The following is a 286,283-nucleotide window of genomic DNA, read 5'->3' as shown; positions in this document are numbered from 1 at the left end:
CATCGTAGCCATTCCATTTGAAATCCTCCAAGCCAAATATGATTCAGCTAAACGTCAAAGACATTACAGGTTGGCGTTTGTGGAGCTCAGACGGCAAAGCTTCAGGTATCCAAATCCTCAAACACATCAATCTTGAGTTTCATTTAAACATTATACTTTTCTCTTTTTATAAACGTGAGCATGCTTTAAATCAAAGCACGCACGCACACACACGGTTAAAAAAAAATAATCAAAAACGGTCCTAATTTATTAATCCATTAATCTCGGTAAATCTTTCTGTTGAGAATCAGAGTTGAAAATAAAAGTGGGAAACAAATAACCAGGGAGTTGTTTGTTGATGATAATTCTGGAGCCCACTCTCATAACAAAAACAACAGCAGTCAAATGTGGTTATTAAAAACAGCCATTATGTTTATTTTGACCTTTAGTAATTGCTATGAAAGAGGAAGTCATGTGACAGTTGGTGTCTTTGATAAGTAAATCCCCCGACTTTCACACAACGTGTTGATGTTTTTGTGGTGTCAATACTACTTCAAGTCTGAACACAACTATAATGGGACGACGTAGTCATCTAAAACCTAAGCTTAAACCATAAAGCCTCATCCACAGCAGTTGATAAAGTTCCATTACGTGTGTTGGCTGGTGGGTTCCTTAGTCTGTCCCAGTTTGCTGTGTGCTGTCTAATCCTCAGTGGACTGTTGTCTAATTTAGTCGTCAAATCTGTTTCTTCCAAGATTGAATAATGTGAGATCATTATAATGGTGGCAGAACTGAGAAACATCACTGAAGCAACCTGATTATTTCTGCTTGAATGGCTGTCTGAAAAATGACTGACGTGTTTTGGGGTGTTTGAATACACTCAATGAACACTGAAGAAGACTCACAATTTCAATAAATTGGAATTGTAAGTTACACCTGGCAGTACATAACTTGCAATTATACCTCAAAACACATATCACCATGCCCATTCAACATAATTTTGAACCTTATTGATAAAATACAATTCAAAAGGTTTGATGTGATATTATATACTAGTCTTATATTTTATCCTGAATACAAAATGAGTTTGCATGTTCTCACTGTTCAAATTTTCTCTGGCAACTCTTTTGTTCTCTAATGGTCCCAAAAACACGAGTTTCAGATCATTTGCGAGTGCATGCTTGTATGGCTCTCTGTGTTTGCCCTGTCATGGACTGCCAACCTGTCCAAGGTATACCCTGTCTTCGTCCACAGTCACCTGAGATCGGCTCTACCTCAGTTATGTCTCAAGGTTCAGACTGACTTTTCAAGACGTGACAATAAACTGCACAATGTCAATCTCCGGTCAGAGGTGGGAGTTGCTGCAATGTCTTTCAAAAGACAATAATAACAGTGTTATCGTGTACATCACCTTTGTATACCATCAGTGCCTTCAGGGATTTACTAAAGAAAGCAAACTATGAATCATACTGTTGCTCTAGTAGCATTTACATGCAGGGAAAAGCATGGCAAGGAAGTAGAAAGGAAATGTGGTTGTGGTTTAGCAGTTTACCTCCATGGGAAATTGCAAATTCCCGTGTTGGTGCATCACTAATTGTTCTAATGGTTCTACTCAGCTGTAGCTCATGGCTGCTGTCACGCTGTGTGGTGTACTGTAGTCACATGTGAAATTTCTGACACTTTTAAAAGGTTATCTGGGCCGTCTGTGGTCGCAGTGTGGTGACGGCCATCCTCAAAACCCTTTCACTGCAAAACATAGAACCAGAGATTTTAGGCTAAGACATTATATTGTCACAGTTGCCTTTCATCTGGGACAGGCTAAATTCCCATTTTAAGGGGACACAGCATCAGTGTAAATTAATGAATCCACATAGGGGGACACACACTCCAGCACACACTTCTGATGTGACAGAGGTACCCACACCTCTGTCATATCAGTATTGCACAGATGCTGCTGACTGCTGTAAGTCACACACTAGGTGGTCTTAGCATGATTCTGTGTGAATCACTAGAAGCTGATGACAAGAGCAGAACAAGAGTTATTAGAGTGATGTAGCAGGGCTGTGGAGGGATGTTTGAATAGAGCCTTTGCCTTGCTGGTTAGAGCCATTTAAAGAAGCAAGAGCTGCATACTGCTCACAGTTTGATTTATATTTGTCATAAACCCTCCTCCCATTCTGCCTACTTTGTCAACTTGCATGTAGGAATGTTTATTATCAGTCTAATACAGTTCTCAGAGTGTGTAAGGAGGAGTCCGCCTCAAAGAACATGAACCACATCGTCAAATCGGACACGTCTTCCACTATAATATGCAACTATCCTAACTGTTGAAGTAATTTTTTTTACAGCAAATCTCTTTTTTCTATTCTGTTTAGCTGAGGTATACAAGATGAGCCTGAGATGATGTCTGCTTTCAGAACAAGAAGGATACTGGCAAAGAGAGGCGTCAACACAACAAATCCCAACAAATAATACAGCTGCAACCAAGAGGTGAATAAACCATACCTGCAACAACTTCAATAACAACTGTTATATACTGTAAACAATTCAATACAAGCATTACAAAACACAGAGTATGAAAAAAACATCAAATTATTAAAACATTGAAAAAACAAATACTGATAATGTGTAAAGAAATATATACAGTTACAACAGTGCAATTCAGTTTTCATTTGGATTTACATTAGTGTTTGTGCATGTTGTATATGTGTTGTGTATATTTGTGATTGTGAACCAGCTGTGTGTGCATGCATGCGTGTGTGTGTGTGCGTGCGTTTGATACAGGTGGTATTATCAAAAGTCTCGGCCCCAAAGGCAAGCATGCCCAAACATATGCTGAGTGGGCAACCTGTCAGACTCAAGGGGACCCGGGACCACCGATCTAGAGACATCCACGCATCTGATTCAACGGGGGCACCAAAGAGAGAACACAGAGAAGACTGGTCCCAGCCAGGGGTAGAAAGAGGAGGATGAGCTCCCAGGCCTACACAGGCCAGTAACCTACCCAGACTCAAAAACACACCCAGGATCCAAGTTCCACCACCATCACTCCCCTCAGACCTGGTCCAACCAGCCCAGGTCCATCAAGACAGGAACCACAGGTGGACTGAAACTATGTACATTTGCCCGAACTGAAAAAAAAACAACCAAAACCGCTATATACCATATAAAACTGCTATATTGTTGAGGTACCATACCCCTCATGTATTCATGTCTGACTCTCACTGGGATTCCATGAGTCTCCACATTGAGCTTGATTTGTTTTTTGTCACTATAAAAACTCATTACCCAAATGAGATGTAACTAACTCGTACACTCCACCGTCATCCTTTTAAATTAGATATATTTGGTTATTTCCAAATAAAGCAGCATTCTGGCATGCCTGTTCACGGCTCATTGTTTGATACAATTGGCTGATTTGTAACACTTGGTGGATGGACGTTTTGAGTCCCTTTCATAAAATCACTGTGATGCTTGCTGGCGCTTTTATTCTGATCAGGCCATGTAGTTGCTCAGCTTACGGTTTGATTAATATTGTTGCAGGGGTCCACTATGGACTGAGAGACGATTTTTCTTAATGGGGAGTCGTGGTCACACAAAATAAAGAGCAGTATTTATCAGAGGATGCTAACACGAGGACTTCAGCCTCTCCAAACCACCATATCCATTATCCTGCCACATTTTCTCCAAACCCCAGCTAAATATGGAATATCATTTTTCTTGTTGAAGAAATGTCATGGGAGCATGCCTTTCCCATTCTCTGCCACTCCTGCCTTAATTAGAGTTCTGTAATTACTGGGACTGCAATTTCTGGGTTGAGGGGATGTGTATAGTGTGGGTTGCAGAGGAAATCCTCAGAGCTTTCATGCAAAGCAATGGCAGATACTTTCCCTCCAATGCAATCACGTAGTAAGACTCCCCACAGTCTAATTTTCAAGTGAAGATAAATTGGGGTTGGTCTGTCCCTTTATCTCAGTTATATGACAATATTTAATCCATTTTAATCAATAGGCTCATGGCATTTTTAAGTCAACAGTTTGACCCACAGTTACACATCCTGATCACACAGCAAGGGCATTATCTGTCAGAAACACTGGCACTTGGCTTGAATCCAGGCAGATGGGAACAGGTAGAACTATTTTTGATGCTTTATTTTAAGTGCCTTGAGAGGAGTAGGCCAACTCTGGCAAGATAAGTCGATTGTGTATCATGCTGTTGGGCTGCCGATGATGCAATCTCAAGCAGTGAACTCTCCCTCTGTTTTTTAATTTCCCTCAAGCATCTGTTTCTAAATAGGGGTTTTATCCTTTAAAGCTGAGGCACGTTGTAACCTTCAGCTGTTTTATTCTTTTCTAAGCACTAAGCAGGATAGCCAGAGGGAACAAACTGCTGCCAGGACACTGTATACTCTTCAATACGGGGTAATTACCGCTACAATCAGTTCAGCCCATTACTAACTCTGCGCTTAGGGAACGGGAGGAACTTCAATGAAAACAACAGATTCCTTCAGTCAAATGTCAACTATTGACAAACACACAAGTACTCCGTATGCATTTTCACATTTGTGCCAATATATAGAGCATACATATCATAATTACTGTTGGCACCAGCGAATGGTAGACTCGGTTTCAATTTAAATTATTCAAATCCAGCTTTTTTTCCTTATGAGGTTCATCACTGTCTGCTCTTTTCCTCCATTCGTTTTGCTAAATTCGATATGAAAGTATTTGCAGAAGTTGTCGATTTATGATCAGTCCGCTTCCCCCTCCTTCTCTTTGCTTTTGCGTAAGTGTATTGTGTGTTAATAGCTTTTTAAGCCAAAGGGTTTGACATTTGTGAGCACACTAAACTGATGTGGATCCACAATAAATAAATAAAAACACAGATGATGACCTCACTGCAAACTGACAGGAGATATACAATCTCCATTCTCTGTTTTTTATTCGTAAAATCAAATTTTTCATTAGATATATATTTTTTTCATCAGAAAGCTGCAATCTCATCTAAATGGAAAACACATCTGCATGCAGCCCTGCGTTCGGAGGGTAGATCGCTGTGGCTATTTCTCCATTTGGAAACTTGCCTCTGGCACCGTCTTCAAAAGATTGTCTGAGGCGTCTAACAAATGTGATCGGACTTGGTTCACTTCACTTCTCTTGAAAGCTCCACATCGCATCGAGGTAGTCTTCCAGAGAGATGTGTATCTATTCGTACAATTCTTCCTCACCCAATTAAATATGATCAGATGAACTAGACACGGGAAAAAAGGTGAAATAGATTTTTCTGACTGAAGCAAATTTTAGATTGTCTTTCCTGAGTTTCTTCAAATGTTCCCTGCATCACATCCACAGACTCAGCCGGGCTCTTCCGTCCTGAGTTGTCTGAGGCATACCGAGACCAGTGTCCTTACGTAACTTGAATTTTTGCTTTCACATCCACATACGTCTTGTTGCTTGACAATACGTGTATGCTGATTCAGGGAGTACTTTTAAATATCAGTCCATCCACCTTCATGTTGACATTTTCCTTCACTGCTCATTGTTCACCTGCAGGTTCTCAAGCTGTCAACATGAGAGACACTTGATGTGTTTCTGGGCAGAGCTTCCAGCAGCCACACAGATTCCTCCCGCCCCAAATAAAAATGTTTTTTTGTGGAACAATACTCGCTGTCCTAGTTTACCAGTTCTGCAGCTCTCATCACCTAACTCTCAGGTAATCTTGTTAGTTCTACCTTTTTTTTTATTGCATTTTGAACAGAGAAACCCTACTGTTGGTTTTATTTTATACTTTTGATATATTCTCAGATATTAAATCTTAACGTACTTTTTTTTAAATACATTGAGCAGAAGTCAGCCCACATGGTGAAGAAGATGAATGAGCAGTGTAAGGCATGTTATTAGAAAACTAGCAGCTACATAAATACAATTAATAGTTCATTAAAAATTAGTTCATATATTTTACATTACCCCCCAAAAATGAATAGATATTTGGTCAAGGAACCTGTTGCTTACATTTCATAGTTTTCCTCAATCGGACTTAATAGTGTGTATTTAGCTGGATTACTGTGACACTTCAGCTGGGCTGTTAGCGATGGCTCATTCTAATGAGTGATTCAAGTTATTTCAGTTATTTAGGTTGAATGGTGGTAAACATACATTATTTTGGTCTGTTCAAAGTCCTATATTTTCAAGTGCAAGTGCTCCATCGCAGTAGGAATTGGCATCTGTTCTTGAAAAAAATGGAACAACAAGAAGCAGCAACATAACAGCTTGTTGAAACTATCAACATGCAGACAACAGCAGAGAGACCCTATAGCAGTAAGAGAAAGTTTATTTAAGGGCTGTGAATATATCTACAACACGGGAACAAGGTATAATCAGATTACTATGATGCCAACATCCACCTCAGGGTTTTTCATGCATGACAAAAGTAACGAGTTCACTGAAGCTTAAGTAATTATAATGAAGTTATTAATTCCATAATAGTAATCAGTTAACAGTATTATTGCTCTCAAAATGTAGTTGCATTACAGTAATACGTGGTTTCACATTGATTGTAAATATGTTTTCAACAGTATTTCTGGTTATAATAGCTGAAACATAAAGAGTGAGGTGGCACGGTTGTTTGAATAAAGAACTCACTTTACTTAACCGTGACAAAGTGTTATTATGGGCACACAAGTGTTGTCATTGTACAAGTGTTGTCCTGAGATGTATCTGAAGTTGTTCAGTTCTTTCACTGCATTTTGCTTATCAAAGAAGTCGCTGTGCTAGACTGCAGTAAATGAGTCTTCTACCTCATGAAGAAATATGCCTACCAATTGTAAATTAGTTGAAAGCATGAAAAACAACTACGACATTGTGCTGAGGTTCACAGACTTTTCCGACTTGTTTATGTTGAGCACGGACCATAAAGCAAACAAATTTACTGAGGACTGAACTCCACTCAACCCAGACCTACTTTAGGAGTCAGAAGATCACTAACATTAATAAATGAGCATCAAGTCGACAAGCCATTAAAAAGCGCTTTGAAGCACCATTTAGAAAAAGATGGTGCTATAACCTGTTCTCTGTAATTGCAGAGTGAAAAAGGTCAGGTCAAGGGACATTTGTACAAATTATTATAAATGTGGTTTTAGAAAATATTTGTCAGAAAGAGGCAGCAATTATTGTAATCAGAGTCACAAGCCATAATTTAACTATACCACATGCTATGTGCCCAATATCCCTCTATGTGTTATTTGAAAAATAGCATTTAGGTGAGCAAGGGCAATAAAGGCAGTAAGGCAGTCATGAAAGCGATAACTTTATACGAATCAAAGCAAACCATAAGCTGTGGGAGCTGACAGCGTTGTTTTTCTTGATTGTGTTTTTTTTTATTTATTTATTTTTCCCTCGCACAGCACTGACAGATCTGAGCCGCAGAGACAACACTCAGGAGGCGAATGGATGCTGACAAGGATATAGTTAATACATGCTGCCTGGTGAGGTCGGGAGAAAAGAACAGTTAGTTCTTAATCACACGGAAATCAACACAAAGGCCCTCCATAGTGCCTCTCAAAGGGAAACTCAGGTGGATGCTGAGAGAGGCAAGAGGGAAAAAAATTGGGGATTAGAGAAAAAGAGATGAAAGGGAAGGGGAGATAAAATGATGTTTCATCTTTAAGGTCTTTGTCTTTAGCCTTAGTGTCATCTACTTCTACAGCATGACTCCCGGCTTTGCATATTTACATATTCATTTTATTTATATAACTATTTACATAATTAGCATGGTTTAAAAAAAATGAAGCATGCCAGCACTTTATGGTATATGAACCTGCATTGAACTCAAAGTTCCTGCCCAGGTTTGCAGATGCCCTGTTTACATATACAGTACACAACGCTCTTTCGATTTTTTTTTTTTTTATCTTTCTCTCTTGCTCATCATTTTTTGTCCTCTTCTACCTCCATGTAGCCGCAAAAAAAAGTACACGCAGGATGTTTTATACGTGTGTGTGTGTGTGTGTGTGTGTGTGTGTGTGTGTGTGTGTGTGTGTGTGTGTGTGTGTGTGTGTGTGTGTGTGTGTGTGTGAAGCAGACAGGAGAGAGACAGATTGAGGGAGACAGAAAGACAAAGGGGGAAAGAGGGTTCTTCCCAGGTGTAGACACTACCTGTCTTGATAGCAGATGGGGCAGATCAGATGGAGAGGTCCTTATGGTGTACAGGTCTTTCAACAGGGGCACAGTAGGTCAGACACACACACACACACACACACACACACACACACACACACACACACACACACACACACACACCCACCACTGCAGTGGGATACAGGGGGCTTGTTATTGAGACATCTGCCAGAGTGTCGACTGACTGACATCAGTCATCCCGCTGTAACAGATGATGATTAGGAACAAGGTCAACATTTTGCGTCCTGTCCTCTCTCACCCCGAAGGCCTTTTGGCTCCGGACGCTCAGATCTGTGTCCACTCCAACACATTAATGTTTGGAGTACATCATGAGAAGGCTTTATTTTTCACATCGCATTTGTCTCACAAATTCATGTGAGCACTTAAAGAAACATTGCATGCATGTTTCCCTATTTCAATAATTTTTGGTATCTTCTGTGACAAATAAAGTCATTGTAAGACATGCCTACAGGTTAACCCGATATAACTTTACTCCCTTCAACAAAGCAATACACAATTCATAAATATTTTGGTTCATTTTAGTGCCAACATAAACTAAACATATCTATTGCAGCCACACACATATATTGCACAGATGCTGCTGCTATCAGTTTGTGAGCCTAAAAAAAAGCGTTAAGATTTCCGAAAATACACATGTGCTAATGGCGCACGTGCCAAAGTATAGCAGTATGATTATTTCAGCAAACATATAGCGCTTATAATAAACTGTGACATAATGTTCGTCACTACTTAAAGAGAGGATAGATGAACTACAGACAGAGAAGTAAAGGAAATTGAATCATTGGCATGATTCTAATCACACTGAAACAAACCATTTTCCTAGAGAAATCAGAGACAACAAAGGCACAGTCACAGCAGCTTTTGTCTCGACTTGTTAATGGAGCTATCAAGGCTTCACTGAAGCATTTCAACAGAGCTGTGCTGTCGTGTATTTGTGAGTACATGAATGACATTACTCACTGGTGAATGTGCCTCAAAAGGGTATTTCTTAGAATTAAGTTAACACAGATTTGAAATGTCATCTTTTCCAAGAATTTCTTTTTGATAACTGAAAATTCATTTTAAAAAGGACTCTTCACGGCTCAGACTTTTTTTTTTTTAAATAACTCTGCCTGTGGGAATGGCAAGTGGAGCTTTTTGATTATTAATGACATTCTGCTGTTACTTAGTGAAAGAACCGAGTGCGGTTTGGATATTCTACCGACAGGACATGATGACACTGTGCCACGAGCTTATCTGTCAAAGCAGGCCGGAACTAACAATAAAGCCCTCTGTTCGAGCATCTGTGAGCACAGTCTGGCACAAAATGTAAATTATTTATGTGAGCACACCGCAAACCTGGAGACACTCACCGGTCAACGATAAGGAGTGGGGGGTTCTATAAAGAGTGGCAACCAGGCACAACACACAAAGTCGTGTTTTTGGAGTTGGCAACAAATGCCGTGACGTTGTCCTCACTGTCGAAACTACTTATTAAATGAAAATAATTAATAAAAGTGAAAATGTCAAGGTGTTCCTTGAGGGGGAGAAACATCTGTTGCATCAGAGTTATAGATCTGAGATGCAGTGGGTGGGGAAACAGGTAGAGAGCCTGCTGGACAATGAGCACCGGAAGTGAGAGGCATAATATAAAAGAGATTAAAACTCAGATTACAAAGGTGTCATTTAAACCATTCAACAAGTGCCTGCTCATTCAGTCACTCTCCCTCTTTCTCTCTTTTTCTATCTCTCTATCTCTGCCAAGGACACCATCCCTGCTGTTGTTACCATGGAGACAAGCCCAGAAGGGTTGTGGGCGAGACATGTGAGGGACTATGGGTGACTCTGTGTGTGCGTGTGTGTGTGTGTGTGTGTGTGTGTGTGTGTGTGTGTGTGTGTGTGTGTGTGTGTGTGTGTGTGTGTGTGTGTGTGTGTGTGTGTGTGTGTGTGATGAATAAGTGTGCAAATATTTGACATTGTATGTTTTTGAATTTTCTCACTACTTTATGAGCGCTCTACTGCATTAGCAGGAGTGATGAGCGGTAAATCCACATTAGACATTTGAAGAGAGCCAACATGGTCAGAGGGGATCTTATCAGTAGCATTATGAGTATGAATAAGCTTCCATTTTCCCAAAGTGAAACATTCACCACATTTTGGAGAATGCAGAATTAAGCATAGCTTGCTTAAGGTTCATGCGCTATTAGCTGCCACTGCCCTTGGCTCTCTGACACAGTGGCCATTCAGCATCATATTGTGCTGTTAGACCTCACATTGAATTTGATTTATTTCCCAACAAGCACCGCAAGCCTCCAAGGGTATGCGATTGTGTTCGTGTGTGATGGAATGTGGGGTGGGAGGTAATGCATGTGTTGACAGCCATAATTCAACCCATTTAGAGAATGAGAGATTTCAAGAAAGTCCCATTTTCTTGCTTCAGCTATTCTCTCCACTAAGCACTGGTAATGCCTCACTTACACCATTTTTGTCTCAAACACATTAGAACTTCAAAGTCCTTCTTTTTCCTGCCAGCTAGTATAGCTGTAATGTGCGTAAGGGTGGAGAGTTTAATGCATAGCATATTATCAGTTTGAGCAGAATATTGGATGGGGCCTAATTCAATAGATTTGAAAGATTTATGCTGCTGACTGCAATGCAGCATTTATTAATTTGCATTAGATTTTATTTACAGTTCCCCGCTGAAAAGGAAGATTATCATACTGTTATAAAACAGAACCGTACCACATAGCACCACAGAAAACCACATATTTTGTGAGGAAAAGTTAGGATAGAAACATAACCGCCTCCTGTCTGATGCATTGAGTGATGGTTGAAAGCTTGGAGCTGCGTCTATGTGAAATCAATTTAGTAAAGTGCCACTGAAATGCAAAGTGACACGCACGCACGCACGCACGCACGCACGCACACACACACACAAACACACAAACACACACAGTGTGCCTCTCCAAGTGAATGTAAGTCAAAGGCCCTTTTCGGACATAAAGCTACAACAGAAAGATCTCGTATAAAACAGGACTGGCATTTGTCTCTCTACTAATCTCTCTTTAAATAACTTTGCATTTGCAGTTCAAAAAGCCCCTGACTCATTCAGCCCTGGTATCGTGAATAATCATTCACTGCACCTGAAGGTACAAACATCCCATCACCAGTGACACAAACTCATGGTATCAGGAGATCACCGCATTGACTGATTTCTCTTCAGAAGCTTTGATTTACCTTATTTTCTTGTTGTTCATTCCATCTTCCACTCTGCAACGAATAATATCTTAGGGCCCTCATGTTTCTACCGCCAGCATGATAATTACTTTTGGTGTTTGCATGTTTTGGGTTTAAGAAAGTGCAGAATGCAGCCGAAATATCATTTAGTGAGAAAAAGGGAGTAATAAGTGACAAATAGAGACTAATATTCTGTCGTTAATTACCCTCATGAAAAAACCACATGTTCAGACAGACTAGAGATCGTGTGTGTGTGAGAGAGAGAGAGAGAGAGAGAGAGAGAGAGAGAGAGAGAGAGAGAGAGAGAGAGAGAGAGAGAGAGAGAGAGAGAGAGAGAGAGCGAGAGAGAGACTCCCTCTATGTGTGTGCTTTATATTGCCTCAGCTCCAGCCCTGTGGCATTGATGGAGCATCATCATTATCACCTGGGCTGATGGTAAAGTGGCTCCTTGACTAGACCCCATTGCCCTGCACTGTTTAGTGTCACACTTTGTGTGTGTGTCTACGTGTGAACTTGTGTACATGTGTGCGACTTCATGCCACTGGATATATTTTGCTATGGCAGTTTCAGTAATTCCATGGCCACACTAACATGGTTTTACTGGCAGGTCCCTTATGCAAACAAATGGCCTTGGCTGGCAGGTTCAGTGAAGGGTGACGGTTGTATCTGGTTGCATCAGTCAGCGATGGGCACAGCAGTTTCAGGGGTGAAACCGTTTCATTTCACTCAGACCCACCAACATGCTCAATGAAGCATACAGCATCCAGGGCTGGCCTTGGAAACTGGACGCCTCGAGACGCAGGGAGGACGTCGGGATGTGTGCAGCAAGTGATTTCAAGTGAGAATGCAATCCAACATGGCACTGTGCATGTTGTAAACAAACAACTCTATCAATACTACTACTGCCAATTTAAACTATTTAAACAAGCACAAACATGAGCTTACTCACAATGCTGGATGAGGACCCGCTTCAAGACCTGCAGGCCTTCATAGCATTATGAGTAACTCGTCATGAGTAAGACCCAGATTTCTTCCTCATCCAGGAGAAGCTGCTCGAAGCAAACGGTTCGATTACATCCTGGACTCTATTAACAACAAACTGTCCAGCTTCAACGGCTGGTCTGCCCCTGGTGGAAGTCCATCACCGTGAATTCCAGGCCTGGCATGACTTGTTTCAGTTCAGCCAGCAACAAGTAGGCATGCTGACGAGAACCCCTTCACACACATCACACCTGGGAGGAAGAAAACCAGCACCCAAAACCCATCATCGTTAAATTTGAACACTTGCAACAGAAGAAACCGGTGAAGGACTGCGGCAGGGAGCTGAAAGGAACCGACTTCAGTGCGAATGGCCAGTTCCCCAAGGAGATCCTGGAGCGCCGCCAATGTCTGTTCCCCATCAGGAAGAAGCTCATGGCTGAGGAATCCCGACTTGTCATCACAGTGGACAGACTGTATGTCAACTGCCAGTTGTTTGTGGACTCCGCTGTCACCTGCTGGCTCTGCTGACTGACCACACACACCGGGTACTAACCACACACACCACAGGACTCAGATTCGCTCAGGCCTAGGTAAATATCAGAACTACAACAATAGTAAGGACCAAGAATAATAAGCGACAATAAAGTTAATTAAGATCATGTCATTGATGTTCATGGTATTTATGATGTTGTTAGTTCTATACTTCTGGTAATATCAATCTTGGTTGACCGACGGTTGCTGGTTGGGATGTTTGGTTGTGTGTGGCAACTCTCTTATTTTCTCTTCACCCCGGTCAAGGGAACTGCAGTGACGTTGAAATGCTTCACAATTTCAGAAGCCTTACTGCTGTTGATTGCGACTAATGTGTGCTGAGAAAATGTTGCCAACTTTTTCTTCTTCCTTTATTTTTTGAAGGTCAGTTTAATAACAGGCTAGTCTTCTGTATCCAGGCAACAGCTCTGCTGATGAAGTAGTCAAGTTAACATGAGGACAGGTAGATTGAAGGAAATAAGTAATATGACTGAACTGTATGCAATATTTAACATTTTTACAGCAGACATCCTATCCTATTAAGTTCTCCATAAGTATTGGAAGTATTCAGCAATGATAATTCAATTGGCAGATAGGAAGTGTATTTCTTGGCCCCGTTTCATCTTATTGCTTTGTGATTATTGCTGTGAAACAATATGTTGGTTGAAAAAAAAAGAAAAAAAGAAAGAAAAAAAATTAGATCAGCCAGTATTGAGATTGATCTTGGCTCAAAATTCTGGCAGCATATTTTTTCTTATCCGTTCAAGACCTGATAAAGTGGGGATGGTTTCTAGATTAACCCTTTCATTCCCATTCAGTCGTCACAGTTGGATTTTTCAGAGGATTTGCGTATTTCTCATAACTTAAAATTCTGAGCTGTTTATGATATCTAGGAATTTCCCAAACTACCACAAAGAGACCGATGTTTACATCCATAAGTTGCTACGGTATGTCCGACTTCGGCCATAAATTACAGGCAAGGTTCACCGTCATGTCACATCGTTGTATCATGAGCTTCCAAATAGCTCATGTCAAAAACAAACTGCAATACTGAAAGTTGAAATCATCTTGGAAAAAAAGGACACTCACTCATTACACAATTTCCAAAACCATTAAATCTCAATAAGTCCTGGTTTACCAGTCATGACAGACAAGACATTTGTTCTGGTACTATCAAACATGATTTGTGATGGTTTTATGAGTCTGAAAGGTTATTATTCGAACACCTGAACAGTAAAAAAAAAAAATAATAAATTGGGGGTGAACTGAAAAAAATTCTCCGAACATGAAAGCTATTTTTAGACTGTTGCAATACATGGCACAAGTCGTAAATCTGTAATATTGACTCAACCTTCTTTCTCTAAGTTACATCAGATTCACAGTTCATCAGACTAGGTAACAGCTTGGTAATGTTTTGCCTTGTTTTGTTACAAACTAGAATTCATAGGCCTGCACCAAGTCTCAACACAAGAATCCCTAATTGCACTCACACACGTGCATGCACAGCTTGATCCGTCGTCACCGTGAGCAACAGGTGTGACAACAGTCTGCGTGAACTCTGTGATTCTCAGTGTGGAGAGTGTGTAGGTGTTTGTATTTTGATGATTAGCTGAGGATGAATCCATGCCAACACATTAGGCACCATGCAGTCAAAGCACACACACATACAGGCAAGCATAAACACAGGCAAGCAAGCGCACACGCACACGCACACACTTTTGCCAATGTCCCTGGAGGGGTTTAGCTACTTCTCACCTACACCCACTCCCGGTAAAGTAATTGCCTGAATAACAGCTATCTACTGCCTCCCATTACATGATGAGGAAAAGTTGACCTCTCTGTGTAGATAAAAAAGGAAATTGCTTTGTGTGTTGAGTTATTTTATCCTATTGGTTTAAAAGTTTCCAGTTGTTGTGTTTGGGCTCAGTTGCGAAAATAAATGTCTCAGTTGCCGAAAACATGGATGTTTTTAAGCAATGACTACTGATGACTTTTATTACACAGCCGATTATGTCAGCGCAAAATTAAGCAAAAGCAGCTTCAACTGATTTATAAAGAATTTAATAACAGCTATTTACATAATTACTAATTCAGAGTAACGGTTCCAAAAACAACTTGGTGCCAGGAATGAGGAGCAAATTCCAATCCAGTGGAAAAGCAGACAATTATGATAAAAACAAATGCAAGGGTATTTTCAAAAATATGAGATTAAGTCCTGGAACAGTGACTAAAATATGGTGATTCATTACAACAAATAAAGCTGAAGGCTGACACTGCTTACACTGGCTTCTTGTTAAATTCACAATTGATTTAAAAAGCACCACATGGCTGGGTGAGTGAAGTTCTGCTGGCCACCATGAAGACATTTTCGGTGACAAAGTTATTACTGAACATTTGCACCATTAAAGCGCCAACACATTGGAAGTGTGTGTCTCATGAAGTCCGACTCTGAATATTCAAAACGTTTTATATCATTTTAACCATTCCTGTTATTATTATTTTTGAAATTGTTATTCATACTCTGTTTTATTTGTAGTTCCCCATGGAAGTCAATGATGGCCTCCATGTTCTCCATTTCTTCTTCTTCTGAGCTTTTTCCATGCAAATGATGCCATGAAAGCATTGACACTATTCTTGGTTTGTGTCACTCTTCAATTCAACTGCAACACTGGAGGAGCACATTGATGACACAATTACAGGAAGACAGTTATTCTTCCTCATTGAAATAAGATGCAGTGGTTGTCATTTTCGATTTAGTGGAGATTGAAAGCATTCAGTTGAAGTTGATGTTGTAAGTTTAAGGTACGTGCACATGTGTGACAGTAGAGCATGTATTAAACATCTAAAATTGTCAATATCTCCTCTTTATATGGCTTTATAAAACGTGTTTTCATAAAAGTCAATTATGTACACCAGAGCAAAAAAGAAATAATCTAAAATAGCATAACCAGCTTCATTCTCCATTTATACTCCTATCTGCGAGTAACTCAACTGACATATGCAATCCTGTCTGTCACTTGCCAGTTTCTCTGATGTTAGAGCTGGCGTGTACCCTGTGCTCAGTCTTTTTTTTTTTCAAGTCAGTGTGAATAATGATGACAGATAAATCATACAAAGGAAGAGCACAATTTTCCTTTACAGGCAATGCTAAAATGACTTCATACACCATTATGGCCAAGTTCTTTGGTGTCCCATGTGTTGGTGCTGTGGGTCAGTGGAGCTGTCTCTCGAGCACTATCCCTGCCTGTCACCGTTCAGCACCATGGACAGCCATTTCCCATGCAATGTGCCTCACTGCAGAGCGGAGTGGAGTTGGTGTTGAGTTAATTTCAAAGCAACCCAGCATCACCATTTCACAAAAATAAGATCTGTAACACAGCATGTATAATGTATGTTGCCTGCTGAGAAAAAGGAACTGACGCAGACAGACCTGACAGCCCCAGGGAGTCAAATGAGTAAAGGAGAAAAGTTGATTATAAGGCTCTTAACGACTCCGCTAATTACCATTGATGCTAATTAGCTGGAGCTCCAAGTTAACTGCACAGAGTGTAATCAGTGTCTGGAACGAGACAGAAGTTAGAGTAGAACTATCATCTCTCAAACCTTCATGGGGCACAGTAAGATCTTATGCTGTTATGTCCCAGAAGTGTTAGCTTGCTTTTCATGCTGACATGCCCTCAGGAGAACTTGAAAAGTTTCAGCTGTCAGCCGATCTTAGAAATAAAGCTGCGTTGACACTCCAGCGAAAAAGTCATGGCTCGTTTGTATTCAAAACATTTATATAAAAATAACTTCCAACATTTGACCTTCATTCTAAAGGTTAATGTGTTCACTTCCTTCCCAGTGTGCAGTCATACTGATCAATGCACCATTCCTTATAACACACGCACACACGCACACACGCGCGCACGCGCACACACGCACGTCCACTTAGCTTGACTTATGTGGTCTGTGACTGTGTTATTTTGTGCAGTAAATTCAAGTTTCTCCTGATGCCGAGATACCAACTTAATCTTCTCCCAGGCTGTCAACACAACAACCGTTGGGGCTGATTTACTGTGGTCAGCTTCAATTACCAACCTGAGAGCCAAAGGTATTCCTCAGGGTTTGGATGGCCATACGTTTCAAGGACAATTATTTTTAATGAGACTGCCTCCAATCTATCTGCATGTGGGTCGAGGGATGCTTGACAAATCTGTCCTTCAGAGGGCTTCCTCCTCACTCTGATGTATCGTTCCACTTCATTTCCTCTGCCTGTCATGCTGCGTGTTGAACTCCAATCATCATGTTTCACCTGGTGCAACTTCGCGCCAGCTGAAATATAGATCATGTGATTGACAAGGCAGCATGGTTTATGTAGTTCTAATAAATGTAGTCACTATCCAGTCTGCACAGTGGAGGAGGTGCATGCGTGGCAGGGCTATACGTGATCAGGCTGGCATGCTTTGTCACTGCTTCTGCAGTACTGGCCATTGAACTGCAGCACTTTCTCCCCTTGAGACAACTGACACTTCCCTCATAAGAGCATTGTACCAAAGGCTTGACATTCAGATTGCATATACATTTCTAAACGTCTAATCTTATCTATTAAAAATCATGTGTATTATGCCCTTTTTGAAGTGGGCATAGCATGTTCCCATATTATGAATTCATTTGAAGTCAGTTGGAAACTGCCTCACTTCTGTATTCATTTGCTCGGAGTCAACATGGGGCAGCTGCATATTGAAAATATTACAGTAAATAAGTCTTAATATAGAAAAATTTTTAACAAAATCAGTCTGGGAGCTGATTGGTCACAAAATATGACGTGCAACGCAAAAATGATCTTACAAGTCTACAAACAAAAACGAAATCAGCAGAAGAAATGCCTCATTCTAATAACAGTAGCATTTCCGCTGAAGGCTGAGCACGTTTGCGCCTCCTTTTCAAATGTGATAAAAACAAACTCAATAATATACAATTCATGCATTGTCAGAGGTGGTAAATCACTGTGCGCCGTGTACATTAATCAAACTACAAATTCCTCTGTGTGAAACACACAGCCGACCGACCCTGAGTGTACGTGTAGTAGATCAGCTGCCACAGTGTGTGTATGCTACGTTTTCCCCGTTTTTTAAACATGCAACCCTTTTATCAGAGCAGACCCTGAATGCAGGAAGTGTGCTCACAATCACAATCAGGCATATTTAGCACTGTTGAGAATATTCAGTACCTCTTTAGAGGTAACAGTCCTTACAAACACAGTCGATAAGTATTTCACATGTTCTTTGTACATTTATGGTGCAGTTGCACAAAAGGTAGCAAATGTCGACAGTAATAGCAGACAACTGGTTTTTTTTAAACTGTATGTTAAGGTATTCCTTTGGATGTTGTTCCGACAACCATTTATTTTCTAAAAGCAACAGCCTATTGTACCTATGTATATTTCGGAGTACAGCCAGCAATTTCCCAGATTTGTTAAATGACCTTTGTTTCCGTGGTTTATCTCATTGAGACCTTGATCTCAGTAGACTAGATAAATGTTTAACTAGTGTGTTTCACAAGATATTATTTTACCCAATTCTTTAAACTCTGCTGGTGAGCTCAAGGGAGGCAGTTTCCAATCTGTTTCCCAGTTGGTGTAGTTGAGTGAATATATATGTTTTTTTGCCGTGCTGTATGAAAAGAACATAGACAGGAGATAAAGGTTAGGACTGCATGGTCAGTATGACATGTGGGATGATAAGTAGTATGATGGAAGCAGTCCAAGGAAGGAATGAAGCAGAAGAAGCGAGGTAATGATGATCACCACAGAGTAAAGGGTGAGTGAGGAATGTATATATCCTTATGATTCATACTGCTCCATGATAAATAGCAACCAGCATGTGTAAAGTTCAGGCCGAGGCATTCATCCATTTAAATGCAACCAATATTCAGCAGAGGCAGAAACAAGTCATTTTTTTCTTTTGCTGAATGAAAAGGAAGATATTTTTCTAAAGAGGAACACCATTTTTCTTCAGTTTCTTTAGGCATGATCAATATGTGGTTTCAAACATCATAACTTACAATGTCAAGGCATTTAGATACAGTATAGCCACAAACTCCATGCCCATGTCTTTTTCTGTATTTATGAAAGGAAGCATTTGTGACACCTGCTACTTGTTTGCAAACAGCCAACCGATTATGGGTTCAACAAGTCTGACTGAATGGTGTTAAACTCAGAACATTTTTTTTTTTATCAAAGGCAAAGGTTTTTCTTCTGTATGCCAGCTACTGTTCAATCCAAATATCCCAGCAAACCATGAGGCCAACTATAAAGCTAATTAAAATCTAAAAAGTTTTCAAATGTGTAATCAAACTTAATTCCAATGTGCCTATTCCACACAACTGAAACTACAAACAAATCTGGAATACTGTAACTGCCAAATTCTTGTCCCATTGTTGCCAGCACAGATTCTGCACCTATAAGCAGCATCTGTCTGTAGAAATTAATGAGTTAGAAACCAACGAAGAATCTGGCTGAGTTGTTTCTTTCAACAACACAGCGTGGGACTCTTCCCATGAAGGTGAAGGTCTAAAATGCAGAGATGGCAAGATGGATACATTTGATGGATGTGCAAATAAGCTTTGGGTGCTAGAGGGAAATGCTAAAGCCAACCAAAACACTGATTCTGATATGTAGGCTGGCAAAGAGATAAAAGTAACATGAGCCAAGGTGCTTCAAGAATACTGATTGTAAGATAAGTACACAATGTTGAGGGTGCAGGTTTTAACCATGAAGATGAATGAAGGGCCTCCAAAGGTGCTGTGATTTCAGTAGGTGGCAATCCATTACAACATACAGTATCATAATCTTATTTATGCAGGACGAATGGGAAATGGAAAATGGAAGGAGTGGCAAAGATGTGAGGTGAGAAGAGCTAATTGAACATGTTTCAACCCCAAGTAGGTAAAACACAGTGTGTGGTTACTCTAATGAGGTGTTAATAGGCACCATGCTTAAACTACTGCAAAACATAAATAACAGGAGGAAAGCTCATAGCAAGAAGGTCATGGGCTTCTATGTGGGCTTTGCATGTGTTTCCTAAGCATGACATTATCTAAAAAGGAAAAATAAAACATGGTGTGTGCGCGTGTGCATGCGAAATCTGAAGGCGATCCAAGGCACAATTTGAGAAACAATGGTGTGGACAATGGAAAAATACAGATGTACAGAGGTTATCATATGTAAATAACTGAATGTTTTCTATTACAGTATTCTATTTGGAACAAAAATTACAGAAGTAAATCTTACTTCTTTTTTTTCTTATAGAAGTTTCAATTCAAAGATCCCGAAGAGAAAAAAGCAACAAGAAACTAAATTTAATCAAGAAAAATAATAAATAAATAATGAAAAGAAAAATCAAATAGCATTGCAAAATTTGTTGGAGCGTAATGAGCAGTTCTGGTCATCATTCTGTCTCTAAGCTCAAGAAACAGCTTGGTTTCATTAATCACTTCTATTTTCTCCACCAGGCTTTGATCCTTTGCTGCTGCTGAGTGTACATCTCTGAAGGGGCTCTGGCCCAAAGGGAGTGTATCCCACAGTGATTCCCAGCAAAGGTCCTTGCAGTGAGGTTGGGAAGGCACTGTGGGCTTGGCATCAAGCTGGTTGTCCAGGCTTTTAATGTCCTGTGGGAACTGGTGCTTATTGGGATGACTGTCTGATTCACCAGCTTGACTTTGTGACTGTAGGTAGTCATGACTAGTTGAGGTTCTTAGGGAGTTTGTGTCATGAGAGCAAAAAAGGGAGAGGCAAAACTGTGGATCTGTTGTATCCATCTACGTTCACCACGTATAGATGTCTGGGCAAGTATTGCAAACCAAGAACTATTCACTATATTTCACATTATTTCCGTTGGATTTAGTGATAAATCTTTCTGTAACTCTTTCTGTGACAACGTTTCAGGCCGTTTTCTTTTTTACATTCAGTGTCCTGCCTCCACCTGTGCTTGGTGTAATTAGATGCATTGCATGTGTCACCCTGAGTTCAGTCTCCTGTGTAAAGTCTGTGACCAGATAGTGATTGAGTTGTAGCACTCTTTCATCTTCTCCTTGGTCGTCTGATGAACAGTTTTCCCCATGGGGATGGCACTCTGACTTAATTTCTCATGGTAAGAAAGCCTGTACTGTTGCTTTACATGGTAATCACTCAAAGCTGCTTCACCATCAGCCTCCACACAAGACATAAACAACCAGTATGATCTTGAGAGTAACAGATGAATTAAGATGAACCCTTAGCCAATATATCTCTATTTGTATACAGTAATAGTTGGTTTGCCAAAGACTCTGATGAATATAGATCACTTTGGATTTAACGTTATCACAGAATTTATCGAACTTCAATAAAGGTTATTCCCTACACTTATGGTAATCAATCTCTTTCAAAAGCAAGCCTGACAAGTACAATAAATGTCTGAATATTTAAACTGTCACATCTCATGCATCAAGACTAAAATTGACACAAACTCAAAACTTACAATCATGTCAAACACAGTTTGCCCCAGACCAAGTTGTCATTTTCTTATGCCTTGTGCCATTTTTCCAGTATTCTCACGTTAAAAAGATTCTACTGATGATTAGAAGGGAATAAATAACTCACCATACTCACCAGGAAAAACTCCAAAGGGAAAACATAATCTCAATCTAAAAACATTGGCCCTCAAGGTGCCAGTGGTGGTGATGGTGTCTACTTTCTGCTGCTTTTTTGACTGCAGTGGCAGATCAAGTATTTGAGCACGAGTGAGTCAACTTTGTATAGAGTTGGATTTTTTTCTCTTCTTTTTTTACCTTCAGCCATGCAGTGTGACTAACACTTGCAAACAGGCACACCAACACAAGCAGAGTGTTTGATGCCTGTAAGTAGAAACAATTGGCTATAGACATGCTGCCTACGAGCTCCATGGCTGCTATTGTTAAGTTATACCTGCAATATAAAAAAACAGCCACAACTCGCTGAGAAGCCTGAGGTGATTGCAGAAAATAGCAAGCATAATATAAAGTATATCTCATCTGATTTGCAATTTGTTGACATAGTGGTCTTCACTGGATAATAAACATATAATATACAAACTATATAGTATGTTATGAATTAAACAAAAGTTCTGTGACTACATCCATTACAGACCATACCTGATTCAAACCCAGTCACCGTCCCCTTCTAAGTTGTCACTGTCTGTGTAACACACTGCTCCCAGTGTCCCTGACATGCTTAGAATACCCTCTGGAAGTCCCATTCTACAGAAACGCCAAGCGCCATCTGTTACACCTGTGATTTGCACTGGATCTCCTTCACTGTGTCAAAACAGCTACCCTTCAACTTGAACCTCATCTCGGCGTGGAAGACAAAGTCATGGGGAGTCAACTCCAGTGAGTACTGGAGGTAGGGGGGTGACAATCATGTTGTGTCAGTTGGAAAAATGTGCACTTGCCAACACACTATAGCAGTTGTGTAATGATGGAGGACCAGACTGCCGCGATTCCACAGTTCCAGCCATTTCTGCAAATGTTTTCCCTCAAATGCTTCCTGATGGTCCAGTAAGACTCTGAGTCCAATCCCTGGGAGATGATTGCACAGTGCACAACCCTGAAAATGGTAATAGAAAATTACCATGAACGTACACTTGACCTTGACGTGGCTTGGAGATTACTGCACATACTGCTGCCTGGTGTTTTGCTGTAGATCATCTCTCCTCGCTGAGGCCAATTTTTAATATTTAACTTGCTCATTATGAACTTGACTCCTGTATTGTGAACACTTATGTATAAATCTTTAAATGTGCCTATACATGTAGTCCTAAAACAAAATGCACGCCCATGGCAGCTTGCTCCATATGCATGGCAATGCTATGCCTCTTTTTTTCCCCTAAGAGAAGTCCAGGAACATCTAGGTTACACCTCAAAAGATTCCCCAACATATATCTTTATTGCAACAAAGCAAAAGGGTTTATTTTGTTGTTTGTGTGTTTCTCTCTGACTGTCTCCCTCATAAATGCATACAAAGGACCACAATTTCCAACATCTTTCTCTATATAGACACTAGAGATTTCTCGTGTCCAAATATCATTTTTGGCAAATTGTTTTGGGCAGATAAGTTGTCATGCTATACCTGATGTCAACACTAAACACTGAACATGGAGGCAATGAAAGAGTTGCTTGACAACTGTTTTATTACTAATAAAAAAAATCTGAAAAACGCCACATCAGTGAAACTGATATAATGGTCTGCTCATGGACAGCAGTTTGTTTGATTGGTAGTAGATAAACCATCTCTGTCCTATGTACATCTGTTCAGTAGAGCAGGGATGTTGCGTCTCCCCAATGCTCACATTTCTTGTTCACAAAATATAACTTAGAGGAGTCCTGGACGTGGAGTACAAGCGCCTTTTATGGTTTAGAAACCTGCCTCTTCCAACACATCTGATTCAAAGGAGTTGTTATCAGGCGGCTCAGCAGAAGCCCGATAACAAGTCATTCAGATGAATTAGAAAGTGTCCCCTACAAATACTGAAACCCACACTCTCAGAGAAATGTGGCAAAGCTGCTGGCTAACAGATCACCCTCGTAACTCTGTCTCATTTATACAGAAGCTGGACTAATATACTATCAGAAAAATACATTTTTCATGACAGGAAAGTTTATCTGAGGAGTCAGTGGTTACTTATGCTGCACATTTTACTGCTTGAGCAGTCGAGACAATCTTTATATGATCAGCCGCATTCACACAGTCATTAACACACTTACAAACCAATGCTGACAGCTGCTATACAAGATACTCCGAAAACTGTAGGTCAAACTTGGGGTTTAGTGTTTCGCGAAAGGATGATATGACACGCGAAGAGAGCAAGAAAGCAGGATTTTAACTCGTGTTATCACCAAAACCACAAGTAAATCAAGAATTTGTCTTGGATGGTCCTGGATACAGTAAGGGTCATCAACACATTTAAGATAAGATAAATAAATAAAAAAATATTGCTCAATTCATTCAGTGATAAAACTTCACTGACGAGCTAATGAAAATGCTTGAACAATTGGTGTAATTGTACTGCATTGTGAAAGTAGCTTTACATAAATGTTTTACCTCAACCATTTCACTAAAGTTGTCACAAGTGCCAGTAGAAAATAAACTTATTCCAAAATCCTGCAAAGTGAGTCCAGTTTAGGAGATGTAAATGTTAGAAGCCAGGTTTGAGATTGTTTGGTTTGGTTTGCTGAAGAATGATGGGTAGATTGGAGAAATTATATTATTAATGGAGCTGCCAGGCACGAGAAGAAGAGGAAGGCCTCAGAAAAGACTCATGATGAAGCCATAGAGATAGTTGGTGTTACAGTAGAGGAGGCAGCGTCAGATGATGATGACCGGCTGTGGTGACCCCTGAAGGAAGCATCTGAAGGATGAACAAGATATCTTTTTAGTTGTATCGTGCAGATTATTTGATGATCGTCATTTTAGCTTTATGCCACAGTATTTATAATTATCAAGTTAATGGAAATAGCAATTGTAGATGAATTCTCAAAAAGCAGGTTATGCTTTTTGGGAACCATTTAGTCCTACTTTGTGAATATAAGTTTGAATTGTAATTAAGTTAAGCAAGCTGTTGTTATTTACTGCAGAGGGGTTGAAACTACTGATATGTTGGGCTTTTGTTTTTTCGAACAATATATAAATGAATACATGTAAATGATGCATATGAGCCATGTCTACATATAGCAATGGAGTTTCATTCACCTGAACCCTTTAGTAAACTAAGTGGCACACTGTGGCTTTCCAAGAGACATGTTTCATGAGATTGTGCCCAACTACAATCTCTTTCTTCCTTTCAAGACTATAATGTAAAGTGTGTCAGGATACATGCAAAACAATACCCTCCGCAGTCTGATGTGTGCTTCACAAACCACCACCGGGAAATCCCTCTCTGCAGTGGGTGTCTACTCCACTCTACCCCTCACCACTCGCCTGCATAGTGACAGCCTTACATGTTGACCTCACATCACACAGTACAGCACACGGCGGCATCACTCCATTAAACTTGCCTGCTCAAGTTAGCAGCAGTTATCTAATTGCGTGTCCTCGAGTTGGCGCAGAGCCGAACCGCTTTCGGTCAAGCTCCTCTCTTAATGTGAGAAACCATTAGTGTGACACTGACACTACTACAAAGTGAGGATCGCTTGACTCTATCGTAACAAGTTTAGTCAGTCTGCACTGTTTAAACAGGCTGCACTGTTAAATCAGATAAGGACCTGTAGTTAAAGTGAAAATGCCTAATGTCAGCAGATTTCGGAGTTTATAGCCAATTGAAAATGCTGTTGAAAGTTGAAAATAAAATTCATTATAAAAGTACATGTTTAGACACACATTTATAGCATACCTCCAGATAGAGAACCCTCCTTTCAACTCTTCCTTCATTTTCTATTGCATGCATGCTGTTCTTTTCATATCAACTGTGAGAAATGGCATATTGCACGCACTGTATGCCTGCTGGTAAATCATGAAAGTAAACATACATTCACGTCCTACCATGTGTTCTCTTTTCCATTTTTTTTTTTATGCATTCTATTTTCCATGTATCATTTTCACAGCCTGTCAAATAATATACATGCTATACTGTGATTGTTCATCCATTCCATCTTCCTACACCACTGTATATAAGTTCAGGTCGCAAGGGCTGAACATGATTCCAGCAGAGGAAAGGGTTAAACTCGGACACGTCACCAATCCAAACCAATCCATCTTTATTTATGAGGCGCTTACAAACAACCACAGGGAGCCAAAGTGCTTTACACAAAGCAAATAATACTGGGCCAATGTAGAGAGAAAAACAGTCCCCTCACACTCACATCTATACATGTTCCTCAGTGGTGGGAAGAAACCACAAACATACACAGAAAGGTCCCAAATGCTGTACTGAACCGTGGATTTATCACAGAAGACCAACTACTACACCACCATACCACACTCATGTGGTTACTACTATTGTCAACTAAATAAAGCTATAGGTATTTCATATAAAATGTATTAGATCATACAAGTGTGGAGCCCTTAATTAATAAATTAATAATTTCAAGTCGTTATTGCTGCCATTCAGATGACCGACAGCTCCTGGTAGCTACACTTTATATTTATTGATGTATATATATATTTTTTAAAGTAGCTACGTTGCTTCTTCCCTTTCTTGTGTGTATGTGTAGCAGACACGATTTATTGTCAAAGCAAACAAATTCACCTTTCGTAAAGAAAATAAAAACATAAACGCATTTCCATTCAAAAGTGTTGACGTACAGTATGTCTCAAGTAAATCCGCGTAAACCCACAGCGTCTCTCGCTGTCAGTGTGTGTGAGTGATAAGAAAGCGTACATCCTGACTGTCAATCATTTAGTCAGTAAGAAGGCTGGTTGCATCAGTTCATAATTTAGCTAGGAGTTCATCAACTGGAGGGATATCACATCATTTCATCACACCCTTTCATCAGCCAGACAGCCTTTCAGATACACTGCTGCTGAGGATTCACCCCAGAAACCACAGTTACACTGACAGCCACCTGCTGAACACAACTGGATCAAAGTCCAAACCCCTGGACCAGATTTACCACGTCTTTCTTTTTTTTTTCAAATCCAATGGAAACCAATCTGGTGTCAAAGATTCTGAAAAACAACTTTTTGCATCATCTTTTAAAGGTCAATACATATAAAGAGGCAGGGGTAAAAGACCAGTGCAGCCCAATATGTTTTTTTTTTCTTTTATACATATTTACATTGAATAAAACATGTGTAACTCTTTTTGAAACATAACTATCATTAAAAGTGACCTTATCAAACAAATGACACATTTGATTTGGGATTTATTTTTAATATTTAAATCCCAAACAGGCACATGAAAGGCAGCTTTCACACTTTGAAGTTTATAAAAGGGAACCAGGAGTCCCTGATTAGCTGCATATTGTCAAACCTTGATACCAGAGCGGCAGTGGGAACTGTAGGTTATTTTCAACTTCTGGAATTCAGGTGCTTCTGTTCTTTGGTAAAAAAGAAAAAGAAAGAAAAAACAGCTTTTTAACATGGTGATGGATATGAAAATGAAACTCAAGATGATGGTAAATTATTCCATTATGAAAGCAATTTGTCTCAATTTGAAACCAATGTCAGGCAATGACGTATGTTTAAAAATGTTTCATATAGCGCATGTCCCTCTTTTGCTGCCAAAAACAGCTTTGATCCTTCAAGGCATTGACTCCACTCAATGTAAACTGTGGTATCTGACACCAAGAAGTTATAGATCCTGGAAGTTTATTGCGCCTCCACAGATCAGCGTAATAGTTGCTCAGCACATCGCACAGATACTCAATTGGATTGACATGAGAATGACATTTTAGAGGCCAATGTATTGTGACACCTTTTTAAGTGCTGCAGCAGGCCGAGCTATGTGCATGGTCTTCTTACTGCGTTTCCTTTTTCTGACCACGTCTGATTGATACTGACCACTGCAGACGAGGAACACAAGAGCTGCCTTTTTGAGGTAATCAAAACCAAAGTTATCTGCCATTATTGACAAAAATTGTGAAAATCATCACTTTTGCCCATGTTTTTCTGATTTTCACAAGAGTCACTGTCACTCCCTACACCTGTCAGTGGCCATAATATTAAGGATTGCAACAACCAAAAATGTTTTAATGGCCAAGAACATAATAACTACCAATAATGGAATCATTTAGGGATTTTTCAATGTAAAAAAGTCTATAATGAAAATAGTAGATATTTGATTCATTATCATGATGACTGCCTGATTAAAGTTGCATTTAAAAAAACTCCTTTCAAAATGTTAGAACTTTAGCTAATAATGAAATAATACAAAATAGGGCTGCATTTCTTGAAAATGTTGGATGTTTTGAACACTTTTCTTATCTCGGTATAAATTAATGATGTAACAAATTGTTAAATTATTGATAATGTTCTATAACAGTAATTACATTATTGGCTTTATTACAGATAAAATATGCATAGCATTATTAGTTCTTAAAGGTATTTAACTTTAAAAAAACAACAACTGAAAAACTGATCACAGCATATGAAGGTAGCTTTTATCAAATCTTTCTAAAACATATTTAAAGCCAATGAAGAGTTTAGTATAAAGTTATTTTGTGAACAGTCACTGAAAACTTTTCTCTTGAAAATATACTGTTGAATCACAAGGCCTTAAAGAAGTTGAAATCTCCTAATTCAAATGTTTGTCGTACACAGTGAAATGATCAAAATGATTGCAGTTGATTCAGCAGTTGATTCAACACAAATTTTAATCATCTTTAATATTTACTCTCTTATGAACACGCTTGCATACAAACACGTGCATACAAAAGACTGTGATTGGTTATTGGTACAAATAGATCGACTGACAAGACACGTGCCCGATTCTCAGTATAGAGAAAGTTGCACTCATGGAGCCAGATTAGCAGGTAAACCCGGATGTCATCGCTCAACTGGAGGTGAGGGAGCACAGGAGTCATATCAACAACTGTCACCAGCTGGTACTGATAACATCACATTGAAATTCATAGAGACTGACTGAATGGGGGAAAGAAATTCAGTTGCATGTGCAGGTGCGTCCACAAACACACTTCGCACGAAGATACCCGGCACAAGCGTGCACATCAGAGCAAACACCTACTTGCCTCCCAGCGGTTGAGATGTAAATGCATTAAAGGCTCAGTGTGCGACGTGAGGTGGATGGAAAGGAGTGCCAGCTGACACAGGTGGCACAGAAACTTATTACAGCCAACAGACACCCCTGCTGTGGACGGCTGCTAAGACAACAAATATGAGCAGCGTGTTGGCAAAGGCAGCAAAGAAAGGAGGCGGAGATGAATTTGAAGAAAGGAAGAATGGATGAGGAGAACCGGAGTGTGGAAGAGGAAAGGCATTACACAAATGGCAAGATGGGAAGAAGAAGGTGCTGGAGCTGGACAAAGAAAAAGACAAGAGCACGTGTGTGTGTGTGTGTGTGTGTGTGTGTGCGTGCGTGCGTGCGTGCGTGCGTGCGTGCGTGCGTGCGTGCGTGCGTGCGTGCGTGCGTGCGTGCGTGCGAAAGGGAAAAAAAAAAAAGAAAAAGAACCACTTGGCTCTACCTGAAGGGGTGTGTTGAATCAGTAGCATCTACAGAGCCAGTTTAAAAGGTTGCCCAGCATCACAATTTATCTCCCCGACATCCAAGCGATGGCAGGTGCTCACACACACATGCATAGCATACCTTTTCACACACACACTTAGACAGCATCTTCTGCAGCAGGGAAAAGATATGAGTATTTGTTCAAATATATATATATATATATATATATATATATATATAACGCACTGCCCTATGCACACTGTAGTCTGACACACCAACAGTGCAAATATACAGCTATGTTACTTTTCCATTTACTAGTTACAATTTTCTTTCTCTGCAGGGAGTGGCACCACCACACATTGCAAAAATTATTATATATGTCATCAAATACTATCTGTCTGTAACACTGTTACTCTTATAACTGATAAGTTCAGTGAACCTGTACAATAGCATAGCTCATGCAGCTGTGACACAATAGTTTCCAAAACTATTGATCAAGTGACCTCATGATGAAAGTCAAACCAGCTGTGAAGTTTGCACATATACATGGGTTTCTTTAAGGTGATATGATTAAAAAAATGAATAAAGAATTTTAGTTAAAGCGCCAGTAAAAAAGTATTTTTTCAGTGATACCTGCAAGACATGCTAACATGTACGTTCATTACGGCACCAGCATTTATATCTTAACACCTGAAGGCGTATTAACATTTAAACAAAATTCTCTTTAATTGGCTCCTTTCAGCCCAGAATTAAACAAATAATTATAAATATAAATATTCATGTTAATTTGATTAATAGCAAAGACTAAATATTCATGTCAATTTGATTGATAGCAAAGACATCAAATTCTTCTATGTAATATTTACAATGACATGCTCATTCATTTTATGAACATGGGCACAATTTGATTCTGGACTGTATCTCAATATAATGCTACAGTGAAAAGTCACTTGCATTCCAAAACTGCCGCTGAATACAGTCCTGAACAAATGTGCATTGTTCTTGTTAGAATAACATTTGACAAAATCTACATTGCCCACTGTTTAGGGACTCTATTGAGCATTTCTAAAAAATGCAAATATATTTTTGTGACCCATTTCAAAAGATTTGCATCTTGTTTCTTAGGGGCTGAGAGGCACACAAAAAGTAGGAGAGTCAGAATGTATAAAAAAGTATGATTCAGACATTCTAGGTTTAGTGGTTTTTCATGGGATTTGTTTTCACTAAAAAACCTAGCAACAACTGTGGAGGGGGCTCTCCCCGGCTATCCATTAAATGTTATTTTAAAAACTACAGCCTCCGTTCTGGACTTTCTCTCTCCAGCTTTTGATCCACGGCGCTTCTCTAATGTGCTCATGACACGCTTGCGAACTGACACGACTGCCAACAAGCTTGTTGGAGCAAAACACAGTACTGATAATGAAATTATTAATTCATTATAAATGGAACACACATCTGTGAAGTTATAGCGTGTAGACAGTATTTCCGAAGAAAGAAAATGATAACATCAAACTTCATTAGTCTGGAAAAAGTCTGCTGCATCCTGTAGCAAACCCTGAGGATGGGCGCTGGGACGACTGCGGGGCGGCCTACGTCAGTGCTGTTGTGGTGTTCCAAACAGCATTTTCCCCGGGGACTCTGTTTCCAGGCCAGATACACATTGCTGATTAAGACACTGATCCTTGTATTGATGCAGCTATAAAATACAAGACACTTCAACACATATTGATTCAGGACCTGACCTAACTCAAGACACCCACACATACACAGTCAGCCATATGCTCTGTACATACTCTACACGTCTATACAAAAAACTTACACATGCATGTACTTAAATATGCAACTTACTTCAAAAAACAAAAAAACATACAAGATTATCCCAACCGCCGCACATGCACACACACACATACACACACACAAACACACACACATAAATGTACATTTTCAATAGATCGACTTGATCTGTGCACGGCACTGGCTTCCAGCTGTAGATCGATAAGAGACGAGGCTGGAATTGACAGTTGTGAGTGAGGGGCCTAAAGGAGTGCTGCATGATAGGGTGGATCGCCAGGTACGGAGTTGCCTGTGGCTTTTACTCTACATGCACACGTCTCATGTTTTGGCAGCACAATATGAATATGTAAATACATTTAAGGAGGAATAGACCCCGCACATGAAACGAGCATATGCCTGTAACCATATAAACAATGCATCTATTTATCCATATTGTATTCCTGCTTCATCCACAAAAAGGCATGAATATAAACACGAGCTCACTGAGAATTTTGTACTAATTTGCTGTCAATCAGCCTACCAACCAAAAGCGTGGCTTGTGGGAAGAAGCTGGAATACCCAGAGGAAATCCAGGCAAGCACGGGAAGAGCATAAAGAGTCCATACAGTAAAGTCTCATATTAAAATTGAACCCGGGTCCTCTTACAATGAGCTCACAGTTCTAACCACAGCTGTACTGCTCTAGGTCGCACAGTGATCTACAACTGTAATGGCCAAAAGGGCAGTTCTGCCACTTTGCCCAAAGAAAAGCATATTTTGGAGAGCAGCATCAGAGAAGGTATAGACTGAAAGTTTAATGGACATTATTTACTATTTCACGGGATGCAATTATCAGGTATGAGAGTGTGCATGAATGTATGATTGAGGAGAGCTATGAATTAACACCATGCATGTGGAGCCTGTTGTTTTGAGTGACCTTCCAGTTATATGAATCTGAATATATAATGTTGTTGTACATACAAAAACCTGGAGCTTATTTTAGCCCTTTTATTGTTTTTAATAGTTTCAGCTGTTTAAGCCATTTTAAACGCACGTTTCTCTCAGCATAGCAAACATACAACATGTGACTGCTTCCAAATGAAGTAATGTTTATGGAGAAAATCGAGAGTTTCATTCAACACAAACAGATTTATTTGCTAACATGGTTATCTTACCAAGAACAGCATTTGGTATTTTAACATTTATCACATGAAGTGAAGCCAGCGTTCAGGTAACTTGGAGGCGTGTGACACATATTTCACTTGATAAACTATTGAACCGTTCTTTGATTTAAATGTCACATTTGTTGCCTTGAACTTCAAGATAAGAGTCCTTTAAATATGATCTGGTGCGCAAATAAAAAAAATTAAAAATATCTTCTTCAGTGAACCACTTCAGTGAGGCCACTAAAAAGCAGGCAGGATGAGCCCTCTCTAAACAAGGCTTCTATCTCTGTGTAATCAGCTTGAGAGCATGAATTGAGCTGATTTTCTAATTTCATCAGTGTTTATTGAATTAAATCTGAAAAAAGGTTTTAATAAAATATGTAATAGATTTGACGGATTTCTGTTTAATCAAAAAGGAGGACTTCTGACGCCATGTTCTTCCTCATTCTCCTGCCTGAATCCTGCCTCACACAAAACCACTGATCTTGCATATGAGGACACTATAAAATTCAACATGCATGTGCATCATGAGGTGATGTTAATGCTCAGCTTGTAATCGTGGCCGTGAGGTCTCTGACTGACTGCTCCTCTCTTCACTTGTTTCTTTCATCTTGTGATTCTGTAATTAGTTGATTGACCTCTGCTGTCAGGGCCTAATTACACATGGTAATTAAGGATTAGATGGGTCACGAGGGAGGTGCTTGCATGTATGTGTGTGTGTGTGTGTGTGTGTGTGTGTGTGTGTGTGTGTGTGTGTGTGTGTGTGTGTGTGTGGGTCAGAGAAGAGAGCCGGGGTTTATATGTGTGCACAAAGTAGACTGATAAGGGATGTGAAGGTCGATATGTTGCTTTTAGTTTTAGGGGACAGGGAATTGTCTGCTCTTCTAGGCAAATAGCTGCTTTGTTTGCAAGATCAATGTAAGATGGATGAAAGACGAATGTAAACAAAGTTAATTAAAAAGTATCACTGTACTAAACCTCCACTATTGACATCGATGAGCTGACCAAGGCAATACAATAAAGAACTGCACTGTATTTCTAGAGAGGTAACACCCACTGTTTGGAAGTGCTCGGCTGGCAAAATAAGTGAGGAGGGCACAAATTCCCTCCAAGGAAATGTTTCCAAAACGTTTTTGCTTGTCACTGGACCCATAGGAGAAGTAGGAGCTGGGTGGGAGATTGTAAGAAACACAGTTGAAGTCCTGCTTGAAAGCAGCTCACCAATATAATCTTGTACAATTTAAATTTAATTAATTAAACTAGATTTTAGACCAAAGAAGCGGATCACACAGACGTATGAAAAACATCTCACACAATAGACCAGACAAGTGATTCAAGTAACAGCAATTACAAAACCACAATGGAATCCACAAAATGAGCTACCCCATGCATAATACAGAATGGAAAATGAGGAGGTAATAAGAATAGCAAAGTCCAAACAAAACACCTGACAATAGCACAGGATATGACGGTTTAAAATAAATCCGCGGACCACATTGTGCTAAATTATGAAATTATGGACTTTTACCAAATTAAATAAGGTACTGGAATCCCATTTAGGGTTGAGACATCAAAGGAAAGAAGTGAGAGACAAAGACACGGTGAGGCGAGTTCATTGGTATGGCATAAGTTATCAACATAAGCAAAACATAGCGCTTTCTGTCATGTATTTAAAAGACATTAGAAACCTCCTCAAATACAAATTTAGGAATGTTTACTGTCCAGTTAAAGGCATTGTAGAACTGAAATGTTTCTTGTGGATTTCAAATCGGAATACTGTGGAGGGCATTAATTAAATGCTTCCTCTCCATACTTGGGTTTTACAGACAATCTGGAAAGTCAAGAGAGTTGTATGTTATAATTCAGTCCCTACTGCTGTATAGTACTGTATATACTGTAAAACACAGAAAAGTATCCGACAGCAGTAACACGCATAGTATAATCAAATGAAACTGTGCTTTTCCCTTCATACCGACCACAACCAGCAAGAGCACAACAGGGCAGAAGAAGATGACACACAAAACCCTCTTCACTCCTGGTTGCCTACTTCCAAATATTGATCTAATTTAAACTAACTAACTACACGAACTGAGCAACAAAAACACAACACAACACAATCATTACCAACACTAACAAGTCTAATATAACCCCAAATAAAGACATTTGAAACACCGCCAACACCTACAACGTCCAAAGGCAGCGTAGCAATCTGCCTTTTTACGTAAATGATTTTCATATTCGGGAACTGACTGCACATGCACAAACACATCCATACACTGGATATGACCAGCAAAGGAAGAGTAGAAGTGTGGCAGGAGGGGGTGTGGCTATCAGGAGAGGGTGTGGCCTTCACAGTAAGACAGTGCAGGAGGGAGTGACCTGGGCAACCTCTCTGCCATACCAGGAAATAGCGGTGGGTAGTCATTTGGGCTATGAAAATCACAAAATACTGATACTTTCAAACTTATAGGTACTGTAACTTACTGGAAATTTAAAAATAAATTTGAATTAATTATATTAGAATTAAAACAAATGATCAAAATGAATATTTCATTCATTCTAATTCTGCCTTGGGTAGGCACTTTCTACCCTGCCTACTCTGACTGCACGTCACAGGCTGTTAGTGTTTTTATGACACACGTCAGCCTTTTGATCAACTTGCCCAGCAGATTTGTGTGTGAGAAAGTTTCCACTGCTACTTTTTAAATGCTCAGAAACTCACAATGAAAGGTTTGTTGTTAGTCTTGAGATGTCCAGGAAGACTACATCTGAGAAAAGGCTTGCCCATACAGTTTGGCTCGATAGGACTGCTGTAAAGTACTGAACTGTACATATTCACATTGATGTAAAGTATTATTTTTGGATTCATACTTCAATTCGACATACACATTATAGTCTACTTCACTTCTTTTAAAATATCTATGATTAATATATTATCTATACTATTATTTTATGTGCAATTTTGGTGTCATCAACTATTCTTTCACAATAGATCGCCGGTATTTTATACTTGTGAAATTAACTGAATGCCTACAATTGACAAAGCATTAAACTGATACTTAGTACTATTAGCATAAACCACTACTGAGTAGGAACTTTAGGTTCTTTTTCCAACTCTGCCGAAGGCAGGAAGCTCTTGGCTATCAACTCCAATTTTAGCATTGATCAGGTCGAGGCTCTTTTAAGTAGTTTTAAGTATATTTTAGGTAGTTTTTAAAGCCTTAGCACAGCTTATGTGTTGGTGCTGCCGGTTCTTCTGCAGCCAGTATCACTAAATCCTCTCTGTTTACTTTTTTAACTAACTGGAAACATGCTTTTAAAGGCTTATATCACTGCTAACCGAATCACTCAAACAAGTCAGCAGAAGTATAGTTGGATTTCTGCAGGTTGTTTAAAAACACAATATGTATTGACAGTTTTTCTCAAGGCTGCGATGAAAATGTCTCGCCTGAATTTCAAAGACAAAACGAATCGCTTTGCAAAATACAAATGAAATGCTTTCATGACCGCCACTTTCCTTGAAATCGAATGACCAAATGATCGCTAGACCGGAAAGAGACCACGTATTTATAAGGTCAAACCCACTCAATTGTTTCACACAAGAGTCACGTGGCTTTTTGCGCAAAAGACCGTTGCAAGCTCAAACACAGGCGAGAGAGTATCGTAAGAAGCTGCTGCAACGCTGCACATTACCAACCCAACAGCCTTAGAGTTATACAAAATGAAAACTGTGAACAAAGCTCAAGCAGTCTTGACTGACTGCAGCCTTCCTCTGTATTCAGTGTTTCACTTGTTACTGTCAGGTTGTCGAGTCAGTTTTCTTTCGAGCTGATCCAACAGGCACAAGAATTCTTTTATGCCAACCACAAATGGATTGCTCAACAACTGTAAATAGATGTGTCCTTGTGCGTATGAATGATGCTTTCTTTTATGTATGCTTTCCTGCTGGCTGTACCACAAAGTGACCCTCTGGGATAATAAACTTGACCTTGACCTTGACCTTGAGCTCCAAAAACGAACGTTATGCAAATCTTGCGTGGGCATCATGGGACTTGTACATTACTAATTTGCTTAATTTCACACAATTCTGTGTCTCCAACTAGTCACTGTTTACATTTCACAGACGGGTGAGGTAGAGGATTGAGCGAGTTGACAGTGGTGAGTGTGGTGACAAGCAACCCCAGAACCCGGCTCAGAGGGGGAGCCCATTGCTCACTGCTGCCCTATAGGGGGTTGATATACTTTCTTCTTTGCGCTTGATATCTCTCTGTCTTTCTGCACTTTGCTATATTGTTTGTGAGAGAACAGTATTCTTGCCGTCTCTCGACACATGGCACGAGACGCCATAAAAGAAAAGGGGGGGAAGAAGGAGTGATAAAGAGTGGGTAGAGAGTGGTAAAAGCAAGGTGCCTCTGCCACAGAGCACATTGATCAGAACGATTAAGAGATGAGAGGAAAGGAAGCGTGAAAGTTGAGGAGGAGGGAAAAGACAGAAGAGGTACAAGATGAAAAAAAAGAAGACTTTGGATATTGTCAGACTGACGCACGACCGGGGCATTACAATATGGATGTGGAGGAAGAAGAAGAAGAAGAAAATATCTGGAAAAAGTATGTATGAGGGTGGAGTGGGTTGTGTTAAAAAAAAAAAAAAGAAAAAAAAAGAAACTGCAATGAGGAGCAATGTTGGGTTATTAGTATGCTGCTAAAGCACTACATCTCCCGATGCTCCTCGCAGAGTCACTCACCACTGCTGATTCACTCTGGTGTAGACCATGAGGCGGTCTGAGGCTCCAGGAAACACAAAGTTGAGTGCGAACCATGAAATAGCATCGAGTCAGCCATCTTATGAAACAGGGAAAATATGCAAAAATGTAGATTGCTGTTGATTTGGCTTGAGCTGAAGTATTTGGGGTGAGATGACCTAGTTAGAAAAGAGTGTGAGATAAATGCGGAGGGAGGGAGAACAGATGACAAATTCAAACAAACGATGAAGGGAAAAAGGAAACAAATGAGTTCATATCCACATTTGTGTTGCAATTACAGCAGCATTATTTTGAGTTTCTCGGTTGTATATTATGAATTTAAATGTTACAGATTGGTTTCATTAAACCTTGGCTTCATAATACTGAAATAAACAGTAAGAAATTTAAAAAAAAAAGTCTGTTGCTGAGAATAATGCTTTGCTTCCCACGTCATATAAAAAACAGTACATGAATTCTAATTTCCTTCTGCTGTATTCAAACTGTTTTTGCTCAACTTTGAAGGTAAGACATGAAGAATCATTATATAATACTATGAATTTAAAAAAAAAAAAAAACTACTTCTCATGTGGTTTCATATCCTACTGCTTGTGAGGCAGCATGGATTGTTTGTGGATTAAGTGAAACGACTGCACATTGGGAAGTTTCTATATGGAAAAATCCAGGAATCAGACAATGTTTCTGGAGAAGAGAAGAAGCATCTCCCTGACCTGCATTTACATGAAACATTGAACAAATAATGATTTATCAGATGTATCTTCAGTTACAAGAGAAGGTGTTATTTCACAAGGGTTGCACAAAAGAGTATACGCCACTGATGAAAAAACGGGGACCAAAGTGTTTCTGATGAATTTTTAAACTGATTTGTTGAGTTGCATATTTATTGTTGCTTTTTATACCTGACACGACTGGTTGAGTGCCACAGGACAGATAAAAAAAACAAGTCATAAAAAACAAGTAAAAAGAAGCTGGATGTCTGTTGTATGAAATGCATTCCTAGTGTGAAGGTGAATTACAAGATAGAGCCAAAATATATCACAATTCACAAAGAAAAATAAAATTTCTAAGACGATGCTACAATTCCAAGCCATCAATGTCAGACATAGTGTTCATGTATTACGGCTACTCGGTATTTCTGCTATGAGCATGGACAGGACCGAGACGTTCAAGGAAGGTGAATGACAAAAGCACATGTCAACAAAAGCAAGGAGGAAAAGAAAATAAACTTTGTTAAAACAAGACAGAGTGCGTCCTTGTGGCACCGACAACGTGTGACTGAATTTCTTTTTGTGACAACTCTGTCATCCTTGGCCTTCCTGACACTGACTCCAAAAGACAGCCTAACTCAAGAGACTTGGTTAGATAGCATGCTGTGCTGCACAGAGAAGTCAAGCCTGTCTCTAAACTGAGAACATTTGATTGCACTGTGAATTCTTGAACTAGGTGCCATAAAAAAAAAATAAAAAAAAACTCAACTTCCCCTATATATCTATTTATTTACACATATTTGTCAATTCATCTATTTCAGCTTGAACACTGTGTTTGGGAAAACAAGTGTTCCATGGTCTGCACTGAACTCATACATATAAAACGCAGGCAATCACATTCAGTTTTGGAGTGGTACTTTGCTAACACTGTACACACTGTTCCTCTGTTCTATCTTTGGAGAGAAGCACCGAAACCCCTTTGTTTGAGCAACCCTAATGCATGCAAATAGAGAGCGCCGCGCGAGCATGGGTTCAGCGGGGAAGAAGTAAAACTATATTCGAATACACACACAAACAAACATGCACGAAAAATGCACGCAGCAGCGAAGGAGGCTTATCGTGGGGAAGAGAATTGTAATGAGGCGAAGCTTTGTAATATTCTAAATTTGGTTGCAGGTCTCCCGACACAGGTAAGTGTTCACATCGCACCCTCTTTCCCCTGCACACCCCGCTGTGCATAGATGAGTGAAGCTGTCTTATGCTAGATATTTCCCCCTTACGGCTGTTTCCATTTGGGGTGCTGGGAATAATGTTACACACTCCATTATTTTTATAGGCCTTGGGCATCTCACTCAAATTCATTCACGAATATATTGACTTTCACTTTGCTGCATGATTGAGGCTTGTTTGCCATGCTGCTGGTAGATGATTCGGACAAGCAGACTGTAAAAGATGAGGTGAGGAAAAAACTGCAGCAGGAACTAACACACTTTTTGTGATGAGTCGGTCGCTCTGATTTATTTTGATTTCATGGCTGTAGAATTGTCCAAAAAACCTGTTATAAGAGTGTGATTCTGCCACCTTTTTCAAGTTTCTTAAATTTTACTGTGTTTTTGATGTTACTGAGAAGGTGACCGTACAAGTATTCAATTGTGTCTGTTATTCCACCATGAAGTCCGTTGTATGGACCCAAAGCTGTATTTCACTTTTTCTGTTTTTGAATTGTCTCAACATCAGAAACGGTCTGAGAGTTGCTGTTATGAGAAATAGAAAGGTAGTATAAGGGTTAACTTGCTGGGATTATCATTCCGATCTGAATTAGGATATTTCACATATAAAGCATTCATTCCCATGCACTAGATATGATATTTATCTGTATCTAAGGCAAGACACAACAAAGGAAAAAAACAAAGTGTAAGGTGAAATGGCCCATGGTGCATAAGTGGTTGAACATTGACTATTTGAAACAGAACTTCCACTCCGACATGGCTTCCGTTTAAGTGTGGAGGCAGGACGAGCAGTTTCCTCAGTGCGGATTGCCACTCGGCTTGTGGTTTTTATGCCGCTGTCCTCCAACCACCTCAGAAAATGCCTGAAAGAGTTCAAATTAAAAAATTAAAAAAAAAACATCACCCACACACTCATTCTTTCACATTTTGCTGGATATCTGGATTCGACTCACAATGGTTGAAAAATAAGTCCCGTCTTCCAGTTCCTCTCAGGGAATCCCAAGCTATTTAGGCCAGATGGGATCTGTAAGCCCGCTGGCATGTTCTGTCTATCTAGGGTTTCCTCCCAATTTGTACATGCCCAGAATACCTCCACAGAGCGGAGTATCAGAGGCATTTGCATGAACTACCTGCTTCTCATGGAAAGAAACAGCATTTTAACGTCCAACTCATGTTGGGGGTATAAAAAGAGAATGTCACTTCGGGTAAGACACACTTTGAAATATATTTATTTTAGGTTTTCATATTATTCAGATTTGGGGTACTGTCAAAAGATTGTGACAAAGAGCAAGTAGGCCATCCAAATCAAATGTATTTTATACATATTTGTTTGACATATTTTTAATCACCCAAAACTGAGGAGGACAGAAATGTGTCCAATGGGGGCACAAGAAAAACTCGGAGTACACAGGAGGACCAAACATAGGTTTCACCTAATTCTACTCAATGGGAATTTCACTGATATTTTCTGCAGTAGTTTTCAATGTTGACACTGTTAAATGTACGATGAAAAGCAGCCACTCCTTTTCATCGTACATTTTCATGGCCTAATTCAAATCCCAGTCATCAGTTTTATTGCATGTATTGTGAAGAATACTTTTTTTTATTTGATTCATTTTTTTTCGTCATTGATCTCTCATGTTCCAGTTAGGCATAGCCAAAGACCCAGGTCTACAGGAGAGGTCATCTGATCCCAAAATTTTCCAAGCAAAGTCAAAATAAATCAGAAACGCGCTCTTCAATACGTGTAGCTCATTAGCACAGTTTGGTTTGTACACAGGTTTCTGGATGTAGACTTGTGAACGTGTGTTTAAACAATTGACATGTTTTTGCATGTTTGTACATGCCACGGTGTCTATCACTTATTCACTGAAGCACATGCTTTTAATTATTTAGATGTTGAGTGGCGCGATGCTCTTGCTGGTGAGTGGATTTTCCCTCGACATTTTCTGTCCTTATGGGGAGCCAAATATGTCTCTGCTTGTGTTCTGTGACACTGTCATCATTAGTCACATTTATTCAATGTGACACTGAAACCTGTGTTACATCAGCTACTATGGCCCTGATACCCTTGGGTAATGAGTAATTCTGCTAATGATGAGCGAAACGCACAGACACAGTTGCGTTAATGTGTCTGAAGGTAACATGCTGAATGCAAACTAAGATACGGAGAGGTAAAGGAACCCCTGGTAATAGATATTAGGTCTCTGTGCGTGTGCGTGTGCGTGTGTGTGTGCGTGTGCGAGAGTGTGTCGGTTGTCCTCATTAATGAATCTGGCTCTATCCCCTGCTGAGGAATGCCATTGACATGAGGAGGAGATTTCGCAGACATCAAATCAATTAACAATGATAGATAGGAAACTAATAGCATGTAAAATTATTAAATGGAATAGCATATGCCAATAAATGTTTGAAGCCATCCCTCACAATAATACCCCAAGAATAAAATGCAGCACAGAAAGAAATGTCACATTATAATATACGTGAATAATTCGGATGAGCTGAGCTGCAGAGCATTTCAGTATTTAGCATAGTTACCTCGCAATAAGAATGTCCAGAGTTTATTTGGAGGCTTCTGTCTGAAGCTTAGGATGCTTCTTTTTACAAGGTAGTAGAGACTCTTTTAAAAGCTCACCTGCTCATACATCATAAGTTCTGTTCATTCACCATATTCAGAGAAATTAACCTGAATATTGTTGACATGAGAAATCATTACTGACTAATAGATCTGATCATGTCTTATAGCTTAACTCTAACACTGTTATAGAGCACACAATGAAAGAAAATTCAATAAAAACTCAATTAAACGACTTGTTACTTGGACTGAATGGAGATATGATGCAGACGCGGAGGTTTACTTTTGCTTTTCTTTCCACTGATGCCAACGTTTCCCTGCAATCACACCTGTTAGTATTCTTATATAACAACCAATTCGAATCAGTGACATAGATTAATGCATCAAATAAGTAAGAGCAATGCAAAGTTTTAAGCTCTGGCAGGTTCATTTTCTTGATTGACATGATCTCATTCAAACATCTCTGCAGACGCCGGCTGCTGCTTATATTTGTTATTTGTAATGTGCAAAACAATAAAGTCCATCTTTGCTGCTGTTCTCAAGGTATCTGTGGAAGTACGGCAATTCGTTCACACTAACCCTGTATTATCATCTTCCATGGAAAAGACGGACTAGAAACAGGGAATTAGTGAAGGATTAAACAGTTGAAGGTTTATCAGTGAACTATAAATCTAATGTTTTGCAGAACTATCAATAGTAATTTCAGATACTTAATGACAGTAGACTAAACAATATAAATACAATGCGAGCCGAAGAGCTTCTGCGAAATAAGATAAATGCAATAATACCTGATGGACTGTTGCTGAATTTTTGTAAGAACTTATAGCATTTCAAATGCAAAATAAGGTTTCTTTATAAATGATCAAATGTCTTGCATCCAACATTGTTGGAAACGGGCTGGTATATAAAAATTGTTTTTATTCATTTCAACATCTGTAAGTTATAGTAATTATATTAGGAGCCATTGACACAGTGTATAAAGTATTGAGTAAAAGATTACCAAGTTTGTTGAAACGACTATGTTGATGAAGGAAGTTTAAGTTCAGATCAAACTACTTCACATACAAAATGTATCAACAAATTTTTCAAGTCCAAAACCCTGAGCTAACCAAGACAATTTAGTGCATATGCAATGTGAACACAGTCATGTGCTTATCATTAGTGCCATGACAACAAATAATTCATTTTGGAATATGAATGTGAGGGCCCCATAGAGTCCAGTTGTTCTGCAGGAAAGCCGAGGACCCCTCTACTACTTCATAGTGACATGAAACGTTTGTAAACTCTTTCAGAAACATACAAAAGTGGGAAAATTCTAAATTGGAGCATGAAACGGTTTCTTCACCAGATTTATTAAAGTGTCTTTTTGTGGTGGTGAATTGTCTTGTACAGATATTATGATGCAAGACCAGAACAGGCAAAGCTGATTCTGATACTCTGTCATTTTAGGACTTAGTCAAGCTGCTTTAACCCCAGTGCATCATTATGATTCATTGTTGTCTATTTGAGTAGATGTTTGTTCTTCATCTGTCCACCATTTTGGCTGTGCTAGTGGAATTTGAACATTTTTGATTGTACATTTTGATTGAAAATAACTCATATTTTGTTTATTTTTTCACAAAGAAGTAATCAAACTGTCATTTATAGGGTTGAATTCCTGACAGTAACTGAATGTTTGGTATGTTTGTGCAGGACTGAAGGTTTCTAAGAGATTGGGATAACACTGTTATTCTTAAAGTGGCCATTTTTTATCCTTAATGATTTAAGAAAGACAAAATCCATCGAGTAGTTTTGGTCAGGAGAGTAATATTACAGAAGACACCTTTGTAAGAACAAATACAAGCTTTGTGTTCGTGGAATATACCTGGAAGTTGTCCATATAAGGTGTGTGAGTGTGTTTCCTCACAAGACTACTGCGGGTAGATTGTGATAAATACGGAGTTGACAGGTGTATACAAGGTCATGATTAGTGGGTTGGTCCTGAAAATGTTCCCACATTAGTCTTATGGTATATCAGCAGCACTATCGTATTATCCATCATCATTTTCGCATGCATTATGGGAAATTAATGAATATGTAAAGTAGTAGCCCAACATTAAAAACCAACATTCATAGAAAGAATATTGAAGCCCCTCAACTGTGTCATTGTGTGTCATTTTATTGTGCATGTGTGGTGCTGAAATAGTCTTTTCCTGAGTTAGTAAGGCTCTACTAAAAGATTACAGCTTCTTCACTATTTGACATAAAAAAGAAAAAAAAAACACATATTATTATCCTTATCAACACAATTCACCTTGAGACCTGACCAGAATCAGTGGATCTATGTGAGTGTAATGTAATACAGCCTGCTCCCTCACTGCAGGGCCACTTATTCAGAGCAGCCACCCCTTGAGAATAGCAGGCAAACGGACCATGAAGGGAAGGCTAGGTCTGGAGCAGGGGAAGGTAGCATGACTGTCTGACAGGATGTGCTTAGTTACACACTCTCTGTTCCTACTACAGCCCCGACAGCCCACCAAGGCCACACATGGGAGAGGAGAGGGTGGAGGAGGCTGGAGGAGGTGTGAGCGCGTGTGTCTGATGCAAGAAGAAATATATCGTCCCCTTCTTTTGCCTGCAGAGACTCTGGGATGCATCCAAGATGCCAGCAGCAGTGACAGCATCATCAACAAAATGTAGCTGCACCGCACACATATACACAATCGCACCACAGGCGCACACGCACACACACACACACACACACACACACACACACACACACTGCTGCTGAGCCACTTGAGAAAAACACTCCAAATGTGTTTAGGAAACTGCTCTGCCCCAGGAGAGAAAATCACTTCTTTTTTTTTTTTCTTCCTTTTTGTCCCAAACAAACAAACAGCTACAAACTCCTTCCCTGCTCCACCATGTGAGGATCCTTCCTCTGTGGTGCAGCAGGCCCGGCATGAATAACTCCGCTTTGAGTACAAAAGTTTGTCTACCGGCTATTAAGGCAATTACAGCCAAATAAAACTAAGTGGGGCAGGCTTAACAGAGTGTCAGATTGCTCCTGAAGGTCAAGCAACACTTGAAGTGTATTTCTTCTCTCTATAAATCCCTCTGGTCTGATGTTTTGCTTATTGGGATTCCACATCAGTGCACCTGTTTATCTGATGAAGCTATTTCCCTGGAAAGGAAGGTTTTAAATGTCTGGCCATTTGCCCAGTTTACCTTTATGGGCCATCTCTCACTCTCATCTGTCTTTCTCTCTCATCTCTTTTTCATTTCCCAAGTGGGTGATTCAGTAGCTTGAAGCAGCAGATATTTTTCACTCTTGGAACCACCTGAAAATAACAAGTCAGCATGGATAAGGACGTAATAAAAAGTCCAGAGATGTAAGGAATAGACTCGACATGCCAGATAGAAGAAATGACAGATCTAATGATGTTGCAGAAAAAAAAACATTATCTGTTTGATTCAGCTTCTTGTTATATCAATATTTCAAACTGTGAAGCATATTAGATTTAAACAGGGAAAACACAGTAGTCATTGTATAAATACAAAGTAATTAGTAGATATTAGGATATATGCGTAGACATATATGCCAGTGAGGGGGTGGAATTGCTAAATAGGACAAATGCTTAATGGTGCCAAATAGATCTCAAGGGAATAATACCACTCAAACACACAATACACTTTGTTGGAAAGACAGGCTTGTAGTCATTCAAGGTGAGGAACTTATTTCTTGATTTCAGAATGAATGAATGAGTGACCAAATGAATGAATGAGAGGAGTCTGACATAATGTGGAAGGAACTCTGACACTGTGAGTAGGAGGAATAGTGAGAGGAGCTGCTGAAGTAGAAAAAGAGACGGCGAACCCGAGATGAGAGCAACATATGCCGATGACGAGGACTCCCCAAGAAGGACTTCAATTTTTCATGTGTCCTAGATTCCCCCCCCCCCCCCCCCCCCCCCGGGGACCAAAATGGCTGAAGAGCCAGTGATGGAGGGATGGATGGAGGGAGACAAAGAACAAGTGAGCGATTTAAAAAATGGGAACATGAACACACAGACTTGTGTGAGCTAGACCGTGTACCCTCAGAGGATCAAAGTAAGATTACACCAGGTCATTTGTTTTGTAACACCAATGGGAACACGTGTGCCACAAAGCGCTGAGCTGAAATTCATACACTGGGTTTTGTACTGAATCATAAAGTCAACAATAAAGTCGACATTCAACAATAAATTCAGGTTTTTATTGCGATTGTAGTGAACCGTTACAATGACAGCAGAGTCAAAATGCACTAATTTACAAGTTCACCCACTTTACTGTTATATGAGAGACTGAAAGAACTGCAGCTCTGCTTATTTGACGTTTTACTGAGTGTTGGATGAGAAGACTGATACCACTTTCTTATGTGAGTGTGATATTAATTTTCTTATCTGACTCCTGGCAGAAAAAGAAAAAGAGAAAACATATTTCCCACAATGCTGCACTCTCCCGTCAAAAGTAATAAAAGAAATTACAGAGGATTGAATGGAGGCTATCAAACTCAAATTGGGTGAAAGATTGCAAGATGAATAAAATAAAAGTTTTATTCTTGACTGTCTTTGTTTTTGTTGTTCAAAGAAGTTTAAAACCACAGTGAGAACAAAAAGCATCAGCACTTCTGCAGAACACAAAACACCATTAGTTTAAAGCTGTATTATTCTCTCCACAGCACACTGCAAATTGTGATTCACCACAAAAGAGCCGGTACTATGGTGTTATCTATATTTGTCTCTGCCACTTGATCAGACAGCTAATTAGCATGAAAAGTAATGTTTCTGCCATTCGCGCAGTACATTTATGCATTTGTCAACCTGTCTGTCCACAAAGTTGTTAGCCTGCGTGCGTGTGTGTGTGTGTGTGTGTATTCTGTACTCTTGCTGGCCTGGTGCTTTGCGAACAGTGTCCGGTTCAGTAGAGCAGGCTTGATGTTTCTGACCCTGCTAATCAGCCCAGACCACAATAACCTTCCGAATGGCATCTCAATTAATCATGTTACAATGATGGGATGTAGTGGCGCATTCCAACGTTCTGGAATACAATAAACAAGGAAATGTTAAAATAATTGTAATTGCCTCTCCACTCATTGCCGTGTTATTCGATGTCAGCGGCTGCAAGCTTGAGTCTGAACGTGTAAGTGGAGATATTACACTGACACTCATGCATCGTGGGTAACAGTCATTAAAAAATTGTTTAAAGGTTAACAGAAGCCTAGCACCTCTCGGCGGAATGTGTTATCTTTGAAATTGCCCTGCATCTCACCTCAACGTTTCTTTTATTTCATATGTTTCAGAAAGGACAGTTGCCTCCAGCACAGATAGAATCAGACGCGGCAGCAAGCACCGAACGCCTACAACTAGCATTAATGACCTGCTAGCGAACCATTACCTTACTGTTGCTGTAATGATGACAGAAATGATTTAATGCATGGTGAATGGAACATAAGGAACTATTCTGACCAGCTGCGCTGTCACTATGCGTTTATTTCGGAGAATATAGCTGACATGACACAGAAACTAATCTTCACACATTTTTGACTTCGCAGTATTCTATGTTTGTCACTGTAAGCTTTCAGATAAAATATGGCACTAATCACCATAAGATTATTATTCTCCTCATGGAGCTCTGTCTGCAAAATCTGCATGTTTTACACTGGGCTGTTATCCTTTATGGGACAGCATAATTATGAAGATACTGTTTAGATATTCTCGTATTATCTCCCGAGCTCAGCTTGCAGAGAAGTTGAGACTTCCTGCACTAACCACAAAACTGGAAATATCTGTGGGTGCCTTTTCTCTTTCTATCACTGGACAATTACAATATTTATGAGAAGGACCCCGGAGTGGAAAAACACAGTTTTATTCTCCAGCTATTTCTTTTACCCCCTCGTATGGACTCTTTTTTTTTTTAATGAAACACCGCCAAGAAAATCACTCAAGCATTTGTCAGTGTAATTGTACAACACAATGCCATGAATGGATATGAGACTGCTGTATCAAACTGCTGACAGGCACAGAATAAAACACCTCACACTGAACGGGGGATTAGGAGGCAGAAACAGAGTGAGTTAGAAAGTAGAAAGACAGCCCAGGAGGGTGTGTGTGTGTGTGTGTGTGTGTGTGTGTGTGTGTGTGTGTGTGTGTGTGTGTGTGTGTGTGTGTGTGTGTGTGTGTGTGTGTGTGTGTGTGTGTGTGTGTGTGTGTGTGTGTGTTCAGATTATGTTCAGATATGAACACAAAATACAAAGACAGCACTTGTGTTAATTGGAGGATAGAAACTGTATAAATAGGTGAAGACATGGTTTCAGGAGAAGGTTATGATAGAGTAATCATGTAAATCTATGCAATATCCCCAGAAGGTATGAAACTTTAAGATGCATGTGGGTGAGGCATCGGTCCTCATTACTGGTAGGGATGTCAACCAGGCTGCTTGTTGACCAATGGGGACTCATTATTATTGAGACCCAATCAAAAGTAAATTGGTGGGCAAAGACACATTTAAAGGTGAGACTTTGGTTAAGGTCTACTTAAGGAAGTAGTAGTTAGATTTTAGTTCAAAGCAAATCTGCAGAAAGTATAGTTCAATGCAATGTTCGCACAAGGCATTGAAACATATTGTTAATGTAAATGTTTAGAGAAGTACCCGTTTCAGCAGATCAAAACCAAACAATTAAAAAAAAATGTTCCTGGAACCCTGTTGACACGTCTCTGATTTCTGATATTCCAAAACATCATGGCGAAGGCAAAAGCTGGTGGAGACACCCACTCACACAGACATGGAAATGAGGGAGCATTAAAAAAGAAAAAAAAAAAAAAAAGCTGTTCAGCTTTTGACCTTTTATTCAGCCTTATGTTGATCCAAGAAAGTATTTCATTTTGGTTTGGCAAATCTAATTCACAATCTCAGAGCAGGTAGATTGAGAAGAATCTACCCACCTCCCTCGAAACAGGAATCTTGGACCACAGATTACAAAGCACTGCTTTACAGCTGTGGAGATTTTTTTTTTTTTTACTATGTCAAAGGTTAGGTTATATCATTTAGCTGAAAGTGAGGGCATTGATTATGCTGACCTTTAAAATGTGTCAAGAAAATGTTCAAATTGATAGCAACTGTGAAAAACCCATTTTGCATTTCAGACTTTAAAAACACAATGAACATGTTTTAAACACTAAAGTGTTACCCTTCACCCTTTGTGTCATCTTTTCTTATATTGGCGTCGCGATATCTGATAAACTTAATAGTTTTTATCTCGTCACTTCTTGAGGAAACGCTAACTTAGATTTTTCATATAAGAGTGCGTTAAGGTGGAACACAGGATACACATAAGCGTTTACTCAGATACAGCAACAGCTCATAAATAAAGCTCCGGCAGGAAGACGTGGACCTCCCCATAATCAAAGTTGCCCAGGGGAGGAAGTACCTGGCAGGTGTTCAGATACCCACAAGTCTAAAGGGAACTTCAAGGTAAATCCCGCCTCTAGCTGACTGTGAGTTGATGAGAGGAGGACTTTGTGCGCCTTGACGGTCAAAGTATCCAGCCTTCACAAGAGTTCCTTGCATGATACTGCCAAGTAAATTTATAGCGTTGCTGAAAGACTTCATAGTTCACATGAGAGTGGAGAAACTTCAAGGAGGTGAAGAATGCTTCATTACTCAAGCTCTTTGCGCGAGATAAAGTTCCCACAACAAAAACTGTGCTCAAAAATAGAGCTTGGGATGATTCAAATGATGCTTGAAGGATAGTTATCAACTGATCTCCATCTGTTTATAAGTTGGATCAGATGGCAGGGAGACTTGGTAAACCCAAAAGTGCAGTGAGGGTAAGCTGGTAGAGTCTGGCTGCCAGCAGACAGAGCAGACGGGCTGCAGCTGGGGTGGTCGTGCATTTGGCTGAAGGAGCAGCTCTAGGAGGTTGTAAAAAACTGATTGAGGTTAAAAAAAAAAAAAGAAAAGGGCAACACTGGCTTTATAGTGTTCAACAGGGTGGAACAACTCCTTACACAAACCGACACCATTGTCTGGTCGTGGACACAGGAACTCCAATTCCCAAGCATCACGTGTCGGACAATAAAAGGTGACTTACACAATTGCCTAAATCTAGAGACAAAAGTAAGACGGCAGCTCAAAGCAGATATGCAATCATCTCACTGTGATAGTATACAAATGAAGTGGTTTGAGAGCTGATCAATACTTGGTATCTTTTATCTGAGATTTTACTGGTTTCCTAGGTAACAGAAGGAAAGCTTTGGGATGGAGGTACCGTCATCCCTTGGCCCAGAAAGCTGGGAGCTTGACCTTTGATAATAAGGCACGCATGGCATCCCATGTGGACAAGGTGATGCACAAAGGACATGTGAGCCTATCCCGATTCATCTTGTGTGTACTCAATCCATTCATTCTCCATACCGCTCTATCCCACTCGGGATCACAGAGTGCTGGAGATGATCCCAGCTGACGAATGCAGAGTACACCTTGAACAGGTTGCCTGCAACCCACAGGGGCTGAAAAATCACACATAGATTCAAATTCATGCCGACGGGCTTTTGAGAGTCTCTCCAGTTAACATCAAGCGCATGTTTCTGCACAGTGGGGGGGGGGGCTAACTAGCGCAGTTGAACAAAACTTCATACAGCAAGGCGAAACTCATACTGAGGGAGTGCAAACTGCTTATACTATACTGAGTGTTGTGTCAGCAATTTTCCAATTAGTACAATGTCATCTCACACAAGCAACCTGTTATTTTCAAGTTCACGGTGTATTCAAAGCATGCACATTTCACATTAATTGCAATTATTCTCTGCAAATGCATTCTGGCAAAATATTAGCTCGGGTCCGGTTTTCTGTCTGGCCTCAAACCAGGTCCGTCCTTTTCCTAGATAAGACTGAGCAGGTCTAAGAGGGTATTACAATAATGTATTCTGGCAGCACCTTGGATGGACAGTAGTACTAGTACTAAAGAAAAGAACTTTTACGCCATTGTTAAAATTAATTATGCCTTCTCAGTTACCTTCCCTACACACGGTTTTTCTTCTCTCCATGCCCCTCAAACAATAATAACCACTCGCTCTCTGGGAAATATGTGTTTCATATCACTCTGTCCTCAGTGACAGATGTTCTGGCTCCCCAAAGACACGGTAGGCTCGAGAGCCAGAGGCCATCTATGGCAAACCAGAACACAGAATGGCAGTAAATCAGACCTCAAATAGCTGTTTCGCAACAATTCCACTGTTACTGAAGCTTCCCTTTCAACTCCAGAGATATTTTGCACTCTGCACTGACATTTTCTCACACTTCAATGCCCCAGTTTGGTTTCAACAGAAGCGAAGAGAAACGTTCACAGTGTAATTTTCAGCCCCTTTCGTTCTACACATGTGGCTGTATGCCTAGAGAAAGAGGATTCACCATCACCTGCCTAGAAATTCATTGCTCTTGATTCATATTTGCATCAAAAATATGGGATATCACAACACATTAGTTGACACTGAAATAGGGAGGCATTCTCCGACAGTTTTATATGAGCACAGTAACTGAATACAAATGTGATCTTTTTCATGGAAGCGTGTTTCAAAGCCACACTGGGGATTGAATTTGATCAAGTGAGACTTCTTCCTCTTCTCCGCTTGATAATGTTGGGATTGAATAAATTGTAACCTGCACTACATGCTACACATCACATGTCAATGTTCGACTCCATCTCAGCCCACCATGGTCTTCATATATCCTGTGGTGAGATTTAAAATCTATGTACACTTGAGTAATAGCCGTTTACTTTGTGTAAATGGATGTGTCGCGTTGAATGAAGCACCTCCTCTAATTTTATCCCCTTCCCATCAGGGTTCCCAGAGCACACTGTAATTCCCTTTTGATCCTTCGCCTGTGACACTGCACACCAGTTTTAGTGTGCGTGCGTGTGTGCACGCACCGAACTAACTCGCGCTTTGCATTGTCAATGCATTCACTTTGCCCAGAGCCTGTGATGACAACATCCTGCAGTCGGTCGCCATGATTATCCCATAAATATAAAAGGCACATTGTGCACAATTCACATTCAGTCGTCTGCACCTGAGCGGATGATGGATTGCGCCGCCATTCAAAGTAACTAAAACAAGACGAACAAGAAGCTTGTTCTCTTTGACCTCACCCGTATCTCGTTGTAAAAGCGCAGGCACTTCTTAGCTCACACTGCCACCCAGAAAATCCAATTTTGAAATGTTGTGTCTGTCAAGAGCAGCCAAAAGCTCATGAATTCATTGCTTTAGATTTGTGGTTTAATGTATACATAAATATTTCAGTGTTATATCCTCGAACAATTTTTGAGTCAGTCTGTAAATAAGTTATCCATTCACCTTTCTCCCCGAGATGCTGACCTTTTCTTGCTAGACTTTACTTGTAAATGTGTTTGTATCTTTCTACTTTGTGACCTGGTCTGTAAAATAAAATCTTCATATTGTTCGATATAACATTCTTTCCCCACAATTATAGTGCCGAGAGGGCTGAGGCTGTGTTTCATTTTGTTTCCAACCTTGAAATTAATCCTTCATCTGTAAAGAAGTCATCCGTCATGATAGATTTTCATGACATTAGATACTTTTAATTAGTATCACAAAGCCAGAACATTTTCTTTAATTATTTTGTCCTTAGCAACATTGAAGAGAAATTTGTTAAGAACAGACAACTGAAGAACAAAAGCCTCAGTCACTCTTTTTTGTAAGTTCAAACACTTAAGAAGTAGTTTCAGAACTATAATTATGCGTGACAGCAGTTTTTATTTTTCGAGGGGGTTTTTTGTTTTTTTTTCCATTTCAGTTCAAAGTTAGCAGGATACATCGCTGAGGACAAGACCGGCTTTACTCATTTTAGTCTGGACAGGTCAAGAAAGAGAGGGATGACATTTCAGGTGGGTAGAGATATAGATGACTGGCCCCCGTGGGTGACGTCACGGGGTTAAGGAATGGTGTTAGGAGGCTTCCTAAAGGGGTTAGGCACTTCCACTAGGTGATGTAATAATAATCCGACGGCTCGGCAGATTAGTGACGTCTGCCACGATGAACAAACTACAAATTTCTGAATATAGACTACAAAAAGTGCATTTCCACCACTTTCCCCTGTGCCTCGAACCACTGATATAATCTCAACTATCACAATGTTTGAATTGAAATCAAAGGAAAAGAGGCTACCAGGCTATGAGGAACTAAAGTGAAACGGCTGTCAGGTGAATAAATAACCTGTCAAACCGAAAATAGGCTGCACAAAAAGTTTACTTTACTGTATTCGTTTCACAACATCCACATAACATTCATAGTCGGGATCTGGGTTTTAGATTATTTAAGGGAAAGTAGATAGGAGGGACTATTCGGATGCACCCCAGGTGTGTATGCTGGTTGTGTTTTTTTTAGTTTTTTTTTTTTTTTTTAAAATGGAGCTGGGGAAATATCCTCTTTTTTAAAAAAAAAAAAAAAAACCCAGGTAGACACCAGAGGACTACCGACACAAAAACACAGACAAACCAACCACCAGAACACACAGAAGAGGCCCAATATATATCGAAGCCACCAGGTGAAGGCAATCACACACTCAGGCACAGGTGAAAGACATCAAGCCAGAGAACCACTATATACCTAAATAAATAAACACAAGAAATAAAATGTGTACCACGACAATTTACATAATAAGCTTCATTTTAATGATAAACAGATACTCTAGTGTGTTGCTACTGGCAGGGGAAACTGCACAGAAGTTAAACCACAAATCTGCTTTTCAATAAACAGACTGAAGAGCAACGAAGAGCAGTGTTGGAAATATAGAGTTAGAGGATAATGTGTTGCTGTAATGTAGGGCAACCATGTCTGATTTCTAAAAAAGAGAACACTTTGCAATATTGTGAACGCTCCTAAGACTTTGCTTAATTTACTTCCCACAAAAACGTCAATTTAAATAAATAGCCAGTAATCACTTGAGAAACAATGAACAATGGACAGTTTTGTGAATTTAGAGGGGGGAAAAAAACATAAATGAAAAATAGCTCAGACCTCCAAGTGGAAACAGGTAACTGATTAAGCTTGTGAAATTGAAAACGCTTTTGCAATTCCCAAACTTTTCAAGAGATTGTTATATTTGTCAATGAAGAAAACATCTGCTCCCTTACATGGCTGTTGGCTTTAACGTTACCCGGCATGAGCCTGCATCCAGAGTGACTTATTCACAGCCGCTTCATATATGCATTACTTTATCTTTAACGAAAGCTGTCTGCTGCTGTCTACATGTTGGTGGTGTACATCCGCTGTTTATCCCTGCTTCTTCTGCAATCTGTTCTTATTCAATCTTTTTTTCTATTTAAGAACAGGTGTTCCGCAGTACGTCTCCCCACTGGGGAAGTTTGAGGTTGAAAATATTAAAGTTTAATGACTAATACATCTAAAGAGGGAAAAATAACATGTGCGTATCAACATACAATTTTCGACTAACCAATGTAAAATAACATCAGTGGAACATGAAGAGCGACTCGATCATTAATCCGACCCACACAACACTGACAGCTCAGCTGGCGTTGTCAAAGCAAAACAACTGCAGGCACACAATTAAGAAATCCAAAATGAGAGAGGCAGTTAATAGTAATACATGTTTGTTATTTCTGAAACCTGATTACTTTTTGAAAAGTGACTGGTTGCTGTTGAAGAGTCAGAGCACAGAGCGCCAACAGGAGGGTAATCTGCAGCCTGTGGTGTAGACATTGATCCAGATTTCAGCTGCTGGGCTCAGCTGACTTACAGATATGATTGGTAGTTTGCTTTTCTCTTTGTTCTTGTGAAACACAGAATCATGCTCAAATGCTCACTGTCCTCGTTTTCCATATTTGTAGCTGTGTCTCTGTTTATCTGTCTTCCATCTGAAGAGAAGTGATATTTTGCAAAGACTTGCTCACTGTAGCACTCTGACAGTTCCTTTGGAGGTTGTTGAAGAAAGAAGCGACAGGGGTACTGTTGGGGTTTCGACTAAACGGTTCATATGTTCCTGACAGACACAAGAACCTCCAGCTCGATCTGGGGCTCTACATACATTGATCATGACACTAAATGTCACACTATGTGTGTGCCAAATAGGGATTTGAGCTGTGGAAATTAAAATGCCACAGTGAATTAATCACGTATTTCAAGGGCTAAGGAATCCTTTGCAGATCTGACAATAGATGCAGTTTTTTTTTTTCTTCAACTCATAACACTTATCTGCAGCTTGGCAAAAGTAGAAATCATGTTAATTATATTTGATGAAGATGCTTTCCCTTTGGAGTGTTCTTGGTAATCCTTCACAAGCTCAGTCACTTGCTGTCTTCAATAATGGGATGCCATCTTGAATCCCAAGGCTCTAAGTTAGACTGCAGATGACAGAGACTGGGGAAGCTGGTAAGCCACTTAACATCTCACAAGTCAGAACATGAGGAGCGCTGCCAATGGCTCACCATTTAGATTTCCAAGAGCTGATTGCTGAGCTTCTGTGAAGTGTGGCGTCGCAGATTTCAGCTGAAAAGTGTCACAGACACATGAGACACAAACAAATACAAACAATCTGGCAATCTTCCACAACATAATTGCCCAGCTATGTGCTTCTGCATCATGCGTGCGTGTGTGCGTGTGTGCGTGTGTGCGTGTGTGCGTGTGTGCGTGCATGCGTGCGGTTTTATTACAAAAGCTAGAAAAGGTTTCTGGTAGACTAAACTATGCAGCCGAGGAGGAATTCAATCATGTTATTTACTTCCTGAATTCTACCAGCATTGCAATATGTTGCTTCATTTGAGGAGCCAGAGAAGAAACGAAAGGCAAGATTCAAGCACAAAGTGCAATGGAGGTCAGCTTTCAAGATCGCCTTTTTCTAGACAGTTTGACAACTCAGAGCAGCAAAGCAAAGATGCAAATAGCTTTTTGAAGCACTTGAATTCCATGTTGTTTCCGCCGTGTGGCCTCTTACTGAGCACACCGGCTCACTTATTGCACAACCGCGGCTCGCTGGGACACTGCATGTCAAAAAAGTTTTTTTCAAAGAGGCCTTCAGGCTGTAAGTTAAACCAGCCAAGTTAAATGGACATAATTGAACAGAGAAATGAGAGAAAAAAGAAAAAGCATTGGAGAGAATCTGTGTCTACAGTTTAGATGTGTGCATGTCATGCGCAGGCTGTGTTGAGCCCTTGTACTGAGCCACAGGATGACGGCGTGCCCGCTGAGCACTGGAGTCATTAATCATCAACTTTTTATAAAGCTCGGCACTGCCATTTACACACAGATAAATGCATAAATGTGCATTCAAGCCACCAGTGTACATAAACCAATTTAACAAAATATCACAGAGTGTGGTTCATATTCTTAATTCTCCCTTAACATCCCACAAACAATTGGATTTTTTAATATAAATTTCCACCAGACCTTGAACAGACCACTTAATGTTGCCTCATGAATCTATTTATGAGACCACTAAACCACTAGCCCGATGAGTTACACTGTCACAACTGCAACTTCTGCTTTAGATGAGCAGCATGCTGCATATTAAGCATACCCAAATTACCATTTAATATTTATCACTTAAGTGTCAGCTGTCAAGGTTGCAGGTGTTTTTGATTACGTGCCCTCAGTTTGTGCATATGCACATTTGTGAGTTCATGTTTGGCCAAAACACATCATTATGCACCACCTGCTTGGGCAAAGGGGGGCAGCAATGTGTGGCCTGTCACTCATCAGGGAGGAGACAAGGAAGGATCGAAAATGAAGTGAAAATGTCTCGGCAGTCAATCATTTTGTGATAAACGCTTGAAGAATCACTCTGTGTATGAATGGTTTCACAGAATAGCGTCCAATTCACCCCATTAAGTGAGGACAATATCCTACCCTGCCTTTCTTCCCCTTTCCTCCTCAAGGACAAAATCATATTTATCCTTAAAGTATGGTTTTGAGAAGGAGAGTGCCCACTCTGTATTGCCTCAATGCATTTATAACTCCATTTCCAATTCCTAAAGCTCAACATCACCATCAATCAACCGCAAACACGTCTGTCCCCACTGTCTTACAGAGGTATCACGAGCAGCTTTTGCCTGTTGGTGTGGGATGAAATCTCTTTGTTCCATACAAGACAAAGATTTATAACAATTCTCTGCCCGTCACCACCTACTCCTCCTCCCTGTCCACATACTTTATACACCATCACCATCTGTGTCAGTTTGAAATAAAGAGACCTGACTCTCCAGTGATCTGCTGTGGTCAAGTCTTAAAATTGTGATCCAGCATGATGGCCTCAGTGAGCTCGTCTGTGTGCGAACATGTTTGTGTTCGAGGGCTGTCATGTGTGTCAGTGCTGCGGCAACGCCAGTCATCCAGAGCATCATAGGGAAAGAGCAAGAGCTGTATCTCTGCTGCCCCACACAGGACACAGTTCGCAACTGCAGGTGGTCTCATGTCGTCCGTCACATCTAACACATGTAGGATGAATCTTACACGAGCAGATCTCCGGTGTCCTTCAACCGTCCCTAAGGAAGGCTGATAACAGTGCAATGACTCCAGCTGCGTCTTCACTTACCCGGGCCACGCATGAACACTCAGAAGCACCCATCCAGGCACACACACGTACACACACAAACATGCACACACACCCACACTAGAATAAAGATGCACACATCCTCCAGACTCCCTGTAGTGAAGGTGGAGAATGAGTGGATCACACTGACATTTTCTCTCCAGGCAGTCCCAGTCAGGTCACTGCTGTGATGCATACATTGAGAGAGAGAAAAGGGTAAGTAAAAAATAAAGCGTATAGTAGAAAAGGTGCGTAGAATTGAATAATTATGTAAATGGAACACCAGTGTTTGGTGACCATCAATGAGAATATTTCATACTCTTGGATAAACAATCACAAAAAACTATGGAGCACAACGCTATAAAGTCATTGATGCATTTTAAAAGGTGAGTTTCAATACACATAAGAAGCCGACGGCTGAAGGAGTGCTGCAGTAAAAAGCACCCGACCATCAAGTTTAAAATTCTGCTGGTAAGCTGACAGGAGAGATTGAGCTCTGTAGACTGGGGTAAATACAGTCAGCGGCAAGAATTATTTTGGGATTCTGAATCAATTTTGGATCAATTCAGCAACTACAGGTACATGAGGTGTTTTCTTCTCCACTGCAGTGATAAAGTGTTGTGAATAGACAACCGACTGAGCCTCTTGCTGGCCCCTTCTACGATGTGATGCTGCTAAGACTGTAGGCAAGGTAATGTTTGGAGTCGGTCAACATACTAAACTGTTAGAGGAGTGATACTCTCTGCTGAGCGCCTGATGTGTTTCTAGGCCGTTGGTCATTTCTTTCACAGCAATCTTTTTAGGCTGTCACAGGGGGAGCAAGCAAATATTATCAAATACATAAACAAGAGCTCAGCTCTTTGCGCAAGCCTCAATAAACTGACATCCATCATCGCAGCCAGAAACTAAATGACGTTGAAATGCCTCAGTGAACAAGATCTATTATCCAAGAAAGCTTGAAATGTAATCTTTTCTTATATATACTGTATATGCTAAAACAAAGCAGCTACATGGAATTCAGGCATTATGGACCACAGTGTTTGGAATAATGTGTGATGATTATTGTAAAGCCAATGCATTTGGCATAAACAATTATGAAATCAGTAGCCGAGTTACAAAGAGTGAAGTTTCTCTTTCTTACTTTTGCCATACACAAAAACATTTGTGGAGCTGCTGTCTCCTTCCTGCCTCCTGTGTTGGCTGTTTCTGACTTTTAGACTCTTTCTCTGCTGTAGCAGAGATGTCATTTTGGGTCCAAATTAATGATTAGTTTGTCTGCATTTTGGTAGTTTATCTTGAATATATTGATGTCACTGGAAAAAATGAAATAGGTGTCTCACTAAGTTGGGCATGACTGCTGAGAACGGAATTCTCCTCGTGCATGCCTGCGTGCCTGCGTGTTGGAAATACTGGATTTTATTCATAGCCAAATAATTCAGAATAACAAATTAATGTCATTCACACACTGCTGACAACTCAACAAATGTGTCACAGCAACAGTGCAGTAACACAGCACATTATGGAAAAGTGAACACACACAGTTACTTTCCAACGTAGTTACTTTGTCCGGTCTGTGTGATACTTTCCAAAGAAGCAACTACAACAACAACAACAATAACTGCAATTAAGTGCGACTTTTCAGTGAGACACTGAAGACACTGTCGACTTAATTTTTCACGTCAGCTTATTATTCTGCAGTGGCTTATACAGTAAACAGTGCTTGTATAATTTAACCCATTTGGCAAAATTCGCCATGTGAGTTGGTACATTCTGGTAAAATACATGTCATAAGCTAACAAACACAGCTGCAAAATAACTACATAAAAGCGTTTCCCAATGTTTTGCCCAAAAGAGATAAGAAGAACAACAAACAGGAATACTCTCAGAGCAGTCTTTTTTTTTTCACCAGAGAACAACAAAGACAAGTAACAAAAACAACAGAATACACTGAAATAATGACAATAATATATTAATTTCCCAGAGATGTTGGTAGCTTAGAGAAAGAAAAAGAGAGAAGTGTGCGTAGCTGGGTCTGATGCTAATTACAAAGAAGAGAAATTAACATTCATGGTTATTTTTGTGATATGCAGTACACTTATTAGCATATCAAATGGTTACATAACGTAATGTTAGGCAGGAAGCAGATTAAAAAAACCAACAACATTTCTTTGACAAACACTTTTTTCTTTGACAGACAAAATAATGAATTAAAATAACAAATCGTATTTCAATAATTATACAATTGCCTTCAGAATTAAGATGTATTTTAACCACAATAAAGGCAGCGGGATCCTGGGAGGATGTTTTTTTTTTTGTTGTACTAATCATTTATGTCACAGCTCTGATCAGATGTGTCCAGTAGTGGTCCCCAGCAGTGCTGGGATTGATGTGTTAAAGAGTAACACATCACTCTAACACCATTACGTTTGGCAGTAACACGCCAGTAACTAATGACGATTGTGAAATTAATGATGCAGTTACAATTAGTGAAGATTCCATGAGCTCATTACTTTTAGTTTTCCAAAGATGAAAACATCTGTGGGGCTGCGGTCTCTTCGTGCTCTGCTTATTCAAGCCAAAGCCTGTTTTTTTTTTTCTTCACAGTAGATGTATTTCACGGCCCTACATTTTAGCTTATCTTTTTAAGAGCTGTCTGCATGTTGGTGGTTTATCTCAGCTATTTTGTTGCTGCTTCTCCTCAGTTCATAAATCCCAGTTCTTTAAAAGCTCAGCTATATATGGAGAGTTCTGCATTGCTGCTGTAAATTGCATTCCCCATTGCTTGAATGTGTGCAGTGGATTGATTACAGCTAAAAATACCACACTTTATTAGTAACTGATAAATTCAAAAACAGACCAAACTCACATGCATTCACAGCCATTTTACTCTAAATTAACGGATGTGACTTCAGCTGAACCCAATAAGTGAATCAGGGATGGGACTGGCACACAGTGCTGACTAATGTGGCACAGCAACATTACAATATTACCACTATTAAGATATGTTAATTGAAAAAAGGCAATAAAAGCTTCTGTGGAAGTGGAAATGGAAAAGTGACTCAGTTTCTGAGTGACTCCACCACTTTTTAAAGAATTAATTACAAACCCTTATTAAGGACGGATTTTGCAGTGACTTACTCAAACTCGTTTCCATTTGGTTCCATCTGTTCCCCAGTGATCTGCCAACACATTGCCCACTAGAGATACGACAAGAGGAGTTCCTACTGTATATTGCTCAAGTTGCTTGTTTCACTTTGACGGCTTCAAATATTGATTTAAACCTTAAACATCCACTGAAACAACCGCGCGCATACAGACTCTCAGTACACAATATTATTGTTGTGTTAAATTAGAAGACAGTTTTTTATGACATTACAAACATTAGCAGACCTCACTTAGCTTATGTGAGTTACACCAATTATGTTGAGAGAATGTTTGAGATTATTGTTGTTGATGTTAGTTTACTATCTTTAAGTGTGTAATATATATACTAACAATGATCTGTGCTAAGATCACCTCTCCATAAAATAATGCAGTTAACTTTATATTTTATTCGCTTCACATCTCAACCAGTTGAAAGATCATGAGTGAATCACTTTGACACCCAATGAAGATCAGACCAGAGTGTTTGTGTAGGACATATAGCACTGCACAAACATTGTTAAGGAAATATGACAGGGAGGGTTTCAATAGCATATCACAAATATATCCTTGTCCACCATTTTAACATATATACATTAAATTTCATGACTGACTGAACTGCATTTTATCACTTTTCAAAGCACTATGCTCAGACAGACAGGATTTTAATTTTGGAAAAAAGTGGGATTATTTGCAAATACTTCACACAAACTGTGTGATTAACTGATTTGAAAAAAGAAGTTGGAGACGTTTTGTGAAGAAACTTCACTGGCCGGTTTTCTAAAACACCAACAACATTCATCAGAGCTGGATTTCTAATCATGAGCTTGCTGGTAAATATGTGCCATATATGGAACTTTGCAGACAAATGTGATTTACATGATGTGCTACTGTCTCTACTACTGTTACGTGTCCTAAAGCAGGGATGAAATAAGTACAAATATTTGGATTTTTTTCATGAGCAGATGACATAGGAGTGGGTTCTAGGGACCAATACTGCTGACAGCCATATAAAGCTTTCCTTCTATTAATATGAGCAGGCATAATCTCGATAGATTTACAGCAAAACAAACAAACTGTGCTGATAGAATATCAATCTGCTTTTTTCTTCTCCAGCGGCTGTCCTTTGGGTATTACGGCCGAGTTTGCTGTTTTGTTTTGTTTGTTCGCTTTTGCTATTTAGGCCAGTATTTCATCATTCATCACACTACTTAGCAGAGCAGAAAATCATCCCGTCCACGGTTTGACGAAGAGTGTCACCCTTTGTCTCCTAAATGATGTAACTTTGTCAATATTTTCCAAACAATGGTGCAATCAATACTCATACAAGCCGTGGTATATGATATTGTTCTAATATTGCTGAGAAGTGAGTTATGCTCCCTCTGTGGACCTTCTCTTCCTCTAAAGCTCTAACAGGAATCTGGTAATGCAACTACAACTAAGACACCGAAGACAAAACTTGACCGTAGCTCCATCTCATGTTTGCAACCCTTTTCCCAGTATCAAATGATTACTGGGGCAATGCCGGTAGATCTTCGCGTCTTGCACCAGTCAATAGCTGCTCTGTTATTTCACTCGCCAAACGTTCAGCTCATTTGACTTCTCTCAAGGCAATATCGAGCCTTAAGTGCATTTCCAGACTCTTTGAATCTGGTTAATCCTGTGTCGCTACAAAAGGTAGACATGACATTACTGCTTCAATGTAAATGACAGCAAAATATCAAGCAAAGCTCCAAAAGGATTGAGTCCTCCAGATCATTTACAAAGCCTGACATTTAAGAGTGCAAATGTAAATGCATGGACCAGTTCACAGAAACTTGCTGTACAAGTTAACTGCTTAATGTGACAATACCTGAACGAGCAGTCAAGTTTTAACTGCAGACACTGGCACAGTTTGAGGTTAAGACATATTCACTCAACCTGAAGCTCTGGGTTAGTGATTTTGTGTTGTGGTTGGTTCGTTGTTAAACATTGCTTGACTCTTTGAGGTGCTCTTATTCACAGCGATGTGGAACCTCAATTGTTCATCAGTCTTTGTCAGGACAATTTTGGTTACTGTAACCCAGAGGGAAGCAAAAAATAATTATTCAAGAGCTCTCGATATGACTTAAGTGCTTAATGATATGAGTTTGACACCACAAATCGATCCAGTTTCAATGTGCAATGTTTATTTGTATCAAACACTCCACACAGCGCACAGGCCCTGAGCAAAACACAGCCTCTGTCCCTACAATATAATGACCTGATTCAGTCTCTCATGTGCATCTGTGCATCCATTTGTGTACACAAATACACTCAAGCACACTGAAAATAAAATATTCACATGCTTAGATAACAGATTACAAATCCACTCATGACAAATCCAGACAGGCAAAGCCAGGTTTATTTTGCATGAAGTCACAAAACTCAAGGCTGCCACAATAAAGTCAGTTAAGTGTGTGGTTTGCCTTGAGAAGATCTGCAGGTGCTAGGCGGTGGTCTTGTATCAAGCAAGGAATTATATCTTTATGCTCCATTATGCATTTCCTGATCAAGTCTCTAAAATTCTGGCCAAATCTGCTGAGCTGCTGCACATTTGAAGCATGAAAATACTGTATGTCTCTCTGAACATATGATGACTTCTCACACATCACCTTACGAGTGCCAAATGTTGACGTAGTCGGTGACAAGTGGCATTGTGACCAGATGTGTATGGCGGGTAGAGAAGAAGAGCCAGAATGGCTGGCTGCTACTCTGACCTAGAAACCTTGTTCCCTCTGAAGCTGATGATGGATGAGGTCTTGATGAAGTAGCAACTACTGTCTTCTGTCTTTGTGTGTCTGAATCAGACAGTCAAAGGAACTCAACAAGCGTAAACTCACTCATAAGGAAGCTCTGCTATGCCTCGATTCAAAATGAAATTATCATGGGAAACTTATACAAAAGTGTTTGTTGTCATTATTGTTATTATTTAAAGATTTTTGCAATGAATTTGAAAAAAAAAAAGGCCTCTAATCAGCTCAGTAGGTCATAGGTCAATCACCTGAAGTGAACATGACCTGATGTTTGGCAAGTTTTGTTCTTTTCCTTCTCTGCTCTTTGTTTTTATTTAATCTATATATGAAGAGGAAGTTTTAAATGTGATTACTGTAAACATCCGTTATCTAATAAAATGCAAATATGTGCCAAAGGCTTGGTCTTCATAGTTATATTCAGTTACTACAGGATGGATGTATTCATGGCAGGTGGGTTCATGTGTGGCCTGTGCGCTGATCTCCGGACTGATGCAATCCAAGTCACATGAGGGAAATGCTGTACCTATATTAACTTACAGAAAATACCTTTATTTAGATATTGTTTTGTTTTCATGATTTATCAAAAATGCAATGACAATTGTTGACCTTGTGAAAGCTTCAGACGAAATGTCAACGATTAACCAAAGTGATTAATCCATGAAGTGCTGGACCAACAGTGGGATGAAGAAGTTTACATCTTTTTAATATATGGTGCAGTTTTTCTGTGGGGGCGAAGAAGCAGAACATTTCTCTTTGTCAAAGAAATACCTTTTCCATTCATGTTTTGTTTTTTTTAATTTCCTATAAATTTTTGTGAAATAAGCTTGATAAAATGAGCTTTATGCAAATCTGTGAGTGTAACAATCAAGGGAAGTTGGAAAAACGAATGACTTAATGTGAATTATGATTTTTATGTCTATGGATGCCCAACAGCAATAAACATTAATATATTATGCGAAAAACATCAAGAAATCTGGTGTTCAATCAAAAATCTAAACTCCTGGTGTGAGACAAAACATGTAGGATAAGACAGCTGAGGCTGGGAAGCACAATGAGGTTTAAGCTCTGAGGGGGAGTGGAGGGACAGACTCGGAAAAGTAAAGTTAAGAAGATCTGATGGTGGTAAACAAAAAATATATAAGGATTCAGTTACTGGGATCATAGATATATCTACAAAACACCATGGCTTTCCAAACTGTCAGATAATTTCAATCTGTGTCTGTGTGATGGGCTGGCCAACATGTTAACAGGACTATCTATACCCCCACCCTGATTATAGGGCTCAAAACACTGGAATGCTCCTGAAATCCACACTATCTACTGCTTCTCTCGGCATTTAGAGGCTAATAACTTGATCGGTACAGAAGCCTTTTTGTTTTTTTTACATTGCTTACGATAAATAACTAGAAAAATTTAACAATTGTCTCGGTGAGTGTCTCAGTTTTTTTTTCTGTTTGGCTTAACTACAGGGACTTGTCATTATAAACATACACTGATGTCGCCATCTGGGACGGTATAAAAGGACTTAAGTAGTTACCGATGCACAAATATGACACATGAAGAAGGGCACTGCAAAAGACGGCTCAGGGTTATAAAGATACTGTACATTAGAATGCATGAATTATAAATTAAAGTCAAATGGATTACTATGTCCATGCCAGCCATATGCAGGCTGATGTACTGTAAAATGTTTAAGAGGCCGCAGTGAAGCTTTACGAACATGAGTTATGCCATCTTCACGTCAATGACCAAACGATGCATGAGTGGACATTATTTCCCCCGGTTTCATTGACATTACTGCCTGAGCTGGTATCACTTACTCTTTAGGTATGTCTGGTGAATTGGTGGCTTCAGTACCACGCACGTAAGCCTTCCAAGATCTCTTCTATATGCAGCTTGAATTTGGTGGTGCTCCCCAGCGAATCGGCAGCACTGCAACCTGGGGTCCTGCTGGGAGTGACGCAGTGAGCAAAACATGCACCATCAAATGTAATGTCAGGGCATATCAGCAATGTGACCCAAACTGAACATACGCCAGAACATGCAGTTCTGGGTTTCTAGCCAGTTAAGCCTAAATGTGTGCTGGTTTATGTGTGTGTGTGCTTGCATCTGTGTAATGCGTGTACACAGTGCAGACTCAGCAGATTCTTGCCTTCACAGACTATTGGCTTGTACAACAGCATTACTCTCCTCTTTAATATCTTCAGTTAATGTGAGTCTCTGGCTAATTGAAAATGAACTAGTCTATGTCTCCCTGCAGTGCCTTTACAAAGCTGTTAAAGACACACACGCACGCACACACACACACACACACACACACACACACACACACACACACACACACACACACACACACACACACCACACCCTTTGACTGCAGAACGCGCATCAGAAATCTCAAATTGTATGAGAAGAGTATGTTGTTGTCTCAAATAAATCAATAAATTCTTTAGTGCAGAGGCACTCCACCAGGTGAAGCTGTGCTACTATTATTCCTTGCCAAAAAGGAGCACCTGATAAATCAGGAATATGTGGAGATAAAACCACACATAAAGCCAGCGCAGAGCCCGCGTCTCCAGTGGCAGTGATTTACAGCAGGCTGAGCTAAACTGCTTACCGTCAGGAGCTGTAATGGATGCCAGCGTCTGCTCTTAATTTCTGCGGCTGGGGATGGATATTGCTGCTATTATTTTCTCCAAAGGTGATTTCACTGATTTTCCCCAAGGTACCCTACTGCGTTGTACTTGAACCATATGGGTGCAAAATGGTGCAATTACAAATACACAGGAAGCCACTGAAATTGATCACCAAGAGAGACAATTTTGGTTTCAGTAAGCATTGTAATATGTGAAACCTCTGTTGTTTTCGTGCTTCGAATCGTATGATGAGTCCCCAGAGTGACAGTAAGAAGATGAGCTCGAAAATTTAGACCAGAAAGAATAAAGATGTTAATAAAAGAAGTTGTAATTAGTGTTGGGATCAAACGGGGTGTGTTCCTTTGAGAGAGATACGTCAAAAGGGAAGAACCCTCCCTGAGTGTTTCACTTCATTACACACGCTCAAAAAATACTGTCTCTGCCAAAATGCAGATAATGGCTCACAAAATGTTCATGGCCTGTGTCGGGCCTCCAGTCCAATGGTAGCCATGGGGCTAGGATAAGAAAGTGTGCTACATTGAGAATGCATATTCACAAAGTGAGTTATTTACAACTTGCATGGGCCCCTGCAAGGCAGCTCATCAGATAAAAGGCTTACATAAGCCACATTATACTTTATGGACATGCTGCAACAGGTTGCCCCTGCAGATAGCGCTCCGTCCTGCCACCTGCTGTCGATGGAGCCTATTGCAGCATCATAAATGTCACTTACCCCTCATCTAATTTAACTCTCTGCTGTTCCAGGTGGCTACAGATCCGCGCTTGTCAGAGGAAATCCAACATTCATCCATCTGCAGGAGAGGATAATACATGCAAATGAGAAACACAAAAGGTCACCACTAATCCGTTCCCAACTTTCACCGGGAGAGAAGGTGAGCGAGCGAAAGAGCAGGTTAACTCCCCACTCCAACATTTTTCAACACGTCCAAGTCCTGTGCAATACTCAATCGCACCGCCAGGTAATGGAGGTGGAAAAGAGGTTCTTCACTACCTGTGCTGTAGAGAGGATGATGCAACCACGCTTTCTGTGTAATGCAGGTCTTTTATTTAACCAGTAGATGGCATCAGTATTTCAAGATCAAGGCGTGGGTTTACAATAGAGTGGAAAAAAACCTTTTTTTCTCCTTCTTTTTTTTTGCATTAGGTCTCGCCATTGTTCTCTCATGTATGTCTACACCAAGGCGAAAGCCACTTTTTACCCTCTGTCATTTGTTCATTACTTAGAGGGGAAATGTAGTGTTGTTGATATTATCTTCAAAAGGTTGATGTTTGTAGAAGGATTTATGGGAATAACGGGAATACAATTCTACCCATGTATGTGATTTTGCAAACAACAAGAGGTCATGGTTTGATTCTCTCTGTTGCACATGTCTGAGTGCAGGGACGGGTAAGTACATGAACGGAATGCCATAAATGATGAGAGAAAACATTAAAGATTTCAGCACATTAGAGTAGTTTAGTGTCAGGCTCTTTTTCTGTGGACACATTTCTCGAAGCTTCAACAGACAACCAAGATCATTCCATCTTAAATGGATGGTTGGCATGTTTGTAACTCATCCTGACTCTTGACCCTTGGAGCATCTTCGATGCATCTTATTACTTTCAGTGTTTATGTATGTCATTGTGTCTTTTTTTTTTTTTTCTATTGAGGTAAATGAAGCACATTTGCCTGACATACAAAATGTGCTATGTAAATACATTTGGTTCGCCTTACCTTGCCTTGAATAACTCAATGAATCAATGAAAAGAACAATCATAATGCACTTACAATACCAAGTTTCAACAAAACGTTCTATACATACAGAAAGATATAATATTAAAAGTCCCACAACTATTTCTTCAAACATTTGCTTTGCCTTTGTCTACAATGAATGAATGAATGAATGAATGAATGAATGAATGAATAAATGAATTTCATGTTATTGTTTTTATAATCAATGTTTTTGTATGTTTCTGTTATTTATTCATTGATATTTAGCACTTTTGCCCTGTGTACAAGAAGTGCTATATAAAAGAATGTTGCTCTATCTTGTCTTGAACAAACGAACAAATGAATGAATGAATGAATGAATGAATGAATGAATGAATGAATGAATGAATGAATGAATGAATGAATGAATGAATGAAAAAGCCACGCATTGTACATGTAGTGGTTATTTTGGTCGACAGGCCCGGAGTGTCTGGCTGCCCCTGCCGGGCCTCCTGACGGCCCGTTAACCAGGTTTCGGGTCTCGCCTCTCCTCCCACACCCCACACTGCTGGCTGACCGCTCTTTTGCTATTTTTATCCCCGTGGTGCTGTTTCTGTTTCCCAGCCAGCCAGCGGAGAGTAGAGCAGAGGTGCGGGCGTCTCTCATCACACCCACTTCTCTCTCTCTCTCTCTCTCTCTCTCTCTCTCTCTCTCTCTCTCTCTCTCTCTCTCTCTCTCTCTCTCTCTCTCTCTCTCTCTCTATCTTTCCAAAAATAGCCGTGAGTCGTGATCAGCTCGTCCTTGAGAGAGAGGGGCAGAGAGAGAGAGAGAGAGAGAGAGAGAGAGAGAGAGAGAGAGAGAGAGAGAGGACTGTATTATTGCTTAGAATCAGAGGAGGGGTTATGGATTGATACAAATAGTCACCCCCGCCAAGCCAACCCCAGCGCAGGCTGAATTAATGTGTTGCTATTTTTGGGAGCCCCGTGTTTCCAGGGGAGACCTAATGACGCAATGACGTCAATGCGGGTCAATCGCAGACTGGAGGAATTGAGTGGCTTCCATTTGGGGCTTTTGCAGTATTTCCTACAGAAAGGATGGAAACGAGTACAAAATGGAAGTATATTTCCTCCAAAATGCATCGAAAATAGAGGTGAATCAAAATGCAGAAGTGAAAATGATCACAGTGGCAGCACGTCGCCCCAACCCTTCGAGCATCAGCGGTAGTAAGGGAGGTGTGTATATATGGATGCTTTTTTTTTTTTCTTCCCTCCTCATCCACAGCGCATCTGTGGGTTGATACCGTCCAGTGACTAGCCTTGTGGAATAACATTTTTATTCTATTTTTTTTCCGAGAATATTGCTGCGTGTTGTTTTGATTTTATTGTGCACAGCCCCGGCTGTTTGTTCTCCGTGTGAACCTTGTGTGTACGTATTGTGCAGTTTCTGTCCCCGCGTAATGCCGTGTGCTGTCTTTATCTATCACTAGCTACATGTGATTAAACTATGTGTTCTTTGGGTTATTTGTTTATTTATTTTGTTCCCTTTTTCTCCCAAGGGCTTTACACAGTCCCGACCCATTGCAAGCGCTCGCATCGAGACGCACAGAGGTAACGACCACCTTCTCCCTCATCTCACGTTTAGTCCTAAATCAACACATGAATTTCCCATTGAATTGCAGTATTGTTGCCTGGTTCTGTTTTCTTCAGTCACATTTTGCCTCTGAATTGTTGATTTGGATTTGCATGGTGTTGGGAGGTATATCGGCTGTTCAAGCTGAGGATTGTGCGCGTCATGGTCGCTCGCGGCTCGGCGACCTGCCGACGCGCGCGGCCAAACGCCAGTGATGAGTGCGGATTTAGTCTTTTCCAAAACTTTCAATTCGCCTGTGGATCATCTCTTCGTGGTGAAAGTTTAAGTGTGTGTGTGTGTGTGTGTGTGTGTGTGTGTGTGTGTGTGTGTGTGTGTGTGTGTGTGTGTGTGTGTGTGTGTGTGTGTGTGTGTGTGTGTGTGTGTGTGTGTGTGTGTGTTTCCCACCTAATCCAGGCACAATACGGGGGGGGTGTAGTAGGCTTTTGGTGAGGTGACGTGGGGTTGGATGAATTGACAGCGCATCCTCTTGCAACAAGAAAAAACCCCAAGAGAGGGGTATGTTGCATGCAGCACTGGGGTGGTGGTATTCCTGCTTAACCAGAAACATATGTACCTACAGAGATTTAGAAAGGACACACACACACACACACACACACTTGCTCCCATACACAGTGTCGTGAGAAGGGGTGTGGTGGGGTGGTGGTGGGAGGGGGTGGGGGGCTTAGGGCGTTTACCGGCAGGGCTGGTGTGAGGCTTTCAGTACCATGGACAGCTCACGTGAAGCTTATCCACTGTGATCTATACTTTCTCCTGTCGCACTCACCGTTACAACATTTGCACATGATAAAACTGGCCAAATGACTTTACCTCTTACTGCTTTAAAAGATTTTAGAGTGATAGATATATTTTCAGTTATGGGGAGATCATCATGTTTGTTTTGTTTTTTTCTATGTCCTCCAAGCAAGTTTCTGCTAAATGTGCACTCTTGTGAAATGATGTCAGCTATCCACTGCTTGGATAATAGATGGGTTGGGGGTTACTACTAATATGATAGAAGTAAAATTCTTTTGGATGAATAAAATGTTACACCACTACTTCTTTAAGAAGTAAGTCCCTTACAGCAAGCGTGTGGCCACTATTTAACCTCCTGCCATCTCAGATCCAGATTTTCCTTGAGCTTTGTTCCTTTCAATGATTTTGATTCATACTTTGATAAATATTTACAAGATTTGAACTTAAACATCTTCACCATATATCGTATATTGGCCTGTACTCCAGAGGCATTAACAGATTATTTTCTTCAGCCTGAAGTCATGAAGGACTTGGTTGTGTTCTGGGACCTTTAAATCTTATCCACAGGTGCAGCAGTCATATTTAAACAACCTCCAAATTCAGAGAATATTGAATAGAATGGGAATATTCCCATTCTATGTCAAATCAATGATTCTCTTCTTAATGATAGTGTTTAGTTGTTAGTCTTGATGATGTGGTTATGGCTGTGTGTTTTTTGCTTGTCTGTAAAATGTTTTCCTCTACAATCCAAAATGCAGTGGATGAACAGCTGCTTTTGTGGCCAGTAACACCTGTGCATTTTCATACATTAATTTGTACACGCTTTCTTGAAGCTCAAATGAATTTAACTTAAACTATTAAATTAATAGGCAAGCAAATTGTATTCACAAAGAAAATGTATTTCTGTTCAGTCATCTGGTCATTTGATAAAATCCAACTTCAAACAAACGACAGCATTTATGTCTAAGTGTGGAATAAAAGCATGATGACACTCAGATGACGTCAGTTTGTATAAAATTATGCTAATCAGTTAATCACCGAGTCAAACGAAGAGACGTATGTGCTGTTACAGTGAGAAGTGAAGGAGTAATTCACCAAATGCTCCTGCATTTTATCAATGTCTTTGTTGGCTTTTCTGTCAATATGTCAAAACTTTGAAACAGCTATAAGAAACAACGGGACACAGCTCATGATAATAACGAGTAAGCATTCACAGATCAAGGTCACGAAACAGGAATTTATTTCGTTGAACCACCTTGAGCCATATGCGTATTTAATTCACATTCAGCAAATGTTAATGTTTACAGGCTAAAGTTTAAAGCTTGTTTAACCCATCTAATTGGACAAGTGCCACTACCCTCATGTGTAACTTATTTGTTGTCTAATTTTCTGTCACTGTGTGTTTCAGATGTTAGACCAGCTGTGTGACCATGGCCTGAACCAGCTTGTTTCCTTCAGGTCTTTTTGCGGTCTGGGCTTGCTGTCAAATGACAATCCAGGAAGCCCTTACCCCAAAAAGCATCTGCAGGGGATCCTCACATCGAGAGATACCGTCACACAAAGCTCCCCCCTTTCCGGTGCTTGATGTAACTTATGGGAGTCTTTTCTCAGTCGTGGCGTCACTGAAGTAGAAGTGTGTGAAACTGTGAAGCAGTATGTTGGTCACTGATGGGTCACACAGGAGCATTGTGTGGTTTCAGCTGTCCGTTGGAATGTAAGGGAGTTATAGAGTAACGTTTATATTATGTAAAGTTAATTACCAGGGAAAACACTTAATAATTCCCATTATAACAGCTTTTGTTCACCCATTCATCATTATCCTGACTCATTTCTGATTTTCTTGCCAACATTGTCCACAATTTCAACTTTGATCCGAGATGCCCATCACGAGCTGCCATGAATAAAGACTACCTTCTGTAGCCTAAAGTACTTTCTGTAACCGTCACTTCAATTCTGTCAAAAGCAACACAGATATTTACCAGTAGGTGGCAGCATTTTTTAAGATTCTTGTCCGCAAGGAAATTTGATTTAACTGATTTGATTCTACTCAGAGCACCAAGGATCTACTCTGTCATATGTATTTTGTTTTTGAATGTTGAAACTGTTGTGTCACAACTTCGGTGAACCTGCCACACCATGGCTGCAATCATGAAATCACCAGGTCATATTTTCTATCTCTCCGATTCCAGAAAGATTGGAAGATGTAACAGTTTGTGGAATTCATGAACCTGATTTTCATCTATGATACAACAAATACAACATATTCACTAGATGAAAATTACAAAATAATCTCTCTCTCTCTCTCTCTCTCTCTCTCTCTCTCTCTCTCTCTCTCTCTCTCTCTCTCTCTCTCTCTCTCTCTCTCTCTCTCTCTCTCTCTCTCTCGCTCTCTCTCTCCGTTACATTGTGATTTGTTAAGTTTCTTTCGTGTACCCACTCCTAACATGACGGATTAAATGTAAATAAACTTAATAAACATTTTCAATTCATAGTTTGTTGGATCCTGGGCTTTTAGTTTTAGTTTTTGGTCTTGAGCTGAAAATGCACACCTGCTCTGAAAAGTTAAATTCTGACGGTCACTTCTGTACTAAGATATGTCAAACTGAGGTGTGTAAAAATTCTTACAGGTAGGAATTTGTGAATTAGAAGCTTTTGTTTCTCCTTGTATTTCAGCAGCCAAAACTTTACCTCGGCCAAAACTCAAACGATGGCTTACAATAAGAAATATCCCAACTCATTAGATCACTTTGACAAAAATGTCATTTCCTCTTCCTTTTTAAACAGTCGGCGGTCTGATCCATTGTATTGTGCAAAACATAACTTTCCATGCAGCAACGATGTGTTTTTAATCACAGTTTAATACATTGTAATGATTAAATTATTCACTGACTCACCTCAGATTATTTCAACATAGATTGTTTTGAAAGAAAGTCATCTTTCTATTTTCAGGAATTAAAACAAAGTTTGTACTGTTGATTGATTTCAGGTTTCTAGAAAACACAGAATCAACACCTTAATAAACTATCAATCTTTTTATCCTAATGATATATGATGATAGTGGTGGCGTTTTTCTTCTAATCTGGTCCTGTACTCTTTCCAATCATCGACCAATCTGCTCATTTATTCATCTGACTGACTGTTGCTTTTGGTTCTGCCTGGTACATGACCCAGAAACCTCAGCTCAGTTAAATTTCCACAATGCTGAATACTGTTCCTGAAAATATGAACTCTCTAACTGTTGAATGCACATTACAGAAATGTTCTGGACCATGAATCAACCACTAAAGGTTCTGGTTTGATGAGCATTTCTAGTTAAAGAGTTCTCTGTATCATTCTGTTTATATTTCGATGTCATGAGACCAAGATGGCGCCTAACAACCAATTGGTCAGTGTGAGGCTTCAAACATGTCTGTCATGTCATGTTCAAACAGGATGTTCTCAGACAGACGTGACTGAGGTAAGAGGATGAAGTTGCAACAAAGACAAATAAAGATTGGAAGAGTCACAGAAAAGCATAGAAGCGAATGTCCTTTGGCCACATCCCACACTGATGACCGCTTCATTGTGGATGATGCCTTGCAGAACCCCTTGATGAATGCCACTCAACTCCAGTCTCACTTAAGAGAAGTGAGAAGCACTATTAGAAAGCACTTACATCAGCATGGTCTGTGTGCGAGACGACCTGTAAAGGGTACCTGACCACGCCACTGGACACGTGTCATCGACTCTCTGATGAGAGTTGAGTCACACTCAAACAAAACACAAATGAAGGCCACCAACGCTCGTGTAGGGATGAAGGAAAACGTTCTACACCAGCCACTGTTGTCACCAGAAGAGCTTTTGGAGGCAGTGTTGTGAATGGTGCTGTGACCAGCCAAGACAACCTGCACAACATCATTAGTCCAATTAAACACTCCTACTTTCATCATATATAATAATGCATTTACTTTGTTTAGTGGAGTGGAAAGACTCACTAATCCCTCAACATTAGTCTCTCCTGAACTGTTATCTGATGCAGGAAGCAATTGACTACTCATCCTACTTCACCCAACAACAATGCACAGATAAGAATGAACATCAGACAGTCTACCTCAGGCATTATGACAGTAACGACCGAGCCCCCACACAAAAATACACATTTTCACCCTTTAACCTATTCATCTCTAACTGACATTGTCCAGCACCGTAGCGCACAACTTGCAGCCTTGACACTCTGCCCACAACCTTTTTAAAGGTTCCGAAATGCTCTAAAGACAGCATTAATCAGACCTATTTTAAGCTGGTTTAAATCTTACTGTAAATACATGACATAATCTCTGTCAATGGGTAATTCTGAATCTGAGTGTAGGAAAATCACTTGAGTTCCTCAAGGCTCCATCCTTGGGCCTCTTTTATTTAACATGGACATGCTCCGTCTGGCTCAGATCACACATCATCACAACATCTCCGTTCAGAATTATGCAGATGACGCGCAGATCTATATATCTGTGTCAGTGAATGACTTCAGCCCTGTATACTGAGCAAGTAATAAATTATATTGAGTGGATGTGTCAAAACCTTTCGCAGCTTAACCCAGGATAAACAGAAGTGATTGTTTTTGGGTCTAAAAGAAAAAAAAAAGTGAAAGGTCAGTGTTCATTTTGGTTCTATTTCAGTAATCTGGGTGTGATTATAGACTGAACAACCACATTAAGACAATGACAAAATCAGCTTAAATCTGAAAAACATTGCAGGAATTAAAGGATTTCTCACCGAACAAGATTCAGAGAAATTTGTTTGTGCATTCATTTTTTGTTGGTTGGATTATTGTAACGGTGTGCTTATAAGTGTCATTAAAAAAACTGTTAGATAGCCGCAGTTCATCCAGAGTCCTCACCAATACAAAGAGAGTGGAGCACATTAAACCTGAGCTTAAATCTCTGCTCTGGCTGCCCATGTGTGTCAATGGATTGACTTAAACTCTGGTCTGTAAAGCTGTCAGTGGTCTCAGACCTAAATACATTTCAGATTTACTTGTCGAATATTAAACAGGAAGAGGGTTACTCAGTTTTCCCACAGTCAGAAGCAAACAAGGTGAAGCAGCTTTTAGTTCCTCCGTGTCACAAACACTGGCAGAACCCAAACTCGCACACAAAAGGTAGAGTTCAAAAGGTTTATTTAGAAAAACAAGTTCCAAACAAACCGAGCAAAGAATCCAAAGGGTAATCCAAACCACAGGTCACAGAGAATAAAAACTGGTCAGTACACAAGGAAATAAGAGGAAAAAAACCAGGAAGACTGGTGGATATCCAGACACAAAGGTAGAAAGACGAGCCGGCAAAAGGTAATGAGGGAAGTGAACTTACACTGAGGAAGAGGAGACACAGGTGAACCACATTAGGGAGGAGTCAGGTAATCACACACCGAGGGAAGGCAGACAGAAACAGGGAAACAAATGACCTGAAACAGAGACTGGACGTTTGAGGTTCAAAATGAAACAAGAAATGCACAAACTGAAAGCGACAAGAAGAAGAAACACAAAGTTAACAGTCACTGGAACGAGTCCTCACACCGCGCTCCACTCCTGTGGAACAAACTGCCTGAACACGCTTCTTTAAAATCAGGCCTTAAAATAAAATGATTTGCTCAGGGCTTCCATGAAACAAAACATTTTACTTATTCTATTTCATCATAAATACTGTATGCTGATACTGGTAGTGCAACCCAAAACAATACTTTGCATTGGTCGTACCAGTAAAGTCCAACCACTCCCAATCGCATCGTCTGGTTTTGTGAAGTCACATTTACGTATTTTCATTTCCGAACAATTCAGTTTCTCTGTTTTGCAGCTTTTCCCAGGTGTAGGTCTATGTGGGTGTAATGCAAAGCAAATCCATCAGTAATTGACTCAGCACAATAAAGTTAACAAAACATGGACAAATATACAGTAATTTTTTTAATATATATTTCCATTAAACAGTGATTGTAGCTTGTTTGTTGGCATCAAAATAAGTCACCTTTTATTTTTAAAGCACAAAAAGTATATGTCTTATTTATTGTCAGTTTCTGTTATTTTTGACTAGAACTTTTACCATTGCAGGACACGGATGACCCAAAGTGTGTTTCGAGTCTATTATTCAAAATCTACGGAAAAATGAGGCCTCTTGACAATATGCTGACGGGAAAAAGCCTCAGCAACCCAGTGAACCTGACCGTTTGGGATATTGCATAACATGTCACAAGTTATAATCTGCATGAATTCAGTCAGGTGTTAAATCCTCTGCCTCCCTTAATCCTCAACAAAACGTGTGATATTTATATAGTTTAAAATGTAAAACAACCTCTGCTGCTTCGGTGGCTGAATGTTTCATTTACTCTGAGGTTTTTCTTCCTGTGACCGGAGCTCTGCATGAGCCTCAACTCATCCTTGAGCAGATGCTGATTCAGGCCTTTTCAGACAGGTTTTATGGCGTTAACATCACTCAAGAGAGAGAGGGGGGGGGGGGGGGGGGGGCAAGCCCCCCTGTACTGAACGGCAGTACAGGGGGGATCAATGAATTTGAATTCCCGTCATTCCTGTGACTCACAGGCGGCAGATCCTGCTGAGTGGAATTCCTGGTTTCCATCTGCATCTGGACAAGAAATCCGACACCATACAATTCCCATTAGCAAGTGCGACACTTTGGTAACCTTCTGTCCTGTGTACCACCCGGCATGACTTACTGGTAAAGTAAATTCATACCTTCTCCTAAGCCTTGCAGCCTGAGTGAAAACATGACATGCAGTGTGTGTGTGTGTGTGTGTGTGTGTGTGTGTGTGTGTGTGTGTGTGTGTGTGTGTGTGTGTGTGTGTGTGTGTGTGAAGATTGATCAAAGAGAGGCACACACTTCTAAGGAAGTGACTCATATGCTCCCATAAGTCATGTGACACAAACTCCTCATAAATTGTTAATGAGGCCTTGCAGTGTCCTTCTGTCACACTCCAAGAGGTGACTTCTGGTCCTGCAGGGATGCGGCTCGATTGATCCTTTATGATTACAGACAACACCTGAAGCCTCGACACAAACTGAGCTGCTGCGGTGCATTTTCCGTTTTCACAGAAACACAAAAATGTGTCTCTGCTTTATGGAGCTAATTGGCCCATGCAGAGAGTCAAAGGTCGAATAAACACCTTTAAAATCTCTGTCTGGGAAAGAGGAAATACCTTTGACTCATCCTTTTTATGAATTGTTGTTTTGCAGCCGAGAGAAAACCTCTTGAATAACCCTAATTAGTAACACCACTGATACCACGGATCTATCTCAAACATTAAAAGGTATAACCATCAACGGCTATTTTCGTCTCCAAATGAGCAAATGAGATACATCTGATGGATGTGTGTTCCACCGTCGATATTGCAACCCAATGCATTAGTTGCTGGCCACTTGCTGATCACTTTCTCGAAAGGTTTCCTGTATACTGAGGCATCACATACTTGCAGGCAAATCCCAGAATTTAAAAACCAGCAGCCATTATTCATCCCAGATGTGCAAGAAACGTTTTTTTTTGCAATGAAATCCACTCTGTTGTTGACACGAGAGCCTCCAAATTGTCCAAGAGCCTCTCTTGAAAAAAAAAAAAAAAAAAAGACTTAAAACAATATTTGGAAGCCATTAGCTTCCAATAACCACAAATCAATGATATCATTTACGTGATCCGTTTTAGTCTTTACGTCATGAATAACAGACAATTCCCGTTTGAAATAATAAGTGGGACACACATTTACTTTCCCAGAAACATGCCCATTGAATGTTTTCCAACCTTTTTTTTTTAATCACATGTGTTTATCCTGCTCAGTGTGGGGCAATGGCCATGTGTTAACTGCTTTATGAGCTCTCGTGTGCATAAAGAAATAACAGTTACTGGGGTTTACTGTAAGTTACCTTGAGAGAAAACTGAAAATGACCACCACGGCCTTGTGTTCCTACATCGAACACGCAGATCCTCTTGGCCTCACTGAACTTTTTCCTGCAGAGAAACAGAAACGTGCACCGTGCAGCCACTCCCCCCTCCTTAAACACGGAGCAACAACAAACATCTGCTTCCAAAAATAGCAGCATTGAGGAGAAAAAAAAAGGTTTTAATAACAGATATTCCAAGAAGAGGGAGTTGAAAGGAACTATGTAATCTGCGTTCTAAAACGTGTACAGTATGTGAGCGAGATGTTCTGGAAAAAGCACAACGCAATTCCCAGTTACCGCAAATAATTTCACCACAATCCAGTTAGTTCGTTAGTGTTCTGGTTTGTACTTGATGGCTGATAAGACTTGTTTGTGTGGAATATATATGTTCTCCCTTTGTCAGTGGGCGTGTTTGCCTGTCTTCTTTCCACAAACTAAGGACACACGTACGTGGGTGTGCGATTGTGTGCGTGTGTGTGTGCAGTTTGACATTTTTTAAAATCTCATTTGACTGGGACATATGACGTAGGCAATTGGAACGATTTGAGTATGCAAACTTTTAACAACTGAGCGTTTTGACTGTTTGAAATGGGTTGCTTTGGCTGTTTATTCATTAATACATTTTGGATCTACGTCTATTCGCCCACTCACTCTGTGACCTTGTCTCCTTGGTAAATACCAGCCTGGTTGATTTTGGTAAGTGGCAGCATTAGGCAATGATGTTTACAAAGATCAGTGGAGAGACATCTACCCAATACATTGGGGGGAAAAAAGAAAGAAAAAAAAATCCAGCTTTTGCACATTTAACAAAGCTTTTGGTGTTTAATTCCATCTTCATTAAGACTTACATACATCGATATTTCAAAGGACTTCTTTGCATATTTATGATAGTTCAGTCAATCTACAGGTACTTTTTGGGTTGAAAATACCAGAAGCCTCTTCTTGTATTTTGACACCCAGTATAAAAAAACGAATAATTCTAGACGCACCCGTGCACGTTTAGCGTTCATTAGTCTATTTAAATAGGCAGCTTGAACGTATAAATTCCATCACAACTTTGAACTTCTAGGTTCCTCAGCATTTACGTATTTTGGTAAGAGAAGTCCAAGTTTCTAATGCCTTAGACATCTTTTATTTTGGTCTTACCTTATTGTTTTTTACATCGTCACACAATGAAAATTATAAAAAAAAATAAAAAATAAAAACAATAGAAAACAAATGTCTTTGTTTTTACTAAATGCTGATTCTGTTAAAAACCAAAAAGTATTCATTATATTGATTACAAGCACACGTTTAAGTGCTTTTTTTTCTTCTATTCTTGTCATTTCTTTACTGCTTCTTTGTCCGTTCATTCTTTCTTATTTCAATTGTGATAATCTTCTGAGTCACTTTGAATCGTTCCAATCTGTCTGAAAAGAGCAAAATAGTTTCATTGATTTAGGCACGTCTCACTCTTTTCATCTATTTCTAAAAGTAAAGAAAATCATAGTCATGAATCTCCTGGAATTTGAGGGAAACACAACTGTCCTGTAACTAAACTGTCGTCTGGTAGTTACCAAAAGTGTATTTATATGTATATTTAACCTGCACTCGGATTCATGCAGTACCACCGGGGGACTCGGGGGGGGGGGGGGGGGGGGGGTATGAGACAGGGAGAGGTAAGCGAGGGGGCGGTGGGGGAGGAAGGGGGATAGGGGAGAGGTGAGTAAGAGATGAGTCAACAGTCCTCCACTATAAGATGTCCTGATGGAGCCCAACAGCGGCAGATTCTCAGACACCAACCGAGGTAAGGTCAACTCCCCTCTCCATCTCTGTGCACGTCCAGGATTCAACTCTTAAAGGAGTCAACTTTTCCATCTTTGTCTTACTGTGGGTAGTCTATGTATATTTGTGTGTGTGAACTTAGTCACAACTTCGCGATTGATACTTGAGAAGTTGAGTTTTTATATTGTAACTAAAATAATTGTCTATTTCTTCACTATGCAAAGCATTGAGTGTTAGACTTTGGACCTTTCACAGTCGTGTCGCCATCACAACTATTTACCGCCATATTCAAACAGACTGTGTAAATTCCCAGAAGAGGAAGCGCGTGTGACGTGATGATATGCCGGATGTTTTGAGATTACTCAAAACTAAAATTAACCTTTGTACGAATTCTAATAATCTACGTGCAAATTCTTTCTGTCTTTCAGGAATACAAGTGCTGCACTAGAAACCAAAGGAAATACTGCAATCATGGATGGCTCCCTGGTCCTCCTCTTTTCCCTGCTTCACATTTTGAGCACGGGCACAGCAGCTCCTCTGCCGGTGGAAGTTGTGACGATGACATCAAAAGTGAAGTGGATGGCGGAGCAGCTGCTGGTCCGGCTGAACAAAGAATTCAAGGTAGTCCCCGTGCCAACAGTTCATGGTGAAACGGTTAACCTGGCGATGCACTTTTGATTAAAAAACGTGTTCCACGTCTTGCTGCAGGATCCCGCCGGCCTGACACTCAGTCCACCTGTGAACGACCTGGACGGCCGTTCCTCTGTCGTCGCGGTCCTGGAGGGTTACAACAGCCTGATCTCCGACGCCCTCGACGGGGTCTCTCAGATCAAGTACGACATCTCCTCGCTGGCGGGCTACCTCAGCCAGTGGGGGCAGAGGCACTGCAGCGAGCAGCGGCCAAAGCCGGCGCTGCCCAGGGCGCTGCAGGAGCTCCAGAGGCAGAAAGAGTTCATTGACACTGTGAGCCTGGAGGCTCTCATGAGAGTGAAGGCATTCCTCAACCTGCTGCTGAAGAACCTGGATACACTTAAAACCTGCTAAACAGCGTACAAAAGGACCAATCTTTGTAAGTTACTGCCCCGATTGTCATATTTGGAAAGTGACTTTACATTCCCTGTCGGGGTCTATTGCAACGTATTGTAAGGAAAGTATTTTCCAAAATGCATTTATTTATACACGCCATGTATTTATTTATATACAGAAACAGGTATTTTATAAGGACTGTCTTTTTTTTATCAGGGTATATGAGGCATAAATGAACTTTTGTTTGGAGTCTGAGCAGCTTGTAGGTTTATTTTACAACACTACTGTTGTGTCGAAAAGTTGAGTAATATGTGGACATTTCCATTGATTTCTCAATTGAAGCTGAATCAGCTGTGTAATGCTTCCTGCTGCCAAAAGAAATGTCAATGAACTGTCCCGTCATCCCTGGAAATTCCTGAAACCAGATTGAACCTTGCCAAGAAAAACTGCCATTTGTATAAAAACCAAAGAGATAAGGGGGTAACTTTTATTTCAGTGCAATATCAGCAGCTCTTCCGGGACAGCTATTTATATCTGTGTGCGATATATTGTATATTTTAAAACTGTCTGCCATATTTCTTTTTTTTTTACAACTGTCAATAAAACCTATTTGTTGAAATGTGTGTTTTCACATTGCTTTAAAATGAGGAGAAAAAAAAAAGAGGAGTTGAAAATAAACACAACGGCATGAAAGAGGCAGCCTGACCAGGTGGATATATTATGCAATACGTTCATTTTGTGCTCTCAGGGTACATGAATAGGAAGTGTTTACCCAAAATATCCAGCTTGTGATCAACTCCGGTAAAATGTTGCGCAACAAAAACACTGTCATTATTGAATTAAAATGATGCGTGAATAATGGACAGAATATTACAACAATGGGGACCGACAATTTAACCCTTCACAGGGTGTCTCTACAATGTGGTAACCAAATATTGTAGCCGAGATTAATATTTTACAATAATGTATTATTTACAATAAGAATAAACTAGATACGACCTTTTAGACTTATTGGGTTTAGGTCTGAAATACATAATTGAAGTGGGTTTCTCTGTATAAAGTGCAGATGTTCAAGCAGCTTTTTACAGTAATGCAGCTGCAATAAGTGAGAAACGGAGAACGCAAAGAGGTAAAACACCAAAGCGTTTGCTATTTTAGAGAATATTACACAAGTACCACCTCTCAATGATCAGCGCAACAAACATGACTTCTATTCATGTATTGCCTTATTTAGTTTTGAAGGAAACAAAGAGATGCAAAATATATCGATAAAAAATGGCCAATAAAGGGTTAAGTCTCATTATTTTCATTTTGAAAAGACAACTAAATAAGACATGTGTACAAGAGACCTCTATTCTCACATAGTTAAAACATTTATTTAGATTAGAGAACGAGAGAAACACAGGCACCATCCATTGTACAGTCGGGCACAAAACTGATTCGTAATAAAAATGTTCATTGTAAAACCTCCTGATGTCAAATTTGCAGGGCCACCATTCCCTCAGGACTTAAGAACAGAGCACATTTCTCAGTTTCTCTCACTCACATAACAAAACAACAAGAGCATTAGTCATCAAACCATTTGCTTCTTTTCATAGTGGAGTTTTTGTTGCTGCCCATCAGTTTGCTCTTGTATTTCTCCACCAGGCTTTCAAAGTGGTCTCCTTCTTTCCTCTTGAATTGCTTCTTCGGCATCTTGACCATCTGAAAAACAAGCAAACAAGAGTCTTTTTTTTTTTTTTTTTAAATGCTTCGTCCAACTGAGGGCTGTGAGAGGCTCGAGTCGATCCCAGCGGACTGTGGACGAAGGCAGGACAGGCAGACACAACCACAAACCGGCATCACGCCGACGTGGCAAATTAAGGTTTAGAATCCAGCTGAGGAGACGGTGTTTTCACTGTGATGGGAGGGTTAGGGTTAGAATCAAATACTTTGACAGATGTTAAATTCACATAGCGCAGATGACACATGGCCCGTCCTGTGCAAAACCACTCTTTAAATGCTGATCAGTAAACTGACGGGTGTAATTATGTAGTTGACTCTTAAAATTGTCACCACTGTATCACTATTAATAGTGATCATGTTTCACACGTTCAGAATTCAACACACAACACGCCATAATGTCAATGGAAAAAAAAAAGTTTTTTTTTAAGATTTGGAAAGATGCAAGTATGAAGTCAAAGGAATTGTCTGTAAATTGTCAGGGGAAGAATACTTTCTGGTCCTTTGATAGACCCAATGAGCACAGTGGCCTCCATTATTCATAAATGAAAGAGGTTTGGAACATCGGGACTCAGGGAGGTGACCGAGAACTCTTTCCATTTTTAAATTTTGACATCTCAGACAAACCTGATTTCTGGACTGTGTTGGTTTTTCCATCGGTCGTTTTTGACGCTGGTTCCTGTTGGATCCAGGTTTTCCTTTCTTGGGTGGTGGGGCCTGTTGCTTGCCTTTGTCGCGCATTCTGCAAAAGTACAAAAGGTAAAAAATCTGTAATTTGGTGTCAATGCATACTAAAAAGTCACTGCCAGATCTTCCACGGGAAAACGTGTCTATTTATCCGGAAGTCTTTGTTATTTAAAAAACTACGCAAGAAAAGCCAAAGTTTATTTGAGAACATGATCGACCTAACGCTGCTGCTGCTGCTGGTGTGTGTCATCAATGACATCAACCAACTTGAGATTCTGTAAGCTTCAGTCTCACTACTATCAAGTCTCGGTAGTTAACATATAGTTTCCTTTTCTTTTTTTACTGCACAACTATTCACTTCACAGCTGCTGGATGCCAGTCAACAAAGCAGCCTGCCCGGCTCTTTTGCTGGAAAACAGATTATGGGGACACACCAAGGATGAAATAGACAAGTTTGTAGAACTACTTGTCCTGTGAAGGACTCGTTTAATTATTAAATTAAATTATTAGCTGAGATTAGTTTCAGCACAATGACTTACATTAGGCTGTATAGACGTTTTGGGAGGCAACTGCATTTGATCTGAACTGTATATATATATATATGCAAAAGCAATGTGCAAGAGACCCCCTCCACCCCCACAGAAAACAAACTAAACCAAACAAACAAACACTACCTGTTCTTTGGTCCCCGATGAGTAGGCAAAGGCAAGACTTTTCTTCGTTTTTTTCCATTTTCTAAATCTATGTGTTCAACCTCGGGGTTGGTGTGGAAGCCTGAGTAACGTCTGTCCTGCTTCTGCTGTCCTGCATGACCAGGTGGACCTGGGAAAATGGGAAGTCGGGAGATTAATAACAACCACAACAGTAACGTAACATTACATTACGTAACTACATACACATAGCAGTGAGACAATATGAACAATATGATCAAAACACCTTTTACATGACGGTGAATTAAATCTGTGCAAGAGTAAGAAACTGCATGTACGTGTGCATCAAAGCAAATGTTTTAATAGCGTTTAAAAGGCTGTGTCCAGGAGAACAACCACTCATTGGAATCAATCTCTATTTACCCTTTACTGTCTGATAAATGAGAATCTCTTTCCTTGATACAGAAGAAACATTTCTAACGTTCTTTAACCTTTATGCTTTCCAGCCTGCTGCGTGGAAGATTGTGCTTTATTTCCTCCCTTTATTGACCCTTTCCCATCTCCGGATTTCTGGGCGTGAGGCTTTTGTTCTTCTTTAAGATGTTGATTACGGACGATCTCCTGATAAAAACAGTAAATAAAAACAACAACAAAAAAAAACAACATGTTAATTCAATTGTAGGTAAATTTCCCCTCCGATTATGAGACTTATTGTTGCCGGCTGTCACCGAATTTAGAGTAGACACACCTTGTTTTTATTATGTCGCATTTCTTTTAGTTTGAGTTTCTTTAAATCCTCCAGCGAGAACTCAACAATGGGTCTCTGAAAAAAATGAGACCAAGCACAAAGATATGACACAAGAAAGTTAAATCTGTTCACGTTGGACAGAATACAAATTAACAATGAAATGCATTTGCTGGATGTCAAATCTAAATAAAAGGCAGAGATATTTTGATAGTCCAGCCTCAATGGCCTTTGCAATAATCTGCTCGCGTACCTTATGGGGCCCAAAGATGTCAGGGTTGTTATTGAGGTGGCGGAGCGTGCCGAGAGCATGCTCGTGGTCCCCGAACTGAACGAAGCCGTAACCTAATGATTGTCCCGTCACCTGGCCTTTCTCTGGCTTCCTGTCGTACATGACCCGACACTAGAAAAGACACACGTTCAAACACAACAAAAGCACGAGGAACATGATGAATGCAACTTCCTCCACTGGACGCGGGGACACATGGGTAAAAATCTCAATTACAAACAAAACTATCCGTCTTTTTTTTATCGCTTTATCCACCTTCGGATCACAGGGTGCTGGAACATGAAGCACAAGCAGTGTTCACCCCAAAACAGGTCAACAGTCGGTCTCTCGCACAGGAGGAACATGAAAACTCCCCACAATGCAGCCTACAAGCCCAACCCCGACTGAGACTGGGGACATTCTCACCATGAGGCAGGAATGTTTTACAATTACGTCACCCGACCCCAAAATAAAACCGACTTTAAACAAATATTCACCAACACTGATGATATAAATGCTGATAATCACCTCTGGTATGCGAACTCCCTTGACTCCTTTCAGAGCTTGAAAGCAGAGCGTTCGGAGTTTTTTATTGTCCACAGACTTGGGCAGGTTGTGGATGCACAGACGAGTCTTTGACACAAACACATTTATGTCCCGAAGTTTGGCCCTCTTTACTTCTTCGAACTAAAAAAAAAAAAAAAACAACACAACATAATGAGATATAACATTTGAACTTGTATGCATTCCAAGATTAAAAGCTAATAGTGAAAAAAAAATGAACTCACTCTGGTCCTTTTGATCATGTCGGCCTCAGAAACACTCTCAGCCGCCTTGGTTCCAGCACGGATCACTGTGTATCGAGGTCAGCGCACAATAAATGATACAAACAGATTCACGACCAATTCAAAGTCTTAAAGGGGACATATCATGCTAAATCCACTTTTTTAGCCCTTAAATGCATGTTGTTGTATATTTAGAGTGTTTAGAAGTACAGAAAAGTTCAAAGTAGTCTCTTCAGGTGCTCCGTTGATATCTTTATATTCTGTTTTGGTCATATTTTGCGATCTGTTTCAATTTTTCTATTCTCTATTACGTTTTTTGAACAATGACGTCACAGTATTCTCAGCGGAACTGCCAAATTAGGACATCGACATTTCGAGCAATCCGCCATTTTTGTTTCTCGCTGCGATTTTGTAGTCCAACCGAAGTTACGAGAGGATAAGTCGAAATGTTCGGTTGTTGGATGTAGTAACCCACAAGCTTCGTTACACCGTCTCCCAGCATCAGAACCTTTTCGAAGTGCCTGGTTGAGTTTTATTTTTCACAGAAATGTACCCACATCTGTGGGTAAGGTCATTTTTGTGTGCGCGAAGCACTTTAAGGACGACTGCTTCAGCAACCTCCGCCAGTATAAAGAAGGATTTGCCGAAAGACTTGGTCTGATTGAGCGGTCAGTTCCTTCTATCTATGGAGACGACGAACAGAGCACTTCGGTAAGCTGTATATAACGCTAAAAAGTGTGATGATAAGACGTCCCTGTCATTGTTTTGTTAGCATTAGCAGTTGCACCGTCTTCATATGTTAGCGCTGTGTGCTCGTTTTAGATTATAATGTAACTTCTGTGTTAAATAGTCGTTGTAATACAGGCAGTATTGTAGTAGTGGGCATGGATGGAGAAGTTAGTGTAAATATAGTAACACACCATTGCGTTACATCCATATGAAGACGTTGTTCTGCAGGTGCATCATCGTCATTTTCATCTCGCTCCGCCGGGTCCGACTCTGGCTCCAACATGTATGGCTGGATGGACAAATCTTCCGTTGTTGACATTTTGTAAATAATGTGTGAATATAAAGTTTCTGCGCCGCTAGATAATTGTATCTGTTCTATCAAACTACAAAGATGGCCGAACAGGGTGACGTTGAACCGAGTGTCACCTCTGCAACCTGGAGAGGAGGCGGGGTATGAAGTGTCTCATTTGCATTTGAAGAGACCGCCCCAAAACGAGTTGCTCTCAGAAGCACATCAGAAAAGGGGTTGAAAAGGGGCCTGTGGAGCTCTAATAATGAGGAATTCAGACCCAAGCATTGCAGTTCCGCTTTATATAGACCACAACTGTATGATTTATATGTAAAAAGGAAGGATTTGAAAGCATGATATGTCTCCTTTAAGATCTGTTTCTTTCATTTCTGCCCATGCAGGACAATTATGGAGTGCTGAGTTATATAGTGGCGATACTGCAGCTGAACTAATGAAAAAACGACTTATGTTATACTGAACATGTGGCAAATAAAGACAGTCTTAAAGGCTTTCATTCATGTCTGAACAGATTGCATGTAGTGTGAATCCTGCTCACGTTGAAGTGCCATAAATGCGAGATAAAAAGCCACTTTAGAGTAGATGTGTCGGATCCTGAGTTTACAAAGCTACTTTCTGCACTCATTTCTGGGATACGCCATCTCTATATGGATCACTATTTCTGAGGGCTTTAATAAATTCAGTGAGGATAATGGAAGAGAGAAAAGCTTTCACTCACATCCTTCTCTGGCCAGGTACAGGCTTCTGCTGCCCGTTTCGACTTTGGTCTTATCGACCTTCAGCTTCACGGCGTCGTCTCTGCTCACTGCTGCCACGACCAGCAGCTTCCTGCCGTCCACACGGACGCCACCATTCTGGGTGAAATAAACCAGGGTCACGACTTGTCACACAAGACAAGGAGACCATTTTGGGGCTTAATTCAATTACCTCTGCGTCCTCTTGTGCTGCAGCTATGCAGCCATCTGCAGCCGCTTTAGTCTTAAACTGAGCAAATGCACAACCTGGAGAAACAGAAAACAAATCAATCAAACGCGATAATCACACTGAAACCTATCTTGAATGAGCCTGTGGCAAGAAACTGACCAACCTTGCAGGACTGGCACTATTTTGCTGAATTTTCAAGATAATCTACTCACTTCTTGGCAGTGTGTCAACAGACAATGATTGTGTGCACATTGTAATGACATTTTGGTTGAGGTGATTGAACCGGGTTGGTATTTACCGTCTCCACTGATCAGACTCTGGAAGGTCGACTGGTCCACTGAGATGTGTTCAAATCAGTAGGTTGTCTGAGACTACCTTGTAGAATATGAAACATCTCGACCCCTGAGGTCCTTAAGAAGGTTTACTAAGTGTTTCCCCGAGTCAACAGCAGACTGGGTGAAGAAGCTTTTAGTTTCTACGCTCCTCACCTGTGGAACAAACTTCCTCAACACCTGAAGTCTGCTGAGACACTCACTTCTTTTAAATCAGGACCTAAAACATTAATATTTGCACAGGCGTTTGAATGAACAATAGCCTGTACCTGTTTTATTACCTTTACCTTAAAAACCTTATTTATTCTCCTTTTTTATGCCGTTTTAAAACCCCTTTTTGGAGCAGTGACTGAGGTGAAGCTTGCTCCTAATGGAGCACACCAGGCATACCTTTTGAGTGTTCTGTGTCTGGATGGAGAACAATCTTAATGTAGTTCAGCTCCCCGTATCGCAGGAGGACCTCCTCAAGTCCCTCCTCCTCTGTGTCGAAGGAGAGATTCCTGCATCGGCCAGAATTAAGAAATGCTGATTCATCAAACGTGACGAGAGCAGCTGTAAGAGGGCGACCTCGGCAAAAAGCTGCATGACGGCAGGTTTAGGAGAAGAAAAAGTTTCACCAACCTGATGAAAACTGTTCTTCCCTCTTTCACATCCGAAGGAAGTCGCTTCTTTGCGATTTTCTTTTGAGCTGAAAATGAAAGCAGGAGACATGACGCATCCGGAGAGGCGCGGAAGAACTGGAGCTTAAAGAAATATGAAAAGTATTTATACCCGATTCGTCTTCATCATCTTGTTCCTCCTCTTCCTCACTGTCATCTTGGTCATCAAAGTCACTCTCATTATCATTATCATCATCATCATCGTCCTCATTTCCCTCCTCACTCTCATCATCTTCCTCCTCACTATCTTCTTGCATACTATTGTCTTCATCAGCTGATGATTCTTCCTCCTGCTTGGCAGTTGGTTTGAGACCGACTCTGGAAAGATTTCACACACAATTAACGTTTGATTCAACGGTTTGTTCCTTGGTTAGAAGCTTAGATGGAGTGAAGGTTCACACTTTTTCTTCTCAGGTGCCTCTTGTGTCTTTTTCCCCCCGTCGTCGTCGTCTTCTTCTTCTTCTTCCTCATCGTCGTCGTCTTCATCTCCAGAGCCACTTTCTGACTTTGCATTGGCCTCCTCTGTTTTCTTTTTGTCTATTGCATAAAAATGACAGCACAAAGGGCTTTTAGCTTCCAAGATGTGAAACATTAAACAGCCATGCTTGTTTATATGTACAAAGAAAATGGTACCTGGACTTGAAGATTGCTGTGTAGCAACATAGTTGTCCTTTGGTAAGGCCCAGTCGACTGCAACCTGACGACCTGTACATAAAAACATGACTTAGGCAAAGTGGTACACAATCTCACGTTGTGACCTGAACAAAGAAGTCAAATGTTTCACTCACTGACCTTTTATCTCCTTCAGGTTCATTGCATTGAGTGCTTTTGCGGCACCGGACACATTTTTAAACAAGACAAAACCAAATCCACGCATCTTTCCATCTGTGAAAAAACATTTATGTTGAATTAAGTTAACTGAGGGAAAACATGAATTATCTGTAACCCAAATATCAGAGAGTTTTTACCTGGTTTCACAGGAATGTAGGCATCAACAACCGTTCCAAACGCGCCAAACATTTCTTTTAACTCATCTTCTGTGCACTGTAACACAACGTACCAAAAGTACATTTTTAATATGTGCTTCTCTCAGAGTTAACAATAACGTAACACACTTTACCTTAAAACTGAGGTTCCTAATGATTAATCTTGCTTTCACTGCTTTTTTCCTGTTGCCCTTGGGTTTCTGCTCACTGTCCTTTGGAGCTTCAGCAGACTCTTCTCCTGCGGAACAAAGATGAACTGAAGTTATCAAGTGGACATACTGAGATCTCTCCTCATTATGGACTTGGGATGATGCTTTTGCACAGACCTGCTTTCTTCTTCCTGTCTCTTATTTTCTTCTTGGCCACAGACAGAGATAGCTTCTGGCCATCATACTGTTTTATTTCTTTCAAAGCTCGCTGTGCATCTTCCAACATGGAGAAGGTGACAAATCCGTATCCGCGACATTTTTCAGCGCCTGGAGCAAAAATAACAACGTATTTAATCTGAATGCACGAATCTGTTCGTTACGAATTGTTCCACGTATTTGGACAAAATAGTCCACATTCATGAAGTTTGGGGTAGATTTTGACAGCGTTACCTTTATCTTTAACGACGAAGCACTGCTTTACGGGACCGATGTCAGAGAATATTTCTTCCAGACGTTCATTAGAGGCTGAAGCTGGAAGGGAACCCACGAAGATGGTCTGCGATGCCATGACGCCAACTCTCTCTTCTCTTACAGCTCGGTGAGAGGACCTCAAACTCAACTACTCTGTCAAGTAAAGTCAATTAAAGTTCAAACTACAAATCGGAGGCAGAAATAGCCGCCAGATGACCGCTTGTCCTGAATGCTACAAGCCACCAAATGTAGTCGCATGTTTACATGTGGGAGCCGCCATCTTCAAATTGTGGCGGAAGCAGTGTTTCTCCTCGTAAAGTCTGTCTGTGGCGCCGCCTACCGTCCCGGAGGGGGTCTGCAACACACCTATATTGAAATCCTGCAGATTCAATTCAGTTCAAGAATACGGGGGAACAAGAATGACACATGGTCGCTGTCACTGTCTACTCTCTAAACTACTGGAAGGTTATGCCAATAATTGTGTAAAAGTGACCAACTTTCATCGTAAAAACAAATAAAATTAAAAAAAATCTGTAATTTGAACAGGAAGAGTAGGATTGTTCCTTGGTTTCCCGTGGAGGATATGTATACAAACTCAAATGTTATTCCCTGTGATATCCGAAGAGGCTAATAAATAGCTTGGTTCTCTTTGGATTCTGTTGAATCGCCTTCTATCTGCACTGAAGATCCAGTTTTCCTTCAGGCCCCGAGTCAATACAACCTTTAATGACAAAACAAAACAGCTAAAGTTTTATAAATCACAGCATTAAGTCTCATGTTGGCCAAGCTAAAGTCCTAGTAGTAAATCTAAAGTATTTATAATAAGGTTTAACACATTTGCGGTTTTGAAAACAATCTCTATGAAAGATTATCTTAAGTGTTGTAGTACTCAAGAACTGTTTTCTCTGGTTATTCAAGTTTTCTACCCCCCCCCCCCCCCCAAATTATTGGCCCTCGTCTTTAAGTGGTTGTTTCTAAAATGGATACAGCAAGAGAGAAGAATTGATGTTCAAACTAAATCCTGGTAGTAATAAGAGGACTGTGTTACACGGTTTCCACCAGCAGGTGGTGCTTTCGGTGGTTAAATCAAATTTAAAAAAAAAAGAAAATTATATGAACAATCTGAACAAAAGGTGTTGAAACAGAATTAATACTTTATACTATGACCTGAGAGGGACGCAGAAACTAATAGACACATTTCAAATAAGTCATGTTCATATTTATTAGAAATAACGAGACAAGAAAAAAAAACATAGTTACGAGACAGTTGCATGTCAGAAATGTTCCAAGTTATGAAACACAAAGCTTGACAGTGCATCAGGAGCGGCATCACTTCATTTCCAACAACCACCATCAATGGATATTTGTCAAGTGGTGAAGGTTTAAAGACGCGTCGGTGATTAATCCCACTGGTCTTTCCTGCAGCTTTGGTGTTTATTAGTAGAAGCTTCAAGGTTAAAGGAGTCAGTGTAGTAACAAAAGTTCAATAAAATACACTTTATTTGAGGTAACTTGGCGTCTCTAAATTGCACGTACTCGTGAATGCCTGATTAATATTAAAGAATATGAATCGATATTTAAAGTACATCCACAAATTAATCTCTTTCTGGGTAGATAGCAATCTTCTGGTTTTATTAAAAAAAATGGTCAAAGTTTCCTGTGTTCAACTTCACACTTCAAATAGAAAATATATTATTAATCCTGCAGTGAAATTATTTGACAGAGTCACAATATTTGTATTGCAAACATGAATGTATAAATGACCTAACTAGTACACATAAGTAATTATCCCTTCCCTTAGATGAGAATGTAAATGTCACCAAGGTTAACGTGATACGCAAGTTATACTGAAGTAGTAAAAAGGCATTATAGATCGAATACACTTTGCATTCAGTAAAATAGCTCAGCATTTTATTTATCTAAACCTGAAATTAAACTTCAGAATTGTGATAAAAAAGGTTTCCACTGTGATCCGACTTATCGATTGGTGACGGTACACCCACTGTGACTATCAAACAGGAACACGTGCCTGCCTGAATGTTTCTAAGATGACCTGGAAGGCACTTTTGATTTTCACAGTGTGGAGGAGTTTTTTTTTGTTTTTCTTTTCTTTACATCTTGGCCTTGGGTTGGCCAATGTAGACGGAGTGCAGGAACGTGTTCAGGGTGGCCAGATACTCCTGCGGGTGTCTCTTCAGGTGGCCGGCGTGTGTGGAGTCCTCCCACCGCTTTCCCGTCACGTCAATCCCCAGTTTCTGCCAGTAAGCAATCAGTTCCGTCAGGACCTCGGAGTCGCTCATCACATCGTTGTCGCAGAAGAAGAACAGCGCAGGAGCTTCGACCGGCGTGTTCCGAAAGGCATCGATCCCTACGTTGAAGTAGTCCACCGTCTGGCGTCGGAAGGTGTTGAAGTAACACATGCTGACTTTCTTCGTCAGCGTCTCCAAACGAGGAAATACCATTTTGCCGAGACCTGAGCAGAGAGCGGAAAAGAATCAGTCGCTGTGAAGTGATGACGTAGCAGGACCACGGTCACGGAGCCGGACATCAGTATCACTGCTCATTCAAAGGCTCGGCGGGTTTTGGTAGCAACGTTAGAAAAGTTTGTATCGCAGAGTGACACATTTGTATCGCTACATCACTCTTTGGTGAATGCCGACTCACCCACGGCCATCCTCTCCACAGAGCCCAGCACCAGGCTATCGAAGACCTGACCCCGGATCCTCTTGGTCAACTCTTCATACTTCTGCCTGTCCTGGGAGATCAGCACCAGCATCTGGGCGAACGTGTAGCCGCCGATCGAGAAGGCGTGCACGAGCAGCGGGCGGGACGCGAAGCGCTCCGTGTGGAGCAACTCCAGCAAGCTCCGTCCGTGATCCAGGCCCCAGCGAGGCCACAGGAACTCTTTCACCTGGGAAAGAAGAAAAGTTCAATCCTCCTGAGTCGTCGACCTTCCACGATGCGATGGCGCCCGCCTCCGCGCAGGCATGGAAGCGCTGAAGTTTGAATGTCGTGTCAATAAGGGGGACATTTAGATTAAAGAATAAAGATGTTAACGACGATAATAAAAGCGATGGTTCAAACAGAAGACAACCATATAAATCTGTTGTTGTTGTTGTTGTAAGGGACGGTGACGCGCAATCTCAGAGTCTCTACACAAATGAAACAAAGGAGTTCTGATGACTGTCGCTCTCCGTTTACTCTAGTCTTTTACTCTTCTTGCGTAACACAAACAAACAAAAGCAACACTGATAAATACAAATACATTTGTGATCAAGTTCAAAGAAATTAAATTTCCCGGCTGCACGATTCCGAGCTCACCGGAGCGGATCATGTGATCCACACGTTCGGTTCGCCACAGCCTTTACGTCTGCGGCCCGACGAAGCCCTCGTTTGTCTATTTCCTAAGCCCGACGCTGTACGTCTGACTCATCGCTGGTGCAAAAATAAAAGGCGTTGATGCAGTCCCGGGCCGCTCCACGCCACATATAACTGCGGCGGCAACTGCTGTTTAACCTTCGCTCCGTTCATTCTGACAATGGCGTTGTTTGGCGTTTGTATGGAGGTCACGCTACCAGTTGTCCCTGTGGTTTAGTGCTTGTATTTTTCATTTCACCACATGCGCGTGGATTTCTTCCAAAACCTGTAAAAGCATTTAGGATTTAAAATGTATTTGTTAAAAAAAAATAAAATAAAAAAATACACAGTACAGGTGGCAAAAGAACTGGAAATGAGTTCTCATTTACAGGTAAAAGTACCGTTGTTAAATAAATACTCAATACTCAAGTATTTTTCTACAGCTGATAGTGTGATTTGTGCCTTTTCTCTTTAAGGCAAAAGGAAATAAGGTTGTTGCTCAGGGAGCCACGGTGGCGACCTCTCAGCAATGGGATTTGAACCAGCTTGTTTCCACAACCTTCAAGCCGCCATTAAAACTACTCAAAGTATCATTTACTTTTTGATAGTCTGCTAAAGGAGGCATTTCATTCCCAGTGTCTCAGTGAAATAGCCGTTCGTCGGGACAGTTTGATCCCATAGCTAAATAATAGTGATCAGAAAACAGGCATAGATCAGAGCTGGGACTGGAACCAGCAACCAACACACAAGACCGATGACAGCACAGGTACGTCTGCTGCTGGGGGCTTTAAACCAGGCAACAACGTCTGGGGCAATCAAGGTAAGAGCGCAAAAGGTAATACAAGGACAGAGTAATAAACAAGGAGATAAGAGATAACAAGCCAGGAACAGGTTGTATAACCAGAAAAACATGAAAGAACAGGACAACAAGAACCGTGAGAGGATGAAAGAATCAAAAAATAAATAAATCAACACTTACAACATAAAGGTACCAACATCTACATTGAAAGCTTGTCTCTCAGACAATCATAACAGTGTTTAAAAAATTACAAAATGTATACATAAAGTGCACAGTGTTTGTCAAATAAAATTGATTTGATGTAATTGAAGGCTGATGGAGTAACTCCGTCTCAGCTGACTGTGGGCAAAGGCAGGTGGACCACTCAGTCCCTCACACCGCAGACACAGGGAGGCAGTTATTAAAGGTGTCATGCCAACGCCGAGCCACGACTGCTATAGATTTTACATTATGTCGTGTATTGCTTTGGGGAAGCATCTTTTCCTCTGTGAGATCGCCTGAAAAACTGAGAATAAGGGAGGAAAAGGATTATTATGTGTAAGTGACTATATATGTGTAAGTGACTATATATACACCTTCATTTATTTTAAACATCTATAACATGGACACTAAGTAAACTTTTGTGTACCTTTTGGGAAATGAATAGAAGAATGATTTATTGCTGGTCATAGTTCAACACATAGAAAATACATATAAACCCCATTCACTTTAAATGAACAAGACAAGGAATGAAATAAACTAGAACATGTACAACTTACAAAAAAAAAAAAAAAACTTCAAAATAAAAGAATGACAATATTTCCTTCCATCATCAGCCTGAACTGTAACACCTGAATTATTCTGTATTTTACAACTTATCGCACAATGCGTGTCACAACAATGGTGCCTAATAGCCAGACTATGTTTATACTGAAACCCAGAGGGAAAATCTAAAGTTTGTGGTGCAACAAATGATCCAATATGGCTGATTCGGTCATTTCTATCATGTATAGAGCGCGTGCATTTCATGAATGCATGTATTTACACAATCATGGTGTCATATAAGTAAAAGTACATTGGTGACGAAAACAAAAGTGTAAATCCTCCCTAAAACGCTGGTCGCTTGCAGATATGAGTTTGTCTCTCACCTCACTCTCCACCACCAGGACGTCAAAGCCGGAGCGAAAGTAGATATCGCAATACTTCGCGTGAGCTCGAGGACGTGAAAACAGCCAGGGCAACATGAGCAGGACGGGCCTCGGCTCCTCTGGGGCTCGAGGGAAGCGTCCCGCGGCGGGAGAACTCAATTCATTCACGTAGAACGTCACATTTTTCCCCAGGCGATGAACTATAACGCCCGACCTCATGGCTGCCCGGACGGACATCGGAGGAGCAGCTGTGAAGGAGGACACGAGGATAGAGGACTATCACACAGTGTCCTCAGAGATGCACCGCCGGCCGTAAGCAACCGAGAGCTGCGCGCGCACCCCTGCAGCGCCGTGACAAACTGATTCCCCTCACCGGCTTTCACCTTTCAGATAACAATGACTACTGCAGTCGGGCCAGCCGTCTCTCCTTTCTGTTTGGAGTTCTTCTCCTTCCTCTTTTTGTGTTACATGGCAGGTTTTTTTTTTTTGGTCAAGTCATTTTTCCGAGGTTGTTATGGTCGCTCGTATTGTGAACTTTACGGTAACGACTTGGAGCAGAGTAAATTTTTTGGTTTTCAAAATAAAAGGCATTTTGACACGATGTGGTGACCACGTTGTTTTTCGAATATGGACTGATTAGAAATTCGTGTGTCTTAACCAGTAGATATTTGGGAGACACGTGCTTCAACACGGGTTTGGAATCTGTTACCTGGGAGTTATTGAGCTTAAAAGAAAAAAAGTTTAGTTTTTTATAAATATGTGAATACTATTAAAAAAGACAATTAAAAGTTCACAGAAAGAACTGTACCTTCATCAGCTTTATGCACTTATGAGGTCCAATACAGATCTGGAGCCAGTAGGTTATATGACCTGGTAGATATTGAGCATGTAGAGGCCCTAAGCCGGGATCAAGTTTCATGTGTGAAGGCAGACTGCTCCCCTCTTTGGGTCAACAGAGAGAAAAGCCACGGAGACCGGTCCCACCGGTCAAACTGTTGTTTACATGACACAGTGAAACACAGCAGGGGATCATCATGTAGCCTGATAAGAAGCTACTTGTCCAACATAAGGTCCATGGGCCAAAACCGGCCCGCAAATGATTAAAATTTCAACGAAAATTGTGATTTTAAAAAGAAAAATAATAATAATAACTAGAAAATTCCAGAGGATATTTTATGTGCCTGCCTCTCACTACCGACATCCTTTGATCTCAGCATCTCAATGGCAACATATGATCTCCTCCATGAGGTGCCTCTCCCATCCGCTTTGCATGCAACATTGCAACATTAACAGACCGATGTAAAGGTATTGATCGGCAACTAAGGGGCAGATATTATAAGAGTGAAATTGTCTTCTGCTCCTTTTCATTGAAATTGTGTTGAATTGGAAGTTTTGTTGAGAAGACTGCTTATTTTTTATTTATTTTTTAAGCTTTTGAATGAAATAAAGAATTACAAACAAACAAACAAACATTTCACTGTATTTTGCACCAGACTTTTGGCTTCATGTTGTGGTTATACTAATTTTCAGAAACAATTGTTTCGCTTTGTGAAAATATAGACATTTTCATCATGTATACTCTGCGTCACAACAACAAAAATGTTTGAAGTTAAAAATTAAAGGTTGTCATGGCACTAGTTTACCAGCATGACAGGCTCAATATACAATTGGGTTGTATGTGGCCCTTGAACTAAAATGTGTTTGACACCCTTAAAATACCCTACTCAGTCCAGTCTTTTACTTTAACAAAACAATAACAGCAAGGCAGCTTTATTTGTGTAGCACATGTCAGCAGTCACTTCGTCACAGTGGGGAAATGCTTCTCATGATATGCTTGCTGGCCAACACTGCTTGCAGCTTTAATCTAGGTATGATTCTTTGTGAAAAAAAAATGTTCCCCCCACATTGAATGGAATATAAAATTGATAAACTAACCAACAAAGAAATGGTGTCACAATGATCACGTCATGTTTAATGGGACTCAATGTACAGTCTAAACATTTTATCCATAATCCTCACCAGGGACATTACTTGCTTTTATTCTCCTCTTTGCTTATGCAGCTTTGTTTCTGTGTCTTGTCCTGAGCGTCCCCCCACCCCCCCATTCCTGCTGGAAGCCCAGCCCCTGCTAACATTGTCCTGTTGAGGGATGATTTGTGGAAACCGAAATCTGTTGCTCAAAGATTTGAGATAGCATATGTGTGAGGCGGCAATAATTTGGCCATGTCCCGGACTGAGCTCATTTGTTTGCCCTGCCATTGTTCCTCGTTTAGGCCCTTTAGTTACGGCTGGGTTGATGTTTTCCTGTGCCCTCACCGGTCACTGGTTTTATCACGCCCTGGTGTGACTGACCGACTGTCTGGATGACCGAGCCCTCACTCTCTCTCAGGCTGTACTTCGAATGGTTTTTAATCATAGCATTCTGAGCAAAGATGGGTCTCAATTGACTTGGAAGTTTCCGTGTGATTGCAAAACAACATTTTGAATGCAGTCTGTACATTGCTCTATCGTTAGTGTCAACATACAATTAGTTGTATATGATATATACAATTATACATGTCAAGTAGGACCATTTATGTTTATGGGTTTATTTTTTCATGTTTATTTTTTCATCATATATGTTTGGTGGACTCAATAAAATTGCACTTTTATTTGTATTTGTCAATTTCTTTGGAATGAGTATCAATCACACACACACACACACACACACACACACACACACACACACACACACACACACACACACACACACACACACACACACACAGACAATTGTCTGCATGTGCTTTAAACTCACTGTCTCCAAATGCATCCGAAGATATGTGGATCAGTGACTATTTCAGTCCCCTCCATGGGAATTGAATTAGGCCATGAGGTTACTGGATCTCTCCCATTGGGTGAAATCAGCACATGTGAAAACATCCTAAACATTACAAACAGAAGGTAATTCAGAAATTCAATAACATGAGACTATCAAAGTCTTCCTACGCCTGCAAAACAAGGTGACATATGGGGATTTGTCGAATTGCTGTATATGCGTAGACCCACAAATAACCGCTTCCATGCATTATAGATGTAAACAGTAAATATTCAGCTTCGCCTAGTGCTGCTGATGGTTCCAGCTGAGCACTTTACGCAGTGGTTACTTTAATTCTCGGTTGTAAATTACAATTAGTGGCATGTATTGATCTGTGGCATGGCAAAGCTTATTTAAGAGTACCGCATGCCTGTTGGTGCCTGTCCTCACGTCGCCTCAGATTTAGGAGGATCTCAGACAGCACTGTCAGATCAGTGCAGCAGCAGCATGAAGCAAAGCGGGGGTAGTTTAGAGGAGGTGGGGTCTGTCCCATGTGTCGACTGCCTGATGGAGAGAAGAGGGGCACAGCACAGCGCAGTGAGTATGAAAGGACACAGAGTGCAGTGCAGACACAGACCGCAGACATGCAGCAACACAGAGCGGCATGTATGTTTAAAGAGGCTGCAGCAGAGTGGACTATAAATGAGGTAAGAAGGAGAAAAACAAAAGGAGAATGGCTGCAAAACTCGAAGCAGTTGTTTGCATAATGTTTCCCAATGAGTGATTTCATTGTAATGTTTGTTCTACATATGTGTGCCTTGGCTTCATAGCGATAGCTGTGTTGGGATTTAATGACAATGTATAAATAGTCCTTGTTCTTGTTGTTTTCATGCACGCAAGTGGGATTTTAGTATTCCCTTTACTTAAAATACACACGTTTTTAACTGATTTATTGCACATATAGCTACTATAATATACAACCATTTGTAGACCAAACTAATTGTGTCCTTTTTGTGATTTGTCTAATTTCCCTAGGCATGCTAAGAATGGCATCCTTGGATAGTTAAAATTATGGACCGATCAAAATGTGAGTGACCTACAACTCCGAGTGACTTGCGGTGGAGTTTGTAGACCCTCACCATGGTCTCTCCGTGGAATATTTATTCTTTTATTCCTCTCTCCTTGCTTCTGTCGATTCTTGTTAAAGCATTAACTGGAGAAAATATTGAAAGCACACAAGATCCGGGCAGTGACCCAGCGCTGTGGTTTCTTGGACAACGCTCGCACAGACCTCAAAGGCCTGATTTAGCCCCAATGGGGAATCCATATACCGGACCAGAGAGTGACAGCCTGGGTCAACCTTTGAGTTGGATCTGGTCGTCATCGGAGGAACATGACGGACAAGGTGGGATCGGTGAATATGGTGATCTACAGGAGAGCACTGAGACATTTGTTCGAGTCAATGAGAGAGCCCGTGAAGATACTACATCTGAGCGGAGTAAACACACGACAAGTTCTTCGACTATAGATGCACCACCTGACTCTCATCATGACCAAACAAAGTATCAGTCAGCAGAGACCACCACCGCAACCTCTCTTTTGGATCCTCCACAGACGGGAGAGAGCCGACTGACATTTCCAACTATTCAAAATAAGATGACTGATAACCAGTTTCCTTTTCGTCTGCCTGGCTCACTAAAACCAAACAAGGATTCATTGCAGCCTGCTGGACGTGGTCCGAGCACAGAGCGCCCTGCTGCTGCACAAGACACTGAAAGCTTGAGGTTGACCACAGGAATTTCTTTTACCACAAAGGGAAAAATAGCTGGGATAACCAATGCTGCAGATAATATTTTATATAAAGGAACTGTCAGCACGCAGCCTGAAAAAGGTAAGAATCCTGTATTGAGTTAGATTTATTGCATTTAGAGCAATCTTCATTTAACCAGCGTTTGCATAAACGTCTTGTCACTGATAGGCGATCATACATTCCAGAGTAAATTATTGTTGGAGGTGTATCTTCCAGAGACTACAAATCTGTTTTGCCGCAGTGATTGTAATATGTATTCTACTGGCAGATGAAGCTGTGAGTTTAGCCTACTTAGATACCCATGTCTTTCTTTTCTCAATTCTTTCACCACAGATTCTCCTATCCACTCCACTAAACTCTTACTTAAGTAAAAAGAAATATATGTTTATTCACATTGCAGTGCGTGTCCACTGCCTGGATTCAGAGCCAACTGACCAGTGTACACAAACTGTATTTACTGCAAACACATTGGCACTCACTTGTCAAAGTAAGTGATGTGTTGTGACCACAAGCTGTGGGGGAGGACGACTTTGACAGAACTGGGCAAGAAATGGTCCTCCTCCCACCGATGTATTCACCACTACACCAGATATCACCAAAAACCTTATCATTCGTGTGGAGCTATTACACATATTGTGAATAATTATGTGTTTAATCTGTTATGGGTCACATTAAGGATGTTCAAAGTAAAAACATGTTTGTTGCCTTAATACTGACACAATTGTTACACTGCCAATGAGCAACCAGACATAGAACACGCTCCACTTACAACCTGTCGGTTCCCTGATTCAAATGGTTCCATACAGCTCATGCTAACTATTATTTCATCTAGGGAGTGAGACATTATTACATTATTGATTGGTTACATAGTCAATGTTGTCCATAGATACCTTTACAGACTCTAATATATAGCACAACACCTACTGACTGTGCTTAATAATAGCCTCGAAAAATGAGAGCAGCATCGAGGTCAATACGGGCTAATCAACCCGCATTTCTCTCTCACTTTCACATGGACACATACACACACAACTTGCTCATGCTGTCGCTCTCTGTGTGACCTACTTAGAGATTCCATTTACAAGCCTGGTCTGTTTTATTATGGATTAACTTCACACGGCGTAGATTCCTTCCTGTTCCCTTTCTGGAAAACATCTATAGTGAAATCATCTATTTTTGCTTGATTTAATGGTCAGAGTTGGTATGAAATGATTAGTGGTGGGCAGTTCTGCCATCATCTAACTGAACATAGATTAACTTAGATAAAGTTAAGTATACTCCTATTGAGAAACATAATCCCTTCGTTGGAGTACTGCAGCACTTATGGTGAACATATTTTGATCACATACAGATCATGTGATCCACATGTTTCATTTTGTGGACATACTCTAATACTCAACCTGAGCAGGTGGAGAACAGCAGTGACCCACCGGCAAAGAGAATCAGCAAACGTTTCGTTTGACGCTTTCTTCCTTGACCTCGAGGCCACGACTGCACGTTTTCACAAAATACTGTTATAATAATAACAAAGCTCATGATATCTTGTTGTGGCTCTCATCAGTTTGCTTTTTTTGTCACTCAGTTTGCCAGGCTAAGTCCCAATTTAATATTCTGCTGTCTCTCTAGTTACACATAAAATGTTCATTGCTCATGATGTTCTTGTTTTGCAGATGACCATAAGAATGATGAGCTGCATGTTCCAAAACCCAGTAGCGCTGTCTTGCTTGATGGTAACATGGACACATCTGTCACATCCTGCAAAACGATGAATCAGTCCTGGACTCCCACCTCCCCAGAGGATCTGGCTTCCAGTGAATCCCTGTCCCCCTTTGTGGCTCTCGGCCCTTCACTTCTGGTCCCCCTGTATTCAGACTGGAACTCCGCCCTGGCAACGTGGGGGTTTGCCTGGGAAGCACACGTCTATGGCATCGGTTCTATCTTCGCAGCATTTTGCCTAATCTCGATGGTCTGCCTGTTAGGCTTGCCCCTGCGTTGTCCACCGGGAAGCCCCTACTTTATGCTGTTGCACTTGTTCATACTTGCATTTGCTGGTATCCAAGCTTTCAGTCTGCTCTATGATGCTTACAGTTACCAGGATCGCCTTCCACCTCTGGTCTCTATGTTGCTTTATGAGTTGCCGTTCCCCTGTCTGATCTCGGCTTTTTCCCTGGCCTTCTTTCTTCTCTCTTTGCGCTCCCGCATGTATCTCTCACTTCCTCTAGCTCTTTCTGCCACATGTTCAGCTTTACCGAGGCCTGGCCTTTTATTATTCATGTCAATGTTACATTTTATCATTTCTCTGGGGTGTGTTGGCATTCTCCAGATTTTCCATAAACTCCCAGTTGTTATCCTGCTTTTCCCTCAATGTCTTTTTGTTTGTCTCACTGTGCTTCTTTCATTCTCCTACCTCATCTTCTTCTGTTTAACGCAAGTCAACACTAAGCATATTTACAGGCTGAATGACAATGGTGAGAGTGGTGAATCTCCTGAAGCAATCCAGCCCACAATTTGTCCTTTTGCCAGAGTGGAGGACTGGGAGAGAGCAGCAGGAGCTGCAGTAGGAACTTCATTCTGCTTGTTAGGATGTGGAGGCCTTCAGCTTTATGGGATTCTGCATGCTTTTGGTTTGGGTGGGGTGGACGGCTTTGGGTTCCAACCCTGGCCTTGGTGGGGCTATCAGGTAGGGTGCAGAATCTGTGAGATTGGGGTGAGTCTAGGTTTGTCTCTCATTGCCACACACCCTCTATTCTGTCAGAATAATTCCTCTATCAAAACCATAACACAGTCCCGTCCAGGGTCTTGGTCCCGTCTATCCTGCAGTTCCCCTCTACGAGGACCTACTTTGCCCCAAATGGGTGGTTCAGATTCTCCCATCCTCCCCACTCAAGATTCCTTGTCCCAAGGTAAGCCGGAAAAGCTGGTGGTCTGTGATGTCGTCACCAACGGGCAGTCAGAGGCTCTTCAGCTTTGCTCAATGGAGGAGTCTCCTGGAAACAAACTAGACCATAGGTCAAAGCTCATCCAAACCAAAACAGTGCTCCCTCTGCCAACGCTCCCATGCTTGCCTCTCCAAACGAAGAATGCAGGTAAATCCCAGCTATATTCTCTGGATAGTTGGGGTCTGGAAAGTGACTCTACTGTGGACTTACGGCCTCCATCTCCGATTGACTTGTCCCGCAGTATTGACCAAGCCCTGTTCAGTGAATCCCTGTTTTCCCACAGCATCTTTGGTTTGCCGAGAGTGTCCCATGCTTCTTCAAGCCTTTCCCTCAACTCTCCTATCCAAAGTACGTCAAAGCAAGAGCCTCGCTTGGTGGGAGACACTCTTTACCGGACCTCCTCTTGTGGTGATGTAGATCAACAGAACACCCTGTCCAGTTCCAGACCTTCCCAGCCACACGACCACATGACGTCTCCCAGTAATACAACAATTTCACCAGAGCAGTTGAACTGGAAAGGGAGTGTGACGGGCTCAACCCAGGGCTTGTGCAACCGCCCCAAAGAAACATCAAAGTTGCGATCAAACTCCTGGGCTAACAGAGGGCAAAACTTTGCTCAGAGCAGCCTTCCAAGAGCAATCCCCCACTTGTCCTACCACAGGCGTTACCGAACCCTCAGCCTCGCCTCCCAGGACAGTCAGGGGTCTGGCCGATTAGCAGGGACCAAGAAGCTGAGTGAAAGCAAACAGCTGGAATGGGATCTGGCTGTGCAAGCTGAGTTTGTCAGCGTGTGCAGACAAATCGATGCCTTGAGTGTCTGTAGTGACACCATTGAATTGTGAACCATAGAACATTTTAAATGTCATTGCTATGCAGCACATTTGTATAGAAACAACCTTACTCTTTTTAAGTTATCAGAAAAGCTTACTGAACTGAAATAGTCACCTAAACTGATGAATAGAAAAGGATTTTACTCATATTATATGTAGACTGAAACAGTTTGTGTAAATTCTGTACAGCTGATATTATTCAAATCTTGGTTTATAATCTAGAAACCAGTGGCCTGGTTTGGAAACAAGTGTTAATGTTTTTTAATGAAATGTTTTGTTTGTTTGTTCACAACAGTTACTGATCTTTTATCTGTTTATATACATAACTTAAAGATATTAAACCGCAGCGAGCCCAAGTTGATTATACGGATGGTTTTTATCAGTGATGTTCCATGTTAGAGTCTGTGAGTGAGAACATGACCACGGATGAATCTGGATGCAGAAAATGTTTATTCGCATGCACAATGTGTGTGTTTTCAAAAGTGAGATGTGCTTTGATATTCCTGACAGGTAACTAAATGGTTTAGTTAAATCTGGATTGACTGGTGTGACAGCAATATGGCCGTGGAACAGTAAAAAGACCCCATGTTAACTATTCTGTGGGATCAGCTTTTTCTCCTACTAATGTTCTTTCCACACCAAAGATATTGCTTTTTAGGTCGACCGGTGTCTCCATATTGCCCATACGTGTGAATGGACATGTGAATGTCTGTATTTGTCATTTTGTCCTGTGACTGACTGGCAACCTGGTATGTCCTGAAAATAAATTACTCTTTTCTGTCAATTCATTTGAAGTTTTCTGTAAAAGATAAAGTTGTCATTTTAAAGGTGAAAACATGAGTAGAATTCTAAAATAGACAAATAAAGATTAATGGGTGATGTACAGATGAAAAATAAGCCGTAAAGGTAAGTTGACAAACCCATTAGCTCCAGTTAATAGTGGCAACAAAGTAATTTGATTTGAGTATTTGTTTATTTATATGATGTTGGGTCACGGTGGGTTAATTTAAGTAAGCTTAGAGGATCGTTTGTTTGTGTTTGTATGTTTGTGTTCTCTTACAAGCATTTTCTGCAATTAGCCACCCATCAATAAATGGCGTTTGGTGATCTGATGCAGCTCGGTACAGTGACACTCTCTCTGCCAACTGCTCCCAACTCCCTGCGACACTGACTTGGATAAATCTGATAAAGTGGATTAAATTGTGGATGAATGATTTATGGTGTCGTGTAAATATTAATCTCACTATAATGTAACATGTTGCCGAGTCAGCAGCATAAAGATACAATTTGTTACAATATAGGAATATGGAAGGACTTTCCCATTTCGTCTTTCAGGATCGTGTTCCTGTGGAGGTGCACACGTGGAAATTTAAGTAAAATGTAAGTTTATACAACATTGTATTTATATATGGATTTCTGGCACTAACCAATTGTTTCAGTGACATCTTGGAAAGCTTATGTGCATTTATAGCCAAAGTTATGCTATTTCCAATGTTTTCCCCCATGCTTTCTAAGGACTTTCCAAAATATTTATCTTCCTCCCTCTAGAGCTTTGAAAAACAGTTAGTATCACAGTATTATAAAAGTATCTTTATTCACACAATACTATTTACAGTTAATATTTTAATCCTCAGAGCATACAATGATCAAATGTATCACCCAATCTAAAAGTCGATTGAATCGGTTATTGTCACGTTAAAGAACTCTGTCTGTAAAAGATGTTCAGTGTCTCATGAAAAATAAAATCACAAATAAAACTAACAACTATTTGTGCTTAGATGAATCAACAACAAAAAAATCTTAACTGAACAATTGGTTAATTACTACCTTATAATCAAGTATTCATAATTCTGTGACTCACAATTCACTTTTTTAAATACAGAAACATTAAAGCAACAAGCAACCATCTGTAATAAATCTTATGTACAATAACGGTACATTTTTACAAGACTTTGTCATGGTAGATCTTATGAAACCACTCCAGAGAGCATTTCAGTTTCTTTGTTTGGATGAAAAATTGCTTTAGAGACAAATCTTTGGGTATTCTATCGAGTCTCAACGTTTGTTTTTGTTTTTTTATCCATTGTTGCAAACTTGAAATAAGACCAAAACAATACTGCACATGTATTTTAAAGAGTCCTTTTGATTTTGAATATAATTTAAGAGAGTTGGTGCTAAGCTTCGATCCCTTCTGCAAAAGTGCAGCGCAGAAATCGCCGACTGGTGGTAAATCGAGTATTAAGTTTTATTATTAACTTTATTGTATGACGTCCAAACATTCACCTGTCAGAGAACCCCACCAAAAAACAAACAAACAAAAATAATTAACTTATTCAATCTAAAGATTGTGAGGGGGAAAAAAATCAACATTTGGGTCTGTAAATATTATATATACATATATATGAAGGCTTAATAAATATTATGACTACTGCCATTGCAATATGATTACAATCTTGGCAAGCAATATTTTTCTACATGGCTCCTGAATCTGTGACGTCAGTAGAAATCTCTGATAAAATTAAAGAGCACCGAAGTGAAGAGTTCCATGTCCTCAAAGTTTGATCCATATTCTACCAGGGTACAATGTAGTAGACAGGTCTCCATTTACAGTAAGAATAATAAGCCTGTCCTCACTGAGTTGCTGGTTTGCATTTGCTTTTCAACAAGGAAATAAAGAGTCAGTGACACGACTTCTTCAACACAACATTCATCAGCACAAATATCCACGGATGTCACCATCCTCTAAAACTCTGGTTTTTCATCATGATCTTCAATATAAAGAGAGGGATGTTTTTCTATCTTCACAGTGGTCTAACACAAACAACGGGATAAGTGAGAAAGCTATTTGAGTGCAGATGTTGTGACGCTTCAACAGCCTTTGTGTGTTTTTTGGCTTGATCACGTGCGTCCAGTGCATCTACTCAGAGCCGCTGGGGCGGGGACATTAGGTCCTGCTTTTGGGTTTCCTCTTCCTCCTGCCTCAGTAAAGCCGCTTCTCGTAACTAGATTTGGAGGGTTTGAAAAAAAGAGGGACAAGATAAGCCGTCTTGTCGGATTGCAAAATACCATTGAATGAAAGAAAGGAGAGAACGACGATAGGATGTGGACGTACTTACATGGCACAAAAGAATATCTAACATGATAGCATGAGTAAGAAAAAAACAAAGAAAAGAGAAGACAATTTTGACGCACCTAACCACGGCTTGAATTTGGCGTAAAAAATGTCAGTGACAGTGCTTTGAATGCAAGTGAAGCGAGAAAACACAATGCATTGGTTTCACAGTGTTTATAACGTAAATCTCAAATATTCACAAAGTAAATGCAGGAAAACAGTGGATGTCTGAATTAACAAATCACTCCCTGCAAAATGAGTCGGAAAGAGAAAACGAAATGGACACACGGGAAACAAGTGGTGATTTAAGATGACTTACGAGTGGAGGCCGTGGACTCCTCCCTCCATCTGGGCAGACATGGTTCTCCTCTCAAACTTCAACTCTCCAGAGTACATCATCGACCTGAAACCGATGCACACAATTCCTAGTTGACTTCGTCTTTCACAAAGGAAACGCTGAGACAAAAAACGTTTAGCAGATCATTTCACTCTCACCGTAAAATGGACAAACTCTTGGCTCCTATATCTTGACAGCCGTGTTGGATACCAGCAATCAGATAAGGGGCAAACTTATGGATGGAGCCTTTATCTTGTACCGATCCTGAGACTCCTTGAGCCACCTTCACTTTATCCCCCTCGCTGAAAGTTACAAAGAGTCGTGGAGAGATGTCTCACAGTGGCGTGATAGGAACTCACATTTTTCATACACATTTGCCCTTGTAACCCATTGCCCCAACCTGAAGTAGCGTTTCTGGCTGTTATTTTTCTCCATTGCATCCAATGAGCCCATTCCTCTATATTTTTTCAAACGCACGCCATCTGAGAAAAAATACTCTCCTGGAGCCTCAGTGGTCGCCGCGAGCAATGAGCCCATCATCACTGAAAAATATATGAATGAACAGAAGATGCTAATCTATAGGATCAGGCCAGTGCCAGAAATACTACAAAATTGCACATTAAATAAAGCAACCACAACAAGAAATGAGAGATTCTAGCAGCATCCATACAATTTAAAAAAAAAGAAAGAAAATATTGAGGTTATTTACCTGTCGATGCTCCAAGAGCAAGAGCCTTCACCACATGCCCAACAGTTTGAATGCCTCCATCTGCTATTACAGGCACTCCAAACCGTCTGGCATACTCTGCAACCTTGTAAACTGATGTGCCCTGAGGCCGTCCACAGGCCATCACTTGAGAACAAAAGAACAATACAATGAGAGTGAAATAATACCACGGTAATTTAAAGTACAATAATTATAATTAGAACTATAATTATTATCATTATACCTTCCTGAGTGATGCAAATAGATCCACAGCCCATCCCCACTCTCAAAGCATCCACACCAGCGTCAATGAGGTTTTTAGCCTGAGCGGCTGTGACCACTAGAGGGCGCCGGAGACACAGAAAAGGACTGATCGTAAAGAAGCATGGAGGTCAAATGGGCGTTTATATTGAAAGGAAATTCTGTAATAAGCTGTGAGGAAACAGAAGTTGAACTCACCATTCCCCCCAACGACCTGAAGTTCTGGATATTTCTGTTTGATGTAGTTGATCATGTTGATCTGGTATACTGAGTTTCCCTGGGAAGAGTCCTGTCATTGGAAAATATTTCATAAAAAATGATTCAGGACAGAGGAAACACTTGATGAGTGCTTACAACTAAGAACAAATGAAACAGACTATTTGCATACACCAGGCATTTACAACTACATTCATAGTATAGAGGAGATTTGTGTGAGCATTTTCACATTTTATTGTTTGTCCGAAACAAACTCAACTCTCCCAAAGCTTGACTGTGCTACAAGCAGAACTTACCAGGACCACCACATCTACCCCAGCCTGCATGAGGAGATCAAGTCTGTATTTGTCATCCTCTCTGGTACCAATTGCAGCCCCACACAACAACTGTTTGCGAGAATCCTTGGAAGCCAATGGATAATCTCTGTTCTTCTTTAAATCAGTCCGAGCAATAATAGCAACCAGCTCATCGCTGTCATTCACGATGGGCAGCTTACCTGGGAAAATCAGATCGTTTAAATGAGCTAAAGAGGAATGGCAATATCAAAAGGCTGAACATCTTTTTAAGGATTTACCTTTTTTACTACGTTGCAATATATCATTAGCCTCTTTTAGTGTGACTCCCGCCGGAGCGACAACAAGATCTTCCCTTTTTGTCATCGCCTGGAGCAGAGAGGAAATCATTTCCCGCGTATCAGAAAACACACCGAAATGTATGACATTCACACAAACCAGAGCATTTGTGCACACACCTCCTCCAGGGGTCTGTCATGGTCCTTTTCAGAGAGAAAATCTATATCTCTGGAGGTAACAATGCCAACCAGCTTGCTCCCCATCTTGCCCGTCTCCGTCACCGGGATCCCAGAGAAACCGTGGCGTATCTTGGCCTCAAACACATCCCCCACTGTGTGATGGGGACTCATGACCACCGGATCTGTGATAAACCCTTGTTCGAATTTCTGACAAAAACAGAAAACATGAGTCATTAATGATTTTGATGGTATTTCCTCTGACTTGGCAAAGTATAGTGAAGCCAAACACTGGAAGGCACACCTACTCTCATAGACGTACACAAGAAGAAACCTTCCAAATGAAAGCAATGGGCTGTTTCCAGTTACGCTCTAAATTGTAGCTCTAAAAGCACCTACCTACTATAAAGTTACTATATACAGTATATCTGTTGTAAGTTCGTGCTTGTTGAGATCTGTCCATCGTACCTTTACTTTGCGCACCTCGTTGGCCTGAAACTCCGCTGTGCAGTTGTGATGAATTATTCCAATTCCACCCATCAGCTGAAACCAACCAATCGAAGACAGAAGAATCAGGTCGGTATACAGATATAAGATAACACATAAAAACATGAGAAATGCACAGTTATACATGATCCATGGAACACATTTGCAGTCTGTACTCACTGCCATGGCAATGGCCATAGACGACTCAGTGACCGTATCCATCGGAGAAGAAATAAGAGGAGTCTTCAAGGTGATCTTTCTCGTCAGTGCAGAGGTGAGATCCTTACAAATGCATAAACATAAAGCATAAACGTTACCTTTGTCCTAATCACCGAATAGTGATGCCCAGTTTTGGGAACAAATAGTTTTTAATACAATTAGAATAATGCCTCGTGAAATTACTCCAAAAGGTTGAGGCACTGACATGCTGCTTTCCAACAAACATCTCTACACTGTTGTGGTTGCTGCAGCAAATTTATTAACCAAATGTGAAAGTTTGGTTTTATTTTGCCATGCAATGATGTTGAAATGCCTCTTTTACACATTAGAAAAATGATTTGCTGAAGTCGCCTGCTGAGAGTTAAATGACGCAGGTGAGTGTGAGTGTGTGTGTCTGTTTTGAACACCTGCTATCGAGTGATAACCCATGTGACTTAAGCATGAAATTAATGTAATGTCCCTGCAGAGCTTGAAGAGATGAAAACAAAGCAAGACAAATAAACAACCCTGTGCTCATCAACACTTAACTACGGAACACAGCTGGTAGTTATCGCAGCAAAATCTTAATGTCAGTGATAAATAATGAATGCAAACCTGACGAATTTTAAGTAGAAAAACATGCTTGTTGCCCAGAAGAGAGGTTATTGTTAGTCAAAGACATTGTTCCATTATTAACATCTACTGAAACAGCAGCTTTTTTTTTTTCATTATTAATGGAAAATATATATATATATATGTATGTTTATTATCAAATGTCTAATGTGTCTATTATGTCACACGGTGTGATGATACTCACCACCTCATCAGAAGTGAAATCTATGAAACCGGGGAGAATGAGGAAGTCGCTGAAAGAACAGATAAGCAAAACGTACATTATAAGAAAACAGAAACTGAGTTATTGATCAGTATTAGTGACACAATGGCCACAATAAACACATTCACAACTGCCATCATAGTCATGTATGTGAAGAGACTTCAGTCTTACAAAGTCACCGTTTTTAATGACTGCAGCAGAAATGATAATCTGTCTCAGAAATATGCTCCACTTATCCTCTGTATGCAGATAAATTCCACCCCCCCAGATGAACACTTAATAGGTATCCACAGGAAAATGACACACACACACACACACACACACACACACACACACACACACACACACACACACACACACACACACACACACACGGGCGTTGCTTTTAATGTCTGTGTCACCACTCAGAGCCATCCTTGAAAGTAGTATTACTCATAATAATCCGCTAAATAAAACCGAGGCAGATGTGTCACTGATATTAATAAACATTCAAAGGAAACATTGCACTGGCCTATCTCTGTGTGTTTGTGTGTGTGTGTGTGTGTGTGTGTGCGTGCGTGCGTGCGTGCGTGCGTGCGTGCGTGCGTGCGTGTGTGTGTGTGTGCGTGCGTGCGCACTTTCCATCCCCGCTCACCGTCACGTCCACAGTAAAATCAATAAAATAGCAGCATTAAGCTTGATTTCCAAGTAAAATCTTACTTGTAGGTTAGTCCGTCCCCAATGGCAAAAAGTTGTTGGGCTGTGAGTCCATCCTCAGGAACATAACCTGTGCCTCCACTGATCAAGTAATCAGCCATGCTGAAAAATAAACAAGAAAGAAAGATGCACGTAAACATCAGAGAGATGAGCGGAAGTGTAGGAATGTGAGAATGAAGAGGATTCTAGACACGTAAAGTCCAGGTCACATTGCGCATCAGTTTTGTTGTTGAATTTGAAATGTCTAGTAAACTTTTCATGTGCTTTTTGTTCATGACACAATCTTTTTTTTGTGCGCTTCATGTTATTGCGAGCTGTTTTTATTTACTTTATTGTCACAAGGACATCATTTTTCAGTCACGAAAAGCTGAACGCCGTGCTCGTCCGTCTCTCACGCTCTAGGTGTTCCCTGCAGACGTGCTTGAGCCAGATCCTCTTACAAAAGGTGAAGAGGAGACAGGAAATGCTAACAAAAGGTATTCGTCCTTGTCAATGGAAGCTACTTCTGTACATCCATGACGGCAGTGCAGTAGGTAAGAGGATTTGCTTGGCTGCCCAGGAAGCTCGTAAATGAGCTTGTGGGAAGCCCACAGCCAATGCTACTAGAAAGTGAAAACAACTCCACAGCTTTCATCCTTCTCATAACCACATCAGAGAGGTTCATGACCTTGTAAGTTTGAGTAGAATGGGTACTGACCAATGCAGTGTGCGAGACTGACCTCTCCGGTTCATATCCAGCTTGGATACGTGTGGCGCTGTATCGCTGAGCGGCAGTCTCGTGCCCGTGTCCATGCGCCGTTGGGTGGACAAAGGCCCCAAAAGGGTGAGGCTGCTCGGCTTCTCTGTTTGAGATACGAGGCCGGGCGGGCTCCATGTCTCCAACAATCCTCCGGTAGTCAATCTGGTAACTGTCTCTCTCACCTTCCCCAAACCGGTCATAACCATGACCCTCCATCTCTAAGAAATCCAGGGCTTCCACCTCCACAAGGCCCCACCACCTTCCACACAAAAACTCTTCAAGCACTCTGGACGTGCTTCATGCACACACACACAGAATCACACACCACGTAAACAGTGGCCTTGGCAGATCCCAAAAGGTAACACACCAATTTGCAGTTCAGTTATAAGCACTCATAACCACTCAATGCTCAGTGTGCTTCTACACACTAGCACCTTTCAGACACACCTGTCATGCGAGGTAGCTGTCTTGCCATCTGTTTTGTTGCCTGAGAAACAGTCTGAGAAAATGGTGCAAAACAAAATATCATAGATGTAGGTCCGCAGTGAGGATCACCTGCGTGTGAAATGTAAAAATGTGTCTCTTTTAATTAAAAGAAAAAATAAAAATAAAACAAAAAGAAAGATAGAAAAGAAGAAGCAGCAGCAGCAAACAATCCTTAAAACAGCATGGGTTTGCACTCAAGAGAATAGTTATTCCAGTCTGTTTGCTCTGATCCTTGGAGAACAAAAATGTTGCCAGGTATGGGGGAAGAGCTTCTCAGCTAACCTGTTGATGAAGGGAACTATCTGCTTCAACCAAGTTCAGGATTCCCTTTGAGTTCCCCAGCTGAGGCTCGGGCAGCCGTTGGGAAGGAGAGTCAGGTCCTGATTAAGAGGCACATGACGTGTTCCCCTGGAGGCCCAGAACGCAGTGCTGCCTGGTTATCCCTGCGGCTGCTGGAGCTTCTCTCCACTCTGTTCTCACTGGTGCCCGCTGAGCTTAACTCTGTTTCTGACAGGAGCAGACGTCACTCTCCCACAAAGAGGATTGGGAGCATTAATGCAGGATGGGGTGGGGTGAGACGGGCGTGTAGGGTGGAGCAAAGCAGCACGGCCCAGGAAGAGAAGGATGGGTCAAGATGACACTTGAACACTTCTCCTCTGGAGGATTACCACGGTGTGAAGGTGTGTGTGTGTGTTTTTGCAAAGCTCGGGGAGGTAGAGCTGTGAATGAGGCAAAGGTTAAACCCCAGACGGTTGTTATGCTGCACGCTTCGAAGTTCAGCGACAGGTACAACTTTTAAGACATGTAAATAATTCGTAATCAAATATAGGAGTCGCTGCACACAACTCATGTCTGCACTTTTTTTTTTTTAAACATACGTTGCTTGTGGTAGAACATATCAAACTGAAATTGATTTTCAATCAGTGTTTTATGTTGGCTCACACACAGCATGTGAGAAATAACCAAAACACAAGCGACAGACTGAGAGACAGGAGAATAACGTTTTGCCTGGGACGCCCTCAAGGCCATCATCTGCAGGTGACTGACTGACTGACTGCTTGTGACAGTTACTGAGGGATTGAACCAGAAAAGCCTCTTATATTCTCTCTCTCTCTCTCTCTCTCTCTCTCTCTCTCTCTCTCTCTCACAAAACTTTAAAAGACTATTAAACATGTTACTCCCCGAGGCAGAAAAAGAAGAAATCTTGGGAGTGTCAAATTTGTTTTTCTTACAAAATGTTTATTACGACTCAAACGCATTACACTGAATTGTGAATTGGTCATAAAACAATTGCGGTTCTGGTTTTTCATTGAAGGTGAAAGTGTAAGAGGAGAATCGGAACTTGAGCATGTGCACGCAATGCATGTATGCCTGCTTTAGGATTATCCACCTAAAGAGAAAGAAAGATAAAAAGCACAGTTAAATATTTTAACTACTTAAAACAAAAAAAAATTATTAATAATAATGATGTTTTTTTGTTTTTTTTTATCAATATCATACCAAGCTTTTCCACCAGACTGGGGTGATGTTTCGCGAGGGCGTCATAGAAAGCTGCTTTGACTTTCCTCCCTGCTGGACTTAATATCCTCGAATAAAGCAGCCTCATTTGTTTCTGACTCATCTTTTCAGCTTCAATCGCAGAGCGGACTTCACGATGGACCATCTCTCCAAGTTCCTCTACTATTGCCGTCACTTCAGAAACTTCTTCAACCAACACCAGAAAGTTGTCCTTAACAAACTTAGCTGATGGGAAACAGACAGCAAATGAAAATATGTCAAATATGAGCGTTATCTCAGTCACGACATCGGTCCAATATATTGATGCAGAATAAGTGAATAGCGACCTTTTTCCTCAGCTGTCAATCTCTTTGTGGGAAAACCACCAGAGTTCTGCTGGGGAGAGAAATGAACATGTTTCACTCCATATCAAGTAACAAGTACATCCGTTTAGATGGGTGCAAGACTATTGTGCACGGTGTCAAACATATGACACGCGGGTCAATGTCTTGTTTCAGCAACATCTTGAGACCAACAAGAAACATGATTGCAGAAAGATGTTTTAATGTTTTTGTTTACATTTGTCTGCGTTTTCAGATTGCACCTTTGAAAAAGTGCCTTTATGTTATTTCTTTGCCATGTGACAAAAAGAAAAGAGTAGTTTTCTCACTTCTGATAGTCGTTTCTTTTTTTAAATTATTCTTATTGTTTACTGGCTTGGTCCAGTTCCGATCCACTGTTGCTGTTTGAAGCTCCTGAACTAAAATGTCGGATCCTCCGGATATATGAGACGCATACAACCATTTCGTCGAATTTCAATTCAGTTCATTTCCAAGATAAATTGATTATTTTTGTGATGATATAAATACGATTAAAATAGGTGAAACACGAGACAAACTGTTTTCTTATTGTAACTTCATTTTAATTCTGTATAATGTTCAGAAATGTTGATAAGACTGACCTGTGCTGTGAACTGAGAATGATCTACCGTATCATGCGAGTTGGACTTTGACACTGAAAAAAAGGGAAGAAAAACAAACAGATGTGTACATTCCTGTAACAATAATAACATAATTCAACATCTGGTGCTGTCTATGAGAGGGACGGTTTACCTGGTGTTGCACTTTTAAAACTGAATGCCACACTGGTGTTCTGTTGCTCATCACTGGTTGGTGGTTCCTTTCGAGAAACACAAGACATTGCAAAACAAATATCCCAATAATCAAAAATAACTGACAGATTGCTGTACTGGAGTTTCTGAATCTTATTTTGTACCAGTGTTTTTAGGATGCCGCAGACTGCATCAGGAAGTTCCCTCTTGTGCTCGAAGAGGAGCTTCTCAGTTAATTCGAGGCACTCTGAAACATGGGGAGTAAAGTGTGCACTGATGCACCACCAAGAGGAAAGCGTCTATTTTCAAGTGCACAAAGTGCAACAATGAGCAAGGCGTTAACGAGCACCCACCTCGGAAGGTTGGCCTCTCATCTGGATTCTTATCCCAGCATCTCTTCATCAGTTCAATCACCTCTTCCAACTCCTGTGCGTTGTTTATCTGGTCACAACAGGGTCTGTTGCCCTGTGGGATCTTTAATGCCACAAGATTGTAGTCTTTACCTGAAGTTAAGGTGATAAAAAAAAAAAAAAAAAGATGCATGCACACTTATGAAGAGGACAGGTTAAATAAGAAAACGCAGAAGCATAAAAAGCATGGCAGTAGATTTATGCGTACCAGGATAAGGTTCTTTACCGCTAAAAATAGACCAGAGAAGGATCCCATAGCTGATGAAGGTACAGAAAAAGTGTCAGATGATCATACATGGGAGAGTTTCACATTTAACCGTATTCTATCCTTCTAATAATTACCTGTATCTGTCAAAAGCACGCACAGGTTTATATGATGTCTCAAAAGCCTCTGGAGGCATGTACTTATATGAGCCCCCAATCATTTCTGTTGTTTTTCCATTGACATTCAATACACTGGTGGAAACCCTGGATAGACCAAAGTCTGCAAGCTTCAAAACAGTAGTAGGAAGAAAAATTAAAGCAGCAATTAAATATGATTGGTCATTAGATTAAAAAAAAAGAAAAGGGAACGGCACATACCTTAGCATTCAGATCCTCAGTCAGCAGCACGTTGCTCGGCTTGAGGTCGTGGTGCATGATTTCCCTTGTATGGAGAAAGTTCATCCCTAAAGCCACGTGATGGGCCAAGCGGACGGCCAGCGGCCTCGGTGGGGCGCTCTGCAGTTTCATCTGCAGTGTCTGAATAGATCCTCTCTCCATCAGCTCCATGACTATTCCCTGCTCCATTAGGCCTCCGCCAGTTGGAGGAATTCCCCGATACATTCCATAAACCCTCAACACAAACTCACAGGAGGCTTTGTCCATGTGATCGGCCTCCTCGCGCAGTGTTTCATCGTGGTGCCGGACGAGGCTGGAATGAGACGGCTGACTGCTGGGACAACTAGAAGGAAAGGAATTTAGACAGAGCTGTGACATAATTGGATGTGAGTGAATTTAGATTTAAAAAAAAGAAATTAAAAATGTTAGTGGAAAATTAATTTACCCAGCAGGATTACGAATTAGTTTAATGGCCACGCCAAATCCCCAGGCCTTGTGTCTGGCCTTGTAGACATGTCCAAATCCCCCAGAGGCAATGAACTCCCATTTCTCCAGGTTTGCATTTCCAATGGGTTCATTCTTCTGGCTCAGCAGCGCCATCTCCTGTCGGACGTTAGGAAACGACATGCAGCCGCACACGCCACAGACAAGTTAAATACCACGTGATTCGTGTAAAAACAGATAAGAGAAACATGGATGGGGTCGTTTCGTGTAAAGTCTGTTTCTTTAGCACCAAAGTGCAGTCAGTGCTTTGGGCTGCACACGAGCTGTGTTGTTAAACAGTAACAGAGCAGCAGAAAACACTTCAATGAAACAATCACGCAGACATTTCCTACTTGTATCACCTCCAGTTCTCGCTGCTACTTACCAGATACTCCCCAAGAGAAGGGTGGCCTGAAGAAGTCCTGCAAAAACAAGATCACAAAAGTTTCACTTCCTTGTGTTGAAGGGAGGGGCTGGAACTAAAGACACGCTCAGCCTTGGAACGCACACGCAAGCATGCAAGCAGGCACACACACACACACACACACACACACACACACACACACACACACACACACTTATTAAAGAGCTCTCAACCTTTTCTCGTTTCTGATTATTTCTGGGGAAAATTGTGTGAATTTCCTTGTGACAACGCTTTTTTTTTTCAAAATAAACTTTATTTAAAGTTTGTGGTGTACAAACGTAAACAGAGCAGTCATTCCAATTCACACATCTTCATTGCAAAAGCAGCAACAAAGATTATGAAATAAAATAAAATAAAACAAGAATTGAAATTGAAAGCAGCGTTTAACGGGTCTTCGCAATTCCACGTACGTCGGAATGTGTTGCATGTCAAGGGTTTGTACAGGTCCTGTTACCAGCAGGTAGCGCTTTGACCGATCGATGTCATCGGCTTATGGCTGTGATCAGATGTGGACTCTCGTGCAACTTGTAAAGTTTCAGCGCGAACGGACAATGCTGAGGCTATTTACAGTCCACCTAATGTTTGATGGTGAATATTAAAACTTGTGGCGAGGGCACGTCCACACCTTCAAGTGAAGCTATAACCGAGATTCATGTGATGAGGACCGGACTGTGATGCAACATGGGAAATTTTCAGGCAGAACGGAGCACGTTCGTGATATTTTCACTCCACTTCCTGTTTCCAGCAGGTGGTGCCATGGCTGATGCTCGTAATTGTTGTATGACTGTGATGAGGGCCAGACTCAATTTGACCACGTTCAAGCTGTTTACAATACACTTCCTGTTCCATGGCGTTCCAGACCATTGCCACGCCCTCAAATGGCTTTACGCCTGAGAGTCATCTTATGGTTGTGATGAAGGCCGGGCTCTGATGCAATGTGTCGATCTGATCATGTTCAGGTTATTTACATCGCACTTCCTGTTTCATGCTGAGCGTGACCCCTGCCAAGCCCTCAAATGGCGTTACGACTGAGTCATAACATGGTTGCGATGAAAGCCGGTTTCTGATGCAGTTTGTCAAGTTTGACGCCACTAAAGCAATGTTAAGGCCTTTTACACCTCACTTCCTGTTTTTACACTACAGTCAGTGTTTGGTGGAGAAACAGTGTAAATCGGGTTCAACAGAACAAAACATATGCAATGAACATCGTTCATATACGTCTGCCTGTATGAGAAAAATAAATGAAAATTCGTTTTTGATTAGGAAAGCATGCAATGAAGTCTATCCTCTCGGAAAACCTGTGCAGTTTGATTGTATCCGGAAAATGAAATCAATGAAGCATGCAGCCTGCGTTAAAACAAGCAACCACCAATAAGCATTTAGATTTAGACTGCTGCTCTTAGCAGTGCGAGCCACACAGTTTAATATCTTTTACCCGACGAGGCTGTGACCGAGTCACATCACGTTCGATGAATGTAAGTGAGACAGAAAGATAATGGAATATGTTTATCTTGAATGCATGGTGCTCGGTTTGTTTTCCTTTTTTCAACGAGTTGCCTCATCTTAGATACAATTGTCGCTTTGATGACAGAAAAATAAGCCACCAGTTACATTCCTAATTTTTTCATTCAAACAGAACTAATAAGCAATTACTATTATTGTATTGGAATTGTTTAAAAATCAAGATTTCATTGTTAAATATTGTGTCAAATTCATTGATTGTTGAATGTCAACCGAGCATCTACATTTGAACAAGAAAAAAAAAAAGTATTATACACATGATTAATTATGAATACGCTGGAGATAATATCACCTTATTGAAAGCTAAACAAATGAGAGCACTTTACATATTCATTGCATTTTGCGCGTCCTGCACCTGTGTGCACGTCCAAAACAAAAGCCACAATTTGAACATATTCAAATGATTAACTTTTCACCTCTGAAAACCTACATATAAAAGCATTGTTCTGTGTCTGCAACACAAGTGTTTGTGAATATACCGTCGTAGATGTGCAATCCCACACCACTTTTTGAGTATTCTCTCATATCCCATGCTGCTTTGCTATTTACAGCCGGCATCGATAGGCGCGGTCTGCTCTCCCTCTCTGCATTTCCATTCCTCTTTCCCCTCCCTCTTCCCCACCCACCTTCATTTACGCTCATCTCAGCGTGGACCTCTCTCTCTCACCAGTGAATTCTCTTTCTCTCCCTCTTCATTGCTGCCTTTTCCTCAATCTACCATTCAGTCTGTCCACTATATCCTCCTTTATTTTCACCTTGCTATTGTCTCAAGCTGATGATCTATGAGGCTGGGGGACAATGTAAAGGGGAGCTCTCTGCGCTGGATCTCTTAGTGGAGAGCTGAGGTGAACGTCCGTCTTTCCATCACAGAGTGCTTTAGGACGGGAGCATCACTGATGCAGACAGGTTCCATCCTTTGGAGCTGCGGCAGGACAGCCTTGGGAGAGCGCTGTTAAGACTGAAGACCCACGTGGAAGTCTGGATGTGCTTTGTGTTGTGAGGATCGCAGACTGGGGAGGGAAAAAGGCAGGCAGAAGGCAGCAACAGAGGGAGGGGAACATTTCGCAAGAGGCACCGGAGTGACAGGGGTTTGGGGGAGGTGGGTGTGGGGTCCGCAGGGAGTGGTTTAAAAGTGAAAGGAGGAGTGGAGACGGGGACGGGGGACAGGGGACGGGGAGGGAGGGGGGGGGATCTACTCTGGTCTCAGATCAAAGACCTGGAAGAAGGAGGATTGCTTTCCACACAGTCTGAAGAATCACATTGAGACTGGGTAGTCACAGACTCTCCAGAGACTGTGGAATTACAATCAAAGCTAAGAGGCAGTCAGCCGCACTGACTGAGAGACAGAGTGGGCTGGCCATAAGGACACGGAGTGGGACGACCATCCAGACCTCTTCAGGTCTTCCCCTGATTAGAGGTGAGCTCGAGCGAACACTCAAGAGAAGAAAACCGAAGAAGACAACGAAGAGGGACCCCCCCTCCAACCCCCCACTTTGGAATTTGACAACGTTCCTGTTTCAGACAATTCTTTAGAAGGATGGCTGTCCAACTCATGCCTGAATCAGCCGTGTGTTTGCTGATGGTAAGTTTCAAAGGTTTGACTGTGGGAGCTGTCCACTGTTGGCCTTTGTTTCTTTTCTTCTCTTACTGTGTCGTTCGCTCTTCACTCTTGGCAAACGTCCAGAGCTGTCAGCTCATTAAAAGTAATGCTATTTGTTTGCTCCTCCTCTTCACTAACATGGGAGAGCCAGCATTATTTGCATAACTTTCTGGTAGGAATCAGAAAAGCCACTTTCTATCCTAAAGAGAGGGGGAAAAAAAAAAGTGTTTTTACAATAAAACTAAGAAAACTCTTGCTTTTGTCCTCCACGTGTTCAACTACTGCAGTGGTGCTGCATGAGAGACATGTCTTTCAGACTGTTGCAGACATGAGGCTGCAGTGATGATTATAGTGTGTGTGCATGTTGAAGATGGGTATCATTCAATTCGTGTCTTTTATGACAAGTGCATGAGGGGAAATGACCTTTGCTCCTTTTCTGCAGTGCGGGTGAATCTTCTTTGTATGATGTAGGGGCAGCATGCAAGTATTACAAGACAGAATCAAATCAATTACCTGTTTCTCTACAAAGAGGGGGCAAATTGCCTGCAGCACATGGCCCAGGATCTTGTTAGCATCTCTCATTGACAAAAAACAGATCGGCTTTGCTTGCGATGGTTCAGACCTGACCACGGAGGGCAATGAAATAGAAACACATTGCACGCTGAGATCACTCTCATGTCCAGCTGCACACTGAAACAATAGCCATTTGGCATTGCTGCATGTGTAGAATATAGATGAGAAATGGGCCCAATCCATGATGACCTTCAATGAACTGGGCATAAAGCAAGGTTAGCAGCTTGGCCGTATATGAGAGCATGTTCTGCTCATTTTCATTCTATAGTGTTGGCATTCTGCAGTCCCAGGGGGAGTCATGCATCGCCGCACTACCTGCTATCTCCACCTGTCATGGCTGTCTGTTACTATGGCGATGGGCCATGCAGTCCACTTGAGGGAGAGGCAGTGGTAAAAAGAGCAGGGTGGGAGAAAAGTGAAATGGATGACGGACAGGACATGGAGAAAAAGGAAGTGCGATGAATGTGGGGCCAGGAATAAAAATAATATGGAAGTTGAGATTTTATCTCTCGAGAGTGCAATCAAAACTCTTTTCTTAAAAAGAACACTGAAGTCGAATTAGTATGAGAACAGACTTTTGCTCTGCCTGACATTTAGTTATTGGTTCACCCGTCGTGCATAATGTCCTATCTCTGGTAACCTTCAATGAAAATTTGCTTGAAAACCATTTCACAATTAGGCTGTACCCAATAGCATTAGCAGAGAGGGTGGTAAACCTGGCTTTCAAAAGCGACAGCCCAGTTTCACAGTCGGCATTCTGTTTTTTGAAACTCCAACCCACATGATGGATAGGATGCACAATGAGAAGAGGAAGGTTCAGCTCACCATGAACATGTTCTATTCTGAAGGCACCCTACACATGTAGTGGTTTGCACGCTCACCTCTTCGGGAGAATGTCTTTGGTTCGATTCCAGCTGGCATTTCAGGGCCGACTATGCAGAGTTTGCATGTTCTCCCTGTGCATGGATAGGTTTTCTCCTAGTACCCCTCCAACTGTTCAAAACATGCATGAGGTTAATTGAGGTTAATTGGTGACTCTAAATTGCCCAGAGGTGTGAATGCGAGTGTCTGACTTTGTATATCTTACTGTGTCTGCACTGTGATTGACTGGTGACTAGTCCAGGGTGGACGCTGCAAAGTAAAGGTGGATTCCAATTTTTGAAAAAAAAAATTGGGGGGGGGGTTAAAAACTGTCAATCTTGCAAACTTCTGGATCAATAAAGTAAAACACCTCTGAGACATGCTTTCACTCAGATTGTACAATCTCATAAACACTGGGTTGAGCATATTGATCTCTTGTGTTCTGCATTCTCACTGTTTGTCACCAATGTGACGGTTATATGTCCTCACTTTTCAACAGATTTGACATTAAACCACAACAGGAAAGCAAGCTGTCGAGTAATGAGTACCTCTGATATGATGGGGGTTAGTGCTGAGCATACAAGGTCGTCTTTACGTATAACAGTTATGGTGAGACCAGGCAATCGCCTCACTTTATACTTTCATGTGTTTCTGAACAAGATCGCCCCTCAACTGGCGAGCTGCTTAAATCGCAAAACAAACATGTTTTAAACTTTCTGCAGTTTATTTCCTTTAATTTTTATTGCCCAACCAAACTTGCACTGCAGAACTAATTTCAGAGCTCAATGATTTGATCCCAAAATCTCTGGCATTTGCATTCACCCTGACACGTTAGCTTGAACCCCACTAAATTATTCATGGGAGTTTACCAGTGTGTGTGTGTGTGTGTGTGTGTGTGTGTGTGTATGTGTGTGTGTGTGTGTGTGTGTGTGTGTGTGTGTGTGTGTGTGTGTGAGAGAGAGAGAGAGAGAGAGAGAGAGAGAGAGAGAGAGAGAGAGAGAAATCCAGGATTAATATTGATCATGCTTCCTGCCTCTGTGTGTATTAATATTTCAGGTGAATAAGCGATTATCTCCCGCAGTAATTAAAGGGGACGCTTTCAATCATTTGCAATGACAGCACAACAGGTAGTCCACATCAAGAAATGACAAATGATAGATAGATAGATAGATAGATAGATAGATAGATAGATAGATAGATAGATAGATAGATAGATAGATAGATAGATAGATAGATAGATAGATAGATAGATAGATAGATAGATAGATAGATAGATATACCTACCCTCTCTTCTCTCTCTCTCTCTCTCTCTCTCTCTCTCTCTCTCTCTCTCTCTCTCTCTCTCTCTCCTCTCTTTCTCTCTCTCTCTCTGTGTCTAATGGACAAGAGAAGAAAAAGGAGATCAATACTCAGTCTGAGACATACAGAGACATGCTGCCATCCTATACAGGAACAACCACAAACTAGATGCTATCACTTTACTTCAGTGGCATTCCTGCTGAGATCTCTCACATAGAGATTTGATAGCTTTATCCTTCAGCTAAATGAATGAGTGACTCTTGCTTGCACCTAATTCCAGATGTGTGCAGTTCTTTTTTTTTTTGTCATTTAAAGTAATGTGTACTTAAATTGCAGAGGTTTCTCTGTACTTTAAATGACAATTTGAGCAGCACCGGTCTGAAGCAATGCGCTTTGCTCTTCACTGCCCTAAGAGAAAGGAAAGTACAGATTAAATAACAAACAAAAGCCAATCTGTGTAAAAGCTGCTTTAATTCTTTGCCTTTTAATGAGTCTCAGAGGTAAACAACAGCAGTGATTACAAACTAAATCCGCCATCTCGCACAGCCTCAAGGTTTAGTTTTTTTTTGTTGTTTTTTTGAAGCAGCTAATACATGAATTCAGTACATGCTGATAACATGTCGCATGGAATAATAATTAGAGAGTGGAATGAGACTTGTTCTGCTCTATCTCATATTTTCACGATTTACAAATCTCTTGTCAGACTGGTTGTGCATTTTAATGTGTGCAGCTGATCAATATGCATTTGGCCATCAGTTACATTGGGCTCTGCAGACAGAGCCGAGGGAAGGCAGGGTGAACTGGTATCTTGACACACACTGAAGCTAAGTGGATTATCTTCATAATTTTCTGGGATCTGTTCTGCATACAGCAAGAGTACAGCTCACAGCTTCTTTATTCTTCAGAGTCCCAGTAGCCGACATTAGATTTTCTGCACAGAGCAGATCTGGCGCGGTCGATGATATCATTGTCACACGACTGTAAAGCGCCTCGTTTCTGGGTTATACTTTGACCTGTGTGACGTCCGGCTGACAGGCTCAGGGGGAGGTGCTGTTGACATTCAGGTAAGGAGTCAGCCAGAAAACACAACAACAACCGAAAGGGAGGCAACTCTGAAAACAAAGACCTCCTGTTGCCTTTCATGTCAGCATCCATGTCTCTTTATTAGCGTCCCTCATTCAATTAACTCCTCACAGAGGATAGAAACCGGATGACTCTGTGTGATCAAGCCTGAGGACTCATTCAGCACTAATGTAATCACTGCTCTATGATGTGCTGTATTTATGTTGGGTGCATGCATATGGGCTGTTAAAGTTTGCTGCCTTGCACACCACGAGTTTCTCCCCCACAAAAAAAGTCGAAGCACCGAAACACGTGGAAATAGCATTTGCAAAGGATTTTCCCGGAAAAACACAATTGGGCTGTTGTTTCTATTTTAATCTAATGCACACAGAGATAGCAGAGCAGCTAGTGTACGTAGTGAGGGCTGCACGCCATGGGGGAGGGTCGGCAGCATGACCTCATACTAAGATAATTGATTACTGCCCTGCAACAATGGAGGAGGAGAAGCAGACAACAATGTGTGTGGATGGAACTGTATGTTTGTGCTTTTCGCACATAAGATTATTGTTGTCAATGGGCAGGTTATTTTCTAAACATTTACCACCGACAAACTGAACCAATATTCGATTTTTTTTCACCCACAATACACACAGAGAGAAACACACGGTGTCATGTCACTTTCATTTAATCACCGTGCTATCCAAGTTCAACTGATTCATAACTTTCATACTTATCTTAAAGGTGATCCCTGTGAGTGTGAAGCACTGCCACAGATTTGGTCACATTTGTTCTGGCTTATCTCATGGTCAGTCATTTTAGTGGCCTTGTCTTTCAACTATTCTCCTTTTTCTTCTGCCTCTCCAGTCCCTCTTAACTTAATGGTCCTTTTTCTTCACATTGATGTAACAAAACGAATCATTTTACACTTTATCATTTCTCCAAAGCTGCAGTCCTCCTGCAGAACAGTCACGCTTGACTGATGTTAGGAGTCAGTTCTGCTGATGTCAGCGAACTAAAGCTCTGGAGTTGCTGCAGGAGGGAAAGGAACACTTCTAATCTACATCTGACGAAAAGCTCGGTAAACATATAGCCATTTCGGTTATTTCTGCAGTTTTCTGCAGGTCACAACAGAAACAAAATAGATTTATGCTTATCAGTTAGTCCCAAATGCAAAACAGACGCAGTAAGCTGTCATTATGATTAATTTATTGTCATTTTACACAAAGAAATTGTGATATGCTGCCTCTAGTAAAGACAAGCATACTAAAAAACTAAACATTCAAAAAGTATGCGCATCACTAGATGTGTTTCTACTAACCTGAAGGTTCATATTCCCTAGACAGCATTCTTTCATCCAACCCTCATTTTAATAAAAATGTGTCTTGAGCTAAATCCACTCATTTAATTTAGCAGCAAATGTCATCCAGTTGCTAACGAAGACCATCTGTAAAAGATGTGCTGAGATTAACCGTCTGAACTCTACATTAGATGTGCAATGCAACTAAACATGTGAAGTACTGGTGCAGTTTCCTGTAAATACAGTTATTGACTGTAACGTTTTGAGGAAAACCATTGACGAATTCAAGTCTACATTGGTTCAGTCTGCATGTCCACAGCACCGGTCTAGAATTGATTTTAGCGTTGACACTGCTGTCCAGCTTCAAAAGTTATCCATAATCACAGTATTGATCGACCTGTCTACATCAAGGAATCCTGCTCCAAGGTGGATTTGGCTGTAATCTTTGTGGGATTAATTCCTGACATGAACCTTTTTATTTCTCTGTATTTGTTTGTTTTTTAAAGGAATGGCTTTGCTTTGCAGTCTTTGTGCAAGATGGTGCATTGTATTGAACCCCACACCATGCATAAATGCATAAGGCATGGTGTGTGTTTGTGTGGGTGTACATGTGTGAGATGGCGAGAGAATAAAGTACGCCATTAAATCATGGGGGCTGTTTACACTGCAGCCTGTTTAAGGACTATTGATGAGCTGCAGAGGTGAAGGGGCCCAGAGTCTAATTGACTTCGCCAGAGTTGCCACTGGCTTAGCGTAGCTGCGGGAAGGTCTCAGGTGTGACTGAGCAAAGTGTTTGCAGTACTGCGGTGTTTGTGCACACAGAGCATCGCCTCCTGCATGTTAATGTTTGCTGCAGCCTCTGAATGAAGTGTGGAGGCATCGTGGGTGTGATGGCTGACCGGCTGCGAGCTGGGTCATCAGATGCGCGTTTCCTCACGGGGGTGATGTGAGGAAAGGGTTACTGAAACTGCCGTTAACAAGCACCAGCATGCACATCCTGGCAGATGTTCCACACACTGTCACTGGTTCCCCACAATGTCTTTCTTTATTCATCCTGGCCTTTATTGAAGCTCTGCATCTCTGTTCTGGCCTCCTCTGCAGGTGATTTGACGTGGTCTGAAAGCTTGAATTGACACATGGGAGTAATTCTGCGGATAAATGTGGGATGAAATGTGTATTTGCATTCATTGCACCATACTGATCATTTCATTGATTGCAGAGCAGCACAACAAAGAAGGTCCCCTTCTCACCCATACACCCTCAAGCGTCCACATTGCCCATATACTCATACATAATCTACCATGTGGTGCAGTAGGCCACTGCTTTTAGAGCAAACAAAACGTTCAGATACAATTCCTGCACCAGCTTCAGACAATTTTCCGGTTGTCTTGCAGGATATTGCCCTCAGCGAGGATCACATATGACATTTATCTGACGGTTGTCCCGTTTAGAAGGTCAAGCTGCCGTGGAAATAAACCTTTCAGGTCAGATAAATGGGAGCTTTGCGCTTGGCATTGGAGCATCAAAATGAAATAAGCTCAGTGTATTCCAGGTTAATCAATCATGGCAGGAGCTAAAGTCCGCCTCCATGGGTGGTAGGTGCTCAGCGGAGGGCGTTCATTTATTTTTTAGAATTACATAAAGTGTTTTAGTTTGGGTGCACGTTTTCGGTTTTCTGCCTGTACACCTCATGCTGGCTTTAATGTAGTGAATAAATAAATAATTTTCCTGTGTCACATTTGCAAGGTGCCACCTGTCATGTGTGCCAGGATGCAGGTTTAGGGGAGGGGCTGCAGGGTGGCAGGAGAGGCGGGGAGTAGCAGAGGCGCCAGGCGGCCTGATTGGCTCACCATCTGTCTCTGGGACCGAACAGATGTCTGAGTAGGAAGAGCAACCTCCGTTTGCTTCCCAAGTTCACTTTCTCCCCCATTGTGTGTGTATGTGTGTGTATGTGTGTGTATGTGTGTGTGCTGCAGCTTGTGTACATCTGACATTTCACACTCTGGTTGACACTGGTCCCAGTGGGGCTGATTGCCGTCCATATGGAGTGAGTTAACACAGAACAGGTCCTTGTCATAATGAAGAGCTGTCTTGTTAGCAGCATTTACAAGAGAAAATGTGACAGGTGAATGACGACGTACCGTGCACGTGCGTTGTGAACCGCCTTGTGCAAGCATATTTAATGAAGTTTCACGACACTAAAGATAAGAACTGTAGATGAAAACCAGAAAATAGGAAGTAAGATTTTCTTATCATTCCTGATAAAAACCTCAGGAATATTTGACAGCTATTAAAACAGACTTTATTTTAATTTCAGAGGATTAAAAAATATATATATAATCCAACAGCCATGAGGAAAACATTTATGAAATTGGGAGAATATTTTAGCAATTTTCTTTTCTCCTCCACTAAATGTGCCTGATAAAAAGAAGATGAATAGAAATGAGACAATATTATATTTCTTTTTTTTAAATAATTATTACTTAATGTAATCAGCTCCTTAACCTTCAGACATTTTATTTTCATGTTTAAACCTTTTATCCTTCGCTGTAGATGCTTTACATGTAACTGTTTTATATATTCAAAGACTCAATGCACATCCTCAAACCAGCTATATTTTGTAGAAGTCCTTTTTGCTCCAGATGATCACACAGTGGGAGTTGACAAGTCTGTTTATATGCTGAAAATGTCCCACTGACTTGGCTCAGACTTGGACACAAGCAGGGTAAGCAAAGCACTTACCTGCTGTATTCATTTTGCTGTATGAAAAGCATTGTTATGGACAGAGAAAGGATGAGAAATATAAGAACTATCTGGCTTAAAATTGAGTTACTCTGTGGTAAAACAAAAAGGTAGAGAATTTTCAGTTCGACAAGTTGTATCTCTTACTACTTGTACTGCTTTTCTATCTTTCAAAAACTGATGTTTGCAGCCATTTGATTTTCCTGACCGGCTGCTATTTTAAAGCAGGGCTCCATGTTAAACCAACAGCCTGAATCAACACAGACTTTACAGTGTCTTTCTTTCAAACTCTCACATCCTCAAACAAAACAAGAACCTTGGTTGTCTTAGTAACACCTCCCACTCCAATGTCGTTCACAAAAAGTGGTAGAAAATCTACTGTGGAGACTCTCAATCATCCAGGTCATGATGTGTCAAATTATACAACACTTAGTTCAGACTGATTGGATGAAAGGACACGAGGACACGAGGACACCTGACAACATCTCTCAATCAGTCCAGGAACCCCCCCCCCCCCCCCCCCCCCCAAAGAAAAACAACAAAAAAGCAAAAAACAGCAACATTTAAATAAAAACATTTACAATCATACACATCTGGACATATACATTTATGAGTACACATGCACATATACACTCACTAAGTGTTAAATTAAATTAAAAGGGGGAGACCAATACAACCTCAAAACTGTTGTAGAATAGAAAGATAAGCGAAGCAAGAATTTTGTTGCATGTTATAAAATTAGCTCCTTTCTACTATGTACATGAAAAACTAATATAATAATAAAAAAACTACGAAGTTCAATGGATTCGATTTGAAAGATACTCAAAAGATCAATTAATATGGTTTTCATTGCATTTTCCTAACAAACATAGAAATGGCCTACAACAATCAATTTAATTAATACATTAATTAAAACAACAATCCAGTGAAATATTAGTTTTAATCTCAATAAACACACATAAACTGTTGTTTGTTTGTGCTTTAGTGAGGTCAGTTTTTGTTGGGCTCTCTTGCCGATGCTTTCACAGTCTTTTCGTACATCATTACAACTGGTGTGCTACTCATCCCTTTTCCTCTCTGGGGAGCCTCTCCAGCATTGCATTTAGCCTAAAGGACAAGTGTGTAATGTTTCATGAGTAACCTTCATTTTGTCATTAAGGTATAAATAACATCAGCACAGGAGTAAAAGGGGTTGTACTGATGGATACCTCCTGTTTTAACCATTTAGCAGTGGGACGAGCGTTAGATTCGCAAATATCATGGTGAGTCTAATGTTTTATATCAACACATGCTTTTCACTTGACTGCCTGTGCAAATAAAGTTAACATGTGTTTGAGAAATAAATCCTATTGCAGCATATTATTATGTGGATGAGAAACAACTTTTTATTAGTATAAACTGTGGCTTTTCATATGACTGAATCCTATAGATGTTAGAAGGGTTTGAAAGAAGTAGTTTAGATGTTACCATCACACACATTTTTCTGGTTATTCAGTATGAAGTGTGAGCCAAATAAAGATGACGAAAGAGAAGAGCGGTAAACAGTTTATTGCAGTTGCTCTTCTCTGCCTCTAGAGGGAGATGAAGCCTGTAAAATGAGATCCACCATTAGCAAAGTAAGTATGCTGGTTTTGCAGAGCCTCGGGACTCCCTGCAGGTATCTGGGAGGTGGAGTGTGGTTTGTTATTTGTTCAGGTGGTCTGAGCACGCTGTAGTTGTGCAGACCCGGCAGGTATGAGTAGGTCAAAGAGCTGTAGGTCAACTGTGAATGCCACATCCCAGCGTGCTGCTGCGAATGGCATCACCATGTGAGTCTACACACACACACGCACACACACACACACACACACACACACACACACACACACACACACACACACACACACACACACGCACACAATGCATTTACAACTTGTGATATGTGCCGACGAAGAGTCACTATTCGTGTCTCTCTGTCACTTATAACCTTGATAATTTGATCTGCGACTCTTGACAGCAGTTGGATATTAGTCAAATGATTTGTGATCATTAATCATTAATCAAATGGCATGCATCAGTTGTGGAAAGATACAATACATTTAAATTTGAGTTTGTGATGTTTTTTTTATTGAGTGTCTGTAGAGCATGCACAGTACAACAACATTTTGTTGCTCCACATTGTGTGAAAATGCCCTTGGGCATACCAGTTGTATGCTGAGAGCATCTACTTAGAATTGAAGCTTTGTTGCCACTGGTGGTTAAATGTGATTGATAAATGTCAAGCAGACTTTTTAACGATAAGACAAAAAGGAATTTTACCCATCCATTTATCATCTGTCCTCACAGAGTTCATTTAAAGCCTAAGAAAGTGTTTTCACTGAGCAGATTAGAGTCTCTACTTGGATAGTGTCATTTATTTGAATGTCCTTTAATGTTTAACTATTGCATTTAAAAGACAATTTATTTAACCTGTTTTTAATGAAAAAACGAATAAAACACCAACATAATGAGTCTTTAATTTTTTTTTCATCTTTAAAAATGTCACCACTTTCCCATCACATCCTCAAACAGAGGGGAAATTCCATTCTAATAATTCCGATCAGTCTCCTCAGAACATGTGAGTGCTATGGACTCCAGAATTCAATCATCAGTCAGATCAAGCAAACCTGACAACAAAGGGATGTACAGGTATGTGATAAATAAGAAATGTGTTATTCTCCATTAATATTACAGCAAGCGATGGGAATCCATATCTTACCAATATGGATATGGAGGATTTTCATCATCTAGCATATCGCCATTGCATCATTTATAACTCATGAAGATTTAGCAAAGATCAACTTTCATCTGGCATTAGGCAAATTGATTTCACAAGTTTATTGGATAATACTTATACAGTTGACTTTATGAAGGCTTTCCTTTGAACATAGAACTCACTTGCATGTTTTACTGAAGGTATCTCAGTAGAGGGCAGTGTGTGAACGCTGGTGGCTGAGATGTCAGGCTGGTACTTGTTACAGTGAGAATCTGGCCATGCTCATGGATATGCAGTGGGTGTGAGTGTACGTACCGCTTGTGTCAGAATTTTTGAAATAGGTCATATTTCCGTGGGTGTCTTTGCCCACTGACAAAGTCGTCATGCTTAAACGTACAAAGCCAGGACTCCGTGAGTAGGAATACGCTTTTCACGAGCCATTGTATGAGTGATGACACATGGTGGCGGATGATGAATGTGAGCTTAAGGATGTGAAAACTGTGTTGGTGTTGACAGCATGGAGACGCGCAAACACATAATATAACCACGGTCAATTCGCCACCACGCTGTCACTCTCTGCACGTCTCTCTCCCTCTCACTCCGCGAGGTTTCCGTGTGCTGTCTGCAGAGAATGCTGGTTGCCCCGGACGACAGTTGCTAGGAGACCATTTTGGAATGACCTCATAGCATCGAGCATGTTGGTGCCGTCGTTCACAATGAATGAAATAAATTTGCTTTCTCCAGGACACGTGTATTCAAAGAAAGGAAATGTTTTACACTCGTGCGTGAGGTAATAAGTGATTAAATGTATGTTCTGATTTCTTGCCGTAGATATATTAAGCTGCTATGTGATGTCTTAAAGGTCGTCAGCCTGATGGTTTGGTTGTATCCAGTTTGAATGACACTTTTACAGTCAGTGGGACAACAAAGGCTCTTCCTGTGGCACATGAAACTCGCAGAAAGCAAACTGATCAAATAATCTCTTTTCCTCTTTTCCTTCAATCTGCTTCTCTCTCTCTCTCTCTCTCTCTCTCTCTCTCTCTCGCTCTCTCTCTGCCCTCTTTATCTTTCGCTTTGTCTGTTTTTGTTACTGCAGTCCTCTCTTGCCCACTCTCTTTCTTGCTCACATTTCCAGCTCCCATCCATCTTTTTCTCTCTTAATTCTCCCATCTCTCTGCAGTAGTGAGATAAGATGCTCCTCTCTCTCTCTCTCTCTCTCTGAGCTGTGGTGAGGTGTGGGAGAAGAGGGGCTCTCCCTCTCTTCCTTTAACCAGATCCAAGCCTGCAAACCAAAGAGGGCAACCACTGACAGCAAATGTATATTTCCGTGCGTGTGCGTGTGCGTGTGCGTGTGCGTGTGCGTGTGCGTGTGCGTGTCCGTGCGTGGCGGTGTGTGCGGTGAGTGCAGTGGTGTATCAATGTGCATGTGCAGCATGCTTCCTGGGATTGCTGTTTAATGAACTTTAGATTAGATGTCAGACAAATTCCCTCTGGCAACAATCAGCCCGGCTCTCTCAAACATGGCCCGGACCCTTGGCTCTGGGAATGGGCTAAAGTAGTTTCACACTCCAATATATCACTGTAAATCTCAACCTTGGCCACAATTCTGACAGCCAACAGCAGCAACCGATTGTGGTGAAATGTCTCGGAGAGCTCTTTGAACAGTTTGCTAACATCTCACTTCTTATCACAGCTTAAATATTCTTGCCATTAACTCATCCGCTGTACAGCAGCTCGCCGCATGCGTCCACCAGGGATGAGCTTTTTGCATATTTGATGACACTAATGTGGTTTATTGAACAAGACAGTGATTAACATTTTATTTGGATTACTGCTTTAATCCCACAGATACTTACCACAAAGAACTGTCAATATCAATTTACCAGATGGTTTCATTTAAATGATGAAATAAAAGGTTTTAGTTAAAGAACAAGGATGAGAGACTGACTTCAAAACTCCCATAACAAAATAAACTATAGATGTTACTGTTCCTGGGTTACATGTGGATGCTGCAGGATAGAATCTGCATCCAACCCCGCAGCAGCAGCAGGTTTTGAGTCTATCAGTGTTTCTATCAGACCACCCACAGTATCGATAGTGATTGTTAACAGGGACACATCATGTTTCTTCAACTCCCTCCTGAGTCGATGCTTTTGGTCAGTCTTGAGCAGGAGTCCCAGTCGGCTGTACGAGAGTCAGCAGCACTTCCATCGCTGGTGTCATTGATTTAGCCGTAATGCTGTGACAGGGTCACACATTGACTTGTGGGTCCTTCTTTTTTCTCGACCAGATGCCTGGGCACGCACAGTGAATAAAGATGAATATGACCTCTTTCTCCTTTCCTTCCTCCTTTTTCCCTGCAGCTCTGGTCGGCCCTGGCCATGCCAGGCTGCTCTTGTTCAATTTGTGTTGTGACATTGGGTTATTTCTGATGCTCGTGTGTTTAAAAAAATACACTTGCAAGTTGATATTCCCAAGGTAAAGTTTGTCTGTTGAATATCAAAAAGCAAACTAAATAATGGAACCCACAAATGGTGCCAGGCAATAAAAGCAGCAGTGTTGGAACAGCCAGAGATAGCAGATGGGACAAAAGATTAAAAGACAAAAAGACATCAGGTGGAACTATGAAGTTGGACTGCTTCAAAAAGAAATAAGAGAACTTCTAATGCTCCTTTTGCTGCCGTGATGTAGTTTAATTGATAATCATTGCAATTATTTCCTTTGTTTCCCCGTGACGTTACAATCTGTTTAGCAGCAGCTAATTACCTCAGCCTATTGGACGTCTGCTTTTTGCAGTGTAATTGCAGCTTTCAGTAGAAACACAAACAGTCAGATAAAATTACACACCATTTTCACATTTGTCCACGATGTCACTCCCACAGATACACTCTCTGCAAATGCTCCTGGTATATTTTAATTTACCAGGCCTGAGATGGAAAGTCTTGTAGCCAAATCTCAACACTGCACACTACGAAAACAATCAAATCGATGAAAGCCAAAAACCACAGGGCACCACAGCCATAAATCACTCATACACTCTGACCGAGGTGTGTCTGCTCACGTCTATGTGATGGAAAAAAACTCACAAGGGATTAATTTTGGGGTCCAGCTGGGACAACAGGGACAGGACTGAGGGGCAGGAGAGGAGAGTGAGTGAGGGGGATGGGGGGGGAGAGAGAGAGAGAGAGAGAGAGAGAGAGAGAGAGAGAGAGAGAGAGAGGGCTGGGGATGGGTTAAAGCACAATGTGCAATATATTGCAATGTACAGTGCACTATGTGGCATTGTCCTGTGATTGTAATGTTTATCACCTGCTATATCCCATCCGCCCATTCTGTCCGTTATGTCTGTACAGGTTTAATATTGACTGGGGATGGCTGGGGGCAGGGGCTAGGTGTGTGTGTGCGTGTGCGTGTGTGTGTGCGCGTGCGCGCGCGAGTGTGTGTGGGAGTTGCTGACAGGTTAACATTCACTGTCAGCAGTAATGTGTGATGGTGATATATTGTGCTGTATGTCACTGTGGCTTGGCAGACACAACCTCATCCAGCCTGGTGAAGAAAAGCACTTCAACCTTGCTTCACCCCAAAATGATAGTCCTGTCTTGGCCAAAACAAAAAATACAGCTCTGCCTGAAAATAAAATCCCTCACATAAACACACACTGTAAGCCAAGCTCAGGCAGCAAATTATATTCAAAGAGAAAAGAGGAAGTAACTGAAATACAAAGTGGAACAAATGAAGCCTTGTTCAGCCATAAAAAGCAAACGAGCACCTGGGAATTGTGAAAGGTAAAGTTGCACTTGCTTTATTTATAAACGTATATATTCAGGACACTGCTATGGGTCCAGCACTGCTCCTGGGACAGAGGTCAGCTGATTAATGAGATCTGAGCTCATCCCAGTGCCTCCCCATAGACCTCGAGCACTTTTAACATCATCACTATGGCTGTATGAGAGAATAAATGGGTTCTGCTGTGTCGGATGTTTTTATCCGTCTGTGTCTATTTTGCGTCATTGATGTATGCGTGTGAGGATGTGTCAGCATGTGCTGTGATACAGTCATATGGTCTGATGGCGACGTTCCATTTGAAATGGTAAATTGTCTGAAGTGAAGTGAACCAAGCAATGTTCTCCTCAGGGGAAATCTCCAATATAAATATGCTTCAGAAATGCACACATAACCATGTGCCCTTTTCATGTTGGCTCATTTCAATTAGACGTTAATTAGCTCGATCGCATAATGTTGTATCATATGTCACCTTCTGGGTCCCTGAACTTTGCCATTAATAAAACAGGCATCAACACATTTTTCAGATATTCTGATACTGCATCAGTCCAGGAGAGTGACGGACTAACAACACAAAGATGGAAATATTTTCAATGGATGAAGATGCAAATGTTCAGTCAAAGTTTGTATTTATATTTGCACTTCCTCGTTCCTCTGTAACACTTCATGCTTTCAGCATCATCCAGGGATATTTGCCTCACACACCTTAAAGTAATGGGGAGTAAAGTGGTCAGCCTCAATGTAAAAAATGCCCCCACTTTCATTGCAGGCTTCAGGGACTATTCTGGGTGAAGGTTGCATGTTATCCCCGTGCATTCATGAATTTTCTCTCTCACTGTCCAAAAACACTTGAAGATGGATGAAAGTGTGTCTCTCTTGTTAACAGATGGTTACTGACATATTTTTGGTTGTCCTCTACCCTTGTGGAGGCGCTCGCGCTTCTTCTTTGGTTGCAGAAACAAACACAATCAACAGGCCTGCTACTGTTGTCGTGATATGATATTATACTTGATTTGGGAAATAAGAAAAAATCTGAGTCATTCTAAGTATGAATATGCTACAATGGCAATCATGTTGGTTCAAATGCATACGTTGTCTCTATCTTCACTGCATGAGCACATACGGCCTACACATAGGTCCTCAGTGGCTGTGGCACCTGCAGGTTGGCGGTTATTGATCATGTTCTCACATTGTTGAGCTGAAATCTCAGCGGTGTCCAGGCTAGCCTGCGATCAATGCTGAGATGTGACAGCAGGTTCCAGTCGGTCTGCTTTTTTTCCATCGTTGTGATGGTTATGTGATGGTTATGTGATGGTTATGTGATGACGCAACGCTCACGTTTCAGCTTGTCGCCACAAATCAATCAGATTGTTATTGACTATCATCTATGATGCTATTCAATTGTATCTTACCACACAAACATACATGTGCATTTAACAAAAGATGCGATATATAATAGAGATGGGGCGTTTTCGCACAATGGATTGCCCTATAGTTAAGTGTAATGTATATATTTGTTCCATTTATTGCCACTTCAATGCCCACTAATTCATTCATATTGGTAATAATGTTCTGCAAAGTAATGCTTTAACTCAGTTTTTCCACTTATGATTATAAGAGGAACATACTATTCAATGATAACTTATCATAAAACTGGATATTCGCATTGGAGTGTTTCTTTGAGTTAAGGATATATCTGTCGCAGGCTGCTCAAGGATAATGTACCTGTACTAGTTAATTGAAATAATTATTTATTTATTTTTTGTCCCTATCTGGGTCAATAGAAGAAACGCAGGCTAAAAATAAGAGAAATAGAGCGAAAGTGTAAGAGGCTGACAGAGGAGACTTCACTTGGTGTCATGTAGTCCAGGCCGAAAGGCTTGTCAAAACTAGCAGGCAGCCACCTGAACCACCGCTGTCTCCTCAACACATAGTTAGATCCAGCTGCTGAGGCTGAGAAAGGCAGCAGGCGCAGGAATGCACAGATTTTATTTATTTATTTCAGGGTTTTTTTAATGGTCTCACTGCCTCTCTCTGTGCTTGCCCTAACGGACATTGTTTCCATGGCAACGGCGGGATGCTGCTCAGAGCAGGGGTGATGATTTGTTCGTGTTTTCGTCCATTTAAATGGAAGTAATCGACTTAATGCAAACACACACACACACACACACACACACCGGTCCTAAGCACATGTATTAAGTCCATTTAAACTCATCCATCAATCCTTCTATGTTTTTTAAAGGCAGCTCTATCACATGCAGCCAGTCAGGAAGCCTTCAATAACTGAGGAAAAACATGGCATCCAATCACTCGTGTATCAGCCCACATTATGTTAGATGGCCTAGCCCACGTCATGAATATGTGCATGAGGTTGCAGTGCAGGTGTAGTCAGATGAGCGTGGGCATTTGAAGAAAAGAGGGATGAGGCTTGGGTGTATTTGTATGTTGTATGAGAGTGTGAGTCATGCCTTGTCTATTAAGAGAATAGACGGTGATCAGGTTGCTAGGCGATTAAGAGCCACTATTGTCTGGAGGGACAATAGCAGACCCGAGAGTGCCCTCTCCTCTCTTTTTCTGTCGCTTTTACCACCTCTTTCACACACACACACACAGACACACCCACACACACACACACACACAAACACACACGATAAATGAAATGTACATTTTGTCTGACCCCCCCCAGCTTGGGCGGGAACAAGGAGATGACAGTCGGCAGGAGGATCGACAAAGAAGCATTATGGGAAGCTGAGAGGGTGAGAAGGGACAGAAGGAGAGAGGGAAGGGAAGAGAGATGGAGATGAGAGTGCAAGCAGAGGGGAAAAAAAGAAAAAAAAAAAGGAAACCTGCAATCATTTGCCACATTGAAGGGAACAAATGTAGCTGGAGGCAGTGAGGGAGAGTGAGAGGGAAGGGGACAGGCAGAGAGAGAGAGAGAGAGAGAGAGAGAGAGAGAGAGAGAGAGAGAGAGAGAGAGAGAGAGAGAGAGAGAAAGAGAGCGAGGTAGACCTTCCATGGACATTGCACATTAAAGCCACGGTGCACCATAGGAGATTACACACCAACTGACAGGTTGGTGGAAGGAGGAGAAGCACAGGGAGTTTGGCGCTGCCCTCTCTCCTCCTGCTCCCCGCTGTGTGGTGTGCCTGTGTGCCTGCACACACACAGACTCACACAGACTCTCGCTGTGTGCCTGTCAGAGCGCCGAGCTCTCTGGGTGGGTAGGGAGCTGTGTTGTAGAAGAGATGTGCGCTCTGAGGATGAGACAGCATTTCTAACAGGATCTTATTTGCGAACTGGGATAATACACTGACACAGTCGAGGGGGCCCGAGCCCACTGGAACCAACTGTATCAGCCATGGAGGGACTGCTGTCTCCAATGAGGACGCGGGTAAGTTGCCATGTGGATTATAGAGCATCCCAACCTCTGCAGGTATCCATCTCCAGAACGGCATATATATAGGGAGAAATCCTGTCTTGCAAACCGTGGGACTACTGAAGTAAATCAGTGAGTGTTGCTGTCACCATGGTGCAGGAATGTGGGAGACACAAGGAATGTCTCTGACCGTGTGTAATAATGTTAAAGCATTGCAGGAAACTGGAATGCAGTTTAAAGTTAGAATGCTGAGTGTGTGTGTGTGTGTGTGTGTGTGTGTGTGTGTGTGTGTGTGTGTGTGTGTGTGTGTGTGTGTGTGTGTACTAATTAACAACTGGTCGATGAGAGAAGAATGACACAGTGTTTCAAAGTGGTGCCCATCTCTGTTTGTACAAACCTTTTGATTTAGGGGAGAGAAAGAGGCGCAGGGAAGGAACCGTCTTCAGTTCGTGCAGTGAACTGGGTGAATGTCTGAAAGTGGCAATTCACTATTGTTCTTGTAAGACATGACCTTTTGTGTTCTATACTAATGCCTCTGTCCAATATGGGTCCTTGTCGTTTGTGCACTGTGCTCGACATCTGTTTGACAGCGATTGTGTGTAAATCACTGAAAAGAAGTAAATTTTGTGTGCGTGTGTGTGTGTGTGTGTGTGTGTGTGTGTGTGTGTGTGTGTGTGTGTGTGTGTGTGTGTGTGTGTGTGTGTGTGTGTGTGTGTGTGTGTGTGTGTGTGTGTGTGTGTGTGTGTGTGTGTGTGAGGGATTTGTGCAATACTTTAGAGCACACAAGGAAATTTGTTTGACATCGAGCACAACTGTGTGGACAATAATTGACACTGAGAGGTGTCTCCCTTCTGGGAAGGGTTTTTATTTATTTATTTACTTTGAAACCAAATTGCAGTGAGCATTTGTGGGTGCAATGTATAAGGTGAAGAAGAGTTATTCTATGTGATATGAACACTGCAATTGTGTTATTAATATTGATAAAGAAGTTATTGCATTCTCTTGAACGAGAAAGAAGTGATTTTATGACTGCTTCCTATAGTAGTCATAATATATCCGCAGCAGCTGGATAAAACACAGCACCAGTTGAATGTCACATTTTCACCTTAAAATAATATTCTTTTGGTCTCTGCTCCTTATCCCTCTTTTCCTTCAATCTGCTTCTCTCTCTGTCTCTCTGTCTCTCTGTCTCTCTGTCTCTCTCTCTTCCCCCAAGAGGACAGAAATGATTTAGCTGCCTGACTATCTCATGCATCCCTCCCATCCCCCTTCTTATTTTATCACCACTGGCACTGTCCTGTACATCCCAAAATACATCTTGCCATGCATTTTTCCACAAACTCGACATGTAAAAATTTACATATACCTTTATAGCCAGTTTGATTATATTCCACCATACAGCCTGAGGTTGAAACCACATTATGCCTCCCACACAAGCCTCAACTTGGGGATGCTGAAAGGTTTAAGCCACTGGGATGACCTGATGGTGTTGTCACACATGAGTACTCCCGTCTGCTCGCTACTCCCTCACCTTTACTCGTCACCCTCCTTATTCGCTTTATTTTGGTTCCTGTGCTGTTTTTCCAGTTCATACTTCTTTCTGGATTCAAACCATGGGTGTGTATGACTCCTTCTTACCTCCTTGCTCCATTTGTCCAACCACCTGTCCTCCCCTCTGTCCGCCCTTGTCCTATCGGTGGCAGTTAATGTGAACGCTGTAATTTGTATTTGTACATCGGTCCATGATCAAATCCAAAGAGGAGTGTTAGCGGGCTGTTTGGAGATAGACTTGGCTTCAAAGATATGGCGTGGAATCAAGTCTATCGGCGCTGTCTGCCACCCTGGCCAGATTTTCGCAAAAGCTGTGGGAATCGTTTTCAATCATGAAACGACTTTTGCATTTATCTTCATCAGACACATTGAGCATCACATGCCCCACAGTTGATCTGTGTGTCGCAGTTTGGGCATCAAAGTCACTTTAGCAGCTTTCTGAATCACAGCATCATGAATTAGATCAGGAGTCTGCACAGCAGACTCCGCATCACGTCGCTTTAATACATTTTTTCTCACACTATGAGATTAAAGGAGACTATCTGCCCACAAAAAAAATATTTGACGCTTTTTTTTTTTGGTCCTGTCCCAGGTTTATTACAGATATTATGAGGAAGAAATAGAGCAGATAACCCTCAGATTTTTGTAGTTATTGGCTTACTGATGTACTTACTTATGGAATGACTTACTGACTGAGTGACTGACTTACTTACTGACTTACTTACTTACTTACTTACTTACTTACTTACTTACTTACTTACTTACTTACTTACTTGCTTACTTACTCATTCTAAAAGAGATAGACTTTTCCAAACAAGCTTTGAATTTTGTACTTGTTAATTTTACCTTTTGAGGTTATTATACCATTGTTTGTTTTTTTAATTTCTGAGGAGAGCAACATCTTTCCTATATCTACATAAGTATTTTTTTTCTTGTCCAGTCCCAGCTTTGTTACAGTAATTATGGGTAGAAAAATGTGATAATACAGACATCCCAAATTCCTTTATATTATTTTGTTTGTTATATTTTAGTTAATTTTATTGTGTTTGTCTCATTCATGCATTCATTCATTCATTCATTCATCCATTCATCCATTCATCCATTCATCCATTCATCCATTCATTAATTCATTCATAATTGAGGCAGAACAATCTGGGTGCTGGGTGGAAGTTGAGCAGGTCTTCTTACCACCAATGAATAATAGGAAGAGGATAGAATGAAATGATAATAAAGTAGTTGTATGGTCTGATTAGTGGCTTTTAACCAGCTCTCTACTCTTCATCTGCTGCCAGAGGAATCCCTTTCTTCTTGTCTTTCTATGGGGCATGTTGCATCAGGTACAGACAAAAGGTGACCTTCACCCCAAAATAAGAGCCACGGATCATCAGTAGTCTGTAAAAGCTGCACCATTTGTAATCCTCAGCTCACCAAATTGGAAAAAAAAAAGTCCAGAGATGGCTACGTCGGCTATCTGGTGGACTTTGAACGAGTTGTACTCATATCTCCTCAAAGCTCCCTTTTTCCTATATTTCACTAGTTTTTTTCTTTCCCTGCACTTTGTATCTTCTACTCTCTGTTTCTTTATTCAGGATGACAGTAATGGGCGCCGAAGCACAAAAATGAAATAAAATAAGCATCAGTGAGCTGTGCGTCTGCTGCCGTTGTATAGTTACACACAACAGAAAAACAGGTCAACACAGACACGCAGTGCATGTAGCGAACAAAGTGATCCTGAGGGGAATATGAAAATGGAGCCTCATGGTCTCCTATTTGTCCATAAACTTTACTCCCTTGTATTGTCTGCACTGGTCTATATTGAACATGATGAATATACAGTTTGATATAGTCGATATTTTACTTTGGACATTACAAATTCTCTTGGCTACATTTGCCAGATCTCACTTTCTCTGTGAACTGTGGGAGGATGAGAGGTAACAAGACATCCCGGGTCTAAAATACAACCATCAAGCTTAAAATTAGTGTAACCCTCACATTTTTTCCCTAATATATGCATATAGGTCAGTAGGACAAGGAGCTCTTCTTTGATCAAAATAGTGTTTACTAAAAACATGTTTTTTGCTATATTGCATATTTTATATACACATCCGAAGTGTATGTGATTTGTGTATGATCGCCCTAATAAGCTCCTCTTGTGGGTTAGTAGATCAATGAAGAGTAGTTACCTTGAGATTAACCCTGTCAATGGTCCATCAGTCTAATCAGAGACTCTTCTGCTCAATCACTGTTTATCTGTCCACTCACTCTCTCTTTTGGCACTTCTGCCTCTCTTGTCCTCTTTCCTTTACCGGTCATGTCTGTTCATGGTAGATGTGTGTGTGTGTGTGTGTGTGTGTGTGTGTGTGTGTGTGTGTGTGTGTGTGTGTGTGTGTGTGTGTGTGTGTGTGTGTGTGTGTGTGTGTGTGTGTGTGTGTATGTGTATGTGTATGTGTATCTGTGGGCGTGGGTGTGGGTGTGTGGATGAGGGTATGAGTGTGTGTTTGTGTGTGTGTGTGTGTCCAGCTGCCCATGACAGATGGAGCCATTACAGAAATGACCAAGGACTTGGACATAGATGCAGAGTCACCCACAAACATATATTTATTCTGCTTATTCTTATTAAATAATGGCCCATTTTAACACACAGTTCACACTTCCTGTTCTATGTTGGTAAAATAGTGTATTCAAGTGCATTTATCTATAAATAAGTGCATCAGGAATCAAACTATCTCTTATCAAAATGAACCTTAAAGCCTCAATCTTTCCCTATACTGTGTTCACTTGCAGGCAGGTGGCTGTCACAAGAATTAAGGCCTGGGTGATTTGGGGAAGAAAACAAAGTGGCCACAAAAGGCAACCAGACCCCCGGCCAGTGACTTGCTGTGTGGATGAAAATAATTAGAAAGGAAAGGCAGGGCTGGGGGGCTTGGATCTGCCGCACAAGGTGGGCCTGCCTTTGCCGACCTGCTCAGATACTTAGACACACACACACACACACACACACACACACACACACACACACACACACACACACACACACACACACACACACACACACACACACACACACACACACACACACACACACACACACACACACACACACAGAGTTCCTCAGTGCACAGCAGGTTAGCTGGCAGCATTTAAAGGCCAAGGTAAGCAGCTGAGGGCTGTCTGGCTGCTGGAACCACATGGGACACACACACACACACACACACACACCCATCATCAGTCAATGAATGGCCACATATCCCAGATGTCATCTTGGCCCACCAAGTGCACTGTCAAGGATAATCTTAATTAGGGACACAATAATAGATTTTAGGCTCCGCATTACCTTGTAATCACTTACTGTGACTTTACAAAATAATTTCCCTGTCTTGTTTAAAATATATATTTTACAAAAAGCATTTATCTGTGTTTAAGCGGCACAAATACAGCTGATCAATAGCTTTACGAAATACATTAGGTGTATTTAAACTTGAAGTGGTCACAATGTCACATAGCATTTTAAGTTTTTGATTAACAATATTCACTTCTGTCCTCTTGCCTTCGTACAAAGACAATATTATTCCAGACCTTAACTTCACTCCCTCTGTCATGTTGTCATGTCCCATCTGTAACATCTTCGTGAGGCAGATAAAGATAAATAGAGGCTGAACTGTTACTTTACAGTATAAGATGGGATCAGTGGGTTGCCATGTACACAGAGAGATCCACCCATTGTTCCCTGTTAGAAGCTTTTTTTCTCTGCGGCACATCTCCACTTTCCTCTGTTTGAAGATGTGACCCGTTGGCTGTTCGCCATCTCTGACCGTGTCCACATCAATCTATGTGTGTGTGTGTGTGTGTATGTGTGTGTGTGCGTGCCCTGCTGTGTCAAGCATGTCAAATGCGCTCTTGTCCCCTTGAAGAGGCCCAAATGATGAGATCAATCAGAGCGCAATTGAACAATCAGAGAAGCAAACCAGTGATTCACTTAATGTTATGTGTTGTCATGGAAACACAGGGTGCAGATTTTCCGCTTCGTTGGCTTCTATCAGTCCACAGGCATTTTCAAATAATTTCCAAGAAAGCCAATTGGAAGATGGGAGGGGAAAATTAGTAGTGTTCACATAGATAGGTACAACACGCTGGGAGCCACAAAGCAGTTGTAATGAAAATTTCATTGTTCCACCGTACTTCAATTAATGCATTCGTTTTTGTGTGTCAGTGTTAAAACCATGCAGTTTAAATTAAAGTGCCTCCAGCCGTCCCTATTATGTGTATTGACTCTATCTGGGTAATTGTATCGAATAGTTGTCTCACGAGACTGTCCTTTACGGCTTTTAGCCATGAGACGATCAGTATGGCATTTGCAAAAATAAATGTCCTATATTTGAATACAGTCATGATTACTTGCACACACGCAGACGCACGTGCGAGCGTCTTTGATGAACGAGCAGAGGATTAGGAGCGTCACCTCTGCTACAAAGGGTGACCCTGCATTTAACAGGTATCATACATCACCCTATCATTAGATCTACAGAGCAAAGGCCATTTCATGCATACGCAAATGCACATAGACACTCTAACACAGGAAATGAGACTTTACCTCTTTACCTCGCCTCATTACCCATTCTGTTATCTTCTCCAGTCACACACACTCAAGCATTTCCCTCACTCTTTCTTCCATCATTTTCACCTGGCCCCCACCAGAGAGACATAATTTCTAACCCATACCTCTCTTCTTTTAAGCCATCTTACCTCCATTGCCTTATGTCTTCCCCTGGGCTCTGAACTGTGACCCTTTACATGAAGAGAGTGAGCTCGCAATGGTTCGAAGCAGCTCTCCTGAAATCCGATTGGCTGACCAAATACTTTACTGCTCTCGACACAATCCCGAGGGGGGAGAGAGGGATGACTTGTACCACAAGAAAGAGAGAATAAAGGCAAAGGCTCCATTAGTGTCCAAGAAAATATTTTCTAAGGTGCTAAGTCTGTCGACATCACCAGCAACACACAGTGAAAAACAACTCAACATTTAATACTTGCCGTTGGTCTCCAGTGACAACTGCACCGTTCCAGTTCTGACCTGCTCACATGCACTGAGGGAAACTGGCTCTATTACAATTACAAATGCAGCCTGGAGCTCAAGGCTGCAATAACTCCCCCACCTCTGCTGAGACGCAGGTTTAGTCCCTGGCTGTAGCTTTTCTGGCTTCTGGCCTGGGTGTTCATTTGAGCATAATTGGCAAAAGCAGCAGATATGAAGCTGCTAGGATCAGGTTTTTTATGCTGATGGCTACTACAAGTTGGCTGCAGCACCCAGTTACAGTGTTATTGCCTGCTGCTGAACTTCTTAACTGGCAGATGAAAAGAAGCAAGTTGCAACTCCATACATGTTGGAGCCTCCCCAGGTCTACACAGGGTGTTAACTGCATGGAAAACAGTGCAAAGAGAACTCCCCTTTCCAAAATTGCAGGAGGAAATAACAAACAGAAATTAAATGAGAAAATACAAGTTCTGGCAGTGTTGCTTCCAGCTTTTACTCTGTCATTTAAATTAAGCTGCAAGAAATAACCCTTGTCCTTGTAGAGCATGGTGACACATGTTTATAACATTATGTAAATTTACAAATCTTCAAAACCATTTGATTTTATCTTCAGGAGAAATAGCTTGCGTCTTATTTTTTCAGATCCCAGTCACTCTTGCAAATAACGTGCCCGTTTTAAATGAGCTCTTTGTATGCTCTAGTAAACTAATGAGTGATTCATAGTTTACATACATGACTGCCTCAAGAAGACAAAATACACTGAAGAGTCGCCTGCTGAAGATTTAAAGCGTGCAAATCCACCAACACATGCATGTACACTGGTCACTTTGCGTGCCTCAGTCACAACATCCACATGAACAGCTTCAGACATATGGCCCCATATGCAAACTGTTGGCTTGGCTTGGATGGATGGATGGATGGATGGATGGATGGATGGATGGATGGATGGATGGATGGATGGATGGATGGATGGATGGATGGATGGATGGATGGATGGATGGATGGATGGATGGATGGATGGATGGATTGGATCACAATGGGAAATAGTGATGGGGCCATGATAGAGGGGGAATCAATCTGTATAGCGGGCAGTAGAACTGGAGGAACTTGTGTTGTTGTTTTAGCTTCTGACTTATAAAATAAGAGTTCCACTACTAGACTAAATTCATGAATCTCATGTGCCTTGATAATGCTTGTCGGTTGTTTATATGAAACAAAATGCACCACCACAGCTCTTCAACAATAAACTTGCAAAAGTGGACTGCTTTCAGTATGTGTGTGCATGTCATTTTTGGGAGTCTGTTCTCAAGAGTAGATTTAGCCTCTAATAAGGTTTTCACTGTTTACCCACCACTAAATTACAGCTAGTACTGCATGTCTTTTATTGGACTCATCTTGCCCTTTCTTCCCTTTCATCACCAATCAATTTTCAGCTGTATGAAAACTGCACAGTGCTTGCCAGGTATCCCATTACCACCCTTCTCCCATGTGTAGACAGCTGCCATTACGGTGAATTAAACCCAAATATGAAGTCAAGGTTGCCAGATTGATGCACATCCATCCTCCCAGGAATACTTACATCATCCTAAGTGTCTCGCTGACCCTCGATGCTCTCATTATGGCTTGTTAGAACAATTAAAGGTGACATGTGTCAGATTTATAACTCGCCCCTGTGTGTATTTTTGTCTGCACATGTATGTGTGTGTGTTTTATTTTGAGCAGATGTGAGCATCTGCTTGTGCAGTTAAGGCCATTAATACATGTCTCGAGGTGTTTGTATGTGGATGTGTCTGTGTTCCGCAGCAGCTGTTGTTATTTGCTGTTCTGTTCTGGTTGCATGTGCATCTTGGCCAGTTATCTAACATACCTCTTTTTGAATATAAGGTCCATGTCTATTTGTCTGACACAGCGTTCCACTCATGGTATGACTGTTTTTTGGCTCATGCTTTTGTGCTTTGGATTGTGTGCAATCACAGAAACAGACAGGGCACAAGCCACACACTCAAGCTACATCAAAAGTGTCGGCGTTACACTGAAAAAGTGAATATTTGCTTTTGTGTGTCCGAAGAACATTAATGGCTGCTGACGGCAAATTTCTACTCGCAGAGTACACACCTAAGAAACAAGTCGACACCTGTATAGAAGTTAGACAAAAGAAGAAAGTACCTTTTCTCTCAGTGATAAAACATAGATAATAAAGACGAGGTTGACTTCCTCTTGTCAGTACCCCACCAGTCTTTGATGGAATGTTGTGGTCAAAGTTTCAAAGCAGGTGCAGGTGGATGTTGAGTCTATGAATACAAGACAGCCTTGAGGACAAGTGGCTTCAATATGATGGCTCAAATACCAGCTTTGTAAACCAAGACAGTTTTTGTTGAGACAAGTTTATTTTCTTTTGTTGCAGCACCATTTCACTTCAATGTGAACAAATGTGTGACAGCTTTGCTGTAATATCCCACTTCATGAGCTGTTTCAATTCATTTGTCCCCCAAAAAATCTCATCTTTGAGGGGCACTTTACTCCCTAACCACTAGAGGGGGCTGTGTGATGGGATTCCTTGATTTGTCCATGCTTGTCTAAATAATAACCCTCAGCACCTCAGTGTCCCATTAAGAAGGGGTAGAAAGTGTTTGCACTTCTCCATAAAAGTGTTGACATTTCTACATGTAACTTTGTATGTAAAGTAAATAGTAGAATACTCACTTCATAGCAGAAAGTGACCATTGAGAAGGTCAACTCAGGAGAAGAAAACCCACAGATACTGCCTAATATTAGCAGGTGACATGACAAAATGGTTAGCGCTCGTGCCTCACAATAAGAAAACTCTACGTTCAGTCTGCCCCGGGCCTTTCTGTGCTCAATCTCTTTGCAAATCTGGGTTTTTCTCTGTGAACTTAGCTTTCTTCCTATTTTCAGAAAATTGGTGTTTTTGTTGTGTGAGTGTGTATGACTGTATGTCTCTTGATCATTGTGTGGACCAGACGTCTTTTTGTTGTGTCCCACCTAATGTATGATGCCATTGTCTGTAACAAGCAGAAGTCTGCCGCTGTGCGAGAGTGCATGCTGTCTGGTCCCGGCGCTTCAGCAGAGAGCTCGACATGTCTTCTCATTCGTTATCGCAGCTTTCACATAGACACAAGTGCTCACGGAAGGGGACCAGGTGGAAAAGGAGGAGAGTAAATGTGTGTGTAGTGACCAAGAAACTGTTAGGTATATAATTAATGACCTCGTCTCACTCCTCCAGCTGTCCAGGAAGGAGACAATGACCCTACAGGAGACAAACTGCAGGAAACACCAGTGAAATCAAGTGAGAGAAAATGGCAAGGAGGGAACAGGGGGGGCGCAAGTGACTGGAAGATTGAAAGAGGGAAGCATATGTTAAAGGCAGAGCTTGATTAATAATTATGAGTTGTGTCAGTGACCGAGTGGCCATCTCATTACTCCTGCTGTCTACTGGAGGGGCAATTACATGGGATTTACCCCCCTTGCTTCCTCTTCAATAAATCCTCCATTTAAATTTTTTTATCTCCCTTCATTTTTTTAAATGCCCAACTTCTAGTCTTTTTTTGTTTTCACTTTCACTCCCTTTTAGCGACTGCTCTTGCGTTTTGCGTTCCCATGGCGATAAAGAGAGCAGAATGTAAATAAGTGGTGAACGTCGAGGGACAGGACCTTGGCTTCAAGGGAAACCTGGGAGCCTACAAGGCCTGTCTGTCAAAAACATGCAGAGGTGTCGCAAGGACAAATAAAAGAGGAGGGTGGGAGGCGAATGGTCTGTCTAGCTGTGGCCCCAGGGGGTAAGTCCCCCCTTCTTGTAAGACCACTGATTCTCTGGATCTTTCTTTGATCCCTTTCATTACTCACGGGAAACTCAGACACATAAACAGAGTATCTAATGGTCAACTCCTTATGGATGAACACATGTAAAACCAAAAACACAACCCAGGCTGCTGTGATTTTACATTTTTCATTTCAAAATGATGAGAACAAGCCTGGAGTCATGTCAGGATGTGGAGTCGATCTCCTCAAATTACATCCCTCTTTCCCTGAAGCCCAGGGGGCTCTCCTCCCCTTCTTCCTCTGCACACTAACAAAGACAATCTGCCTGAGTCGTTGGGCCAGCATTCACCATTAGTTTGCCCGGTAGCAGAAGGAGTCGACACACCTGTCAGAGGTGTGGGGCCCATCTGTACAGTAACAAGCAGCTTAGCCCCACGCCTGCAGCAAGAGGTGGAGCTGGCACGGTCTGGCTTGAGTTACTGCACCCCAGGGAGAACGCATGCATGTTTAGGGTTATAGACTCATTAGAAGAATGAGGAAATGCAAGTATGGCAGGGGGGGCACAGGTGCGTCCTCTTTGTACATGTTGTTTATGCACTTACTCCGTGGCTCTTTCTCTCGAGAGATCGTAATGATTCATTGTCTATAAAGACGGAGAGTTGTGTTGTTATGCCGGGACCAAGAGGTTTACGAGAGTTGTAAGCACAGCTGCATCCTGCATGTAGACAAATGTGTCTGAGGAAAAGGTCCACCGAATGAGAATGGTTTTGGGGTGAGTGTGAACAATACAGGAAGACTTACATTAGTCACTGAGTAATCTTTCCTTGGGAAATAACTACTCTTTCATTACCACTTACAATATTGACAAATTGGATTAATCAAGCAAAATGACGAACATTCATTGCTCACATCTGCTTAAAGAGCACCTTTACTAGTAATATGCCTTTTATTGTTCATATAAACATGATAGAATTTGCAAATGATTGAGATAGGTTAGCCATACATGCTAGTGAAACATATAAAACTGCATTGATCATGTGAAAATATTTGTAGCAGCATTTGATATTTATCTGGAACAACCTCAGCCCACAGTATTAACCCACATTGCATTTCAGTGTGAACTCATAGAACCATGTAAACCCATGTTTCCCCTCTTTTCCCAGTATCCCAATGTTTTCCACTGGGAGCACGGTCATGTATAATCCATTTCCCCACATGATCTGGTCTGTAAAGATTAAATATGTAGTCCCATCATCAAACATTTAACAGTCACGTTGCTTCGAATAAGATTCCTAATTGTGCGTGTGGAGTTTGGGGATGGAGACTCACGTGTACGTTAGACGCTTAGTTGATGTGATTGTGCTGTTTGCACGCTTGAGTAATATATAAAAGTTGTGCTGATTTGAAGGCGGACAGGCATGTGCTCCTTAAGTGTCCTAATTGGTGAATCAGTGTTAGGGAAACAGTGGTTTCCTCTCTACTTAATGGTGCTGTTGCCATGTGTGCTTCTCTCTGTGTCTTTTTCCGTGCTCGGTGTAAAGCTGGGAAGCCTCCTTGGCACTGGGTAAAGTGGGCTAAGTTTACTGGGGCAGAAAATGCTGGAGCGTGACTCAATCCAGCGCCTTCATACAACCAGTCTATAAAATATGCCTGTGTCGCATTCAGTCTGCTCAGTGCCTCTCAGACGTGCTCCCACTCTGTTGTGAGAGGCTTGTACGAGGACAACGACGGGAGCAGTAGAGTAAGAGAAAGCTTGAGTTGTATCTGTGCCATTAAGGTCTCTTCATCTCATTGCATATTAGTTTTGTTTTTCTGAAATGTTGGACTCACATTTTTCGAGGAACATCTTCAAAGATATGAGTATGAATGGGCTTCACTGAAATCCAAGGTGACTTTGCTGCGCATGAATGACATAAGATAGTAGAGTCCACATGCCTCTCTCTTCACAGCTCTTTTTCTCATAAGCCATACATACCTGCACCCAATAACACAAAGCCATTCAGTATAATGTCGAGAGCAGATTTGGAGGTGCAGGGTGACACAGCAGAATTCAGTTTCTGTAAACAGTGCTGCAGAGAGTGACTCAGCAGAATCACGATATCCTGCACTATCTGTCTCCCAAAGCTGAAGGAATAACGGAACGGATGCAAACAAAACCATGCAAAAAAGACAGAACTGCCCTCCCTTTCAAACTATTGATTTTGACAGGATGTCTGTTACACAGTATCTGCATTTAATTTTGAATATGTACGGGGTACTCACCAACAGAATGTCATTCTCGAATGAGTAGTGACAGCATTGTCTAATCGAATCACATTTGGTGGCTGCAGCAACAGAAATGCTTGAAAAGCACAAACATACTCACATTATATAAAGACATGTTACTGCTGAAGTTTTCAGGCCCAGCTGGAAACACAAAAACCTCATCAGAAAGATAATAACTCACTGCGTGACATTTAATGGATCAATAGAACCAGTTTAGGTCAGTTGACCAGACACGTGAGCGAGTGAAGTGCAGTGTGTCTGCGGACTTTAACACCTCCGTGTGTAGTGTAAACCCTTCAGACAGTGAGATGCAAGCAGGTGCTTAAGAGGCTTTGTCAACATGTCTGGGATAGACACTATTTTTGAGTGTTGTGAGGGTGTGCAACTTTAAACTTGAAGCCACTTGGAAGATAGCCAAGAGTTCGATTAGCACATATCCCACTTTTCCACACCAGGTGGATATCATCATCCCACCAACACGGACAGTCTGTTCTGCTGCTGGAAATTAAATGTAAAGAACACACTTGCCCTCGGGAGATTTTTTAGAATGAATCAGAGTTGCGGCGGTTCGTTAATGCCAATTTTGTGATGCACAGAGTGAGCAGCCACAACAGCCAGCACTCGGGTGTTCTCGCTGCTTACTGGATTACTGGCACAGACTTCTTTGGGAAGGAAACTGGTGGCAGTGGAAGATGGAAAAGCACACTGGAACTTGACTGCTGCAGAATGATTCAATTTAAGGTACCGAATGGAGTTGATTTTTTTCTTTTTCTTATTCAGGAGTTTTATCTTTGTTCATTTGTTGAACTATCTATTTTCTCATTTACATTCACATGTATGGATCATCCTAAAAGACATTACTATTGCTTTACATAAACCTAGCAATTCATATGAGGAGGTTCGAACAAGGATTCACCAGGGAGCCTTAAATTAAACTCTTATCTCTGCAGAAACGGCAGCTGGCAGTTCAAACTCCTTCTCTTATGTAAATCAAGAGCTATTATGTTGGTGTGTGTCATAAGTGCATATGCATGGAGAGTCGTGGACCATAATGTGTTCTTTGTTTTATGCAAAAAGTGATATTCAGTTTTCTGTCAGAAGGCTGTTTGGTGCTATTCCACTATATCTCCCCCCCCCCCCCCCCCCCCCACACACACACACACAGACACACACACACACACACACACACACACACACACACACACACACACACACACACACACACACTGGATTACACTCAGGAATCTGGGTTTTAACCCTAGCCGTGCCAAGGCGAGTACATGCTGTCCCACTCTGCCTCTCTGTTGGGGGTTAAGCTCTTTACTAATGATGAATGCTGGTCTTAATAGGCTACCTACCGCTCTCTAAACTCCTGGCTGCATTCGGAATCCCCTTCACAAGTCTTAGTGGCCATATACTGTCCATCTCCGCCGTGGTGAGAGGGTATTTATAATACATGAGCAGCATGGAGATGAGAATTAGGGAGATTTCAGAGTTATTAATGGTTCAGTACATATTCACAGCAGGCTGCATTAGGGGTGACTTCAGGAAGACTGGGAAACCCTCCTGAGAGCAACAAAGAACAGGAGGCTGCACACTGTATTAACATTCATTGGTTTGTATTATGGTGCGGGTGTGTGCCTGTGTGTGTGTGTGCATGTGTGTGTGTGGGATGGCTTGTGTGCATTTCCCTGCACAGAATCATATCTGTCCAATAGCTTCAGTCACATCCCCGTGCAAAGATCAAAGGGCAATGGAGCCATAATGACTTTTGAAAAGGAACAGGAGGAGGACGGGAGGTGATCATAATATGATTATGAGGGAGTGATGAAGTAAAAGTAACAGGCAAAGGATTAAATGCAAAGTCAAAGCTTTGAAGCATTTTCAGTTTAATGACACGTCATAGAACCGACTCAGTAAGCTCTTCTTGTGTTTTTTGTTCAATTACATCACTCCCAACTTTTATTTTACTGTTATCACTGTAAACAACTTATAGTCAAAGAAGCAAATACTAAACCTGATTAAGAGCTGATTTTGCTGATCACTTCTGTGCATATGGATTATTCTGTAATAATGGGCACTAAAAGGTCCATTCACTGGTATTTTCTTTTCTGTAATTATTTAATTACTTTATTTGTTGAATTCTACTTGTCCAGCATAGTCACATTTATATTGCAAATCTTCACACAACCTTATCGCTAAAAGTAAAAAAAAATTCAACTTTTCTTAATGTCCCACATCTTCTTTGGATGTGAGGCACATCAAAAGATAATATCTAAATAATAAAATAGCATTATTTAAAAAAGAACTAAATATCAAATATTATTACCCATCAAGAATTATTTTTGTTTCAATACTCTTCTTCTTCTTCTTGTAAATGCGCCTGACATAAACTCCAGAATCAACATCAAAGAAAAGTCATCAAATGGTATTTTCAAAGAAAATCAAATCCTGTTTGACTTTGAAAGTTAGCAAGTATGCTATTGGTGCACATGTTGTGATCGGCATTCACAATAGGTTGCTCAATACTCCATAAAGTTAAGCAATCAGCTTTTTTTTTCTCTTCAAATTCAAAACAACATTTGAAAAATGAATAAGCACTTTAATAGAAATTGTCTATGCTGGTTAAGCTAATAATGAAAGTGATGCAGCTGACATAATTGTGCCACTTATTGAGTAAACCATCATCTTTATCCACCTTCAGGTGTATAGACTTGGCATTGCAGATTGAAGATGAGTTCAATGACACAACAATTTTAATATGAGGTGATCATTGTAATTTTGTTTTATTTTTTATTTTTTTACTACTGAGGTCCCTGGGGTCATCGTTGGTTAAAATAATGGTCTAAACGGTGTTATGGAATGAGCAAATGGTTAAAAGGAGTGTTTTTGCACCAACTTCAAACAAACCTAATATGAACCAGCCTTGACTCAGAACTAATAAACCCAGTCTCTGATTTCCAACCTGAAGTTTGCCACCCCATGAGCTTGTAAACACTGTCTCCTTCCTTGCAGTTTAATACTGCATCAAATCATATCTTGTTTGTTAGTACAGTCCATCAGAACTCACTTCAGTCTTTCTGTTTCCCTCTCTTTGTAAAGTCTTGTTAACTGGATGGGGGGTACATTCCTGTAGCACTTGCCAGAAAAACAAAAACTCTGCATGGACTTCCCACCAGCATTCTCCGTCTCTCCCGCTTCCCATCTTCTGCTGCTTTCCTTCCCTTCTCATTGAATCATTACCCCTCTGTTGTGCACCCTTATCCTCCCTCCCTCTTTCCTTTTTCCCCCCAATCAGCCCTCGACCCCACACGCCCTGTCCTCTACAACCCCCCCCCCCCCCCCACACTCCACCCCTGCAACTGTTACATAAGCTTCCAGTCAGAGACCGGGGCCATATCACTGTTGTTTTCCCCCTCCTGTGTGTCTATGGGAGCCTCAGCATCCAGGGCCAAGCCTTAATGAGGCTGCCACAAAGGCCCATTGATGAGAGGCCCAGTGTGAGAGAGGATGACCCCAGCCAAGAGCACCCAGAACTGTGCTGTGGCTGCCCCGGGCTCTCCCGCCACACAAAGACCTCCACTGTGGGCAGGAACCCGAAAAAGCACAGAGGAAGAGGACAAAGAGAAAGTGGAAAAGAGGGAGGAGATAACAAGTCAAACTTCATGCAAAATGTAATGCCGAGAGTTATCAAAAAAAAAAAAGAGAGAGAAAAAAAAGAAGAGGAATTAGTTCATCATAAAGTAATTGCCTCTCTGGCTGTTAGCACTCCCATCAAGCCTCCTCCTCTTTCACTCGTTTGAGCATCCTTCTAAGAGCAGCGAGACCCTCCTTCTGCCAGGGATCTGTCAGTGTTTTCATCTTCCTCATGGATCATAAGTCAGATCTGAAGAAGGGACTGCCTACAAGACTCTGGTCTGTCACAAGTCCTCATTAGTTCTCGCAGGTTGCTCAAGAGACTGAGTGAAGCACTTTGAGGGGACTCTGGACTCCTCCTGGGAAGCAGACGAGTTTCAGGGCCACGTTTACTGGAGATAGATGTGTGGTCTGGTTCATATTTGGAAAGCTGCCCGGGACAGAGGATGAAAGCGGGGTGCAGAAAAATGAAGTCGGACCATTAGAGGCTGTCATGGCACCATTTGTTGGAGATGTGGGATATTTGAAAGCTGACTTGGCTTAAATGATTTTTCAGCATCACATTATCACGCTCACTAAGTGAGAGGAAGACAAAACAAAACCTCAGATTTAATTGTTCGTCGTGTTCGTGCTCGCAATGACTCTTGCTGCTCGACTCGAGGACTTGGAGGTGACCCTGGAACATATGCTCATGGATGTCTTCGTAAGTTTCTCCAAACCATCTAACTTTTCAATCATCTTCTATGATTATCACTCACTGAAAGCATTTACCAGTGTTCACATTTTCTTTTTATATCGACGTGTTTTATGATGTTGACCTCTTCAGTGTCTTAATTTCAACTGCGGTCTAGAGGATAACATATGTTCATGCCTCTTTCCAGATGCTCTCTCATTAATTAGCTCTTAAAAATTGTGCTGATTGAACATCACATTTAGTGCTTCGGAATATTCAGGGAACAAACTGGCTGATCCGGAGTCAAACCCATACTGCATGACCTAATATATGACTCAACATCCCAGTCTGCCCAATGTATACAAACTTTGGGAAATCAATGTGTGGGTAGCCAGCATTTAAAATCGCAGGACTGTGCTTACTTTTGCTTTCTGTGGTCTGCGTCCTTCATTTTTATCTGCTGATAGCCATAAATCATTTGATTAGAAATGAATGAAATCTCCAAGTAAAGGAAGTGTGGATAGAGGAGAAGGAAATGAGGGATGAAAGAGGATCGGGAATGTCTGATGGATGTGATAGTCATGTTTCTATTGCCCGCGTCGCTTGGTTAGAGGTAGATTACTCAGGCCCCTGTGGTTTCTAAAGCATTTGGGTTCTGGGAATGAAAAAAAAAAAAAAAGCTCATTGCTCAATCTTTCATACTTACAAACACATACACATATAAATCTGCAAAAATTCAGGCATAGACACATATCTCCATGCAACAGTATGTGCACTGTAGACAGGCACACGTTTTGTAAATGTGACATCAGAGTCTCTGGCTGCTTTGATCTGCCGGCTGCTGTAATGAGTTTGGTCGTTAAGCCTCTGTTTGCCTTTAACATTGTTTACAGGCACAGGCATCTGTTACAGGGAAGTGTAATCTGTCCTTTCCTGATATATACTGTGCTTCCAATCAACACTATCAGCACTCAGCCCGCTGCTGCAGGGCATCGATGTCACTCATATATATGCATAGATTTGATGCTGGAATCCATCAACCTATTTTGGAGATTTGGTCTTTTCTGTATATCCAATAGATGATTTATGACTGAAGCAATAAAGATTAGTGTTTATGGCCAGAACAGGATTTGGATTATTCATGCACTGCATGTGGGATGGAGAAGAGAAAAAAACGGGCGGTAGAAAAAAATGCCTCCTTCTACATTTCCTCTCAGCATCCTAATTAAAGTGTTTATTTATTTATTTCACTAATTGCTGCAAGAAGCTGGGAAACAGAGGGTTATCTGGTCACTTTGCATACTCAAATGAGAAATATTCAAATTCCCTGCATCCTTTCCAATCTGGCTGCCTGACATGTGTGCATATGGCAGTGCATGCCTACAATGAACACGCTCACACATAATGTGCACACAGTCATGCAGGCATGAGCAAAGATCCATCTCATATCAGTGAACCATCAAATAAAGGCAGGAGGAATTAAATGTCTTATGAGGATGTTAACATTGGTATATTACTTCAAGACTTCAAGAATTCACTAGTGTGTGTGTGCGTGCGTGCGTGCGTGCGTGCGTGCGTGCGTGCGTGCGTGCGTGCGTGCGTGCGTGTGTTCCAAGTACCAGCTTTAGCTGTATACAGTCACCTTCAGTGTGCTATGTGTGAATTTAGCCATGTGTATGAGGAAATTAAGACAGCTGAACCCAGAGACCGGGGTCATTACAATAATATTAAGGGTCATTAGAATAATGACAATATTTCTCCATCTTCCATAGCGAAAGTCTTCCGGAGCCTTATCTGTCCTGCTCATTGGCTCAGAGCAGCAGCAGCAGAGCTCGGCTATATTCAAGGGTGCACAGCGATTTTCATTAGCAAGGCAGCGCGTATGAATGATTCAAGAAAGTCGAGAGGATCCAAGGCAATGAACTTCCTTCACAGCCTCTTTTACAACAAGAAAAGGAGGTCACTGTTGCCTTGCTTGAAGCTGGAGTCAAAGCAGAGTCATTTGTAGACTGTGGATTTTTTCAGGTCAACACTCTTATGTCTTCAGCAGTCACCACCACTAAGACACGTTTAAAGCACTTGACTGTTGCCGAGTTGGTTGTATCAGTTCAAATTCCGAAACACACAAAGGAAGAAGAGAAACACTGTTCAAATAACATCACATTTTTAAAACAGTTTTTACACTATTGTCACATGAATGAAAAAGTGATGTGATCTGTTTCTGCTGATTGTTTTTTTTTGTTTGTTTGTTTTGTTTTCTCTAATTGGAGTACAATGTTTGATTCTGCTGAAGCTGCTGTGCATTTCAGTGCTGACCTGCTGAGCTGTGAGTGAAGACACAGCAGCTTCTCCAGATGAAACCTCACAGTCTCGCACAAAGGCTGACAGCAGTCACATCAGGAAATGAAGCAGAGTGATTAAAAATGCATTCAGTCCTTGTGTAGTTTAATTGAATCTCCTCCTCGTGCACCCCACAACTGTCTCTACCCCCCACCCCAGCCCGCCTCCCTAACTTCTCTTCCGCGACGCAGGCCTGGAGGCAAAGCTGAACGTCCCTTCTCTCACTCCTCTTCCTCCCTTCTTTTTCTCCCCACCCCCCCAGTCTCCTCTGGCAGAGGAAGACCTCAGCTGGATGGGATTGTTTCCATCACAGCTGTACAGCGCTGCTCAGCTTTGCTCTTTTCAGCACTGTCTCCTCTCTTTCCAGCGGCCATAAAGCACTAGTTTATATCTTTGGGAGAGCTTGTCTGTCACAAAGGCCCTGTGGTCTCTGGGAGCATTCAGCCTGCCAGAAGCACAAACACTGTGACTTACTGATACCAAGGGCTTCCTTCTTATAGTTGGAACTGTGTCATGACATTTCACGCTATGTGTGTGTCCTCAGTATGTGCACGCACGTAACTTCTGTAGTCGCCTATTGTTCTCTTTCGACTCCGCTGCTGTAGATGTTTGGATTCAGATAAAGGCCATTGACTGTGTGTATTATGTGGCGAATTCTGGGTTACATAATGGGTGTGTTCCCTGCCCAGCGACAAACTAGTTCACTTATAGCCAACTGACCTCCTCCCTTTTTTCTTTTTTTTTCTCTCTCTTTCGCTCAACCAAACATCCGTCTTCGACTTGGAATGAGTTTCATCTTGGCATTGATTGGTATGCAGCGGAAAAGAACCGCCTCTCTTAAATTTCTTAGTCAAAAAGGCAGAAACCGACATGTTTTATCCCATCTCCCAATTTATATTTTCAAACGCAGGCCACAAAATAGAAAAAAAGCGATCACTGTAAGTGTAATGTCATCATGTCATCAACAAGGGTATTGTCTGTTGAGATTCCAAATCTATTCCTCTTCTGACACTGAAGGTTCTCAATCAACAATATTGTTTGCCCCAGCTGCTGAACGGGACAAGGAGGGGGGGAAAGAAGGGGGAAAAAGTGATAAGCCTATTTGCAGTTATGAAAATAAACAAAACAAACAACCTTTGAACAACAGCAAAGTTAAAATGGGAAGGTTTGGTAGAAGATTTGATTGTTATGGTTGTTACAAAAGTTTTTCATAAAATCTTTTGTTGAAAAAAAGGGTCTGGGAATCAAGAATGAAATTTGAGGACGTCTCCCCTGAATCCATCTATCAATATGTTTTCATACTACTTAATACCCGTCAGGGTCACGGAGCTCTGGAGTACACCATGGTACACCATGGAGAGGTTCCAAGTCCATCACATGGCAAACACAGACGGACAGATAATCACACACTTACCTTTGCCCAAAGGAGAACATTGTTTTTGTTTCTGTGTGTTTTCAAATTGTAGGAGGGTGTGTTAGTACTCAAAGAAAACCCATGTACACAACTGGCTCGCATCAAGTCTGAACAGAAAGCCTGAATTTAAACAGGAGATACTCTCACTGTGGGCCAACAGTGCGAACCAGTACTCCACCGTGCACCCTAATCTTGAGAAATTTAAATTTTATTTAGCTTTTGCTGTTAGATGTATCTCATTGACTTCCCTTCATTAGTCTGGCCTCAGAATTACCCCAAAGTAATGAAAGAAAGACAGTTATCATGAACTTGATCATTAAACTTTCATTTTTATTCTTCCACGACTGAATGGGCTTTTATCATTTATCAGTCTCCATTGCATGCACAGTTCAGACATCACCGAGCCCAATACTCCAGAGCTTTCCCGGAGACTTGGGTGAATAATTCAGTAGCTTTCAATGCCATTCGCAGTGGCAAATTGCAAATCTAGCACCCCATTCAAGTCTGCAGCTACCCTAGTAATAGACAGCTGATTGGCCTATTTGGGATGATGTATTCTAATTCCATCAAAGCACAGATGACTGCATTGTAACAACAGTGTATGAGAATGGATGTGGATTTTTAATTCAAGTCAATGTCTGGCCTGTCGGGATTATAAACAGAGTACCTTCAGTCATAATGCACTACTTTGGTGCCTTTGCCTGAAACGTTAATCACACTGAAAGACCCGCAAACAGGACGTGCACGCACGCTAGCTCTGTCACCTTACAGCTGCTTGAGCAGATGTGTGCAGAGCGACATGATTTGATCAGGACAACCTGTTCTAGTGCTCCACCAAATCTCTCGGAAAAACACAAATATGTCCCAGTTTTTACAGTGAGTCACAAAAACGTCCCACTTTATGCAGAAATAAAACCTCACAGACTAGCCGTTATCTCCTGGAGCTTGTAAAAGGGTTTCCCAGGCCTTCTTACACAGACACTGCTGAGGGGATGATAATTGAAATGGATGCTCCCCTGTGGAGAAGTCGTAATGATTGGTTCTGGCCTGATGAAGGCTGGGAGGCCCCACTTTCTGCACATCTCACTCTAAGAGATGGAACCCCCCCCCCCCCCCCCAAAAAAAAACAACAACACTAGCATAGACCTATCGGGAGGACCGAATTGAATTCCACTATCAGGGTGGTATTGTTTTGCTAAACGTGTATCTGTGTTTCTTACAGTGCCACTGTAACTGAAGCCCCTGTAATTTTGGGAGTCTTGAAGCGTAAACATTCGGCCCCCTCCCCGCTTGCTTGGAATAGAATGTGAGTCCAACTAGAGGGCATTTCTATAAACACACACTCCCACGCACACATATACACACAGTGAGGAGCAGGACCATAGGGATGAGTCAGACGGCTGTGGGCAGAGACTGGCTAGGCTATCAGGGTAAATTAATACAAAACAATGCCAGGACTCCACAATCGAGAACTATTGCTTCTTATTGTCATGGCTATGTACAAAGAGACATGCACATAAACACACCGCGGAAATACAACCGAGATAATCCAGCTGCTTCGTTTCCCTCATTAGCACCTCTCACAACCAGCGAGTGAATTTTCTTTCTTTTATTCTCTCTTCACCTGCAGGTTTCTTTTCTCTGGGATGTTTTAATAGGTGTTGGTTCATTTTAAGGATAGCTGGTTTTAAGGAAGCAAAAGTAAATGTCACAATTTCGCTGTTTCTCTCTGATTTATTTTTACATTTCCATGCCTTCTTATGTACCCAGGTTTGTATTTCACATACTTTTATCAGCAAGTGTAAATCCCATTTGCCTTTATTTTTGTCTCGGTTGCTGACTGAAATGGGTCATTGTGCATCTAGCCCAAGGCATTAAGAATAGTAATGTGTTGTTTCTCTCTTCTTTTTTTTCCTCCTTCTGTCGAGACAAGGACTTATCACCTCAGTGGGTTTGAGTAAGTGGGATTTGATAAAAATCTAAAAAGTAAAAATATGTGAGCTGTGGAAAGAGAACAAAGCAACGCAAACCTTACCTAAACTGTTCAATTAGGAGCGTGTATTGTCATCGCCCTGTCAAAGTGTCATGAAAGATCCCTGTGGAAGCAGTGTGGTTTTGTCTCCCAAATCAGCAGTGGCAGTTAATCTCTGTCATCACCATCTGAATTAACATCAAGCACATACATCACACAGAGCACCAGTCAGGCTGCAAAGACAGAGAAATGAGTCGCATTTTCCATTCATCCATCCTTCTTTCCTGCACCTGCTGTTTTCAGTAGAGGTTCGTACAGCATGTGAACCTATGAGTTGTGTCTTGTGGTTCCTTTTTTTTGGGTCCTCCAGTGTGTCATCTGTCAAACCAGAATGTCCGCAGACAAAGTTTATAAATAGCCCTTTGATATTGCTCATGTAGGCCACAGTCACTCACATACTGATGTGGGCCAGCGTACTAAATAAATAATGCTTGCTGGGGATTACCACTGCAGATGATTTCCTCCTGCATGCTTGTCGCCTGACTTTTAACACAATGTGTGTGTGGCTGTGTGTGTGGTTGTAGACGTTTATGTCTGACATATAAGGATCATTGATCCAAAACTGTCAGGGGTCTCACTTAAAGAAATAATACGGAGGAGGAGATATCCTCATTTGGTTGCTCATTTTGCACGGTGGTTTTAATCAGATTTCATATCCCATAATCCTTTGATACCTAACCTTCTCAAAATGTATGCACTATATGTCTGAACATACTGTACATGTGTGCATATGTGCAAATTCACCAACTCTGCATTTGTGGGTCTGCTCACTTTAGTTAATCAGCTGACAGTTGAGTATTGATGTGCAGAAGCAAACAGAGCTCGCCAGTGAGTGATGATGCGAATATGACAGTAAGTCACTAGGTGCAGCTGTAACTCATGAATCCAATAGCTTTAATGGACATGTAAAGACCACCGCGGTGGGTCCAGAGGACTGACTCAGCTGAATAGGCCTGCAGCATGCTGAATGAAGCTCTTCTCTGTTGCTGCACTTACTATGAAATGGTTCCGCCAGGGTCAGAGCCCGGCAACTGTCCACTACTGTCCCAGCTTTGTAGGGGAAAAAACAGTCAGGCTGATTTTTACACTTCCCCCGTACACATGATGAAGTGTGATCAATATCTGCATGCATGAGCAATGTGGATGCTCGACTCAATGGTGTGTGTGTGTGTGTGTGTGTGTGTGTGTGTGTGTGTGTGTGTGTGTGTGTGTGTGTGTGTGTGTGTGTGTGTGTGTGTGTGTGTGTGTGTGTGTGTGTGTGTGTGTGTGTGTGTGTGTGTGTGTGTGTGTGGGTGTTCCTCCTTTGTGTGCTAGACCAGACAGTGCAGGGGAGAGAAAGCTGAATGTGGGATTTCAAAGATAATCTCCCGACCAGATGGCAAAACATCCCATATTCCTTTTGAGGTCCCCCACGTGATGCCCTGCAAGGGGTGTGTGCGTGTGTGCGTGTGGGTGGTGGGACTGTAAAGTCTCGTACGTGCAATTATTATTGGATCACGTGGCACGAGTGCGTATGCTAATAAGAGCTGAAACGTCACATTAATCCAGTGACCTGTTTAAGCCCCCCCAACTGAAGGAAGTGAGTACGAGAGGAGAGGGAGGGGAGGCTGCCAGAGCTGGAGAAGTGAGGGGAGAAGAGAGAGCAGAGACAAAGCCCACTCCCTCTCCCTCCCATACACTCTCACACACTCATTCACCTCGTGAGCGGCAGAGTGGATGGCGTAGCTGAGTGGAGCAGAATGGGTTGGGTTTTACCACACTGGAGAACAGACGCAGAGAGAGGAGCGTAGGACCAGTGTGTGGGACTCCTTCTCTCTTCCAGCTCTCACGTCGCACACTTCCTTCCCTCATACGCACCCCACGCGCAAGCCCGCGTGAACCACGGCTGTCAGGCTGGACGGGACGGCGAGGACACCCACTTCACACTCTCACACACATGCTCACACACCCACGGACACACACACTGTGGAGCGTACTATGGTGGTCCAAGGAGCAGTGACGCCCGGGAGAACCCGCCGGCTGATGCTTAAGCTGCCGGTGGGAACTCTACGGAGGAACAGTGGAGAGAGGGTAAGACACAAGCTTCCCTCCATTCCTTTCTTTCCACTTTCTCTCCTCTTCTTTGACTCTCTGGGCGACTGTGTGGCGTCGTGCTCTTGTATGTGTGTGTGTGTAAGTGGGATTTAAAAGAGGTTCTTGGCTAATCCAGGGAACCGTATTAGATTTGAGTTGGTGGAAGGCAAGTGAAGAGCAAAGCTTTTAATCTCCACTGTGGACAATTCTTCTCTGTGTCTCTCTTCTGTCAGCCTGAGTCTGTCAATCTTTGCAGTGCTCAGTCTGCCTCTGTCACCGTTAATGTATTCCACTGCTGTCCTCGCTTTCAAGGTTACAGGGAAGTCTGAGTGTGGGAGAGCTGTCTCGGAGTGCAGCTTCTTTGACTGTCACTATGTCGGGCCAATTAAACGGAATTCTGACACAAATTAGCCACCTTTATATCACCTAAAGCCACCCAAAGCCTCAAGTTCAGCTTAATTCAAAGTGCAGGTATGCAGTTGTCCTGCCTTCCACGCACCATGCTTTAGTGTTTGTGTTTGTGAAGTTGGTGGGCGTTTGCTGAAAAATAATTGTTTCCAGCTTAGATGAGGAATGTCTGTTGCAAGTTTAACTCTCATGTCAACTGTAAAGACAGGCTCTGGCCTGCCAGATGATTCACTTTGACTGTGTTCCAGCAAAGATGTGTTTGCCACAAGGAACCCGCGTGTGTATTAAAAAAGTTTGCTGCTGTGACTGTATTTATGTGCATGTGTTTCCCCTCCTGTGCTCATTCTGTGATGCACGTTGGAGCCCTTTCATGTTGTTAATACACCGGTTTTAAGTGAATCAGACTTAAGTAGAGTGTGCGTTCAGGTGATGAGCGAGTCAGGCTCACAGCTGCATACCCCAAAATCATGAAGCACTTACTGGATCACACCAAAGCGAATTTCATCTCAAGGTTTAAAATCGGAGTCCTCTCTCCTGTTATAACATGACTTTGGTTTCATTTACAGAACTCTAAGTGGCTGTGACATCTAAATGTCAGCAGCTCTCTTGAGGATTTCTGGTCTCTTTGTGGCACCTCACTTTGATTGAATGTGTACACAGATGATACAGTCGTCCACACAACCACATGCATACTGTACACATACTATCATAAATTATATTGTGAGACTGTATATAGGATGAAAACAGCTTTCATTTTAATAAGCTGAGACAGACACACTCCCCTTAATCAACACATGGCTTCTAAAGAAATACAACAGACACAACCTGGGGTTTTTTGTTTTTTTTTTGCTGAAGGTAACTTTCATAGCCGAGGTGTATTGAATTGGGAGATCACAGAGGAAGAAACATGTCAGATGATCTAAGTCTCATTGCAGTCAGATTTTTTCAGGTGTCACTATTCAAGGATTTCAGGCTTAGTATTGTTAATCCAAACAAAGCTGGGGAAAAGATTAACTGTGACCTGACTGAGTCCCTCTGGCTGTTATAATTGTCTTTAATTGGAGGAAACTGAATATTCACTGTCCTTTTGAGAGTAGTAATTGCTAGTGGCTGATTGGCTGGAGCAATGAACATACACACACACACACACACACACACACACACACACACACACACACACACACACACACACACACAGAGGCTCAAATCAAAGTAATTAATGCAGAAAATCTGATGCAGACACACACACACACACACACACACACTAAAGTGAGAGTTCTCTCTCTCTTTCTCTCTCTCTCTCTCTCTCTCTCTCTCTCTCTCTCTCTCTCGCCTGATTACATTCTCTTTCCTCTGCCAGTCATTTTTCTTGCAACCAGCTGTGTGCAGTCAAACTGAAGGGGGGATTACTTGTTTGTGATTTACATAAACTCACTCCCATCATCCTACTGCTGTGGAGGAATAATGACGAGAAAGATGTGCATCAGTTTACTGTGTGAGCTAGTGAATTCATCATATTTTCAGGATAGGGATCTATCAAACCACACAGGCTGAGAATTGTGCAATAAATCGACCAAAGTGTTGAAAAGCAATAAACAGATTTGAAATTGTTGGACTGATTGAGTCTCTTTGGTCTTTTCTGCTGGTCTGTGAACAATGCCCAGTAACGTTAAGCTACACCTTTTCTCTCCATGTCCTGACGGAACCCTTGAAATACTTTCACTTCTATACCAAGCTGCAATTCTGTCCTGCTCTGACTTGTCATGTTAGATAACTCATTGCATTCAAATCCAATCACTTCCTTATGCAACTCCGAGAGCTGTCAGGGAGGAACAGCTAAAAAATTGCTGGAAATGCATTTCTACAAGCTTATATCCAGTTTGAAGTACTTCACACACTTGGAAGTCCAGGTTTTTCATGTCCTTCAGCATTTTGTAATAAGCCTGCAGAGGTTAGTGGGTACACATCCACACAAGCTTTTTCAGACCCATTAGCATCCAGTTAATGTGTTGAGAGATATTCTAAAACTAGACTCTTCTGATTGCTTTTCACCTTGCTGATAGATAGAGAAAGCCCATCTTCTCATCTGCGCCCTGTCACTTATCTAACGCAGATAAATTGTCCATTTCTGATGGATGTGGGTTTCCATCACAGTTAATTGAGACACATCTAGGGGAAGATAGCTATTCTTGTTCATGAAAGAAAGAAAAAAAAAAACCCAGCTATGACACATGCCTCAGTAACTATGAAACAATAGACAGAGATTTAACTTTTCCTTTAATGAACCATGTAGTTTTTCGATGTTATCTTTCACTCCTCTTCATTGTTTCGTAAAAACAGATTGTTACGTTGTGAGGCGTTATCATCAGAAAACTTAAAAAAAAAAGATATGTTGAACATGAGCAGATAGGTGTGCTTATAGCTAGTCCTTGTACGACACAAAGTGTTTACAGTGTAAATAAAAATGGTAAAATGCAGAGTAGCTGTTGACAGTTTTGAGCAGCTTCTTTAAGGGGGTGTTTACTGTTTAGATTACCTCTTTGCACAGACTGAATTCGGATTATCTCCCGCCTTTGTTATTCCACTATCATGTTAAGCTGCTCAACTCTTTTCTGTGAAATTTAGAACAAAAAAACAAACAAACAAAGAGAGCAGAGGGTGTGAGAAAGACTGGCATGTGTGTTTATGTGTGCATTCAAGTGTTTTTGTGTATGTGCTGTGGTGTTTTTTGGGAGGATTTTAAGGGGATGAACTGCTCTCCAAGGAAACATGTTGTCAGGGGCACCACAGGGGTGTGAGGGCATGTAAGTGGGAGGGGTGGATCACTGTCAGAAAAAGAGAAGTTCACACAGGCGCTCACATATACACATGAGTAGGATAGGAATGCAAACAAACAAAAGCACAACTGTAATTTACTACCGTGGGCCTGGAAGCTTGGGAGCAGACAGGCAGGTGATGAGGCCGGAATACTAATCAATCCGTGTTACCTTTAGAACGTCTCCTCTGCACCAATCACAGAGAAGGTCAGCGCCGGACTCCGGCACTCTGTGGGTCAGGCTGATGCTCCGCTTGTTTCTCATCAGACTGATCTAATTGTCTGCACATTACAGTCAGAATTCATTGAAGCAGTTGTGAAATTGATGTTGAGACCAAAGAAAAAAAGTTTCTTGTTTAACTTGCTTATCATCCCCCTGTTAGCAAATATGTGTTTAGCGCTTCGAGTTTTTGCCCCTTCAGTGCTCTTTTGCCTTGCAACAATATTGATTCCCAGGGATGTTAACAGGCCCCCAGGACTGTAGGTGAGAAAGCTGTGGTCAGCCAGTTCAATTAATGAGATAAAAAGAGAAGAGGAAAGGAGGGGGGGGTAACTGGAGCTAAAGGCCCCTTTTTGCACCACACCCTGTTCGGCATGAAAGGGGACCCCCTATTCTCCCCAAGGCTGCTCAGAACGAAGAATGTTATTGAGCAAGTGAGGAAGGGGCGGGGGGGCACACACAAGACTTTCACCCTCCTCTCCACCCTGCCTCTTTCATCACCCTGTGCTATGATTTTTTTTTCCTCTCTTTTCCCCGCATCCAAAATCAACCCAAAGACCTATAGACACAGCTGCGTGCGAGTTCAAAGTAAACTGTACAGAGCATGATCAAACAATGAAGAGATGATCGCCTATTGACTGTGAGTGAGGGCCGAAGGCAGTGAGCTACTGATAATGCGCTTTCTCTATGGAGACAGACTGCTAGCGGGGTAGCCATGGTGAGAGTGGACTCTGTCCTCTGCCAAAACATCCAGGCAGTGGATGGATGTGTGCTGGTCTGTTCCCATCCTCTGCCACCTTCATGCAGAGCTGGGAGTGATTTTATTATATCTGCCCCTCTTTTCTCTGAAATGACTGCATGATATCGTCTCGAGAAAGACAGACAGAGCGGACCAAAAAAAGACAGAAGACGAGTGAGTGTGGGTTGATGGGAAGGCGTTTGTTAAATTCCAGCTCCCTCAAAACAGGATGTGGAGACCCCGAAATGTTCTTTTAATATCCCAGCACAATCTGGGCTCTTTGTTAGACAGAGATAACACGTCTCAGTGAGAACGGAGGCACTGTCTCTGACTCATTCATATGAAGGCGGTTATTCATAGTCCTTGTGTGTGTTTGTATGTTGCTGTGTTTGTGTGGATTCTGCAGTAACAGAAAAAAAAGAGTTGGGGGGGGGTTACTTTTTCTCATATATAAAAAGTGTTAACGACTTTCTTGAAAATGTTGGAAGCAGTGCGTGCTTGTGTGTGTGTGATGGAGTGGGTGGGTGGCTGGTATCACAAGTGACAAAGAGAGACAGAGTGGAAAAGGGTGAGAGAGAGAGAGAGAGAGAGAGAGAGAGAGAGAGAGAGAGAGAGAGAGAGAGATGCAGTCTCTTGTTTTCCCATGGGTGTACTGCAGTAACATCGTAATCCTCATTAATATTTATCTGCCAGGCAAAGTGGAGGAGAGTATGATTAGTGTGAGACAGCGAGAGAGAGAGAGAGAGAGAGAGAGAGAGAGAGAGGGAGAGTTCATGTGCATGTTTTTTGGAGTGAACTGAACACCCTTTTGTGCATGTGTGTACTATATTAGAGCATGTAGCACACGAACTAGGTCAACTTCTACACTTAAGAGTCGAACAAGCCTCGATACTTCAAAGGTTTTATGTCATCATGGCTGCACGCGGGTGCTGCTTTTTTATTTGAATTATTCCAAACACCCATAGAGAGTGGAGAAACCCCGGCTCATGGCACACATTCCTACTCACATGGAGACATATAGACGCTCCCGTCTTTGAGGCCTCTCCCGAGTCACATTACGCTATGTTATTGATTTTCTTGCCTGCACCTCTAATACAATCACATTAAACTAGAATGATCAGAATTGAATTTCAGGCCCGGTCTATACACATATGTCACTTACAATCTGTGTTGTGTGTGTGTGTGTGTGTGTGTGTGTGTGTGTGTGTGTGTGTGTGTGTGTGTGTGTGTGTGTGTGTGTGTGTGTGTGTGTGTGTGTGTGTGTGTGTGTGTGTGTGTGTGTGTGTTACTACTTGTACATTATGGGGCTTTGTTTTAACTCCGGGGATAAATATCAATTCTCTGGAACGTAAATCTGAAATTTTGAGGTTACTGTGTGATTAATGTCTTACAAAGAGTACAGTTGGGGACACATGCTATAAATAGTGATTAGCAATCTCACACGACACGAGAAGATTCTTAGCTTTATGACAGTCTTGACTTTGTGGAGTTGTATCTGACCTTAAGCGATCACCTTAAATTGATCATTGGTGTTAATTTCATACAGTATAGTTGTCTGTGTCTCGTTGTTTGTCCAGTGATGAGGTAATGACTGACCCAGAGTACCTTTGACCCTGAATTGGACAAGGGTGTATAGAAGATGGATGGATAAGATTAGGTTAGGTTATAGTTATAGTTCAGGACATAAATCAGTGTGTGTTTTGTTAGTGTGTTCATTGCTTGAAGTGTTTGTGTGTGATTATGTGTGTGTGTCTGCAAACCTTGAAATCCAGATGCCAGAATCACCATCACATAACAGCTGTGGTGAAAAACGGGACGTGTATTACTTATACCTGTGTCAGCTGCACTCTCCGCTCTTGTACACAACTGTTTTAGGCAATTTGTGCACCAGAGTGGCTCAGCTGAGAAGGTTCTTGTGAATTTATAGTTCAGATGACCCATTTCCCTCCACTGCTCTCCCTCTATCGCACACTCTCTTCCTTTCTGGTCTGCCTGCTCTCCAGTGTAACACGCCTGAGCGCAGATCAGAGAGCAAGACGCAGACGCAGAGATAGAGAGAGATGAAAGTGGAAGAGTGAGATTGAGATAGATAGGTGAAAGTAGCAGGCTGGAAGGCAGAGTTGAGAAAGTGAGACGGCTCACTTCTGATTTTCTTCTATCTTGTTTGTGTGGACAGCGGCATGCCCTCAAAACTGCACATTTATGATTTATTTGGCGGCAGATGAATTAGGTGACAAGCATATTCTCTAAACGTATTGCTGCCAATAGCATCTGTTTCAAATGTTTTCTTCTCCTCGACGTCTCTATGGCAAGAGCTGTCCAGCTGATTCGCTGCTCATGTCTGTTTACATCACATGGCCTGTGTGACCTTTCCCAGGATTCAGCAGGACATTGCAAATACATAAAATCATGGGAACGGCGCATTGGTCATACCTAACCTCCTCCCTCCTTACTACAAAAAATATTTACACCCCTCATAAATTATAGTAGCTGAGAGGTGAGTTGTGCGTCTCCAGCCGACCGCTGATTCATTTTGGAAAATTCACACCGGCCGAATACCACACATTCCTCATGCGTTTCTCAAGGTTCCAGTGCAAGCACACTGTGGGAGGCCCTGAGATAGAGGGATGGGAAACTTGCAAAACAACGGACCTTGGTTTATACATTTCGGATGCTTCGAAGTTTATTTTTAGCATTGTGGGATTTTATCATTTCTGTGGATTACTGAGTGAAAGCGATGCGATGTAAGATTCACATTTCACTTTCACTATATTGTAAGAAAACAAAAAAAAATTATATATGCAACATCATGCTTGTGCTAATTTCCACTAACAATCGCACACCCAAAAGCCTTGAGGTGCTTTCACATATGAGTGCATCAACATACGTGTGCTCAAGTCCAGTACTTAATCCAGTCTGGTGTAAACCAGGGAACCTGACTGGCCTGAAAAGGAGGTCTCGGTGGTTCCACTGACACTCGGGTGCTATGCCACTGTGTTGTGAAAGCATCCACCAAAAGTGCGTACCGACTGCAGCACATACTGCATAACTTTGGGCTGAAATAGCTCCCATCCTCCGATGACTTAAGCATTCATAATGAAGAAGCGCCATGGATGGTTCCAACAACCACACCCCAAAGTGAAGACAGTACACAATTTAACGCTTCATTGATATTTTGTCTGATAATGTCATGTGATGCATGTGCTGTGTTTAGCCTCGAAGTAAAAGGGCTCCATGGCCCTGTGGAACAGTGCTGTATAAAAGAAAAGAAACAACTAATAGCCTCAAAATGAATTATGTCTTTAATAGAGTGAGAAGCGATGGTGCAGAACACCAGACATAGCGGTGTAAACAAGTGTGAAAATCCCTCTCAGTGGGTTGAGTTTAACACCCTCCACAGGACCAACACATTACAACTCAACAATTAGGGGGTTTGACCACCGAAGAGTACCACCAATAACTAGAAGACAGCCGTTGAATATCACAAGTAAGCATGTTCTTAGAGTTGTAAATCACTCAGAGCTTTGAACGCTGGGGTGGCTGTGGTTCAATTGGTGATGCAGGTTGTCATTGATTTGGATTGTTGTTTGTTCGATGCCCCATCTCCCACGTGTCCATATGTCAATGTATCCTTGAGCAAGACACTGAACCCCAAATTGCTCACAGTGGATGGTATGCTGTAGCAGCCATCTGATGAAACAGTGAAAAAGCATGATATAAGTGTAATTTATTTACCGTTTGTTCTGTTTAATAAAAGATAATATGGTGATGATAATGATATTAGGTATCTGTGTCAGTTTTGATTCTTGAAAAAAAGTTTTATACTCATTCTACCCATCTACACCCAAACTACCTCCATTTAGGCTGTCAGTTACCTCCATTAACTGACAGCCTCCCTTGCTGTCATCATAATTACTTCACCCATCAGGGAGGCATTTCACTGTAAGCCTCTGTAACGATTCACCACTGCTGTATTGGAGACTCAATAATTTGTTAGCACACAGTCTCTCACACATACAGACACACTCACATGAACTCAGTAGTGCAGGGGTGACCTCTCGCATTGATAAACCTCACCATGAATCAAAGTGAGCTACGAAAGGCTATTTAATCCACCCGCAGTCAGATCAGGTTTGGGAGAAAGACAGAGAATTACTGTACACTACCAAGTTATTGAATTCTTTATTGATCAAGTCTCTCTGAGGAAAGACTAAGGAAACAGTTGGGAAAAAAAATTAAAGCACTTACTGTGTAAAACCAATAGACGTTTTTTTGTTTTTTTTATGTGAGGAGTGACATTTAAATATCCTCTGTGACTGAGCGGGTCGTCTGCTGGTGGTTGAAAAGGTGCATCTGTATTCGATTTCGGCATTATTTTGACATTTGTATTAAATGTAACACCAGAAAACCATGATCGCTCAAGCTGTATTGTTTCAGCTGTGCTACTGAGCCAGAGTTTGTAACAACAGACTGGCAGGGATAGACACAGCCAGGCAGGCAGAGTTTCTGTATGAGGTTTGTATTGCCTCCATGTGGCCATTGTTGCACATGCGTGTTGTAACCAGATTTAAGACAACATTGATTGTGGATCTCTTATTTCAAACAAACAACCAAGTTTTACTTAATTATATTTTCAGTACTTTTATTACTGTGCAAGAATGTGAATAGAATTTTCAGGGAATGGCAGACGGGTTTAATATTCATTACTTTTTTTCCTTTTCTTTTTTTTTAGAGTAAGAGTCAGGTCAGGCCAGGATACCCTGGGAAAATTGGTCAGGAAAAAAATGTCTCCATTTCTAAAGACATTTTGGCAAGAACCTCATTGTTGTCATACAGTTACATTGCTTACGTGTGTAGAGATCAGATGTTGGCGGCATTTCAGTTCAATTATTGTTAATTAGCAAATGCGTAGAAGCCCACCTCGTTTCTAACTGCTGTAAGCGTATGCATGTATGTTTTTATACATTATCAAACATGCAATGTTCACCTTATGGGACACAATGTCCACTCTGATCAGGTGAGTAGCCTGTAAACACACACCTCTCAGCTTGAGAGAGAGACAGAGAGATAGAGAGAGAGAGAGAGAGAGAGAGAGAGAGAGAGAGAGAGAGAGAGAGAGAGAGAGAGAGAGAGAGAGAGAGAGAGAGAGAGAGAGACTGCTGTCCACATGAGCTGCAGTGTGAGAGTGTATACCACTTTAAAAACAACTACCATTCAGGGAGACTGGGGGACTGGCTGCATTTCTTCAGTGGGAATGTTTGTGTTTGTGGCGCTCAGTCTAACGGATAGAGGGTGCATTGCTGTGGTGAGAAGAAAGAGGAGAAGAGGAAAGGGGCAGGAGGCAAGAAACAGTCAGCAGAGACCACAAGCTGTGTGGGACTGGGACAGAAGGACTAGCGGGGTTTGACCTTGACAAGACATCAGACTGGTGATTCCCAGGGAGAGAGACAGAGGACCCAGGAGAGACAGAGGCACAAGAACAAGCACTCACAGTGTCAACCTGTATCTCCATGGCTTGCCTCAAGAGATGACCTATTTATTATCTAGTGGAGCTGAGTGGTATCAAGAGGACAATAAAGGATAATCAGACCATCTCTTTCCTTAAGTCTCAGTGGATGTTATCTGTAGTAGCTCACCTGTAAAAATCTACATTTCTTCATTTGATACCTGTGGATTTTTGGCTGATATAAAGTCACACTGCTGGTCTTACCTCTGGAGGTGTCTTGTGACATATTTCCAGCGCAGTGATGGAAGCTGTATTGTTGGGTCTGGATGAGGCGGTCTGTACTCGGCAGGGTCTGCTGTGGACTCTCACCTCCACGGCCATCCGACGGCTTCGCGTGCAGGCCAGAAACCTTCCTGGGCCTCTGCATCTAATACACACACCCAGGTGTGTGTCAAGGCCACTTTACCAGGTAGGCTGCATTCAGGCGTTTTAGCAGGTTTTATTGCCAATTTGTGCCCAAATGAATGTTCTCCAATTAGGACATAATTATGCAGTGACTGCATTTGCAGCTTCCTATTGTCTGTTTACATGCAGCACCATCTGGCATGGAGCAGTGTTAAGCGTGAGATGAAAAAGAAAGTCATAGAAGGAGCAGATGATGCACTGTAAGCCAGGTATGTCCTTCGGGCTGCATAGCAGCAGGAGGGTCAAACTTGACTGGTTTGTGTCATTAAGCATGAAGGACAGAACTCATGGGTCAGAAGATATGGCAGCATTCCCAAACAGACTCCTCTAATGTGTAAAATACTTTTTGTCATCTATTGCTGCAACTCTGTTATTGTGAGTTTCACTGTTGTGAATGATATATAGACAACAGGAAGTCAAGTTGCTGGAGTCTAATATATTTGTTGGTTACTCAGCTCTTCAGAGATGCTGTTTCGATGGAAAAGATAGAGGCACTGAAAGGTGCTCATCCATCCAAAACACACGCAGACACTGTTGTACAGATTGTCCTGTCACTGTTGTTTTTTCTGTTTATTCTGACCTGATACCTTTTGACACACTAAATGTGTCACTTTGCTTCAGTCTAATACAAATGTGTTCCTTCTTTGTATCATTTCAGATTTATTATTAAAGTGTCAGTCTTTGGTGCCCTGTGTCTGTCTCGCTGTGATTCAGCAAAATGGTTGATCAGTATTCACTTCACCATGTTTGAATTGGTACTCGGGGCTTTCATGGAGCTATTAGTATTCCCCAGGCATATCACCTGCCCTGTATGCAGCTGGCACTACCCAGACAAACCAAAGGCCTCATACAGAAAAACCCAGGCCTGTTGCAGGATAACAAACAACACAAACTCTCCTGCATAACATAAATCCAACATGCAGCCTGAGGCGCCTACATGTACACATTGAGAAACATACATGCCTTGTGCATTTTCCTGTCTTTTTTGTCTGATTCCTTTATTCTCAGGAGAGGAATAAACTGGATTGTTATTGTAACTTTTGTCTTCAGTTGGGGATTTATGTAACTCCTAAGTTGCAGCATCCTGACGGCGGGTAACACAATCAGAGGAAGCTGAAATTATTTACCAGGGCTCTTAAAGTGAAATCCATCCTTTAACACACCCTCCTGGTATGACGGAGGCCTCGCGAAAGCAAAACAAAGGCAGGCTTCTTTTAATGCTTTCCCATACCTCTCCTCTCCTGCGCAAGCCTTTTGTGGAGCGACTAACAATACCCCTAAACCAGATGGAGTGGTACAGTCCAAGGTGGAGCAGTTAATAGTGGAGGGAGCTGCAAAGGCAGAGAAGGAGGGGTCAGTGTGTCTGCATGCTGCAGGATGGGGATATCCCTGGCTCCCTGGTATGCCTCTATGCCTGGCTTCCTCTACTACTGTTAATGAGATACCCAGGCTCACACAACTGGTGCAGACACAGAGGAGAGAAAGAAAAAGACTGATTGAAAATCACAGGGTCTTTTCACTTCTCCTATTCTCAATTGCAACCCATTTGACCCCAAAACAAACAAAAACCTTTTTCACCTGGTTGTTATGTACTAAATCTACTTCTACATTTTTAGTGGACTTTTTTATTTCTGTTATTTTTGTCTACTTAAGTCATCTCAAGATAGCAATACATAAAACACAGTTTGTACAAATAAGTGGGTTGTTGTAGACCAGTCGATCACATCACTGCGAGTCAGAAAACAGCTCCGCTCGATCAAGTGAAGTTGTACAGACAATGCTGAGGCTGACATGGTAAATTCATCAATGTAATCATAACATTAAAACAACATTCATGTAACAAATTGCATTTAAACCTAAAGTATTTGTAGATCTTCAAACGCAACCTTACAGTGTGTGGGCCCTGTACAACCTCAGCTAGATAAACAACAAACAAACGATTGATAAGCGTGAACTTCAGACTTCTATAGAACTCATTTTTTGCTCTTGTTGGAACTCTCACCAGAAAAGGAATCTCTCATCGACAGCTGAGCGTGCTTAATAATGACACAAACGTGGACAATTCACTGCACCGACATGTGTGACACGCCGCTCTGCATGCAGCACACTGTGATTGAGCTGTGGCGCTACTTTAACCAGCAGACTGCAACATTTGTGTGAAATGTTTGCTTGCACAAATGTGCTCTCTCACGTTCTCCCACGAGGGATCACAGGCGTGTGTTCACACTTTCATACATCAGGCTGAGTAATATTGACTCAACAGCCTCCAGTCACACATTTTCCTCTGGTGGCATGACCCCTCAAACAGGGTTAGTACCAACAAGCGATTGAGGGCAGAGCTTTGCTGCGCAGCGTTAGGTGTCTCTAATAATTAGTTTGCCATTTCTCATGCTCTTTTCCATTTGCATTGATTTCAGCAGTGTGCATTATATGTTTGCTTGTTTTGTTTTTTTACAATATTTTATTTTGTCCAACAAGTCAAGTTTCATACCTCCCAAACACTTTCCACGGGCAGGGTATCCTGCACAGGGAAGAAGCAAGGGTAGGAATTAGAGCAAACCCAGGTGGCTGGACTTCCTTTGAATCTTCCTGCAGTCATCAGTGAGAACGCAGTACACAAGGTTTTACTGCAGGCAGTCGTTTTGTTTTGAGGAGTTTCAAGTGGCAGGGGGAAATCTCATCCTTAGCGAGCATGTTCAGCATCCCTGTAGATCTTTCAAGACATGACAAGATAAACATCGTAGATAAACTGAGTTATTTCCTTTTGCAGCACTTGCTAATAACAGCTGACAGGAGGAACGTTCTCCTCGATGGCAAAATAAACTTCAATCCCTGCCGTTTCCTAGCAACACCACATCAGGGAAAAGTTTTATACATATTTTAAATCCCACATTATGTCACATCTGTGATACATATTTGCTATCCATCGCTACAGTGTTTGCTTGTGTGCTCTACAGCATCATATTTGGAATCAGAATGCAGTTATGTTTAATCCCACTGAACTCATCTGGTCCTGTTTCCTGTGAGAAAAGTGCTGTCATGGATCATATTTCTTTCATATTTTCTTCCCCTAGAGTCCCAGTTCACAGTGATGAAAACCAGAAACATGGCAAACCCTTGACATTACTAAGACACACAATTGTGTTGCTGTTCAGGACTTTTTTGTTTTGTTTTGTTTGAATCTGTTCAGCTCCTTCTTTTGTTTGTGGCTTGATAAGTTATGGGCGTGTAGTCAAGCCATGGTGTTTGAAGCAAGTGGATTTCTTGAAAGAGTCGACCACTGTGACTGCCAGCAGCTCGGCAGAATCAGGTCATGATTGTTCTCAGCTCAGTTTATTAAGTCTCTGTCTCTCATGTTCAATTTATCCACCGTTTGTTCTCATGCGCCATTGAAACATATGTCAATAAATAACTTCAGGACAGCCAGGAAAGCATCCAGAATGGGAAATCTTCATGTTCGTAATAATTCCCAACTCTCTCCTATTTTCCCTGTTTTCCAGCCAAACAATTATTGGACAGAGGACGAAGTTGAACTTGTGACTTCCTACTGAAGAATGTTGATCACTATTTCTGTCTGGCAGCAATGTTTGTTCTCAAAGTCAGGAACTGCATGTGAGAAAAATTCTTTTCCCAGAACCGACAGAGCAAGGTCTGGAGATGTGAGGGCTACAAGGCCAGCGCAGTTACTGTCCCAGATTTTTTCCAGTGCTTTGTTTGTTTCTTTTTGCAATTTTCTAATTTGTCGGCAGTTAGCTACAGGCATGTTTGTGTTTGATATCCCTGCAAAGGCGTACGGATGCACGAACACACATACAAACAAGCGGCCCGAGCTTGTGTTGGTGGTTGAAGTCGTTTAGTGAGTCTCCCTGGGGACAAGTTCTTATTTGCATAGTTTGTCTGGAAAATATTTCCACGGCTCCCTTCCCAGGTTTATCAAATACTCTGTATGTGGGTGCATATGTGTGAGAAATAGAAAAAGGGTGACGTGGAAATGGCTGCTGCTGATTCACGAGCAAATTGAACAATTTTCTCACCAACGCATAAATCATAAATCATGATCAATGTTTAATCTGCCACCAAAATGTTGTTGATATAGATGTGTTTGATGAGTAATCTGGTGATTTTCAGTCTTGTTACATGATAAATAATTAAAACCCGCCACCCCCTCTCCACTGATACGTCAGTGTGTGACGTTATCATTCTGGAGCTGTGTGCACTTTAAGCTTCTTAGCCACGCCAGAATCTAATTTCTTTGGTAATGCAAAAATATGTCACACCACTTGATAGGATGGCTGCTAACTTGATTAATTACAGACGTTTGCATGCCTGCGGACTCACTTCCTCACACGCGGACCATGCAGCCATCCCAGAGGACTAATCTGATTCTCTGGTTTAAAGCATGCTATTCAATGAAAATTGGATGGTGTTTTGTCGCTGTTCAAGGCAAATCATCTGCTTCTTGCATGATGCAAAAAAAATAGGATGATCTAAACATTTACTGACAGTTCTTGGTTTTATATTCAAAGGCTGCCAAATACAAACTGTTTCCCAGATATCAGTTGCCATGTTGGAGACTATTCAGATGTTGTACATGGTAAACCATGTAATATCTGGCCTGTGTTTTATTAGGCCAAGGGTGAATGGCCTACTTGATAAATCTGGCTGGCATCCCTTTAAATCCTGTAAGTGTGTCTGAATTGTGGCCAGAGCTCCAACTGTGTGGCCAGAATGGACATGATCTAAGGTTTTTTGAGGTGGTCCTTTTCTGTTGAGAGAAGTGATAGGTTTAACTGTGGCATTAGTGTTGGGGATGTAAGAGCTTATGATGTTTTAAGTTCAGAGGTTAGGGCCTCTGTATAGAATGGTAATCCCACAGGATTACCACGAGAATCTGGTAAATATCTGAGGAAATCCCTCAGGGGGCTTTCAGATCCTCTATTTGTATGGATATTGCATCCTTTAAAAGTGTGTCCACATGTGTTTACCGAACAGAGGTTTAAAGTCTTGTGTTGAAGTCTGGCACAGAGTGTTGGAATATTATTATCTCGATGAGCCAAAAATGTTAATGAAAAGTTCTTCACATATTCATCACATTAGAGTTGAATGACAGCTAGAAATAAGAAGCACACATTTCCTATTATTTTTTATGAAGCATTGTCAGCTCCTATTCTGTTCCTATTCTGTTTTGTGTGCCAGAGCACATTTTAGTGTCCCAATAAGTCATGATAAAAGCAAATAAGTGAAGGGTACAATTATCAATCATTGAATCCAAACATTCATTCTTAGAGCTGAATTTATTGGAAGCGTTATTGAGGCAAACTAAAATAACAAAATGAGCTTCATTGCAAAACCACGAATGTAACTGCTGAGCAGTCGCAGGTTGTTTAAAGTAAAAGCGTCCAATGAACAGGATAGGAGTTTTTTGTTGCCTATTTCTTCCACCAGCTGTTCACAATTATATCTTATGATGTGGAAAAGAAATAGGAAGGTCGACATTTAACACAATATTACTTCTTGGCTTGAGACAAAACGTGAGCGAGCAATGACATAATACACTTTCAAAACTCCAGCTGTAGAGTATCCGGAGTTATCAGCTACCATCATTCTGAGATTATTTAATGCAAAAAAAAAAAAAAAGCTACAAACCTCTGCCTATTTCATGTACAAACTCCTGTTGGCAGGCACTATTATGTATTTCTTTTTATTTCAAGGTTTTCATGGATCATGAGCTTGAAAGCAAATACCACCACTTAACCTAAAATAAATAACCCAGTTCCTCTGCGTAACTGTGGCCACCATGTGATTGATTTGGTATTTTTATTTGTTGAGTACAAGCCATCCAACTTCTACCTTCAGATTCTGGCTTTCCTTGAGGCGAAAAGGCCAAATGGAAGACATTCAATACGTTTACCCTGACGGGATTCCCTTTGGACAAGAGGAATGGCACCCACACTCACATATACACAGAGACCGCACACACCTGCCAAAGGGCTCTCCCTGCAGATGAGCAGGGTCATTTTTCATTACCCTGGCTCAGAGGAATCAAGTGTGTAGTAATGGAGCACAGTCACATAGAACCAAAGCTGTGGATGGATAAATCCTGCCTGTAGAGCAGAGTTTGTGGGGGAGCAGACATGCTGCAGGACACAGTTTGTGGAGAGACTGATGGCTCCTTTTTCACTCACTTTTTACGATAAGAATACCTCAAACTAGGTCTTGAAGAACCATGACAAAACGCCCTCAGCCTGCACGGTATCATTCTACCAACACTTATCATTCAAGTGCATCTTTGTCTTTTTTTTTTTTTTAATCCCAGTTTGTCTTCCTGCCTCATCTCCCTGTTTATTCTCAAGATGCCTGCTTGATCCTTATTCATCCTCATGTGTTTGTGTTTATCCTCTGTGTACAGCTTGACGTACATCTGGAAGGGTAGGTATTCATTGTATATCGTCAAGAAGCTTAGAAAGACGGAGGATTTTCTTGCTTTTGCCTTCTTGAGACCACTATACTGTTGTGGATTTTCTGTGCAAGGGAAGCCTTCTGTCCTTTTTACTTTAAGTTCACACCCTTGGGTTGTACATCTTTTACTGGCCGTTTGTGTCGTGTGTGACAACGCCTCCTCCTTTACGTGCCCTACATTTCTAGACAGGCACGTCTCCTCGAAAGTTGTCATGACAACTTTTGTTTGTATCTCTCTTGGGTACACACAGGGCAAGGAGGCTGGTCAAACATTTATGTGGATGTGAGTACCTGACACTACAGGATGTTTCAATGTCACTCAGCTGAAGAAGTAAGAAGTTTGAAAATGTCTGCGTTTTTATATGGAAGGGAGCCCACAGAGGGCCTGTAAAGCCAATATTAGGGAGTGATGTTGTTGTTTAGCTGTCTCTCTAATTAGCCTTGAGGGCTCGAGGCCAGGACACACACACACACACACACACACACACACACACACACACACACACACACACACAGGCCAAATCAGCAAAGAGCAGGGATTTTTTTTTTTTATCCCAAACTTGCCTCTCCCCTGCTGTTCTGTTCTGAGGGTACATCTTTAATAGGCAAGTAGAATACATTAGAACACACACACACACATACACAAAAAACTCCCCCCCCCCCCCCCCCCCCCCACACACACACACACACACACAGGTTTGCAGGACAGCGCTGTTTAATATTCAGCATAACGATTAGAGTGTTTGGTATTCTATCCAGTCACAGGACAGGGGAGAGAGGCCACCAGAGTTCAGCTGTTATGCAGCATACAGTGTCCTTGAGATTTAAGCTGCTAACTGTGTGTGTCTGAGCGTGTGTCCTCACAAAGGTATACAAAGTGTGTGTGCATGCGTGTGCGCACTTGCTTATAAACTGAAAAGAAACCCGTAGAAAGATAGAAAAAGAAAGATCAATCAAAGTTCACGCACGCACGCACGCTCGCACGCACGCACGCACGCACGCACGCACGCACGCACGCACGCACGCACGCACGCACGCACGCACACACACTTTGTATAGATTTATGTATGGGGTCTGTTACCAGTAAAGAACCAAATCCCCAAGTCTACGTCACTCTGTCTCTCTGCAACAGCAGTATCAGTGAACACAGGGTCATTGGGGTCTACAGTGATTTCTCACTGTATGAATTATAGATGAAGAGAGGAGGTGTTGGGGTAAAAGATCCTTCCCCTGTGAGTGACTCACATTCACAGTCCACCTCCTTGCAGACCAACCCCCATGATCTCGAAGACTGCGTTTCATTGAGATAAAAGTCCTGAAGACATGACATCACCTGTACCTATTTGCCCCAAATGGCTGTGCTCTTCTTTTTAATTTGCCCACACTCTGTTTCCCCCTCTGTCTCTGCTGCTTTGTTCTCTGTCCTTCCTTGGAAGCTGCTCAAGTTACTGAATTACTCAGATCCATTTCATCCAAAACACAGAGCAGATGTATGGCACACTAACCATAATACACGCACAAAGAACTCCGCAAGATACATACTCACAATGGGTTTTATCAAAAGTGCTCTCTTTGGAGAGGAATTTGTGGAATGTCCAATCTGTGTCCAAGATGTGAAAGAAAACTCATCTGAATGTGAGGGTGGACATCAAGAGAGAGGGACTCATGATAAGTGAATTAAAGGTGGCTTGCCCTTCCTTTGGGAAAAAGGCAAAGTGAAATAATCCATTTTGACAATTTTCCTTGCGGCTCATCCCGATAGAAGAAGAAAATACAAAATACTGCAATGCAAAAGCAGACATTGAAATTAGTGGTAGCAAGTGGGATGGTGGAACTGCCTGCACAACATTTACAGTGGTCAGTGGTGATTTGCATGCAGACTGGCACACTGTGACGCTGGAACATTGCACTCATGAAAAACTTATTTTTTTTCCTGGATGTCATTAAAGGAGATGTTTGCTTTAGTCTTGATATAGATTTCTCCATTTTAAATATATGCTTTGTTCCCTATACAGGTGCCCATGCACAGATGTATATCTTTGTGACCCAGTTTTAACAGCCTCATAGTCTCGGCATCAGTGAATATCGAGCCTATAAATCCTTTAAGAAAGCAAAATAGGGAACAATGAGGAAAAGCAGAAAGATAATGTTGACATGAAATATGTGTGTGAATAGAAGGCCCATTGACAGTCGTTTCATGTGTTACTAATTACCAGTTACATGAGATGTCCAATTTTATGGTAAAACAATAAGGCTTCAGAACTCAGTCTTCCTGGTACAACATAGTATTGGCTTTCAAAACACACGTTGATTATGCACAAAATAAGCTTTGAGAGTGAAACTCTGTCAAGGAGTAACAGGGAATTTTCAGACCATCAGGAATTCAGCGCAAGTTGAAGTTTCTAATGTTATGACTAGGAGGGATATTCAAATCTACTGTACCAACACAAAATAGTCTGTCCTCCTGTGTTACCTTTACTCCTTTTATTTTTCTTTCACTTTTACATAACACATGCACCATGCAAACCGTTGGCTCATAGTTTGCATATTATTTTGAGGGCCCTTTTTCGTGTGTGTGTGTGTGTGTGTGTGTGTGTGTGTGTGTGTGTGTGTAACCATGTTCTTTGACACTTTTTGTCATAAGCCTTCTATCAAGGCATTTTCTTCAATGCATTGTAGAAATAAAGCTTTTTAGATGCAAGTGTCAATTTAAGATGTGAAGACAGGTCTACAGTATCCATGTTGTTTTCTTATAACAGAGGCTTGAATCTCACAAAACCTGAGGACTTTGCTGTGCCCGCTGAAATACCTAACAGAAATGTGCCTATGCAAAGTTTGCAATTTAAAGACGTCTCCAACTGTCAGTTTGAATCTAAATTGTAATCCAGTCTAAAGAAAATACTGAGAAAAGTGCTTTTTGGTGAAAGTCTAGGAACTGTGCTTTGTAGTGAGAATGAGAACAAAGCAAAACTGGCTACAAAAATATCTCCAGTTTGTTTGAAGTGCCAGTATGTTTCTGATTTTAAAAACGCCCTAACTGGAACCACATTTCGGTCCCAAAGTCACTCACGGGCAGGGAGGGTGGAGCCCTTACCCACACACAAAAAAACATACGCACCCACGCACGCGCACACACACACACACACTTGAACAAACAAAACAGATCTCTCTCGGTCAGTCGTCTCTCTAGACATTCCTGGCTGCCTTTGCCTGACCCTCCCTGCTCCCTCCCACTCTGCCACTATGTGAAGCCCAAGATGTGGAAGAAGACAGGATTTAGCCCTGCTATTATTTCTCCATTAGGTTTTCAATAACCCATTGAACTGAACTGAAACTGTAGTCTACTGAGAGCCCCCCCCCCCCAACTCTTGTGTCGTAATCTAATCTGCACCATATGTAGATGCTGTTACATTAAAAGTGCAGACGCGTCATAAAGCCTATTTCAGATATAATGATCTCAGCCTCATAAATCACCATAGAACTGCTTTAGTCAGACTGTGCTTGGTTTCAATGTGTCGTGTTTAAGAGTGTGTGTTTATTTAGTCTCAATAAATATGGTGGAGAAGCAGACAACGGCAGACAGTGGAAGACCAAGAGGAGAGCGCAGACCGGGTGTGTGTCAGTCTTAACTGCCTACCGCAGCGTCCCAGTGTCAGGGTTAAAGAGATTCTCCATCTTGCTTCAATTAACCGTCCAGCAGTGTTTATATCACACTCAGCCAATATAGGTTACCTTTCCTATCGCATACCATCCACCCCGTTTCCCTACTCGACCCTAAAACTCGACTCCAACGCCCGCCCCTTTGTTAAACCTGCCTCACCCTTTTGGATCTTTCCCCTGTTTGGACCCAAATTCATCGGATCGGTGCCTCATTATGACCACACCACAGCCCAGAATAGAAGCCCACTCACTTCATAACAAGACTCACTTAGGGCCTCAAATATGTGGCACCTACGAGCGTTTCTCACCTTGTGCTTCTTGGCAATACTTTTTTGTAGGTAAGAGAAAGGTGAGCGTGTATAGAGAAGATAAGGGTATGAGTGCTGGGTAGTGTCTCACTAAATCATAGCTGCTTGTTATTGTTCCTTCCTGCCTTGCTTCCTTTCTTCCTTCCCTCTCCACTCAGTCTTATATTGTCAACCTGCTCCCTCTCTCTTTCAGCATCTCTGGAGCTGCACACATTTATTCTAAACAGGAACAATAACTCATAAATGCATGAAATACAAATGTCCAGGATCTTGTTTTAGAAGGTTTTTTTTTCTCTCGCTCTTCTATTCTGTCTTTACCAGTCTTTCCCAATTCCCCACCGATTGCTTTGTCGCTTTTATTCTCTCTCCCCTGCAATGGTCAAACAACGGGGCCCTTGTGATAGCAAACTGAGGAAGCGACCAATAAAGGGAGATATGTATTTGACCGGAGAAAGGGAGCGAGGGACGGATGTGTGTATTAAAGCCAAAGAAAGAGTCATCTGGAGATGTTTAAGTTGGACAGGGCAGTTTCCGGTGTCTGGAGCAGGCCAAAAATATCCAGAAACGGAAACAAAATCAAGCAGGAAGGGAAAGGATACACGTCCTCCTTTCTTTTGTGACCGTATGTCTTTAGCAAACTAGGCTGAATTTTGGGATTGCAGTTTAAATCCTTGTTGCAACAAAGACATTCTTGTTGAACACATTCCATTTAATTGCACCATGATCTGGCCTAATGTCTGAAAACAGAATATTTCTGATAAATCCAACAAAATAAGACTGCCGCTATCTTGTCAGACTTGGAGCAACTGTGTTTCTCGCAAACCTTTATGATATATTTCAAAAATGACGTGTCAGATTTAAAACAGCAGATAGCCAAGGCTTGGACTAAAGCATCCTACATATGCATGCGTGCTTAAATGGGAGTTTCAGACGGTTTTTGTAATAGAGGAATACTTGTGCTGTAATACAACAGAAAACAGACCAGCTGAGTCATTCAAACATAGGTGCCTATAGACTCAGCCATGCTTTTTGGCGCACACATTAGTATCTATTTATGGTACCATAAACCGGATTGATTTTGTTATGTTAACAACTTGTGGTTTCAACGGCTGCTTTTCCAGCTGTGTAAAATGAACACAAGTGCCCAATTTAGGTCATACAAAAAACAGAGTCATTCCAACGGCTGCACTGAACCCGAAGGCCAAAATTTATTCAAAGCAAACCAAAACCTGAGAGCAAGTAGGCTAGTGTTTGAAGGCGCAAACAAGAGGCGACAACCTTGTAGGGGTAGAGGAAGACAGGGAGACACCAAGGCATGGATGTAGAATGAAATGAATCCAGTAATTTAGTCCTATGGAATCCGGTCCAAATACATGTGGTGTGAAGTGATCAGTCAAATGAGGATAGGGAATCCTGGACCCCACACAAACAGTGCATTCCTGAAAAGTATGCAGCTCATTCTTCTTATTTATTGCAAAATCAGACTTTCTGTGTGTGCGTGTGTGTTTGTGTGTGTGTGTGTGTGTGTGTGTGTGTGTGTGTGTGTGTGTGTGTGTGTGTGTGTGTGGGTGTGTGTGTGGGTGTGTGTGTGTGTTCTTTCACCCAAATGCATCCGTGTCTGCAGAACACACACACACACACACACACACACACACAGATAGAGAGGTCTGCAGTTTCTCATGGCTGTGAGCTGCTGCAGAAAATTCCCCCTCATCTCCTCCTCTCCCCGCCCCCACATCTTGCCTCCATTATTCCCGTGTTTTCGAAGCAACTCCGATGACAGCGAGAGACACAGCCGGGCGAGTGAAGGCGGACTGCCTGAGCCTCATAGCCGTCTTCCGGTGGTCCCCCTCCGGTTGCTGACCGGTGGTACGGTCTCGTGCTATCCGCCCGCACGTCCACGCGCCGTTTGTGAGGAACGGTGTTGCCGGTGTGTGTGTGTGTGTGTGTGTGTGTGTGTGTGTGTGTGTGTGTGTGTGTGTGTGTGGGGTGGGGGGGGGGGGGTTGTCGGTGGACCGGGACTGGAGCGCCGTGACTCTCTGATGAGAGACAGCGAGAGGAGGGGAGAGGAAAGAGGAGCCGCTTCCGAAAGCGCTCCATTATTTTGAGTTAATTTCGGGGACGACATGAGAGGACTACCACGGTGCTCACGCGCTCCACGGACGTCCAGCCAGCTGCGACGCGTAACTAACGTTAACTAAATGGTCACAAACATGGATGCTGCTGTGCCTCTTCCTCTAGGCCAGCCGGGAACACGGGTGGTTTTTGATGGTTTTCTTCTGGCTCGGCTGGTTTCTTTTTGGGATTAAACGTTTTTTTTTTTTTTTTTCCTTCCTTTCTCCTACTCCTGGAGCCGCTCATCGTGTGGGAGCGTTTGTTAGCAAGGTACTGATGATAACGTTTACTGCAGGCACTGACTGAGCATCACTGTCACTGTGTGTGTGTGTGTGTGTGTGTGTGTGTGTGTGTGTGTGTGTGTGTGTGTGTGTGTGTGTGTGTGTGTGTGTGTGTGTGTAATTTAGCTGTCTGCCATAATCAAACATTAGGGTGCTTTTCGTCCTCTCGTTTTCATGCCAGGTCCTTTCTGATCTCGGTGTCTCTGTTCAGTGACTCAGGCCAGAGGATTCATGTCAGCCAGTTCCAACCTGACAAGTAATGGCTTAGAAATGTTGGTGGATTACATGCTGCATGAATCACACACCGCACAGAGCAAGGTGATGAAGACGTGTCCTCACATGTGTTACTTTCAGCTGCATTCATGTGGACATGTCTCAGGACCAATGTGGCAGGATGCATGTCAAAATCTGTCCACGCAGGTGGGAAATCGTTGCTAGTTTGGGAAAGTATCATTTCTCAGCTATGTTTTCCTCGACACCAAGTTCACTCCAGAGGAATCTACGGAATTGCTGCTAGTTCACAAGAAACAGAGGTTATCCTAACAAAAATCGGACTGTTTTCACCAGAAATTCAACGATGTTCGTCTTTTACAAAGTGAAATGTTGTCAGAAGTTCCCCGTTTTGAAGAATTCCGATGTATTTTTTGACACTTGGAGGTGGGACTTTTCCCACTTCCCTCTTATGCAGCAAATACGTCCAGTAATTTGTACTATCTGTCTCAGATGTGGCTCAACATTACATTAAGTTGAAATATTCATAATTTCCAAGCTTTGCAGTCATGTTTAATGACATTGAGCTATTCATAGAGACTTTATTACGTTTGGTTTAAAGATGGATAAAAGCTCAGTAGCATGTGGCCAAGACCACAACGTGTATTTTATGACTAAAACCAATAAGTGTCTGTTTCTGGCAGATTGGGCTGCCTAATTTTAGCCTCAGGGTAGTGATTTGTTACCTTGAAGGTAAGGCTTTGCGGTATTCCCAGGTGCCTCAAGTAGCATGCCAGTGTGAACTCATCTATGCGTCTGTACAGTCTGCACTGCAGTTTGAAGCATTTTTCATTAAGGGCACTTATGTAAAATAGTTCAGTTTTGTACTTTTACCCTCTTTGTTTGCAGCAACCTTAGATTCGCTTGCGCCTCCGATTTATGCAAATCTTGTAAATCTATTTGCCAATAGCAGAGGATATATACACCACTAACCTACCGCTCAGTTGTTATGGCAGTAATTAAAATTTACTGTATACAGTATAAACATGGAAGGTTTTGGGAGGGTAACGTAACTCCAGGTCAGGAGGGTTTTGAGATGAAAACAAAAGGCACCAGTGGAAAAGGCAGGGGTGTGTATATCACAGACTGTGTGCACAGGTGCACCCAATCCAAACCCTCAAACCACAGGAGATCAATGGTGAGTGGGAAGGCGAAGCCAACTCTGCCAAGCAGCCCGAAGCCACACACACATGTCAGTCCCCCTTTAGGATCGTTCACATAGAGACGAGCATGGAGCCGTAGCTATGTCGCTTCTCTTTGCTAAAGCCTCACAAATAGGTTGCTACCGTAATGCAAGCTGGCATCAATGGTGAGAAAGTAAGCACCCATTAAACCTGTTGAAGACACACCCTTACCAACTTGCAATAGCCTCGGGAGGCCAATATGATCCTCACGGTGATAAGTTACAAACCGGTTACGCTTGTGTTCATGTTTATGTCGTCTGTGCTTTTTTTTGTGTTTTTTTTCGGAGGGAATTCTCACGAGTTGGTTTAGACTGAGAGTGTCTTATAGTTTTCCCAACATTGCTCAGCTGCTTCACACACCCCCTCACGCTGTCACCTCTTCCAGTCCCCGTCTCCCAGATGTGAGGGAAGTGTAGGAGGAGCCACGGGGTGTTTGTGCTCCTTGGGGGTGCTCACGTCCTGTTAGATTGTGGAGAAACTCAGTGTGCTCAAAAGACACACACACACACCTATAGAATTTGTGTTAAAGTGTGTGACTGTAGGTTAAAGCTGTAGTCTTTGATTTGTTTGCATTTCAGTGCATACCTCACTCCAAATTCTCGGACACATTTGTCATGACGCTTGGTTGCGTCTGTCCCGTCAATTGTTTGCTCAAACTTGTGCTCTCCCACAGTTGGCAGCCTTCCCCGTTGCACCTGCTTCAGTGTTTACGCTTGAACTTGACAGACGGATATTATCCGTTTTATTTTTTCTTCTGTGGTTCTCCTCAGCAGCACAGGAAAAAAAAAAACATGAGAGAGAACATTGTCAGCAGGCATCTTCGCTTGCTGTGGTCACTAGTTCATTGACGGTGAATGGATTTCCTGCTAAAGGAGGAATGTGAGAAATGTCCGTGAGGAGCAGTGAGCGGGAAGTTGTCTCTATTGGCCCATTGTGTGCCGTTAGCTCAGCTAACCTTGTTACGATATTATTGAGATAATGCACAGGAATGTAAAGCCAAGCTTGGCACACAGCACATGGTGCGCCAGTCGATGTTGGGGTACATCATTTTCTTGTTTCATGTGATAAATCAGATCATTAAAACTGTTTTTGGGACATTTAAAAAAAGATTCTGTTTGTGCGTGAAAACCCAAACAAATGTTGGGATTTTGATGCATATCAGCATGACGTGATGAATCATGGTGATTGATTGAGACAAATGTAATAAGAAACATGTCTTTTGCTCTTTTTCTCAGATGACAGAGGGAAGGCGATGTCAGGTCCATCTCCTGGACGACAGGAAGCTGGAGCTCCTCGTACAGGTAAAGGTCTCTCCTGCCATCCTTCCAGCACTTTCTTTTCTTCCTCCCCTCCCTCTTTGCAGATCTCTGTCCCTTGGAGACAGGTAGACGTGATGTTGACTGTCCTTTGGGATTTGATTAGTGCTGACAAAGGGAAATTTTTGTTGTGCTTTCCTTCAGCTTGCTAGATCTTTCTGCGCTGACACTTTCTGAATAACACAAGCAGACGTAACGCTGTCCCTGTTCAAGCAATGCATCCTGACAGTGATTTCAGATGTAATCAGTCAACGGCACCAACATTTACTTGGCCCAAACTATTCCTTTTCTGGGTCGTCACTGTCTCTGCCAGGCCTCTCCACAATAATTTGAAGGAAAAGAAAAAAAAGCAGATTAGTAATGATCAAAAAATTCCTTTTTTTTTAGGTTCCATCTAAAACCCATTCTGCACACATCCTCTTGTGTGTTGTTTTCATTGAGTGCTTATATATTATACATTTTTGTCGCCCCTTTTATTCGTATATTTTTGACATGTGAAACCGTCAAAAGCAATTGAATCTTCCATGAGAAGCTCTTTACCCTCCTTCTAACCTCTCCCTGCTCCCTTTGGTCTGACCATTACTTGATTCCTCTGGAAGAATAGAAAGACAAAAGACAGTAATTGCCCTGGAACGGGAGAAGAGGACGGAGCAGAGAATATAAAGATTGACGTTAAAACTCAGGAGGTTGAGAGGGAGAGAGAAAAGTGAGATGAGAGCTCGGCAATGGAGAGAGAGAGAGAGAGAGAGAGAGAGAGAAGAGACGACAATGAAGGGATGGGGATAGAGAGGAGAAAATGGAGGAGACTGCCAGGGATAGGTCTACTGACTTTCTGATTTGATTACTCTGCCAGAACTGATCCTCTTTAAAATTGGTGCTTCTTTCTGGTTCTCTCCCAATTTTCTCCTCTCTATATCGTTGACTCACAGCCCCTCACCCTCTTCATCGTCTTTTCTGATTCATCCACCTACTTTTTCTATGCTCTGTCTCCCTTTGCATCAAATCTCCAAACACATCTGCTGCTGCTCCATATCTCACCCATCCATTTTCTCCTATGACTCGTTCTTCATCCTCTTGGTAGTTGATTGAGGTTATAATGAGGACATAAACACAGGAAGGTGTGAACTTCAATGAAAACCCTCTTTGCTTCATGCTGTGTTTATTGAAAGAATTTTACTGGGACAACACAGAAAAGTTTAACGGCAGACATTCTGTAGGTCAGTCAGTTGTTAGCTGGACCAGAGAGAATTACACTGTTGTTCTTAGAAGTACTAAGAATTAATTATGTCTTCCACTTGCACTAAAAAGAATTGTTATGAGGCATGCACATCATTCAAAAGCAGTGAAAACTGTTGTGTATTTTCACAGTAATACTATGAAAATCTTCACTGATCATGCAACGGCGCTTTGGTCGAGTTTGTGCTGATGAGGTTTAGTTTTCACGCCAAGTCAGCTCGCATCTGAAGGGTTGGATCTGACTTCTGTCCCTGACCGTAACACTGACCAGCTGTTAAATCCCAAAAGTGTCATTCACCCTTTTCCTCTTCTTTATCCGCTTACTCCTACATTTTATGGCACGATGCCTCATTGGTAGAGAAGTATGTGCCGGAGGGAAAGCTCACTTACTGGCCATGTTATCAAAATGAAAGCGAATCGTCAACTGAAGCACAGTGAGAAAAGACATGTTGACCAACTTTATTTTCCAATTTGTCAAATGGAGGCCGAATGGTGTGTTATAGTTACGCTGTATGTGTCTAAAGCTAACTGCACTCATTAGACTTCACATTGTCAGATTATACAATCAAATTAGTGCAGGATGTGCGGTTATAGCCTTGTTCTGACACCGTCTGAGACAGCCTCTGATAAATCAGTGCGCACGCTCTAAACCCAAGCATATCTGAAAGCTCCAAGGGGTCTGGTTCGCTCCTTCCTGGGCGATGCCTTGCTGCCAGTCAGCCGAGTGAACCACTCTTGTGTTTGTCACTTGTCTGCTGGTTGGCTTTTGGGTGTCTCCTCCTCGCTTCCACCTCCCTGTAATTCTTGCACTTTTAATAACCCGTGCTGCTGAGGAGGCACCGGCTAAACGTCTCTTAAAAGTATTACTGTCTAAGCTAGCAGAGAGCTCTGCTGTCTGACGGAGGGCTCCGGAGTGCGTATGTGTGTTTGTAAAAGGCATCTACACTGGCTGTTTATGCCTGTTGTGTTAGCCTGTTTTCGTGTGCATGTTTATCGTGCCATATCACTGACTAAATTGCCTGCCAGTCACTGTCTGTATCACTTTTAGTATCTTCCACAACAATATAACAGAACTGGTTGCTGTAATCTCACAGATACGCTGTAGTGCATGCTCGTGGAAACGGGAAGGTATCGCCACTTGAAGAGGGAAGCAAACTCAATTATACAATCCGGTGCTGCCAGTGTGACTCCACAAGGTGCTTGGTATTCATAACAAGTTTGATGCAAGAAGCCCAATGCAACCTTGCTGGAATGTTTTCCATGTTGGTTTCTGTGCTCTTCTGATGTTTGACAGAGTATCCTGGGTCTATTTTGTCCTCATATCATCTTTCCAACGGTTTACTGTGTGTGTGCCCATGTGTCCCTGTTGCCCACTTATTCTTTGTTACTCTGTGGTGGGTTGGATGTTGTTTAATTGATATTGTTGCCAAGGCAGTAGATTGTTGCGTTGTAATGAAAGACCAGCACAGTCTGTCTCTCAGACTCACAACCAAAACATGAATTACTGCTAATACTATAAAGATAGCCTCCCTTTAAACCTAAGATTTTCACATCTGACATGTGTTGAGCACTTCAAAGGGTTTCTAGTGTTGATCTGGTGGGGTATTGCTCTCCTATTTAGGGAAATAACTAAGCTAAACTTAGCTGCCATGGATGAGAGTACCAATTTATGTCCAGCCACACAAATCAGCACTTGAATATAATGAAGGTCAACACTCCAGTCATGGCACATGTTAAATAAATGACAAGTAGCTGCAGAGTAGACACCATTTCAGCACATTTATGATACTTGCTTTATTTTGCTGAATGTTGAACTGGATGCTTTCAGTGATAATCTCAATATGCCCTTGTATTTTAGCACAACTGCCTTCAGGGTCTTGTGGTACGACGTCAAAGGCTCTAGAGAACAAACCATGTACTTTTTGTTTGACTGTTGTGAAACATGAGAAAATACGGCGGAACCTGAACCTGTATGTTCACCTGAAGGTCTCTCTTTCACATCTGATTTCTCCAGAGCCTTTATGCGTAGCAGAATTACTGTAGGCGTCGTGCTTCTATGGGATCTAGGTCATTGAAGAAATGTGTGTGTGTGTGTGTGTGTGTGTGTGTGTGTGTGTGTGTGTGTGTGTGTGTGTGTGTGTGTGTGTGTGTGTGTGTGTGTGTGTGTGTGTGTGTGTGTGTGTGTGTGTGTGTGTGTGTGTGTGTGTGTGTGTGTGCGTGTGTGCGTGTGTGTGTGTGCTGTCCCTGTCTTTAAATAGCTCCCAGTAGATTGTGACACTCGAGTTGTAGCTGTGCAGTAGGGAGCTGTTGGACATGAAGATGAGAAAGTGCATAGTGTGGCACTGCACTGTAATGTGACTGTGTAGTGTGTGTCTGCATTTTTCACGCTGTGCCTATTTCGTCATGTCTCCGTTTATCCTATACAGCCGACGTGTTCCCACTCAAAACTCTGAATGTACTGCATGTGGGCTTTATGCTTTTTTGTGTGTTTGTAGTGTGTGTAGAAAGCGAGTCACACCCATGGTTAACCTCGTACCATGGCGTACTGTTACTCAGGATGTGACAAACCAGCATATGGCAGCAGTCCCTGGCCTTTGCTTGGTTTTAAGATGATGTGCATGCACTTATGATGTCTTATAATGAATGGGAGTTCACATCACATCCAGCTTAGGCACTATTCCATAGTATTAGCCACCAAGGTGTTGTTGCTAGCTGCAGCCCTCTCCCTGCTATACAGTGGTTCAGCCCAGAGCCATGACTCTGCATTGGCAGCGTGGGTCAGAAAGGAGAGAGGAGGGAGGGGAAGGGCAGTGTACCTGCACTGTCAGCAACATCCACACACTCCATCCATCTTTCTCGAACTCTCTCTATCTCATTCATCTCCACCTCTCTTGTCCTTTTCCTCTTTTCCCCCGGTGTTTGTCAGAACGCTTAGTCACTGTACTAAATCAATAGCTGATATAGCAGATTAGCATAAAGCCTTACATGTAACTTTTCCAATGTAACAACAGTGTGATGAACATCCATGCATAAAGTCGAGTTGAACAGATAAATGCAATCCAACCCAACCTTATGTCTGTGCTTCTTTGCAGCCCAAGCTGATGGCAAAGGATTTGCTGGACCTAGTAGCCTCTCACTTCAACCTAAAGGAGAAGGAGTACTTTGGAATCGCATACACAGATGAAACGTAAGTCTCTTTCAGTATTTATTACCTCTAATAATTATGGTGTGTCATGGTCAAATGTTGGAAAAGGTTTTCATGTTCTCTACTTGGATAAAAGTACAGATACTGGTGTAAAGAAAGGCTGATAAAAGTAGTTTCTTCAAGAAAAATGTATTCACTCTGGTGGTGCATCCGATTAGGTCTTGACATTAGGGTGGGAGACTCAAGTTTAAGTTGTAGTTGCAGCAGGAAGAGCATCCAGTGTAGAAACTAACAGGGCAGCATGCAATGACTGGCTTCTGCAGGACCTGCACAAATAGAGAAGCCAACTAAATGATCACTAGTGTAAATGTAATATTGTACTGGAGTGCAGAGGTTTCAGCTGCTCTCTTTCAAAGTTTCCACAGCAGATCGTGTGACCTGACTGCATGTTTGATTTGGCACAAGATTTACGCCGGATGCTTTACTTGACACAACCTAAGCAATTGGGGATTAAGGCATGCTCGTGGGATTTGAACCATCAATCCTCTGGTTACAAATTTACTTTCCTAACCTTTAGGCCACCTCAAAAGTAAAAAAGAGAAAATACAAAAAAAAAAAAAAAAAACACAAAAGGACTTAGGGATTCACAGGCATATTAATAAGTGGCGACGCAAATCATAATTAAAAATGCATTATAAATTTGAGCCTCAACTTTTTGTGGTTACATGCCTAGTTTTATATAATTTTTATAAAACATGTTGTTTCTGATATGATGCAATAAATGTAACAAGGACTGGTCAAAAGCCATAAAATAGACTTTTCTGTAAACCATAATTGTAACGTGTAAGATAAGCAATAAATATAGAATTGCCAATGCTATTAAAGTAAATGCCTTTCTATGACCATGTGTAATAACAGTCTTGAAAGCCTTGACATTTCATACCCAGTTTAAATCAATATCTTTTATTGTGAAACACAGGAAGCTGCTGTCTGTTTTGTTTTTTTTGTTTTTTCAGAATCACAAACTCTACCCACTCGACTCAATGCCTTAACTTCCTGTCTTTGTGTCGTTATTACTCTTAAGTTATCTTCTCAATTCATCATCTGAGGAGGTTCAAACAAGCGGCGAGCGGTTTGGAGAATGTGAGCAGTAGAAAGTACAGATATTTGCATGGAAATGCAGAGAAGGTTGCACTCAGGTGATTAATAGCCTTTTGGCTACTCCTTTCCTGAGTCGCTACGGTGGATAGTGAACTACAGTCAGATGCCCCACCCCTCAGTGTGAATCAGGGGAAGTGGGATTTAAACCCTCAGCTTTCCAGTCCCAGGCTCACTGACCTAACCTTGAACTCACCACTGCCAACATACAACATGTTACCAAATCCAGTAAACAGTCAAAGAGATAATCTTGGTTGCACCTTAACACCAAACATATGGGAAGTAACAAAATACAAACACTTTGTCACTCTACCAATGCCCATTCGATTTGGCTTAGTAAAGAATGAATGGTATAATGACATTGTCGCCAACAGAAATAGTTAAAATAACATTTTCTATCTACTAGGCAAGTAACCACTTAAAAGAAAAAAAGACAAAGAAAGGTAAGGTGATAAACACTATTATAGAGCCAGTGGTGTGGAGTACATATGTACTTGGTTGATTGAATTGACGTGTTAGCCATGACAAAGGCGAAGGGCCTTAAAACAAACGGCATATTGTCGTAAGCATGATGCGTAGTAGCAGGTGTGGTTTTCCAAGTACTTAAGACTAAAACAGACCACATCTAATTGCATTGGATTGTGAATTTACAATTTAAAATGTTTTTGCTGCGAGTGAATTTCCACACAACTGCTGTTCCACTGTGTGACCACTAATTGAACTTTGGAGCTTCAGTGAAGCAATCTGAAAGCCTTTGAAAAAGCTTTGGCCATTGTGAAATTTCAAGTTAATGTTAGATGCTGCACAATGTACGAAAGCACCACTTTTAAAATGCGGTTGTTGGTTTTGGCGCGTTTTCTCCCTCAAGGAATTTCCAGTGTGCTTTTTTTAAACTCGACTGGTTTGTTTTTGCTTTGTGCAGCTTTAACTATGAAATAGTTCACCGAGACTTATCCCAGATATCTGAATCATAGTTTTTACTTGTCTTTCACCTACAAACAAGATGGTTTTTTTTTTTTAAAGGAAATTGCTGATGAGATTGTCAGGTAAACAAAGAATAATAATCTTCATTTATTTTGCTCTTAAACAAGTGATGTGTAACAGCTACAAAAGGGTTTGATGCTACGAGTAAGTTATTATTGTCGTTCTGAGGCCTAACACAGATGACACGTCTGTATTTGCCAGACGGCTTGTTACAAGAGCTGTGCTTGAAATGCAAAAATGACATTCAAATTAGTTTTATTGTGTTTGGTGACCTAGAAAGGCAGAAGCACCACAGCATGGGAGTCATGCAACCGTGACAGTCATTTACATACAGGCAAACACAGCTATGGCCTTTGTGTCTGTCTTTTTTTTTTTGCTTTATCTCATGCTCCCACTGATGTCAAGCAATACTGTCCCTCTGCTCTCTGGCATTTACACGACTATGATGCACATCGTCGCCAGTGTCAGTCCAGCAAAGCAGCATCCGCTTTCCAGTCTTCGCCCCCCTGGGCAAATACTGTGATGTGTAGATTTGTTTGTGTGCCTGGGGAGAGCAGATGCACCAGCTCTGACCACTTGCTGATCAGGGGATGTGTGTATGGGGGAAAAGGAAGGCGAGAGGGAGGAAAGGAGAGAGGAGACTGAGGAATGATTGGGAGATGTTGCTTAGTTGCTTGGGAGACTGTGCAGAGTCACCAGGGTGACAAGCTGTCGCTGCAGTTTTTCTCTCTGTTGGAAACAGGGAGAGAAAAGAGGGCAAGGGTGGCAGGGTGGGGAGAGGGAATAGAATGGAAAAACAGGGAGGCTTAAGAATAAAATGCTTAAAGTGTCATGTGATCAACTTCTGCATGTCGAGCATTCAGACACCTTCAAATAACTCTTAACACTAACTGTTTGTTTTTCTTCATCAGGGGCCATTTTAGCTGGCTGCAGCTGGACCGCAGGGTATTAGAACATGAATTCCCCAAGAAGTCTGGTCCTATTGTCCTCTACTTCTGTGTGAGGTGAGTGTTTTTCAACACTGTAAACACCTTGTGAGATGCATGCCACCTTTGTGGAGGCAGTGAAGTGATTCTATTGGTTTTTGCGTATGCATACAATCATGTAGTAATAGAAGCAGATTAGTACAATGATTCATTGAGACCCCGGTGAGATTGCTCTCACCCCTGTGTTTAACTCCCGTCACAGGGCCCCTCAGCCAATCATGAGTCTCTTAGACCTCATCTGTATGCGCTGCATGCAAATCCTATCAACCAGATCCACATTGACAGCAGGAGTACACCAAACACATCAGCAGAAAGTATTTCTACAGGAGACAAGCGCCACTGTTTCTAGCATACATCAGTGCTGTACAGGTTTCTCTTAAAATAATTCAACAACAACTTGTGACATTATACACAGTGAGGCGGGTTTTGTGGTACTAGAGTCATCCGTTTGTGATTCACATGTCCTTCTAGTGTTTCCCATTGATGCTGTGTTGGGAGTCAACATCTCCACTGAATGCCAGCTCCTATTTGACCTGCTCTGACAGGGTTATAAAGTTATGCTGCAGTTCTGCACTCCGCTTGTGAAGCCCTTTGTATTGCTCACACAATGGCCACTTTCATACAAAGTTCTCCAAACTAAATCACAGACACTGGATCATATGTGTATGTATGACAGAAAACATATTCTTATATGTGATTTTCATAACATATAGCATATGCCTTAAATTATTTTGAAGCTAAAAATAAAAAGCTCCTACCAAATCTCTGCCAAAAGGAGGCACACACACACACACACACACACACACACACACACACACACACACACACACACACACACACACACACACACACACACACACACACACACACACACACACACACACACACACCCAGAGACCCTTAGGGAAAAAACCTGAAAGGGAAAGCCAAGGCTTTGTGGGTCCTCTGGTCTCGTCTGTCCCCTTATTCCAATGATGTCATGCACACCCGAGGGACCACGTCTTTGTTAGCAACATACATAGTAACTCACATCAATCCCTGTAAACAATGTCGCTAAGCAGTCATTTCCAGAGTGGCATTTACAACACACAGTATCACAAAGAGCTGACTGTATAACAAAATGGTATTTTTAGGACAGAAACATAGCCACCTTCTCTATTTAGTGAACAAATGTATTGCACAGTGCGTCAATGATATAATCAAAATGTGCTGATTCCATTGATAACCACTGGCATTAACTGACGGCCTTGTCTTTATCTCAAGTCACCTATAGCGCTGTGTGTGTGCCTGTGGTGGTGTGTTGTGCAAGGCGAGGGTCACTGACTGTGTATTTACATAGACTAATAGGTGTTTGAGGATGTGGTAGTGGTGATGTGACACTGTGGCCTCTGACACCATTTTGAGGATTTATCTCCCCCCATTTCTCCCAAGCAGTTCAGTCCAATCTCTAACCTCAATCTCCACAAATGCCATGTTGGATACACCCCCACTAAAACACACGTCACGCTCTTTCTTCTGCACACATATACACATATTCTGAGCTCGACTTTCACAACTGTCTGCCCAAATGTCAGACAGGAATTTATTAAGTCCCAATGTGTTGTTTTTATTTGCACAATATTGGGACTTGTTTTTGTTTTGTGTGTGTAACCCCGTCTGTGCGTGTATGTGCAGGTGCCTGCATGTCGTATTTTTGCATGTTCATGTGGCATTTGTGTGATGTGCTGAGGCAGATACCTACCTCCTGCGGATTCACTGGGTGCCTTTCTGCTTGCTTGCTGCTGTGCTGACAGTGTGCCTATGTCTCATCAACAAGGTGGCTTTAATTAAATGCTCACACTGAATATTGACAAGGGTCTTCTCATTCTCTCGTGCAGCTCAATGGGTAACGCGATTTAAACCCTTCAGTATTGATCCTCCCAGAGTCCCTCTCACTCAATACCTATATACAATCGTACGTGCGCAAATCGACAAGCTCATTCACGTGTATGCATCTGAACATGAGCGTGGGTCACAGTAATACACACTTGCAGGGAAATATAAAGTCATATACTGCTTGTGTTTAATGAGTATCCACGACTGTGCCCGTTTGTGCAGATTAAGTAGGGGTTTGATGAGCAACATCACTAATTAAAAAAATATGCAAGGGGACACAGGAGAGCATCCAAACCCTATGGAATTTTCTTGATGTCTGTTTTTCTCAACAGAGGAGCCAACAATGAGTGGCTTCCTAACACACCATCCCAGCTACCCTCGAGCTCTGCATGTATTCATGAGCTAAATTTAGACTGCATTATTATGTTAGTTCGCTGCTCACTGCTCTGCCAGAAGTGGGTTACTGTGCTTCTCTCTCCAGTATGTGACAGGGTGTGCGTGTGCGTGTGCGTGTGCGTGTGCGTGTGCGTGTGCGTGTGCGTGTGCGTGCGAGTGCTTGCGTGCGTGTGTGCATGCGTGGAGCCACCGCACACTGCTGATTCTGCACCGACAGACAATGTGTGAAGTGCATCATGTGCACATTCTGTGTGTGTGTGTGTGTGTGTGTGTGTGTGTGTGTGTGTGTGTGTGTGTGTGTGTGTGTGTGTGTGTGTGTGTGTGTGTGTGTGTGTGTGTGTGTGTGTGTGTGTGTGTGTGTTGGAATGTGCACACACTCAAACTTAATCATGGATCATTGCCAGCTTCCATGGCCAGAGGAAGATTGGGTGTAAAAAGATGTTGGTATACAAAGTCTGTCTGTGGTATGATGCGCCCTCCTCTGGTCACTTTCATCATTTCAGCCTCTTGCTCTCACAACTTCATATTGCTTTATCATAATCTGGATAGCAGTTTTTCTCACCTTCTATATATTATTTGTGTGTTACTTCAGTTTCTGAAACAAATACATGACAGTTGTTGCAGTATACATCGATTTCTCTTTGTCCTTTCAGGTTCTACATTGAGAGTATATCCTACCTGAAGGACAATGCAACCATTGAGCTGTTCTTTCTTAATGCCAAGTCCATCATCTACAAGGTAAACCTATTACTGCGTGCGTCTCTATCGTACTTTAGGACTTGTGTGATTGAAAACCTTTGAGAGTTTGTCCTCAATCATTGTAATGAGGTCCGGGGTGTTCAGCAAGTGTATTCATGGATGGACAAATGCGAGAGGAGTGCTTTATGTTGTTCGGCGCGCGCCACTTCATTAGCCTATTTCTGGTTCTAAATGAAGAGATGCCACTAGAGGAAAGCTTGGACCTCAGTCCTTCTCACCGATTTGGTGAAGCAGAAAATATGAACCACTTTCATCAGCTGTTACCCATCATGTTACGCGCTGCCCTACATTCCTGCAACTAGCAAATTATTTGACACATTCACTGCCATCTGTCAGTGCAGAAGCACCTTTACGAAAGCTGTGTAAATTGCAATTAAGATGACCACTTTAAACAAGCACTGAGAGAAAGTTGGCATAAATTTGTAGTGTTTCAGGTGACAGTGTTGTGTTTTGTACAGGTGTGTGTGTGTGTGTGTGTGTGTGTGTGTGTGTGTGTGTGTGTGTGTGCGTGCGTGCGTGCGTGCGTGTGTGTGTGTATGTGTGTGTGTGTGGCATTTGTAGCCTAAAGAATCACTGGATAAACATCTGGAGTTGAGACTAGTAGAAGTCACTGGAAAAACAGGAGCTTTCTGGTTCAGTCCCTCTACCAACTGTTACCAGACAACCAGTCTCTGTCTGCCCATTTATCACAAGTCCTCCTAGCCAATTATAAAAATGAACTCTTGTCAAGTCCAACAGTGGCTAACCACTGTAAGCAAAACAAGCAAAGACAGAGCGGTAGCAGTATTTTCATTGTGCACAATGGTTACATAAAGTAGACTGGATATACCTGATCTGAGTGTAATATGCAGTCCTTTCTTAAGTCACTGTCTCTGTAAGTAGCTTGGAACATTTTCAGCTGTCAGCCTTGCACAAAAACACACAGTGTGTGACCATTTGTAGTCGTGCTGGGTGGTACGCTCAGGGTGGGTTTGTTCTGTCTTGTGTTTCATCCTGACTGTCTGATCTTCCAACCAATTAAGCCATGGATTGTAAAGGGAACATTCCTTGCATACATGACCTGCTATTCACTGCCCACTAACCATAATCCCCTCTCTAAATGATGTAAACAGAGCATGCAAGTTACATATCTACTCTCTTGGTGGCAGTAAGTAACTCTGAAGAAATTGTAAGTGTAAAAAACATGCTTTTAAAATATACTGCGTCATCAGACCATTGTGGCCTTTAACCGATGAACCCCCTCACCCAACCCCCTTCACTTTGCCTCTAATCTCTGAGTCCCTTATCCATGAATACCTTGTGACATTTGAGAAGGAAAGGGGGGGGGAACATGGGAGGGCTGGTAGTATGGAGATGATAGAAATGTACAGCTTATTTTGAATGATTAAATGGTAGCTGATTGGAGGCAGCAGGCAGGTCAACTTTTACACACAGCAGTGTGTTTCTATATTTTCTTGCTCTCAGCAAAAAGTGACGCAGTCATTCACACGTCATTCTTTTCTACTCTTTTTACAGGAGCTCATTGAAGTAGACAGTGAGGTTGTCTTCGAATTGGCTTCCTACATTCTACAAGTAAGTTGTGTGGTTTTGTCTGAGTGTGTAGTCGTGGGTGTGTATGTTCGTGCCGGCGTGTATCCTTTAATCAGTATGTAGCACATGAAACCCTGCACACAAGCTAATCCAGGAGCTGTTCTTCTGCCATCAAACAGCTTGGAAACCATTTGAAGTGTCCGTTCAAAATATCTCCACAAGCCTCTGAGCCTAATTGATGATGAAACTCACATTATCTACTACGGTCATAATTGTCAGTGATTAAACCTGTGTGTTATCTACTGCAGTCATCAGTCCGTCACTGACACGCAGTGATGCTCTGAGGACTCGCATCCTAAAAACGTCCACTGCGTTAGCTGGTAGCAAATCTCTTGTCTACCAGCTGAATGGCAGACAGCAGCCTGTGCTGCAGTCGGAGCTTAAAGATCACAGAACTCCAGGGAAACCTTTCTACTTCACAAAACCTCACTCCAAGCCTTCTGTCTGCCCCGTCCCTCTCTCAGAGTAGGTCAGTCCATTAGCCGCAATTCTACAAGGTCGTGTTACACATAGCAGAGTAGTTGTGTGCGTGTGTGTGTGTGTGTGTGTGTGTGTGTGTGTGTGTGTGTGTGTGTGTGTGTGTGTGTGTGTGTGTGTGTGTGTGTGTGTGCATGCGTGTGGGTGCAGATGTACAGTATCAGGTATCTGCTCAGTAGAGCTTCAGAGGTTTTACTGCAGATAGATGTATAGTTTAGTTTAGTGTTTGTCTCCGACTCCAGCAGTGTAGACTTTATTGTACATTCACCTACAGTACAATCACAACATAAACACTGCACATTGATCACACTTGCGTGTAAATAAACTAACCTATCTTCTTTAATCTTTTCCTTTCTGCTCAACAGGAGGCGAAAGGCGATTTTACCAGGTAAGCACACTTGGAATGCCTTCATGCTCTTTTTAACAGTTTCAAAGGAGAATAAGCGAAGAACCATAACTTAACATTGAAGTGGCCATTCAAACCAAAGTAAGAGGTCACCTAAAGTATAGATCTGTGTGTTAAACTATCAAAACTTGACATTTACATTCACCGGAACAGTCAGAAGATTACAGGTGTCTCCAACACTGGTCCTGGAGGCCCAGTGTTCTGCATGCTCTAGAGTGGTCAATATTTAACTACTCTAATATCCACTGGAGAGTAGCTCTCACTTTGGCCACCACTGACTTATGAGACAGTAGCAACCAAACAGCAGCTGTGAGCATAGACTTCACTTATATAGCAATCGCCAGTGCTGTGTGCGACCACTCCTGAACAAAACTGGAAAGAAATCTGTGACTCTTCAGATATGTCGGTACTATGGTGGCCTAAACGTGTGTCATCGCTCAACCTCTTTGTTGTGGCAAGGATAACAGACTACTTCAGCTCCCACCTCTGACCTCATTTCCGTCGGTGAAAGGAGTAAATAAACACAACATCCTGTCGAGGACTGGAATGTGACTCACTCTGAAGACATTCCCCAGTTTTTTTCACCCCTTCTTCCCACTCTCTCCCACAAGCATATATCTTGATTCCCTAAAGCTTCATTAAAGCTGCTCTCCTCATATTGTTTCACAGCCATACAATTTACATCCTCAGTTTGCTCATTTATACACCCATTGGCTCAAATCGAAATAATGAATTGCAGTCCCTTTTTTTTCCCCAATTAAACTTCAATTCGATTTCTTTTAGCGACTTGCTGAAGGAACACATTTGAGACAAAATATATGATTCATTTATCAGTACGTGTTGTATTTTCGTCTTGTACTTTCGTGCAAAGAGTCCAATACACTTGAGGAGTATTTACACGTACAGATATCAAAAAACCCAGACACACAGCTGCGTTCACACGTTGGAAGAACAGACGGCCAGGGTGGATGGGATCTCGTCCAGGGCTTGAGCTCATAGGTTGTCATGTTCCCAGGGCTTTCCCCAATCTTTCGGGGCCTTGGTGGAGGCTGCAGTGAGGGAAGAGGATTAGAGTTGGGTATTAAGACCTCCTGCCACCGAAGGTCTGAAAACTGAATCTGAGGCCAAGTCCCTTTAGCTCTCTGTGTGGTTCCCTGTCTCATTTACTTTATCTCAGTCTTAATCTTTTCCTGCCAATTTCCTGTTTTATATCTTCTATGTTGGTTTTTGGGGTCTTTTTGGTATCTCTCTTAGTTGTCTTTATTTCTGTTGGTGTCGTTTCTTTCTCTCCTCTGCCTCAGACTGTCAGTGTCTCTGCAGCTGTTCTGGGATGAACCGCGCCCAGTCTCAGAGCATCAGGATTTATTCCTCTCTCAAAACTGTCGTTTTTTTGTGTGCACATTTTCTCAAAGTTGATTCTGTGGCCTCTCTCTGGGACATGCATAATTTAGCTCTGACTATAAACTTTCATATGCACTTAAGGGTTTCTCTTCAATGTGAAGTGGTATCTTTTAGTGTTTTTTTTTTTTTTTTTGCATTAATCTGTTTGGGCCAAAGCAGAAAATAGTTCTTCTTACAGAAGTAGGGCTGACCAGTTCTTGTGTTTTTTTTTTTTTCTTTCACAGTAATGAAGCAACCAGGTCTGACCTGAAAAAGTTGCCTGCTCTGCCCACCCAGGCCCTAAAGGAACACCCATCTCTGGCCTACTGGTGAGTGACTTGTCAGATGTCCACAAAACCATTTATTCTCTGTCACCTGCTGTGTGTCTTATATTCCTTTTTTTCTTTCACTGTTCTATCCCAGTGAAGACAGAGTTATAGAGCATTACAAGAAGCTCAATGGGCAGTCCAGAGGGCAGGCTATTGTAAAGTAAGTGTGTCTTTGTAGCCTTGGAATGTTTGTCCAGTCTGTGGAAGACCGTCTTCTGTGTAACCCTGACATGTCTGTCTCTGTGCTCCTCACAGTTATATGAGCATTGTAGAGTCTCTGCCCACATATGGAGTGCATTACTATGCTGTAAAGGTACAGTTTTACTGCCTTTTCTGTTTTTCTCACACATGTACCACACACCACACACATTTTTGTCCCTATAAAGGATGCTGATATGATGGAATTTGAACTGCTATACTTGCGGATTTGTGTGTCTTCCTGCCCCTTCCTTTCTTTTCTGATTTTTTGTGTGCGTGTGTTTTTGTGTGTGTGTGCGTGTGCGTGTGCGTGTGTGTTCTAGGACAAACAGGGGATCCCATGGTGGTTAGGTCTGAGCTATAAAGGCATCTTTCAGTATGACCACCAGGACAAAGTTAAACCCAGGAAGGTGAGATAATGCTCTGTTTGCTCTTTCTGCACTGTAACCCGTTTGTAATTTGATAACTTATCCAGATCAGGTAATGAAGTAGCCCGGGAGTTACTGTCAGCTCCTTAAAAATGCACTACTTCACACTTTGGAGTCTCTCTATAGTGTCTTTGCATAACAATAAAATAAATGACATCATTAAAAGTACCAATAGTAGTAACATTTTATTTGTCACTGCATAATTTAAACCTTCTATGCCAATATATGATCCAAATTTATTTCATAGATGTGATTCGTACAGATAAAATGTTAATTACGATCCACATATCACTAGTGGTAATATGATTCTATGTTCAGTGTTTTTCAGGTTTTAATGCTTTTTTTAACACACTTTTTTGATTATTTTAATGGTTTAATAACAGTATGATCTTTATTTATGTAACAGATGTTATATGTAAAGATTGGAGCTTACTCATGACTTCACATAAAATGACAAAACATTAAAATACAGTAATTCTATTACCTAAAGAATAGTGTTATGTAAATAATGTGTTACATTTATAGAAAACCCCTCATCTCTATCTCTCTTTATCTGTTTTACTGGTCTCTATTGTCCACTTTTGTCCTTTCAGTGAGTCGGGACATTGTGTTTGTAAAAAGCACAACAATGATGTTCAATTATTACTGTCTGGAGACATTCAGTCTTGGAATGTTTTACATCCTGTTCTGCAATTATTTCTGCCTTTTTGTAAGAGTCCTCCTCCCTGTCTGCTCACCCTGTGTGTGTTATCGTAGAAAGTCTTTCCTACTTCACCTCTAACACCCAGGCCTGTTGGGGACCGTGGTTTCTGGTACTCAGTCTTGTCTTACAGGAGGTTATTTGTCCACACTGACTGACTGACCACCAACACACTCACACATCTGCACACTGATTCAGGAAATAGACTGAACACTGAACCCTCCATCCTGACGAATACTTCCTGTCTCGCAAAGTCTTTCCTGTTTGCCACTGATGTCTTGCTTTTCACATGTCTGTGTGTTTTCATTAGTGAATTCCAGTTGAAATGACTCTTAACCTCAAGTCTCATTTCTTTTTCATTCCCATTCTCAAATCTCTTAATCTTGTGGCTGCTTAGGTGTCAAATCACCACGGTGGTTGTGAAACTCAGTCTGTTTGTCTTGCATCAGACTCACCAACATACAATCACTCAAACAGTGCAAAAGCTGTGGATGTGGCAAAATCTCTGTTTTTTTTGTACTGCATGTCATACTCTTTGACAGTTGTAAAGATGGAATACGGTTTTCCAAAACAAAGGAAAAAAACAACAGGAAAGGGGTATTTTGGGGGGAATTGAAGTTGCAGAAGGCATTAATAGCATTCCCGTACAAGTGACTTATCAAGCAACTGCCAAGGCAACAGTCAGTGAACCATTGGTCTGTTAAGCTTCAACACTAACCCCCTCTCTTTTCTTTATTCCTTCACTTTTTTCTCTCTATAACTCCCACAAATACAAACACACACACACACACACACACACACACACACACACACACACACACACACACACACACACACACACACACACACACACACACACACACACACACACACACACACACACACAGACTGGCCCCCTTCACATTGCAAGTATAATTATATTAGTAAGAAGCTTGACGGAAAACGAGATTTGTGGACTTCCCATTTTGTTAATGCAAACATCACAAGACCAACTAAATCTCTGTGAATCCACCAAATGTTTGTTCACTCATCCCAGACAGAAAGAGGAGGGTGGTTAATGCTTCTTCCTTTTTTCCAAATCTATGGTCTGGAAACAAGGGAGGCTACTAGATTATGAGCAGATGTTGTGCTAGTAAGAAGTTGCATCACTGTTTTAACTGGAGGAAGTGTGGATTGGGTGATTAGTCAGTCAGTTCCAGTTCAGTGCCAGTAACCTCTGACTCAGAGAGACGTCACCCCTCCCTCGACTCACACGGACGGAGGCAAAAATCTAACTTTAAAAACTATGGGCCGATTTTTCACAGTAAAATGTTTTCATCAGAAATGCTTTATTTCATCACTATAAAGGCATAGTAGCTTCACATCATGTTGTTTGATAGCAGTCTGTCCTGGATGCAGTTGTGTTTAATTACTTTTACAAGGGGGAGATCCCGTTGATTTTAAATGCAGAGCATCTACCCCAGCCTCCACATTTTTTGGTGGATATTAAAACACTTCTCCATGCCCTCACCACACACCAACGGAACCACATGCTGTTCTAATCCACCTTTAGTGTTGTAAGATGTGTTTTGGCAACATTAAAGAGTTAATTATGTTAATGATCTTACTTACTAACTTCAAGCTAACCTGTCAACCCTGTGATGTGGGCAGAAATGTTGATATCATTTTCCTCTTAATCAAATTGTTATGCAGATAATAGATCTCCAGTGAGGATTGTGATTATACAGAAGCTTTATTTCTATGAGCTTTTGTGTGCAAAATGACACACACACACACACACACACACACACACACACACACACACACACACACACACACACACACACACACACACACACACCTTGTTTTGATTATGTTTCTGATGAAAATCATCCCTCTACAATAGTACTATAAAAACGTAAACAAAATAAAATGCATCCAGATTGTATGTGCATCTCTATGACAACTGGTGGATGTAGTACTGCAAATAAGAACCCCACCTATGGTTGAAACAATAGTCTCTGGGACCCTCAGGTCCAAATCTGGAAAAGAATAATACCTGGCCTCTTTATCGTTGTTCTGACCTATGCTATTTTAACTTTCTATTCTTCAAGTACTCTCCAGGGAGCCAACAATGCCAAAAAAAGGCTTTTAACCTCGAGTCAGATGTGACCTTTTCATCTGTTCTGGATTTGTGTTTGGGTGCCCAGAAATTATTAGGAAACACACATGGGTGTTTGCAGGCCGTTGGTTTATGAATAATGGGGCCCTATTTCCTGTGCTTGTGTGTATTTGCGCCATTGTATGCGATTGGAGGGAACATGATTTATAGTGCATGCTCTACACACTACTGAGGCTCTAATAACAGAAGCACCCACTGCCTTGTACACACAGTTTCTGAGAAAGAAGCTGTCAGCACATTATTATCAGATAATCAAGCCATTAACAATCTGTTCAAAGGACTACAGAAGTTTTACAAAGCTAATAGGGGACTTTTTATAGATGCATCATGCAAATGACCATTATTGGTAACTTCCACAAATCTTTATTACCACTCATTTCAGTAAATGTCGGTCATAGAAATCATGTCAGTTCCTATTTTGCGAAATTTTGAATCTGTCACATGTGAAATATGTATGTTTTGAGTCACACTCAAAAACAAGTCTTAAATGTTTAGATTTCCAAGTATGTCAGTGGGTGTTCGATATAAATTTACAGTAGGACTACCACCCAAAACGTGTGATTTTAAATGTTTGGGTGATTTTATATAATAAGAATTAAATAGGATTTCATCACATTTTTCAAATGTTTATGTATGTTGTTGGTCCTGTTTTCCCTTAAACATAAAGTCCACTTGTGAAGTGGCAGCTACTCTGTTACTGTGCAACTAATATCTAGGACAGCTGTAGTGGTCTCGTGCCAGAACACAGTTTTGAACACCTTTGCTATCTTCCCAGCTCTGGCTCATATGTAGCCAACACACACACGCGCACGCACGCACGCACGCACGCACGCACGCACGCACGCACGCACGCACGCACGCACACACACACACACACACACACACGTCTACTCATTATCTACCCCGCCTCCTATATTTAGCACCATGCTACATTAGCACGTCACACTCTATTGAAAGTGTACGGTACAGTGGGAGTTTCGATAAGTCTGCTGATATTTTGTTCTCATGCTCGTGCTGGTATATCTACACGTGCAGTGCGTAAATGCTGGCATTATGCTGTGTTTATGTACTTTATTCATCATACCCTCCTCCTCTCCCCTCCTCTTTCCTTTCTCTCATCCTTCGGTCCATTGTTTTCTCAAGCTGGTGAAATTCCTGGGCTGTGAGCCATTCCTTCCTTGATTCCCTTTAACCTCTTTTACTCCTTTTATGTTTTCTTACTTAATCCACTTTGAATTTTTTTCAACTTTTATTTTTCTCCAGTTTTTGACGATTGTGTGTGTGTTTGCATCTCTGCTCCAGCTGATGGACGTAAACCATCTTGTGCTCTGACATAGCCTGCGCTGTCTCACTAACAAGAAACAGACTCAGACTTGGTGAATGTCTGTGTGCGCGCAGAGAAGTCTGACTAAACAAAGAGAGGGCACTTCAATCGCTGGGGCCACAGAAAGCTTCTTTCCCCCCTTTATCACCCCTCCCCTCAACCCCTCGTTATGCACACACACACACACACACACACACACACACACACACACACACACACACACACACACACACACACACACACACACACACACACACCTCCCAACCACAGCCCGAAGCAGAACGCACAGTCCCCGAGGGAGAGAGGAGGGGTCAGGAGGAGGGGAGGAACAAACGCCCCCTCTTTCCCTCAACCCTCCCAGCAAAGCTCCAGGAGAGGAGGAAACTTTACACACTTTCTCTCAACCAGCACATGCCCATGCCTACAGATGGTGAACACCCACCACCTCAAGCCTTTCTGTTTCCTTGAGCTGACGAGCCAGGGAGGATTTGAGATACACATGCTGTGGAGTAAAGGGGGAAACTTTTCTCGCCCAGCTGGTTTTGACTTTTTTTTTTTCATAGATGATCTGATGGATCATAAAGTGTAAGGAAAGGAGAAGAAAAAAGAGAAGCCAAGCAGAGAAAGGGAAACCTTCCACCGTTTAGATTGTCTTTCTCCAAAGTGAGTACATCGGGTGTTGGCACCCACTGTGGACGAGACTGCTTGATCTGGACCTGATCAGAGCGCTTCAGACTAGGTCCTCCCCCTACGTTTCTAACTCCTCCTTTTTATCGGCTTATTTTTTTTTTTCTCTCCATCATCCCCTTTCTCTGGACTTTCTCTCTCAAAACAAATTGGGACATACAGTGAAGATGTATCTGGCTGATAAGCTGTGTGGATTTAATGTGAAGCATGTTTTCCTGTGAGCGTTCCTGAAGATTCTCTGTTTGTGTGAAACCTTAGGTGTTCCAATGGCGGCAGCTGGAGAACCTCTACTTCAGAGAGAAGAAGTTTTCAGTAGAAGTTCATGACCCCAGGAGGTAAATTTATATCACAAAATTAAGCTGTCCTCAGCTTTTGTTCAAACAGTTGGGTTGTGTGTGTATGCGTGTGCATGTTTTAACAAAACATTGATTTTTTTCTCTCATTAGTCCTACTGTTACTGAATGTTCTTGCTTTCAATATCTGCTCTCAACCTAATATTTATAAGCAACACTGTTTTTCCTTTTGGTGAATTGTATAGTAAATTACGGTGGAAGCATGTGTGAATCTCTCAGAAAAAGAGTACACGGCATGGAAAAGAAATATGGGAATCTTATTTCGTAATGGTTGAAGAAATTGTCTTGGCAACAGCGCGAGATATGGGGGGGATGTCCTGGTGGAGTCCTACAGTGATTGATTGCTTGATTATGGACGCACTTGTGCAGCCTCATGCATGCACACACACACACATACACATGTGCACTCGATCACAGAGTGTAGACTCTTCCTTAGTTGACCACAGAAGGATAGATGGCTCTGCGATAGCTGTTTTGCGGAGGAAGTGACCTCTTCTATGTTTATTTAACATGGCTATATATGTGGAGTGTTATTCTACAGGCGGAGGGAGGGAATGGGAGAGAAGAGACAGACAGGGTGAAACGGAGAGCAGCGGTGTTTTCTTTAAAAGAAGCCTTCATTAGCGGGAGCTGGTCTATTGCTCAGATACAGATGTGCGTTTAAATAAAGATGAGTAAACAATGGGAAGCATCGTGTGTGGCTCTGCTTCAGTATCTCTATCAGTGTTGTCCAGGATTTGTATCCTGTTGTTTCATCATCCTGTAAGTAGACATTTGTTTGACGTGGCAGGTTTGTAAATGTGTAGCCAACTTCTTTATTCAGTGTATATAAGGAGGCCTTGTGTCCGCTCCTGCTGTAGGGCGTCGGTAACACGAAGGACATTTGGCCACAGTGGCATCGCTGTGCATACCTGGTACGCCTGTCCTGCCCTTATCAAATCCATCTGGGCCATGGCCATCAGCCAACACCAGTTCTACCTGGACCGCAAGCAAAGCAAGGTCAGTCTGCCCTGCAAGGTATTCAGTCTAAGTGCAGATCAAAGGAATATTCAGCAAAAACTCTACTGATAAATAAGTAGTTGACATTTTTTTGACAGACTCTGTTTATGTCTTTCCAGTCAAAGATCCATGCAGCACGAAGTTTGAGTGAGATTGCAATAGATCTTACGGAAACAGGAACTTTGAAGACCTCCAAACTGGCCAACATGGGCAGCAAGGGCAAGATTATCAGTGGCAGCAGTGGCAGTCTTCTGTCCTCAGGTGAGTGGCCTGTCTGTGTGATTCTCAGAAAAAATATAGACCGACTTTCACAAACAAGCAGGCAGCACAATTTATAGTGTGACTGTGGATTTGTCTTTGTTTTCACATGTGCATAGCGATGAGGACTCTTGTTGACAGCTGGAAAGACAGAAACAGCTGCCATTGGAAAGAGACCATGGTTTCTCTGTTGAATGTTCTCACACATATACTGTACATAGAACCCACCCAGTTTCTTTCGGTATGTGTAAAACACCACTCCCACCATCCGTGTCACACAGACTCATCCTCCAGAGGCCCCTGCCTCCTCTAAATATAGTGGGTGAGAAAATGAAGGGGGCAGCGGGTCATTATACAACTTTTCTATGGTATTTGGAACAATTCTTATCTGTCCTGAACAAGTAATGTGCACGTCAACCAAAACTAGAGTTAAGAGGAGAGGGCCCTTTCAAACAGACATCCACATAAACTGTGCACAAGTATACTGAGTGCAGTATACATGTCAAGATGAAATACAACAACTGCAACCTGGTGTCGCTACTTATACATTTCAGATTTGTTGATAGTTTGCAGACCAAACAAGTCTGATTTGTAAATACAAAACAAGCATTTCATTTCTTCTATGGCTGAGAAAAAACAGTTTCAAGTGTTTTACACCCAACAGAATTCATTTCTACTGTCAAGAAGAAAAAAACTGAATTCTCTTTCATAAACAGTTTCCTGTGAGCACTTCAAATGTTCTTCTCTTCAGGTCTTTCTTCAACTGTTTTTGTTGTTATATTTGACTCACCAACTTCCATCCGCTTATATATTTTGATAGAATAGAAGGTTTCCTCTTTGATTTCCTTTAGTCCAGCCCTTTCATTTAGTCTCTTATTTATTTTTTTTGTTTTATAACATGTTTCCCCAGTCCTGTGTCTGTAACCATGTTGAAACTCTTTGGGTTGATGCAGGAATACAGCCGTAAAACATAAACCTAATCTACTTGAACTGTGAAAATAGTTTTCTGTGTCATTACTAAAGTTTGTGTACCTGTGAAACAACAGTAACTCAAAAGAAAAGAGTTGTGTATGTTGAAATAATAGAAAGTGAATTTTGTCGTATTTGTGACAAAACATTTACCATACTTAGGTTTTTAGGCTTTATTTGTTTCACCACACAGTGAACCGCCCAGTGTGTGTGTGTGTGTGTGCGTGCGTGTGTGCGTCGAAGAGCTGGCACCAACTACAGATGTGCGTCACACACTTTGTCCTAAACTGCCCTTTCCTCTAAACACTTGCACAAACACACCGACAAAGCTCAGCCTCCTTATCGAAGCTCTCCACTCACTTCCCTGTAAACATCCTGAAACGGCAGCAGGTGCATGGATAGTTTGACTCGCTCTTCCAAGGCCCCCTCAAAAGAACACTCCGGACTCATGCCATTACCCGATGTGTTTCATCCCACCTGCAGGCTCTCAGGAATCGGACAGCTCCCAAACAGCTAAGAAAGACATGCTGGCTGCGCTGAGGGCCAGGCAGGAAGCGCTGGAAGAAACACTAAAACAGAGACTAGAAGAACTGAAGAGCATCTGCATAAGAGAGGCGGTATGAGAAAAACACAGACACAAATTGTGAAAACTGAAATAACTTTTAAGTTTTTTATTTGAACCTAATGTCCTTGTTGTTCTTATTATATTTACAAGGAGCTGACAGGGAAGCTTCCGAAAGAATATCCCTTAGATCCAGGAGAGGAGCCACCAACTGTGAGACGGAAGATCGGTACTGCCTTCAAACTGGACGAGCAGAAAATCCTGCCTAAGGGCGAGGTATGGCTAAAACGTTTATTATTCTTACTTCCACTATAGTTCACTGTCCATTCGCCTGCTACCCACACGAGCCAAATAAAAACATGAGGTCCTTTCATAATGTTACATCTACTCTGCCAGGCACTGTAATGTGGGAGCTGCAGGATGTCAAGTAGAGTATTAATTAGTAGGGAATTTATCTGTACTTAAGCCTGCGGTAATGTTAATGATCCGTTTATGAACAGTGTGGACGTAGATCAAAATTGGGGTTTGAAAGCAGAATTATACACAGTGTAGAAGATCAAGGGTTGTTCAGTATAAGCTTCATTTAATACTACCTAATACTACCTAATACCTTCAAAATGGAACGATGTGCCAATTCATATAATTACAGTGTAGCTCATCTCCAATAGTGGTATTTTTCAGGTGATAAAGAAAAGTGAGAACACTTAAAAGTCATACTTTGAAACATCTTAACCTTGTAAAAAGTACTGCATCTCTGTCTCGCTGACTTTTTGTGCCACGGCTAGATTTTCCAGAAGAGCCCAACTTCTAAATATAGCCTGGCAGCATTCTCGCTTCAGGAAGTGGCGATAGTAGGATTGTGTGTGTGTGTGTGTGTGTGTGTGTGTGTGTGTGTGTGTGTGTGTGTGTGTGTGTGTGTGTGTGTGTGTGTGTGTGTGTGTGTGTGTGTGTGTGTGTGTGTGTGTGTGTGTGTGTGTGTGTGTGTGTGTGTGTGTGTCGCTGGATTGTTTGCTTTGAAAAGAATCCAGGGACACAAAATCTCAGAAGTGCCCTGCAAGCAGAAAGATGTTACACCGAACACCTTCAGCTCACACAAAGAAACAGAAGCCGCTCTGGCAGCAGTGTGAAGCCACTGTTAACGTGAGGGATTCCTTCGAACTGAGGTAGTCCAATATGAAGGCAACCCAAGTGACTACATCATCGTTCTGTCTCTCTGGGGGCAAGTGAAATCATGTGTGTGGACTCTCAGATGTGAGGGGAACTAATTACATGCTCGCTCTACACAGTGTGTCACATAACGGTCAGCAGTTTATTTCCTTGTCTGTAATTACATTCTCAAGGTTGTGTCATACCGTCCAAGAGTGCTCCGCGAAAATGTATTGCAGTATGTTGATTTGAATTTTGCTTTGTCGTGAACGAAAAAATCACTGTGCAACACATTTGCGCTGAGCAGAAGATGTTTTACTTGGTCTACCTGGTTGTTTCAGCTGCACAAGTCTGCAGAGAGCTTTAGTGGAGGAGAGGACGGATTGATGGAGGGGTGTTATTATTGTGGAACTGCAGAGAATATCCAGTGGTGAGAAAATGCGCGGCCACAGCACAGATAAATGATTTCCGTACTATGTTTTCCCTGGCAAAGCTGTCCCTGTGTGTCTAAGCAAATACAGTATTCTGCATGGGAGAGTTGGTCTAAAAATGTTCCTGGAGAACAGAACTTGTTGCTTTTGGATTGTTCACAGATCTTTCCGTTGCTAAAAGTGTCTGTTGTGACTTCCGTTTAAAAGTTTGCACTTGTGTTTGCTTTTGTGTCAGGAAGAGGAGCTTGAGCGTTTGGAACGGGAGTTTGCCATTCAGTCGCAGATTACAGAGGCAGCCAGGCGTCTTGCCAGCGATCCTCACGTCAGCAGTAAGAAGCTGAAGAAGCAGAGGAAGACTTCTTATCTAAATGCACTGAAGAAGCTCCAGGAAATTGAGAACTCCATCAATGAGCACCGGGTCCGCTCTGGCAAGAAGCCGACGCAGAGGGCTTCACTTATCATAGAAGGTAGTAGTGTGTTCCTATCCCTTTTTTTCTGTTCATTGTAAATTCCATAAGATAGTGCTGTTGTGATGACAGGCAATGAAGGCGATACTGACTAGTATTTATGTGGTCTCTCACGACTTTTTCGGTTTCCCTGTTCTATAGAAGCCAACATTTGCTCTGAAGACAGCTCATTGTCTGATGCACTGGTCTTAGATGACGGTGAGTCTTTGTCCTTTTCATCATCTCACATAAGAGTCAACCGATAGTTCTGCTTTTATTATCCCTTTTAGTATTCTTCATTATTACAATCATTTTTAATCTTAACTTAGACCAAACGATAACTCTGTTTCAGATGACCCTCAAGTCATAGGTACTCCAACCTTTTCTCCAGTAGCGTCACCTCATAAGGGCCTCCCTCCGCGGCCACCATCCCACAGCCGGCCCCCTCCGCCACAGTCCCTAGATGGTCTGCGGCACCTGCACTACACGCGCTCTGACTACGATAAATCTCCAATCAAACCCAAGATGTGGAGCGAATCGTCACTGGATGAGCCCTATGAAAAAGTAAAGAAGCGCTCCTCTCATGCCAGGTAAGAGAGGCTTTAGATCAGCTGGCACTTTGCAGTACGACGACAGTGTTTCTATTTACGAGTCTGGCACTGCTCAAAACAAATTTTTAAACAACCTTTCAAAATTGAAAACATCCCTACCGGAGCACAGACAGACAGCTGTGCCGTTACACTCACATTAAACAGGAAATAACAGGGTTAAAATGTGCCAGGAAGTTCAGTCAATTGTCAGAAATTGTGAACCCTCGGTACAAATTGCCTGTGTAGAAATTATTAGAAATAAGACTGATTAGAAGTGTGTGTCTGTGTGTGTTTGTGTGTGCCTGTGCCTAGTCACAGGCGTTTCCCAAGCTCGGGCAGTGCAGAAGCAGGGGGTAGTAACTCTTTGCAGAGCAGCCCTATTAGGAGTCTCCCTCACTGGAACTCTCAGTCCAGCATGCCGTCGACCCCGGACCTGAGGACCAGGAACACACACTATGTACATTCCACCAGGTCAGTCAGCTGTCTGCTCGTACTGCAAAAGTTGTTTCACTAAGCTAAACAGACTTTGTTGCTCTAAACATTCAGTAAAATACCATTGATTCCTGGCTCTGAATTGGAGCTGCGGGTTTTTCTTTCTCTTGTTCTTCTTCATTTTGTCTGAGCATTTAATATCTTTGTGTTGCTTTTTTTTCCTCGCAGGTCAGTGGACATCAGTCCCACACGTCTGCACAGTCTCGCTCAGCACTTTAGGAATCGCAGCTCCAGCCTTGAGTCCCAGGGCAAACTGCTGATGTCCGATCCAGATGCACACCCACACACACTAGGAAGCCCTGACTTCTTTCTCGGTCCTGGACGCAGCTCCAACGGCTCTGACCCCTTGGATGACTGCTCCTCCTGCACCAGCCAAAGCAGCTCGGAGCATTACTACCCTGCTGGTGGACCCCCGGGCAGCAACCCAAACTATTCTACTCTGGGAGAGGACTCACCCTCCAAAGCCAGACAGAGACAGAGGCAAAGGCACAGGTAAAGGCCAAGGAAATGCAGGCAAATAGGCATTTTGGATGTGGAGCAAAGTTTTGGCAATCTGCACGGCACCCTGCGGACTGAACTGAACATTTTGGTGAGGCTTACATTGGCTCTCTTTTTCTTTCTAGGTCTGCCGGTCATTTGGGATCCTCTAACTCGGGCTCAATGCCAAACCTGGCAGCTAAGAACGGCTCGGGTGGAGGCTCGGGTGGAGGCGGAATAGGAGGGGGACACCACGGAGTCTATCTGCACAGCCAGAGCCAGCCCTCTTCGCAGTACCGCATCAAAGAGTACCCTCTATATGTGGAGGGCAGCCCCAACCCCGTGGTGGTGCGCAGCTTGGAGAGCGACCAGGAGGGCCACTACAGCGTGAAGGCTCAATTCAAGACGTCCAGCTCCTACACGGCCGGGGGACTGTACAAGGAGGCCTGGGGGGGAGAGGAAGGAGGAGAGGGAAGCGGCCGACTCACGCCGTCACGCTCTCAGATCGTACGGACTCCGTCATTGGGGCGAGAGGGTGGTGGAGGTGGAGGTGGAGGTGGAGGGAGGGCAGCAGTGTCTGAGGAGCTGCGGTGCTGGTACCAGAGGTCTTCAGGGAGCCTGAAGGAGAGGAGTCACTCACATTCAGGATCCACCTCCTCTGAGACCGGGTCACAGCAAGGCACTCTGGGACATGGTCGAGGGAGTAGAGTAGGGACACTCGCCAAGGGCTCACCAGGTAAGGCTCTTTCTTTCATTCTTTTAATACTCTTGTATTTTTTTATCTAAAGTAAATGAAACTATTTCCAGATAAACTCCAGCAGTTATAAAACACATTCCTCACGTGAGTCTAGAACCCACAACCTCCATGTTGTTCATCGATACATTAATGGATGAATCCATGAAATTGATAGACTCTAAAATTCTCATGGGGAATTCAAGCAATGTCAAAAAAAACTACTGACCCCTGCACAACTACATTAATGATAGTGATATGGTCCAAAAATATCAAAATTTTCTGAATACATTGATACATTACATTATTGATTACATGTTGTATTCTTATGTTTGTGTAAGTGACATTTTGAGTAAAATAAGTTCATTAACTATTCCAAGCTTGAAAACTGACTTAAAAACCTACGTAGTGGTTTGATGGAAATGATTATTTACTGTTATTTTGTACCCCTATCTAAATCAAGACTCAAACTTTAATTTCAGAGAGATTCGGTGTAATTCTGGGATATAATGAAGCCTCCAACCTTTGTTATACTGTATCATATACTAATCTACAATCAAACTGAGGAATTGTTGACAGCTCTGAGTTCTTCAAAATGAAAACTTTGTTTGGCAATGAATGTTTCTTGATTTGTCTTAGTTGTGTTCGATCTATAATGTGTAAGAATGTTGCATGAGAAGACCTGCTCAACTCTAAAGTACACTCTAAAGAGTTTTTTTAGATTGCTTCATTAAAACCTGGAACAGCTTTGGTACAATTTTTGCTCCAGAGCCAAATGTAGCTCAAACTTTTTTTTTATTAAGGACTCGCGTCCAATAAGGTGCAAAAATGCAAAACAAAGGAGGTGAAATCACTTCATGTCATGAAAACACCCAAACTTTGCAAGCAGTAACAGGAATAAAGAGACGCGTTTGGTTTTTCTCAGTCGAAACGCCTAACTTATGGGGACAATGAGTTTCTGTGTGTTCGTGTGAGTTACCAGGGAACCTTAATGTCTTTAAGTGTGATGTGGTTATTGACGCCGTTTGTGAAAATAGAGTAGAAATGTAAAAATCTGCCTCGAACTCACGACCTTCAGATTATGAGACTGACGCGCTGCCTACTGCGCCAACGAGGCTTGTGTGTGGAGTCCAATGTGACAGCGTTGCTGACATGATCCCTCTGAGGGCCCCTCCCCTCTTCCCTTCCCCTCCTCCCCCCCGGGCCACATGTGTTTGTTTGTGTTGACGGCTCGACTCACTGTTGGTCCTCCTCCCTTCAGCTGCCTCCCCGCACAGCCAGAGGAGTATGACGCCCTCCAGCGAACACGCAGTCACACCCACACCCCCCTGTAGCCCACAGCACATCCTCAACTGGCAGAGCGGGTAAGACACACACACACACACACACACACACACACACACACACACACACACACACACACACACACACACACACACACACACACACACACACACACACCATGAGCTTCTCCCTCCATCCTGTTTGAGACTTTCCTCTTAATCAACTCACACGCTTTGACTGTCCGTCCATCGATGTATCCGCTAACATAGAGACTATTTCCAGTTAACAACTTTTCATTCCTTTACTTTATTCTGTCAACTTCAATCGATCATCATCACTTTGTTTTTTGTTCCATGTTCTCTCATTTCTCCTTTCACTTTTCTCCTGTTGTTTTTACCTTCACTCATTGTCCTGTTTTCCCGTCATCCGTCTCTTTTTGTCCATGTGGAATTTTTTTCTTGTGAAATAATATTTGTGATTTCTCTCTGGTCTGTCTTTCTGTCTCTACTAACACTCCTGTCCTTGTGTGTGTGTGTGTCCTCTCTCCTGGTTTAGAGACACAGCAGACAGCTCTCCCACTGAGGACGTCTGTCAAACTCCCCCTCAGCCCAGCTCTGATGCATAGAGGTACCGTCTGTGGTCTCGGCCTCCCCGTGTCCTTAAACCCAGAGCCTAGTGATGAGACAGCACAGCAGCAGCAGCAGCAGCAGCAGCAGCAGCATACGCTAATTATCAAGAAAAAGTCAATACGTATTACTATGTGGTACCAGTGACATATATATAGACAAGAATCCAACCCAGAAGAAGAATTAGGAGTCTATGCCGCATGTTTGCCACACAGTCACCGACTGTGAGGTGGTCTGGGCATGAAAGGGGATCATTTCTCTTTTCTTTGATGGTTGAGTTGAGGTATTTGTGCTACGTCCTCCCTCTCTGGCTGTGTCTGTACCTGATCTCTGCATGTGCTCTGCCGTGTTCTGACTCTGATGCTTCACTGCGACTCACTCCTTAAAGGATTTTACTACTAGAAATCCCTGAACTTAAGAATAGATGCTGAGCAGTGCTGTCCCGTCAGTCAGTCTGATTGTGTTTTTGTTTTTTTTCCTCTTCGCGCAGGTCTTTCAGTGACAGCTGTTTTCTCAGCAGCCCGCTGTGCTCAGAGCTGGCAGATGTGCAGTGGTACGGACAAGACAAGGCCAAACCTGGAACGCTGGTCTGAGACCTTCCGATTAGAGCCGAGAACAGTCCCATTGCCCTCTCCTTACTGCCGCTCCACTGTCCCCCACTACTACCCATCAACAACCAACAACCTCATCCTTAAGCCCTAAAACGACCCCGACCAGACTGGACATGAGCCTTCCTCCTCCCTTCAATCCCACCACTCCTTCGTCGTGTCCTGCCTGCCGCAGCCCAGCCGGACAGGGACACACTCGCTGGGCTCTGATCAGGGCGGACTTCACGGGGCAGACTGAGAAGTGGCCCCCTCAGCTGGTGAACTGTTGCCCTCCAGCACCACCGAGCGCTTTCTTTACACACTTTCCACAGCACACAAGCAACGGGCGGAGGGGAAACAAGCAATGAGAAGAGAGAGCACAGAAGAAGATCCGACACACAAAACGACACCGTTGGCCGCCGCAGGACCTTTTTCATATCTCATCCTACCTGCTACGATGCACTGCCACCCGACCGGAGGAGCCCTGCTGGACATGAGCCACCAGTTTGAAACCCGTCTTATTTCTCAGCGTCGCCATCGCATTTCATGATCCACATTCATGTCGTTTGTCATTACGTCTGTTTTGCCCTGAGTATTTTTTTTGAAAGAGAAGACACTTCTCCAAAAGTCTAAATTCACAATCATGGATGCAACAAATTGAAATACGTTGGCTCACGTCAGAGTCCCCAGGCAGGCAACACTGCCTTTTAGAAACCTCACAACCGTTTCTAAGATAGTGTGAGCGATACTGACGGGGACCAGAGCAATAACATTGTACAAGTCTATGACCTGGTTTGACTCCACAGAGTGTAGAACATCTACTGCATCATCGGCAGATTCTGAAGACGGTGTTATTGGATTTGGCATTTCTTCATTGACCGGCACCCTTCGTGTTTGTTTGATATCTCTGGTCATCACAAGATTTGTTTGGCCACTTGGTGGCTTGAGGCGGACGGTAGGTGGAAATGAGGGCTGAGGCGTGATTGTTGTGGCCACACCAAGAGACAGTCACTGACACGTTTCACTTTGACTTCAGGTTTGATGAATCGCGTTTTGATTTTCATTGTCGTAGATGGTTGGTGACCTCTGCTCGCAGCTTGATACCGAAGCGGCTCTAAAGTGAATCGTTTTCATCTGGATCGCTTATCACCGTGCTGAGTGTCTGTCAGTCCCCCCCCCCCCATAGCACCGTGTGTCTCTCGCCTGCCTGTCCCCACTTCGAGGACGGAAGCCGCTTCGCTGAATTTTCTTTCGCAGTTCCGAACATGTTGGTGCTCTGCGTCCGTGCTGTAGTGAAGTCCAGAGACATTTCCGAGCTTCACACCCCCTTTAAATCCACCCAGTCTAAAGCCATCCTGTGAAGCAGCAGCAAAGGGCAGAGTGGTGACTGAGACCGTTTTGCTGGAATCCGGTTTGCGAGAACACACTTTTGACTGAAAGCACAACCGTGTTAATTTGAGGGCTTTACCTGAAGATAGTGTGATCTCACGCCAAGTGCTTCTGCCAAGTGTTGACTTTTATTAGTATGCAGACAAGTTTCAGGTTGTCGATGACTCGTACGCCGCTGTCAGGGGCAGAAGAGAAGCTATAGCCACGACTGAGAAAACATTCTTAGCCATCGATGAAGCGATTTCCCGAGCAACAATCAAACATTCAGAACAGGGTTATAAAAGCACACCTGGTTTTATAAAGGAATAAACACTTTCTGGGTTTTTTTTTTCTTTTTTTTTTCTGTCTGTCACACTTTTTTCCTCTCATCAACGTCTCAACAGATGCTTTCCATCGTTTTGATGCTCATAAATCTGAATTGATGAGGGTTTCATTTTGTTCAAAGTATGACAAATTGTAAATCTGACTTAGAGGGAGTTTTTTTTTTTTTTTTCAATCATCCTAATAGATAAAAGTTGTTTCTGTGCTGTTTGGCACAGGAGGAACGCTCTCTATCTTTACCCTGTCCTCAGTAGTGTCGTGTTTCCTTTCTGCTGTCGGTTGTTGTAATTCGCCACTTTTCTGTGCTTTTTTTTTTTTTCTTTTAAGCACAAAGGTGTAGCCCACTCTCTGCATGGCTGGTCCTCCAAAAAGTTCTTCATCCATGCTTGGTCAAATTTGACAAGTCTTTACCCATAATTGAAACCAGCAATCCCCTGGTTAGACTCTTAATATGAAACCCCGACTGCTGTGTGTTCCAGTCTGCCGCTGCATCGTGTACTAACTCACCGCATGCCCTGCAGATCCACCCGCTCACAAACCAAGACCCCAAAGACAGTGTTTCACTACTTAACGCTAAGTTTTTTAGCAAATTTTGCTCCATAGTGACACCCTCCCCCCCCCCCCCACACACACCACATAAGAAAATAACCAATTCTGTCTCTGTTGTAATCTCCAGCCTCTGAACCCCTTGTGAAGAAGTGTGACATCCTTTCCCTCCGTAGTTCCACCTACGGCTGATGTTCTGTGCTCCATACAAACGTTTTTTGTAACAATCCAAGAGAAACTATTTTATCAGCCTTTTCCTGTGCGCGGATGGGGGGGGGGGGGGGGGGGGGGGGGGGGGGGGGGGGGGGGGGGGGGGGGCACTGTGAGGTTTTGTGGGGGTTTTTAACATTCACATCCATTGTTTTAACAATGTTCCATTTTATATGAACCAGTATTGTTTCTTTTTCTTTTTTTTTTTCAGTTCGGACATTGTAACAACCCTTTCAGGTGCTACGAAATGACCAGTTACTGCTTTGTCACATAGGATCTAGACATCTCTTCATCGTTATCAATAGATTCAATACCAGATGTGCAAAATGAAGCTTATTTTAACAAACAGTTTAATAGTAGGACACTTCTTCTACCAGACAATAGAGCATGTAACTCAATTTTATCAGTTCTCTTCAACCATAACAATACATTAAAGGTGTTGTAGAAAAAAATGTGGAATTGATTGAAAAAAAACAAAAAAACAAGCAAACCCTGAATTCCACAGTTAATTTATTCTTTTTTCTATTAAGAATTTGTATAGTAACTTTACATTTTTCAAAACTGTGTTGTTGGAAATTGATGATGAATTTTCAAGATGAGAAGCCGTGGTGGTTCTTGAGAGTTAGAAAATAAATTATTGATGAATGTTCTCAAGATAATTCTTCTTTTTTTGTGGGGTTGTTTTATTCTTCATTCACTTACTCACAGAGGACACGGATCAAGTGTTCACAGCTGAACGGTCACGCTATCGGTTCAGACTTATCAGAGGGAGCCTCGTCTCATCGTGTAGTCACACACACACTTCCTCACCTCTGGACACACTCACTCAGCTGTCATCAGATCCTGGCCTCAAGTCACTTCCATCCACATCCACTCATGAGAGGATTTCCGGTCCAGTCGAAAGGAAGATACACTCCAAACATGAAGGAAATTGTTCAGCAGACCTTCAGCAGGAGTTTGTGGGAAATTCCTCTTTGTGTCAGAGCAGTGAGGGGATACGGGCATCTGACCGGTGGCTTGGTGTGAGCAACTTGTGAAAAACGAGCACAGACACACGCCTGATATATATTTTTCCACCAAAAAGGAAAACCCATGTGAGGACACTCGAGTGTCATCGTTCTGTTCTTTTTTCTTTTTTTTTTCGGTTCTGTGTCCGTTTACTAATCGATCCCATGTTACTCTTTGTACTCGGTGTGTTCTCATAGCAGCTCTCCCAGCCAGGCAACAGCTGGAAGCTGTTACCCAGACATGCCGTGAGAAAGTAGCTGCACTGCCATTTTTTTTTTTTTTTTTAACTTATACAAGTCTGTTTGTCCAGAGCATATGTGAGTGTGTGTGTGTAAGAGAGAGAGGGAGCTCACATTATAGTCGTAATGAAATCTTCCATCACTGAAATACTCAAGCACGCCACACCTTTCACTGGGTCCAGACTGTGTACACAGGTTCTTTGACAATAGGTTTATTATGATGTTTGAATCATTAGCTTAAAATATGCACAGTGAAAGTAAAATTCATGAAAAAAAAAAAATAAAAATGTGTGCAAAGCTGAATAAACCTTCCAAACAAATAATAATCTTAGTATGTTGTAGTGCACTGTCACTGTGATTTAATTTGTAATTTACAATCTAAATATATTATCAAAACGGATAAGCGGAAGAAAATGGATGGATGGATGGATATTTTATCAAAGTATCCCCCTCATCAAGATAGTTTCCACAGCCCTGGTAAATTCGTTATAAAAAGGCACCAAAGAAACCCTCCAACATTACACAGTTGACGGTGAATCGCCGCATCAAAACAATAAATGAAATAAAAATAAAAGGCGTACAATGCTGCCCTCTAGTGGCGGTAATTGTGAAAAATGAAAACGGGATTAGTTTTCATTTTCAATACTTGATAAATTGTCTTTGAGTTTCGGTTTAAATAAGAAATCTTAAACGAATGGAATTAATTAATGGAATTGTCGGTGTGTACTTTCAAATTTCCGTATATTCACAACCCTCATGGGAAATTTATTAGGAAATTCAAGCTTCAAAAAGCATTGAGCTCCCATGTTTACACTTCAGTTTATTTTTCTTGAAACTTTTAAACTTTAAACTTTTTCAAAACGAGAAAGGAGAAGTGATGCAGGGCAGTCAGTCAGTACTTACACGGTGTTGGGAAATCAGAAATTTAGAAAAGATTCATTAAGGCTGTGCCTCATCCAAGACAGTAACTAGAGTTACAAATGATGTGCAAGCAGGAGAGTCTACAGTGTTATGCACAGCTGTTTCCTGAAAATATAACAAAGAGATACTATATATCTTAATATCTTAATTCTTCTGTCTTCTGGCCTCTTGTGTTTCACAGATTCAATTCCATTTGTTCCAATAAAGCCCCAGTCGTCTCTTCATCCTGCCAAAAAAGCACATGAATTCCAAAAATCAATAGTAATATTCCAGACTGAGTATCGTAATATACGGTAATTTAGTGTGTCTGATGTATTTTGCTGGAATTTACATACATAGCAGATGAAGTGAGTGTAAAGTAGAACACTGATAATGCATATTAGTGTTTTTATAAAATGGACATGGTCAGAGCACAAAAGTAAGGGATGAACATCATCCTCCAGGACCAGGTTTTCCTAATCTTTGTCTTTCAGCTGCACTGTCCACTGGATCACGATCCCTACAGCGGATCATCCTCCTCCGACTCACCCTATCCCCTGTCTCCTCTACTATTACACCAATCATCTCCATGTCCTCCATTACTATGCCCATGAATCTTCTCTGAGGTCTTAATCTTCTCCAGCCTGTCAGCTCAATTTATACAATATTGTGTCCAATAAATCCATGAACTCATCATATATTGAAACCATTTCAATTCAACCTTTTTAGCTTTACCTCTAAACTGCTCCACCTTAGTCTTTGCTGGCGACTCCCAGGGAAAATCTCCGACATCATAACATCACAGCAGGTCCCAGTCCTATTATTCCACATATCCTATCTTACAATATTTACCTCAGCGACACGGCTGTAGACCTGAATGTTGGGTGAACTGTAGCGACGGAAGCCTCTCCAGGATAGGAAAAGAATGTAGATTGATGCCAGGCAGCACAGAACAGCAAATGCTATGGAGCTGGCCATTGCAATGTATGAACCAGCTCGCTGGCGAGAAGAGGGGTGGGGGGTGGGGGGCAAAGAGTGAAGGAGTCATTTACAACTTTGTTGTCTGAGCATCTTATAACTTGTACAATATATTTCAATTGTCATAAATACATGTATTGAAACAACTCAAAGTCTGAAAGATACCTGTTGGTCTGTGTTGAGAGCAACAGGCTGTGCAAAGTGAAGATTGTTGGCCAGCAGAGCTGAAAATCCAAACAGCAGACTGAAGAGGTTCAGACCCATGAGGAAGAATATCTGTTGTTGATATAGAAGTACAAGTGTCAGCCAGTAACGTGAGTAAATCCAAAGTTGAATTTGAACAAAACTGTTCACCTTCAATCTACTTGCTTTCCTCTGAACCTCCACTGCCAGACACCCAGCTGCCACAAACTGTAAAGAAAATACCAGCAGTCACCGCACAGTATCTCTCTCATACCCGTTGGAATCAAATCAGTGGACACAGACGCAAACTCACAAATAGGCTCGACCACACTGGAGTTATCATGGAGACCGAGCAGTTGTAGTTCACACATGCATGAGTGACAGTCGTTAGTATGCAGGATAAGCCACCGAGCACTTCAACTACCTGAGGGGAAACACAACTTGAGGCAGGCAGTGGGCGAATAATGTATAGTTATATGTTCAACACTTGTTTACAAGGTCTCACCCCAGTGACTAAGAGTCTTGTGTTAACCACAGACCCAAACCAACGGTGGATCCTAACATTGCTTAACTCCTCATTATTGGTAGCTGGGGTCAGTGGGCGGGCCGGGGGTGTCTCCCGAAAAAACACTTGGTACAGCCCCTCCATGAACATATTCTGTGTCATCTGCAAGGCAAGAGATCAATGAACATGAAGGGAAAACGGAAAGAATGGGGAATGTTGCCCAACTCGTTTATACCAGGGTGTAATTTCCTCACGTATTTGATGACACGTACACACTCCCCTGATCCACATTTCCCATCATGTTAAGTCTGTGAGCACCTACCTTCAGCAGACGTTGTAAAGATTCTCATTATATATCCAAAGCAAGAGAAAATATCTTACAGATGTTTTTTCTCATTGCTGCTGTTACACCACAGAGTGACGCATTGGATCCAGAGGGTCAAAGTTCACATGAGTTGGATGGTGATGAACGGTTAAAGTTCACTCTTGAGGTAGAAATTCTTAGAGATCATTGGCCACGAGTTGGGTACTTATCAACATGTAGGCGGGGCTTCCTGCAGCATCAGAGCACGGATGTTTTAACGGCAATACTGACCCTGGAAAACCATTCTAACACTTTTCATACAAGATGAGACTTCTAGTCACATCGTACCTTTCCAATAGACAGTTCACAATGATCATGACATAATTTAACAAGATGAAAATTAAGATTACTTTAAAGTAAATCACAACATTCTTATACTGAAAATGCACTGGAAAAAAACGTAGTAGCACACAACTCTATATACTTCAGCAAAACTTGAATGTACATTTTATTAAAAAGCTTATATTCATGTTTCCAGATTTAATATAAAACATCAGGATATGACGTTTCATGCTGATTTGATAGAATACCACTGACACACACATGAACAATGAATCGATTAAAAGTGAGGAGCTCCACAGGTTTCTTTACAGAGACGCCTCCACAGTCACTGATAATGTTTTATCTTACATGATTGTCCACAATTTTCAACAAGACAATTTTCAAAACTGCTGACCTGGTAAGACACAAGGTTTGTTGACTTTATATGTTGGCTCTGAAATCATTTATCATTCTGTCACTGTCTGAGAAATCAATGAAACTGAGTGAGATTGCTCCCATTCTGCGAAAGAAACATGCAGAGGCGTTGTTGTGGGGGTCACAGAGGCCCGTGAGGCTCCGCATCTCAGACCCATTCTGTTTTTCCCGGCAGGGTTTCGGAGTCCTCGTCCTCCCCGATCCCCGCTGTGTACAGGTCGGCCAGTCTGCTGAAGCGTGGACCCCACTGCTTCAGGCCCTGGAAGTCCTGCTCCTCTGAGGAGTCCGAGGAGGCGATGGAGCTCAGCGAAGCTGCCTCAGATCCGGCACCTTCGTGGTCGAACACCAGGAGGGAGTCATACGGAGGAGCTGTGGGATCACTATCGGCAGCACACAGGTTCTACAGAGAAATCATAGAAAAAGGTGAATGAATGCCAGAGGAAAGCTGTAGCGTTTTATCAAAGCTTTTAAAGTGAATGGAAAGGAGCTCATGAAGAGGCTCATGGGAACAAGACAGGAAATCATTGGAAGGTTCATGCTTATGTCAGCTATTTCTACACTCATAAATTTACATATTCATAAACATATTTATTTCTGATGATTATGAAGTTTTAATAAATGAAACAGGAAGTGAATCATGAAGTCGTTTGTAATAAATCTAGAATATTCTGAGATTTCCCTGTAAATTATGTGTAGAATGAAATTTTTGCATTTATGTTTTGGGATGCACCTGTATTTCTACGATACTCACGTCGTCAATAAACTTTCCGATCTCCTCATTTGCTTGAATCTGATGGCGGTAGCTTGGACCCCTCTGGACCGAAGGAAAGACGTCGGTGCAGAAGACTTCGGGCCGGTTATCAAGCCCTCTGTGGAGTTGGCTCAGGTCATAATCCTGAAGGACAAGAGAGAAGGCAGGCCGCTCACATTCAATACAAGTTTCCCTCTGACCAGCCGTTTAATCTGTGTTTCATCACCAGCATAGCATTTAACACAGCCTTGCTTCACTAACACAGGGTATCCTGTAACGTTTTTTTATTTCTCACTCTTTGTGTCCAACTATATCAAATATGGCCGAACCAGAGCGTAACCGTGAAGATCACATTGAGTCAAAGTATCCAAATCATGAACAAATTGAATAATATATTTTTTGGTGGGGCTATTGTGACAATTCTCGAGCAAATGGTTATTTAACCAAAAACAGCACTTTTATTAATCATGTAATGATCCATTGTAACTTGAAAACTGACTGAAGCTACAATCTTCTCTCCCTTCGTGCTCTTACCCGGTCCTCTTCACCTCCTCCCTCCTCATCATAGTAGAAGATGTTATCTCTGGGTACTTGTTCGAGAAGGGGGCTATCCTTCTTTTCTCTATTTCTCCATTTCAGCCACAAAAACAGAAGCAGGAGCAACACTGGAAAAAAAAATCAAAAATAAATCAAAAATGACAAAGGAAAACTCAAATCAACAGAAAAACAAAAGTTGAGATAAACGTATAATACCACGTACACAGGAAACCAAAAATGACTCCCAGAAGTGATGTTGCCAGAGAAGAGGGGTGGATTCGAGGGGCATGACGCGGGATGAAGCAGGTAGAAACGGCACCTTCACATTGGCACACCTCTACGTCTAATGTGCTATCCTGGTACAGCAAGCCCACATCATAGATACGCATCAGAACGCTGTAGTCCCCCGGAGATAAGTCTCGTTTAGGAGCCAGAGCGGCCACATGACCTGGGAATAATAATAATAATGACAACACATAAAGGAGACCTTGAGGAGAAGATAAAAGTAATTATTTGCGAATGTGTGCCATCATGCAGTGCTGGTATGTTTTTAATCCTCACGTGTGTGCAGTTAGAATGTTACAGCGTCGCCATACTGATAACTGTGTGAGTTTAAACGACAGATCCTTCATTTCTCTCCGGGTGTTGTGTGTGTGTGTGTGTGTGTGAACTCTCCTACTTGAGCTGTTGATGCTGACGGTCCAGTTGATTTTGTGCTCTCCTTGGAGCTCCACAGTAAACGGGCCGGCATGACCGGGTCCGTCTAGGTCCACTATATCCAGGGGGGCAGGGAGAGGGTTATTATTGCACACACTGGATTTCCTCTGCTTCAGGAAAGGAAGGTTGTCGTTTACATCCAGCAAACTTAGAACCAGAGTCCCCGTGCCGGTGGCTGGAATTATATCTAAAAGCATGAGAACGGAGAGATTGGGGAGATATTGTTCAGTCAACAATTTGAGAGCGTCAAGAGCTGTGGAAGTGTGATTGTACCACCAAAAGTATGACTTTACCATCATCATAAGCCAAAACCAGGACAGTGTACTTGCTGTCTTTGACGTGATGTGACTCTCTGTCCATGTTGCTCCTGACTGTGACTAATCCTGTGATCTTGTCGGCACTCAGCCACCTGGCAGTGTCATTGTACAGTTTATACCTGAAAAACAAAGAAAAATGAGCATGGAAAGGAGCCTGGCGATGCTGCTGCTATTTCATTTGGGCGATTGTCACAAACGTTACAGAGAAAACACTGTTGGTGGTTTGTTTGTTTTTTTTAACCCTCTTTTCATATTTTGTATGCCCACATGTTTCCTAATGTCTTGGTATTTCACTTTGCGCTGAGTCAGAGGATACAGCGTCAGTCACAAATGCAGGTATGTATGCGGTTTATTCAGTTCACGAACTTTTAATGTGCAGAATAAGAAATTAAGACCGTCTCAGTGTCATTTCATCAATATAACTTGAAATATCCAACCGTTCACTTCCATTCAATTGACATATTAAAGTGTTGCACAGAAACGGTAACTTAGTTTGGAATGAAAAGAAATGCTGAACAAAGCTTTGCTTGCCGAACACTCTGCCTCCTGGCTGTGTCTGGGTCCTTGGCTGTGAGGTCGGCCACTGAGCCTCCTACCGACACATCCTCAGAGATGCCGACGTGAACCTCTGCTGGCACGAAGACAGGAGGCTCATTTATGTCCGTGACACTGACGGTGACGGTCGCCGTGGAGGTGGACAGTGGCTCAGAAAACGGCAGCTCATTTGTTACCGCCACCAGAAGAGTGAATGAGGGACTGCGCTCAAAGTCCAGACCCTTGGAAGTGACAGGGACCAAGAAAAGTAGTTGAACATACATTGTGTGTTGAATGTGACCCGTTAGAAGTTTGATCCAACCTTAGCTGTTGTGATGATTCCCTCCAGTTGATTAGAGCCTGTAGTGATGCTGAATTCCCCTCCTTTGTTGCCTCTGACTATTGAATATCTCGTGTTGGCATTTGGAGATCCTAACTCGTCCTTGTCGGTAACCATGAGTCTTATTACCTCCACTCCCACCTCATTTTCAAGGACTGATGTGGAAACCTGGGAACCAAAGAAAGAGTATGAGAGAGCTGATAAAGTCAGCCCTAAGAGTTATTGGTTTTGGTGGGTATTTGTCCACTTCCAACTCACAGATGTGACTGTGAACTGTGGGGCATTGTCATTGCTGTCGGTGACGACGATGGTGACGGTGCAGGTGGCTGTCAGCCCTTCACCCTCCATATCCGCTGCTTCTATGATCAATTTGTAATCTGGGTGAGTCTAAGACAAGAAAATGAGTTTCAGATCAGGGAGTTCAAAAAAAAAAAAAGAGTTAATAACAGAGACATGTGGCATTGTCGTTGTATTCCTACCTCTCGGTCCAGTCCACTGGCCAGCAGGCTGATCATTCCACTCACAGGGTTGATGGCAAACATGTCCTCACGAGGTACTTTAGGCAGCTGAGATATAATTCTGTACCTGATTATGGCATTGTTTGTGGCTGGATCATCCTTATCCACAGCTGTTACCTTTATAATAGATTCATCTGCTGGAGACAGCAAAGACTAACCACACATGTGTGACATTCATATCTTAAGAAGTTGGCAGAAGGGTTGGAAGAGCTCACGTTGGACTGTTTAGAGGAAAGTAAAAAAACGAGGCCGAATTGGTTTGGTCATACATGCAGAAAAGATGAATTCTGAGGAAAGGATTGCTAAAGGATGAAACTGGAGGCAAAAGTAGAAGAGGAAGGTAAGTGATGACGCTGAAGGATGCTGTGAGGGGGCGCATGCAAGCGGTTGGTGTCAGGATACAGCAGACATGACGGTGGCAATCCATAACGACAACAAAAATGCTGAAAGAAGACGGAAGTAGACGTAATCGTACCAACATCAGCACTTTCGCTCACTCGGCCAAACAAAGGGTTCACTGTGAACTCTGGAGCGTTGTCATTCTGGTCAATGATGTTGATGATGAGCTCCATGGGCTCCTCAGCTGGCATTCCTTCGTTCAGTGCATGAGCCCACATCTGGAACACACAGCACATGCGGTGGTAACATAAAGTCTGGACAGTTGAACGATCAGCACTTCAATGAGGTCTTTTAATTCAAACACTGGTAGTAGAGAAAGTAGCGAAAGAAGTGTTTTTTCCTCACTCACAATGTAATGGTGTCTTTTCTCCCTGTCCAGTGGTTGGGTCAGGTACAACACCCCAGACCGCCGGTCCACAGTGAAGACGCCCTCGGGGGGCTGGTCTGCACCCGGTCCAGAGATCTTGTAGTTGATGACCACCTTTTCATCAATGTTGGATTTAAGCTGGTTCATCAAAAAGAAAACCTTTCAGTCCAGGGGGCTTCAGTTGATGTGATATTTTAAAATAACTTGATGTGCACAAAATGCTTCACAGTCACCTTCACCAAGAATTTGGGAAATGGACCTCGATCATTCTCTGGAACATTAATGGCTGGAATGACCCACTCTCTCTTTGTTCTTCTGAAAGTCCCGGACATGAGCGGGAACTCCATGACGAGAAGCTGCTGGAGGTCGGCGTCAGACGTGCTCCGCTTGAATCAGACAGGATGTTACATCCTATTTTAATTCCTCCTTGTAGTGTAAATCGATAAAGCAACATAAAGTATAAAGTTCACATAATACCTCCAGAGTGTCTTTTTTTGAGATTCCATCGTTTGGGCCCTGCGGGTGGATCCCTGTGGCTACCGATGCAACACACTGAAGAACAAACATCATTGAGTTAATAACATACATGATCAGAATCTGGATGAGTTTATATGCCGGTCCAAATCCCACTGCGGGTAACGGAGCAGGGACCTTTGCCCACTGATGGACGGAGCAAAGGCAGAGAAATAACTTCCCATCCTTTCATTTATCTAGTAAAAATCATTAATAATTTGTGTTTGGTAAAAAACACAAATATCACTATTTTCACTACAGTTCCTCAAACTTCCCCACTATAATACATGCTATTTATTATGAGCAGTGAAATATAGACAAACAAATCTGTTTGATAAAGAACAATAGATTTCCATTATTTCCATTTGACATAATGGAAATCTTTCAGCCACTCTTAAAATCTATAATCACTCCTGGAAAGTTTATTTTGAAAAGTCTTTCAATTCCATCACACAGCGAGACCTTTGACCCCCATCAGCTCGCCGGAGCGCCGTAAGGTGGCCACACCTCCACACCCTGGAAACAGGATGGCTCAATGAGGAAAAAGAATTTCCCCAAGGGGATTAATAAAATATGATTAATTATTCATATACTGGAAATACTTTAATTTTTACTTGAAAATTCTTTTAGTACAATAGTTTTGGTTAGAATTGTTTTTATCTATATTGAAGCATTATCACTTATCACCGCTTGATAACTAATATCTGGTATTCTTGATCTGACAAACACAATCAGTACCGGAGTGAAAAAAACATCAACAGCAGAGGGGAACCTGGCCCAAGACTCACCTGGACTTGGCACATCAAGTGAAAGAACAAGAAGGTCCTCCTGCTGTCCATCCTCAGTGTTTAAAAACCGCACAGATCCGTTTTTCAACGTCTCTGAAGTGACTCTCTCTGACCGGAGCAGCTGCTTCGTTCGAGTGGCCGAGAGCCAAATCTGTGGCATTTACCGACCAGCCTCGCGGAGTGCGCTTCATGCTCGGAGCTCCACGGCTCGTATGTTAATTCATCCTTTTTCCACAAGCAATTTGCCGTCAGCGTGTGTGAAGACCCTTCAAACGGCCCATGGCGACAGTTTGCCGATTCCTTTAGCGGAGTCGATGATTTTTATCAGCAAATGTTTTGTAATAAACAAACACGTAAGGCGGACCCGTCCCCCATGCAGGTATGTGTGCTTATGCAGGTGAGGGATCCCGCGCTCACCTTTAACAAAACAGGATTCAGGTGTGTAATCTCGACATTTCTGAGAGATTTGTGCAAAAAAAATTAAAAATTGTCAAATTAATAAAATCAAGCGAATCGCATATGATTTACCCGCGTTCTAATTTTTGTTGGCTGTCATTATCGGGGTGCTTAAAGATTGACTGTGTCAGAGCACAGTGCACTCACTTGTTTACAAAACACAGATCACCTCGGCTCCCATGACGCTCAGCAACTGCTGCACTCGCCCCGTTTATTATTATGAAAACTCAATCTGTTTTCAGGCTCGGATGTCAAACAGCTTGTGAAATGTGAGTTACAGGTGCACATTGTAGAGCGGAATGACAACTTCAATTTATCGGAACACACTGAATCAAACCAATCAACACACGATCGTCACACAAATTCAAGTTAAAGAGTTTCACAAAGGTAAACCTAAATAATTCACAGATGGATTGTGCCCGCACGAAAACCCGACACAGAAATGTAAACTAAATCAATGTGTGCCTCCATGTATATCTTTTGTTTTCTTCGATTCCTCCACATTCACCTGGCAATTTCAACGAACATCATTAACACTCTGAAAGATCAAAACCGTTTCTCTAAAAACCCTCAGTTTTGAACCCGAGAACTGCTAAAAATATACAACTTTTATCCCGCGTCACATTTAGGGAAATGTTCATTTTCTTTATCGAGGACGAACAACTCTGAAAACTGCCAATTAAAAACAAAATCGAATTTATGTAACAGGTTTTAAACTTTGGTGCAGGAAATTATCCAAAGAGTGACTGTTTTTGATGAGTTTGTCCAACTTTGTAAGAAAAAAAAAAAGAATTGCAAAGCGTCTATTAACTATGGTGGCGTTTTGCCAGGTCATGATTCAGATAGACAACAGTAGCTGTGATATCGTCTCTGTACATTCGGGCCAGGTCCTCTGGTAGAGCCAGCATGGAGGCCAGCCTCTCCTGGCACAATTCTCCATAGTCCCCAGTGCCAAGGGCATGTCTGATGAGGTGTGTGGTAGCATTAGTGTCTAAAGCGGGGGAGGCACGGGCCCGGCGCTTTTGAAGGAGTTCATGCATCTGGCCCAATTTCAGCTGCCTCTCAGAGGGAGAAACCGGAGCCTGGGGGGGAGAAAAAAGAAAAACAGGTCAAAAACAACAGGTAAAGTGTTAATGACACATTATCTTCTTTAAATGATAATGCATGCTGCCTCTCCTCCACACAAACCTGTAAATGTATTCCACTCAGGTGCTCGCCGATGAGTCGCACCGCCTCCTCACTACTCAGCTCGTCCCACAACCCATCGGTGCCGAGGATCAGGAAGTGGTCCTGTGGTCGCAGCTTGTGATAGGTTATGTCTGGTGTCACGTCCAGATAAGGCGGCGTTCTATAGTTAGGGGGTGTGTACTGGTACAGGTTGAGAGCGTCGAGGTCAACACCAGATTCCAGGCTGTTCAAAATGTTCTGCTGCAACTCGCTGCTCCACTTAAACCTCACATCGCCGAAAGCGCGCAGAGGCATCAGAACCTGGCGGCAAGACAAAGCACTGAACCGGTCACTTATTTTCTACATTTATTGTCAGGGTGCCTCACAGTGGAGGAGCAGGAAACTCACCCCGAGCAGCCTCTCATCGGTCAGCACTGTGTCTCTCTCTGAGGGAGGATGCTGGGCTATGATTCGCTCCACCTCAGCTTGGTTCTGTGAGTTGTGGTCCTTGGAGAGAGCTACGGCGCACCAAGAGCCGTCCTCGTTTTGCACCCCGAGCACCGCTCGACAGTCTCCGGCATTCGCCACATGGATCCCGTCCGTCCCCACGTGAGCAACACAGGCAGTACTGCCGGCAAAGGCCACCTGGACAGAAGTGTATTAACACTAAGTACCATTGTGCACACTGGAGCAGCGAGGACAAAGGTGCCGCTCCTACCTGGATGGCTGTACTCCTCATCAGGTCATTGGGAAGAGGGACTTGAGCCTCCAAAGAGATGTCAGCATCCAGCCGTCTGAAAGCGCGATCCAGAGCATCCTGAGGACTAGCAGAGCAGATGGGTCGTGTTTTATATACACACACTATATGAATCTTATTCTTGTGTTATTAGTCTGACAAAAGTAAAATTAAAGAAGCTTATTGTGGAAACAAATTAGGTTGAAAGGCTGTGATATATGGCATGATCACATGTTGTTCACTTACCACTAAACAACCTAACTTGACAATAAAATACATATACATGTGCAAATGTAAGACTTCCTGGGTATATACGCAAATAGGATGACAGAACAAAACTAATTAGGATATTTAGAGAATGGAAAACTGTTTCTTCACGACTTACTATAGAGTAATAGAAAATCCAACCAAGAATCCTAGTATCATTACCTATTGGCATTCCCCTACATTATGCAGAGGTTTTGTGCCAACATTTCCCAAAAGGCTTTGATCTGCATTTAGCACCTTTCAAATTAATCAAACCAGGAAAAACGTCAAACACGCAAATTGCATAATTTGTTTTGAATAAACAACAAAGAATGAATTTGGCAGATATACATGGACTGGTGCCTACCTCATGCCTTCGTCATGCTCCTCGCTGTCTAGTAGTTCTTGCCAGAAGACTCGGAGGTGGTCGATGTATAGCGAAGCAGATTCACGATAATTAAAATCTGTATGATGTTTATGCCACTGCAGGATGGGAGGAACAGGTCTGCCATGCTCCATGCATTTCTCAAGCTCTTCCAGGCTGTGCTTGGACATCATGGCAACTGCGATGTAGTACAGCAGCCGCTCACTGACAGCCTGAGCACACGCCGATCCCCCGTGGCCATCGAACACTCCGAACAGCATGCCCTTTGACTGGATAAGAGAAAGTTCCTTCATTTCTAGAAGAAGAGGAAGAAACGCTGACTGACGTACAAACAAAAGGTGGACGATACGTACCTGCAAGCAGGTGGCTGCACTGCGACGGTCCTCATTTGGTGTATTGGCAGGTAACTGGTTGCTTTCAAACTTTCTCACAGCGTTGAGTCCCCTGCCGTCAAACTCTGGGACGTTAACCGTCTGAAAAAGAGGCATACGGACATTTGATTTCTAAATCTATTGCTACTAATGAAATGACTAACATCAGCAAAAGATACTGCAGGATATTTTACAATATAGAATCAGGAACATTTCTTCTTGACAACGAGCCTCAGCCTTTGAATGTTATTTCTCTCTTTAACATAAACAGTACCTGCTCGTTGGATCTCAGAATACTATTGATCTGGACTTGGTTTAGCTGGAAGCAGAGATCCTGGCGAGTTGAGAGATGTCGTCCAGTTTGAAGCCAGTTTTCTGATTCCTCGCCACCACAGCTCCCCTGGCTCAGTCTTGAGGTGCCCCAGGATGAGAAGTGACCCTGCTGAACTGGCAGACTCTGGGAAGGGCATGCTGCAACTTGGGCATACTAAAAGAAAAACAAAAATCTCGATTAGAACATTAAAGTATTGTGGTGAAATGTGTTGTAAATAAGACGGGATCGTGAAAACACAATTGCACGTGTAACAAGAAATCAATGACGATACAAACCTGAGATGTGGCCGTTGCATAAAGTGACAGTGTGTGGTTGGAGGCTCTTTGGAATATGCTGGCGTACACACGTCCATACATCTCTAATGCAACGCTGTCGATGCGGTGCTGTGCAACTTAGTAGTACCCACAAGAGCTCTGAGAGAAAGGTAAAGCTTTAGACTAAACAGTGTCAACATATCATTTGAAAACCAGAATTACCCTGCAACCGACTGGCGACGCGCACAAATATCGACCCCCCGGTGTCAAAGTCTAATATACAGTAGAACATTGCAGAACACATCTGCTCAGTAGATCGACATGCTGCTGCAGCTGTAATCCTGCTAAATAACACTGGGAATAGCTGTTAGCTTCGTGGCTAACGCCATAGACGTTTCACCAATCACAGGTTAGCATTAGCATTAGCCTCGAACTCACGCTGCAGAAATCACCCTCAGGGACACACATGATATGCATAAAGTAAAAACTCCGTGTAAACACTTGATCGAATACGTACAAACTTTGCAAAATTGCGAACAGGTCTCTTCAGGTCAATGAGCAACAGACCTGACGACGACGTAAAGTGACGTGTGACGTCATGACGTCACGTTGGCGGTTTTTGTAGTCCTGCGCACGCCTATAGCTAATGCTAGCTATGAACATACCATTTATCAATGTTACCTCGAAATAATTGGCTTCTCATGCCACTTAGATTTTTACTTTTTCAAATAAAATTTTCTGTAGGTTTTAAATAATCATTTAAAGAGTGAAAAAGGAAATGGCGGGGGTTAGCAAAAACCGTCGCTTTTGTAAGTATCGTGTTCCTACCAACAAGTTTAGCTATATGTATTTTCTGTAACTCTGCATTTTAAAACCACGAATTCAGATGTAATTTATTTTATGTAATGGCTCATTTCAGCCACAGAGACAGATCTCAGACAGCTGCTGAAGTGTCTGAAGTGTCAGGTGAACTGCCCTGACTTGCAGAAACAGGCTCTCCTTTCAATTCATTCCATTTGTGAAAATGAAGGTATTTGTGTGCCGTCGTCACTTTGTTTGACATCACGGGTTGACATTTGCCTGATGAATGATATTGTATTCATTGAGTGACACTTTTCCATTTTTGGTAAGCTTCCTGTACAACTTTAAAATATTTCTTTTTGATTCAGAGGACAACATGGGTCTGCTGAGAGACATGGGAGGTGTGGCATTTGTGTACAACCTCTCCACATCTGGCATAATTCATCCAGATGTTAAGGAGACTGCACTTTGTACACTCGGTGCACTGGCAGAGGCCAATGGTAGGCATGTCAGTCTGACAGCTTTTTTCCATCTCATGTTTTGCAGCACTTGAAGCTTAGTTTGCAATTCAATCAGTTATTAATGGGACTTACAAAGTACATATAGATTACATATATGGTCACATATGGGTGGTTTTAGGTTCACAGGCAGGACATTTTGCTTAGACAACTTATATCGTGGCAAGTTTAGATGCTAAACTTGTGCCTCTATGTGTAAAAACATCTTGCTTGTCTTATAATTGGTCTGTCAACCATAGTATGTGTTGAATGCTGCAGTATTGTTGTATTAAAAACGTTTACATTAGATACAGTTTTGCATGTTGACAACACAGTTTCTTTCTCTGCTTTTAGTGCATTGCAAGAATGATCTGTGCAGAAAGGAGACATTTGTGGACCTCGCTGATTGTTTGAGGAAAGAAGATGCCCATCCGACACACAAGAGAGTGGCTGTCTATTTGCTGTTTGTGTTGGTGGCCAACAACAGTAAGATTGAGGCTTCTTTACCAGTCTATATAAATATAAAGAGTTCCAACTGTACAGTTGGTTGTTCCATTTATGTACATGTTTTTTCTTACATTAGCAAGTGTTATTTGTGTAGTTCGCTCCATGTAAAATCCAATTTAGTTTGTAGAAATGCCTTCCTGACCTCTGCTGGGTTCGTTGTGTCCGTGTGTTTCTGTAGAGTCAGGGCAGACTTTAGCCCAAACTACTGGGTGCCTAGCTGTTCTACTAGACCTGTTCAGGTACATTGCATTACAATATGTCAGTTAAAAACACTGAGCACCTGTGTTTATACCTTATGTAATCACATGATATTCTCGCAGGACCGCTTTCCCCCGATCTGCAGGTGCGACTTCACAAGCGGCTCGTGCTGCTCAAGCGTACCAGCTTTGGAAGTCTGTGTCTTGTGCCCTCTGCGGATGTATCAACAATCCTCAAAATGGTACTGCGAACTGTATATTTGTTTGTTGTATGACAAACTCTGATCTCCACCATGCAGCCAGGTTCTCCATGGGAGGGTGCATGTAGGATTATACTTAAAGTGAGAGCTTTATCGGATTTAGTTTTGTTTTTCTTCCTCTTTGTGTACTGCAGAGGATGGTCAGCGTGTTTGTGTTGCAGTATTTCCCATCGTAAAAAACTGGCTTCAGCAGATTGACTTGCCCCACACTGAGATTTGTCAGACTCTGTGCTCCTTCATAGCAATGGCAGTTTCCAATAACTGTGAGTGAAAGAAGCAGAACGTGTATAAGCTTAAACTAGGATTTTTCTGGCATTTTCTTTAAAACATCTAAATTGACATCAAAACACACAATGTTCATGTTTTTCCGCAGCATTTGTTCAGGAAAGTTTTTCTGCTTGTGGGGGTTTGGAAACTCTCGCTCGTGCACTGATTCGCGTAGCCTCCGCTGCACATTCAAGCCTGCAGTCTTGCCAACTGTCTGCAATGATCTCCAAAACGCTGTCAAAGTGCATCAGCGACAACTGTGCGTACTGCTCTCTCAAAACGCACGCAGCCAGATCAAACAGGGCCAGTGTAAAACCTGATCTAAATCTCTACTGTGCAGGTACTCTTGCTTCATGTCTGGCTCAGCACGGTGTGGTGTCACAGCTTTTGTTTCTGTTGGAGAGCCCACACCTGGACCCCGAGGGCAGGCACGACGTTTTGCACAGCCTTGGCTCCTGCACCGCCGCCTCTGGTGAGACTTCACGTTAATCTTGCTGTTTTGCGTGCCGACGGTTTTCGTCTTGAAGGTTAAAAGTTGTATCGCATTGGGAGAGACTTCCTTTTTTCTCCCCATTCAAAGCTTTATGGAGGCCACTATTTTCTTTCGCTTGTGATTACAACACACTGTCTGCATATCTTTTCAAAACTGTGTGCTTGTTTTGGACCTATAGAGGCGCACCAGTCCCAGCTGCTGCAGTGTGGAGGCTTACCGCTCATCATAACTTTACTCACAGAGGACACGAATGAGGAGATTAAAAAAGCTGCCACTTTCATTTTGCAGACTTGCAAACAGGCCAGTAAGTGCAATGTGTCTGCAACGTCACTGAGATTTCACTGAGATGTTAAAGAAGCAAACCAGGGAGAATTTCTTCACCAAACTATTAAGTAAATGAAGAAATGAATGTAAAAAGATTGAGCTCTCAATTTGATGCAGTTTTTTTTGTTCGTGAAGCCAAGTGCCTGGGAGACCGCCATCTGCCGGAAAGAGGAGTTGAAAATGCAGAATCCCCGGCACCTTTGGAAGGCTACTGGAATTCAGCTGAAGAATTTCTACATCGGCTCGACCAGCTGAGAAGAAACGGTACATCCACTGAGAGGCAAAGTCGGCGCTCTGAAGTTTCAAATTTACCTCGTCCACCGCAGAGGGAGGCTCACATTACAGCTGAGAATGCCAGTGCGATGAAGAAAATGAAGCCCTGCAAAAGTCCATCGCATGAGAAGGCTCAGACCAATTTAAAGGATGTGTGGGAGGGTACAGGAGACCTGCTGTCTTCTCATGTACGGCCACTAGAGAGGGGTAGTGAGCCACAAACAGAAAACAGGTCAGCTGATGTTTTTTTGGGGCTGATTATGTATCGATTAAAAAAAAAATAGTTTGTGGTTGATGATAACTTTTATGAATACATTTTCTTCTGTTTTCCTTCAGTCATTGGTATGAGTGCTCACAACCAGGGAGCGACAAGAACAGTAAGGGGATTAGAAGCACTGCAGGTAAGAGCAACAACATCCTGCCTTTACCATATGTTGATTATTTAAATTGCTGTTTGCGGTCAATGTACTTTTGGGTGATATGTCTTTATGTTTAGAGTTACAGGACAGTGAGATGGTTGAGAAAATCCCAGTGAAGGAAACCTCAGTCCCTCATAACCGGTGTGCAGGTGGGTTCACAAAACCTGCAGTGTCAGATTATCTATGTTGTATTTCACCAAACAGCAATTTGTCTTTTATAGTTCTTATTTTAAGAGCTAAATTCTGAACTGTAGTGTTTTTGTAAAAGTCGGTCTCGGCTGTCCCTTTAACCAAAGATTGTCTCTGCTTGTTTCGCTCATCTCCATGTGTCAGCTTCTTTGAGACTGCATTGTTGCTTTAACAAACAGTTCCTCGTTTTACTCCTTCAATTCTTTTCTTCTTCCGACATGAAAACTTGAGTTCTCACAAGATTCTAATCTCTGTGCCCTTTAGGTTGTGTGTTGACGTTTGAGAGAGTAACCAGTCGCAATTTCGCATCCATCCTAAGCTCCTGCCACCACCGCTGTGACATGCACACAGTTCTTCAAGAAGCCACAGAGAGATTCAGGATGCATCATCGCAAACTCTTGTTCAGGAAGGAGCACCGCTACGATAACGTGGACGGCAGAGTAGCAGACAAGAGGCTTTCGGCCGCAGGGCCGCGAAGAGACTCTGGAGAATTGAGCAGTAAGCCTTTTCTAATATTTGCTCTTGTACCTGTTCAGAAGTTCCTGATTTGTGATCTGATCCAAATTTTCAAAGTGTGCACACATTAGACATTCTTAATACTTTGGATACAAAAAGAACATCAATAACATAAGTTCCTTTAAAAGGCAAGACTGTGAAATTAGAATTAAAAGTAACTGCACGAATTCAGTTCCTGCCTGTCCCTCCGCCTCTATAATAAGGCAGCAAACAGTTGGTGCCTACCTGAGAATTGAAATAACATATACACCATGTTACACCTGATATGCAAACATCAATATTGAGACACACTGATCAGATAAGAAATCATTTTTGAAGCTTCTCATTTGTCCTTGATGACCGTCTCCATGCACATGACACGAGTGGCGTCATTGCGGAGTGTACAACAATAAAGGAAAATATAAAAACTAGTGCAAGTCTGGGTAACATTAGTAATAATGATGGAACTGTGGAAGAATTTCTTTCCTAATGCATTCCGCTCATTTTTGTAACACAAGTCGACATGAAGCCGATGTTCTCCTGACACACCCTTGTCGTGCAGCTCACACTTCACGCCGAGCTGCCATTTAGCTGCTGAATCCGCTCAGTCTGATAACCCCCGAGAGCTTTATGTTTTTTAAACACCTGGTCCCACTTAAAGCGAAGCTCATCAGATGCTGAGTGACAGAGCGGCACTTTCTTCCTCGCTCTGTAAACCGAACTCCACCGGTGTCGAAGCCGTCATCAACACAGTGAGAGTGCACAACATAATGTGGTTCAACATGGTTGTCCTCATTCTCCCAGGCGTTAGTCTGATTCCACCGCGCAGACGAGCGAGAGAGGAAACGTCCGTCTCATACGACAGAGCTGGTTTGATTTCTCATCGTACAGCAGCCGCGCGTCATTCAGTGTTGTCTTTTTGTTGTTTTGTCACACTTATCGAAACACTAATCTCATTACTTCTCCCAGGCCCCAGCCTGACTCCCATAGAGCGGCCACACCTTCCAGAAGATGGATCTGCAATGACAGATATAGGTATTTACAGTGGAACTCTTCAAGCATGTGTGTGAATGTTATGATTGAGAGCCGGTGGTGGGAGCTGCTTTCTGCAGTGTGTTTCTGGCAGCGGGGCGAACCACAGAGCAGAAGGAATGTTGAACTGCAGCCAATGTTCTCACAGGGCAGGCCAGAACTGCTTCAGAGCCGCACAGCTGTATATGAAGCCGTTTCACACTCTGGCTGCATGTGTGCGACCGACTCCCGTATAATAAATCTGTGCGTTTGTGTTCTGCTGGGACATATAAAGGAAATGTTCACGTGATAATTTAACATGTTCGGTATTTGCATTTCATCTCAGACACTGCTGGTTATTTTTTTAGCTATGTTTGTCATCCGTCACCGTTTTGCTCTTTCTTTAACAGTTTTTGCCATTTCATGACATTCTGTGTGTTCTGCAGTACTATTTGCAGTACTATTGCTGTGTGGAGTTTTTCACTGTCCAGCGTTTCTGTCTTAAGAGTTACTGTTTCTTATTACCTCTTTGCCAAATGCTTTTTCCAGCGCTCACATTGTTAAAGTTCATACTAAGAATGCTTTTTCATCCACTCCACTTTTTTTTTTTTTTTTTTGCACAGTCAGCTATTTTTCCACTCCTCCCGGGGTTATACTTTTTTCCATTGTAATACTGCTACTTTCCTTCTTTTCGCTTTCATTCTCTGTCACCAGTCGTCCATCTCCCGCCGAGCTTTAGTTCGATGTCCGTCTACCTTTCAAGACACACAAACTGTTGTATGCATTAATTGCAGAGAGAAGAAAAAGTGGAAAACCGAAGCTTGATAATCAGCAGAAGACTGACAGTGGGAACTGTTACACAGTAAGACTGAAAGAATGAGTCCTGTTGAGAATGTCTTAAAGATACTTTGTCCGTTTCTGAGCTGATTTTGTTTCCATTACCACTTTACATGCCGTAATACTTCAGAGTCGTACAAGTATTTGAGGAATAAAGAGAGGAAGTGTTTGTTTATATTCAAGTTGGTCTAGATACTTAGAAAAACAAGTTAAAATGCATTTCACAAACCGGCTTCACACTTTAAAAAGTCCAGTATTCTAGAGGAGTATAGTTCACTGTACTATGAGGGAATAACAGCAGCTTCCCTTGTATGTTTTATGCTTAGAAATGTTTACCTCAGTTTCACAGCAGTGCCATGTGTTTCTAATGGAACGCAGCGATAGCACATCATATGGTACACATCAACAATTTGACTGTCGCAACATTCTGGGACAAGCTGAAGTCACTTAAACAATGTATGTTAAGCGCCACAGAATTCCACAGTTAAATATGCAATATGTGAAATCTGCCAAACCACCAGATTGTTATGTTCTGAGCAGCTTGGGACGATTACTTTCTACAGGAGTAACCTTTTAGTTCAGCACATCTTGTCCAATTTAATTTATGGAGGTTTGTCCCTCAGCAACTTTAGTTCACCCAGGAAGAGCTCGGTGAGCCAGTCGGCTTATGGAAAGATAAACTACATTCTAGAGGAAGTCAAGTCATTATAGATATTTGTTAGATTTCATGTGTACCAAAGTGTGGACCCATGCAGGCGCGATTTGTCTTTCAGTAGTCGGTAGTATTTTGATCTGACAGACTGTATTTTCTTGCCATATTGTTGTTGTTGTTTTTTTCTTCTGCTTGACTTAAAAACCCCTATAGAAAAGGAAGCGGAGGAACTTCACCTGCAAAGAGTTGGATTACCTGCTGGCTGGAGTGAGGCTGTATGGCCGCTCCTGGAACACCATCTTGTGGTCATACCCTTTTCAACCAGGACGCACCAACGTCGATCTGGGCATGAAGTACAGGCGGCTGATGGTAACGAGAACATGCCGCAGTGAGGTCGTTTCCGTTGCAGCATGTGACGTGCACAAATAATTTGTTTTCTTGATTTTGCCCTCAGAAGCGTAAAGCCCGAGGTGCCGGCTGTGCGTAGAGGTGCTGAGGACTCGGTGGCCTCCGGCTTCACGTCATCTGGAAGGTCTTCATTTCAAATGATTTAAATCTGGAATGAATTAGTTATATGTTGTATTTATATTGTGGTTGTACACTTTTTCAGACGAGTTCAGTTGCAACCACATTGGTGTTTTGATAGATTTGGCTGAGTGCCAGATTGTAACAAGGCTTTAGGACAATCACCTCAAACGTTCCATTGGATGTTTGACCTCAGTGATAAATTAACAAATGAAATTAACGTTTAACGTTTTGCATTTCTATTCACTTGTTGTTGTTGTTGTTGTGTGTTCAGAGTATAAAGTCTAATTCGAAAACCTTTTGGAAGTTTGGTCAATTAAAATGATGAGAAATGGAGGTGAAATGCCAGATCTCATGCACCTCTGCAATGTGTCTGCAGGTCGTGGCAGTAAAGCAGCCGAGTCATAATATAATGTGTTGTATATAGGTTTTTGAGTTGATTTTCAAAATGTTATTTATTTGTTATATGGAATATATGTAATATATGAAAAGGTCATTCCCTTTTTTTGTAACTCGAAGTCAATCTTGGCTGAGTGAGTTTTCTTTTTGCATTTCTGTTTGAAAGTCAGAGATGTGCTACTCTCCTGACACAGAGTGCGTTAGACGGAAACACTCTGTCTGATTTGTCTTTGTTCTTAAAAAAAAAACAGGAAATAAATAAGGGAAGACTAGACGTGAGTCCTGCTTTTTCATCTATTCAGTGGAGCGCCTCTGGTATGACAGGAATCACAAATGGTGCAAATCATGCTTCTCATTTATTCTGTGTGCAGCAAGAAGAACTGCATCTTTTACTCACAAGTTTGACTGAGATCACTGTCTGACGAATGCCTCGCCCTCTGTACGGGGACTCATCAGTCTGCTGTTAAAATCGGGATTTACCCGTACGCCATGCCCCGAGGCGTGGGCTGTTCAAGCTTGCTGTGTCTGGATGACACAGAGTGCATGTGGAGAGCTGGATTTAATGTGATTATAGAACCAACCGAGAGTTAATTATATCAATCTAGTGATTATTGTCATCGTAAAAAAAAATGGGAGTTATGCCACATGGTAAATTTTGGTATTTTGTTGTACTCATAGATAGGTGGTGTTTTTTCTTTTTTTGGGGGGGGGGTAAAAGTAAGAATGTAACAAGCTCCTTCACAGTTTCATTCTTGGTACATAGCTTCTCATACCAGTCTGCTGACTTCCTAGTCACAATGTTGGAATTACAATGCAGTAAGTGCAGGGGGAGTGTGGTGGGAGAGGCATGTATGTAAGGAGCAGATTTCTCATGGACTGAAACGCAGTCATACTGAAGACTTTTGACCCAGGCCCCCCCGAAAACCTCCTTCCTTTGGAAAGAATGTGCCCCCCCCCCCCCCCCCCCCTTTCCCTCTTGTGTCCTCTCCCAGGCTGTGAGGCAGTACTGTCTTTCTTGTATGATCTGTGCTGCTCTTGCTAGACTTTGACTGCCGGGTGTACATTGTGTTCTGCACATTGACATCGTATGTCCAAAGTACTGATTGATACTTTCCTTCAAAAAAAAAAAACAATGCTCTCAATATGTCACATTTTAGCAGGGTGTATATTGTAGTCTGACAACTGTCACACCAACCTACCTTATTGTTGATAAACCTTTTTACCCACAAACAGAATTAAAAGAAAACAGGGACGTGAGCAAAACGTGGCGAATACAATTTTTATTTTTTACAATCAAGTCATGGCTTGAGTTAAAGATCTCTTAGGTGTAATTAAAATGCCATAAGGTGACAATCGCTGTCTGTAGAAAGTTACTGCAAAACCCAGGCATTTTCAGAAGAAGGCATCATTGTTTATCAGAGGCTGGTGTCCTGCCATACTGAGGAATGTGGTGGTATCTTCCATCCTTATTTGCTGCCTTTCATTAACTTACTTTCTTCTTAGAGGGTTTGCATAGAGGAAAATCTCTTGTTGTCTAACGATACACTTAGAGCCCCTGAGCTGTTTAAGCCCCTTTACCCTTCAATGAAACACAAGCTGGCTGCAATAAATGTGCCAAAAGTATATGAAATATGATTGTTTTCAGTTCATTCTTCAGCTCATTTGGCCCCCTTTTAATTTGTCGATTCAAAACTGCACAAAGAAAGAAGGATTTGCCTTATTTGTCTTAACTTGGCAACTTACATTGAGATAAAAAAAAAAAAAGCAGATTTGAACCTTTCATATTTCACGTAAAAGGGTTAGGAGAGTTTCACAGGAAAAAAGAAGAAGCATTTCTTTGATGAATTCCCTTGAAGGATTCAGATCAGATCATTGGTTGTGCACATGTCTGTGATGGGAGTGCCACCGGGAATCTTCACGTCACCTGGAAGGAGGTCATTGATCAGGTCAGTTCCTTTCAGCTCCAAGTTCTTTAGGATTTCACAAACACTTCCTTCATTCGCGCCATTGCCAATCTTCTCTCCGGCCTCCACCTCTGTCTGCTGCTCTGGAGACTCTGGGCTTTCCGCAGACTCTTCTGGCACAGCAGACACAACGTTGTCGTGACACTGCTCAGCTGTTGGGGCGTCTGTTGGCTCGTCTGTGTTGTCTGGGGAGGGTGAGGCATCAGGGCCACCCAAGTTAACCAAGGGCGGTAGTTGCTCTTGCTCTGGTAGAGGCTCTTGGCTGAGCAGGTCTGTCGGTGCTGGTTTTGGTTCTGAGATGGGCTCTGCCTCTGGACTTGAGGGTGATTCGGTTTCAGGGGCTGGTTCAGGTTCTGGATCTGGGGTTGGAGCACTCTTTGGTTCAGGGACAGGCTCCGGGGTGGGTTCTGGCTCTGAAATGGGCTCTGGGATTGCCACCGCTTCTGGTTCAGGAATAGTCTCTGTGACTGGTTCTGGGACAAGCTCAAGGACTGCTTCAGTGATGGGTTCTGGGACAGGCTCAGGGACTGCTTCAGTGATGGGTTCTGGGACAGGCTCAGGGACTACCACTGGGACTGGTTCTGGCTCTGAAATGGGTTCTGGGTCTGTCTTAGCCACTGCCTGCGGAACTGAGACAGGCTCAAGTTGTTGGACTGCTTCTGGAACAGCTTCTTGAGCGAGCAAAGGAGCAGCTTGAGGTTCAGCTTCTGGAGGACTTGGTTGTTTGGCTGGCTCTGCAGGTTCAGGTTCTGCAGCAGTCGGGGTGTCCTTTGTAGTCTCCTCCACCCCCTTATCGAGACCCACTGCCTCAGTGGCCTCTTGAGCTTGGATTACTTCGGAGTTTGCCGGCTCCTCTGCCGCCGTCTCAGCTGGGCCGTCTCGCCTTCGACTGACCTTGCCTCCCATGATGAGCCTGTGGAGAAAACCTAAATGAGAATTAAATTGCCCGGGGTGTGATCGTGTAACTTCTCTTTGGGCAAGTGACAAAAAAATATTCCCATTAACTTTTGCATTATAGTATAAGTTACTCTGAATTCAACACACAAAGGCACACTTACTCTCTCGCATGAGTTTGTAACAACACAAAGTAAAGGAGTGTGAGCCCTTCACAGATAGGTTTAACTGGTTGAGCAGAAGTATTCCTGTTTGTGTGCCATGGTACATTATGTTCTCCCTTCCCAGGCTGCATGTGCAACATGTGGAATATTTAGGTAGACAAGCGTGTCCCGGCAATGAATGTTTCCAGGGCTAACAAGATGACCTTTTGAAGCCTTTTGTTATTGATCCCTGCTTTCTTTTACACTGCAACGAGCATTAATTCCACGATCAGCACCTTTGAGGCGAGTTCTGACCTGTGTGCAATAAAAGTGATTATCACTTTGAACCATTGCCAGTTTACGTCGAATGAAAATTCACGTTTGAAGTACCTTTTTCTTTGTTTTTGTCCCCACATCTGCTTTGTAATTATTGTATAAAAGAACCGCACCTTCTTTCAGCAGTGTGTATCAGAACCACTGACCCGCAACCCCCCCCCCCTCCACATGCAACTCCAACACAGCTCATTATTCCTCTTTACATCACGACAGTCCACCCCAACCGACAGTTATGGATGCAAACTATAGCAGTTGGCAAATGTTCCTAAATTGCTCGGGAAAGCAACGCGAACAAAGAGACCCAGGCAGGCGACCCCGCCTCCCTGCCGCGCAGAACAAACTGTTAAAACTATCCAAAGTGTTAAAAAAGTGCTAAGTTTTGAGGTTAGGACGTCCAGTTAAAAGCACCAAACCATGACAAACACTTCACCGACCTGTTGAACCTGGTTTGCGTCGCAGTTGAAGCAGAATAACCGCTGCAGATGAGCTCGCAGCCTGCAGAAGTGCACACGTCCGAGTGTCTGCTGAAGCGCGCTCCTGCGCAGCGGAGCCCTGAAAAAGCGGCGCGTGTCCGCGTCCAGTGCGCGTACCAGTGAGCACCGCCACTGAGCGCCCTGAGTCAGATTGATTACTTCTTTTTTTTTTTTTTTTTTTTTTCCGCGAACCAGCTGAGTCAAGTTTCACGAGACAGTTTTTCTCACTTAATCAGAAATCCTCATAAAATTGAGTTGCTCTTTTAAATCGTGCCTGAAAGTATATTTCTTATTAAACTCCCATTTGTACTCTGAAGAGAGCTGAAGTGTTCACCATATCCAATAAATATAATGCAATCATGTTCGGGAAGTAGGCATGCAGATCAGCTGATCAGGGTTGATGATAAACTCCTAGTGCTTCATACTGAATATGTCATGCCAATCTGCACTCCGGAGTTCTGTTTAAAGTACTTTCATATGCATGGAAGATATGCCGGTCTATATTGTTTCTGGGTTGCAGATTCAACCCATATGATGTTATAAGAAATATTCAAGCTATAGATATTGTTGCCCATTCGGATGTTTTTCTATGAGCGTGTAAACATGGCCTCATATTTCGACATTAAACCCGCAACAAATTCACAGCGGCACTGCCTTATGCTGGCAACTACTTAAGGGCTGCTTCTCGGAGATTTCTCACACTTTAACGTCACACAGAAATACTTGATTTAGAATTTCTATTACTCATTTCACCATCGTTTTCAAATCCAAGACCTAATTCCAAGAACGTCTTCAGGCTATTTGTGTTTCTAATAATTGTTTTCCTTAAGTCCTCATCAGCCCTTTTCTCTCGTGTCACACATGTCAACATGGTGAACCGTCTCGTTTCACGTGGACCGGGTTGAAAGGCTCCTGTGGTGCTCTGGCCTTTGCCCTGCTGGCTCTGCAGTTAGCCGAGGAGGTGCTCTGGTCCAGCCAGGCCCGCTTCGAGCTCGCTCACTCGCTCTGGCGGGCCCCGTCGGATCTTTACTGCTTCATCAGTCTTATTTGAGTTGGAGAGATATGAGGCTTTGCTTCTACCTTTGTTCAGACGGAGCTGATTATTACATCTGTGAGGTGACCTGGGAGTTTGGAGGGTTTGTTGTCTGACTTGGAATGACCTGATTTGAACGGTCACTCTGTCAACATAAGCACGAGAACTATGACACTTTGGATTACTTTATTTTTTATTTTTTTTGTAAATATCACTCAAGTTTCCAATACAACATATATGAAACCATCTATAACACATGAGAAATCATAGGCAATGGAAGACATGAAAGCTAAGACATTTAGCTTCACCTTTACATAATATTTGGTCAAAATGGATCAATTTTGTTGCTCTAAAGATTCCCAAAATCTAATTATTTTTACTTTGGCAATTTAAAGACTTTGCCTTAAGTGAGTCAAAATACACAAGAGGTAAAACAAAAAATTCTTAAATTGTTATACTTTGGTATCATCAATATTTGCAGTTAATTTAAGTTTTCTGGTCCGATATAAATCAATGTGCTATTTTGTGTCAACATATGTTTTTCATCCAATAATAAGCTCTTCGTGCTCTGTGAAATAAAGCTAAATCATACATTTCTCAATATTTTATAATATTTATTCATTTCAATTATCTGTGATATATATATATTTGCTTGTTGTGGATCCAAAATTGACCTCACCATACTGTGAAGGCATGAAATATATGAACCTATGTGAGGGTTCAAGAAAAACAAAACTACTCGGCAGTAGCAGCGGTCCGCTCCGACCTTTGGATTGGGGGTTAGGATGGAAAGGATAAGTAACAATCAACACAATCGATATTGTGTTTGGTACCAGGAACCTCGGATCATGAACATATAACTTCACATCTAGTAATACTGTAACTTCGGTAAGATAAAATATAGAAGGGAGGGGACAGTATATAGGAAAGACCATTAGTGGCATTCCGTTGTGGCAAATAAACGTTTAGAAATTGACGAGTGCTCAGTGCCGAGGCTTCAGTCTAAACCTGCAGCTAAGGTTTCTTAAGTGACCCATTTAGAAAGGTACACCCTGACATTAGCCAGTTTAACTACAAGGTTAGTCAAATACATAATTGAAGCCTGATCTTAAAAGGAGCATCGGCTTCCCGAACGTGGAAGAAGGAGCCGCTTTTAAAAGCAGGGAATTTTTATTTGATTTACTTAATTGTGCAGTGTTTGTAAAATCTGGACCAACCGGTTCCTGAGAGCTCTACGCAATGAAAATGCCAAAAGAACAAGATGTCCAGCCCATTTCCTGACACACACACACACACACACACACACAACTCTACAATATCTGTTATTACGTTCCATTTAAAACGGGTCCGAGTTGAAATTATCATTATATCCAAATGAAAAAGTGCTGTCTGCTCCCACAGATATAGAATCGGAATGAGGCTTTATTCCGATACCTGTAGAAAAACATGGATACACAAAGAGGCCGTAGGTAAAGCGGCAGTACAGCGCCCGATAGATTAGCTCATGATGGTTTGTGAAAAACATCCCTCTCTGAAAACAAAACCTCGGGGCTGATGCACACTGTAATATGAGCACAGCTGGTGTCAGTTTCACTTCTAGTATTGTGAGGATTATGCCTCTCACCATAAAAAGTGTCCCGTTTGTGCCATTATTGCTCTCAGTAACCCACTGATCTATTATCCGGCCAAAGGGAATTTCCATAATTCCATGGTGCATGCAGCTACCACCGTTTTAATGGCTTACAATTTGGCCTACAGTTACTAGACCAGCAACTAGCGAGCTCCTTTAACAATAAGGCGCTAAGTCGTCACACAAAAACGAGGTATTGTTATTAAGAGATGAATACAAATAAATACACATCCTTTCCACTGAATATTTCTTTGACAAGTTATTGATGGGAGATTTTGCATCCGTGTGACATTAAGATATTCAATTAAACTTTCAGGGAGGAGCGCTGAGCACACATCATCACGCACAATGTAAACTGGCACTGTGCAGTATTTTATCGGGCTTCTTAATAAGTAAATACTTCTTTGAACTCGGATCTGTTTGCTTTAGCTTTCTCATTGTATCTTTGTGTTTTCTCTTTTTTATTGTTAATATTTACTCATTACTTAACTCGGTGTGGGAAGTGGGTGCTATTTTTGTATGTGCTCCTGCAGGAAATCATCATTTCCTCACGGGAAGTTGTCCAAAACCATCCCTGAAGTTTAGTCTGTTAATATCATATCAAAGTTCATCATGTGAAAAAAATTTCCCGCACGAGTCGTAAGGGATCGTCGTCCTCTGGTGCACCCGCTGGCGTCTCCGACTGCTCCTTTCCCTTCCCCGCCTCCGCGTCTGGGTCTGTTGTTTGGCCTCGATCCCGATCGGGTTCTGACCTCTGACCCTCGGACCCAGCGTGCTGCCGGCTCTCGGTGTACGGCACCGTGTCCAGCTCTGTGATGTCCAGGTCTGTTTCGGAAACGTATGTGGCATCCAGGTCGTCGCTGCAGTCCGTTGATTCATCTGAAGTCCCTGTCATCAGCTTTGCGGTTCTCTGTAAAAGGATGGGTTCGCTCTTCTTTTGTGGGGTTTCCTTGGGCTTTTCTTCACCCTACGTGCACGTTAAAGAGAGCGTGAGGTTAGGATCTATAGGGATTTGCAGTAGGTGTTGATGCTGGCTACCACATCTACGGATATAAGGAGACCGTCTATGCTATACACCACTGATTCTGCCCACTGCCCTCTGGAAGCAGAAAAAAACAACAACAAATAGACTGAAAAACAGCTGCAGTCAAACATTTCTGTGGACATCAACACGTCATCATGTTGCTAAATGGCTGCCAGTTAAACAAATTAGATGTGAAATGCTCTCCAAGCTTCTTCTTTTTTTTGATTGCACAAATTTACCAGCAGCTTTTACACGAGGCTGTTGCCCATCTCTCAGCTTGTTTGAAATGTTTTGTTGTTATCAAATCCAATAACACTTTTTGGGGCTCAAATGATTTGCTGACTGCCGCAATTCTTTTCGTGCACATTTGAAAGGCTGTTTGATTCCAGCATTAATGATCATATTCCATCCATCCAGCGTTTATGCTGCTTCTTCGTGTTCAGGGTTGCAGGCTGGAGCCAGTGGCGCCATCGGTTTTAGCAGAGCGAGAAAGAGCGATGAAGATTTGAACTCGAGTCAAAGTACAGTCAGGTGAAAAATGGAATAGTAGTTGCAGTAGTGTTGGGCAGCTGTGGCTCAGCAGGTTGTCATCCAATCTCATAGTGAGAGGTTCAAGTCTCCCGTGTTGCCCTGACCACATGTGTCCTAAACCAGGGGTCTCAAACATAAAGCCCGTGGACCAAAACTGGCCCGCATGAGGGTCCAATTCGGCCGACCAAACCACCAAGATAATTGTAAAAAATTCAAAGACAACATTGATTTAATTTTTTGGATGACTTAAGAGTAGTGGACACAAGAGACTCAAGCTGAGATATCGTGTTGCACTCAAATTAGTATTAGCCTCAAAGCCATGCTCTCAGGGTGAGTTTTTCTTTTTGGGAGGGACGTTTCAGTCTATTTTTTTTGCAAAAAATATAGACATTTTCATCATGCATACTCTTTGTTTCCAATAGAACTGTACAGTGGTGAAGTGGTAGACGTGGGAAGGGAGGGGATGAAGGGCCTTTCAGTGCAACGTTTGCATTTTTTCCCCTGTGCGAGCACCCTGGTTTTCATCGGTACTCCCATTTATTCTCACGAGAATATGCTTTCTGAGTCAGCTGAATCGCCCATAGGTGTGACCTTGAGTGCGTGTGATTAACTTGTCTTTCCGTGTTTGCCCTGGGATCGAAAACCAACCTATCCAGGATGTACCTTGGCTTCACCCATCATCAGCTGGGATGATGGGTAAAGTGCTGTGGTATAAAAGGCAAATGCGTGTATTTATAGTCTCTGACTTGAAACTGTGATACAAACCAAATCTGTGTGATCGCAAAAGATAAGGCTGCCCTCAGTGCTTGCAAACATTATATCACTACAAGAGTTATGTGCATATTTGCACATTTTTAAACACATACTTTCTGTTTTACTTTTCCTCAAGTGAAGAAAGTAGGTACTTTTACAAGAAAGAGTAAGAGTAGTTTTTGCCACCTCTGTTATTTAGAGGGAGTTAGATTAAAACGTTGGAATATCGCTACATATGGGCTGCTTGAAGTTAGACACTATTAGTGTCTTCCCACGTTTCCTTTCAAATGTGGAACACCGAGAGAAACAGCACCACCTGCTGGTGAGTCCGAAGCAACGCCTCCTGCCGGCCACCGTCTGTTAGACATGAGCTCGCTGCTTCCACCAGCTCCTTCTCGTTCATGCAGTAAAAAACAGCTCTGGAGAGAAAAAAAAACAGAGTCAGAAACTCTCCAGGAGCTTCAAGAAAAGCCTGTGTCCCTTTTCCTCCGCTCTCTACCTTGCAGCTTTGCGTTTCCTCGTGCTCTTCAGCGGCTGCTTCCCTTCCTCCTTCCTCTTGATCATCCACGAAGGCAGCGCGCGCTGTTTGTCTGCCATGTTGCCCCCAGGGACGCAGGGTCACGTCACAAATTCCGCGATTTTCTAACGATAAATCAACTACACGACACAAACAGCAGGCGGACAAAAATGAAAACAGTGAAGCCACGTGATCACGTTGCTCGACAAAGCAAGGAGCGCCACCAAGCGGAGAAATAATGAACAACAACATGCCGCGTTTAAATGCTGCACTTCCATAGCTCGTCCACTAGTGGGCAGCAGAGCTGGAAACTCCCCAACATTTGAACGTGGATCTAATTTACCTTTTTAAAATGTTAGTTTGCTTGCTTGCTGACTTGTTTGTTTGTTTTCAACAGATAATAAATATAGATTTTTGGATACCAGTTATCTTTTTGTATTAACCCTTTACAGCCATTGAAATACATGGACATTGAAAATGTGTACCAGGGGGTGGTATCAAACAATGTTCCTGTTGCATGGCATTTATTTCTATTTTTTATATTGTATTAATTATGTTGTAATGGGACAATATCAGCTACACATTACAATTTACAGATTGAACTATTCTCAGTTTTTCAACTTTTTGTATTGATTGCATTTTGAGGGTTTGTATTTGTCTCCAGAATCATCAGTTCAATCAATCTGAAACAATTCCTTTCTGCTCCTAAAGTATGATTAACTGGCTGAGGTAAATACACATTAATAGCTTTGGAGAAGAAATAGTATCCATTGAACAAGTACAAACTCATAAACAACAGTCACTTTTATTTCAATTACCATTCACCGTATATAACCAAGTCAGGGGTTGGAGCACATCTCAGCTGACACTGGGCAAAACACACAATGCACCCCAAACATTTCACAGGGCAAGCAGGGAGATTCAGAGTTATATCTACAGCCAAGTTGAAGTCACCAATTGATCCTAAAAAGTATATTTTGGAATTGTGGAGTTAAGTTAGAGAAAGTTAATGCGAGCACAGAAGCAGCAGTCAGACTTGGATATAAAGGCTTCAGCCTGGAATCAAACCAGGGTGTTCTGGCTGTGATACAGTGACGCGAACCCTGTTGCTATATTCCAAAACTAGATTTAGCTGTCCTATTTGTTCAAGATCAAAACACTTCTACGTCATTTTATCATGGATGACATCTCCGGGTGACTTTGGCTCACGGATATGTTTAAATAGATGAAATGAATGAGAGCTTGATTTGAATAAAGTTACTGAATGTGAGTTGAACGTCGCCACACAGAAATCCCAGGCTAGACTGGGCTTTGACATGTCATGAGTGCAAACGGTATGGGTAAAACTGAAATGACAATATATGCAGTAGAGATAAAACCTGTAAATAAAAAACAAAACAAAAGCACGAACATAATAGCTGCCATCTGACTGGGGTTGAAATCACAGATGTTGGGGCAGGAAGGTCAGGACCCCCCCCCCAAAGCATTTCCATCCCAGCGCCCAGCCCTCTGGGAAAACTTGAAATCCTGCCACTGCTAAAGTCTTTGTAAACGTACTTACATAACATAAAGTGAAATTATAACAACCAATGAAATCGTGTGTTCTAGAAATGGATGCAGAACAATGTGAGGACAACTTTGTCAAAAGTTCAATTATCAAACATTTTGAATAACCAAAGATATTTACCATTTAAATGATGCTTACATTTTGTACATTATGTCTAGAAGGATTGAAATATGTTCATTATTTAACCACTTTATCAAGCATTTGGTTTATTTAAAAAAAAAAAAAAGGTTCTTAAACAAAAGAGGTATCTTCTCAAAATGACAACTCTTACAAATATTATGTCACAGCCCAGCTCACATTGACAGTAGTAACAAGGGTTTCCACTTGATACATTTGAAACAATAATACTTTTTTACTATCCCATCAGAAGTTGCTCTTGGAGCGCCCGTCTCTGTGTAGTTCCCCTGCAGTACCGATACTGACAGAATGCAATCTTCCCTCCCAGATCTCCAAAGTCTTTTTCTTTATACTCACTCGCTACCATCCTCTTTTACGCTTACATAAACACATGCATGCGCTGTGGTTTGTCGGCTTAGTCAGGGTCGCCACAAGTGTGCCTTGTAATTAAAACTGCATTGAAAGCCTGATCATCCAAATTCACATCTCCCACAGTGAATGCTGTTGCCTCAGCTCAGCTACATTTGCACTTTACTAACAGAGTTATTTGCTACTCCCTGCTCGCACATTGAGGAAAATGAAGTGAAATGAAGTGAAATAAAGTTGCGTCCACAAATTAAAAATGCAAAATGATAAATCTGTGCCATTCTAAATACATCACTCTATATCTTTCCCACTTGTTCAGACAATCGATATAGTTGTTTCTTTCTCACGTTCTATGAACATATAGTGCAGGATTAAGTGCGGATGGATTTTCAACTCTGTGTACCTTCTTCATACTCGCTGTCTGTCTAGAATCCACTCTGGTCTAGTAGCATGGCCGCCTCCTGTCCCATCTCATCCCTCGCTCTGTCCTTTGATCACGCTCTTTCAAAGACGAATGTTTCAAACAACCTTGTTATCAACTCTCACTTTCTGTCACTTTGTACTCAAAGCTGTCTTCTCTCACTCAGGCCTTTTAATCATGCCTCTAAAGCCCCTTCCTACAAGTGCTTAGGCCTTGATTGCAAAGACCAGCTTTGTATATTTGACTAAATTAAAAAAGTAGTGAGAGAGGGTGAGAAAAAAAAAAAAAAGAAACACTCAAAGCAAAGAGCACGTTAACAGTCAGTTGCATGCTGAATATGATTTATTTATTTTTCTTAAAGCCTGTTACTTCAGTGTATTCTAAGTGAAGCAAATAATCAAGAGGCTTGAATTAGTGAAGGAAAAAAATAATAATCCTCCGTCCCTCAACATATCATTATTTACAGCAGATGGCACTCACCAGAAGCACAGAATAAGTGTATTACTGGCCCACTGTTTTATTATTCACATAAATTGCTGGATATTTTGAAAAGAAAAGACCCGGTGAAACACACGATTAGAAAGTAACGTTAGGGTTTCAGACAGTTCTCTGGAAAAGACTGAGTCCAGTCAAGCTCTGCTCATATCCAAAGAGAATACCGCAAAATGATTGGAACTCTTTATCATTGATAGTTCTACTGCACCGCAGGTTCAACTGTTGAAAATTGTGTCAAAAAGATTGTAACATTAAAATATCTTTGTGTGTAACCTTGGGCTCATCCTGCCGCAGGCGTGCTGCCACATCCACAGATCAGGCGGCGCTAAGAAGATTTCTGTCTGCTAATGGGGTAAATCTTGTCTCTGCTTTTTCTCGCATGCAGAATTTGTGGGTCAAACACAGTCAGAATGTCTGTTCCTCTGTTTTTTTTTTCCGCTTTGTTTTGTTTTCACACCGGCTTGATGGGGGTTCAAAGAGTTTTTGCAGTGAGCCTCAGTTTTTTGGAAAGAGGCAGATTTGATGGCTTCCTTTGAATTTCAACTCTGCAGACTTGTGGACTAGATGACCTTAGGAGGGGGACTCCAGTGATCATTTTAGCAATCTGCTTCTTGTTTTTCCACAGTGCTCTTGTCACATGTTATTGTGACTCTGAGGACCCTTACTTGGTATGAAGCAGACTAATCTTATGGTTGTCTTCCTGGGCTTAAGCCTGCTTGGAGTAAGGGTCATCGCCATTGGCCATCTGTCCCAGAACCCTCCCTGTGATTGGCCATATGGCGTAGGAGATTTAGGAGGAGTGAAATATATAAATTGAATGATGGTATTCCACTAAATGATGCTGTCTGTGAGCATAGACACAACCACATCTCATTTGGGGGGGGGCATATTCACAGACTTATGTTGGGAAAATCATTTTTTTCCCTCTTTGTGTGGCTTAACACAAATCATCTCAACATGCACACACACACACACACACACACACACACACACACACACACACACACACACACACACACACACACACACACACACACACACTGCCTTACACTTAGATTACAGGGGGAAATCATTTGAACCTTTGCAGAGTCTTTTTGCTCATACATGGCTTTAGATACTGTAAAACACACGAGAGCGCAGTGTAATATCACCCTGACACACAATGTGGCTTAAATCATTCAAACATGCTTTATCGGGTTCAAATAAACACGTGAGTTGTTGCCGTTTTCCTGATCAAAAATGATCACATGATCGCCATATGCCATTTTGTTGACGTGATGGATTTTGTTTTTACGCTTTGTCGATGTCAACATTTTAGTGTTGAGCAAATAGTTTCCATATGCGCTGAGCTGTTGCATGATATTGAGGGGCCTGCACATGCCTGATTAGTGGCAATGCTTACAGTGTTTTACATTTCATCTCAGATGATTTAGTTTTATATTAAAGGAAAGTCAGGGGGTCATACACAAGAAGCCTTATGTACATTCGTTGAAACGTAGGGAGCTGGTGAAGGGAACTTAGCAGCAACACACAGTTGCTTTGCAAAGGATTTCCCTTCGGGTTGTATTGAGGTCATATACTATAGCTATTCTTCGGCATGTGTCGAATTAGGTCGTTTTTCGTTCATTCCTTTATTTCTCCGTCTAATCTGTTGAACCTGAGATAAGAATAGATTTCAGCATCAGTCCTCCTGGTGACATGTCATCACATACGTCTAGGAATAGGACATCTGTGTTTACTCTTAGTGGCTGCTGTCTCTGGGGACAGTGTTGCTTTGAACCTAAGCTGGCTAATGGCTATTATGTAAGGCCTCTATGGGGATGATTACGCGTCAAGTGGCATTTTTGTGTAGATTGTGTTTTTCATAAACATTTAAGGAGAAGTAAATGCCGCGACTCTGCCTAAAAAATTCATCCATCGCCACACCAGATGCACTACGTTGGTCCGCTCAGATGAGCGTAGGTTTTAATGCGCTGGTCCTTGCACGAGGGTGATTAATTGTGACATAATCTACAGTTGTAACATCCAATGCCCGATGGCAATAAAGTCTGCAGAGCAAAATAGTGTGCGAGGACAAAAAGAATCAATGCAGTGATAGATGAAGCTAGTAGGATCCAGCAATCTGTTCCACTCTATTAAATTCGGGACTTGTGGGCTACTGTGCTTCCTCATCAACAGTAATAGGCCAAATCCACAGGGATTTCCTGCCAGTCACAGACTGGCTGCGGTATCTTAATGACTTTTCCTCTGAAGCTGAAAAAAACAGTTGGGTATTTTTTATTTATTTTTTTTCCCCGAAGTTCATCAATCTGTTGTGTTTTACAGTGACAAACAGATCAAGCAACAGTGGCAAAGATTTAAAGCAAGTCCAGACGGTATTTCTGTGGTACTAATGTGCTTGGTCAATGAGCCCCTGGGACCGCTTCACCCTGCTGTTACATCCTTCAGCTGCACGACGTCTTGTGCTGTATAATCCATGACCTTAAGATGAACTTCTGCCTGAGTGCTCACTGATATTTTGCAGACGGAGGCTCACACTCATAGTACATTTTTCATGTGTCCTTTAACAATAAGAACAAAAAAAAAAAAAAAGAGGAAGAATAAAGGGAAAATTGAACTCCCCAAGCAGTGCCAATGGATTCGCTCAACCGTAGGCTCTGCCAAATTGAAGATGTAAATTTCACCCCTAAGTAAGAGCTAATATGAACAATCACTTGCCTGGTTACGACTCTAATCAAAATGCTAATTACAATCCCGGCAAGTGAACAGTTTTGAGTCCATCGTTCTCCTTCAGTTTTCCACCTCTGCTCTCCTTGTGGTGGTTACACACTGGTTTGTTAACAGGGTTGTGACATTAGAAAAACACCCCCCATTGTCTTGACTTTAGTTATTTTCTAACTAGTAAGACTCAAAGTTCAAGCTGCATGTTGTTGGATTAGCTCACACGCCTGCTTCACGTCCAGGTTCTCGAGCCATTCTGTGTGGAATCTTTGTGTGTTTCTTTGGTTTTTTCTTTGTGTCCTTTGGAGTTCCATGTCTGATTAGAAATCTACTCTGCCTGTAGGTGTGTGTGGGTCAAATATTTGACACAGTATACGTATACCTGAATATCACATTCAATCATTTCAGCAGTTTTCTGCTCTTTGCATGGTCAGTCACATTCATCTATTCACACACACACTAATTCAAGGTGCTGGCATATCATCAGGAGCACGCCGGGGTTCAGTGCCGCTTGTACACGTTGAGAGAAACCGCCAGCCGTGCAGCTGGAAGATAACCTGCTTTACCAACTTGGTGGAATGAAATGTGACGTGAGGTTCTGTAGCGGAGGACAATGAGATAGTGTTTCTCCTTGGTAACCTACAAGTTTAAAGTGGTAAGCTTGTTGCTATTGAGACAAAACTGTATTCCCTGTCTGGTTGATGCAAGTTCCAGCTAAAAGCAGGTTACAATGTCAACAGGCTGCCAGTTCAACACAGGGCAAACAGAGACACAGACAAACACACACTCACACTCACACTTAGGGGCAATTTAATGTCATGAATTAACCTCATGTATACATTTTTGCCCTGTTGGCATGCGTAGGGAGAAAATGCAAATTCCGGTCTGACCTCAAGTCACTGATCTTCACAAGGTGAGTGTTCACCACTACATTACCATGCAGAAACAGTATTTGATCCAACACACACAAATCTGAAAAATAGGATTCCTTTCATGTATGCACGCAAAAATTATATGACTGATAATCTGAAATAAATGAAAAGTACAATTTTCCCTCAAAGATGAAGATTTTCCCAATAACCCCACTGCCTGCTACCTTCAGTTCTGGAGCTTTTCAGAAGGTGAAGTTTGTTTGGTCTATTGTCCGCTGCTCTAAAGCTTTTGATCAAGATGAGATGAGAGTAGAAATATAAAAAACAAAAATAGCTTCAGCTTGATAGAAAAGTAGAAAATGTTCAGAATCCAACACTTCAAACTTGTCCTTATTCAAAACTGGTGTAATTGAAATCAGAGAATATCGGTTCCATTCATATTCAACATGAGATAATTGAATTATTGACAAATAGAGGTCAGAGAGGACTTGTTTCATAGAGGAAATATATCTGATGAATCTAACAAATCAGAAAAGTCACAGCACTGCAGCATTATGAGGGCACATCAGAAAAAGTGTTACAAAATCTTTCCCAACATTACAATAATTCTCAAGGGGCTCAAAGAAAATGCGGTTTTTCCACTGGCTTGGGATTCCTCCAGCGAGCAGCTTTCCCCCTGGAAGCAGCAGGAGCAGCTTCGCACCTTTTCACGGGCCTTTGATGCCCGTCTCTGTCAAACCTCGAAAACCTCGGCTTTCTCGGTCCCTGATTACCTCAGAGGAAGCAGGCAAGACATCAACCGGGTTGCCGTGGAAACAGATGCAGATTTGAATACCCTTGATGTCTGGGAAAGGAGAGTGTACATTAGTTTACATGTGAGTTTATTGACCAGTGATCAACAGATGGACTCGGCAACAAACAGTGAGAGTTGCCAACCGGGTGGATATTTGTTGAGTCTCACACTCTCCCGCTCAGGAGGAGGTAGATTTGCAAACCAAACATCTCTGGGAAATTAATGATTCATGCATCTCTGAGACAACACTTAGTCTGTGATCAATCCCCAGTGAGCGGTGCTACTTTTAATCATGAGCCCAAATGATGCAACTTTATGACTGCACATATTATGCGAGTGTGACTGAGTGTTTTTATCTGCTGCTGAATTAATTCTCCCTGAGGTCGTTGCTGCAGGGGGGCTGGGGAGAGACTGTCGTGTTCCCACCTTTGGAACAGAGTTTACAAGAAGCCCCCAGACTTTTGGATGGGGTACGTGAAGATTTCTAGGTTTCTCATTAAGCTTTCTAGGCTGTTGTTTTGTGTCTGAGTTAAATTTGTAGTCTTGTACACTAAACAGAAATTCAGATATGCAAGAGAGTGAATAAGAGTGCTAACATGAGAGAATGTAACATCAATCGCACCATAACAACGGGTCAAATGACATCTGTTAATGGTAGCTAACAAACAGTTAAACAATGACCATTAATAGTTAATTATGACAGCCTTGAATAGGGCACACCTTGACAGACTCAGACTTATAATGACGCCCATAAAGAATTTGACATTGACACAATTTTCGGCATTTGCCATTGTACACCACAAAGAGGGACTTCAAAAGAAACGATCAAAATGTGTTTGATTTGCAGAATTTCACATTTAATTGGAAGGAATTTGCACACAAATGATCAACCTCTCTAGTTAATATCTTAAGTAACTACAGTAATCTATCCAAACTAAGTTAAATGTTGAAAATATAGTGTTTTGTCTACAATAATTTGACTGCTGACTGTCAGTACTTTCAAACTGATATTTTAGAATGCCATTGAAGCAGGCTCAATGATTGGAGGCTAGTGGCGATGACCAGGATCTAAATGATCAGGAATTGAGTTTGTGATCAGAAAAGTAGTTCTTAATGCCAACAGGTCACCATGTGGCTTAACGAAATAGACCCTTAACCCCCAACTGCTCAGGTAGCATCAAGGCCATGCAACACAACATTGGTGCATGATCCAGCAAGTGGTTCCCTGTGGTGACTCCGGCAATGGAATAGCAAAAGACAAAGAATAATTGGAAAATTGCCTGTTTTAAGACATATTTAAGCTTCATTGTTTCCCCAGCAATAATACCCAGTGACCAGCCATGCAACTTTATACTAAGACACTTCCAGACACATTTATTTAGCTCATATTTATGTGAACTCCATCTCAAATGAACACTTTGAAAGTCTTCCTAACAAATCAAACGCTGAACTTGTAACGCTCAGTTTATGGACTCTTGTGATTTAATGATTTTATTTGTAGCATGCGCACTATTGTGAATTGCAAAGATGGGTGGATATCAGAATATATTGCTTGTCTGTACCAAGGCATCTGTCAGAGTGTCTCTGATTGCCAGGAACCTGGTTACATTTTCCATCACTGAGAGCAAAGCTGCCGATTTAAAGCAATTACAATCATCTAGAAGGGCACAAATCTGCCAGTGGACAAGGTGACAGGTTCTGTCATTAAAAGGCAGCACATCAAAGAAAGAAAAAAAATCTCCATCCCACCAGTTCTTGGCATCCATTTTCATTTTTCCCGAGCCCCAGCCAGCTTCTTAGGGCTTTCTGTGATTAGTATCCTTGGAGAAGAATGACAGAGAAGTTGAGGGGATGCACCCTGTCTCGCTGCTCTGCATAGAAATGCACAGCAGGGTGTGAAATCTCTCAGGATTGCGATGCATTGACAGACTTATGTCCAATGAGCTTTTTGGCACAGGAGCAGTGTGTGTGTGTGTGTGTGTGTGTGTGTGTGTGTGTGTGTGTGTGTGTGTGTGTGTGTGTGTGTGTGTGTGTGTGTGTGTTTGAGCGTGCGTGTGTGCGTGAACGCGCCTCCTGGACATTTCCCCCCCTGAATAAGCTAATTAAATTTCAAGACAAAAAGGACTCCAGATTGAACTCATCAGGATGCCAAACAGGTTATGGGAGGATCATCATATCGCTCATTACTCACATGCAGCGATGCGCATGCGCAGTCGGCGTAGCCTCGGTCCAGCGCCAATTGAACTCAATCTTAAAACCGCAAGCAGCCGCAGACAGATCATCCGGTTATTTGAGAGGGAGAGCCTGAGTCTGATGCACTCTGAGCTCTGCGTCTCTGCCCCGGAGGACTGCTGACATGTCCGCTCCAAAGGGAAAAGACCGAGGATGAATCAGAAGTTTTGTTTTTTGTTTTTTGTTTTTTTCTCCTCCGGAAGCCCCCATCCGCTTGACCAGTGAGATTAGGATGAAAAGGTGAAAGTTGGATTTGGTAATTCAGTAACACGCGATAATCCGTGCCAGTGATTTAAACGGGGATGTTAGGGACACACAGTTGGTCAAGTTGGAAATCAAATCTCCGAGCCCAGCCTTAAGGATGCGTTCAGGTGAGTGAAATCATACATCGGCGAGATTTGAGGTATTTGGTGAAATTGTGAGGTGTTTTTTTTTTTTTTTTTCTGTATCTGAACAGATTTAGAGATATAGGAAAGGTGCAGTACGGGAATATAGTCGATAACCCTTTTTGTTGATGTCTATCTTCATAGCTGATACACTTTATTACTACTTTGCAATCTGCACAAGCAAGCAGTGTGATGCCTTTTGGTTATTGGCAGACAAAGTATGGGCTTTGTTGGTGAAGTTTCTGTGCTGCAGAGAGATTCCTGGTGCTGAAGTGACAGCTCCATCATCAGAGCTGTATGCACCACGTTTCATGGCTCCAAACGAAAATAGATTTCTTTTTTTCCTTTTTTTTTGTATGAGAGGCGGTAAATGTCTTCAAAATGAAAAATCAATTTTTTTTTTTTTTTTTTTTTTTTTTTTTTTGGCCAGTGGTGGCTCAGTGCCTGGCCAGGAGGAGGATTTGGGCTGCTGCTGCTGCTGCTGCTGCTGCTGCTGCTGCTGCTGCTGCTGCTGAATCAGTCCCTCCTCCTCTCACCCAGAATATGATCTCTGTGGTCTTTGGACACTGAGCATAAAAAACATTAAAACCACCTTACATTATTGTGGCAGGGAGGGACAGCTACTTGAGATACATATTTAACCATGAAGTAGTTCAACATACACCTCCGTATAGTGACTCTAAATATTATTAAATGGTTATGATACTTATTGAATAAAAATATTATGTCCTCTTCAATCTGCATGTTCTGAATAATTTGTTAATGTTTGGTATGCATGTACGTATCTATCTATCTATCTATCTATCTATCTATCTATCTATCTATCTATCTATCTATCTATCTATCTATCTATCTATCTATCTATCTATCTATCTATCTATCTATCTATCTATCTATCTATCTATCTATCTATCCATCCGTCCATCCATCTAGGTTTTATCTTTTCCTCAGTCTCCAGCTGTTGGATGCAGCCAATGTGCTGTTGAAGTGTCCGCATTAGTATGACTGCTGGTTTCTGTTTTGCAGTTTGTCATTGGATGTTCACAGCAACATGTCAACATGCCACTTTGGTGAAAACTCAAATTTGATCAGTGTGGCAGCCTTGGGTTAGCTGATCTATTTAGGTCACATTTTATGTAATATGTTCAAATGTGGCAGAAGATCTGATATCATGACACATGTTCTTTTTTTTTTTTTTGTCATTTCTTATTTATCATTAGATGGCCCTGCACAGCACTGTAGCAGCCACTGTGGAGAGCTGACTGTAAACAGTTTCCCCGCACCGTGTGTGACACATAAACCTCTGGTTAAGGAAAAGCATTTGTGTTTAATAAACAGTAGAAAGAGTTAACTAAGCAGATGGTAGTGGCAGTGTGTCCTTAGTCTCTCCCTGTGAGGCGCTGAGCTCCACACCCCTGGCCTGGCCTGGTATATACGTTCACCGACTCTGCTGAGTGCAGTGAGACAACAAGCATAGACCCACAAATCCTACTAAGCTTCCTCTCCCTTTCTTTTATTTCTTGATTGTGCCCTTCCTCCATTGGCTTCTTGTACAGTCTGGATATTTCTCCTGTTCATTGGGGAGGGATTTGCTCTGGCACAAAAGATTAAAGGTAAGACTGTTATCTTCACTGTCCTCCTTCGATAGCTGGACTGCATAAACACCACATGTAGTAATGCAGTTCCAAATTACTGTTACAGAATAATGTGTGTCTGCATTTTGTGTACGAGTAGTCTTTGTACAACTGGCCTCAGTAATAGCAGATTGTCATGTACCCCGTTGTCGCCATATCCTGGGCAGATGGAGGTGCCCCGCCTAAAGATCCAGTCCAACCGTCTCAACGGCCCCACAACTCCCGTCACTGTGGGAACTGGGTACGAAACACGGAGGGTGGCAGCTTTAGTTCCCCAAACTACCCCAAGACATACCCTCCAAACAAAGAGTGCCTGTATGTACTGGAAGGTAACCAAATACAGGCATCTGAGCCTGCTCCTTTTTTTTTACTATTTTACTATTGTTTACGTATTGTGTGTGTGTGTGTGTGTGTGTGGGTGTGCGCGTGTGTGTGCGTGTGCATGTGCATGTGCGTGTGCGTGTGTGTGGCCTGAGTTTATTTGTGACTACCATTAAATAATAATAATAATAATAATAATAATAATAATAATGCATTGGTTTTATATAGCATTTTTCATGACACTCAAAGATGTTGATGATTTAATTAAAGGTAACCTATGATCTGAGACCACTAAAAATCTAAGTTTGTTTCAATGGTTTGTAAGAGTGTCAATACTTTTTAAGTGCTGTTTTCTCTGTGAAGCAACAAGTCAAAATTTTAGTCAAGGATATTGACTACCTGTCTCGGGAATCTCAAAACAATTTCATCATTATTCTTACCTGGACAAACGAGAACACGCAACCAACCAGGGTGATTCAGAGGAGAATTGCAAGTGCAAGACAAACCTTGGGGTCAGGGAGGGGGCTTTTTCCCAGGTGAATTTTGTTTTTATTTCCTTTTGTTTTGATAGAAGAAACTAAGATAGAAATAAGTACTTTGGGGGGGGGGGGGGGGGGGGGGGAAGCTGATAATTGTTGTAGGTGTGACAGTTATGACAACTGCAGACTATAAATTAACAGCACAGACGAGCAATAACACCTTATAATGTAAAAACACATCAGTAAGTCAAGCATTAAACCAAAAAGTATTTGTTGCTGCAGAATGAGCCCTGTGGGATTTAATGGGTACAGAATGGGAAGTGCTCAACCTCCAACACTTACTAAAGCATTGGTGCTGTGGAAGTAGTTTACAAATGTAGACAACATTATCTTGGATATTTGTCGGTGAACCCAATCTTGCCATTGTGTGCCTTGTTTTCTTTTAGTTTAGCAGTCAAAGCAGTGAAAATCAGACTAATATAATCACCTTGAAGTAATGATATAGTAGAGACGCTTTAGCCTTCTTTATTTTTTTGGAGGGAAACATTTACTTTTCAATTCGGTCCACTCTTTGTATTTTTTTCCGAATCACCTGCGTGACAATAGAAGTAACAAATGGTTGTTCTTTTCACAGCCCAGCCCCGCCAGAGGATAGAGCTGCTCTTCGACAAGGCCTTTTTTATTGAGGCGTCATTCGAGTGTCGTTTCGACCACATCGAAGTGCGGGACGGTCCCTTTAGCTTCTCCCCACTCATCAATCGTTTCTGTGGTACATCCAGTCCGGGGCTGGTCCTCTCCAGCGGTCGCTTCATGTGGATCCGCTTCTTCAGTGATGAAGAGCTGGAGGGGACTGGCTTTCAGGTCCAGTACAGCTTTACAGCAGGTGATTAAAATGCAGTCACTGACTGCTGTATGGAAATGTTCTTACAGCACAGTGCAGCCACTTACTGAATCTTCATCTTGTCGTCATGCTTGAATGATTCTTCAATCAAACGTCTGTCAAATCAAATCTGTATGCTGAATAATGATGCAATTTATATCGTGATAAGTCACCGTCTTCTCCATCTAATTTCTCCTCAAAGACCCTGAATTTCATCTGCATGTGGGAGGACTTTTAAACCCAATCCCAGGTAATGTTTAACCAGCGCCTTCAGGTCTGAATCTTTCAAGTAATCCATGAAGCAGCAGCATTGTGGCAGTTTTCTTTTTACCTTCTGTGTATGTTTGCATTCTCTTCCCCTCTATTTCTACCTTTTTGTGACTGTCCGCGGGGCAGATTGTCAGTTTGAGCTTACTGGGGCAGATGGCCTGATCCGTTCCAGTCAAGTGGAAGAGGAATATAAAGTGAAGCCCGACCAAGCAGTGGACTGCATCTGGACTATACGAGCGCCAACAAAGAACAGGGTATGACATGTGACATGTTGGCTTCAGATTTGCATTTTGCCCAGTTGACTACAGGAAAGTGCTACTTCTTTTCTTATGAATATTAGATACAGGACCGAGTAAGAGTGAAATAGGGGGGGGGGGGGATCACTTCTCCGCAAAATGAAGCTGAGGAGAGGGATGTCATTCATTGGGATCGTAATGACAACTGGGGCAGGCTTTTAAAAGATGAGTCTCAAGCCCGCAGCTCATTTCACATCCTGCATTCTCTTTTTTTTTTCCAACACTCCTCCTTTTGCGATGCATCTTTCTTATATCTTTTTTGTAATCAAAAGCACGGACGCGCAAATGTAAAAAAAAAATGCCGATAAATTTGTTTTGCATTACCGTGCAGTCACAGCTTGAACATATGTGCTGATAATCCAGCAATCTGCATAAGTACAGTTGCATTAAAGCTGTGTCAGAATGATTTATATTTGATCCTTCAGTGCCGTCAAGTCTGCAGTTAACAATGACACAACTCCTTTTAGCACAGAAAACTCTATTCAGCCATGTCTTGAACACAATATATTTCTCCTCTTTACTTATTGCAGATTTACCTCCGATTCTTGGAATACCAGATGGAAAACTCAAACGAGTGTAAGAAGAACTTTGTGGCTGTTTATGATGGCAGCAGTGCCATTGAGGACCTGAAGGTAATATAAAGAGAAAGTGTGATGTTCGCTCTGTGCTGTGCGACGCTTTGCGCTGTGTTTCTCTCTCCCTCGGCTATAGAACAGGACTTACCATCTTTTCATTTCTTTCCATTCATGCTCAGTATTAATCTCATATTTGAGTCCCAAATATCTAGCAACTGTTGTACAGACCTTGACCTCACTGAGACTACACATCCGCGACGATGAAAGAAAATGGTGTGTGGTTTCTTTCAGGCTAAGTTTTGTAGTACAGTAGCTAATGACATCATGCTGGACACCGGCGTGGGAGTGGTGAGGATGTGGGCTGATGAGACGAGCCGTCTCAGCCGTTTCCGGATGCTGTTCACTTCTTTCGCTGACCGTGAGTTTCTCCTTCAGACTGTTCCTTACCGCTGTCACGTTACATTTGTTCTGATGTCCCCCGCTGTTTCGTTGCCGTGGCCTTGGCTGGGAAAGTTCAGCTTGCAGCTTTTGATGCGTGACTGCATACAGATTTGGAATGGCTCGTTACTGTGGTTGCTGTTCCCCAATCAGCTATTGAGTCATTTTTTAATGGAGTCACACTCTCTGGAATTACCACAATTCACCAGAATCTTTTAAAAATGTGACACCCTCGCGTAGCTCGGACTGCGGTTCACTAACGGGGGAAGTTGGCGCTCACTCAATATTAGTGACTCTCTTTGCTCCCGCCACTAAATCAGCCTGTGTTTGTGTTGCAGCACCCTGTGCAGGCAGTGCTTTCTTTTGCCACAGTAACATGTGTATCAACACTTCTCTGGTGTGCAACGGCATTCAAAACTGCGTCTTTCCCTGGGATGAAAGCAACTGCAAAGGTACCACTCGGTCAGAAGCTCTTAATTATTGCTGCATTGTGCTGTACTGTATTACAATGAGTTGTAATGGGAATATGATCCGTGTCATGTCTGCGATGATAATTCTACACAGTACTTGCACCAAGACATGCACACAGACACCAGCGAGTGTGTGCAAATACGGACGCAATTCAAACCAAAGAGAGCATCAATAAAAACAAAATTACTCTTGGCAGAGAAATCACAGCCTCGTCATCTTTGACATTTTTCCAGCTAAAAGACCTTCAAGGCTGCTTGGCTGATAAGTAGAACCTAAGCACCTCAACTGTTGTGGCGGTTGTTTATCAGCGCTCCGGCTTTTAGTGAAGGCCTCCTATTAATCCTCACAATCTAAAATACCGGCTGCGTTGACAGGGGTGGCAACAAGTGACTAAGTGATGTGCTCTGAATACCTCCGGAAGCCCCTCATATTTCACCTTGTCTTTGTCACTCTCTTCATCTCCATTGTCCAGAGAAAAAGAGCAAAAGTGTTTTTCTTCATATCAATAAAACTCATGGGACAATTATCTGTGTGTCTACGGGAGTAGTGCTGCTGCTCCTCATTGTCTCCATTCTGGTGCAAGTTAAACAGCCACGTAAAAAGGTAATTAAAAATGAGCTGCTATCAGAATATTGAATCTCACGCTAGAAATTGGCATAGAAATTGATTGTGTTTAATCACATCCTGCAGGTGCTGGTGCGTAAAAACAACCTCTTCCAACGTGCTGACTTTCAGGAGGTTTTCGATCCTCCTCAATATGAACTCTTCACCCTCAGAGACAAGGTTCCTTTGACTGCACATTATCATCTGCATGCGCTCATTTTATCTTGGTACTTTGATGTCGAGTGTAAAAACATTCTCACTTGTCAGGAGATGTCCGGCGACCTCGGGGAGTTATCGGAGGAACTCCAGTCCCTGCAGGCGCTCCGGAGGTCCTCTTCAGGATCTCGCTGCGTTCATGAACACCACTGTGGCTCTCAGGCCTCAATCAACTCCATCAAAGTCAGTCAAGGTGCCCATGGCCTGGGCCGAGGATCCATGGAGCTTCCTCCGTTCAGAGGAGACTTCCAGAGCACCTTACCGCCGCTCAGGGACTTCAACAGCAGCCTGCGGAAGAAGAGCTGGCCGAGTATGAAACCCGGCCGAACGCAGGGCCATCACGGGATGGGAGAGCGAGCGATGGGACGGCAGGACAGGGTGATGGAAGAGGATGAAGACGATGACGAGGATGGAAGATATGATGTGTATGTGCGCAGAGCTGGAAGCCGGAGAGGCTATGAAATGGCGCAGCAGAGATCTCTGTCGATGGACTTCTGAGGAGGAAGAGAGACTTTGACATAGAATACTGCAGGGACTCTGTGTCAAATGAAACAAATGGGAGGTAAGGAGAAAAAGAAAAGTCACAAGTACACAAAAAATGTAAAGAACTCAGAGCTTCATGACACTGCCAAATCCAATCAGGAGCTCCAGTCTTATTTCTGCAAAAAGTACTGAAAACAAATAATAATCGCCTGTAATGTTATTGTCACTGATGTGTTCTGTGTTGCAAATAGATTTTTGGAAGTGTGTTTTGAACGATTTTGATGACTTTGAAGAAATACCTCACACTTTTGGCTTCGTCCGTCGATATCAACATTAAAAATAAATACTTGTTTAGGGAAAAGTCCACGCAGATTCAGCAAGCATAGACGCTCTTCCAGCAATGGCTCCCGACTCTATTTCCATTGATTAACGGACACTTTATTATTTTTGCTCTGTGTAGATATTTTCTTCATCATGCATCATCTTATTTTGTATCTGATTGTCTAAAGGTGTTTATATTTTTTTAAAGTTCGATTAATAATTATGCATGTACAAGATCACCTCAAATAGGATTTCATTCTCAATCACTGCAATAAAGATATCTTTTATTGTGTGCCCTGTTTAGTTTTACTTTCAGTTCCTGAAGGCAGTTTTTATTCTTTCTAACTGAGTCATGTGTTGATGTGAATTGTGCAGCATGCAGGTACGCTGGTTGGCATTAACTTTACAAAGTAAACTGTGAACATTACGTTTCATTTTGGGAACCATTAAAATTTTATTTAGCAAACCCATACTTATTTCACTGATATTTTACTGCAATAGTTTACTTGGACAGCGACAGACTTTGGGCAAAATACTGCTATCATTAACAAGGACAATATTTTATTAATACAATAATTTCATTAGAGATAAAATAATAGAACCAGTCTTTACCCTGTGTAACTTCAATCGCAGGGCTCCGTAATTAACTTATGCATGAATATGTCAAAGGTTATTGGAGCAATGATATACCCACATACACGTCCCGGAAATTCCCACGTAACCAGAGATCTTTGAGATTGTTGCGATTGTTGAGCCAAACTGCTTACATAATCTCAGAGCTGGAGCATCGGCCACATTTAGAAAGCCTTGCTGTTTAGTCAGCAATCTTCCTGCTTCATTCATCAAATTCAGAAAACTCACTGGGCACAAAATTAATGGAGCAACTATGCAAAGTCACAACTGAACACAGCAGTGTCAGTGCCTGCTTTATGGGTGGTGTGAGAAAAAAAGAAAACAAAGAAAAAGCATTACAAACACAAAATTCAATAACAGACATGATGGCCTCCTGTCAGAGTGAAATCTGATTTATTGAAAACATTTACACTCATCACTTCTTGTGGCATGTGTTAAGATGTTCTCTGAGAACAAAGTGAAGGAACCTCAATGGAATTATTTTATTATTATTATTTTTCAGAGTCAGGATTTGGAAATTAAAATTTGACCAAACATAATCAGAAAGCAAATTATTATAATTTTTTTTAATTTTCATCCCATATATGGCAACAAATGTCACATTCTCCATATATGTGCATATACATCTAATATTTGCTATTAAATTAATCTAATCGTTACAAAATGAAATAGAATCTTTGCATGGTGCAAATGACTGAAATTCAATTGGATGTAGTTTAAAAAAAGAAAACCATATGGACGGTTAAGAGAAGCTGATCAATAGTTTGTAAAATATCAGCCCATTTTCAGCATCTTTGTTTGGATTGTTAGGTTTCCCAGCGACACTTGTTTTATGATTCCTCCTGTTTATTTTAAGCCTTAAATCAAACTGTTTTGACATATGATAAAAAGGGAGACCACTGAAGATGTCGCATTTTATGTCCAGACAAAAGCAAAGCCATAAAGCCCAAGAAACTCTGCATGGATCTCACTAATAAAAATGTGGTGAGCCTATAAATCTACCTGAGAAGCTCGAGAGTTCTTCACTGTGTCCTCAATGATAATTAAATTGAAGAAGTTTGAAGGACCAGAAGAGTCAGAGCAATCTAAATACTTTAACAAGATGGGCCATGGCTGCAGTCATGATGGACACTCACTGGAACAGAGCTTCAGAGGTCTTTTACACACACAGCAAGACCTAAAAGGTTGTTGGAAGGACAACTGTCTCCGCGACACTTCATCAACTCGCACTACAGTTTAAATGCTGGACAAAAGCCATTGGAGTGAAAGGCCAACGACTGTCTGTTTGCCAGTTCCACCAAAGGACTTCTCCCCCTCTCACTTTCAAGATTTTCATCTGAAGGATCTGATAACTAAAGATCAGATGTGCTGCAGTTTCCCAGACCCGAGACGACTTGAAGTTATAGTGGATGTGATCATCGTTAGTTGAGCTGGAATCCTTTAAGGTTTGAAAACGAGTGTTTGAGGTGTAATCAGGAAGTGAACTTCTTCTTGAAGAAAATAAATAAATAAGATAAAAACTCCAGCGTCACAACAAAGTACGGTAGTTAAACACTAAGAGTGTTTGGATATCCTCCCAGGTAGATATATAACACTACATTTGTATTGCATACAGAGTCTGACCTCCAGACAAAAGAAAGCGCACTGTAACTTATCAGGTCTACTTTTTACGGAACAATAGGTCAGAGCAGCGCAGGGCAGAGCAGATCAGCGCAGGGCAGAGCAGCGGGCGTGCCAACCTCGGAGGGTCAAGAAACCGACACACGGACTCAAGGATGATGGTGGAGTTCAGAATATTATGACATGAGAGCATGCGGCTCTTACGCCATTGTTCATGTGTGAACATTATCAGACATGGCTTGTGTGTGACCCCTGTTGCACAAACAGAGAGCAACACTGTGTTCCCTCCTGTGGTGGCAGCAACTCAGCATTCCTGACCGCTCACAGACATTCCCTCCTCTTTTGTGAGCGAGCTGTGCTTTACAGGCAGCACATGCCTCTGACGTCGCATTCAAGTGGAAGAAAAGCAAAGAAGCCAGACAGGTTTTACGCGATTTTTAATCTTGTAACTTCACTATGTGCTGACGAGCTGTCTTATGCAACTTGTGCATTCTTCAAAAAACATGTGATCAGCATTATCCATAATGTCAATTGTCATGACGACACTAATCAGTCATTTACAAAATGAAAACTGTCATTTTATGATCTGGCAAGAAAGACTACACCAATGTGAAGGTATAATGTTTTCTGAAAGGGAAGGGTGGTATAAAGGAGGCAATTAAATTTCAGGGTGAACTGATAACCCCCCCCAAAAAAACAGCTTTACTAAATCTATCAGTGGAGTAATACTGTGTGGATTGTATGATGATACCTGAAAGGGCAACAAATTCAGATCAGACGTAACTGGATAAAAATTATTAATCTAATGACACGTTGAAAGGTATTTTATTGATCAAAAATAAATACATGTGACACAATGAAACATAAAAAACTGAAATAATGTGTACAACGTTTTTTTTTACACGAAAACGATTTATACAAAAGGATATGCTACTATGTGCTCTTCCCAAAGTGAAACGCTCCAGTAAAAATACCTGCAATGACTCATTTTGAACAGTGTTTCTGCAGTTTCTTTTCTTTCTTTTTCTTGACACCACAGAGGAGAACAGATGAGAACGTTTTGTTTAATTTTACATAAAGCCAGCAAGCGAGTCAGGAGCCCTTCAGTCTTATCACGGGAAGCATGTTGCAAAGCTGCAACTCAATAAAGTTCCTCAGTGCATTAATAGGCAGCAATCAAAGCCAGAAGTCAAAGTGAGTCCTCAAAAAATGCCTGGTGGTGGTATGCTATCAGGGGTGTGTGTTCCCCAAGGACAGCCTCGGTAAAGTTGGGTCGTCTCCAGGCGTAAACCATACTATTGAGAAAGCCTTGTAGGGACACGCTGATGGCCTGAAATATACAGAAGCAATATGCAACTCAAACCCGACAAGAATAACATATATTTTTTTCATCTGAAAGAAGGTGTTGTCCTTTTGAAACATACCTGTATTACATAAAGAGCGAATAAGCTTCGTTGTTCAATGTCCGTCCAGATCATCAGGGTGGAGACCAGAATGAGGATGAGAGCTGATAAAAAAAAGATGAGACAACGTCAAGGTTAAACAATCTAAGTTTTCCATCCATCTTCTGCACCGCTCTTACTAAACTTGGGTTGCAGTAGCAAATCTCAACTGAGTGTGGACATGAAGAAGATCACCCTCGACAGCTTGCCAGCTTATGACAGGGCAAACAGACAGATGGAAACCAACAGGTGAGTCAGAATTTAACCTGAAACGTGTTTTTGGACGGTGACAAGATGACTGTAGTAAGCCCCCATGCACAGGCAGGGACAACATGCAAACATCACACAGAAAGGCTCCTGCATAACTTTCAAGTTAGACATTTTAGAAGTGCGTGTCTGCGTGTTTACCTGGCGCCCAGCAGACTAAGATGACGAGAACCATGTTCCTTGCAGTAGAAATGACTCTTGTGTATCTCCTCCTTGAACGTCCGTCTCCCTCCACAGGAAACAGACCCGCCTGCTCATGTTTTTCATACCATTTACCAACTTTATAGTAAATGACCTGGAAGAAAAAAAATAAACCTCACAGTCTGTTTGCACCAACATATAGCGCTGTGAAGTTACAAGTGATAAATGTGATACATGTTGTGTTTTAAATAATGTGGTAAATGATATTGTGACTCACAGAGCAGGTCAGCATGACTCCTATCACCATAATGAAAAGAGTAGCTCTGATGAAGATACTATGAAATGTCTCCTGAAAAAGTGGGAAAATATATATTTAAACAGTGAGAACGTCGTATAGCTAAGATTTGATATACGTAAACTAAATCACATTAGTACTTTTGCCGTCTTGATTTTTGATAAAGGTATATTGAAAGTCAGAAATCGAATAATCCAAAAGATTGGAAGAGTTTATAAGATCCGACATTATTCTGTTTTTGTGAAGAGGCCATAATTATCACAAATCAAAATCAAGAAATGCTTTAAACATTTTATGTTACTAGTAGACATTCTCCCTTAAAATAACAATAAAGTGACACCAGAAGACAAGATATTAGCAAACAAAGTAGGGAGGGAGTTGAACACTCACATTGTTTGAGCAGCTATCCCTCCCGACATGCAGGAATAAAAAACAACTGAAAGCAGACAAACACTCGGGTCAAAACCACAGGGGAAGAGACTAATTGTCCCACTTTGACAGAGAGAGGCCCACCTGGTGCAGTATTTGCCATCATCGACAAAGTTTCTGTCATCTAATGGAATCACCATGGCCGCTACCATGTAGTTAGTGAGCACATACGCTAAGTATAATGCAGACGGGACCAACCTGTGAGAAAGACATGACAGGGGGAGAGAATTCAAACGTGCACATAAGAGGTCAGGTCAGTTTGTTTATTATAACTTTAAGATTTTCAAAAATGAGTCAAAGAAAAACTCACCAAATGAAGGCATACAGAGGTACAGCCACCTTATTTCTTGCGCACTGTCTCTGTCAAGCAACACAGATCAGAGGAAACATGATGTCACTGAATCCTGACAAGTTGAACATGAGATACGAACGACATCCTATGTGTCCAACCTGATCGTCCGACTGGCTTTCTCTCCAACCTTGGATTGCATTCATCGATTTCCAGGCATAAACGGCCGCCAGCAGAAAGGAAATGAAATAAAATGTCTGGAAGAAAGCACAAAGAGAATAATGTAAAAAGTTATTTGGTGTCTGAGATCGGCTGGAGTGCCCCGGGGCCTGGAGTCTTGAACAGCAGCATAGGAAATTGTTGGTGACCTGAGTGTGATTCAATTACATTTGATCAATTATGATTCTGTACTGTTGTTCTAAAACTTTGGGATAAATGTCGAATCGTTCCTTTGAATATCCACCAAATAGACGGGGTCAAGAAAAGGGTTTTGCATTGCTTCATAAATCTCAAAGATTTGCTTAAAACAGGTGAAAACCAAGGTTAAGCACAAGTTCAGACATGAGTTATTTGTCTTTATGAGAACTTTCTTTATGGCTCCTTGCTTTATCATTTGTCTCAAGACGACAGAGACAAGCTGCGTAAAAGCGAGTGTTAATTCCATGTGGGGAAATCCTCATATTGTTATTTGTAAGTGAATTTCAAACTGAAAACAGAAAAACTTTCCAGTACTTTCCAAGACCAAGTCTTTAAATTCCTGTGGAAAGTCACATGTTGCATCTAATTTTTAACTTTTGATAAAAGGTGCAGCACTGTCACGTTCTGAACTGTCGGTGTCAATATAACCCCTATCAGTCAGCAGGTTTCTGCTTTACTGTACAAGCACTGGGGCCCGTCTCTGTATTTATAGGCAGTACATGGGACATGAGTTGCACGTGAGTTGCATTGAAACTGTGCGTATTCTGCCACACATCAAAGACAAGACTTTTGTAGACTCATAAATAGCGGATCATCTGGTAAACACTGTTAAACTGTCCTGTCGCAGATCTGTTGTTGTGATAACATTTTTACGACAAGGCCTAATACAGGCCAATTATCCTTCTGCATCTTTATGTAATCTCCTTACATAAGTGACAAGTTGGTGTAAAAATCTGTTTTTATTCTCAGGTTTGGACATCCAGAGCCAATAAACCTCTACCCAATGCGCATTTCAGTGGGTGTGCAGAAAGGGAAAAAATGGTGTGTGTGTGTGTGTGTGTGTATGTGTATGTGTGTGTGTGTGTGTGTGTGTGTGTGTGTGTGTGTGTGTGTGTGTGTGTGTGTGTGTGTGTGTGTGTGTGTGTGTGTGTGTGTGTGTGTGTGTGTGTGTGTGTGACCTGCCGGCATGAAGTGGTATACTACATGGATGTAATTAGATTTTTTTCATAATTTTCCACCCTGCACTGAGAGAATTTCTACATTTCAATCTTATCTTTTCTTGTTTTTGTGAAGTTATTTAATATCTTTATATTTTATTCTAAAATAGATAAGAACAATACTAGAGTACAAAAACAAATGTGCTAGGAATTGAGATTGATGAGATTTTGGGACTAGTTCTTATATTGGCATATACACCATAGTGTTTGATACTTCTGTTGGATTATTTTAACTTGAATCCTTCTATGTCGTCTGCCATTTTAGGTTCACTGTTACAGAGACAAAATCTTTGCATTCGACCATGTGTTTCCCTCCATGTTGGTTTCACTGATACTCAGAGGCAATTGGTTTTGATATGTCAACAAGGATCCACTGCAGCCTGGCAAACCGAAGTCCACTATGATTGGCCGGAGTGGTACGGGGTCATAGGGAGGGCCCGGATAGGGAAGTCCGCCTCTCTGATTCAAGAGTCTGTGTTTGTGTAGAATCTGCCTCTTTCTCAGCCTTAAGTTGTACGAGAGTGCACGGCCGTCCTGTACAAGTGACAATGTGGTGAGAATGTCTTTGTTTAATAAATAATTGTGTTAATGCTTAACTATCTCAGGTCTGTTGCTTCCATAGTCAGCCCCAGTTTTTAGGAACATGCTCTAGAATCTAGAGAAAATAGATATAAAATTATATCTAATACTTCAACACATACGTCACCACCTTTCGGAAAATGTTTGCATGAAATTGACCCACTTCACAATGGACTGTGAGATATAGTTTCGATTCTCGCACTTCTATTTTAATGAATGTTTAATGTAGCACGTGCTGCCTTTCTTCTCAGTCTTTACTGCTTAAATAACATGGCACATCCATGGGTGACTTGGCAAAATCCTGCTTGACATGGAGACATAAAAGTCTGACCTTAGGCCCTGAAACTCCAGCTGGGAAATACCAAAAGAAAAATAAACGCTGTCACATTACGCTGACTCATTTTCTGCATCAGAGGTTGTGTTCATTTCCCTCCAACAGCTTGTAAGTGATACATCACATTTGCATGGCGCAAACAAACTCAGGGTAATGGTTGCTTACCAGAGATAATGGCAGGCTGTATTGGCAGATGATTATGCTGTTGATCGTGTTCATTTTGTTCATGATGCTGGTGGACATGAGGATCAGAGCAGCCAGGAGATCCGCCACAGCGAGCTGCACCAGGAGGTGGACCTGCACAGAGGTGTTGCGGCGTTACTATAAACCGAAATCAACCGAACCCTTCAGATGTATGACACTGGAAAAGTGCAAAGTTATTATTATTATCACTAAACACATTGAGGAACATCCATGCATACATTCTGACCTGTTCTCTCAAATAGCTCCACTTCAGGATGGAAACCACCAGGACAGAAAAACTCCCGACGACACTGCAAGGAAGCAAAACATAATAGTCACACATGATGCATCACCAGAGTGATAAATATGTGTTCATTTAATTCGCTTTTTGTGCGTGTATACTGTTTAAAATGAGGGATGCAGATAATTCTGCAGGGGATGAAATAGAGGATTAGAAATATGAATAATCAAAGTAATTATTTGTATTTTTGAGTACATTTGAACATATAATTTAATGTCTATAGTTTTTACCAAGTACTCAACTTCTTTATAATAAGACGTTACAACACACTGCAGTAAGATTTGGATTACTATCAGAACCTTTAATTTTACATTTTTTGGAGAAAATATAAATTCTATATCTGCCTTTGTTTACCATGGTGTTATTTCTGTATTCTTTACTGTTTGTTTGAGGAATGAGTTTAAAATGCCAATATTTAATATTGCTTTTGACAGAGCAATGGGAATGCAGTCAATAAGAAAAGGGTTAAGATTTAGAAAGTTCAATTGCAAATAAGTGCCATTTGATTAAGTTAGCATTAGTTACAATCATGTCCTTTATTTTCCTTTACTCTTTCCACCTGTTTTAAAATCAGACTGCAAGTAATTTGACGCTAAAAGCCAAATACCTGTATTATACAAGAGTCTGAAAACAAGACGTAACACATTGTTTGACGAGCTTATCTCAGATACATGTGATTCCTGTATAAAGCCTGTAAAATGACACCCACATGAAATCATAACCCAGATCTGGCTTCATAGAACTTAACAAACACAAAAGAGATTTTTTTTTTTTTTCTTGTCACACTTGTGTTCTTCACCTTTTTGTACTTGAAATAGTCTATAATGACATATCAGGGAAAGTAAGACAAAAAAGTATTTAACAAATGTGCAGAGTCAGACTGGGTTGACAGTTGTTGGCTCTAGACTACATGAAGTGACTTCACCCAGACAACAGCTGGAGGAATTCAGAACAGATCAAGCCTGTCTGACTCCGCACATGTTGTTCTAACAAATACAAACCTGAATACTCATATTTCTGATTTACATGCCTCTTCAAATGCTCATACAAAGTTATTGTTTTTTTTTTTTTTTAGAACAGAGGGTACATTACCTGAGAGTCAGGAAACCAATGTACACATTGGAGAGACTATTGATCTGAAAAACAAAATACAGACAAGTTTTCAGACATGGGTGTGTAATATTTTACTCCTTGAAGATGTCATGCAAAATAATAAAAAAATTAACTAAACTCCATTTACATCACGGAAGTTGGTGCTTACCATTTCTGTAGTCAGAATACCAGTCAGATTAACAGCCATGGTGACCAACGCTCGATTCCAAAGTCACATTTGGTGTGTTCGCAGTCCAGTCCGGTCTTCCTATCACAGACCTCTATACCAGTGTATTTTCCTTCCAGAGTACACCTCCAATAAAGTCTTCACATTGTCCTGGCCCACTGTTTTGACTCCACCTCTGAACATGCCCTCTTATGCATGTCAGTGTATTGTTAACCAGGTGAATGCAACGCCTTGTTTCTTCAAACGGTAATCCCCAGTGGGACTGGAAACACTTCCAAACTCACCTGTGTGACTTCAGGAAATTAAAGCACCAAGGTATGACTTCACAAAAAGAAAACAATAAATTTTCCAAGTACTTTTTGTGTTTTTGCCTGTGCTGGAAATGCACCCGATAATCTACCCCACACACACACACACACACACACACACACACACACACACACACACACACACACACACACACACACACACACACACACACACACACACACATACACGTAAGTAGATCTGTATTTTTCAACTTGTTCAGGCTTAAAAAGTTATACAAAGGAAACAAATGTGATTTGGTCATTTTCTCGATCTTATGCTGTCTTTTTACTGTTGTTGCCTCCATGAAATTAAAATGACCCTGATCCTTGAACATGAATGAGTTTGACCCTCTTGAATTACTGCAACATGCAGTTGCTGCTGACATTGTAGAATATTCACACCTGTGTTATAGAGACATCTAGTGGTTATAACAAGTGCCTACTTTTTAGTGATTCAGCCAGTTGAATAAGGCTTCACTGTATAATCTGGATGGCTGGATGGCTGGATGGCTGGCTGGATGGATGGATGGAAATGAATGTCAGATCAAACGCTCTAAATATATTATAGACCAGGGGTGGTCAACTAGTTTTTGCTAGAGGCCACATTAAAAATGAGTGCTACTATGGACATTAGTTAAGATGGTTTGCCCAAAAAGAAAATTAATTCTTGATAAAAAGCAGTTTGTGTCACATGTTTTAATGAGCTGCTGTTGCAATGAAATACTACATGCATCATGAATACTAATATTCATTTCATTTACAATTTCACATAAACACCCAGAGGGCCGGAAGCACATCCAATGGGCCACGCTTGGTCTCCGAGCCTTAAGATGCCCAGGGCTGTTCTAGACACACACTCAATAGAGTATTTGTCTCTGAAAACTGAGGACGTATGAAAAAATAAATATATCTGAAAAATTACTTTTGTGGAAAAAACAAATATAACACATGTAGTCTCCTCACTGTTTGAACAGGTAACACTTTTTCAGTGATTTGATTATTAAAATGGATTAAAATCACTGAAAACATAGAGAAATGGCATGAGTCTAGACTATTAATACTATCTGGTTGATTATTATTTGCTTTGTACTTTCCACGATTAAATGTGAACCTCACCTGCCTTGAGTGCACATCCTAGTAAGTTTAGTCTTTATTGACATATGCAAGTCTTACTTCAACAATCTCAGAGCAGGCAGGCATAGTGTTGCCAAATTTGTGAATTTCTTAAGAGTAGTGGACCCAACACAACCCTGAGAAATCAGCTTGAAAGATAGCTACCTCATTGCTCTAAGCCATGTTATCAGGGTGAGTTTGTAAAAACAAAATGCAACAGTTAGAGAAGTCTTCGTCTTCTGACATTCCACTGTATTTTACATCAGAAACTATCACGAAAGTATAGTAGTAGTAGTAGTAGTCTTTATGTTGAGGCTGTAGTGATTTCTGGGAGCAATGGTTTGGTTTTTTGCGAAAATATAGACATTTTCATCACGTATAATCTTTAAAGTTAAAATTTAAAGGTTATTATGGCAAAATATTTTTTTAATTATTTTTTTTTGGGGGGGGGGGGGGGGGGGGGGGTGTCCGCCTACTCAAGATTAAATCTTAGATGTGTGTGGCCCCTGAACTGAAATGCTTTTGCCGGCACTGCTGCGGAGTGACCGTAAATGAAATGGCTGGCGCGTGTCTGTTCTCGCCTGTCGTGTCGATAAAGTTTTTTATTCAAACGGATGACGTCGTGTCTTCCACGTTGGCCCGGACGTGGCAGTTCTGCAGAGCCGCCGAGAGAAGAAGACAGTCGGGCAGTAACACAGGGGAGTTCGACTTAAACCCTCCATTTACGGTTCTTGTTCAGATCGAAACATCCCGGCAGACATGGGGCTCACCATCTCCAGCATCTTCGAGCGGCTCTTCAGCAAGAGACAGATGAGGATTTTAATGGGTGAGTGGAAGCTGTTGAGCTAATCGCCGGTTTACGATGGAAGTCTTCGTTTCTCGACGAGACTTCACGAATTCCCTTTCTCGGGGCTCAAATGTATAAATACGAACACTGGCCGCTTTTAAAACCTACATAAGGACATAATAAGTGATTGGGGTGTTTAAACGTGGTGAAAATGGATCGTCCCACCTCACCCTTTCTGTTCCGTGTCATCTGAAGTTTAGCAGGAAGCTCTCCCAGTCGTTCCCTAAAAAAAAAAGAACCAATACTAAAGTGGACAGTTTGTTACATCGGAGCTTTTATGACCGTTTTTTACACATGTACCTTTTAACTCTTTGTTACTTTCTGTTCTAATCTCGGAAAAATGTCAACTTTTTGTGGGATGTGCTGTTTTCGACGTTGGTTAACGTGGAATTGTGACATTTCCTCCATATGACACTAGTTACTTTGGTAATTTTCACTGTTGCCTAAACTTGTTTCTGAGCAGAGAGGAAGTGACATGTTACACACTCGTGTTTGTCTCCTGTAGGATTACCAGCGCCCCTACAGGTTGTTCCTTGTACTACAGGGCCTGCCCAAAAGTTGCATGTTATTTAACATACGTGTTATCTTATTATGTCCCTGATGTAATAATACTGTAACCAGAGGTGTACACAGTACTGGGAACTACTGTTACATTGTGTACAATTAATGGTTTTAGAAATACTCAAGTAAAGCAGCTTTTATTCTGTCCTGTTATTCAGGGCGAAATATCTGTTTAAAACACATCGCCAGGGAAAACAAGGAAGCATATGAATATTATTTTGGTGAACAGATTTAAGAATTTATGTATTAAAGAAACTTAGCGATTGCAGAATAAAGTCTTGGTGTTAATTGAAATTATGGCTGTCCTGTAATAACTTCTGATTTGATAAGTAGCAGAGAATACTATATGCTGTGATTTGTTCTTACTTAAAAAAAAAAATTAAAACGCATACAAGTACCAAAAATATCACTTCAATTTGGAAAAAAAGGGTGACAGATTGTATTTTGTAGTTTCTATGGTTGATTTTGCCATCATCACTATCGGTGGAAAAGCATCAAAAAAGTCAGAATGATGAAAAAGACAATACAGTTTAAAAGCTGACAGATGGTACAAAGCTCTAATAACCACTGTATGTAAGCTATTAAATGTTTGGAATGGGGCATATTATTGAAAAAGTTGGAAAAACCTGCTTTAATTATCTTCAATACTTGTTTCTTGATGAGGTGTAAACTACATATCATTTTCCTTCTCAGTCACATGCATTGTATTGATTGTCCTCCGCTCTATGGTGATCAGACTTTTGGAAATCACGTGTTATGCAGTTTGCAGCACGTTGTTCTCCACAGCCCCAGCTTACATTGTCGCCTTGTTTCTTTTCCTCCCCAGTTGGACTTGACGCCGCAGGAAAAACAACCGTCTTGTACAAACTGAAGCTTGGTGAAATCGTAACCACTATCCCGACTATTGGTAAGAGATCAATTCAACAGTTCTGTGAAACGTGTCATTTCTGGTCTTGTTTCTTGGAAATAAGAGCGGTCCTCTCTCTTCCCTCTGTAAAGGTTTCAACGTGGAGACGGTAGAATATAAAAATATCAGTTTTACTGTTTGGGACGTGGGTGGCCAGGACAAGATCAGACCCCTCTGGAGACATTACTTCCAGAACACACAGGTACGATTGTGAATGTCTGTGCTGAGACCCAGTGTATTATTATACTATACTAAAGTGCTGCTGAGCAACAGCTATAGCTGCTTTCCAGTGAAGAAGTTTTCATATAAAGTGATTGACCATCGTTTGTTAAAGACTGACGTTGTGCCAAAGCTGCCATGTGATTTATAAGTGATGGATTTATTTTTAGTCTGCATATCAGACTGTTCAGCTTTTGTTTAAAGTTAATTTGATCAATTTCCCATTGGTGAAAAAAAAAAAAAAATAATAAATTGTTTTTTTTTTTTTTTTGAACTTTGTTGTGCTGTGCCAGTTGCTCCTTTACTTCAAATCAAATGAGATTTTCACTGAAATAAAATATCTATTTATAGCTCCTTATCAATTTACCCATGAACGATTATCACTAACATATGCACTTTACAACTTTCCCTCCATTGTAGGGCCTCATCTTCGTTGTGGACAGTAATGACAGAGAAAGAATCGGAGAAGCTGCAGATGAGCTCTCAAAGATGGTGGGTATCAACTACGCTCCGCTTTAGTGGAGAGTATAACAAACGGTTTGAAAATTAGACATTTAACGTCCCGACGTGTGAAGTGGGTGTGTCTGACTCGGAGACTGCGTGATGCAGTTGACTTGGAACCAAAGATATGGTTGTCCCTCCCTGTTGGCTCAGGGGAGTGCCGGCAGGGAAGAGCAACTTCTTTTTTAACTTATTTCATTGGGATGTTTCTGTCATAGAATTGGATCAAGGGTTTTTACTACATGGTGTCAAACTACAGCATGGATCTTTTCATTTCTGAATCGGTCAGCATATCCAGATAGATTGGGTAGTTGTTTTTTGTTGTTTTTTTACCAGGACTTGTTTATTGACAACATTGATTTCCTCTGAGTCATTACACCAATCAAGGCAGTCCGATTAGCGGCTGATTATGTCAGACTTTAGTTTTACAGCACACATTTCACATGATCCAGCACAGTGAACCTTCACGCGACCGCACAATTTGTGAGAACTGCAACACAAAGGGCCTGCACATCAAGTTGGGCTTCAGAATTATTCGAAAAGTGAATTAAAACCACCAAGCTGATGCTTGAAAAATAAGCCACGTTGTTTTAATTCACGAAAAGTGACTTCTCCCAAATCTGAAGTTTTCTTAAAACACAATCTGACATTAATGTCACTTATTATAAACATATAATGTCTGTTTAAAGGAACGCTGACGTGTCTAAAACTAGAAAAGGGTTGCACAATAACGATGAAAGTGATGAAATGAAGGTTGAATCGATGAGAAAGAACATGCAGTAACAGACTGAAGACATGAAACCAGAAACCCTAAAGCTGTAATGCCTTTGGAGGTATACGGTACGAGTCGGAGGAGACGAGTCAGTTCATCAAGACGCCCAACAAGATAATGTGAGGGTGACTGTGTGCCAGCTGGAGCGCCGCAGACATCCGATGGTGCAGTGAAGCAGCGGAAGCACTGAAGTCCGTTACATTCACAAATAAGTCTGTATAAATGAAATGTTCACCCTGGTAGTAGATTTGCTTCACAAACAGCTTTTATGAAATGTTTTGTTGGATGTGTTTGTTTCAGTTCCGTTTTGCTGCTGAGCTGAACCTAAAACTCTGTTTTTCTTTCGCTGCCCCTCCAGCTGCTGGAAGACGAGTTGAGAGACGCAGTTCTGCTGGTGTTTGCAAACAAACAGGACCTTCCTAATGCCTTATCAGTCAGCGAACTGACAGATAAGCTCGGCCTTCACAACCTCCGCAACAAGACTGTAAGTAGTTTGAGCCGAAGCAGATTCGGACCGCTAACCTGTGCGACGCCACTCTGACATTATTGTGATCTTTGCCCCCCGCAGTGGCAGATTGAGTCGACCTGCGCCACCCAGGGCACTGGGCTGTATGAAGGACTTGACTGGCTATCCCAAGAGTTGTCCAAAAAGTAATGAAGGCTTGTCTGAACGGAGGAGAGAGACTGGAGGCCGCAGGACGAGAAACAACAGGCCCAGACATTCAGCTGAGAAACATTTGGTCTTCCAGCACCAATGTACACAAGCGGGACAAAGCTGGTGGACAATGTAACCTTTTGCGAAACGTTAAAGGCTTATTCTTTCTCTTCTGTATCAATACTTCTTTGATATCTCTTGGCGATTTTGTTCTCGAACCTCTTGCATGACAACAACCTGTAATTACACACGAGCAAATGACCAGTAAGAAACACTTAATGGAAACGATGAACAGCGATGGGAGTCGTGTTTCTCTCCTTTGCAGCTCTGCGCCTGCCAGAGCTGCGTTTTGTCAGTAATCGGGTACTTTTACAAAGCTCAAACTTAATCGTAGCTTTTCTTGAGCCTGGGTTGATGGGATATGACAATATCCCCCCCCACACCCCCCGAGTTTTGGTGAAGGACAATTTGTATGCTGTCACAAGCTGTTAATCTCTATGGCCCCTTGTGGATATTCGACTCCCTCTCAGATCTGACCCTTTGCTCTTCACTGCTATGTCCTCATCCTAATGCCAACTCATTTTGTGAGCTGTGGGGAAAAACATGAATCTAAAAAGGAACAATGTGCCTTCTGGTCCCTTTCTGCAGAAATCTTTCCTTGTCACGTTTGTTAATCAACACCCGACCCCCCCATCATATGGACGACGTATGACAAAATTATGCAAGTCAACTTTTAATTTCGGGCCACATTGTACGCCGCGGTGCAGCAAGAGACACCGCAGTGTCGGGATACATGACTTTCTTACTTTAATGTGACGCTGCCGTCAGCCAGGGGTTTGTTTTATTGAAACAATTGTGAATATGTCCTCTCTCACTTCGCTTCTTGTTAATTTCCAAACACTGATTGTTGCTCATTTCAGTAAAATGTTCAGTTCTTCTATCCACTAAAAACAAAGCTTTTCTTAACTGGGGGGTGAAAAAAGGAAGGAAGCCTCTTTTTGAAATTGAAACATAGCCTGTGTCATTTCAACACAAAAGAGTAGCTTGTTGTTTGTTTGTTTTTTTTTGTTTTTCGTGGCTGTGCATTGTACCGAGTTTGTTATGTTTGGCAAATACTGTATTATATTCTTAATTATTCTGCCCCCTCTTTTTGGACACTTAACATACCTGCCCGTGAATTTATTTGGGTTTACATTCCAACTTGAATAAAAACCAATGTTTAAAAAAAAAAAAAAAAAAGAATGTTTTGGGCTCCACTTTCTGCTAAGAACTTTATTTTGGGACTTTTGGCTTTAATTCGGAACATGCTTTTAGTTCTTTTGGGGAAAAGCAGCTAAAAATGAAGATAAAGTAACAACTGTAGTCATGAGATTTACAACAAATGTCATATTTTGCCATCTGTCTGAGACCATGTCTCATGTCCACTAATTTTCATTAGATTAATAGTTTATCATTCACAACCAAAGTCCTGATGGGGCCATTGAGCTGTTCTGCTGTCTATAGATAAGACAGCCATCCAGCCGTCTGTCTTCTAGTATTTTGTTTATTACACAGATGACTGAAACTATGAGAGGTGCTTCTCAAAACATTACAATATCATGGAAAAGTCAATTTATCCATAATATATATAAAAACAATGAAATACC

General features: G+C 41.8%; 16 protein-coding genes across 25 annotated transcripts; 6 read left to right on the top strand and 10 right to left on the bottom strand.

The window, feature by feature from the left end:
• Positions 1-79,134: 79,134 nt before the first annotated feature.
• On the top strand, positions 79,135-80,773 carry LOC308116261 (leptin-like). Its single transcript, XM_080474341.1, has 3 exons — positions 79,135-79,153; positions 79,560-79,752; positions 79,840-80,773. The coding sequence occupies exons 2-3, from the start codon at positions 79,603-79,605 to the stop codon at positions 80,173-80,175; spliced, it is 486 nt and encodes a 161-aa protein (XP_080330467.1). The 5' UTR covers positions 79,135-79,153; positions 79,560-79,602; the 3' UTR covers positions 80,176-80,773.
• Positions 80,638-89,874, bottom strand: rbm28 (RNA binding motif protein 28). The gene is made up of 20 exons (XM_080474340.1): positions 89,551-89,874; positions 89,278-89,427; positions 89,086-89,189; positions 88,934-89,009; positions 88,758-88,850; positions 88,599-88,670; positions 88,367-88,502; positions 88,078-88,283; positions 87,928-87,994; positions 87,697-87,806; positions 86,978-87,051; positions 86,769-86,904; positions 85,018-85,082; positions 84,758-84,916; positions 84,215-84,364; positions 83,965-84,039; positions 83,708-83,837; positions 83,241-83,388; positions 82,507-82,621; positions 80,638-81,861 (listed from the first exon to the last, which is right to left on the bottom strand). Exons 1-20 carry the CDS (start codon positions 89,666-89,668, stop codon positions 81,724-81,726), a joined length of 2,322 nt encoding a protein of 773 aa, XP_080330466.1. The 5' UTR covers positions 89,669-89,874; the 3' UTR covers positions 80,638-81,723.
• Positions 89,875-90,764: 890 nt separating this feature from the next.
• Positions 90,765-95,415, bottom strand: LOC308117265 (uncharacterized protein). The gene is made up of 3 exons (XM_080476027.1): positions 94,855-95,415; positions 92,236-92,482; positions 90,765-92,044 (listed from the first exon to the last, which is right to left on the bottom strand). Exons 1-3 carry the CDS (start codon positions 95,089-95,091, stop codon positions 91,683-91,685), a joined length of 846 nt encoding a protein of 281 aa, XP_080332153.1. The 5' UTR covers positions 95,092-95,415; the 3' UTR covers positions 90,765-91,682.
• Positions 95,416-98,928: 3,513 nt separating this feature from the next.
• On the top strand, positions 98,929-104,012 carry prrt4a (proline rich transmembrane protein 4a). The gene is made up of 2 exons (XM_080476072.1): positions 98,929-99,542; positions 101,132-104,012. Exons 1-2 carry the CDS (start codon positions 98,966-98,968, stop codon positions 103,240-103,242), a joined length of 2,688 nt encoding a protein of 895 aa, XP_080332198.1. The 5' UTR covers positions 98,929-98,965; the 3' UTR covers positions 103,243-104,012.
• Positions 104,013-104,800: 788 nt separating this feature from the next.
• On the bottom strand, positions 104,801-112,526 carry impdh1a (IMP (inosine 5'-monophosphate) dehydrogenase 1a). The gene is made up of 16 exons (XM_080474374.1): positions 111,545-112,526; positions 110,829-110,927; positions 110,112-110,160; positions 109,277-109,378; positions 109,079-109,153; positions 108,614-108,820; positions 108,437-108,524; positions 108,159-108,358; positions 107,845-107,935; positions 107,630-107,725; positions 107,389-107,532; positions 107,080-107,221; positions 106,838-106,981; positions 106,662-106,745; positions 106,347-106,363; positions 104,801-106,232 (listed from the first exon to the last, which is right to left on the bottom strand). The coding sequence occupies exons 1-16, from the start codon at positions 111,778-111,780 to the stop codon at positions 106,129-106,131; spliced, it is 1,878 nt and encodes a 625-aa protein (XP_080330500.1). The 5' UTR covers positions 111,781-112,526; the 3' UTR covers positions 104,801-106,128.
• Positions 112,527-113,256: 730 nt separating this feature from the next.
• LOC308117263 (ankyrin repeat and protein kinase domain-containing protein 1-like) lies at positions 113,257-116,741 on the bottom strand. 7 transcript variants are annotated; one of them, XM_080476021.1, is made up of 12 exons: positions 116,537-116,741; positions 116,114-116,271; positions 115,651-116,011; positions 115,411-115,559; positions 115,277-115,326; positions 115,012-115,161; positions 114,823-114,905; positions 114,660-114,726; positions 114,509-114,561; positions 113,895-113,943; positions 113,551-113,793; positions 113,257-113,440 (listed from the first exon to the last, which is right to left on the bottom strand). In XM_080476021.1, exons 2-12 carry the CDS (start codon positions 116,266-116,268, stop codon positions 113,433-113,435), a joined length of 1,368 nt encoding a protein of 455 aa, XP_080332147.1. In that variant the 5' UTR covers positions 116,269-116,271; positions 116,537-116,741; the 3' UTR covers positions 113,257-113,432. The 7 variants fall into 7 exon arrangements, with proteins under 7 accessions (XP_080332147.1, XP_080332145.1, XP_080332148.1 ...); XM_080476022.1 differs by having other exon boundaries at positions 113,281-113,440; positions 113,895-113,940; positions 116,537-116,729; XM_080476019.1 differs by having other exon boundaries at positions 116,114-116,613.
• Positions 116,742-162,046: 45,305 nt separating this feature from the next.
• On the top strand, positions 162,047-218,211 carry frmd4a (FERM domain containing 4A). The gene is made up of 24 exons (XM_080474952.1): positions 162,047-162,216; positions 187,825-187,890; positions 192,234-192,328; positions 195,340-195,432; positions 198,339-198,423; positions 199,960-200,016; positions 200,877-200,899; positions 202,543-202,626; positions 202,721-202,786; positions 202,882-202,939; positions 203,148-203,234; positions 208,383-208,459; positions 209,338-209,476; positions 209,596-209,737; positions 211,187-211,320; positions 211,419-211,541; positions 213,078-213,309; positions 213,451-213,507; positions 213,641-213,878; positions 214,191-214,349; positions 214,539-214,862; positions 214,994-215,583; positions 216,842-216,944; positions 217,981-218,211. The coding sequence occupies exons 1-24, from the start codon at positions 162,124-162,126 to the stop codon at positions 218,081-218,083; spliced, it is 3,228 nt and encodes a 1,075-aa protein (XP_080331078.1). The 5' UTR covers positions 162,047-162,123; the 3' UTR covers positions 218,084-218,211.
• Positions 218,212-221,980: 3,769 nt separating this feature from the next.
• On the bottom strand, positions 221,981-224,772 carry tmem253 (transmembrane protein 253). Its single transcript, XM_080474951.1, has 7 exons — positions 224,679-224,772; positions 224,357-224,518; positions 224,165-224,275; positions 224,023-224,079; positions 223,834-223,944; positions 223,543-223,689; positions 221,981-222,937 (listed from the first exon to the last, which is right to left on the bottom strand). Exons 2-7 carry the CDS (start codon positions 224,516-224,518, stop codon positions 222,887-222,889), a joined length of 639 nt encoding a protein of 212 aa, XP_080331077.1. The 5' UTR covers positions 224,679-224,772; the 3' UTR covers positions 221,981-222,886.
• On the bottom strand, positions 224,553-231,492 carry LOC308116657 (B-cadherin). The gene is made up of 15 exons (XM_080474950.1): positions 231,198-231,492; positions 230,374-230,448; positions 230,130-230,282; positions 229,879-230,034; positions 229,606-229,747; positions 229,092-229,264; positions 228,871-228,999; positions 228,595-228,780; positions 228,270-228,514; positions 227,715-227,857; positions 227,384-227,608; positions 226,928-227,152; positions 226,702-226,832; positions 226,168-226,311; positions 224,553-225,816 (listed from the first exon to the last, which is right to left on the bottom strand). Exons 1-15 carry the CDS (start codon positions 231,246-231,248, stop codon positions 225,565-225,567), a joined length of 2,430 nt encoding a protein of 809 aa, XP_080331076.1. The 5' UTR covers positions 231,249-231,492; the 3' UTR covers positions 224,553-225,564.
• A 332-nt stretch (positions 231,493-231,824) lies between these two features.
• Positions 231,825-235,739, bottom strand: pdp2 (putative pyruvate dehydrogenase phosphatase isoenzyme 2). Its single transcript, XM_080475988.1, has 9 exons — positions 235,664-235,739; positions 235,168-235,305; positions 234,833-235,045; positions 234,541-234,660; positions 234,170-234,456; positions 233,539-233,644; positions 233,229-233,465; positions 232,842-233,141; positions 231,825-232,735 (listed from the first exon to the last, which is right to left on the bottom strand). Exons 2-9 carry the CDS (start codon positions 235,246-235,248, stop codon positions 232,460-232,462), a joined length of 1,620 nt encoding a protein of 539 aa, XP_080332114.1. The 5' UTR covers positions 235,249-235,305; positions 235,664-235,739; the 3' UTR covers positions 231,825-232,459.
• A 185-nt stretch (positions 235,740-235,924) lies between these two features.
• terb1 (telomere repeat binding bouquet formation protein 1) lies at positions 235,925-243,565 on the top strand (the record flags this gene model as incomplete). Its single annotated transcript, XM_080474790.1, has 18 exons — positions 235,925-235,955; positions 236,066-236,176; positions 236,316-236,447; positions 236,799-236,930; positions 237,130-237,190; positions 237,272-237,390; positions 237,543-237,671; positions 237,782-237,934; positions 238,016-238,147; positions 238,347-238,472; positions 238,628-238,997; positions 239,102-239,166; positions 239,262-239,333; positions 239,638-239,871; positions 240,838-240,903; positions 241,674-241,741; positions 242,582-242,737; positions 242,823-243,565. 18 exons carry the CDS (start codon positions 235,925-235,927, stop codon positions 242,853-242,855), a joined length of 2,190 nt encoding a protein of 729 aa, XP_080330916.1. The 3' UTR covers positions 242,856-243,565.
• Positions 243,566-244,439: 874 nt separating this feature from the next.
• Positions 244,440-247,457, bottom strand: LOC308117012 (uncharacterized protein). The gene is made up of 2 exons (XM_080475600.1): positions 247,064-247,457; positions 244,440-246,169 (listed from the first exon to the last, which is right to left on the bottom strand). Exon 2 carries the CDS (start codon positions 246,160-246,162, stop codon positions 245,152-245,154), a length of 1,011 nt encoding a protein of 336 aa, XP_080331726.1. The 5' UTR covers positions 246,163-246,169; positions 247,064-247,457; the 3' UTR covers positions 244,440-245,151.
• A 1,833-nt stretch (positions 247,458-249,290) lies between these two features.
• LOC308117147 (uncharacterized protein) lies at positions 249,291-252,809 on the bottom strand. Of its 2 annotated transcripts, none has more exons than XM_080475836.1 (3): positions 252,573-252,809; positions 252,387-252,492; positions 249,291-250,732 (listed from the first exon to the last, which is right to left on the bottom strand). In XM_080475836.1, the coding sequence occupies exons 1-3, from the start codon at positions 252,668-252,670 to the stop codon at positions 250,376-250,378; spliced, it is 561 nt and encodes a 186-aa protein (XP_080331962.1). In that variant the 5' UTR covers positions 252,671-252,809; the 3' UTR covers positions 249,291-250,375. The 2 variants fall into 2 exon arrangements, with proteins under 2 accessions (XP_080331962.1, XP_080331963.1); XM_080475837.1 differs by having other exon boundaries at positions 252,390-252,492; positions 252,573-252,802.
• Positions 252,810-262,211: 9,402 nt separating this feature from the next.
• neto2b (neuropilin (NRP) and tolloid (TLL)-like 2b) lies at positions 262,212-270,016 on the top strand. Of its 2 annotated transcripts, none has more exons than XM_080474623.1 (12): positions 262,212-262,545; positions 264,117-264,173; positions 264,362-264,523; positions 265,629-265,877; positions 266,077-266,124; positions 266,271-266,398; positions 266,971-267,072; positions 267,307-267,433; positions 267,792-267,905; positions 268,397-268,527; positions 268,615-268,707; positions 268,795-270,016. In XM_080474623.1, the coding sequence occupies exons 1-12, from the start codon at positions 262,536-262,538 to the stop codon at positions 269,239-269,241; spliced, it is 1,668 nt and encodes a 555-aa protein (XP_080330749.1). In that variant the 5' UTR covers positions 262,212-262,535; the 3' UTR covers positions 269,242-270,016. The 2 variants fall into 2 exon arrangements, with proteins under 2 accessions (XP_080330749.1, XP_080330750.1); XM_080474624.1 differs by having other exon boundaries at positions 262,218-262,545; positions 268,472-268,527; positions 268,795-269,841.
• Positions 270,017-272,220: 2,204 nt separating this feature from the next.
• On the bottom strand, positions 272,221-278,919 carry LOC308116272 (uncharacterized protein). 2 transcript variants are annotated; one of them, XM_080474360.1, is made up of 12 exons: positions 278,737-278,919; positions 278,568-278,611; positions 277,422-277,485; positions 277,157-277,288; positions 274,825-274,920; positions 274,685-274,734; positions 274,459-274,572; positions 274,336-274,381; positions 273,928-273,999; positions 273,651-273,804; positions 273,225-273,307; positions 272,221-273,130 (listed from the first exon to the last, which is right to left on the bottom strand). In XM_080474360.1, exons 1-12 carry the CDS (start codon positions 278,773-278,775, stop codon positions 272,990-272,992), a joined length of 1,035 nt encoding a protein of 344 aa, XP_080330486.1. In that variant the 5' UTR covers positions 278,776-278,919; the 3' UTR covers positions 272,221-272,989. The 2 variants fall into 2 exon arrangements, with proteins under 2 accessions (XP_080330486.1, XP_080330487.1); XM_080474361.1 differs by having other exon boundaries at positions 277,414-277,485; positions 278,737-278,878.
• Positions 278,920-280,705: 1,786 nt separating this feature from the next.
• LOC308116761 (ADP-ribosylation factor 4-like) lies at positions 280,706-285,876 on the top strand. The gene is made up of 6 exons (XM_080475136.1): positions 280,706-281,001; positions 282,410-282,490; positions 282,583-282,692; positions 283,130-283,201; positions 284,341-284,466; positions 284,551-285,876. Exons 1-6 carry the CDS (start codon positions 280,935-280,937, stop codon positions 284,635-284,637), a joined length of 543 nt encoding a protein of 180 aa, XP_080331262.1. The 5' UTR covers positions 280,706-280,934; the 3' UTR covers positions 284,638-285,876.
• The last annotated feature ends 407 nt before the right edge of the window (positions 285,877-286,283 follow it).

This window comes from Lipophrys pholis (assembly GCF_963383615.2).
Source record: "Lipophrys pholis genome assembly, chromosome: 11".
In the NCBI taxonomy this organism is placed as follows: domain Eukaryota; kingdom Metazoa; phylum Chordata; class Actinopteri; order Blenniiformes; family Blenniidae; genus Lipophrys; species Lipophrys pholis.
Note: the sequence above shows the minus strand (reverse complement) of the source record. Positions and strands in the feature narration are given on the sequence as shown.

What these genes read in the sequence shown, in the direction of transcription:
- LOC308116261 (XM_080474341.1), top strand. Translation starts at nt 79,603, where the DNA reads ATGGATGGCTCCCTGGTCCTCCTCTTTTCCCTGCTTCACATTTTGAGC. An exon ending in GGCTGAACAAAGAATTCAAG is followed by an intron (nt 79,753 to 79,839) that starts GTAGTCCCCGTG and finishes GTCTTGCTGCAG; the next exon opens with GATCCCGCCGGCCTGACACT.
- rbm28 (XM_080474340.1), bottom strand. Translation starts at nt 89,668, where the DNA reads ATGGCATCGCAGACCATCTTCGTGGGTTCCCTTCCAGCTTCAGCCTCT. An exon ending in GTACCTGGCCAGAGAAGGAT is followed by an intron (nt 85,083 to 86,768) that starts GTGAGTGAAAGC and finishes CTCGATACACAG; the next exon opens with TGATCCGTGCTGGAACCAAG. An exon ending in CATCGGGGACCAAAGAACAG is followed by an intron (nt 82,622 to 83,240) that starts GTAGTGTTTGTT and finishes GTACTTTTGCAG; the next exon opens with AATGCGCGACAAAGGCAAGC.
- LOC308117265 (XM_080476027.1), bottom strand. Translation starts at nt 95,091, where the DNA reads ATGTCCGTCCGGGCAGCCATGAGGTCGGGCGTTATAGTTCATCGCCTG. An exon ending in TCCTGGTGGTGGAGAGTGAG is followed by an intron (nt 92,483 to 94,854) that starts GTGAGAGACAAA and finishes CTTCTTTCCCAG; the next exon opens with GTGAAAGAGTTCCTGTGGCC. An exon ending in TGTGGAGAGGATGGCCGTGG is followed by an intron (nt 92,045 to 92,235) that starts GTGAGTCGGCAT and finishes CTCTCTGCTCAG; the next exon opens with GTCTCGGCAAAATGGTATTT.
- prrt4a (XM_080476072.1), top strand. Translation starts at nt 98,966, where the DNA reads ATGGGGAATCCATATACCGGACCAGAGAGTGACAGCCTGGGTCAACCT. An exon ending in CAGCACGCAGCCTGAAAAAG is followed by an intron (nt 99,543 to 101,131) that starts GTAAGAATCCTG and finishes CTTGTTTTGCAG; the next exon opens with ATGACCATAAGAATGATGAG.
- impdh1a (XM_080474374.1), bottom strand. Translation starts at nt 111,780, where the DNA reads ATGGAGGGTCATGGTTATGACCGGTTTGGGGAAGGTGAGAGAGACAGT. An exon ending in ATTTCACTTCTGATGAGGTG is followed by an intron (nt 109,379 to 110,111) that starts GTGAGTATCATC and finishes TGCATTTGTAAG; the next exon opens with GATCTCACCTCTGCACTGAC. An exon ending in AAGAGTTTGTCCATTTTACG is followed by an intron (nt 106,746 to 106,837) that starts GTGAGAGTGAAA and finishes CATCGGTTTCAG; the next exon opens with GTCGATGATGTACTCTGGAG.
- LOC308117263 (XM_080476019.1), bottom strand. Translation starts at nt 116,295, where the DNA reads ATGTCGTTTCCTAACGTCCGACAGGAGATGGCGCTGCTGAGCCAGAAG. An exon ending in GCGGCATCCTAAAAACACTG is followed by an intron (nt 114,727 to 114,822) that starts GTACAAAATAAG and finishes GTTTCTCGAAAG; the next exon opens with GAACCACCAACCAGTGATGA. An exon ending in TTTTAAAAGTGCAACACCAG is followed by an intron (nt 114,562 to 114,659) that starts GTAAACCGTCCC and finishes CCTTTTTTTCAG; the next exon opens with TGTCAAAGTCCAACTCGCAT.
- frmd4a (XM_080474952.1), top strand. Translation starts at nt 162,124, where the DNA reads ATGGTGGTCCAAGGAGCAGTGACGCCCGGGAGAACCCGCCGGCTGATG. An exon ending in GTCCTCTACTTCTGTGTGAG is followed by an intron (nt 195,433 to 198,338) that starts GTGAGTGTTTTT and finishes TTGTCCTTTCAG; the next exon opens with GTTCTACATTGAGAGTATAT. An exon ending in TGGACCGCAAGCAAAGCAAG is followed by an intron (nt 209,477 to 209,595) that starts GTCAGTCTGCCC and finishes ATGTCTTTCCAG; the next exon opens with TCAAAGATCCATGCAGCACG.
- tmem253 (XM_080474951.1), bottom strand. Translation starts at nt 224,518, where the DNA reads ATGACACAGAATATGTTCATGGAGGGGCTGTACCAAGTGTTTTTTCGG. An exon ending in CAGTGTGGTCGAGCCTATTT is followed by an intron (nt 224,080 to 224,164) that starts GTGAGTTTGCGT and finishes TTTTCTTTACAG; the next exon opens with TTTGTGGCAGCTGGGTGTCT. An exon ending in GGAAAGCAAGTAGATTGAAG is followed by an intron (nt 223,945 to 224,022) that starts GTGAACAGTTTT and finishes TATCAACAACAG; the next exon opens with ATATTCTTCCTCATGGGTCT.
- LOC308116657 (XM_080474950.1), bottom strand. Translation starts at nt 231,248, where the DNA reads ATGGACAGCAGGAGGACCTTCTTGTTCTTTCACTTGATGTGCCAAGTC. An exon ending in ACTTGATGTGCCAAGTCCAG is followed by an intron (nt 230,449 to 231,197) that starts GTGAGTCTTGGG and finishes TTTGTTCTTCAG; the next exon opens with TGTGTTGCATCGGTAGCCAC. An exon ending in CACAGTTCACAGTCACATCT is followed by an intron (nt 228,781 to 228,870) that starts GTGAGTTGGAAG and finishes TTTGGTTCCCAG; the next exon opens with GTTTCCACATCAGTCCTTGA.
- pdp2 (XM_080475988.1), bottom strand. Translation starts at nt 235,248, where the DNA reads ATGTATGGACGTGTGTACGCCAGCATATTCCAAAGAGCCTCCAACCAC. An exon ending in TTCTGAGATCCAACGAGCAG is followed by an intron (nt 234,661 to 234,832) that starts GTACTGTTTATG and finishes CCTCTTTTTCAG; the next exon opens with ACGGTTAACGTCCCAGAGTT. An exon ending in TGAGTGGAATACATTTACAG is followed by an intron (nt 232,736 to 232,841) that starts GTTTGTGTGGAG and finishes TCTCCCCCCCAG; the next exon opens with GCTCCGGTTTCTCCCTCTGA.
- LOC308117012 (XM_080475600.1), bottom strand. Translation starts at nt 246,162, where the DNA reads ATGGGAGGCAAGGTCAGTCGAAGGCGAGACGGCCCAGCTGAGACGGCG.
- LOC308117147 (XM_080475836.1), bottom strand. Translation starts at nt 252,670, where the DNA reads ATGGCAGACAAACAGCGCGCGCTGCCTTCGTGGATGATCAAGAGGAAG. An exon ending in AGGAAACGCAAAGCTGCAAG is followed by an intron (nt 252,493 to 252,572) that starts GTAGAGAGCGGA and finishes TTTTCTCTCCAG; the next exon opens with AGCTGTTTTTTACTGCATGA. An exon ending in TTCGGACTCACCAGCAGGTG is followed by an intron (nt 250,733 to 252,386) that starts GTGCTGTTTCTC and finishes ACGTGCACGTAG; the next exon opens with GGTGAAGAAAAGCCCAAGGA.
- neto2b (XM_080474623.1), top strand. An exon ending in TCTGGCACAAAAGATTAAAG is followed by an intron (nt 264,174 to 264,361) that starts GTAAGACTGTTA and finishes TATCCTGGGCAG; the next exon opens with ATGGAGGTGCCCCGCCTAAA. An exon ending in CCAGTACAGCTTTACAGCAG is followed by an intron (nt 265,878 to 266,076) that starts GTGATTAAAATG and finishes TTCTCCTCAAAG; the next exon opens with ACCCTGAATTTCATCTGCAT.
- LOC308116272 (XM_080474360.1), bottom strand. Translation starts at nt 278,775, where the DNA reads ATGGCTGTTAATCTGACTGGTATTCTGACTACAGAAATG. An exon ending in ATTGGTTTCCTGACTCTCAG is followed by an intron (nt 277,486 to 278,567) that starts GTAATGTACCCT and finishes GCTTCCTTGCAG; the next exon opens with TGTCGTCGGGAGTTTTTCTG. An exon ending in GGGATAGCTGCTCAAACAAT is followed by an intron (nt 274,000 to 274,335) that starts GTGAGTGTTCAA and finishes CCACTTTTTCAG; the next exon opens with GAGACATTTCATAGTATCTT.
- LOC308116761 (XM_080475136.1), top strand. Translation starts at nt 280,935, where the DNA reads ATGGGGCTCACCATCTCCAGCATCTTCGAGCGGCTCTTCAGCAAGAGA. An exon ending in ATTACTTCCAGAACACACAG is followed by an intron (nt 282,693 to 283,129) that starts GTACGATTGTGA and finishes CCTCCATTGTAG; the next exon opens with GGCCTCATCTTCGTTGTGGA. An exon ending in ACAACCTCCGCAACAAGACT is followed by an intron (nt 284,467 to 284,550) that starts GTAAGTAGTTTG and finishes TGCCCCCCGCAG; the next exon opens with TGGCAGATTGAGTCGACCTG.